General features: G+C 40.1%; 5 protein-coding genes across 15 annotated transcripts in view; 1 reads left to right on the top strand and 4 right to left on the bottom strand.

The window, feature by feature from the left end:
• LOC109991190 (membrane-associated guanylate kinase, WW and PDZ domain-containing protein 3) overlaps nucleotides 1-32,603 on the bottom strand; it is a 177,617-nt gene extending 145,014 nt beyond the window's left edge. The window contains exon 1 of one of the 2 annotated variants that reach the window (XM_065955100.1): nucleotides 31,324-32,562. In XM_065955100.1, coding sequence (XP_065811172.1) covers nucleotides 31,324-31,630 — 307 coding nt within the window. In that variant the 5' untranslated portion in view covers nucleotides 31,631-32,562. Of the gene's footprint in view, nucleotides 1-31,323 lie in introns of both variants that reach the window. The other variant, XM_065955101.1, reaches the window with a different exon arrangement.
• A 3,508-nt stretch (nucleotides 32,604-36,111) lies between these two features.
• On the bottom strand, nucleotides 36,112-57,469 carry lrig2 (leucine-rich repeats and immunoglobulin-like domains 2). The gene is made up of 18 exons (XM_020643411.3): nucleotides 56,034-57,469; nucleotides 55,545-55,619; nucleotides 55,143-55,277; nucleotides 54,270-54,413; nucleotides 53,936-54,079; nucleotides 53,189-53,332; nucleotides 51,894-52,037; nucleotides 49,528-49,608; nucleotides 48,741-48,812; nucleotides 48,534-48,602; nucleotides 46,955-47,118; nucleotides 45,992-46,303; nucleotides 44,914-45,195; nucleotides 42,954-43,394; nucleotides 41,659-41,811; nucleotides 40,765-40,896; nucleotides 39,912-40,172; nucleotides 36,112-39,209 (listed from the first exon to the last, which is right to left on the bottom strand). Exons 1-18 carry the CDS (start codon nucleotides 56,219-56,221, stop codon nucleotides 38,977-38,979), a joined length of 3,174 nt encoding a protein of 1,057 aa, XP_020499067.2. The 5' UTR covers nucleotides 56,222-57,469; the 3' UTR covers nucleotides 36,112-38,976.
• A 6,077-nt stretch (nucleotides 57,470-63,546) lies between these two features.
• On the top strand, nucleotides 63,547-78,150 carry padi2 (peptidyl arginine deiminase, type II). The gene is made up of 16 exons (XM_020626382.3): nucleotides 63,547-63,798; nucleotides 66,607-66,778; nucleotides 67,216-67,285; nucleotides 68,246-68,307; nucleotides 68,801-68,924; nucleotides 70,194-70,346; nucleotides 70,444-70,634; nucleotides 71,383-71,486; nucleotides 72,192-72,303; nucleotides 72,736-72,843; nucleotides 73,692-73,843; nucleotides 73,946-74,093; nucleotides 75,276-75,369; nucleotides 75,460-75,539; nucleotides 76,863-77,000; nucleotides 77,097-78,150. The coding sequence occupies exons 1-16, from the start codon at nucleotides 63,707-63,709 to the stop codon at nucleotides 77,328-77,330; spliced, it is 2,034 nt and encodes a 677-aa protein (XP_020482038.2). The 5' UTR covers nucleotides 63,547-63,706; the 3' UTR covers nucleotides 77,331-78,150.
• rap1gapb (RAP1 GTPase activating protein b) lies at nucleotides 77,560-216,967 on the bottom strand. 10 transcript variants are annotated; one of them, XM_065955110.1, is made up of 26 exons: nucleotides 216,729-216,966; nucleotides 190,454-190,494; nucleotides 157,882-157,917; nucleotides 128,191-128,275; nucleotides 113,297-113,344; nucleotides 111,629-111,667; nucleotides 111,242-111,427; nucleotides 109,397-109,500; nucleotides 105,182-105,260; nucleotides 105,038-105,091; nucleotides 103,295-103,378; nucleotides 103,106-103,206; nucleotides 102,572-102,701; nucleotides 99,297-99,452; nucleotides 99,078-99,149; nucleotides 98,885-98,971; nucleotides 97,812-97,958; nucleotides 95,081-95,212; nucleotides 92,327-92,404; nucleotides 91,416-91,525; nucleotides 89,569-89,685; nucleotides 88,105-88,234; nucleotides 86,076-86,175; nucleotides 82,008-82,117; nucleotides 80,650-80,698; nucleotides 77,560-80,565 (listed from the first exon to the last, which is right to left on the bottom strand). In XM_065955110.1, the coding sequence occupies exons 5-25, from the start codon at nucleotides 113,333-113,335 to the stop codon at nucleotides 80,690-80,692; spliced, it is 2,064 nt and encodes a 687-aa protein (XP_065811182.1). In that variant the 5' UTR covers nucleotides 113,336-113,344; nucleotides 128,191-128,275; nucleotides 157,882-157,917; nucleotides 190,454-190,494; nucleotides 216,729-216,966; the 3' UTR covers nucleotides 77,560-80,565; nucleotides 80,650-80,689. The 10 variants fall into 10 exon arrangements, with proteins under 10 accessions (XP_065811182.1, XP_065811181.1, XP_065811180.1 ...); XM_065955109.1 differs by lacking the exon at nucleotides 128,191-128,275 and having other exon boundaries at nucleotides 216,729-216,967; XM_065955108.1 differs by lacking the exons at nucleotides 190,454-190,494; nucleotides 216,729-216,966 and adding an exon at nucleotides 169,065-169,280.
• A 30,028-nt stretch (nucleotides 216,968-246,995) lies between these two features.
• Nucleotides 246,996-271,523, bottom strand: slc2a1b (solute carrier family 2 member 1b). The gene is made up of 10 exons (XM_020630661.3): nucleotides 271,096-271,523; nucleotides 259,093-259,188; nucleotides 253,801-253,961; nucleotides 253,109-253,349; nucleotides 252,760-252,922; nucleotides 252,392-252,579; nucleotides 252,090-252,194; nucleotides 251,129-251,230; nucleotides 250,834-251,037; nucleotides 246,996-249,846 (listed from the first exon to the last, which is right to left on the bottom strand). Exons 1-10 carry the CDS (start codon nucleotides 271,108-271,110, stop codon nucleotides 249,649-249,651), a joined length of 1,473 nt encoding a protein of 490 aa, XP_020486317.1. The 5' UTR covers nucleotides 271,111-271,523; the 3' UTR covers nucleotides 246,996-249,648.
• Between the last annotated feature and the right edge of the window lie 16,835 nt (nucleotides 271,524-288,358).

Here is a 288,358-nt window from a genome sequence, read left to right on the forward strand (position 1 = left end):
GTAGAGCAGCAGGGAGAGCAGGACCATTAACCAGAGCAGCTAGTGGCTGGTGGCTGCATTGCAGTTTGAGCATAACATTTTACGAGCCAACATATATAAAAGATATATATTTTGTTTAACGGGCTAGTAATTCTGGTGCCGACTACTGAAGATGATGATGTTAAACTGTTTAACCGACAAAACACACACATCCCTCAATGTTACGTAACCTGAGCTGTGTTCGATTTTTTTATGTAAAGCTCAGAGTAGCTACACAGTAATACTCTGGACGGTTGACCTGAACATGAACGCCAAGGATTCACATCCATCTCTGTCAAACATCAACATAAAGCTTTCAGATCTCAACCTGCCAGCGGCAACAACACACACATCTCTAATGTACACACACACACACACACACACACACACACACACACACACACACACACACACACACACACACACACACACACACACACACACACACACACACACACACACACACACACACACACACACACACACACACACACACACACACACACACACACACACACACACACACACACACACACACAGCACTATACAACTCACTATATTCATTGAGTATGTTCACTCAAAAACCCTCATTGTAACCAGTGTTAATCTCGTCAACAGAATAAATGACAAAATGATGTGCAATTTTAGTCAGTGACTAATTGACTAAATTAAATCAATAACAAATGACTAATATCTGACTAAATATAAAGGACATTTTCGTCAGGAGACTATGACTATATTAGAAAATGGTGTGAAGATTAACACTGTTTGAAACCCGATTCTATTTTTGACCTCAAACCTGAAAGCAACACACAGCTGGAAGAAAAGCAGACCACAAGAGAGCGTCCTCGCTCTGATATATCTCTCATAACACCTGACTGGAAGTCATTGAGGAATTTCCACATTTATTAAATACTTCTTTCTTTTTTACATTGTGCTATAATGCACAAAAATATCATATTTCACTGTATTTCAACTTCAAATAACTTGATTTATCCGTTAGGAACTTCAATTGTGTAAAAGAGCATGAGACATATAAAAACACAAAAATACATAGGTCATAAATAATTGTAGTGAGAGGTTAAAAGAGTGGAGTTAAAAATGACTAAGCTTAATTTTAAAGGTGCACTTTGTATATTTGGTGGGGAGATTTGATTTGGAGAATTGAAACAATTCAAATGGGTTCCTGGAACACTGTTTAGACCTTAAAATCTACCAGGAGAGTTACGCTTTCACTGTTGCGGGCCCCCCACCATAATGGCTCACCTTGCATTTTATCTTCAAACAGTGTTCCAGGGACCAAATTTTCCTCTGAGGACAGTTTGTGTATAGAGTTTTGAACATATACCACATAATATGTACACTTCTCCAACTTTCACATTTCTCTACCAAAACTACATAATGCACCTTTAATATTCTTAAAAATGTCTTAAACTCCAGAGTACAAATAAAATAAACTGCACAGAACATACTCTATATAAAAACTAGGGCCCGACAGATTCGGGACTGTTAAGGGCTGATACTGGTGTCGATATTAGGGACAGATCAAATGTGATGCCGAGAGACGGCCGATATCTTTGTCACATCTATCTTGGATCTGTAGGGATTATCATATTGTCATCAACATTTAAAACTTGAAAACTTTGATCTGAGTCTGCTAATATATAATGTTGTTTTTTTTAAATCAACAATGATCTATAACTTAACATACTTCAGATTCTGAATCATCAAAACCAAGCACTTTACACTGAGGTGAACACAAACATCTTCTCTTTGATCAAAGTATCTGATCTCGCAAGTACACAAATACAAGAACACACATGGCTGCTCACATGAACTGTTAACGGCACGCCTTGAATCTGGAAATACCGGACTCAAGGAGGAGCAGAAAGTAGCCCGAGGTGTCTCCTTCAGCCTCCCTTTAAATCAACAGCATGTCAGGCTCATGCAGTTATCCACCTCTGCTTTCTGCTCCTCCAACAAGAGCAGGGCACTCTGGTCCAGCTCGGCCGCAGACAATGGACTATTTATCTCTAACCCTCTCTTCCTGTCAGCTCCCGGGACACGTGGGCATGTTCATTCACCCACCTACACACACACACACACACACGCACACACGCACACACGCACACACTCACACACACGCACCCACCCACGCAGCTCTTGATTCCATCTTTGTAAGCACAATGTAAGCATGCATTAAGAGCTGAGAGTAAAAAAGGAAATAGTGTTTTCCTCTTTACGGGCAATGCTTGAGTGATCCGCTCCTTGACTGCAGGGCAAGTGGTTCCACACAGAAAGAAACCTTAACAGAGCTCCCCATGGAAATAAAAGTGTGTGTGTGTGTGTGTGTGTGTGTGTGTGTGTGTGTGTGTGTGTGTGTGTGTGTGTGTGTGTGTGTGTGTGTGTGTTAGACAAATAGTCAGATACATGTGTGTGCAGTATGTGTGCCTGTATGCAGGAGGGGGCAGATGGGGAAAAAGAGAACAAAAACAAGGCAGAACAGGAAAGAATGATAGCAGAGAGAAGAGAAGATGAAGAAGAAGAAGAAGAGGGGAAATGGGGAGAGAGGGCACTTGGAGCGGAAAAGCTTCAGTGCCTCTGCGGCCTGCCACCTCATATCACAGAGCATCCGCTGACAGATGAAAGCAGGAGAGCCCAATAATAGAAATGCTTGGGCATAAACGTCCGGATGAAAAGGGGGGGGGGCTCCAATGTGCCAGCTGATGCGTAAGTATGGCAAGGAGGTTTAGCCAGGGGTCAGCTGTCTCGACGGGGAGCTAACCGTCTCGGCGGACTGACGCAAAAGCAAGGAGCGCTGAGTAGAAACCCGTGTGAAGTTTGATTCATCTCACTCTTTGGTTTCACCGAGCACGCCTCGGTGCTGCTGTTACCATGGAAACCTCTACCTTGAGTCCAGACTCATTATTACTAAGAGCTAATTTTACTTATTTACCTGGTTTCTTTTTCTTTCTTTTCTGCTTCGTTTCTATAAAAGTGTCGCTTGTGCGTCTGCCGAGGGTGGTAAACAAAGTGTTGTCCAAGATGAAGACATCTGACGTGAGAGATGTTGACAAGGCCACATTAGCAAGATGACTCTTGATGTTCCAAGAACTTCGAGAGGAGACTCGAGACCATGCTGCGTGTTTTTATTGTCAAAAATGACAGGAAAACCTTTTGTTATTGACTGATGTTTAGAGATATTGTTATTTTAAGAACGTGGGGATCAACAGGGTCTGGAGTCACAGAAGTTAAAACCTCTTTTAAATGCCGTTTTGCCAATATTGATAGGAGAGAGAGAGACAAGGAACATGGGGAGGAGTGGGGTACAAGTGCAACAAAGGGTCGAGGATGGGAGTCGAACCCGTGGCCGATATGTTAAGGACTGTAGCCTCAGTATGTGAGGCTTCTGCTCTAATGGCTGACCTAAACTGGCGCCCCAAATGACCCTAAATACTAACATTCCTCTACAGCCAAACAGCCTGAGGACTACAAAACACGTCATGTCATGCCGAGTATCTCACAATATCATGTATCATGTACTGACTCTATCTTATCCTACACACGATCCGTACGTATAAAGGGACTGGTGTTATTAACATGTTTATGGTATCTCAAGCTTCTCGATGTAGCCGTCCTTCTCACACGCTGCATCATGTTGGTTGTGTTATCTGTGGAGTTCATCAGTCTCTGACAATATTTGCACACTGTTTTTGTCTCGCTGCTCATCTTTCTTCTTCAACCTTGCTTTGAACCAAGATGCATTCTCCTCAACCTTAAAATCTTCACCTCGGCTGGTCTCTGCTGGTTACAAACAAATACAAGGATGGATTCTTCTTCTCATTGACTTGTACTGCTGCTTGTTTTTTTAATCGTAGCACAAGGTATCGTTACACGTGCAGTCCAATACTACTTCACATTACAAATATTTGTATTTGGCCTTTGTCATGAATACACAACATCCTGCCCATCCTGCATTTTTCACTCCAGACACTAGAATGCTGCAGTGATTAAATGTGTGTCAGGCAAACAGAGAACGCTGACTTCTTTCCCAGGCTGTACAAACAAAGTTTACCCTCCTAAAACACTTTCTATAAGTTTGATATAAACATCCATCTCTGACTACAGTGCAGAGTGCAGACTGAAAAATAGAGTCCTACATAATGCAGCTGCAGCGTGTATAATTAGGCAGAGAGCCTGATTCTAACATTTAAATTGTTAATGTTTTTTTAATCTGTTGTGCAGTAGATAGCTCTGCTGTTAAAAGCTGCCCTGTGGAGTCGGGTTGTAAATAAACTAAACTTTTATGTAAAGTCAGTCAGTCAGTGTTACTGAACCAAAGTGCATTCTGGGTATCCATAAGGTCAAGCAAACATGCTTCCTCCCTCATAAAACATTAGCTTAGCCGACTTTTAAACACCTGCACTTTGTTCAAAAGTCTTCTTCTACAATGTCGTTATCATCACATTGCTGCACATCTTTCAGCATGACATGTAAACTAAGTATCCACAGTAAATACAGTAGTCTTATACGTACATGAGGCACGACCGATATGATTTTGGGCCGATACCGTTGTCGATATTGGGCAGAGACAAAAAATACAATACCGATACATCGGCCGATATCTTTCTTCGATCTATGAAATCTGTTAGATAGATATAAATGTACGCATTTCTTGTATTGATTAATCGGTCGAGCTCTACTTTTATATACTGTAATAAATATCTGATGATATTTTTGCTTTATAGTGTTTTAAGTATTCACTGTGAAGAGGATGTTTAAGCAATAAGGTTTGGTCAGCCTCTCGTCATCTCCAGCAAAAAGAAGATTATGTTTAGAGAACTGAGATTTTAACCAATGGATTAAAAGTACAGTTATGGTGTCCCTGAAAAATGTCAAAATGCAAAAGTACTGCAAGCAGCAAGGCTTTTTATTCTTCCTATTGCATTATACTTTAAAGTAGTATACTTTCACTTTTGATATCAAAATGTTTCATTTTCGTTCCTAAAAAATGTCATGTGCACAATTTATAATTCATTACAGTGTATCCTGATAGAGTCCATAAAGAAATTATTCACATTCCTGATTTGTTGGCTTTTCCCCTCTCTTTCCTTTTTAATGCTTAAATATAGAAAAAAGAGATCGTGCCTGTGGAGTATGGTGGGGTGAGCGTCTCAGGCAGAGCTGACGTAAATCGACTGCAGGTAGGGGTAACAGGCTGCTAGGATTCTTCCCGTGTCTGTGTAAAGCTATTATAACAGGCGTCAAAGTGAAAGGAGCGATAAGAGGGGCAACGGCTGCCGCTGGAAAATGAAATCCAGCTCTATCGCGCTACAATTGCTTCACAGACATAAACTGGAAGCCTCACAGTGTGAAATCCACCAGCACAATATGACTTTAGTATTAGCTTTACAAATTCACCTCCTGCTGAATGGCCCCCAAACGTATTAAAATTATGTTCTTTTTGGATGCTATATTGTTTGGGGGGCTTTTAACATGTTTGCGAGGAGGATCATTCTGCAGGGATTTAAATCTGTTGTATGAGGCGGGCGCAGTTCAAATATGAAGCTTGGGAACATCATTGATGTGTCTGGGTGGATCTGAATACCAATGGCTTAATCACAGGCTTTACAAAACAGTATGATTCAACTCATTCTGTCGACAAAGGCAGGCAGAGCTTTGTAGCTGCAGAGCGTTCCTCGCCACACCTGTGGTTCAGGCACGTCGAGGAATTCGACTTTCAGGATAAACGGACAGAAAACAAATCCAGTCTGTTGATACACACCTGCGTCTCCATATTGCCCGTTTAACAACGTGCTTACTCAAGAACGACATCAATTAGAGACATGAATTAAGGTGTAAATCCAGTGAAAACACTGACAGTGTAGGCAACAGTTATTTGTGTTAGCTGCAACCTACATATATGCAGAAGTGTCCTCTCGCAAATACAACATTAGAATTGACAAATAACCCGGGGCTCATGTCCACAATGTTGCAAGTCATACATAGTGTCAAGTTGGATCCGGGCCCTGCAGGGGAGATGAAAGGTAATGTGATCACTCATCCATGTCCTGGTCAAGATCATGCAGAAAACGTCTGAATGCATAAGAGGGTATGTTTGTCAAATCCGACAGACTTTAAAAGGAATTTACCAAACCTTGAGTGACAGGCGAGGTACATCTCAAAATCATTCCAATTTACATGGGTGGGGAGAAAAAGCACACCCATGCTGCATGTTGTATTCATGAGCACCTCCTGATATGGCGTCAACACAAAGACCTGCATTGAGAGCAAGACTATAAAAGATTAAAACCAAATCCAATATTAAATGGTTTTCATGCCCACTCCTCCAGGCAGAACGATAAAAAAGTAGATTTCCCTCACCGAGTATTAAAAACTACAACCTCAATGGAGAACTCAACACTTTTTGTGCTATTTAAAGCAGAGCTGTACCTGAAACACTTTGTAGTTTAAATTACAACAGGCGCTTCCTGTACAGAGTTTTATTTCCTCACTGGCTTACCAGCTCAACCATGAAATGAATTAATGAAATAGTGTTTTTTTTTTTCCTTTCCCTTTTGAAAGGTCAGCAACACAATTAAACCACCTCACATACATCTACTCCTGTCCCGAGCCAGACTGATAAATACGGCAGGTAGAGACTGTGCATGTCCAAATACGCCACTGGTCCGACTGGTTTAATAAAGTGTGTGTCGAGCAGCAGCCGCATGGATTCCATGAATGCCACAGAGGTGTGAGCAGCCTATTGACAGACTATAAGCCTTAGCCTGACAACCACTCATGTTGTCCTCAAGTCCCATAATCCTGCGCTCCTCTCTGGCCTGTAAATAAGCCTGCCACAGAGAGAAACATCCCTGTCAGGGAAACCCATGTCTGCCTGGATGGATGGCTGGATGGGCAGATGGATGGGTAAGTGGATATATTTGTCTGTATTCCCCTCCAGTGCAACAGAATCCAGCATATTTACACAGATCAATTTTTATGTTCTTTGTGCAGAGAAACAAAATTGGTTTGGTTTGTAGCTTTGAGTCTGGGACATTGTCTGAAAGAGTTTACAGACTGACTGTTCTGCAGATACACTGTCCTTTCAATTTTGGCATCCTTTTTACCTTTAATACAAACCCAAAAAATTCAAACTGCTGAGGTCTTTCAAGGGCATCTGACTCACAAACACACAGAGTTATATATCTGCAGAGCCGGACCACAAATGGGATTTTTATCAATACAAAATTGGTTTCCCACCCCCCTCCTCCAACCTCACAAATCTCTGCAAGTAAAATGTTTTGTTTTGTGGAGTGGGTTTAAAAAATGAAAAATAAATGAAAAATGTGCTTGAGAAATAATCTCATTCTGAGGAGATATTCGCACGGCTGACACTTCCAACAGAGAGATTGTGTTTTGAGTGAGTTTGAGGATTTTTATAATTAATTTCGTCTGCAGAGTCGCAGCCGACAATGATGTAATTTTAAGTACGTTCATAAGAACATCGCAGTGAGACAACAGACAGCGGGATTCCTCAAGTAAGCCTGCTGCTGTGAAACAATACAGGCGTTCTAAACTCGCTCTTTTTTTTTTGTTAATTGGATATCATGTGAAGTGTAAAACACAATAAGGAGGAGAGTTTTTAATTTGCTGGCATGCAAGATGCAATTCCCCCCTTAATTTAATTATGTGCAAAAATGTGTCCTCATAATTGATTCCATGCATTATTGAAAGTGACAGGACTAAACATAGGAAAATATGGTGGTGAATATGCAGACGGAGTTAAAAATGTCATTTCCATCCTCTCTTCATTGCATATTTTCAAATTAACTTTCAGAAGCCGGCCTCCGTGTTGGTCCACGCATTGAAAGCCGTTTCTGTTTTATTAACTGTTCAAATGTCAAACCTGCAGCGCGCTACAGTCGCGTAAAATTAATACTGCTAATGTCAGATTTTGATGCGTATTTCATCTCATCATCCCACACAAATAAACCTCAGCCTCAGCCAAGCCTTCTTCTGACTTCCACCTTCACCTGGTCCAACCCCGGCAGCTCCATGTGCGTGCATGTGTGTGCTCTTATTTGTGAGTCTTTTTGGATTTGTTTGGAGGTACGCTCATGTGTGGGTTGAATGCCAATGGCAGAGCTGCTCGGCCAGGTATAAAAACAGCCATGCAGACAGGCGGGGGCTTCAGGGGTCAGAGTCAGCCTCGTCAAAATACAAACTGACTGTAATGAATCAGAGGCGAGAGATCATGATGCCACGCTGCATCATCTGGCCTGAAGCGCCGGAGCAGAGCCTCCAACACTTGGCATGACAACTAACACATCTGTGGAGATGCTAGATAACTGTGTTCCAGGTTTCAGAAATTACAGCTTTCACCGGACACAACATAAATGTGTGTTGAGATTTGATACTTTGTAAAAGAATTTGAGCGAAAACTTTAACTTGCTGTGAAGCGTAGGAGGAGTTCTGGTTATGAGAGAGTTTTAATTTAATATGAAGCCTCTGTGTGACCTGAAAAAGAAAACCAGACCATCATCCAAAGACTGACTATTTATATGAAGTCTTTTTTAAATGTTGCTGCCGTCATCAGGTTTGATCCTGACAGAGAGCCTTCATTGAGATTCTTGTGGAAAAGTTTCACAGTGAGTGACTCGTTAGGAAGTGATAAGGAAACAGGAGGAGATTTTTTTTTTTTCTTCGAGAATTCAGCCTCCTCACATACAGGGAAGGATCAGCAAGAAGATCAAAAGATGAGAACTGATGAAAGAAATGGATGCTCTGATACTCTGGATCCCTGTTTCATCCCTCTTCCTCTCAGACAGGTGAGTAATATTTCTATTTTAACACTCTGACACATGCCTGTGTACAGTAATATATAGGTCATGGTGGATATTACTGCAGAAACGTCTTAAAGCAAGGCCGACATGACGGATATAGAAAACATTTAGGAATATTAACTTCAGCTTTAACAAAGTTAGAGCAGCCAAATCATTCATCAGTGCAATACAGGAGGTTTGAACAGTACAGCTACTAATAAAGTTTACTGTAGTCAAATCACAAGTACTAATCTTTTAACAGCTGCATAACCACGTCACCTTGCATACCACGGTTTAAAAAAAATCTTTATTTGTGGGAAAGTATAAGTATCTTTTTTTCTGACTTGCATCCAAAACACACCCGTGTGCCAGACCGTTTAGGATCTTAACATCATACAGAGTTCTGCTTTTGTCCAGAGGGGGCGCCAACATTTGAATTAATGCATTTTCGGTTGCCTCCTTCTGACAACTGGCCAGGGACTACAGTTGGAAATTAGCCGCAAAGGCTAAAGCTGCTCCTTTTACCGAACAGTTAACTAAAGGGGACTGTCCATGAAACCATAAACAAATAAACTAAACTAAAAATCAACACAACAATTGAGGTTATAGAGCTGACTGTATGGGTATAAATCAAGCTGCAACCTCCAGTGTTGATAAATGAAGCCAATGCTAAAGTGCAAAAAGCTGCAGTTTCTCTAACAATTGGCTGCTGCAGCCCTGAAAAGCCTTACTGTCATACACTGGCATACAATTTATATCATAAGATTCTTTGTATAGTCTTAAAAATATACCAAATAATATCCAACTAAACATACAAGCTATGCACAGCATTTTAACTCCTCACGTCATTCTTCTGCATCACAAAGGCCCCGGCTTGCACAGCAGACATGAAGTCAGACAGAAGAAATGAAGCACAGAAACTCAGACAGAAGAAAAATATCTGTATCAAAATTTCAGAGGTAAAACCACCGTTTGTGAACGCATCACTGGAGTCATGGAGGAAATTGCAGACACTGACCAAAGTGCATGCAAAGCAGAGAGCAGCAAGTCCTTGAACAATGGGAGAAATGATCTGCAGACGAGAGCGCTGGATTGTTAAATTTAACTGGCCACTTTGCAGCTCAGACAGGATGAAAGCCTGTCAGCAACACAGACCTTTATGAGCACACAGACATGTTTTCATTCAGAGGCTGGTGCTGATGCTGATGTGTCTCCGCCTACACCCAATGCATACATGCAGCATTTTTATATTTAGAGCTATTGCACCTGTCTGATGTTGGCTTAAAAATGCAGATGAATCAGAAGTTGTATCCAGTGTGAGAAACAAATCTTCAAAGCGCTCACAGATTGTGAGCACACAAAAGGGAAGCGGCTGCAGCCTGCTGTCAGACTGGATTTTAACTGAAGACTGCCTCTCTTTTAATCCACACTATGAAAACTTTTTCAAAGGCTTATTGTGAGGTTTTTTACCTCCAGAGACAAACTTTTGTGTTTCTTTGCTTGAAGGTAGAGTCGAGGAACAAATAAATACCGTGGCTTTAAAAAAAAACAACAACCCTGCTTTCCTTCATTATGGGAATTGGTTTGCATCAGCGTAGACGATGTGAGCCTTTGTTGATTTTGGTGCTTCGAGAGACAATTTAAAAAATGACAAATACCTGACTCATCGTCGTACCTCACATGCTATGGCTGGTCCTGCTTCTCTGGACATGCGGAGGCTTAGTCACTGCAATATCATTATTTATACAGGCCACTTTGGGAAAGCTTCCCTCATATTTATGAGTCTGAATTAGTAAGAAATGTGGAGCTGAAGATAGCCAGAGACTCAGATTTTATTGTTGCAGACTGTCTTTAAACCTTAAACATGGTAAGAAAGCTTTTATGATCCCCAACTGGAGGAACTGACTGAGTGGGTTGTTTGCTATTAAAGCACTTATATCACATCTGTAACTCTCTCTCTGACCATTAAATGCACTCATTACTTTCTATACGTTGCAACTTGTTCAACATTTTTATATGCTGCCACCAGCTAATAAGTCCTATTTCTTTTATATCACCAAACTGGGCAAAAACTCTGCTTAAATAAAGCTCGTCATCTTAATGAACTAATAAAGAATGAATGCTTTATACATAAGAAATGAATTCGCAGTTTAACACTGCATTTTAATAGACTGCAGGGATTTGACCTCAACCTTAAAAGCTGCCGTCAGAGAGGAGGAACTCTGTTTCATCCCAGCAGGGTTGTATAAGTTCACTCTTTTACGAGGATAATACTGGTGGTTTTCTCAATCAGACAAAAGCTCAAAATCTCAAAACAAGAAAAACATCCATGTAAAAATATGTCTTGAAATCAGTTCAGCTCCTTAACACTCGCAACACTCAATCATTTCTATTTCACCCCCGACCTAATTTAACGGCACGAAAGCATGATAATGCACATTACATAACAACAGACAAATAAGATAATCCACTACAAGAAATTAAATCAGAATTAATATTGATGCAAATTAATTGCACATCGCTAACTGCAGCGTAAGACCGGAAATTAACAGACAGCAATGACATGGTCCAAATCATCTGAGAGAGAGGAATAAAACATCCTCATATCAACCTTGTTACATTAACTGACTGATACTGCCAAGCGCACAAACACTGCCTGAACAAAGCCAAGACATCCACTCACATTATGCATATTAGCGCACGTAGCATATCTTTTTAATTTGATGAAGTGTAGCTGTAATTCTCGGCATCTGCACCCTCAGGAGAATGAGGCCTCTGGGAAGAGACGCAGCGGTGTCGAGCTGCCAACAGCAGGACTGAAGAAAAAAAAACCTGCACACTGATTAGTTTTAGGTCTAAACATGTTTATTTACCCCCCAAAAAAGAAAATCCTGAAGATACGATCAAACTGTTGGTGGATGAGTCGCTCATGAAACAGGAGCATCTGCAGGTGCTGTAATATTACATCAGCAAGTGAGCAGATCACCGTCTGCAAAACATGATTAGCTTTGAAATAGATTGCAAAAAAGCCATTGGGTATATTTTGCGGTACGATAAGCATAAAATTAAAGATTCAAATTGGCTTTTCAACAAATTTACGAGGTGGATAGTTTCCTCCATGAAGGCTCAGGGTGGAACGCTACAATGTTGTCAAAAGGAAAATGTCATTCTGCTCTGTTTCAGATTCCTAGTTATGTGAGAGAATCTTACAAAACTTTGATCTTTTCACAGTTTCTTGATTAATCAACATCTGAAAACATAAATGACAGGCAAAAACAAAGAAGCCATGTTCCAGGTCAACATATTTGGAAACTTGTTCTGTTATAAGCAGCTAGTTTTAGCATTCAAGAACTACCTAGCTAGCAAGCAGGTTAAGGGTTATGCTGGCTAGCCAACAGCATTTTAGTTAACAGCAGTGTTGGCCCTGTCTCTCTGTATCTGCCTAAAAGGTCTTACTAAAAGTACGCGTTTGATGAAAGCGCAGTAAGTGAGCAAGGGGCTGAAGCTGTTAAGAGCAGAATTAAGACAGCTCTGTACACATCCCTTATCGCGTCACTTCTGACCACTTGAGGAATAGGATGCATTAAGGGTGCAAGAGGACGCCCCTGGAGAACAACACTAGAGAATAGGGACACCCTATGGCCTTGTGGCACCCGATGGCAAAAATGCGCAATTAAGGGGCACAAGGGCAGTAATGGCTATGTTAGCTCTTGTAGCTATAGCTAACACCTATGTAAGCTAGGATTTCATTGACTACCAACGTTAGCTGAGGACTAAGCTGTGGATAGCTAAAGTGAGAGTTATTACATGTGATGTTGTTCCTTTTAATATGGCTCAATAATAACGTTTGTGGATAAAACATGAAGTGGTTAAATGAAAACAATGTCAGATAATGTCCATTTTAAGATTTGAAAACCAGCAGTACAGAAACATTACAACAACATTAGGCTTCCCACGATCAATTTTGACAGAAGTAAAATGTGTTCATTAGTTGATTAGAAATCTCAATCAGTGTGCTGCGGTAATTACTTTATAATTTCCTGAATATCTACTTTACACTTACACCTAAGAGCACATTTTTCTGTACATTGGTCCCCTGAGCTCCTCCAGCACCAGCTGCCAGCACTCAGCTCCGGTTGCTACGCTCACAAACTGCTGTGAAGTGTAATTTTGATCTAATTTTGGGTGGGGGGAGGCTGGGGATGCTAAGAAAAAGAACATAATGAGTGTGATTTAATCATCAGGGCCACTCAGCGTCTTGATTTTGTTTAGTTTCATTCATTAGTGGTGAAATGTGCTATACGTAATCTGAAATAAAAAACCTCCACTTTCTACTTCACTCTCACAGTTTGAGGGACGATGGCAACATTAATAAACTTTTACATGATTTCTTTGTCGTAAGTCCTTAAAAGCTGCTACACTGCAGGCTACAGCTTTGCTGATCAGGTGAGCGAGTTCAGAAAAAAGAGTTGGAAAAAGGGGTCGTTTCCTGTATCCTTCATACCAAGTGGGTTCGCCCCTTAGCCGCCATTTTAAAGACTCTACTGGATGTCCTAACCAAGCTTGAACCTAAATAAATAAAGCTACGTACGTCGAGTGTACGCTTGAGGCCCAAAGGTCACATACACACCCATTCAAATAAGGAAGTTTTTACAACAGAAAATAACATCATAACAGCCTGATTCAAAAAACTAAATTGGCCTGATTAGCTAATGTCTCGATCGGCATACACTATACAGAGGGGGTGAATTTTTTGATAACTTTACCGTTTAGATGTTATGAAAGATAAGGGTTGTTCACAATACAGTGCATAGCTGACCTGATTGACAGGCGAGTGCAGAGTAACGATTTGTCAAGGGGCTTAAAACCCGCCTCAGCTCCAGCTCTCAGCTTGTCGTTAGGTTGAGTGAAAGTTAAGTTGAGACAGGATTTCCCGCATGGAGACCGCCTATGATGGGACTCCAAAGCCCCCTGCAGTAACAGATGGGTGACATCACTCTGGCTTCCAACAACAATATTTATTACAGTCCAAACCAAAGACTGTGTTTATGAAGTGAATGTGAAATCGTTTTTTTTTATGGCCAGCAGGGGGAGATTCCAGTGTATGATACATTTATTTATTACCTCTGTAAACATTTTACGGTCTCAATCACATCTTCTTCATTACATGATAACCATTTTGTAAATATTTCAGAAGTCCAGTTTAAAGTAAATAGATGATGAAGTAGGGTATGTTTTGAGGCGCTACAACGCCAGCCTGTCATCCAAAAATAGTCGCTTCTATGTCCAAAAGAACAAGATGGCAACCACATCTACGCCTGAGGCATCAAACCAAATATACGTCATACTGACAGTTGACACAATTTATGAAAATGGGAGAGACGGAAATTTAAACACAGATTAAAACCAAATATTCTAACCATGGTCTTAAAAAAGGTTGACCTTTTTTTTTTTTTTTTTCTTCCCACATATCTTTCAGTTCTGACCTTATAACTGCCTCTTTTTTTTTTTAACAGACAAATTAAAACAAATTAACTGTTTTTCTCCGTCTCTTATTCAGTAACTCACTCTTGCAAGATCTGGCATCATAGATTTCGCTCCTCATGCAAAACCTGGCAACAAACATCTCTTCTGTGTTGGTGCTGAAGCTGTAAGTGCTGCCAAGGTCTCTTCCCAGCCAAGTAAAAAGAGAAAATACAAGGGACTTTAAGTTGAAACTATGAATAAGGTGTTACAATCTTTGTCTGTACGCTGGAAACAGTTACTCAGTTATCAGTTTTAGCTTTAAATATAAACCAGGCCACTTCCACTTGTGCTTTAGGAACTCTTATCTATATCATACAACTGGTGTGGCTTGTCATGCATCGTATTGAAATGGATAATCTTTGACAGTATAGAATATAATGCAGTCGAACGCCATCACATGCCTTTCTCTTCCGCAACGCCACATCTACATATTACACAACAGAGTTAACCCCAGCTGTTGACAGCCGTGGCTCGTCCATCTGTCCAGTCTCTCTCTCTCTCGCTGCAGCCGGGATGACCGTGTGAAGCCGTCCGTAATCAGATTAGGCAGATACTGGGTGACTGGGGTTTACTGCATCCACCCATCACTCCATCCCACTGTTAGCAACATCTGCGTCATGTGGAGAACCATGTGCATGCTGCGAAAGAAACAGATTAACGTGCTGTTGTCTGTGTGTGCATGTCTGTAAGTGTAAGTGTTTGCTTTGCACAAGAGGCTGTGAGTATCACAGCTCTGCATTTATATCACACTAGCAGGTCCTGTGTTGGTGTTAACAGCCCGTGTTGTCGATGTCACCTTCAGAATTAAAGAGACTCCATGTTAACGACGTGACATAACACACATGCACACACACACACACACAAACAGATACACTTCTGTCTTTTTTTACCTGATGCACGTGATACAGCGTTTATGTACTGCAGCAGAAAACCAAGCAGCAAAGACAAAATGAAAACAATCTTTTTAATTGTAATATTAAGTCTACCAGTCTCGTTTTAAATTCATGAACCATTACTTAAAGTATTACATTTTGCTTGTTTGAGCCATGTTCTCTTAATTTGCCCCTCCTCTTTTATTGATTTTATTACACATGCCTCCTCTGTTGTAGCCTGAACCTCGGCTTCATTGTTAATTGGGTTTTTATATCGTCTTCACTGATTTTTTGTTGTCATGACTGAGAGAGGATCCGATTTGAAATAAAAGCTGCAGTAGTCGCTGCATAAATAAATCATTACAAAGGAGGCTTGAATAAGACATCACATTTATGCATTTGCAACAGAAAAGAGGGGAGAAAAAAGAAAAGAGAAGACACATCAGATGCTGCTATACACTGGAAATTAAGAAAAACATCATCATATTCTTTCACCCAGTATGACCCTGAGGGAAGAGTGCAGATTACATAATCACAGAGAGGAAAGAGAGAAGAGGAGGGAGGAAGAGCCCCGACTGAAATGTGTTGCAAGACCAAAATGGCAGAGATTTGAGATGGTAACATTCAGTCATTGTCGAAGTATAGCAGCTGATTCAGTTTTGAGCTGAAGTGAAAATAGACCTGATCTATGGCGAACATGCTCCGGTATAAAAACAACATGACTAACCACCATACTCAGCCACAAATTACTTTATGAATATTTAACATAATCATAAAGTTTTAACTGATTTAACCCTCTTCTTGCTAAACCACATGATGACACCTAATCTAAGTCATCTAAATATTTTGTTTGCAAAATGTATATCTGCACATATCAGAAGATATAAACACGATATTGATGTGTGAGATAGTTCAATATCGGCTCAATAATATCGGCCAAATGACATATCGGTCGGGCTGTAGAGGGAAGTATGTGACCATACCTCCATTGAAAAAGTCCAGACTTTACACTGTGTCCTTTTTTTTTCCACCTCCATTGTCATTTGTCATTGTGTCCTCCTTGAAGCAGATTTGAAGCAGGTCTAATCTCGCAGCCTCACTTTCTGGGGCAGTATGTTACAGAGGAAGCAGTGCGAATGTCAAAGTCGAACAGGATGCTCTTAGATTATCTCCCTCTTGACAGGGATGCACAGGAGAGGGCGCATCCCGCTGATTAGGTGTGCTGAGATAACCGTGAGCCGCAGAGCGCCTCTTGCTGTGCAGCTCCTCTACGAGCAGACATGTGCGCTCCTCACCCGGTAAAGGGCTCTACAGACCCTCAGATCCCGCCTGCCACCGCCTGGCCTGATCCACCCTGCCTCAACCCTAATTTCTCATTGGCATTCAGTCACACGCCTGCTGCAAGCGGCAAAGGGAGAAGCTTGGCGCTCGCCCGCCGCTATTAGGATTCTACAAAGCCAGCCGTTCCCCTGCCGCCACAAGCACACAGCGAATCGCACAGCTAAGGAATAATAAAGGAGCTGGAGAAAGGATGAGGCTAACAGCTGGAGCTGCCACTCGCACAGCCAAGAAACAGAGACGGGGAAAAGATTTTGGTGTAAAATTTAAAAGCTTCTTCTATTCGTTAAGTTTATGACGGCAGCAGCTTGGTCGGCTGCTCACACTGTGGTATGAGCTGATGAATATAAGAGTTTCTTAAAGTGGCTCAATCATCAGTACAAACACATAATTGCACTGGCCCCAGACACCCCCTCCATCCCACCCTCTGTCATCTGCAAAACCACAGCGTGACCGCTTCATGATGAGCCGTATTACTGGCAAGCCTCCCATCATGAACCACAGAGAGGCAGAGCCCCAGCGGCCCATCGCCCCTGCCTGTTTATGTGTGCCTATCATCATCCCCACAGAATCCTAAGCTGCTTGCTAATCACCCTTTGAAAGAGCCGACTAATTCAGATGTCAGGGCCCATTACCTGTGAGCTGTCTAGAGGTGACCTGAGCCCCTATCTCCCAGTGATAAACACCAGTTGGAGGATAATGCACATCTGGATAATAGGAAAGTGGCTTGTGATATGCCAGTCAATTGAAGTGTGCAATCACTGAACGCAGCTGAAAGGGGGGCGGAGGGACGATGCTGTGTAGCAATCAGTGTTGCATAAAGATAACGTCCTTCATGACAGCGCGGGGTCAGTCAGCTGCCATATGTCTGCCGTGCCTCTGGTAAAACAAACATGGCGTTCTGACTGAGGAGAAACTCCTCACCAGACGTCCCCTCCAATCTGCTCCCAGATGCAGACAGTGGTGATGCCCTCCCCAGTTTAGATCCACATATACAGGAACTTTTGTACTCTGAGGAGCAAGACAACAAATAAAGCAAATCAGACTCACACTGGGTGATGAACAGTGTTTCAGAGCTGTATCACATAGAAACATCTTTCAGAGATTTCTGGAATCCTGTTCAGATACTATTTTGACGATTAAATATTTAGGGGTTTCTGAAGTATCAGGTGGATGCACTGCCAAACAAAATCTATTTTTTTTTAAACAAACACTTATAGTGGTGTTAGGCTTGGACAATTAATCGAGTTTCAATTACGATTTTAGCTTCTCACAATCATAACAATAAGATAATCAAGATTAAATAATTACTGATGCTATGTTGCGCTCATTTTGTCCTTAGGCTTTGTCATTTATGGCAATGTTTCAAAGTGTTTGTTGATATATTTTGGCCACAAGGGAACATCACCACTACCTCAAAACATTGTTTTTTGAGGGGCTTTTGAGTTATGGTATTGGATTGGCTCATTGATTGGCATACTACACCTCCAAGTGTACTAAATATGAAGTACGTTTAGGAAAAGAGAGATGAATTAAAAGTGTTTGTCACTGTAAAGCCTGACTCAGACTACAAGTTTCCAATCTTAACCATTGGGGCCCGATTTATCTCAAACATGTTTGACGATTCAAGCGACGCACGCAGCTAGTCGATGGCCATAAGTGGCCGTTCACATGAACGCACATCGCTAAGACTAAGTTAGGCCTACAGGCTTAAGTTCTGTTTGTGCAACTGACTTAGAATCCTTTCTTAAGTTAAGACCAGTCTTAGTTAAGACCAGTTGGTGCAATTGGCCCATGTAGTCTGAGCAAGGCTTAAGAGAATATACAGCTGAGATCTCCCAGCTGCAGCGAGGGGCAGATGGGGGCAGAGAAAAGCAGAGCTCTCCACAAAGCAGGCGGAATGAACACTGGGTAATGAGGGCAAACAGGATGCAGATCAAAACAAAAATAACCACTCTCATACCCATTACTCCTCATCTGTTCAGTCAGCAGTGAAACCGTCTCTTAACTGCAAATTGGCTTCCACTGTTGCAGCCCTATACAAGTCAAATTGTAACAAATGATTTTAAAAACCCTAATAAATATAAATATACTGGGCTAGGATTAGAACTAGTCATTATAGCACAGTATGAGCGCTAACAGCCATTTAAGACGACAAAGAGGTCTTTAATTGGAACAAGGACTGAAGGCATTGAGGAACTGAAATCCCTCAGAATCTCCCCCATTGATAATAAAAGTACCAGAGGAGACTCATCATACTGTTAACAGCCAAATACTGTCTGAAGGCTCTGCAGCTTGAGACCACTGATATGTAAGCCACTGTTGACAATACAATTAGAAGGTTAAATCTAATATAGAGGGGCTTTTCCCAATGTAGCATAGATTTGCGTCGGTGAGATCATGGTGTTTGCTTTTGCTGGCATGACCCCCGATCCCCTAAACATACAGCCATTACTCATTACACACAGCCACCATGACCTCTGTCCACCACCCTCAGATCCCTTGATACGTGCTCACACAGTAATTTGCCCCTGGTCTTGACCTGACGCCTTCACTTGATAAAATAATTTATGATGTGAGGACAAAAAAAATCAAGGTCTACAATTCAGCCTCCAGTCAGTCATCGTGCTGTTAAAGAGCCATGATTTCCTTTTTCCTTTTATATTACGCTAAAAGCACTTCTACTTCCATGACCTTCAGACTGATTGCATGAAGTATTTCCTTCAAGTTGAGAAAAAATAAATGATAAAGTGGTGGATAAATGCATGAAAACACAACCTTTTTTTCTAGAAAAGAAGTGGATGGAGCCTGTGAGACTGGCAGTGGTGTGTGCCCCCCCCCCCCCCTTGTGGATAAGAGGGTGGATACTTATTATGATACCTCTATCCTTAATATCCCTGTTATCTCCCTGTACAATAGAATTGAAAAATACTAAAAACAGATTTTTGTGGTGTTTTTTTAAAGTGGTAAAAAGAACTAGAAATCAGAATTTTCCAGCTTGTCTACCAAACTCTAAGTGACTGGATGTGACCCTAACAGACCTCCAAGGCGGAAGAAACTGTCTATACATTTCATAATACAAGCCAATCATCGTGATAGCACTCATCATCAATTTTAATTTTAAATGTACAGATCTGGCTCCAAACCACCTCATCAAACACGCTGTTTAGGTTGTAATCACTGCAGGTGCTCCTGGAGCGTGAGAGAAGAGCAGCACCAATTTGATTAAAGTAGGAATAATGAGAGCATGCTGGGGACTGGGAGTCATGCTATGCTTTTTGACTGTAGCCGACCGCTTTACTCTAATATCACCAGTTATCAGGCACACACACACACACACACACACACACACACACACACACACACACACACACACACACACACACACATCAGTGGAGTATCCCGCTCGTGTATGGATGAATTATTGAGGACCTGGAGTAGGGTTGAGAGCAACTTTACGCTTGTTTGTTTTTAGTTGTAGTTATGCCTCCTCCCACTGACTCCCCCCCTCCCACTGACTCTCTCACTCCCTCGTCTGCACCCACAAACACACACTGCAAGGCCTGAGGGAGGGGGCTCCCAACTAGGATACTATGGTATGATGGCAGCTTCACTTTTGTGTTGCTTTATAGGGAAACTGGTGCAATGTTGCATGGCAGGAATACACCTTACAACAAATATGTAATTCTTGCACGGTCTGTTGATATCTTACTTTTCCGGGGGGAAAAAGTAAGAGATGCACTGGCCCCTAATGCAGAGCAACATGCTACTTCAACATTGTTAATGCTGGAAACTAAGATTGTCAAAATGATTAATACGTTGAAGCTTTTTGATACCACATGTTTTAAAACGATATTATCTCCATTATTTAAAAGATCAATGGTACAAATCTTCAGTCATTTTTTTCAGCCAATGTTGCCGGGACTGGAAGAGAAAGAGCAGATGTGGTCCATTAAAATTCACAGGTGATTTCTAATAAATTTTCAGTGAAAATTGTAGATGTAATATCTTAAAATGGTTCCATACCCTATTAGTGGGGACAACTGAAGAAACTGCCATAATTGCAGAAGCGTTGCCAATGTTTCTGCGCAATTCAAACAGTGCAGTGTGCAGGAGCTTGCTTGCAATCTTAGCTAATTAAAAACAAGACTTTACACACAATTAGGTGCCTAGGACTTCTGTTTTTCTTGCTGTGGTTTACAAATCGAAATCAATGTCTTCTGATTTTTACCAACTCATCGAAGTTTAAAATTCTAATATTGTGACAACACTGTTGGTATCTATTTTTTTGTCCCCAAATTTCCTGGGAATCCATACATCAGAGTCGGTTCTTCCTTTATGTGTGTGTATGCCTGACTGTGTTTGTGTTTCTGTGTGTGTGTGTGTGTGTGTGTGTGTGTGTGTGTGTGTGTGTGTGTGTGTGTGTGTGTGTGTGTGTGTGTGTGTGTGTGTGGTGTGGGGATGGGGATGGGGGGCGTAAAGCACTTCACTACAAGTCTGACAGCTGCCTCCGGCACATATGGGAGATGCTTGATGAGAGTCACAGAGGACAAACATGCTGCATATCAACAAAATGCTTTGCAGGATGATATAGTGGAAGGCCAAAGAGATAAGAATAAAGGCACGGAGTGCTCACGGAGAAATAAATCGAAAGAAAGAGGAAGTAGAAGACAAAAATAGAAAATCCTTGGAATAACGGAAAGGTTGTCAAAAGGAATCATAGTCATGGAATTGACAACCATTTAATACAAACATAAATTCCCCTTGTCACATTATATCTTTGTGATTTAGAATTCAATGGAGAGGGAGCGTGAAAAAAGACAGCAATGAAAGTTAGTTAGCTGTTAATGAGGTGAGGTCAGAAGGTGAAGAATATATCAATGCTTTGGTACCCATCGTGCATTAAACACACGGACTTCTCGCTCAACTGTCCCTGTTCAGCATGCACAAACCCAGGCTGGGTAATGAGTGTGTCGACACGTCGATGGCCTGGTGGATAAGAGTTTGCTGTGCCTCTCATCTCGAACACAGGCAGGGGTTAAGTATCACTACTGTCATATCATCAGCACCTGCTTGGAATGAGCTTTAAAGTGTTGGCTCTCATTACTTTCCTGTTTGATGCACCTCCAGAGCTCCATAAGATAAGCTCTGTGCACCTTTATTGAATCCAAGATTGAGGTTTGACTTCAAAGTCTTGTATGCACATATTTTAAAGTCAATGGTGTCTCGTATTCATCATTACAGAATAGGGAATGTCATTTCAATTTTTTCTGGTTAAAGTTTGGCTCTAGAGTTTTTATTGGCAGTATAGTCCGACCAATTTTTCCATCATGTCAATTTCTGAATAAAGAGCCATCGTTTTCTCACTTCTAATTCTTCACCACCAACATGTCAAAATTTGGACTTCAAATATTTAAACATTTGTTTTTTCTAATGACATAGTGCTTTATGACCCAATGACATAAACAGCTTCAGATGGAAGCTGTTTTTTGGTAACTACAGAATGTAAGCATGCTAGAAGTTGACATTATGCCTGCTTTCAAGTCAGCATGTGAGCACTATAATTGAACAAATGTAAGCATCCTGATATTAGCATTTAGTGCAGATTTCCACTTGCAGATTTCTTGCCTACATGCAGAATCAGTATTAGAATTTGTTTTTAAACAAGATTTACTGATAAAATAATCAACATCTGTTGTTTCTTCCAAGTCTCAACGTCCAGTGTCGAAAAATGAAGGCAATGTGGAAAGTGCAAAAAACTGCAGTTCATCAAGTGTCCACTTGAGGCTGGTTCCAAAAGCCCAGGACGATCTTTAGGGCCCATTTTAAAAGGCCCATTTTTAATGGATAAATGATGCTTAGAGCCTGATACAAACCTATTTTGGTCTAGACTGATCATTTATTTGGGAGCAGAAACTGTATCGGGGGGTGAATTGTTTTATATTAATTATTAGCTTATTAGTTATGTTTACATATATATGCATAATTAAGGGCGGGCTGAGTTGACTAAAAAGGCGGTCAGATGTTTGAAACTTAAATTGAGGTAGCATTTCCAATATGATGACTGCCAACAATGGGCTTCAAAATGTTCCTTCAGAAACCAGTGTGTGATGTCACTGGAAATACGTCCATGTTTATACACACTATGTTTTTAGATGAGACTTGAAGTTTAAATGTAAAAGCTCCAATGTCAAGCTTCTGCTGCTCCAATTGGTAATTGTATACAATCTTAAGCAAACCATAAAAAACTTCTCTGCTCACTTGCTAACAACTTTTCATGGACTTAAAATCACAGCAGCACATGGTGGAAATGTTTGTTACATCATGGCCTCATCCTGCAGCCATTTTTTGATTTGATGTTTTTGTCACATCATTTCCCCTACCCATCTGCAATATTGTCAAAGTTTAATTTCACTGGGTGGAAGTGCAGCAGCAAGCCCAAAATCTGTGCTTTAGTGCTACACAATAAAAGCAGACATGGTGTCCACTGTGATAGATTTCCTAATTGAAGATTTCTGCTGCTTGATTTTTGTACTGTAGTGAAATGAAGTCCAAACAATGATAGCCTGGAAGGACAGAAAAGCCATTGTGTTTTCTAAACCTCTACAGCATGCTTTAGAAAACGGTCAGCAGTAATACAGTGCGTACATATTTGCAGTTAATGGGCTGAAACATGAAAAACCCTGGTGTGGTACTTTACGCTCTTATAGGAGCACATCAGAGCTGTTTCATAAACACAGCAGCAGAGAAGTGTCTGATGCAACACTCTGCTTATGTTTCCTCTAGAGGTCTGCCAATTTTTATTTTTATTTTCCGAGTTGCCAACATCTTAAATTATTAATGAGGCATACGAGAATTCAGTCCCACCTACAGTTCATTGTGTACAGTCATCATTTTATCCTCGTGTTTATTTGTTCTTTCAGCCTTTACCCAGCCAGTTGGCACAAATGAGATTAAGATTGCATTTTTTTTTCCAAGGGACTCCTGGCTTAGAAAGCAGAATTAAGACAATTGTAGACAACATATGATAGCATGCAAAATACACAACGGCGCAATTAAAATCACAAAGTAGCTACATGAGCACCCAGAAGTCGATAATCCAATTGCTGAACAGCTGGATGGGTGCCCAGGCCTAAAGAGATTTTAGCAGAGGGAAAAAAATGGCTGAAACCTTATTGAATCTGCATAAAAACACCAGAAAGAGTCCTTAAATTACTTTGTTATGAGTATTCTGCCAGAGAAGCGGTGTACATGAAGGCTCTCCTGCTCCTCTCTGCTGATTGTCGGGAACATCTCGAATGCGAGAACAGATGTCTCTATTTATTTGACCGGGCTCTCTGGGCTGCTGTATTCCCACTCTCACTCTCAATCCCCATCTTTTTTTTTTTTTTGCAGCCGACTGCAAATCTCTTCGCAGTGACAAAGCATCGCCTGTCAAGAGGATGAATCCAGAGGCACTTCCTGATATGAGAGGTGCATTAATGTGATTAACCCACACTCACTATTGCCGTTTGATACAGGGGCTTAGGGGCTCATGTCACTCTGTATTCTTCTCTATTGGCACGATCAGGTAATGGAAAATACGCTAATGTGTGCGTGAGCAGGAGCCAGCGACTCAGAACGTAATCTGGAGTAGCTTTAGAAGTCTGCTTTATGCAAACTCAATTACACAATTTGGCTTCAAATTTCAAAAGGTGATTAAGAGGAAAATTAGCTCCTGAAAGCGAGTAGCTTACAGACACAGGTGAAAATGCCTTTCTGCAGACTTCACATGTTCTCATTATAACATCTGCAATTAACAACTATTTAAATCAATAATCTGCCAGTATAAATGTTGTAATCCACACACCCAAAAGGTGTTTGTGTATCTCGATGAATTAGCATTTAATTCAAACATACAAGCGATCTGTTACATTTAATAAAAAAACAAACCCATCTTTCTGAGCGAGGCACAAAGCAACAAGAGTGCAGCAAAAGACTCACACAGCCAATACTAATCATCTAAACGGCAAAAGAGAGATTTCTGCAGAAGACGTGATGTGTACCGCACTGAGGAGTTCATTTTGAGTCAGAGTCTTCATCTATTCAACTGCATATAAATGGCAACAGGGTGTATGTTTTGATTGCAGAGTGATTGAAGTTGCAAACATACACGAGGCAAAGCAGAGAATAACAGAGCAGCAAGCGGATGAAGGAGGAATTCTGGGATGCCAGTCATGAGTCTTTTCATCAGGCATCCTTTCCGTTACTTAGCTGGGGGTAACCGGCAGAAATAGATTGGTGTACCGAGCACGCGTCTTTTAATAGAGGCATCTCCTCTGAATCAAAGATGCAGAGAAATGAGCACAGCTAGCTTGCGGTGTGTCGTGAAGGCTTGGCTTAGGTTCAGTGTGAACTTCATTTCAAAGCATGTGTGTGTGTGTGTGTGTGTGTGTGTGTGTGTGTGTCTGCATGTGAGAGAATACTCTCGGCAGTCCCTGGAGAACATATGATGCACCAGAAGCAGCAGTAGGAAAGTAAGTGAAGTGCTGTGCGCGACTCTTTCAGCTCACATTTCTCCCGATCAATGGCTGAGATAGATAATAGCCTCCATGGAGACTTGCATCTTGCATTCTGTCTCTCTCTCTCTATGCTTCACCCTTTGCCTCAAATCCCAATTTCTGCTGTTTGCATCTTAACTCTCTTTGACCCAATCCTCTTCCAAACCCCTTGACTTACCCCGAGTGTTGGAGTCCACTGAACTTAGTAGTCGCCTTAACTTTAGAAATGAAGCCACGGGGGGGGGGGGGGGGGGGGGGGGGATACCACTACTAACTCTATTTTATGTAAGCTTCATAGATGTGAAACAGCTCATCATTTACACAGTGTTCTGTTAACAGCATGCAGACTGACTTTTCTGAAACACCTAGTACAAACAGATTAGACGCTGTTTTGCATCAACGCTGAACTTAAACATTACAGTGGTTTTTGCAAAGACTAGATTAGCTTCTCTCTCCACACGGATATCTGTTTTCCAGGTACCTCTCTTTGCAGAGCATTCATTGAAATTAAGACACAAACCCCCTTTCAGAGTGCGATTCCACATCAGCACTGAAGCATCATTCGGCACAATATCAGTGTCCCAGTCTGGGAATTCACCGTGTGTTATGCCGTTGAGAAAGCACGATGTGTAGAGAAACAGCAGGAGCTCCACACACAGTACTCAGTACTCTTCTTCCCCACTTGCTCCTCCGATCCCGTCTCGCTCCTGAAACGCTGCTCTGCTACTATCTGTTGGCGGTGCAAATGTTGGATCACTTCTTCCCCCCCATTACATGTCGGTGACATTCATCAAAGGGAAGGGGAGACGTCCCAGGTGTGTAAATACCACACCATGAACAGTCTGAATAGGGCTACAGACTGTATGACCATGATGTCAACCATTGGTTTGAGGCTTATACTTTTTGTATTTATGACCGTCACCATTTTGGTAATTTTAAACCAGAAGAGTCCTTCTTTAGACAACAGGGTGGACACGTCTCTATCTTGGTCTCCCTGTTGGCAATATGGTTGCCAAATCCTGACGCATACATCACCATACCATAATTTAAAAATTAGCATAATGCTATAATGAAGAAGACTTGAAACGATAGCGGCTGAGACCATAAACTCATTAGGGAAGGGGGAAAAAAATGTACTGAGATATAGGCTAATTTTCTAGTCTGGTTCCACACAATGACACTACTCTTTCTAATTAGTGGAGTCTCCCCTATTGGCCATCAGAAATCATGCCAATTTAAGGCAATATAACAAAGCCACGACCTTTGTAACCAAGACACCTTGCCCTTTTTCATATGCACTCTGTGATCTGCATCTGAAAAGACTCCCTTTGAAGGTAAGGTTTTGAGGGCTGGAGAACCACTAACCCTGGATCTCCATGAGGAAAAGGATTTCCTATCCTCTTAGAGCCTATGCATGGAGGGGTAGGGTTCAGTTGAAGTGCCTAGTGAGAGAATTGGGATGCAGCCTAAGTTTTCCCTCCTTTCTCAGCCCAGGCTGTCAGAAGGAGCAGCGGCACAGGAAGCCCACCAGCTCCAGAGGGAAAGGCAGCCAGAGCACGAGGGGATCATGGGAAAAAAGCACGGGAGACGATCTGGGGTTGACCCAGAGAGCCCATCCGTCGCTGCTGGCCGCCGTCATGCCATCACAGCTTCCTGCTTAACAGCTGATCCTCCAGGCCTACAGCATCCATCAGAGTGGAGAAAATTCACTTGCTAAGTCAATTATGCAAGAGGTGTGAATTATACATGAGGCTACCACACAGGGATGTATACACATTGTGCAGATGTGCACACATGCACAATATGTAATCATACATTATCCCAATCCTATCTGAATGCTGATGCCTGGAAGGACTTTGTGAGGATTTTTTTTGCCAACACAACATGCAGCTTGTGATATTCTTATGCCTTTTCACCTTCCATGTACCAGTACATACAGACCTGGCTATTGACTGAGTATCGCTCTGAAACCAATGCATAAATAAAACACACATTATTACTCATTTCTTATAGCTTTATGCTATCAACCATGTATGGATGTGATGGTTGTTTAGCCTGGATCACTACTCTGAAGACACAAGCCAAAGTAATTCACTGGCAGCAGCCCGGCTTGTACCCCCGGAGGCAGGGTTCATGACCTATACTGCAGCCAGTCAGCAGGTGGTTTTACTCCCAGGTGGCTATTGCTATGTCCATCTTCAAATACAATCTGTGTGTGAATCCTATGTATTTTCTGTAAAACATCAGATGCAAATTGCAGGCATATATTTTTTTATTGCTGCGTAGGCTATAGCTATGTTAATTTTTGTGGGCTCGGTTGGGAGCTCGCTAAAAATGATGGTCTAAAATTAGTGAACTGACCAGTGTACTGTAGGATATCGTATCACACATTTAAGGACATTTTGCACAATTCCTGGTAGTGAAATCTTTCTCAGAGCAACTCTTGTTGCGAGCTTCGACATGGCTAAAAAAGGAGACATCTAGGCCAGACTGGTGACGATGACAGTGAGGAAAAAGGTGCTGAGGAATTTTGCCATCTCTGCCACCTATTACTTCCCTGTGAGCTTTAAAGAGCAAAAACAGCCTTGCGTGGGAGTTAAGCCTGCAGCATAAGGCAGAGCCGATTTTCTCCCCTATCTCTCTTTATTTGTCTCTCCCCTGGCTCTCTCTCTCTCTCTCTCTCTCACTCTCTCTCCCCTGTGTTTCTTTGTGTCCCTCGCTCTCCCCCTTAGTCTCCCGTTCCTTTCTGCCCTTTATTAATCATCCTTGGTTAGTGGGGCAGAGAGCTTGGTGTTTGGAGCTCTTGGGAGTGTAGAGCCATGAAACACACGCATTCACACACATACACACTTGCATACAACTTCATGTGCCTGCACACTAATAGGCACCTAAACTCATCAATCTTGGCAAATATTTACTTATATATTTATAAAGAGCACTTGTTTGCAAAAAAAAAATACAAAAATCAATAAATTATCGTTTAAAAAAAAAAAAAAAGAAATGGAGGAAACCCCTTCGAAATGGACGCGCGCACACCATTAGTAGGTAATGCACGCATACAGCTGATCTTCAGGGATCCTGGCCTGAGGACCTGGGACTCAGCTGCTGCTGCTGATGCTGATGTAACCTTTTGTACAGTCTCAGTTGCTGTTTAGACATTACAGATCCAGCTCAAGCAAGAGAAGTGCACATAGGCCTACCATTATTTTATTCCAGAAACCAATTCTGAGACCGTAACTTGAGTAGGCCTATTACAGCCCTCCAATAGGACATACAACAGTCATACACTACTAACCCTGAATTTATGTGACAAGATGTGATTGTTGTTTTATGGCCCAGCAGGGATCCGAATCCTTGACCTAAAAACAAGCCGAGCACCTAGAAACAAAGTGAGCTAACCTAAGCAGCAGCTAGCCTCTCCTGACGTCTTGTATCCACCAAAGATTGCAACCTTGATTTTTTTTTTTTTTTTTTTTTTTTACATAGACTGTATGTCATAGAGTGTTTATAAAGGATTTAATTATCTTTACTTTATGACCTGGATCAGTACACTCCATCTAAATCTTTTTTTTAAAGCAGAGCATCTAGAAACAAGCTACGCTAATGTTAGCAGCATCCTGTGTTTATTCAAGTGCACAGAAGCACAGATGTTTTTCCCATAAAACTGTTCAGTCATCTTTACTTTATGAACAATGTCAGTCAGCCAAGGAATCAAGGTCTAAAAACAATCTTGAAAAAGCTAAGCTAACATTTGCAGCTTCTCATGATGTACTGTGTTTGAGGACCGTAGGAGTAGCCAGGATTTTTTTTTTTTTAACTAAATGCTTTATTTTACACTCTAAAGCAGGGGTGTCCAAAGTGCGGCCCGAGGGCCATTTGCGGCCCTTGAGGGGATTTTTTGCGGCCCTTGACTTCAAATGAAGAATCAGAAGATTTTGGCCCGAGGCCTTGATTAAGATTGGCACATTATCTTATTTTTCTTTTTCATGTTAACAAGGGCTGAACAATATTCCTAAAATAGAAAATGTTCAGTAACATGTATGTTGTTGTTGTTTTTAAATCTACAGCTTTTACTATTTTCCAAATTTTTTGTAAACTATGAAAAAAAAACTTTTTTCAAAGCAAAGTTTTTGCAAACAAGCGGACTGTTGTTTAACCATTTAATGACCTGAGCTAAATGCAGAAAGCTTTTCCAAAAAAATGAACCACGTTACAGGCTTGATTCTGAGAACAAAAACAAATAAAGTAGAACGAAGAAATCAAAATATTTGATTTCTTTTTATTAAAGGGTTTCTTTAGCGAGCCTTTTGATTCTGATCTACAAAGCCTTACTATTTTTTCAACTATATTTTAAAAAACAAAACCTGTGGCCCGCGAGCGATTTTAACACGACAATTTTGGCCCGCAAGAAAAAAAGTTTGGACACCACTGCTCTAAAGAGTTGTAAAGCTACAGAATGAGAGTCAAACAATTGTAGCATGCGTGTAGCTAACATGTAGCTAGCTTGACTAAATAGGGGGGGGGCAGAAATACTGGTTGTCATGTTGTCATATGTACCTTATAAAACATTTTAGGTAGCGTCAAATACATTTTATACTCTTTTTAATGTTTTGTTTTACCTTTATTTGACAAGACAGCTGAAGAGTGACAATAAATGTGGGAAGAGCGAGTGGAGGATGACATGCACCAAACGTCAAGATCGAGAGTTGAACCTGTGACCGGAGCAACGAGGACTGTAGCCCCTACATGGGCCTCTGCTTTACCGGTGCTCATTTACAACATTTTCAGTCATATCAGAAGAACTTTAAACAAGCACAGTAAAGACAATCCTTCAGACACAAACACACACATACCACTAAAACTCTTCACCTTGGGACCTCAGCTCGGGTCAGAATCAGTACAGCATACAGTGAAAGTAGGGGTCGACCGATATCGATTATTACACGTTCATGAGTAAAAATTCAAATCTTTCCGTCCAAATTTTGAGTTTTAAACTCAAACACAAGACTTTGTTTAAATGCTCACACAGAGACACTGCTCTTGCTCCAGGCCGCTCTCATCACAGTCTGTGCCACCTAGACTTCAGCGTTGACTATTACTCATGGGACGTCTGGCAAATCAGACAGTGTTGTGGGCGGGACATTAAGTGAGACAGAGTGGAGAGTGAAAACAGAACGAGAGGGTAAAGCACACCTGTAGCTGAGCCAAAGTAGCACTCTTTTGTATTAATTCATTGAATCTGCGAACGGTAAGATAAAACGCAGTTTCAGATAGTCGGCTGAATATCGGCACGACCGATAATCAGTCGGCCCCTAACCGAGAGCATCAACAAAGCCTTCACAGCCATTAGGCCTCATTATCAAAGCTTTCGGATGGTGCATCCAGCTTCCCTTGGAGAGCTGGATGCAGAATGATGGGACAAACAGCCGGATAAAACACGGCGAACCACTCCAGCCTCTGTGGCCAATGTGCAGCAAAGTAGACTGAATAATGGAGGATGTAATTAGGCCTTATTTTTATGCATGTAAGTGCACTTAGTCTAGAAAGATCCATCCGGGCTACAAGCCATCATTACCATTATCACTATTTGATCTCCCTGAGAAAGTGGGGAGAGAAGTGAACCGTTGGATGTGAAGTCTGGGGTTTCTTCTGCGAGCTGCACACCCTAATCCATCCATAACACAGCGTTGCATTTTGAAGTCACACAAAAGTTAGAAAATGTCACAAAGACACAACTTTTCTCCTTACTGAACACAAAAAGTCATCCCTTGTGAATACATGTCACAATAATTCAAGATTTTCTGATTTTTGTTGTCAGTAAACAAACTGCAAAGCTGACATACCTTCAATTGTTTGAAGCAAACAACAACTAATTCATTTTGCACTGAACATAATCTACCAAAAGAATCCTTGTAAAAATGTGTTCTTTTTCATACATTTGTAGGTTATTCCTCAAGGAGACAACGGGGCCATTGGGGGTTGTATTGAGGGGAGTTTGTGAGGTTTAATCAATAAATTGATGCCACTGAATCTTAATTAAGGCTGTGTGTCTAGTTACCTATGTTTCTGTGGACGCCTACATGACTGTGTGTATAATCATGAGGGTTAATTCATATCGAAACGTTTATCTCACAAACAAACAGAGCTCAGGTGTCACAGCAGCAGCAGTGTGGTGTGGGAACAGTGAAGCAGCCTGGCACGCACCTGGTTTCACCGTCTTCAAGCGAATCGGCTCCCGAAAGTGGCGAATGACAGCCAGGGTGTCTCGGTTTGTAAGTCCACTCACGGGGGTCCCGTTCACCTCCAGCAAAACGTCCCCGTAGTAGGGCAGCTTTCCGACGTGACACACCAGCACGTCCAGCTTCATCTGGCCCAAGTAGGGGAACTGACCCAGCTCTGCTCCCCCTAGGACCTCCACCACCGAGCCAAAATCCCCCAGGTTCCCCCATGACACCGCGCACTCCACCACTTTAGTGGACCAGTGTTTCTTCTTCTTCAGTGTTCTGGACATGGTTACTCCCTTTTTTTTTTTGAACAGCTACACAATCTCACCGGTTACAGTCGCCTTGGTTTTGCTGTGGTTAGATAAACGCGGAGTGACGCGGCCTAATAAACCCTCCCGAGTTCTTCTCCCGACCTGCTAAGGATTTCATCTTCCTGACATGTAAGAGGCTGCTTTTCACGCGCGAATCTGCCGCTGAGAGCTGTCATCCCACGGGCATATGCTCCTCCGGTGTGCGCCCAGTTGCCTTGGCTGCGATAAATCCAAGCGCTCCTTGTGCGTAAAACAGGAGAGTTGAAAGCGGCGAGATGGGATTAAAAGGCGAACACTTCACGTTGTCTGCTCTGAGGGGTCCTACCCGCGCTTTTCCTAGTCTCTGAAGGAACCTCCCGACGTCAAGCAGTCCAAACAAAATGTAAACAGAGCGTATTTTAGTCACTCGGCGGTCGATTGTGGAGTGTCTGTCGCTGAAATGTGGTGCGTCAGAGAGAAATCCTTCATACCTGTGAGTAGGCTGAAAATAGACGGGCGGCAGCGATCTCCAGGAGGCGGTTTATGCAGTTATGATCCAACCCATGATGACTGAGCGGACAGACATCTGCGAGCGTTTGTCTGCTACAGGTTTGAGCACACCTGGCACCGCCAACAGAGATGTTGCCAGGCTCCGGAACGCCCCTTTTTACGCTCAGCAGGCGGCAATGTTGCTGGCTCCATCCTGCGGTGTTATGTGGTACTAAATGTATAAAATAAAAACTTTAATCAACTACTGTCATTGTATCTCTATTTGGAATGTTGAAGTGCTAAATATGCATATAGCTTACATTGGTATGAACATGTAACTATGAGGTTGCTTTTTATCCTACTTTATGACGCAACCAAATCAAATTAAATTAAATTTAAAAAATTTAAAAAAACGTTCAAAGAAGACTTCTCACATTGCAGTAAAATGTTTAATTCAAAGTAAATTTCCTGTGAAATCTAAAAGGTTTGATTTCAAATTCAAATAATTTTCCTGTCCTTTAAATCCCAAACGTTGCCATGGTGTCATTCCCTTTTTGAGACCGGCCAATAGAAACATGCCTTACAACTGACAAAGTAAGCCCCGCCCACACGTTTCTGCTCAACAACAAGTAGGCGAACAAGAACTATTTTTAATCAAGAACAAAAGTTAAAATTTTCAAACCAAACATCAGAATTTACAAAAACATTATAATTTTATTGCATAATATAAATGCAAAATTAACCTCATGTGAGACTTGTCTTTTTCTGTTATACACTTTCATTTGAAGGTTTACCCCAACTTGGATTTAGGATAAGAAAAGACAAAATATAAAGGAAAAAATACAAAAAAAATGAATGGCACTTACTCAGATTTGGGGTTTCTGTGTCTTGAATAAAAGGCAGAATAAGTGACTAACTAAAAATACACTAAGCATGTAATCCTAATTTGAAGCATGCTGAGCAAATTACACCTAATTAAGACTCCTCATTTGCATACAGCGAGGTGAGTACTCTTAGGGGAGCACATTCAGTGTCTCCACAGCGCCCCCTTCTGACACAGCGAGAAAAATCAAACAATTTGCTGCTCCAGTTCATCCCTCCCTGAGGTGTTTGAGTTGCACTCACATACCTACACAGCAACCATCACGCCTGACTGCATCTAACCGCATCCATCCATGCATGACCTGCAAAGACCATGCCTGAGCTGATCTTAATGGTTAATTGTCACTGACTGACTGTTATCCACAGCTTTGTTTTCTCATTGTTTATCGAGAATATGCACATGCAGTAGCCTCGGTGCTGTGTTCATGCATAAATCAGCAAGCATGCAAGTAGGTCTGCAGCTGAATATCTGACCTTTAATCCAAATGGGAGAAGCTGTGCTCCCACCTACATGCAAAAAGCATCACACTTCATGGCCTCAGAGCACACAGGTTTTTTACATAAGCTCATACATTTTCATACACATCTCTATGTTAAATTGTTACTACACAAATGAGCTGCTCTGTTGTCTTTTCATGCAGGGATCGGTTAACAAGAGTCATCGGGCCTAATTGAGATTTCAATCTTAAAAATAGGATTAAAAAAAAAAGAAAAAGGAATTCTTCAATTGGATTAAATCACATACTGGAGTTTGAGTTTTGATCAGATGCCTGCCCTCTGAATTTACTGAATGTACTCCCACTCTTCACTTAAGCCAATTGTGTGTAATACTTTTTATAGTTTGTTGTGATTGATTTTCCTAAAGGGAAAAACCTTTGCAAATGTGTTTATAACAAAAGTGAGAGGCAGATAAGATATTGATCATGGTTAAAACATATACTGTAGATGATCCTAGATGGAAAAAAACAGGAATTTTACATCATCATCATCATCATCATCATCATCATCATCATCACCATGGACAGAAAACAGTTAAAAACAAACATCCTGATCACTGTGAGCCACATTCAGTTATGAAGAAATTGCTAAGCTGAAATTGATGAACTATGTTAAAGTAACAGTAAACATAACTTTTTTTGAAATATATACAAAGTTCTGTAACATTTTATTCCTCTAATCCTGCCTGAATCCACCTTCCTGCTCTGATCAGAGTCGTATCAGAGATTTTAAAGACTAAGAACAACACATACATCGGGGGTTTATCCCAACACTAACAAAAAATGGATGACGTGATTTGCTCGAATATTGATCAACCATTCTCAACATCTGATCCAAGCCTATACCAGTATTCTGATCAGATGACTTTGGAACAACTTGGCCTTGGTTTCTCACTGACGCTTGATGAAAAATTCATCGCAGGACTGAAGAGGTGTTCAAGTGAAGCTTTGGAAGTTAATTAAACTCTATAAATGTCACCTCATCTCTGGAGATTAGTGGCCGACGTGTTGTGCAGCATGTGATGAATGATGCACACTTTGCTTTTTTTCCCCATAACCTCTCTGATACAGCGTGATGGATTCTGACAATTTGGGGCTTGTTGACTCACAGGAGCAGTCACATGTCAGCAAACTTGTGGTCGAGTTGATTAACTCTATAACCGGAGGTGAGGAACACACCTTCTGTAGTATTTATGAAGCAGCAGCTGCAGCAGTTTGTGTTTTCTCTGGGTGCGAGATGTAGAAGTCTGTGTATAAATACAGAGTATCACCCCTGGACATGGTGCTGAATAATTTATCGCCTTGTAGAGAGAGATTAACAACGCTATCATGTGTTTGATGAGGAGCAGGGAGCACAGTAAGAATCCAAACAACCTAAAAGCAACAAACAGCAGAGGCAGTCAGATTCTGTTGGTATCCAATGTTTTCTGTGATTCTATTGGATTTATGTTGAAGAGGCCTTTAAAAAAATGAGGTCTTTCTTTTAACATCAAGACTGATGATGGACTAACAGTATTTTCAAGGCCGATATTAGCTGGATTTGTGCTGGCTTGACATGACTAAATCCAGATTACAGATGGCTTGGCCTTTTAAATCGTCCATGTGGTGTGCCTACAAATCTGTTGCGGTTAAGAACACTGTGCCTGGAATTACAGTGCATGCATCCCAAATCCAATCCTGCTAGAACATTTATTTTATTTTTCCTAAGTCCTCCTCACTGTCAGTAAACACTGAAATCATCATGTAAACTCTGAAATGATTACTCATCAAATATATAAAAGAATTCTGCTAAACTACCTACATTTTAACAATAAAAATTTTCCCAGATACATATTTGTCCGAGCTTCAAAAGTAAGAACATTTTGAGCTCAAAATCTTGCGGTTTTCAGCAAAAGAAACTTTTATGTATGTTATCTTGGACTCTCACTATTTTCAGACATCATCAGCCAGTCCCTTATTACCCCTCTGGAACACTAAGCTCCCAGAATGGCACTGCTTGTGCTACCTACAGTCTCAAAATGTAGTATGGGAGGTAGAGCCTTTAGTTATCGGGCCCCTCTCCTTTGGGAATCATCTACCAGTCAGAGTCCAGGAGGCAGACACACTCTGTACTCTTAAGAGTAATCTTAAAACTTTCCTTGACAAAGTTTATAGTTAGGGCTGGCTCAGGCTTGGACCAGCTCCTAGTAATGCTGCTATAGGCTTACACTGCTGGGGGACCTGGCACACTGAACTCCTGTCCCTACCTCCATCTATCTGTATGTATTTCAAGTGGGCGACTGTGGATCAGTCCTCGGTCGTCTCTTAACCAGAGGGTCATGGGATCAATCCATGGTTCAATCCCCAGAGCCTGCAGCTACATGTCCAATGTATCCTTGGGCAAGACACTCAACTTCAAGTTGCTTACGGTGGCTTGATGTTGGGTCTTGGCCTACTCCTTTTGTAATGTGTTTTAGGATGAGATTTCTTATAAACTGTCTCTATAGTTAAGAAGGATCCATTGACACATTTCACAAACACTCCAAAAAAGAACTTGCCTACCTATAACACAGTGAAATAATCATTTATCAGCATTAAAAAAAAAGGTTTAAGTGACTCACAATCCAAATCTCATTTTCAGAATTCATCTTTATTGTTCGAATAATTGCTACGTAACAAAAAAAAGGCTCTTTACACATGCTTTACAGAATGTACAGTAAACAAGGTCCAACATAAGACTCAAGAAAACAAAATGCAAAGATACAACAATAGATAAAAAGCAGCATTGGAATATTGCCAGAGCAGTTACTGCTAAACTTTGGTATAAAGTCATAAAGGACGTTCAGAGAATAACACAATATTAATGCACATTTTTGTTTTGCTGTGATGGAGGAAAAAGTTGAACATTTAATCGATGTGTGCGGCCGACATGCAGCCCTTTTAGAATGACTGATTAATGCTTTGAATACAGGGGAACTCAAATAGGTCATATGTGATTTAGTCTTGGCTTGCAAAACTACACTGGTGGTTCATCATAAAGCTTTACAAGTAATGCTAGATTCAGATTTAAAGATTTATTTTGGAGATTTTTGTGCCTTTATTTCAGAGATATGATAGTGGATCGAGTCAGAGATGGGGGAGAGAGAATGGGGGATCGACATGCAGGAGGGTAGCCACAGGTGGGATTTGAACCCAGGCTGCACGCTCTTGAGGACTTGGGCTTCTGTACATGGAGCGCCCTCACTACCTGTTTGGCTACTGGCACCCCATGTAATGCAAGAGGGGTGGGATTGGAATGTGCACATCTGGTAATTTAAAGGAAAGAATGATTGACAAGTTAAAACTTAAAGAATGCAAAGTGCACATACCACTGAGCAGATAAAAAGAGAAGAGGTGTGCTGATAACCGCTGCACAAGTTAATGTTGATGAATAAACATAATTTGCATGGACTTTGTGTCATTACAGAAAACATACAATTTCAAGCTTAGTGTAGAAACACTTTTCAGCATGATTGATTCATAGTGTCTGAACTCAGTACCATTAAACACTCAGAGTACCACTCACTACACACGGAGGAATGATCAACAAAAATAGAAAGAGCAGAATGTAGCAGTGCTGACTGTAAATATAACAAAGGAAAATAATAAAAAATAAAACACTCACAAATGTTGACATCTTTAAAAAAAAGAAAAGGGATGATACACTCACATGCCATTTAATTAAGAGCTATACCAAACTAGCACTAATGCAGAGTGATGCAAGTACAGCACTGTAATCAACCCTACACTCATTTAGATGACTATGTAGAGAACATAAAAAAACTCAGTTCAGAAGCATCCAAACCTGACGCCTTAAACTGAACATGAAGTCGATTCAAACTCTGAAAAAACAGCAAAAACAAAAACTCAATTATGAACTTCTTGAAGGTAGAATTGATCACAGGACTGTGGTATTAGACTGCATTAGATTTAAGTTGGTGCACCTCATAAAGTGGCAATTGAGTGAGCAAATGTTGACGTTTTTGGAATCATAAAATTAGCAAAAAACAACTTGTGACCTCAAATATAATGAAACCTAAACCTCTCGACAAGAAAGGCTTCTTTTTTTTCGATTCCTCCGAGTCACTTCAAAGCTGATCAGACCAACTGAAGATAGCAGCTGTTTTTTTTTTAATGTTCTGGAGATATAAAGCATCCGTTTCCAGACTAAATGTGTTCATCTTGTTACCTGAATCAACAGGTAAAACTTGTGAATAACTCTGGAACAGAGAGCACAGACATGGAATGAATAGATGTAAAATGACTGCAGAGTGTGTCAAACCTTTCTGCAAGACTCATGAAGGACATGATAATTCATAGATACCTCACATTATGTACACACACAAACATACATATAGAAAACAATACATTACATTCTCATTTTTTCACAGTCCCGAGTGAAAACTATAAGGCCTAATCATTATCTACAAAAGGATCAGGAGCTTTTAGAGACAGCGTTTAACAGCATGCAGACTAAATAAAAGAAGGTTTTGCCACCATTAAATTAAGTGCCTGTAAGATGTGATCAAAGGAAAACAAATCAGTGCATCCTGTAAATATATCAACCGTACGACCACCAGACAGAGGTTACTGAGAATGCTTGCTGAGAATAAAGGCCATCAGATGGACAACCGATAGAAAATAGTTCGAGATTGTCAAATGTGCAAAAAAAGTTGGACGCTTCCTCCCATAACAAGAACAAAATAAGTTTTAACTATTGCGCTTCACATACGACAAAAAGGACCAGATAAAGATGATATAGGACATATATATATATATATATATATTTATATATATATATTCATAATATACACCACAGTTTGGTGTCAGTGTCTCTGGGATTTGCATAACAGGATAGCAGATAGCATAGTTCAGAGTTAGTCGGGCTCGCCGCAGGAATGTTGGACGTACATTTTCAATGTTCCCACGTAACCTCAGGGAACAACTGTCCCCTTTATAACCTATTTCTCCCAATTTGAGGACAAGCTAGGTTCTGTAGGCAGCCCAGACACGTGAGTGTTTGTACCAAGAACGCAGAGACAAAATATCATCCCCACAGCAGCACCGAGGAATGAGGAGAGAGCTTGCAAAGACTCAATCATGCCTTGGCATTTTCTCAAGGCAGCATCCGACGCAGCTCTTTAAAAGGATACATTCATCGCCTCCTCCTCTAAGAGAACAGAGAGGAGCGGAGGAGAAAAGGCGTCCTGCAGAGGTGGAGGAGTTAAGGAGGAGGTCACTTTAATTACAGATCCATTTCCCCTGCCAGACACAGCAGCCTTTCCACAGTGGAGACCGTTTATATGTCCTCTTGAGTGAGAGGGGAATGTAAACATACAAGACAGCATCTTTGGCAGAGTGTGAGTGTGAGTCTCTTTGGAGGTAGTGGGTGGGGGTTTTTGGGGGGGGTGCAGCTAAGAGGAGTCAGAGGCAGAGCGTGGGTGAAGTGTTAAGGACCTATGTGGGCGCTGGATGCTCCTGAGGGTTAGTCCTATTAGAGGCACTTCTGTGCTCCCGAGTGTGTCGGCTTGGTAAACAGTCCAGCTCTGCTTCTCTCTGCTCCTCTGCTCCATCAGCTGTGGAGGTCAGAAGAGGTGTCCTGTGGACAGTCACTGGGTGCTGGGAGGCTCCTGGGTGAAGTTTGGAGGACCGATCTTCACCTTCTCCCCAGAAGGACCTGCTGAGAGCACCTGCAAAAAAAGTCAAACAGTGAGGATATGTCAGTGCATTTTATCACAAAAAAAAGTGAGCATACTTTTCATACACCTTACAAAAAGATGTTCAATAAATAAAACTATGTTTGTATCATTCATATTTTAGACATACATGATTCTTGAAAGGCCTGTGCTTTTTTTTATTTTATTTATAAAAGGTCTTATTCTGCACCCCCTTAAATTACATCTAGTAGTCACACAGTATAGCGTCTTGGTGAGGCAGAGCATAACATCATAAGCATCTCATGTGAGATATGAATCATTTAGATCGTTTATCACTACATGCAGGTATTTAGTTTGTTTCTAGTAAGTTATTGGAGCTGGTTTAATCACAGCTGTTTCTCATATTATCTCAACAGAGTCATATCGTTTATTTGAGGATCAATACCTCAAACATAAGCAGCTGTTTTAGATTAACTGTTAACTCTCTCATTTGTTACAAGTTGACTTAAGTGAATACATGACCTCACTGTAAACACTTCAGAGGCAAACAGTGAGTAAGCGTACCAAGGCAGGAGCTCGATTCGATCCAAAAAAAAGAAGAAAAGCTAAATGTTTGCAGATGACTAAGCCCTATAAAACAGGGCAGGTAGGACATGACAACTTGCTCCCAGACAAAGGATGGTGTAATCGTCCATCTCTAAATCTAAAATTAGAAATCATGTCTCCGGGTCTCACCATTAGCGTAGTGCTCCGGGGGAGTGTGGCTGCTCAGCCTTTTTTCGTGAGAGGTGAGGAAGACGGAGGAGTCCTGGTTGCTAATGAGGCTCTCGAGGGTCGTGTCCTGGTGCCGAGTGTGCCCGCCGAAGCTCTCCTTCACAGTCTTGTCCAGCGGGTCGTCCTCCCCCAGGTAGGCGTAGGGGCAGTATTCACGCGTGCGAGAGTAGATGTTGGCGTTGTCGTAGCAGTCGGAGCAGATGACCAGCGGTCCTGCTCCACCTGGAAGGAGAGAAGGACGATTTGATAAGGGATTCTTTCCACATGTTTGTTTGTCCAAAGGACAAACAAACATGTGGAAAGATATATATATATATGTGTGTGTGTGTGTGTGAATTAAAATCTCTGGAGGTACTAATGTAAAGCTGGTAAGTGTGTGTTCTCCCTCCTGTGCAGGGCTGTTTCTTTTATACCAACATCTGTGTCATATGAAGCCCAACCTCAAGGTGACACTGTTTCCTTGGTAACTGTTAATTACCTGTTATTTTGAACCAGTGGCAATTAAGATCTTAAAGAAACATCTTTACATAATTTGGAGGTTAATTTTGTGGGGGACAGTTTTGGTTCTTATTTGGGATGTTTGGATAAACTGACTGAACATGAAACATCAACACCAGAATTAAAAGATGGTTAAACTACAGAGACACAGCTGACCGCCACTGGTGGCACTCTAATGACATATAGCAGTTTCAATATCCAGCAGAGAGGCATAACAGTTTCAGGACAATAAGTAAACACTAAGAATAAAAAAAAAAAAAAAAACAATAAAGATAAATAAAAAGCACATGAACACATCTATGATGATGACACCAACCTGTGTGTAGTCCGTCTCGGTTGTCTCCGGGGTGGAAGCTGCTTCGTCCTGTGAACAGAGAGCCGACCCGGCAGTGCAGCAGGCCGTTTCCCTCGGTTTCCACCTCGCTGCCTGTGTCTCCGTAGCACACACCTGACAAACACATAAATAAAAACAAGAACTACCGTCATTTCTCTGTCAAACAGATTTGATGTTTGAAACAATCCCTTAAAAGATGGCAGAACATGTTGTAAAGTATTTGTTTTATTTCTTATTCATGTGGACTACAGGGAATAGGGAAGATTATTGTGTGAGAACAACTATTCTTTATGGGCTTGTTGACATAAAAAACATGTGTTTGCAAAGCTGACATCACCTAAAACATGAGATACAAACTCATAGGATGAATCATCTATAACCAGCAGACTTTCAGAACCATGAGCTTTGTCTAATTAAAGCCAATACATTGCAAACTAATAAATCATTGACCACCTCAGAAAACCCCTCCACGATTGGACAAGAAAATATTCTTAGTGTTTATGCACTAAACGGAAAGATAACAAATAACAATTGTTTATTCTTTACAACCTTATCTAACAGATTAAACATGTCGTTATCTTCTGATAAAAAAATAAAGTTTGTGCAATAATTACATCGAACATGATCTTTTCTGTGAAATCATGGTGACTGGAAGTCTCATGTGTGCTTATGTCATGTGAGAAAACCAAACCTGTTATAGTATGATGACACTTATCATATCATGGGGCTAAAACAAACCCTGCTACATAGACATTACAGAAACAATATCACTGATCACAAAGAAACCAGCACAAAAAATAACAGTATCCATGGCAATTAGAAAAAAAAGGGTTTGTTTAACAGAGTAAATACAGTGGAATCACCAGGGTTACTCACCATCTGTTCCTTTGTGCACATATCCGTTGGAGAGAGGAGGCATGAGCTGCTGGTGGCTGCCGGCCTCAGAGTTGCTGTAGCCTTCCTGAGGCTCCGACAGAGTTCCCTGAGACGAGAGGTAGCTAGGGATGTCTGCGGGCAGATTCATCTCATCTGTAACAGAAGGAGACAGAGTTTGTTACACAGTAATATGTTCTCTGAATTATTCGTTTAATAAACAGAGAAAAAGGGAATCTCTATTGGGGTGAGATTCATTAAAGGACTTTCATTAGAAATAAATCATGTTTGTCTTAAGCAGGGGCGTGTCCAGACTTTTTTTTAACAGGGGTGGCCCACCTGGGGCTCTGACTTATGTGTGTGTGTGTGGGGGGGTTGACCTGATGTTTGTGGGCAGTCAAATTCATTTTTTTTTTTTTTTTTACCCTTTCTATCCCCACGAATGTTATGTAAGTAACACAATTTGGAAACATATGAATCTTCCTAGCTTCATTCTTCAGGGACTCAAAAACAAAGATGTGTAACATCACAATTTCAAGTACTTAGAAAAAAGGATGCAAACTCTTCTATGCTGTCTAACTTACAAAAAGTACATTTATTGGCAAGTAAGTCCATTGCAAGTTAGACAGAGTAAGTATTTTTTTTACAACTAAATGTTCTTCCAACAGCATGTTGAAAACAGCCCGAACAGTTTATTTCAACTTAATTGATTAGGCAAATATCCAATCATAGATCTAGATTTTGGGATGGCACCTGGAGTTGGCTCGGACATCAGGAGCAATTTAAACAAATTAACACAAATTAAAAACACAATATTCAGAAGAAAAAAAAGCTTCTACAGGCAAACGTCAGTATTAAGTGTGACACTTAGCACATCCTGAACTCTTCTGGGGTGACTGACTTGAAGTCTTCTTTTAGCACCTCAAGTTCTTCTCTAAATTTAGGTGATCCCATACTGCCTCTTAAATATTCTAGACGCTTTGTAGGCCTGTCCATGACTGTTAGTTTTTCTTTCCAAATATGATTCAAGTGTGGCTTTTGGATGGTTGTCATGCTGAAAACTAAGAAACTGTTCTCAATCAGGTGTTATTTCAGAAGGAGTGGCATAATGAGGTAAAATAAAATTATTAAAACAACATATCTAATGTTCGTCTACGCCTTTTGCACCATGTCGCAAGACATTTTTACATCAGCTGTTCTATGTGTATTTATTTAGACAGAGGTCTTCTCATTGGAGCTTTTTAAGAAAAGGCTTTTAATACAGTTATTTACATCCCAGATATGTGTAATCTGCTGACCTGTGTTGCTGATACTGTAGTCCTCACTCTTCCTGCGCATGTGATATATGACGATGACCCAGACCAGCGAGGTTCCCACCACACAACACACCACCACGATCACCACGATGCCCACGGGGGTCCAGTCGTCCTGGTTGAGTACCGAGCTGGTGTCACAGTTTGGTGACGGGGACACGCTCAGGTAGATGTGACCGCGCTCGGTTCCCAGAGTGTTCGACATGATGCAGGTGTATTTCCCGGCATCAGCTGGACCAGCGTCGACTATGATGAGGAGCTGGTTGGCTGCAGCGAAGAAGTGGCGTTCAGTGAGCACCAGAGGCCCATCGTCTTTGGTCCAGTTGAGACGAGGAGCTGGACTGCCTCCGGCTATACACTGAAGCACGGCAGTCTCACCCCGGGCCACTGTTCGGTCCTCCAGCGGCCTCATGAAGGATGGAGTTTCTGGAGGAGGAGGTAATGATTGGTTACTCTCACAGGATTATCCCCGTTGCATTAGCGCCAAGCTATTAGTATATGTTAGAGGTCAGGTTTGTTATTTCTAGCATGACCTCTTCTTTGGTTGTAACATTTAAGCCTTGATCACAAACTTTAAATGAATCATTGATTAAATAAAAGCTTGTGGCTTAAATAAAATCTCAACTGCTCAGAAATCTGATCCAGCAGCTGTGAGAGACGCTCCATCCATCCAGATTTAAAGCGGTTAGGTATTCAGCTTGAAGTAGAAGCATGTGATACCAAAGTAAAGATTCTCGATAAAAATCAACAAAAATCTGTCAATAACCAAGAAAACCAAGATCAAAACGATGCTGTTGAGACCATCTCTGAAGACTGTGTGGGCGTCACAGATTCGTTTGATTGACACCTTCCTCCTGTTCAACTGGTCACTAAATGGTGCGTTACTAGATTATTAACTATCAGTATCATAGCTTGCAGCTAGCTTACACAGAAAGTTACCTCAGATGTGCTAATTTGTTATTAAAGCTATGAATGCAGTGCTAAATGATAGGGCTAGGTTGTGCTTTATTAAAACAAAACTCTCTCTGGTAAATCTTAAAAGTCTCTGCTGAAATGACATCATCAATCAAAAACTTGCCTTGGTCAATATTGTGCCATCAGATGCTGTGCATTCTGGAAGTAAACTTGCAAGAAGCTCCAATGTGCCTATCGCTGCAATAGTTTGCTGAATCAATAGCATAATTTTCCTCATAAATATCAAAGCATAGGCTGCCAAGATAAAACTTAGATGAGAAAAATTTAAATAAACTTATCAGTCAACATTCAGAGTTTTGGTTAAAGATAAAATATGTAGATTCCGCCACCAGGGGGCTCCCAATCAACACTAAAAAAAACAAAAGATGACATGGAGGATAGCGGGGAATCATGGGAGTTCCCTCTGCTACTACATTAGGGTTAGTCAATTTTTAATTAAGATTTATTTATTTGTTTTAAGATTTACTTTTGGGCTTTTTGTGTCTTCATTGTAGAGACAGGACAGTGGATAGAGTCAGAAACCAGGGACAGAGAGCTGGGAACAACATGCGGGAAAGGAGCCACAGGTCGGACCTGAGCCCGGGCTGCTCGCCCAGAGGACCTCAGCCCACACAAATGGAGCATATGCACCAACAACATGTAAATATTGTCTTAAAATTCTAAATATTGTACGTTTAACGCCTATTTCTTATACTTCAGATGTTAAGTATAAATATAAATGTATTATTAAGTATTATAGACATACTGTATGTAATAAATAGCGTAATTGAGACATTACTGTTGATTGGGATTTCCAGCAGCTTTAGATATTTAGGTACATGGTGAAAGAAAATTTGCATTAACCTTTGAGTTAATAATACCAGTGGCGTGTCACATAAAAAAACAGCCAATTTTAGCAGACTGAGTCAGCTGAGATGAACCAGTAGTGAAAAATAAGTACAACACTCTGTTAATCAGGTGTGTGACTCACCCAGGACGGTGAGAGTAGCGTTCGCAGACAGGCTGCCAGCTGTGTTCTGAGCCGTGCAGCTGTACACTCCCATGTCTTCTGTCTTCACGTTGGCGATGAAGAAGATGTCGTCGTCTGGCATTACGTGCATCCTGCGCTCTCGGGCAGCGGGGAAGTCAGTGCCTCCATCTTTCTGCCAGGCAATCTGGGGTGATGGATGACCCTCAGCAGCACACTCCAGCCTGGCCATCGTCCCAGTCCGGATTGTCAGGTCCATGGGAGTCTTTAGAAAGGAGGGCAGCTCTGAAAGATAAGAGGACAGAACGTCAGGGGTGGGCTTGAAAGTAGAGAATACATCGTCTCTATCAGCAGGCAGCTTTTGGCTTAATTATATGACTGAAATGATTTACTGGCATTGAAATCGTGGGAACAGTATCACTTCAAAACAGGTGGTTTCGATAAGTCAATAAAATAATTTGACATCCTTCATGTACATGAAACTGTTTTTCATCGGGTTAATGCCTTTATTACAAAGACAGGACAGTGGATAGAGATTTTAAAACTTTAATCTGACAATCATTCCTTTTATTATCTGGGTCTTAAAGTTATCTTCTGAGTTCAGCTCTAAACCCCCGCATACTTTGATCACACTATGGGTGCAGCACTCTGATAGCGACTCTGACACAGACTAAGAGGAGGAAAGGTGGAGACAGAACAGGTTGAGCGATTCATTTCATTATTAGTCTAAAAATAAACTTGTGGCTTGTTAGTGTGTTACTTGTATGTCATCAACTATTACTAACATCGTTCAAAGACATGTTTCATTTGCATGACGAGATCAGGTATGGTCACTTCTGATTGAAAGAAAGCTCACCGCCTGCCTGTGACTCACACAACACTTCACCGTGTGCACTGCAGTTGTGGCCGCTAAAACTCAAATATCAGCGGCAATGTCACAACAATTAATCATTCAGACCTATGTGGTCAAAATTTGAAATAATAGATTAACCAAAAATATTGCATCGCTGATATCTTCAAAATAAGCTTCATGACGTAAGAGTTAGAAGAGAAACATTCTTTGACAAAAAGCAAACCTCACCGTTGACCGTCAGCCTGGCTCTGTTGGAGTAGTTGGAGCCGAAGTGATTAGAGACCACGCACTGGTACCGCCCTTCGTCGGTGAAATTGACATTGAGGAGGTAGAGCACAGTGGTATAGATCAGCTCGCCCTCCTGGTACTGGGCGTAGTTTTGTACTTCTGCGTCGTACAGAACCTCCCCGTCTTTCCGCCAAGCCGTGGTCATCGGAGAATCGCTGCTGCTGGACGCGATGCAGCTCAGAGTCACGTTGTTCCCTCGCAGCGCCACGGACGTCTCCGGGTGAGTCGTGATGTGGGGTTTGGGGAAATCATCTGAAGAGGAAAGATAGTTTGAAAGTCAACATGATTGTTTTTAAAAGGCAGAGGCAAAACAAACAGATATATCAGCGGTGAAGAGAATGAGCGATATTTTCAGTGTTCACGCTCAAAAGAAGACAAAGGAAGTTCCTTTAACCTTGCCGCCCTTGGGCACTGGTGGCGCAGTGGTTAATGCTCTCACCCCATGTATGGAGGCTGTAGTCTTCCAAGCAAGCGGCCCAGGTTCAAATCCCACCTGTGGCTCTTTTCCCACATGTCATTCCCCCACTCTCTCTCTCTCCCTGATTTCCAACTCTATCCACTGTCCTATCTCTACATTAAAGGCACAAAAAGCCCAAAAATAAATCTTAAAAAATAAATAGAAAAACTTGCCGCCCTATCTATACTCTGTGATTTTTTTTTGTTAGAAAATGTCTATATATTTACAGCAGACCTCTATACACAGTGATACACTTTTAGGAAGTGTTACATAATAGGACAAAACAACAATATATCCCAAAAGTTGTTTTTTTACTAAGCCATAGAATAATACCTTTGTTCAAACTGTCAAACATTTCCCAGAGCTCACAGCACAGCAGCCACACCGGATCAGACTTACAACAGTCAAAACAAACAAACAAAAAGAAAAAACAGATTTGGACTGACCACAAACAAACTCTTCCGGGCTGATGGACAGGACGCTGCGGTCAAGGAGGCTGGCAGGATGAGCACAGATAGCGGAGACAGACTGCAGAAATGGGCTGTCAGTGAGCCAAGGCCCCAGCCACTGCATGTGGCAGTCACACAGCAGGCTGCTCGTGTTCAGCAAGCTGAGAACAGACAGGTGATCAAAGAGGTGTGAGATGACTCAGTGTTAAATTAAATCATCAAACTGGGGCAGAGAGAAAAAGGATGACATTTATATTCTTTACAAATTATATTAGTTTCCACAGTGTTTGTTTAAAAATAGGCAGGGATTTACTTCTATGAAATACTTTGACAGAATAATGGTAGCTAAAGTCCAGCAGCTTGAGAAACAGTTAGCCTCCTAGCAAGAGTAAGGGTGAACTCACACTATGCAATCCGTACCGTGAACAAGCACGCTTCAGCCCTAAAGTCCAATGTGAGTGCTCCAATCCGTGTACAGATAATGCATGAGCACTAGCACAGGTAACGTGGACAGCTTGCCATTATTGAGGAACCCTGCAGTGTTATGGCTGTATCTGACTAAAATGACCCAAAAAAGGCCACAAGGTCAGTAAAGAAGCTGTCATATTCTCTGTGTTTTTCTCTGATGTGCAGGCGTGACCACGTGTCTCTTTGTTGAGTCCGCCTGTGTTGTAAACTAAACACGATTGATGATCACGTATAGCCATGCATGTGTATTACTGCAGCATTATGTAGGCTGCTAAGAAGTAACCTTGCTCAGGCCCGGTTAGTCCTGGAGCAGTGTGAGTGCAGGCCAGCGGATGGGGGGCAATCATGCTTAAGCACCATATAACTAAATGGTGTAAGTAATAATATTCAATTAATCAAAAGGGGGTCATTTATTATCTTTACAGCATGTCTAGCATCTCAGTTCTGCACAGCATTTGCAAACCAGCAGGAGAAGTCAACTGAGCATGCACGCTGAATTAAGACTTTAAACGATCTTAATCAAGACAGGAAAATTGATTCGCTGACTCCAGAGGCATGTTTTGAATAGACTTTGGACTGAAATAAATCTTAATTATAAGGTTGTTGTCATTTTATCCCTCTTGCTAAGTAAGAATGCAAAGCCACATTATCCATTCGTCAGCCGTGCCAATAGTGCTCCGTTCCATGACAGCAGCAGACTAATTAATAACGGGATATGACCGCTGTGTTACACATTTTAAACATTTGACAGCGGCTGAGGTATTTCATGGTGCTTGAGACATTCTCCAAAACAAGGGCTGATGAAAACCACAAAAAGGCGAGAGACTCCGTGCTTCTGTTTTTCTCACAGGCTGTAGAGAAAGTTGCCTTAAGGCAGATGTTGATCCTGTCACTTAAAAGCAGAATTATGAATCTCTGCTTGGGCAAAAATGTACACTTTTGAAAAAAAAAAAAAAATCATCTAATGACCCAGAAATAAATATTCTTAAGCAGCATCACAAAAAAACACTTCAGAGGTTGAGAGCTTCGTCATGCAGTTATATAAAAATGATATATAGTCCACAATGTGCTCATGAAAGTTGTTAGATTCCCTTTGGGGTTTACTCACAACACTTTGAGTTTCATGTGGGAAAAGGCCTCGGGGTGGATCGACATTATGCCGTTATTGCTGAGATCCCTGCAGAGAGGAGAGAAATAGAAAGACACACCTTAAATGTGTCCAGTTTAACGAGCACAAGACAAGCTCACAGTGATATCTTTTAATCGTTCTGCTCAGCAGCAGATCCCTTATGAATGTGTCTTTGTGTGTACTCACAGATGCTCCAGCTCGTCAAGCCCCTCAAACGCTTTCTTAGTGATCGATTTGATTTTGTTTCTCTGGAGGATTCTGGAAAATAAAAATATCTGTTAGGAGTGATGCCACAAAGCGTGCTACGAGGCAACAGTTTGTTTCACCCTGTTCTGGATAAAATACATGCATTAAAAAGAGACATTTGTCCTGTTAAAAAAAGTACATAGGGTAAATGTGAACTGTTAGTCATTTCATTCAGCAGTGCCATAAACTTTGTACACTTAAATCCAGAAAGAAATAAGGATTAAACTGCCTTTCTGCATCATGATTTCAAACGAGGGTGATGATGTTTAATCATTTAGTTGACTAACAGTGCACATCCCTAGTTCAGATATTCATAGAAATATGTTAAATCACTGTGTCCTGTCACATAGGGACATAGAAGTGAAAATAAAGGTTTCTAATTATAATATATAAAATTAAAACGCTCTTTACATTGAGTGATTGAGGACCGGTACCCACCCTTAGAAGACAGCCAAACCTTTTCAACTCCAATACAAATTTTAAGATGAGGTTTCCTTTTCTGTCTAAGTGCCAATTTCCATATAGTCTGTGCGCTACGCTGTAAGTCGGCGCTGTTCGCTGCCACTCTAGTAAATGTTCCTGTTCCAGTGGAGCGGGGCACGAGCCGTTCAACAGAGAAAAACCATGTCGCTGACAGAACGCAGTGCGCACAGCGTATGTGGAAATTGGCAGTAAGTGCAATACTGATTTACAGGCCTATGAAAACAAAATGTGTGTGCATCCTCACAGTGTGTTCAGCTTCTTCATCCCATCAAACAGACCGATGGAGTCCTCAATGGCCCAGGAGATTTCATTATTACGTATATCTCTGAAAAACAAAGAGAAACATTTTAGCCATTTGACACTCTCCACAGAGACTGAAGTTGTAATGATTCATTGTGGAAGTTTATTTAAAACAAACTTCACTAAAAACACATTTATCTCCGCTGTGGCAGTGGCTCTCAGTTCAGAGACTAACTATCTGAGACGCCGTACTTCCACAGTGTGTCACAGTTCGCTGCCCCCGCTGCTCTGATGAGGGAAAATTAATTGGCTCTGTTTAGTACTGGGACAGTTCATGGGTCTGCTGGAAACCCACAGGGGCCTTGTGTTTACAGGATGGGTCATGGGCTCTTTTGTTTCTCTTTCCTCATGCCTGGCCACCTCTGAAAGAGCTCAGGCACTCTCGGATTCCCCCCGTCCCATGAAAACTCCCAGGATGTCCAAGCTCCAAAACATGACCCCTTTCTTCCTGCGGCTCGGAGATTCAGGCAGAGCTCAGTGCAGCAAATAATGAGCCGTAAACAGACACATTGAGGATGATTTCCTAAGGCACAGCTGCACAGTATTTTCACAACTATTGTAGTGGCATTAATATGGTTCAGAACGGTCATCTTGTATTCTGCGAGCACACACAGTCTGTGAATGAAAAAGGGCTGAGAGAAGCAGCTGTAGACCACAAATGCAAATTATTTTTTGTAGCACTGATACCGAATGCAGTTATTGCTTTATTATAAAAGATAACTCACATTATCTGGAGTTAATCCCATGGTCATTAACAGAGCAGTGCACAATATTAAATAGCATTTAAACACCAGAGAAGACAGGCCTAATATCATCCCCCTGACAACGCCAGAGATGCTCTTAACTTTGACAAGACAGTGAAATGCTTTGTGTACAATATGCCTGATTCATGAAATGTTAACAGAGCAAAAATAAGTTTTGATCTGCTGACTCTCCTCTCCATACAATATCACAACCACGACTATACCATGTGTGGTTTACATTGTACAGATTTAGCTTTAACAGTACTGGGAAATCGCCTTTGAAAAATATCCTATTTAAAAAGCAAGAAAACAGTAGTCACACTGTGTTTGCACATAATGTCTGAGGTCGGCAAATGTATCATTTCTTTACAGTCACAGTGTCGAGTCTTTACCCACAGCTACAAATATGAGTGTCTTGCGAGCCACTAAGCATCTGTCCTGCACCGGGCGCTGCACGCTTGCCGTTCATTTTTGTAGCAGTGGATTAAAAAAATATATATCAATTGGAGGGGTGGAATAAACCCCATCACATTCAACTTCAAAGTGCCTACCAAAACAATAAATAAATGACTTTATAAAAGAAAAATATGGATGGTAATGAATTACTGTCAACCAATAAATAAAAATAAAAAAACTCAAACTAGCCACTGTGGTGCAGGGAGAGTGGCTCATAGGCAGGATTAAAGTGCATTGCTCAGGCAAAATATAATTTCTTATTTTAACATTTTGTTTTACATTCAAAGATCAGTGGCGTCCCTGTTTTCATTTCTTTGTCCAATCCTTCCTGCTCAACATGGGAAAAATCCATTCACCTTCACCGGACCTGCCAATCTTCCCTCCCTGTCCTCATATACTACACTCATCAAGCAGTGAAAAAACGACCCAGTTAATCAACGTCTAAACTCAACAACAACAACTAAATACATGACTTGAAGTTCGATAACCAAAGTATAAAAAACAAAGTGAATAGCTCCAAAAATAATGAAGAAGAGATGAATCATGCTGGTCTCTAATTATCCAACACAGTGCAGCACTTCAGTCCTGTCTCCCTGCATGCTTCAGCCTCCCTTTATTCACAAACAGAAACCTGATGCAGCCAAAGTGTCTTCACTAAAAGCACTGTGCCCTCAACAGTGATTTTGAAGCGTTCCAAAAGTTGCATTTCCTGCAAAGTCTGGCCGTTTCAGTGGATGCAAACCAAGAGAAAAGCATTTTAGGTAAATGGCACATTTGGGTGGTTAGATCTAAGACTAAACAGATGACTAAGGACGAGCAGGATTAGGAGCGACAAAGACTGCATTAGAGGATTCAGACTTTAAATACTACTTTCTATTTACCTAAACTATTAGGGATTACATTAAAACATATTTAAGACAGGGCGAGCGCTACACATGAAGAGTGAAAGAAAAGGACCTACTGTCGTTAGCAGCCTTCATGAGGATGCACAAAGCCAAGAACAAGTCAGGACTTGGTTACTTTTCTCACTGAGCTTCATCACACATCTTTATCAGATTAAATCGGTGAGAAATATCTTGGTTTAGATTTATTGAAAAGGTCAAGTACTTACAGTGTGCGAACGTTCGCCAGGCCCCCGAACACTCCCTCTCCCAAATGGCTGATGGCGTTTTCTCCCAGGTTCAGGTTCTCAAGGAGACCTAATCCAATAAACGCTGTTTCCTCTAATCTGGTAAGATGATTGAAGGACAAGTCTCTGCAAAACAGAGAGCACTTTACACACAACACAGTTGATCCAAAGTGCTAAACAAGAAAACAAAAACAAAACAAACAGAAATAGAAGAGAAGAGAAAATTTGTATTTCAATAATGGTTAAAACACTTATAGTGATTACAATAAAGACTTCAGAAGAGAAAGATGTGCTGGTTTGGTTATGGACAGTTGAAAGCTAAAGAGTGTGTTTTGAGATTACTCTTAAAAATGTCAAAAGTGGGGGAGAATCGAATGAAAGGGGGAAAGAGACGTCCAAAGTTTTGGGGCACAGATCAAAAAAGGCCCTGTCCCCATGATGCTTGGACCTGGATCTCAGGACAGACCGAAATCTTTGGTCGGCCCTTAATGATTAAAAATGTATTCAAACAATTATCACATCACAGGAAGAGCCATCTAGTAGGGCTGTCATTTCTGTATCTTTTCTTTCTGCAATATATATTGCAAACTGAAATAAATACAGGAAATCAAACTAGATAAAATGTTTAAAAACTAATGCAGTATATAAATATTAAAGTGAGCATGTTAGCTGCTACTTATATTTTCTGTTCCTATCTGCGGGAATGTTTTACACAGTCCTGTGTTTGCAATATATCATCCTTTAAGCCTTTTTCTTTTTTTTACAACTACATTGGCATTAATCTGAGGGGGCTGACAGCTAGCTTGAGCTTCATCTGGCTAAATCAAAATGGAGTGAAAGTATTTTTATTGTACCCATGTCTTCTTTCAAAAGGTTAATTTACACAAGCTGATTGAGAATTATTTGCTACTTTAAATATTTGATTTCTTCTGTTTCAGTGCAATTTTTTCAGACTGTGTTTATTGTAAATTCTCATATTGTTGGTAACGATGAATCAGTGCCATGTATTGTGCCACCCTAACATCTAGTATGTCCCTGTAACTCTGCATTAAAGGATGAAACTCAAAAAAGGAGAAAATTGTTAAAAACACATCATGTACTTTAACCTGAGGCAACGCAGCAGTGAATCAGCTCCAGAGAGCCAAAAGAACTGTAGCAAGATAATTGAAACATCTCTGAGCACACACTTTGAATTTCACAGCCTGGGGCTGATGAAAGAAAGCGGGGACTCTCAGCTGTGTTGGGATTTTTAGCAAAATGAAGCAAAAACTACTCACAGTTCTTCAAGCTTCTGGCAAAACTCCCAGGCGTCGGGTCGGATGATGCCGACAGCATTCTGGCTGACCCGCAGCACTCGCAGCATGCGCAGGCCATACAGCCAACCTTTAGCGACCTCGGTTAAGTTGTTGTGCTCCAGTTCTCTGAGACGCAGATGGGAGAGACAAAAGAGCGTCAAGAACAAACAAATCCCATTACACAAATTGTTTCTTCTTTTTTAAAGCCTGCTCAAGCGGTCAGAGATAAGAGCAGTATAAAGGAATATCAACACAAAATAAGATGTGGAGGTTTTTACAGTTCAGAGAGGGTAGGTTGGGATTAACCAATCATATTTCTGGTCTATTAACTATGCAAGAGAGTTTGGTTTTGTGGAGAGGGAGTTGTACCAGGATGAGATGTTAAAAGTGAGGATTTTTTCTGCTTTTCCTGTCCACCATATCTGATTAAATGTCGTAACAGTTTGCTCTAAGTTAGTACTTTGATACCATCTGCTTTAAAACAACACAATCTCCAACATTTCAATGATCGATAGTATCAAAAAGTACTGAAGCTTTAAAACACACTGTTACCAAAAGCTGCAGACAGTAAAAGAGAGAGAGAGCACGTACTGTTACATCGGCATGGTATTTGTGAAATTGAGACAGGGTGCAGGAATTTGTTTGTGATTTAAAAAAAGAAAAAACAGAAACAAAAATGACCCAATATGATGTTTCTAGAACTTCTATCAAGCCGTTTAGTTTGCTCACAGTTCTTCGATGTTGTTGAGTCCGAAAAAGGCTCCGTCCATGAGCTTGGTGATTCCGTTCCTCTGCATCTTCAGCGACTTCAGATAGTCCATCCCTTTGAATGTCAGGCTGTCAATGATCTTGATCTTGTTCCGCTTCATTTCACTGCAATGACAGGACACATCAGTTACACCCAAGAAGGTTTGTATAAGTAAAGACAGCAGAAACACAAACTCACAACAGAGCCACAAATATTTACAAAGTCAAGTCAATGTGTCTGTCAACAAGGAAAAACTCAGATTTTTTGGTTAACTAATCTCCACTTTGCATCAAACATTCTACACATCGTACTTACAGAAACTGAAGCTGTGGAAGTTTGAAGACTTTGGACGGCAGCATCACTAATCTGTTCCTGTTGAGCTTCAGCACAAGCAGGGAGCTGGAGATGTTCTCAAAGCAACCAGGCTCAAGGACACTGATCTTGTTATTACTTAAATTCCTGAGACAGAAAAGAGGAGAAGCATTAGAACAAAATCAGGAAGAAGAATCATTGTTTGCTCTGTAGTTACAATGCGTGTGGGTGGTTATCCACGTAATGATGAGAACAGGTTTTACAACAATTTAGATTATTGTTTTGTATAGTCTCACTCACAAGGCTGCTAGGAATATATTATCTGCCCAGATTATCTTGTATTGCAAGTCTTATAAGAAACTATTTTAACGTCCCCAATCTGCTCTGCAATCGTCGGGGACTCCCCGATTTATTTCAAACGTCTTTGATATTTATAAAATCTTGCTGATTGTGCCATGAACCAGAGGTCTTCTTCAGATAAGAGACACTCACACACACAAATAACAAAAACAATAATCACCTGAAGAAGACCTCTGGTTGAAACGCTGTGATTCAACAGAGTGTGTGGGCGTATCTTCTCTCACCTGCTGCTGTTTTTTTAACTGACCTGCACCTACATGATGTGCGTTGAACCACCTCTTTTCATCTATCAAACAGTAAGTGAGTCATTGTTTTTAATCTATATGCTGTATATAAAATATTTCCCCCATCTTTATACACACTATACAGCCTTGGTAGTTATATGCACCCTCTTCGTATTCTCTGATTTTATTCTACATCACATAAAGGTTTCATTTCAACACTTTTCTTTCATATTCATCCTTGAATAAAAACCAAAACAAATGAAGAGGATTTAAATAAGGAGTTTTCTCTTACAGGTATTTTAGCTGCAGAAAGGGGAAGGATCCAACTTTGAGCTCCGATATAGAGTTGGATGTCAGGTCCAGCGTCTCCAAGGAAACATACGGCAGCAGATGATGCATGGACAGCTCCGAGATTCGATTGTGCACTCTGAATCAAAAACATCATTATGGTGTTAATTTATGATCACCATCAGGAAAGACTCACAGCCGTTGATATAAAACATTAACAAACTATAACAGAACCTGAACAATGATTTCAGACCGTTGCATTTATTTTATTGTTTATTTTTAAAGGGGCGGAGCACAATTAAATGTAAATGCACAAGAGTTAACTAATACTGTATAAAACTGTAAATTGGACATAATTGAAAGCCAATAATAAAATACATCAACATATTAAATTCATCATACTTACAATGACAGCGAGGTGATATTTTGGGAAATATCTCCAAGAAAGGGAACAACAGTCAGCTCATTGTGGTTCATGGTGCTGAAATGAAACAAGAGGAAAACAATTAAAGACGCACACAAAAACAAACACAAAAACAATGTGCTATGGAATCAGGATTGGTAACATTTAATAGTCAAGAATAAGGATTTTACTTTCCAGATATACAACACATTTGGAGTTAAATTAAATCGGCTTTAATCAGGTTTGAGACACTCAACTTAAAAACAGGATATTTACATTTAATAACCAGGCAGTGATTTACCATCATGAAGAAAATAAATGTTACAAGTTTTGACATGTGTTGACCTTTCCTACTCACTTTTCCACTCTTGTTTTCATAATTAAAGAAAGAATATAATCTAACTAATCTAGCACTACACAACAAATCAGTGCTAAGGATTCACCGTGGGACAAACTTAATCACATTTGCGCTTTATCCAGTTGTGTACTTACACTTGCGTTGTCCCATCAGGCGGGTCCATGGGGGGCGTTGACAGCCTTTTCCTATTGCAGTCCAGAATATGGACTTCATCCTGTCCTTTGTAGCAGGCGCACGGAGAAGGACAAGACCCAACAGCCCAGGCACTTAAACTCAGCAGCATGAAGACAAGGGCCGAAGGAGTGGGCCAACCTTCCGCCATTTTAAAAGACTTCGTACTGAAGGCTACGTAGCTACGTGGCTAACTCGCTGAACTCTCACGTTAACAGTAACAAAAATAGCACTTAAAGGTTTTTTCCTTTAGTTTGATACAAGTCATATGAATGCATACTTTAGTTGTAATATGCCGTGATTCAAGTCGGGACTGTAAAATACAGTTTTCTCCCAACTTGCGAGAGGCATCCCAGCAGAGATTTGTTCCCTTCTCTCCCAGTAGCCTCGAACTCCTTCCGCTCCTGTCCGGACACCCTCCTGGATAAGCTAATGCTAGCTCACCGCTGAGTTGATTTGGTCCTACAAATACTGCACTTTTCAGCAGACGACATCGGCTTGACTCCACGCAGGGTTGTATTTTGACTATATTGAACCAAAAGAAGAATTATCCTAGCCTAGTTCGGCTTTTCTGGCTATGTTTTTCATCCGTTTTCTCCCCCCGAAAGAACAACAAAGCGTCTTGAGTTGATGACATGGGATATCTTACATCCCGCCCCTTTCCAGCACAGTTACAGTTATTCTATTGGTCCGCGCGTACGCCTGTCAAATATTTGCAGCGATGTGATTGGATATCAGTTTAATATGTTTTTGGGGTTTCCTCTTGTGTACATAACAGAAAACATTTTATGAACTACTCTTATAAAAATAAGCCTTGTGGTTAATGATAGAAATTTTAATATTAGTTGAGACTGTATACTTTTGAACTAAAAGTTTAAAAAAAAAATATGTGATGCTTAATTTTACAGTGTAAGGAGAAGAGTAGATTTCGCAATTAAGTTCATTGTACGTGCTGAATGGCAACGTTACTGACTTTAAATCTTTAAGGGAAGAAGTGTCAGTGAAAAAAAAAAGATTTACATTTTACAAGTGTACAACACCTTTCAAAACAAAAAACGTTAACAGCACAATTATAGGATAAAAGCAGGTAAACAAAGCAAAAAAGAAAAATAGAAAGCATTTATTGTCTTTAAGTGTATAACAAAATTAGAAATGCTTCCCTTTAAAGGACACAGAAAAACACAGCCACAAACGACTTGCAATCAAGTGAGAGAAAATAAAAAGTGTATATGAAAAATAGATAATCTGTCTTTTCATTTTACGTCACATTGTAGTTTTTCTTGATATTTTCAGAGTTATGAGTCATTAGTTCTTTTACTGTTGTTGTTGTTGTTGTTGTTGTTCTTGGTTAGGTGTGTCTTCCGTGGGTTGCGTTTTGGTTGTTGTTGTTTTCCTTTGTTTTTTATTTGTGATCTTATGCTTTGTTGTTATGTTTGCTTCTGCACATGTCAACAACTCTGTAAATGTTTGTTTTTAAAAGTGCTATACAAATAAAGTTATTAATATTATTATTGTTATCCTTCCAAGTCCTGTGCAGAAGAGAAGCCTTACCTGTTCAATAATCAACCTGCTGTCACACCCTTCACAGAGGGTTGGGAATATATAAGACGGTTTATTTTGCAGCCACATAAACTCAATTACATGCTGAAGAGATTGCCACACCTTATTCAAATAACAACCGTGTTACTGGTATATTTGGCTTCACTGATCCAAAAGTCTTTCAAAAGTCCGAGGGCAAAGCACCTGCAAACCAGCCATGTCTGAACAACATACCCACAGCAATGGAGTCTTTCTCAAGAAAAGGAAAGCGACCCCAGAATATCAGCGAACATTTCGTCTGGATACAGAGTCTACCCAGACTGTTCTCCATGTTGTTGGCACCTGTTTGAAGGCAACCCTGAACAGGTAAAATTATGTTAAATATGATGTTGAGGAGGGGAAGAGTTCTCTGTTTAGATATTTACCTTTATTTAGCCTACTGGTACCCCGTATTTCCTCTTATGCATGTGAAGTGTCTTAAATATCAAGGACAGAGATATTATACTGCTCTTTAAGTTGTATACTGCACACATCTGGAAAGATTTGTATCTGATAAGAGGAGTCCCCCTTCAGTTGAATGTTTGCTTAGAGGTGTTGTTGGCAGGATGTGTGATGAGTTGCTATGGAATGCCTCAATCTAAGATAGGATCCCCCACAGTGAAAGGTAAACAAGGGGATCCCTGAGTCCAAAGAGATACCCAAGAACAGAAAACAGATGTCCTCATGTGTCCTGTGACATTATGTATAAATAGCACTCTCAATGTATGTTCGGGAGAGATCATTATTGGCTTCTTGACTCTCCTGGGCAGACGTGTTCAGTGATTCTGCAACTTGTTAATAAATAATTCTGTTTAAAAGCAAGTCAGTCTCAACGGCGAATTTCTTCATCATCAAACATATCATCAACAACGGAAATCCACATCAATTTTGGCGTCACGAAAAGGATCAGTTGGGGCCTTCTGCCGGGGACGAGAGCTTCAGTGGTTGCATTCCTCCATCACCTCAGAGCGTGAATGTCTGTTTTTCCACACATTGGGGAGCTGATTCTGTCTGAAATTTGGCTCCACTGTCAAAGAAATGAAGTGCAATGATGTGTTGATGTTTGGTGTAATTCTCCGTCTAAATTGGGGTTTATTGAGTTAAAAAGTATGTAATTAAAGGGGAATAAAGAAAAGAGAATAAGAGATAAATAAAGAGAAAAGAGAAAAAAGTTGAAAGGTAATGTTATAGGATAAGCGCAACGAGTAACGAGACCAGTTAGCTAAAAAACTGCAAGATTATGAGGACAGGGCCCGTATCCTTTTAACAGTAAGTCAGGTGTAAATTAGACACTGAAGTGAAAGTTGGCTTTAAGAAGTAGTCAAATTGAGTAAAAATAAAACAAAGGGGATCCCTGGCCAGGGTAATTGAAATTAAACGTATAATGTAGGTAATAAAAAGAAGAAATAAAGATGAGAAGTATAAAGATAAGAAGTAAAACGATGAAAAGTGAAGAGAAGAAATAAAGATAAAAGAGTTTTGAGAAAAGTGGAAAAATAAGCGCTGAATAAAGAAAAAAGAGAGCATTGAAGCATGCAGTGTGAAGTAATTTGTTAAAAGACAATTTGTAAAAAAATTTGGCCAAAGTAAAAAGTTAGAAGGGAAAATTATAAATGAGTCGACTTTAAGATTTAAGGTGAATCGCGGTTGAAGCTTGTGTGTGTTTGTGTGCAGCTGTACAGCTTGTCTGTGTGTGCGAGGCTGAAGCCTTGGAGCAGGCTATGTGTGTGCATTCTTGGAATGTGTGTGTTACAAGACAACCTGTGTTTTGTAGGTTGCGCTGTGATTTTGATGTTTTTGAGAGATCTGTGAAGCTGTGTGTGTTTGATCCGGAAATGTTCTTGTATGTGTGTGATTGATAAATAGAATAGATGTATTGTTAAATAGGCATATATAGCAGGAGATTGGTTAAAGGTGATTTTAGTAACTCATAAGAGGGGACATTTTTGCTTCATCAGTGTTAAAAATCTATGAGCCTTTGTTTCAGAGGACGTTTCTTTAATCTGATCTTCATCAGTGTTAAAAAAACACCCATGAGCCTTTGTTTCAGAGGAGGTTTATATAGTCGATTTGATAAAAATATGAGCCCCTCAGAGTATGTTTGTTTAATCTGATAAATACATATGAGCTTAATAAAGGATGTTTATACATAAGTATATATAGTATCTGTTTTCTAACAGAAGTGGAGAGACCAGCGAGGATAGTCTGTACACATTCAGGTAGCAGGATTAAAGAAAAGAACAGAAAAATTCCTGATAAAGTTAAAACTGCCGGCTGATTGGAGTGTGAATTTTCTTCTTCTCTTTCTGTCTGTTTGTGTGTATGTGTGTGACCACATTATGCTGCGAATTTTGTCTGTTCAAAAGAATGTATAGTCTTATCTAAAATAGGTGGAGAAGTTAGTTTTTACTATTAGAGGATACATTTTGTATTTGGCTGTTGATCGGGAGAATATTGTGCTGGCTTCTGTGTGTCTGTAGACTCTGTGCATTAACTGCACTGGGTTTGGAGACGATGTTAACTCTTTGTCAGCCAGGTCATACTGGAAGTCCTTGAGAAATTTTAAGAGGCGGACCAAGAGGCGTTGCCTCAAATAGAGAGCCAATTAGATTACTCCTTTTGATGAGGAGTGGATAGAGAGAGAGAGAGCCCCTCCTCTCTCTTCTCTCTGTGGGACACAGAGGGAAGGAAAAAACTCCCTGTAGGGAGACAGCTTTTGCCACTGATAGAAAACAAACAAACAAACAGATAATGTGTGCATATTTCACTGAATTGTTATTGCATTGTGTATACTAATTAAGCGCGACTAAACTTTTGTTTTGTTTCCCTTTTGTCTTCTCTGTTTTACTATGTTGTGTGAGAACTGGAGGAGATGGAATGTGTCTGAATTGGATCAGTCCAAAAGGCAGATGATGAGAAACCTGGCATTACTTCACAAACACTGGAAGCTTGCAGATGACAGCGCTTAGGGATCCTGAATCCAGCTTGATCAAGGCCAGTGATGTTTTATCCACAAACTCTTTCAACAAACACCTGCATTTCTCTATATGTGAATACATTTATTTCTAGTCAACATTTTTGATATATGCTTAGTTTGTTTTCACATGTAGGCTTATAGTATTTCTTCGTATATATCACATTGCAATTATTTAGGAGGAAATCTTGGCAACAGACTGACTAATTGAAGCATTTGGTTAATTAATGGAGTATTTTTGAGTTGATTGATCATTTGTGGAGAAGTTGATTTGATTCAAATGCTGTTGAGTGCTGTGAATGCTGGTTTCATTATCTGAGTATGGTCTAGCTTGAGAAGGGACTATTTTGAGATGGAACATTGACATTATTTCCATAATTTAAGATAAATAGATGTGATTAGATGCATTAGATGATAAACAAGTGCTTTTGCTTTCATAGTAAGAAACCTTTGGTCTCCTTTAGGGTTCGCAAATTCATTCACTTTCAAGTGTGGTAACACGGTACTTTCTAAATAGTTTTTAACTATTTCAGTTTGACTTACAGTACGAGGAACTAAGAGGGTCATTGTAATGTTAAAGATGGACACAAAAATTACAAAAGCAATCACTTCTGTTGATGTAGTGCAGAAGACTAATCCTCTTGTTAAAAATATTCCCAAAATATCGGAAAAATGGAGCAAGCGTTGGCCTGATATTGACCAGCCTTGGCCAGTAGAGGGGACTTTGGACCTGGATGTGATTAAAACAATACAGGTGCTTGTGTCTACATATAAGGTAAAGCGAATTTCTTCATTATCAAATATATCATCAACAACGGAAATCCACATCACATGCATAAGGTCAATTATAACAGCAGAATAATGCTCATGATTCTTCTTTTGTTCGTACCTCTATGATTCTAAGTGTCCTACAGTATTGTAACACCTCATGGTATATGTGTCTGTCCGCCACTCTGAAGTCTAAACTGCTCCAGCAGTTGAACATCTGCTCTAAGATTGTAGGCCAACCCATGCAAAGACTCCATGAATCGGCCTACAACAAAAGCATTTTAAGACTGGCTAACTGCATCGCTTCTGACCCTGACCACGCCCTGAACACAGAGTACGAACTGTTACCATCAAACCGGAGATACAGGGTCCCACGTTTTAATAAGGTCAGACTGAAACACTCTTTTGTTCACCAATCCATCCTAAAATTGAATGTGGAGCTGAATCCTCGACCAAAGCACATTCAAGGCCTCTGGGCATTTGTTTGGCATTTGAGCGTTGTTTCAAATGTTTATATCTTGAGTGTTGTGTCAAATGTTTGTATCTTTGTTTCCTGTCTTACTGTAATTGTTGTGCCGCAAACGGAGCCGCTGTGATGCAAGGCAAATTTCAGACTACGTCTGACAATAAAGTATTATCTATCTATCTGTCTATCTATTCACTATGCTTTAATGTCATACAGTAAATTTAACAGACAAGTTGTGGCCAAAGCATCAAGTGATATTTGGATTTATAAAATAAGAAAACCAACAACAAAGCTGTTACCTGAAGAAAACTTGTAACATTTACTCTTTGTATGTGTTCATGAAATACTAATATTGTTGTGTGTATGTGTTGGATCATGTGTTTTTGTGTGTGTCTGTGTGTGCAGCCTGTGTGTGAAATCTGTCTTTATTATCTGTTTGCAACAGTGTGTGTGCATTGTTTCTAATGGCAGTATTCCAGTCGGTGAGTGTAGCATGTGTGTATGTGTGTGTCTGTCTGTGTGTGTGCGTGTGTGTGTGTCTGTGTGTCTGTGTGTGTGTGTGTGTGTGTGTGTGTGTGTGTGTCTGTCTGTGTGTGTGTGTGTGTGTGTGTGTGTGTCTGTGTGTGTGTGTGTGTGTGTGTGTGTGTGTGTGTCTGTCTGTGTGTGTGCGTGTGTCTGTGTGTCTGTGTGTGTGTGTGTGCGCGCGCATGTGTATGTCTGTGTGTGTGTGTGTGTGTGTGTGTGTGTGTGTGTGTGTGTGTGTCTGTCTGTCTGTGTGTGTGTGTGTGTCTGTGTGTGTGTGTGTGTGTGTGTGTGTGTGTGTGTGTGTGTGTGTGTTACAGAAGTTTTATGTATTTTATGAAATGATCATAGGCTACAAATCCAGTGAAAGCTCAGGGTGCCATTTGCCATCTTGCATATAGGCTGCTAGGCAGGAGGTGAGGAAGTGTAGCTCTGTCGCCACCTACTGTCTGTTGCACTGCAATATCACATTCTCCAGGTCCTGTAGTGCAACCTCTCCACTTTTAATGTTCAAGTGTATCATCTTGACTAGTTCTGATATAAATATTATTATAAATATATTAATTTTTTAAAGTGAAATACATTAGGAAAGAAACATTTAAAGCTGTCAGCATTAACTAGTTAACGGTGATTAATTATGGTCTTAAATTAAAGCATTCATTGTTTTTAATGACAATTAATCGCATGCTGTATTGTCCCTTTAGTTGTACGGTAGATAATTCTCCTCAGTGTCTCCCTGTTGCAGTGATGGATCTTTGACTGTCTCATTTCACTTTTAAAAACTCTCTGACAGCTCAGCTGACGAGTCCAAAGGAATATCCACCTTAAGACAGTAAACATTTGACTTTGTTACCGTTCCTTTGAGCTGACTTTAGCTTGTGATCAGTAACCACTTCCTGTTTCTGTGTTTAATGTCACAACCTCCTTTATTTCAAAAGAAAAGCAGGGTTGAATTCAAACAGCAATACTCTCAGCTTAAGACAGTACAAACATTCAAAACTGTTTTGAAATGAAATATTTGGAACGTCAAACATCAATTAAAAACTGTAAATATTAAGATGTGTACACAACGAGATAAAGAGGAGATATGACAGGGGCGAGGGGCGGGGCTTTACACGAGGCTGACCAATCAGTGGACACGCCGGCTCTCCCCTCTGAGTACCTGCAGCCTGTAATCATTTTGTTGTCCTCCGCGCAGACAATGTAAAAGAAGAGTTCGCGTCTTTTCTTCATCACTTTTAAAGAACAAATAGTCGTCCACTTGACCCTCAGTGCATAACGGTCTTTCTGCCTGCTGCTTGTTGACACACCGTGCGAGCACAACGACCATGGCTCACTCGAGGACTTTGAGAGTAGATTGTGACAGAGCCAACGATGTTGTCTGCGTTGTCGGCTCGGAACTCAACGTACACTTGAACAGGTACAGCCTACTCTTATACATTAGGCTTCTTCGAAAGACTGTCTTTTTTTACACACATAAAATATGTATCTTCAAATAAGATGTGTCTGTCAGTAGGCTCGTGATTCTGTTGTAGCCTTTTGTGTTATATTCTGTTTCCTTGGTTACCAGTGATATTCTGTTAGCTATAAAGTGTAGCCTAATTTTATTCTTTATTTTTTATTTTACATTTTTTCATAGACAACATTTTAGCAGCAGCAGCCAACAAAAACACTGCACACACAAAAAAACACGACAACGACTCTCTGTTGCGAGGTTTTGGGGGATTTGCCTGTGTCATAGGTCCAGGGTCGATCCACTTCCCTGCATGTTTTAGATGTTTCCCTCTTTCAACACAACTTTTTCCTTAGGCTATTTCTCATTTAAATATAGCCTCCAACAAAAAGTTAGTAACAAGAGTTGAAAGTTTAGACACAGTCACACCAAATGATCATTCATCTGTGTTGTCTGTTGCTAATGTGGGATTTTTTGTTTGTTTTTAAAAGTGTGTCATACTGTAGTCTCTTAAGATGCTCTATTCTATTCTTTTACCTGAAGTGGTGATCTGTTAGCTATAAAGGTCAATTTTAACTCCTTATTTGATTTTTGTTTTTGATAATACAAAAAGTTTCAGCAGAAGCAAGCAAAACCCCTTCATCAAAAACACACCGATGGCCTGTTGCAAGATTTTGGGGGATTTTATGTCTGTAGTCATAGGCCTTTAATTTTTGTCATGATCATTCATCTGTGTCTGTTGCAATGTGTCAGGTGATTTCATTGTTTGTTAACAGTGTGTCGTACTGTATTCTCTTCAGAAGATGTTCTATTGTATTGTATTGTGTTGTATTGTATTGTATTCTGTACTTTTCTTTTCTATATCCGCTGCTGTTATTACACAGCTGTAGTCTGATCCCTTCATTCTTTTTTCTTTGTAATAATAAAAAGGGGTTAATAGACTCAAAGTCAATTGTTTGGAGATTTCACTTTTGTACTTGGAGTGTCACATTTTGAAATCTACTGTTTTCTTTTCCATAGTGTTTGTTTGTCAGCTAAAAGCTTAGACACACACACACACACACACACACACACGCACACACACACCGACAATGATCTGCACTTGTATTGTGTCAATATTTGTTAAATTTTATTCAATTTATTCGGTTACCTTCAGAGAGCCGAAGTGTCAAACCTAGTTTCTCTTGTCATTTGTGTGACATGAAGGGGTTAATTACCGTACAAGCCAAACGCTTAGATAAAACCTAAAATTGAAGGCCTGAATCAAAAGTCCCACTACAATCAGTCGCCACTGTTTATGAGAAACTAAAACTAATACAGTTTCACACAGCAGAATAGTTCACCTCGTGAAGTTTTCACCTTCACTTTTAACAACAAGGTGTTGTATGGTCATTTTTGCAACAAAAGTTATAGCGCTTTTGAACAAGTCCTAATCCTAAAATATTTATTAGTATCAGAAAGGCAAACCAGTTTATTGTCATGTAGTTCAACAGAAAACTTTAAAAAAGTTCTTCAAGTTAAAAAATGTATCTCCAAAACAGTTCAATCAAAACCTCTATGACTTAATGGTAGACAAAATACTGCAGTATTGTATCGATAGCAGTTGCACTTTGTCCCTAATAAACTAGTTACTGACTGTATAAGAGCTCTATTGTTTACCCACACTGGCACGGTGGATGCCATTACTATGCAGATCCTGGTGATGAATTAACAGTCATCTATTGTTTCCGCCCAACAAGAGACATTTTGTTGTCCCAAAGAATCGAAGGCGATATATTCTTGCCAAAAATCAGCCCACACAACATAGCAGAGCCGGGCTAGATTACCAACTGCTTGACCCACAGGGGGCTCTGAGTGGTTTAAAGTTGAAGAGTCTGAAGGGTGCACCCATCCTAGTGGCCTCATCATGAAAATGACACATCATTGGGGACATTGGTTGATATCATTTGCATGTGCATGTGAGCATTGTTTATTATCACACCCCTCCAAACTATATACATAACATTGGCTGTATTTGGTGTGGAAATAACTCATTTAAACACCTGTTCAGATGTTGTCGTGACTATCCGGTGCTTGTGTCTAAATCTGGTGTGATGACATTACCGCAAAATAGCTGAGCAATGGAAAACCTGAGATCGAGTGGTGGCATAGTGTGAGCAGTTGTATCAGGTGTTGCTGGCAGAATTTATGGTTATGTCTTTCCTTCAGACGCAAAGCACATTAAGATAGGGAAGAAACTGGCATTAATTTAATTTAAAAGGGGGGATCTGATAGCCTAGTGGTCGCGTCGTGCCCCATGTTAGGAGGATATAGTCCTCAAGTGGCCTGGGATCAGTGCTGGGCCTGGGACTCCTCTCCTGCATGTCATTCCCCACTCTCTCTCATGATTATTCTACTGTACCCAGTTTAATCTTCCCTTTTCCTTCTTTAACCGTTTAAAACTTTTATTGACACAAAAAAGCAGCTGTTATAAACACGATGATACTAGCATTGGATTGCTGTTTTCAGTTTGTCTATGTGTAATTATATCTCTCCCTATCAAATAAAGCATACAAATAGAAATTCTTCCTGAAAGTGCTTCCAAACATAAAAAAATGTGGGCTGATTGACCTTATCAGGCCATCTGTGAAATTGGAGCTTGTTGCTTGTCTACACACGCCCGTGACCTTTTCCACTTTGTATTTAAATAAATGACTGCTTTAATAGAGGGGGACTGTTTTGTGTAAACGCAGTAATAAGATGCATTCAAATGTTCTATTTTTTTCTCGTTCCCAGGAGTGCCCCGCTAGAATCCAGCTTCTTCTCTGTGAAGTGCACCTCCAATGTTGAGTACAGCATCACCCCGACGCCTTCGGTCCCGGTCCACCTGTCCCCCCTCCCCCTCCATGCCAACCAAGTGCTGCTCATCAGAATGAAACATGCCAGTAAACATGAAAAAGACAGCAAGGTAAAGCAGGAAACAAAGCCTCCCAAAGCAGGCAGTCAGCAATATTTCTATATATTTAAGAATGAGTAAGAAGAGGAAGCGTAAGTAAGGACAGCTGCAAGAAATGAGCCGCTTGTTAACAAGAATTCACACCCCGGACATGATGGAAGTTCATTTTGCAATTTTCCCTGAAACAGCTCAGTTCAAATCTGTAATATCCGAACTGAATTTCATGAAATTATTGAAGAGGCTTTATGATGCAGAGTTCACTAGAATCATGGTAAAGTCAAACTGACACTTGTTAAGTTGCTCACTCGTCACTTGCTTTAATAATTTATCCGTTTTTTAATTAAGGCATACTGAGTCATCGGAGAGAACTCGTTTATGCGTCTTAAAGGTTTCAAAACGGTCTCGCATGAGTTTAGTACATATTAATGACTGGGGCCTTTGTTTTGAAGCTCTCTGTCTGGTACTACGGGAAGAAGAAAGAGGTGTTGGGGAAAGCAATCCTGCACCTGACAGCTTTTGGTGAGTAAAAGCACAATAACCCAACACAAATGTAACTTGTGATACAATAATGTGTAAAAAAAAAAAAAAAAAAAAAAGATTATTTGTTAAACTTTTGAACCCCAAATGTTTCTTTATTTGTTCACATGATGCCAGCAGAGCATTTGTGATGCCTTTGAAAGCATTTCAAAAACTGTGCAAACTCATTTAAAAGAGCTGTTTATCTTCACTGGTCTCACAATTCGATTCCATTACGAGCATCCTGCCATTGATTATATCACGATGCACAATGGGTGGCGTGCTTAATTTGCTAAATTACTGCACATTGGCCACTTTCAGATAAATATGAACTTTGTTATTAGTTAGGAAGTTCTTTAGAAATCAAAAGTCCTATTCAGACTGCTGTTTGAAGCTGCAGTTTTTACGCCCCTGTAAGGTTTTTGCCTTCAAAAATCTGAATATCGTAGAGGCGTAATGGGGGAACAAAGTGATCGCCCGTTTGAACTTTTCCCAGATTTGACACCAATATTACCCTGTCGGGGAATCGATATGAATGTACAAAGACGTGATGATGGCTGAGCTTAGTTATGGCACTTTTGCCAGAAAAAAAAAAGCAGTCTGAAAGGGTTAAAGTCAAAATACATGTCTTTACATTGTAACCCCAAATAAATCAATTACATAGTTACGGTCGTGTCTGGCAAGTCTACGAGCAACTTCAGTACACAATCAATGAATGTTCTGTCCATGGACTGTTCTGTCACTGTGTCGATGCAGTATCATCCATGTCCGCATCCTGAGGCATGGTAGAAACAATTCATTACCACACCCCTACAAACCAGTCTGTATTTGGATATCCAGTTTTAAATATTGACAGAAGCTGTGCTGTAGAAAAATAGACAGTCTTATGAAAATAACTGCAGGGATTTAGTCAGTGTCAGGAATATTTAGTTCTGTGGTAAACAAAAAGTGTGTGTCACGCAGAGATCTCTCTGGATGTGGATGCTGACAGAGATGGGGAAGTAGAAAGAGACAACCCTAATAAGGTGAGTTCCATCCGTCAGTTCACCAAAAACATTTCACACAACAATACATTTGAAAAATACACCCGAAAAAACATTTTTACAGAACACAAAACATTTCGCTAAGCAACTCTTCAGAAAACACATTTCAAGGAAAGCTAAGTGTCACATAACACGACATCTCGAAACAAAACATTTCCAGAAACACATTTACAAGATACGCCGTTCTGCAAAGAGGATGTTTCACCATACACAACATTTCAGACGAAAAGGACATTTAATGAAACACACAATACAACAAAACAATTTTTAAGACAAGGCAACAATGTCACAAAATACGACAATGAAAAACCCAACTATATAAAAAGTGCAAAGTTTCACAAGCTTGTTGCAAACTCTGAAATGTGTTTGTGAGTTTTCTTAAATGTTGCTCTATTTTTGGAGATTTTGTGAACAACACTGTAGGTAAAGTCTAAACTGTTTCACAAAACTTTTCCTACCCTTCCAAACTTTTTAGGGCTCCTGGAAATGGGGTCCTAACGGCCATGGAGCCGTCCTATTGGTCAACTGTGACTCTGAGACAAGATACCGGTACTTGAAGACACTAGACCATGAGAAGGACAGTGTCTCCAGAGTGTCAGGTAAAATGTGTCCAGCTTGTAGTTTACTGATAAGTCTTCTGTTTTCTCCATTCACACCATCAGCTTCTTCATTACTCTTCTAAAAACTCAAAGGTTTCTCATATTTCCTTTTGCAAAGTTTAAAGATTTAAAGTGGTGATAGGGGAAACGAGTCAAAGTACAAAACTAGAGGCCTTAGTGTGAGGGTTTTGAAACCAGTTGGGTTGAAATGTAATGGTCTAATCTGTTGTGATCCATTATGAATGTATGTGTACCTCCCTGAAGTTATCATGATGTAAGCCCTACCAAACATAGATTTTTGATCATGCCTATAAACCCCTTTATTTCAGCCCTGCTCAGAACAGGCTGTTTCTGTGTCTGCAGCTTTAAATACAAGTGAGCTGTGTCTGACCACTCTCCTCCCTGGAATGGGATGTGAATTGGGCTTTCTTTTACCATGGCCTATTGTTTACTGTGAGAAAGCAGACTCAGAGGGCAGAACAAACACCTAGCTGTGGGAGTGTCACCTACCTGGGGGAGGGGTTACTGCTCTTTGTGATGTCATGAAGGGAAAATCTCCAAATGGCCTGGTTGAGTAAAAATTTTCTGAAAAGTGGAGAAGGAAAGACGGAGAGGATGGACTTTTCTCATAATTGGGGGGTTTGTAGACATATTAGGGAAACATATCAGTGTTATAAAAACATGGCAAAGTGTATTTAGCATAATATGTGACCTTTAACAACGAAGGTTATTTTGTTACTTCATCAATTGTCAAGGCTTCAAACATGAATCAATTCACTTAAAACAAGATGAAAAGCACAGAGATAAGTGTCAGATCATTAGTTTTTATTGTAAAATATCTTGCTATAATGTGAAAACACCTTCGTAAGGAAGTGAAAATATCTCGTTATAACAACAAAAAAGCTTTGCATTTCTTGTTAGAGCTAGAAATATCTTGTCATGGTTTGAACATATCTTGTTTTTAGAAGAAAAGGAGGTACTATTTTTAACAAATTATTTTGCTATAAAGTCATGAAAATCTTGTTTTATGTGAAAATATCTTGTGAAAAACAGCAACAAATAGTTGCTTTGAAAGCAAGCTGCAGAAATGTAAAGAGGAAAATCTTGTCTTTCATTGTATAATATCAGGTTGTCAGAATCAGAACCAGTGAACACATTTAAAGCATATCCACCTGAAGTCATCTTTAAGCTGATACTTGATAGCTGATATTGATATATCCATGAAGACATTTCAAATTCAATGAACATGGCTCTTTTGGGATCATATAGATCTAAAGGACATGTCGCTCATGGTGTTGCGCACCAAAGGCCCTCCCAAGCTCCCAGAGGGATACAAACTCAACCTACACATCTCTCAAAGCGACGCAGAGAGTGTCAGAGTCTTCAGGTCCGGATCCCCTAAAGCTACTTCAAACTTTGTGGGTGAGTACAGATGTAAAGAAAGATGGCTCCAGAGCAGATGATGAAATGTGCATGTAATTCAGCTGACGGCTTTTTTTTCTTGTTCTATCTCCAACAGTGAGTATCTTCTACAGCGCCTTTGTGGAGTCCTATCCACTGGTTCTGAGCAGTGAGGTCTTGTCCAAGGAAGTGCCTTACCCAGGAGATGATGCAGAGCTGAAGTTGTACATGGAGGGTCTCAGGTTTCCTGATAAAGACTTCAATGGCCTCGTCACCATCAACCTCAGCCTGTTGGATACCATTAAAGAAGTAAGATCTGCAACATCAGCAATTTTACTGCCTTTCTTTCATGCCCTAACATGACTCTAAATGCTCTTTGAAAAATGTTGCTCAAAGTCCACTTAATTCATTATATTCATTCAAACAGCCATTTTCCTCTTACATCACTCTCAGGTTGGGAAACTCAAATTGTGCCATGATGTCTTCTTTATGTTTCGATCGTTTGCAAATCATTGAAATGGTCAAAGCTTTGATCAATGTATGGATTCCATTCAACAACAATGTAATTTGCTAACATTAGCATTTAACCACTTTATAGCTTTATTGTTAACTGATAGCATTACATGATGCATTAAAATATAAGGCCTCACTTATTTTACAATTCTGTTACCACACTCCCAAATTTTTTAGCGATTCATGAAAATTAATCATCGTGAAGAAGGGCAAATGTTAAAAATAACAACTTTGCTATAGGAAAGAAGTTTGATGCTAAAGTTAGCATTTGCTAATTTGCTCAGTGATTATTCCAATATGTTGTTTTACCTTGAAATTATATGATCAGACACCCTCTGTATTGGAACTATAAACTGACTCTTAAATAACTTAATTCAACTTCATTGACTGAACTGTGTTTTTCTCAAAGTTATCTTGGTTTACATTTTTTGTTTGTCACATTTCTTTTTTCTTAGTCCAATTACTTTTTTGTCGCCCATTACTTTACAAAGAGTTACAAAAAGGTGAATATTCAGCTGCTGTACATAATCTCGTGTTTCAACAGGGTCTCCCAGAGACACCTATTTTCACGGACAGAGTGGTGTTCAGAGTGGCACCTTGGATCATGACACCCAACACCCTCCAGCCTGAGGAGGTGTTTGTCTGCAGGTCAGTGCACATTGATGAATAATATGAGTCGAGGTGATAAATATGCCAACACAATGACAGTGTTACACATTTGTGCTTTATTTCCTTATTTTAACCCCTAAATGCCTAAACATTATTCACAGCAACATCTCTAGACCTAATTTTGTTCTTTGATGTTTCCTTAAAGGACCAATATATATAATTGAATTCAATTGAAACTTACTGTATCATCAGACATTAAGGAAACATGTTAAGTTGAAGGGCCGGCTTCTCTGTTAACAATGCAGCAGCCAGTAGTATGTCCTCCTTCTTAGTTTCAATTCCTGTCTGGAATGGTTTGTTTTTGTTTGAACCAGAGAAGTAGGCTGTTCTAAGACATCCCCCACTTGGGCGTTTTGGACATTCCTCATTTTGCCAGGCAAACGGCAGACTAACAGGTGTTGCAGCAATAGAAGCGGCCAAGCAAACTGGTTCAGATATAACTGATTCTACCCGACCTAAAAGGCCTCTGCCCCCTGGAGAAGGGGGCGCTGGGAGACAGCTCTCTCCAATGTTCTGCATTTGGACTGCAGTACCAATTTGAAACTCTAGGTGTCAGAGTTACACATTGCTCCTTTAAAGCATTTTTAATTTTAATTTTTTTTAAATGTACATTTGCATTTGAAAATTACAAGAAAAATATAGAGCATTGTTCAATGACAACTTCTCTGTCTTTGGTCTTTCCAGAACTGATGATAACCAATTCTTCCTTGACGAAATGACCAGGCTTGTTGCGAAGAGCGGGTGCGAGATCAAGATTTGCCCGAAATATTTGAACAGAGGTGATCGCTGGATGCAGGTTAGAAACCACATGGGTCAAGTTTGAAATAGGTTTTTATTTCATATCCCTGCTGCACTTTAAGACGTCCATTGGAATTTTTAACTTGTTGTCTTTCGAAGACAAAAAAAGTTTGTGTGTGTGTGCGTCTAATTTGTTTTCAAACCAACTTTTAGAAGACACAGAAACAAGAGAACCCAAAATATAACATATTGTATTTAGCTTAGTTGGGAAATTCATTGTTTACCAAGTCCTGACAAATCTGATACCACACGTACGCCACAGTGGCTCATGTTTCCTAATCCCTATATTATGAAACCGGAAGTGAGTAAGCTTCTTGTCAGCATCAGCATCAAGCAAATGAAAAGAAAGAAACAGGAGAACTAGTTAAAAATGTCTCAAATGAAAATAAAAACCATCAGAAATATAATAATTACCATCTTTTTTTTTCAGGATGAGATGGAGTTTGGTTACATCGACTCACCTCATCAACGGTTTCCTGTCGTTCTGGATTCACCTCGAGATCGAGAACTTGCCGACTTCCCATTCGATCAGCTGCTGGTGCGAGGCTAACTCACCTTTGTCTTGAAAACAAATGTTTCAGCAGACTTTGTTTTGTTGTATTTTTTCATCTTATCTTTGAAGCTGTTTTCACACATTTCTGACAGGTTATCACAATTGGACGGGTGCGGGGGGTGGTTTGTCTCAAGAGGCAGGACTCTGTCATTATTTAGACTCAAATGATTGAGTACAATAACTTAAGGTGGATTAAAAAAAAGCAAGATAAAAGGATATCAAAATGTATGATCATGATGTTAATAGACCCTATGATGACACTTTTTTGGCGTTTATATCTATGCTATGTGTAGTTGGACATATTCACGACATCAATGAAAGAAGAATTTACTGGGGAATAGAAAAAAAAGTTGTGAAGCAGTTTTATTAGGGGCATGGAGACTGCGTGAAATTCACGGTATCAACGTCATCCCTGCCTCCCACTCTCTCAGTGAATTTTCTTGAATATCTACTACTTAGTTCTCACATCAGCTCACCCTGACTTCCTGCAAAAAAATTACAAGTGGACTGGCAGGAAGATTTCCTGGGTACACTAGTAGTGAAAAATTCTGATTTTTTTCTTGTTCAAACATGCAGCTCACCCTGAAGAATGTCAGGAAGTTTTGGGGGATGTATGAAACACCATTAAAGTGACTTTCTCCTCTCAAAAATGTGTTAAGTGACTGCAAAGAATACCATCGTCTTGTTTTTGATTGGTTGATTTTGGAGATAGATCATTTTTAACCTTTTAAAAAATCTGTTTGTGTTTTCTTGATGTAAGCAGAAAACAAGTTATTGTTCAAAGCAAGGTTTTTATGTCTGAAGGGGATCTCTAACCACTTCCACATCCTCAGGGCCCTGACTTCGGCTATGTTACGAGAACAGCCCACAGGGATGACGTGAGCAGTCTGGACTCTTTTGGTAATCTGGAGGTGAGTCCTCCCGTCACTGTGAATGGAAAACACTTCCCCCTGGGCAGAATCATCATTGGAGTGGCCTTTCCGACGTGAGTTTAGAATAGATCCACAGATGAGTCCTAGACTTCTGAGTAATATGAATAATTGATGTTGTAGCAGCCCTCTGAGAGCTCTGTCTTTTTTTCATAAAGGGCAATCACAGGACGGAACATGACCCAAGTTGTTCAAGACTTCCTGTGGGCTCAGAACGTTCAGGAGCCAGTGGCCTTGTTTTCGGACTGGCTCTATGTTGGACACGTTGATGAGTTCATGAGTTTTGTTCCTGCGCCCGACCGAAAGGTAAATATTCCCTTTTGAATCCACTAAAAATTAAATGGTAAATGGACTTTAGCTTGTATAGCCCATTTCTAGTCTTGTGACTACTCAAAGTGATTTTACAACGCAGGTCACACCTACACATTCACACACTGAAAGGCAGAGGCTGCTATGCAAAGTGACCATCAGTAATAACTAATCCAATTCATACACATTCATACGCTGACTTTGGGTTAAAGGAAGAATATGCGATTTTTCACACTTAAATATAGCAGAAATCTAGTATATCCTCTGAAAATAACTCTGTGAGTCATAACTGTCTACAATGAGTTTGACACCCAAGCCGCTGTCTGATGCTTTCCAAGCTTTCCGAGCCGTATCTACATCGTGTTTACATAGACGGGAGGCTCATCCCCTTTCGTATAAAAGTTGTTTAATTGAGGGACTAGAGAAAAGAAGAATATCATACTGTACTCACTGCTTAATTGAATGTCACGTAAGCGTTTTTAGATCACTGTCATATCGTTTAAATTTACATGCAGTGTGAAGCTACAAGCAAACTAAAGAGCGCTAGCATTAGCATGCTAACACAACAATGCTGCTCGAGTTGTTTTTGGTTTCATGCTGGTGCTCAAGGGCGACATCTACTGGATCAAAAAGTCGCACATTCTTCCTTTCAGTGTCTTGGCCAAGGACACATCGGACATGTGGTCATAGGAACTGGGGCTGAACCCCTGAACTACCGGTCAGGAGACGACTGACTCCACCAACTGAGCCATAGCTGCCCCCAACATGCTTTAAAATCAGATTAAATATTATTTAAAACATCCAATCATTTACGTTTATGCACAACTTTAACCATTGTTAACTGTTTGCTGGCAAACTATTGACAGCTGCAGAGTGTTTACCAAAGATCTGGTTAACTGAATATTTCAGTCTTTGGAAGAATCTTTGAACTATTGCAGAAAAATCTGAAGGCTGCTGTACACAGTGGTACACATGTTTGCTCTGTGTTGTTAACATTGTTGAAGTTTTGTGAAAAATGTCACTGCATTTGTGCGCCTTCAGTATTTCTCGAGGCTTCAGTGAGAAACCAGTGAAATATCAGTTGGCTACCAGTGCTGCTGTCTGCATTGTGGGGTTGTATAAACTGTCAGGATACAGGACAGCCAATGTTGTCTTTGCCTGTTGTGTTTTTGTACACAGGGGTTCAGGCTGCTGCTCGCCAGCCCAGACGCGGGCTACAAACTATTCAAAAGATTACAGAATAATGGACACGGAAAAGCCACACTGTTTGAGGGTAGGCCTGTCTTTAACCAAATGATGTGTGAATGGTATTCTGTCAACTGCTCCTTTTTTTTAACCATAACACCATTCTGCATCCACAAAGATTTGCCTGATGAAAAAAAACTGACCGTGGATGAGATACTCGGCAACGAGAGTCTCCAATCTGAAAATAACTATGTGCAGGTGAGTGGAATTTAAACCATTTAGACCAGTCTTATGTTTGGTCCATCCTGACACTGGTATCAGCACAGTATGGCCAAACGTGTATAAGCATTCAGTAGATTCAACACTATGGGCATTAACATGCTGCTATTACAGCCTCCAATGGCTGTAAGGATTGCTTTCATTTAGCCGCTTTAGAGCTTTAGAGGGAACGGACACTGATATTATGAGATAAGGCCTGGCTCACTGTCAAAGTTTCAGTTCATCCCAAAGGCTTTGGATGTGGGTAAGGTTATAGTCATGTGGCATTAGGACTCACCCTTAAATGGAACTCAGAAGTGAAATAATGAATAACAGCTCCAGACTCTTAAGCCTCCCTCCAACCAAAATTTATGACCAGCAGCATGCTTTTAGATGGTAATGTTCTCCAGGCTTAGAGCAAAACTACAGTTTGTCCCTTAGGAGCACTTTCTGCTGCTCTTTAACACTTGAGCTGGCATTCTTGAGCGTTGCCTCCTGGCACCTTCTCAAGCTCCTGATGAGCAATTCTTGTGGTGATGTAGCTTCAAGGGGCTGCCTGACTTTTATCCCCACCAAATGTATACACCATATTGGTGGAGTCATTCAAAGAAACATGGGAAGCCCTCTGCTTCAGAAATAATATTTTTTTTCTTTTCACCTATAAATTAAAGCACTTACACAGTTATATTTGATGTGATTAAAGACTTACCGTAATTGACACCAATCAGTGAATTAGAATCACGTTTGCATGACCAATGGTATAACCTTTAATATCAACACATATTGGAAAACAAATGCCAGTATGGATATGTTTAAGTCTCATGTTATTTTAATTATATTTGTTAGCCTGGAAGCTTCTGGCTTCACATCATCCTTACAAACCTGATGATGGACACCTTATCAGGCATCATCCCTTATTTACTTTCCAGAACAAATTGCACACTATGACTTTTTAGTTTACAATACTGTCAGCACTTGCAGTAACACATGTAGTCAAGTCAAATGTGTTTGTATAGCAAGTTAAAAACAGCGTGAGCTAACCTAAGTGCCTCACAGGAATATGCACAATAAAACAATGCACAAATACACAGTAGATTGTGATGAGCACAGACAAACATGTAACATTGAGTAATGCAAATTGAAAAAAGAAAAAAAAAAAGAAAAACACAATAACTATGAATACAATTTTCTCTCAAATAATTTTGAATCGGTCTATCTCTAACCTTGCAAACCATTACATGACATTCTGGTACTTTGTTTTTCTGCTTGGGTATTTTAAGGTTTGTGCCATGTCTTTTTTTTTTCCCACCTTCTCTGTACCAGAGCTGCATCGACTGGAACAGAGATGTTCTGAAGAGAGAGCTAGGCCTGAAGGAAGAGGATATTATTGACTTGCCGATCCTCTTCAAGCTCGTGGAAGATAAAACCGAGTTGAAAGCACAGGCTTTCTATCCTGACATGGTATGTTCACAATTTATTACTAAGCTGTGACAGTTTTTATTTTTTATTTAAAGAGGCATTAAAGTGCTCATTATTTTCGCTCACACCTTTTTCCAGGTGAACATGATCGTCTTGGGCAAAAACCTTGGCATCCCAAAGCCTTTTGGCCCCAAGGTGAACGGCCGCTGTGCCTTAGAGGCGGAGACGAGCTCCCTGCTGGAGGGCCTGGGACTCAACTGTACCTTCATCGACGACTTTGCCACCTACCACAAAAAGCTGGGAGAGGTGCACTGTGGCTCCAACGTCCGCAGGAAGCCGTTCGACTACAAGTGGTGGAACATGGAAATGTGAAAGGAACCTTTACTGAGGGCAGAGGCGGGGCTATACTATAAAGCACCTTTAAAGCAAGCTTATACTGTTAGAAGATTATTTCTTGTTAAAGTCTTCTTTTAGCTCAGTCTTTAATCACAACAAATCTAATTTTCCTTTTGAGCCTAAATGTATGCTTCTTTTTTTATACTAATATTCTTGCTAAGTAACTAGAAGCCTTAATGCAGGGAAAGCCAAACCAGAGGTTAGCCCTTTTTTTGCATCTTCATCTTTATTAAACATTTTTTGTCAGCTTTATTTACAAAAAGGATGAAAAGCAATATGTACAAACACATCATTTGAACAAGGGCTTCAGCAGACCGATGACAAGAACAGAAATACAATCACTTTAATTGAGCACATCGATGATTCACTCCCAGTCCTTGTGATTGGAGACCAACTGTTGTGCAAGCACAATTAGATGAACGTTATCACATGTGCTATAATAATACAAAGCCACAAGAGGGCACACTTTGTCTACTCAAGCGTTTGCAAAGTCCCAAGGAAAATCATTTCAAATCAAGTCTTTACACAAATAATTTAAGAGGCTCAAATGCTGTATTATTACCAAAAATGTCTTGCTATATTTTCTATAACATTTTTCTGTAGAGTCCAATGCAAAAAGTTTTGTTCCATTTCTAGCACTAAAAAGGATGAATACAGTGTGTTTTGCATTTGATCCACCACCACAAACCATTTGTACTTTCACAAACTGTAAATGCAAAGCAAATGTAACTCATGTAGGCAATAAATCGCATGTCCGCTTCAGTCATTTCACTGTAAAATAAAATATTTGCATGAATCATTTCTTTCCTTCAAGACAAACTGAAGACAGGGAAAAGCTCTCTGCTCAGGAGATGTGAGCTGTGTCAGACTCACACGTACTGTGGTCAGGAGTCGTCACAGGAGCTATTCATTGGAGCAGATATGTACAAATAAATACATACCTGCCTAGTTTTACATTCAAGCAACGCAGTGCCTTTAAAAATGACCCTCTTTTAAAGCAGCTCCCGCAACACAATCATTAGAAAGGCAACTTCAAGACGAATCACAGTGTAATTCTCACTTCGCCACAAATCAGGTTCTCCAAAAGGTCTGCATTTCGAAATATCTCCGAAAATTTAGTGCTTAGTTCACGTACACATATTACACATTAGAAATAAAATAAGAAACTGTGGCATTTGGCTCTCTTATCAGCAATGTGCACTGCATCTGGAGATATTGGCTGGTTTTCAGTAAAACACAAATTACAGAGACAACACCTCTAAGTCAAGCATGGCACCAGTTTACAGAGGAGAGGTTTTTGGCAAGCAGAGTTACACCATGCACAGTTCCGCTGTTTAAACACACAACCGTACAGAGACATCAGAAATCAACAAGTGGTGTGTGACCCAGGAGTATTTGGAGACAAAAATCATCTCCTTAAAGTATTGGTTTCATTATAGACTGTATAAGAAGTGGACATAGCTTGGTGGTTTTAAAAGTGAAGCCAAAGGAAAGTGCTTTAAACCTGCATTCTGTCTCGCAACTCTGCTGGTTTGCTCAGGGCAGTCAGATTGTATGGAGGCAGATGAGAACATTTTTGTATACTTCACAGATGATCTATTAGGGTTCCTCTGGAAAACTTTTCCTGACAAGTTTGATCTCTTCTCACTAATTTCAAGTCTTGCATATCCCCCTCTTGTCCAAATAGGGCTGAGCAATATTAACATAACAATAAAAACTCAGATTTTTCACAATAAATAAGAATTTCAGTTTTAATCACACTTTTTTAATGATTTTAATAAAAATAAAGATGTTTCATTAAACAGCAACAGAAATGACCTTACTTGTCTGTTCTGCTGCAACGCCCAAATTCATATATTAATAAGGAAAAGTGGCTGTAAGTTGAACATCAAATTTGATAATTTATGTAAAATCTCAACAGCTACTCTTTGAATTACAGTTTATTTTTTATACTGGTGCCACTTATATCCCAGATTTTACTGCTGTTTGGTAACATTAGAGGTAGTTAGGCAACATTACAGTTAGTAAGGCTAACTAGCTAAAAATTTGTTTAGCCAACATTACAGCTAGATAGCTTGTATTCAATCAGGATTTTTACAGCTCATTTTTTTTTGTTGCAGAACGATTAATCTTTAAATTATAATATTGTCTGAAATCTGTCATTTATATTCAAACCTTAAACATGTGGGACATAGAGCTTCCCACCCAGAGTGTTGTTATAGGGAAATTGCCAATAATGGTGAATATGGTAAATGGTATGACATCATGGTGGCTATGCCCACTTCTTAAACACAGTCCGTTGGTTGAAAGCATGTTGCAGGTTTGCAGGTTTGGGCACTGCAGTAATTCAGCTGTCATGTTACAGCAATAAAATCTAAAGTTGTTAAAATTCTTCTTTTTTTTTATACAGACAGTCAGGTACAAGCCTTCACCCACCCAGGAAGAAGGTGACTGTTGCTTCAACAGCCCCCAACAACAGCATTACAAAAGTGTTTCTTCATTAGAACATTACAAATAAAACAAAACTGCCGTATAACAGGACAAATATTCACCGCAGAATACTCAGAAGAAGAACAGACCATCAATAAAACACATATTGTGGCCTGCGAGACAGGCAACACACACACACACCCGGCATGGACAACAAATTTTAAACCATGTACGAAATCACAGTAGGATGTGAGGATGACATTAAAAAAACATTTTCCTCTCTACTGATGCTCTTCTCTATGGAACCACTTTTCCACTACGCATACCCTGGCTGTTTGATTGGTCTCTATTACTTTCACTTTAACAGTTACTCCTTGTTCAAATCCTGACCTTTGACAGAGGACGCACAATATTAAAGTGTTTACATTGAGACTCAGGTTTCAGAGATTACTAGCCTGAAGAATAAGCAGACTGCTAGACTTCTTCCAGCTAACGTGTGACAACGAGACACAATGCTGTATGGGCATGGACGTCCTGTTTCCTTTGATTTGCTTTGAGCATTCAAGAAGGGTTCCACATGGAGCTGGATGAGGGCGGTGGGTGGGTACTTTTCTGTGGAGCTGGTTGTTTTTCCTGACAGACGGCAGATCCATGCCAAACACAGAAGAAGATCCGTCAGTCTCTTGGTTTGGCCTCTAACCCTGCACCTCCTCATTGTCAGCAGTGGCGATCAGATGCCCTTGGCTTACTTTTGGTAAAAAAGATGCCTCTTATGGGAATGCTGGGACAAAAGAGAAGAAATGTGAGACATACATAGATGGATATAAAGAAGATGCAGGGGAAAATATGGATATAGATGACAAACCTGAACATGGACATCAATGGTAGTGATCAGAGAAGTGTGGCTAACAGTTCTGCAAACAAACAAGGAGAGAGGAAGGGTCAGTCAACGACAAATATACTGACAGAAGATCTACAACAAGTATAATATAATATATATACAAATATATATTACATAAAATTAATAAGGAAAATTAAGGTCCAACTACTTTGATCATCAATTACTTTTTTCAGGTGAGTTTAAAAACAAAAATGTCTGATTATTAAAGAATTTGCTGATTTTTGTAATTTTGTAATTGAACAGTCAAATTGGGCCCTGGGAAGTAATAAAGAACAGAGAACAGAATTTCAGCACAGAGGATCAACTCTGAGGAGCGAGGATCGATGAAACAACTCTGAGGAGTTATGATCGAGGAAACACGAGACCAGCCTTTCCTTTTCTGGAAGACTTTTTACTGACAGACCTTTTGAATATCACTTATTGATTGGACCCTGCAGCGGATCACACTTCTATGAAACTTAGAACATTTTTCGCATGTCAACACAAGGACACTGTTTTTGACTTGGCATGTTAATGACAGCCGTAATAGTGCGTTTTGCATTTTCAAGTGGACAAAGATGTTTTTGAGAACTTGGTGTGTGTGGTATAGGGATCATGCCCACATACCCAAAGCAAATTCCAGAGGCAAGAACTGGAAAATAAAACAGGAAACTCTGGAAATATGTCCAAATGTGGCCTCTAAATAGGATTAACTTGACGTGTATGATTTATAACCTGGAACAAAGGAAAACAACTTGATAACAAAATGTGGGCTTCCCAGAAAAAAAAGGCCTCCATGTTAATATGGTGACATTAGCTTTTAGAATTAATTTTGTGTGTACTGTGTTTTGCTTTGCTTTGAAGCTGCTGTTAACGGTAAAAAAAATCCCAGTCATCACATCTTATTTGATCCCATCTTCATTGTATGTTAGTGTGATGATATGAGAAGCATTCGAGTGGAAGCAGCTGAATGTTCAGCAGCTCTTTGAGTCCAAGACAAATTTCCCTAAGGGGACAATGAAGTGTATCGTATCGGATTAAGCTCAAAGCACTGTTGTGCCTGCATACAGCAATCAAGAGTTTCTAGCATTGCTATTGACCCCAGTTGATGTACCTTCTAATCTCTGTATTATCAAATAATAGTCAATTCAAAAGTCAAAAAGTCAAAGTGTTAATTTCCCAGAACTCAGAGCCAGAGAAATTTAGATTTGTGCTTGGGGCAGTGACTATTTTGTTTTTTTGCCTCATTAATCAATTAAAAAATGGATCTGAGGGAACATGTGCCCCAATGACTTTGTAATGGCAGTGTCGCCTAATGATCAATGCGGAGCAGTTTGTCTCACCGGTGAAAACTTGTGCTCCTGCGAGGGGCGCTCTGTCTTGGTCGGGCTGTCTGTCCCCTTTGGCTCTGATGTCTTCACTGCGTCACTTTGCTGCTGAGGATGAGGAGCTGCTGAGAAGTAAAGCGACAGATGTGAGGCTGTCACGGTTAATAAACTCAAAGCTATCATGCTGCCAGCTGTTCTTGCCAAAAAAAGGATAAGCATGCAAAAGATTAATGGTTCAGAGTGAGTCATTATAGATTGGGAAAAACACACACATTTCCAGCGTAGCAGAAGTTGTGTGGGAATCACAGATAAGTTTGCAACGTGGGACTTTCTAGACATAGTGAACTTTATTTGTTTAACCCCCTTGACCCCTGTTCAGTGGTAGCAAGTTGCTGCAGTTCACCGAGAACTCACTTAAAGAACTCACACAATATAAAAAAACTACTCCAGAGAAAACAGAAGGAAGCTAAATATAATTAAAACCACAAGCGGTGATGAAGGGCCCTCGCACCACTGTGCATGTCGGGGTGTGTCGCAACCTCGGGAGTGCAGCTGCAGCTTAATGTGGCTAAGCAGCAGGCCGTGCAGTCTGATTTGTGTAAAAGTCACACTATGGTATGCTGAAATAGGCAGCGTGATGAAGATTACAGAAAATTTTGACGTAGAGCAGTTCAGGCTGGCACTATCATGATAGCTATAACATTTGGAGGAAATTGAGCATTGTATATAGGATGTAGTACTTACTCTTTGCTGTAGGGGGCGCTGTTGTTATGTTAAAGTGTTCAGAGGCCAACCCTAATCATACTTGTGAAATTTTATGCAGATCAGACAAAGTATCTGAGATACAGTACCGCCTCTTTCCAGTAGGGGGGCGCAATGTTAATGGTATAATTGTATTAGGTTAGATGTGATCAGACCAGTACTGACATTGTTCATGTGAAATTTTGAGCAAATCTGACATTGTATATTGGAGGTAGTACTTATTGTTTGCACTAGGGGGCACTATGGTTAAAATTTGTTATATCTATGTGACTGTGTTCAGAGGCCAACCCTGATTATACATGTGAAATTTGGTGAAAATCTGACATTGTATATGGGAGGTAGTACTTATTCTTTGCAGTAGGGGGTACTATGGTTAAACTTTATTATAGTTTTGTCATTGTGTCCAGAGGCCAACCCTGAACATACCTGAGAAATGTGAAAAAGATTAGACAAAGTGTACAATATGTAGTACTTAATCCTTGCAGTAGGGGGCGCTATGGTTGAAGGAAATGATTGTTATGTCAATGTGTTCAGAGGCCAGCCCTGATCATACCTGGGAAATTTAAAGCAGATCCGAGAAAGTATGTATGATGTAGTACTTAGTCCTTGCATTAGGGGGCGCTATGGTTGAAGTTGACTATTGTTATGTCACTGTGTTCAGAGGCCAACCCTGATCATACCTATGTAATTTCAAGAAGACAAGACAAAGTATATAAGAGTTACAGCCACTTCCTGTTTCATGGCGATGTGATTTGTGGACTTCCTGTTGAGTTTTGGGCTGTTGGAAATGTCATGTTGGAAATGCGTAGTAAAATTCAGAATTGTAGGTTCAACGTGCTGCGGGGGCTGAATGTTTGAAATATTGGAAGGGGCGCCACTGAGCCAATAAGCCACGCCTACTCACTTAAACGGTATAAGATGTTTGACTTTACTACCAGGATCATATGTATGAAGTTTCGGGACAGTACGACTATGTTAAGCCTGTGAAAAAACTACTTCCTGTTTGATGGCGAGCGACGTGTCCGTATGGCGACAGCGTTGGACGTAGGCGTTTGAGCTTGAAAGTGTTGTATGGCCAAGGTGTTAGCATGGTCCACACCAACTTTGAGGGGAAAACGAGGTACCGTGTAGCAATGGCTAATGCTAATTGAGAAGCAGTAACTTCCTGTTGTCAACAGGTGGCGCTGTGTTCAGGGCGGGTCTCGTATCATGCATGAGACATTTTAATATGATTAAACGCTAGATGGCAGAGATATAAGCAATTACTTTTTTGGCAACTTGCCAAAACGCTCAAAAAAGTTCAAACGCATGCCACGGCCACGCCCTTTGACGAAATAACGCGCGGAGCACAACGAGATATGCTGAGCCTGTCTAGAACGCACTGACACTGAGTTTGCAGTGATCGGATGAGCGCCCTCAGACAAGTGCGTTCAAATAGGAAGGCTGAAATCGTCGATTTTGAGCAATTTTGGGCCATTATCGTGAAATTCAACTTTAATTTGTGGACTTCCTGTCGGGTTTTTTGAAACGCTGCAAGAGGATTTTTAGTCCGTCCCGACAAGCGTAATATGCGTACCAATTTTCGTGAGAATACGTGAAAAAACCCTTTATGTGGAGGCCATTTTGAAAATTTCAAGGGGGCGCCACTGAGCCATTTTGCGAACTGCGTTTACGAAACCACCAGAATATCACATTTTTCACGAGACCTGATGACCGTGGAAAGTTTGGTGAGTTTTCGGGTACGTTCAGGCCCTCAAAAGTGGCCGCAAAGTGGCGGAACAATAAAAACGACAACAATAAAAATAATAATCGCTAGGGTTTCAAGAGGGTCCTCGCACGGTTCGTGCTCGGGCCCTAATAACAAGTAGTCGTTTAAAAAAAACAACCTCCTCTGTCATTTGACTTGATTTACCTCTTATGTATTTTTATAAAATGCTGGATTTACCACGTAAAAAAAACACAAGACAAACAACAAGTAGTAACAAAATTGTTCAGGATTGTTCACTAAATTCAGGAATTTAACACTCATTAGTTAGATTTTATGGGCTATAATAAAACTTAAAACTGAAAAAATCAAAACTGCTTCTGCCCTATGGAGGTAAAACCTGACTCGGTGTCGGTGTACAGACAGTGGTTATAATATTATTAGGCAAAAAAAAAAAAAAGAGTTCCTTGATGATGATAATGCTTTCCACCGTGCATAGGAGATTGCACTATTCCACTTTCCAAGCCCAACACAGTTTCAGCAGATGGCTGTTCATCATGAGTCTGGTTCTGCTCGAGGTTTCTCCCTCTTAAAGGAACTTTTTTCTTTGTGACTGTAACTTTGCTTAATGTTGTTTAGTGCTGTGCTCATGATGGAGAAATGTTGGGTCTTTGTAGACAATAAAACAATGAGTAAACAGATAAAGATTGACATCGTTTCCAATTCAATTTTAGGCTTCCATAAGATCACCAAGAGTCTTAGCTTTTTAGAGGAGCTATTTACCAGATTCACAAGTTGGCCATGTTCTTCTGATGTCAACTCTCACCTGCGTATTGAAGGCCCTGTTGCTGACATTAAGAGGATATTTCAGACCCCTGGCTACAGAAATGGTCATTGACCAAGTCTTGACCTGTTACCCTAATGTTTCTCTGTCCTTACTCCTTCTCTGAGACCTCGTTTCTAAAAGTCTGTCAAATCTCAAGCTAATTGAAATTGTTCCAAATGGGAAGCAGCCCACGACAGAACGACAGGGGACAAGAACCTAGTAACAGTAACCAAGATGGGCGGGGCTTGACAAAGGGGTTAATTAGCAAACCATGTACAGAGCTGTACAACATGGCGACAGCACTTGAGCTTCCCATCTGGAGTGTGACCGCAGAGAAAATTAACATTGTGTGAATGTGGTGAATACTTAGACTGAGAGGAGAAACCTGTTGGTGTCTACTTATGTTAAAAAATATATTTCCAGTTCAGGTTATGACGACATCTTTAATTAACTTCAACAGAAAGTTGAGTCCAGTTTTCAGGTTTATATAACTCTAGAAAAGTATTAAAAGTATTATAGAAGAAGGGGGCTAAGGTGAAATGTTGAACAGCTGTTCCAAGCTACTCGTGCATAGAGGGTTAAGAGTAGGATGTTAGACTTGAGTCAGGGGTTTTCATATATTAATTACACAGGAAGCAAAAGGGTTTCATTCTTACATCTACCTCATCTAGAATGTCCTCAGATACCATGGCTATGTGATACAGCTGACCTCTGATAACTTACACTTTTCTCACACCTTCAGGCGACGACTTGCACAGTAATATGAGCCGCTGTTTTCTCCCAAACTCACCTGCAAAACATTCCTGGCTGGTGCTGCTCGTATTGTCCTCCAGCACAGTGCTGTACACAAAAGAGTCTTTCTTGATTGGAGTAACACAAGACACGCTCTCCTGAAGAAAAGAAGAGGCTTTTAAAAAAAAAACATACAAAAGACATACACATAACCACAGCTCGACTTCATGACAGTAATTCAATTTTTCAAACCTCCTTTTAAGATGCTGCAAGTGTAAGAAATGTCATTAATATGTATTACTATGCAGTACATTTTCAGACCTGTCATTCCAGGGATAGAGCACAATCCATCAAACATTCTCACAGCTGCTGGTGTAATTGTTTAGGTAACACAAAAGATAAAAACAAGTGGTTTACCCCTAGAGTGAAAGTGGAACAAATGTTAATGGAATCAGTTGTGAGAAGCTGCCGGCTGCTTTCGGTTTTGATATATGCACTTGAATTTTGTGTTATTATTAGTCTATGAAATAAAGTAGTCCGTTGATATATATATTAAATGTGCTTTATAAATAAATATGACTTGACTTGACTTGAACTATCATTTCAACAAAAGGCATGCATCTTTAAATGCACTTCAGCCGTATGAAGTGACAGGTTAGAGACAATGCCTGATCACAGACTCTGGAGGACTCACTGTAACCATATCAATCCACGGAAAGTAGTCCGGTTCATTTGATGTCAGTCTGTTAATTTAAGAGAAAGGAGAAGAAAGCAGGGCTCTGCCTAATCTGACTGATTATTGTTTAATTCAGGGGTACAACCTTATCTAATTCAAAATAAATAATAGTGTGGTAACAACTAAATCATCAGCCTCTTTCCTTTTGTTTGTGTTGTCGATTAAAATGTCTGGTGAATTGTTTATACATACTTAATGATGATAAATCAGCCTCTATAAAGCATGAATAATTATGGTTATGTGTAAACAAACGTGTAATATGCAAATATGAGGAATGAACTACAAGGAATAAAATAAGTATACTCCTCAGCCTAGTGCACTTTGTCCTGCCAAAGGTGAGACCTTTGGAAACAGCTTTTATCCTTCAAATGTGTATAACAATACAAGAATTTTGTTCTAAAACATGTTTTTTTCATCAAAATTATTCTTTCTACACTTTTCTGATGTAAGGCAGATTCATAAAAAATACCTTTCTTCCCTTTTCCTCTTCTTTTCTTTCTCTCTTTTCCCCCCTTTTTTTCCTCCCCCCTTCTTTCTTTGACAGACTTTTGTACCCTAGCTTCCTTAAGTGTGAATGTGAGTGTGGCTGGTTGTCTGAGTCTACATGTCAGCCCTGGGTGTACCCCGCCTCTCGCCCAGTGACGGCTGGGATCTGGGTCACGCACAGGAAAAGCGGTATAGATAATGGAGGGATGGAAAAGAAAGCAGCAGTGAAAAACGAAAAAAAAAAAAGGCAAACACTTGAGCAATGACAGAGAATTATACACATAAAGTGAACAGGTAATGGAACATGGTGAGGCGGTGTTTAAAGACTGATGGCAGGAAAAGAAAATGTCAATAGACTCCAACAGGGAAGCGAAAAATGAAAAATCTTTGAGGTGCTGCATTGATTCCTCCAGAAAAGGTTACAGAGGGAACCGTTCACTATGGACCAAGCTGCACCTGTGGATTCCAGTTTGTTTAGATTAAGAAAAAGATTGATTTCTGGGGGCTGGTTAAGCTCAGTCGGCAGAGCAGACGCTTCATGTTCAGAGGCTAAGGTCCTCGTCTTACTGGTAGCAGGTTGGACTACAAACTGCACGCTGTTTGTTGTATTTCATCTCCCACTCATACTTCTTTTTTGTTGTTCTCTCAAGCTGTCCTGTTTAATGAAGGCATTAAAAAAGCCCTAAAATAAATTGGTTTAAGTTAGTAGTCGTGTAATAAGTCGGGTAATGTAGAGAGAGCGGGTTGTTACAGCAGAAGAACCCCTTCAGGGTGGCACGAGACCCGTTCACTCCTGGACTTTCTGTGTCTTCTAAAACGATAAGGTTTGGGGTATTGTGTCAGGAAACAAACATTTTCCACCCACCAGCCCGGTGTCGTACTCCTCCTCTGCCTCATTCTCCTCCACTACGCTGGCAAAGCTGCTGGCGTTGGACGAAGAGCGGGAAAGGTCCTGAGCCTCTGGGATGGACGGCGCCCTGCAACACATGGCCATACTACACACCTAGGTCACTCTGACCGCTCAAACAGACGGATCTTATCAAAGCAACATGAACTGAATGTTTCTTTCTTTTTACTTTTATGTATTTATTGTTTATACTTCTCTTTATAAATCCAACATCTTCTTATCACAGCACCCGCAGACGCTTACAATCAAGCTGGAAGCTGAAAGCTGGAAGCGTTGTGTTTGTGTTCTTGCCAAGGTAGAAAATCTCTCAAGCTGTTTTAAGTTACTGCAACACTCCTGATTTAATTAGGGCTTGTGATTCTTGGCAAAAATTAACAATAGATAGTGTTTTTATCAGACAAAACAACAACAAACAAATGAGGCCATGTGCTGCCTTTGAGCTACAAACATAATCCATATTCCTAAAATATATCATGCCCAGTCTATCGTCAAAATAACAGAGATTTAGTTTAAATCTATGTCTGTATATATTCTCTTAATTATAACATTTATAGGACTTCATTTGATAATAACACTGCTGTCTTGCAGTTTGTCTAAAGTACACAAAGTTTGGTGTCTGCTACAGAATCAGAGGACGTTTTATTTTTTTACAAGTTAAGGCATGCGTACAATAACGCTGTTTTTTTTTTTTTTTTTTGCACTGGCAGCGCCCATTTAATACAAAACAAATGCCCTTCAGCGTTTTCAGTGCTCAGCGCCCAGAACGCAAAAACACCATCTGTGTCAGCTGTTTTTTATTTCTGTGCTCACAGATCTCTCAAATGACAAAAGTTTGACTTTTGGTATGTATTCCTGCTGCGCTTGTCAATGTCACTTTTCCCTCACTGACCAATCAGAATGAAGAAAAGGGCGTGGTTTTCATATCAGCTTTGACAACAACGGCAGAAAGAAATGTATCTGACTCCCCATCTAGAGCAGCTGCTAATGCCAGGACATGATTCATTTACGTTTCATGTTTTCTCTGTGATATTTTCTTAAATTAAAGCAAATATCAATTTTATAGAGCTATTTAAAACAGACCTAGCGGTTGTTACCAAGGGAAGTGGAGGTAAACTTTTGTAACCTAGCAACAATAAGTGCTGATGAGAAACTGAGGTTGTGAGTGCTGCCAGAGCAAAAAACACTACATCAATGTAAACAGGCCCGTAAGCTGTACGACTAACACGACCAAACAGGAATTTATAAAAAATGGCTTCCAATGGTATATGAGTACAACCATTGAGGTCACGCCCAGTGAGTTGCTGCTCTAACTTGATAAGTTCTCTACCCACTCACCCAAAAGATCACTAATGACCTTTAAACGTGTGTGGAATATTACACAGTATCCTAAACTTATTTATAATGCACTTAGATAAGGGTCACCTGTGTTTAGTCGCGGCAAATTCCGGTGAGCTGTGACAGGACGAGTTGTCTGATCGGTTTTCCTGTGAAAAGTAGGAGCTGTCCGGCATCCTCTGGGTGCTGGGCGACACCTCACGGCTTCAGGACAGAGATGGAGATTGACACATGAAAATAGTGTGAGTTGACTTATTCTGAACTGTGACACTTTAACAGACTGTTGAGAAATATTTCACATCAGCTACAGATGATGTCTTTTATCTGTCACACCATCGGCTGTTTAACTAATGGTGGCATATTTCCTTATTTAGGCTATAAGAATGCTTCATCTCTAATATGACATGGGATAAAGGCCACATTTAAATGCTGAATAAATAAAGAAGCATTGGACACATTTATAGCAACGTTTGCATAAACAATAGAGAATAACACTTGGCATTGACAAACTTCTGTCTCTCAAATAAACATCAGAACACGGAGTAAAACGGTCTGATCTGATGTATTAAGGGATATACTGTACGCATGTGGTTATTTTGCAGCAGCTGTTGTAATTTGCATGTGATTTAATCAGGGTGCACAAGAGGGCCGGGGCTAAAGGCCGCTGCACACTGGATGGTACTTTAATCAGTGGCTGCACATTTTCCAACATACGTGTCCTGCTGCCCTCCAAAGGCTGCAGAGATTTAATTACCTGCAGGGGAAGATTTAATACAGATTAAAACGCTGTGGAAAACAGATACTGCATACATTAACACTCATATTATGCACTTAAATGTGGAACCCACTGACTTTAATTATTAGAGTGGAAAACTCTGTATTCAAAATGTAGAATAATTTGAAAGCCTGGCGGCATCTTGTACCTTTCTTGCGTTATTATCTATCACTGCTGTTTTTACACCTTTCAATATTTTTGGATTCTGACACTCTTTTGCAGTTTTAATATTTTTTTTTGCACACGTTCACTCATTTTTTTTTATTTTTAATTGTAAATACTTTATTAATCCCTGAGGGGAAATTCTGGCTTACACTCCGTTATTGAAATATGCCTCTCACACACATAGGCTTGAATTAAACAAATGCACAAGCAGGACCTGTGGACATGCATTGGTGGAGAGATGTCGGAGGGGGGCTGCTACACACTGCTACGCAGAGAGCCCGGCAGAGATGTTGGGGTTCAGTGCCTTGATCAAGAGCACCTCGACAATTCTCGGGAGGTGCCCTGGCACCTCTCCAGCTACCAGACCAATTTCCAAATTAAAGTCCACATCGAGACTTGAACCGGCAACCCACCCATTCCCAAGCCAAGTCCCTATAGACTGAACTACCGCCTCCACTTTTAATTTTTATTGTTGTCAAACTGCGTCCTTATTTTCTGTCTTTTGTATTTTCATTTTTGCCATGTAAAGCACTTTAGGCTGCTTGTTTGTAGAAGATGAAACTAAAAAGCTGATTTGAGTAATTTATTAGTTTAAAAAAATGACGACTAATTTACAATTGTTCCTGCTTTAGCTCAGTTTATAGGATAAACTTTAATTTCCTCATGCTTGTGCTGAGGAATCATTGTTTGGAGGCTGTCCAAACATTGAATGCATCAAGTTTTTTTTTCTGTCTCTGCTGAAGATTTTCTCCAAGCATTGACCTTCCCATTGTTGTTCAAATCACCGGACTGGCAGGCAGGTAATGATCAAGTCAAATCTCCGTTGTGCATTTTAAATGTCACAACATTTCAAGAAAACCCCTCCGATTGTAACGTTTTTAAAACGCCAATGGCTGGTTTCCACATTTGAATGTCCCAGCTTCCATCTGTTGCCACACTCATCCTCTCCTCATTTCCCACTCCCTGCTGATAGGCTCCCGCTCTGTCCTCTCACCTCCTCTCTTGGACCTCCTGGATGTTCTCGATTCCAATGGCACTGCTGCGACGCGAGCTGAACGGTCCAGACTTTTTCCTGGTTGGGCTTTTCCCAGGAATGATGAGTGACTGACAGTGAGCAGGGAGAAGAACGTCAGACACACGCTGTGGGATTGGTTTAACCATTTCACAACCACATCATGAAATCAATAAACAGTGCAGTAGATTAACCAGTAGGATGTTATAGTAGGAAATACTGTGCAGGAATAATGAACTGAAGGCTGAATGAATGATGAGAAAATGACACATTTGGAAAATAGTTCTACAGACCAATGACACACTCGGCTTCAGGAAGGACTTGATTTATTTAAAAAAAAAAAAAAAGGTTTTTATGATGACCAAATTAGGTGTTTATCATATCCGTTTATATTGTTAGGAGCCTCCTGTTGGATGTTCTTTTGCTTTTATTTAAAATACTCCAACAAAAAAGTGTAGTTGAATCTCTTGGAATTCTAAAATGTTTGGGGCTTAGTCCTCATTTAAGATGCCGTGTGATTCATTAACGAGTGGCTGTGGGAGAAAAGTGGTCTCGAGACCGGTCTTGATACCAAGATGGATTTTGAGTACTACAACACTAGTATCTACCTTTAAAGACGGTTTGTATGTATGTAAACTAAGATGAATGAATCATCACTCCTAACAGTCATATTGTGATGTATTAGCTGCTGTATGAATGAATGATATGATGATTAAAACCATAAATAAACAAACAGCTGTCTTTAGGATTATTTACACCTATATATCTTGAAGTCTCTCACAGCTATAGAAACTTTAAAGGAACATTTTAGACCATAATTCACTTTCTACACACATTAAGAAAAGACAATAATGAAGGTAGCACAAGAGACAAAAATAGAAATATACATGAACCTCTTCTATTGTTCCTATCCCTATGGCACTGCCGCGACGTCCATATTTACTGGGACTTTTCCCTGGAACAAGCAATGACTGAGCCGCGCAAGACGGGGCGAAGGGAAGCACAGAGAGAGAGAGGAGAGAGAGAGAGAGAGAGAGAGAGAGAGAGAGAGAGAGGAGAGAGAGAGAGAGAGAGAGAGAGAGAGAGAGAGAGAGAGGAGGTGACAGATTGAAAAAAGGCAAGAGTGAGGGAGGGAAAAAAAGAACACATCATAAGATATCATGCGCAAAGCACAAAGACTTGAAACAGCAAGGTGCAAAAGAGCCTGAAAGGAAGCCTGCAGCGTGAGTTAGTAGAGAGGATATTAAGGATAAAGTAAGAGGATTTTAAGAACAAAAGCAGCCTAAAGTCCGACACAGGAGGGCAAAGCGAGAGAGGGAACACCACCGAAGAAGCAGGCATGTCGGCAGTTTCTACCCTGAGGGATACAGGTCTGTTTAGTGATGCATTCAGAGGGAGAAGAGAGGGGAAAGAAGGTTGACAAAATCCAATGGGATAGCTTAAGAAAACTTGGTCTTTTTTTCAGAAATGGGGTTGTTTTAGTTCCAATTCAAAGTACTGTCAGTTAACAAATCCCACATGGCTTCGTTATGAACACAATGACTGTTTGAATAATGGAAGAAGCCAATATGAAACCACGCATTGCTTTGTTTACTGCCTTTTTGAAGCCTCGCGTTCGGATATTTGTCCCAAACCACGTTTGTTTTTCGGAGCAAGATGTTCCAATATTTCGCTACGAGGGCGGAGTGGAGAGGAGTGAAGGCTGTAAAACGCTAAGTCATCAAAACTAAACAGTCTACATTACTGGAAAATACAGTAGTTGAATCATTTGCTGGTTAACAGTTGTGTTCTGATTAGAATGCCTCCTGGACGAGTTCGCTGGAGGGATTATATAGCCAGTCTAGCAGGGAAATGCCTCAGAAACTCCCAGGAGGAGCTGGAGGGAAGTCTGGGTTGACTTACTGTGCCTGCTACCACCGCGACCCGACCTCAGATAGGTGGAGGAAAATGGATGGATGGATGGACAGTTGTGTTTACTGTACCACAGAAGGAACGTCTGTTTGTGATGGTTGCTGTTTTATATTAGACGAAGAAACGCAAAAAGAGCTAGTGCAACATCGGGGAATTGGCTGCTTGCTAACACCTGCAGCAGAGAGCAAGTGGCTGACTGACACAAACCCCCAGTCACAGTCTGCAAGCTAGGTACAGTGTTAATATACTACATTTTTAATCATGGTTAAGCTGGAGTACAGACTTCTACCATGGTAAGTAGGTTAAAAAAACAGCCGGTAAGCCATTTTATTTTTCAGATATTTGCAATGTCGCAAATAAGTCATGTTCAGTAAGTGAAGAAACTGAGGTGACACCGAGCTAAGGTTGTCAAATATTTCAATACTTTGATGGGTTTTGATATGTTTTGGATTGCTCATGTTTTAAAAGGATTATAATGATGGATAAAAATGAAAGGTACACAAAACTTGAAAATGCAGCAGCCAGCATGTCCTTCTACGTTAGGATTCCTGTCCTAAATGCGCTGTAATTGTTTTGATCCGGGAAAGTTGTCAGTTTTAAGGCACCCACCTTACGGCCGTTTTAGATGCCCCTCGGTTTGACAGATATGAGTCCAGTTATCACGGCAAACCAACAGGTGTTGAAGCGATGGTAGCGGGCAAGCGGACTGGTTCAGATATGTCTGATTCCACCCGACATTCTTCCGAAAGGTGTCAAGACCGATGCACAGCTGGCCAAACATTGAAGCTTCAGTGGCCGCAACACGGGCATCGACTCAGCTCTCTCCAATGTTTTGAATGTGGACTGCAGTCCCAATTTTAAACACTACGGGTCAGAGTAATATTTTGCTCCTTTAAATCTGTTGTAAAGTTTGGCATTTTAATATGTGTAATCCTGAGGATTGACTCACTTTTGGAGGCAGCCTCAAGTGGCGACTTGAGGAGCTGAAGCTTTTATCACTTTCACTTAATTTCTTAATTTCTTAAAAGGTTTCTGCTTTTATTAACCCCATCTTTGAAAACGACACTTAACAGCACAGTTTGCTTCTTGCATTTATGTTGTGTGCCATGCATATTCTGCAGCCACGCATGCACATGAACAAGTCTGCAAAGAAAAGTTTTAACGTTAACAGGAGGGAAGAGTGATGACAAAAGCAGCTTCAGGAGGGAGGGAGTCTGGGTAGTCATACAGTGGATACACTCACTTCAAACTCAGGAAAGAGACTACACTGGGGTTCACATACATCAGAGTCACCTTATACTGACAAAGAAATCATTTTTATTCAACGGTTGTTCTATTTTTGAACACCATCCTACATATCTAGTTGTCACCCTATATGGTGATGAAGATTCTTTCAACAGATGATAATGAATGAAATGCTTAGAATGCTGATTTATACTATTTTGTCCAACAAAAAAAAAAAGTTAATACTGTAGGAACGCTGTGTGCAAATGGAAAAGCAATCAATGAAAGCCGCTTTGTTAGACAGCAAAAGGGGTTCAAAATGAAAAATGAAAGTGAACGCTTTGATGTTAGCGCACTAAAGTGCTACAATGTGCCAACAGGAGTAATTTGCTAAAGTGCTGCTAACACAAAAGAGCAGGGCTGTGTATTTATCCACTGCTGAAAGAAGTAAAACAATTAGCCTGAATGTATGTGTTATGTGGGCATCATGTGAACCAAAGTGGGCTACTTACAATCCCTGGGGTTTTGGGGCTCTCTGCGGGATTGTGGGTAAAGCTGCCACTGTGACTAGTGGAGACTGTGTGTGACTTCTTGTTACTGAGGCCCATGGCGTCCATAGACTGGCTTCTGCTGCGGATGACCCGCTACAGAAAGAGACGAGGAGATACCGTCAGTGGATCCACTTTGAGATACCACATGTGTACGTGATGCTATACTCAAACTGAATCCAAGGGAAGTAGGTTTTGAAAACTGCACACATATGTTAATACAGTACTCTGCTTCATACCCAAATGGTTTCTGGTATTTTGTTTATCCAGTTTTTGTTTGATTTGCATTGAATATACAAAAAAGGTATTTTTCACAGTAGACATGTCACTGTCACAATATGAAAAGCACATAAAGATGGCTGAATTTTATAAAGCTGTTTCAGTTTTTAGGGTCCTGGTCCTGTGCATGCTGACTCACTGTCCCAGCTTAACCCAAATTTGGTTCCCACAGTAAACTGTATAAAACATGGATGTAGTCACAGTGAAGTCACCCTTGGGGGTGTGAAGAGGATTATGAAGCCTAAGTAATTAGGTGGATTGGCACCGCCTCGCTTAAGTGAACATCTCCATGTTCACGCTCCAGCCAGAGCACTAAGGTCTACCAATCAGCAGCTCCTGGAGGGGCCAGGAGCTGCTGGCTTTCCATTCATGGCTTTCCATTCATGATAAGAATGTTTAATCCCAACAGATTTTACTATTCATTTTGCCATTATTTTATGACGTTTTTATCCCAATAGATTGTACTACTGTTATTAGTATAAAAGCTTATTTTCCATTTTTACAGTGTAAAGTACTTAGGTGGTTGTTTTAGAAGTCCTTTATCTAAATAAAATTACAACTTTTGCATTGGCTTCATTCTCCAGCACGGATGTTGTAGCTTGGTTCCAACTTTTGATACAAGTACTATACAAGTGCCGTGGTAAAGCCAATTCAGGAGACCACTAAACCTGCATTCTTTTCAATTGCAATGAGTAGTTGTCTCCTCTGGTTGCAAAAAGCAGTCTACCAGGAAATGGCCACTCTGACACCTTCATTTTTTAAATCTCGTTAGAGGTTGTAGTTTGAAGTCTTCTTTAATACAGGTATTTTAAAAAATATGACATTTGAGTTAAATTGATAGTTACAGTGATTGCTCAACATCACAGCTATACCTGTCAACTAGGACAGATGTATAGGGAGGTGTATCAATATGTAGACAACCTCCTGTCACTCCTGGCTCCCAAAAAAGTAGGATTTCATAGGCCATAAAGCCAAACTTAAGGCTGGCTTTGAAACAGTTATCAATAAAGCAATTGATGATAAAACAGTGGATATGTACATCTCCTATAAAATTAAGCCATCATTTATGATTTTATAAACACCTGTGCTTTTCTATTAGTCAAAATATCTGCTGTGAAAAAGGTCTTTCAGAAAAACAAATACAATGTACCATAACTGTATTATGCAACCAGACGCATTTTATAGAGTCAACAGTTCTGTAGATCGCCAAATTGTTTTATTTTTTAACCTAAGGTCAATATGTTGTTTTTACACAATGTGACTAAATGCTGACACTGTTATGAAATACGTGTGAATATTTCAGAATAAAATATAATCTATGAGGTCACAAACATTCATAAATGGACATGTGTGATTTACTTGTGTGTGCAAATCGATTCACAGTCGTTTGTGCTCGCATGTGCGTGTGCATGTGTGTATGCAGGATTAGTTTTGAACACTTAGAGGCAGTGCAGGTCAACAGGCAGGGAAGAGAGAGGGCTGAGTGGAAGAGATGCAGGTTCACAGAAGGTCAAAGAGATTGTAGGCTTTGCAAGAGCGGAGAATAGAGCCTCATCTCTTATCTCCTAAGTCGTCATTAAACGGGGAGAATCCGTGGTGGGGTTTTGTGTCAGGGGAGGGGAAGATGAGATACAGTGTGAATGAGGAAGGCAGTGTGAGAAAGTGGGAAAGACTGAGTTGGAAATCTCTGTAGATGTGATTTGTAGAGTTGTTAGGGAGGGAAAGAGAGGCAGCAAGACGACCGAGAGGAGATAGGATTTGCAGGCAGGAGTTCATTCATACAAATGCAGTTAATGAAGGTATGGCAAAGAGATGAAGCTTAAGAGACATCAAAGGCTGAGAGAAAAGGTGGTATATTTCTGTGAAGTTGCATGGAAATACAGAATAGATGGCTGAGAACTAGTTGGTGTCACAGACAAAGGAGAAAGACTGCGAGGGGAGATGCCCAATGGGGAGAACTGCAAACCGCATCATCGGCTTCCTAATGAGGGGTCATTAAATCGTTCATCAGGCACACACAATCACAGCTCCTAGTGCCATGGCTCAGCGGCTGGGCTCTGCTCCACCGCCCTAATGGTCATTGATGGAGCACACTCAGTCAGAGCATTTCATACACAAAAGCCGCTCCCCAGTTTCAAAACCACAGCCTCATGCGAAAACACACCGAGTTCAGCAGTCACAGCCAAGTGAGAAAATCAAACGCCACAAGGACTGGTCCTTTGAGATAGAGCAACATTTTCAAGGTTTTGTTTTATGTGTGAATACCCAGAATCCCAGCCAAAACAGGGGGGAGTGCAGGGGGGGGGGGGGGGGGGGGGGAATCCAAAAAAAAGTCTTCAGTAATAACTGTTCTATTGCATGCATGTGCAGGTGCAGATTAAAGGTGCTGCGAGTCAAATGAGGGATGTGACTTTACCTTGAAGGATTCAAAGAAGCCTCCTCCTCCTGCTGCACTGCCCCCGTTCTCCAGCTTATCCTCGTCTCCACCAAGACCCATCATGGATTGGCTGTTTATGTGCAGCTCCTCATACAGAGTCTCCAGCAGGGCTGAACGTGTGCGCTCCTATCAACGAGAGCAAAGTCAGTTTGCACAGGTGCTGAAACTTTATGTTAAATCTGAAATTCATGGATCATTTTAAATTAGAGGTGTCATTGCTAAAAATGATTGAACAGCATCACATCAAGATGATAACACTCGAGCTCAGTTGCCAAAGGGTTGTCGTTTAAGAGTGGTTAGTTTTGATTTGTTTTATTCTCAGATATCATTTTAAATGTGTTCCAGGGTTGCTACAATACAATTTAAGTATTTTTAAGATTTTCTATTAAAGACCCAAACAAAGAGACAAAGAAGGCTGTGTTTTCCATTGTCCCACATTCAAAGGTTTTTTTTTGTTGCTGCATATTTTGCAAGTCGCCTGATATTCACTGTTTAGTTAGTTAGTAATACACTGCAGTAAATGAATGCTGCCTTAAATGACATGATTTGTCACGTGAACAGAGAATCAAAATTGCGAACAACACTTCACTAGGTTTATTTAGGCTAAAATTACTCAAAGTGCCAGCTAAAATTCACAACCTCTTACGTGGAAAAATACTTTGAAAGACATTTTACAACCTTAAAATTAAAAATCTGAATGAATCCTGTGTTCAAATTGTATCATTCCTTTTTCTCAGCATGCGTTATTTTAAGCTGAGGAGCTGCTATTTCAGAGCTGCGGTATATGGTGAGTAAGGGATTACTGCCATTTTGGAGTGCCTTATAGTAATTATATAGTCAATTGTGCATGTGTGTGGGAGTGTATATAGTGCTATGAAGACAGGAATCCAAAGTTACAATGAATCTTTGTTCTCACATGAAATCTCACACAGAATAGAGCCAACAGGATGCACACTGTGGCGAACCAGTGTTTACTCAAGTGTGCACACATCTAAAAACACACATACAAACCACACACAACACGGGCGTTTGAATCATAAATATCCTCTCACCTCGAGCTTGGCAAACTTCTCAGCCTTGTAACAGGCGTACTCTGCATTGATGAGTTTAGTGAAGAGGAACTCACGGAAATCTGGGCCCTGAGAAAAGAAAATAGAGAGACAGAAAGGCAGAGTATATAAAGGTTTATTATGATGTAAGTAGGTAAGGGGAGGGGTGAGTTTGTGGATTTATGCGATTGCTGACCTTTTTGAAGATGGCAGGGTCAGGCAGAGCGGGCCCAAAGAAAGGCACGTCATCCCGCGCTGTCACAGACACCTTGAGGAAAAAACCCGGTGAATATGAAGTGTGATACTTGATGTCACATTTTAAAGCCACACAGAGGACTAAAAAGCTCCTGAATTATGTAATAGTGAATCTAAAATGGGTTTACCAGGAGAAGTGAAGGTGGCCGAGGAGACTGACCTTGTAGGTGACATTGTCCGTACATGCATTTTCCACCTGCACCACTGCATACGCATGCAGGAAGTTGGACTGGATCATGTCTGGGACAAAGGGCGTGTTCTCCTCCTGAAAGACGATGGCTACAATGTCGTTGCCTATGTGCCTCTTTCTCTGCAGCTGCATGGGACAGAAAAACACGACTAACAGGAGCGGAAACATCTCAAATCATCACTTAAAGGGTCAAAAACACAGGCTGAAGTCCCAGGATTACTTCCAGGGAATGAATCTAGTCCCCTGAGAGAGGCTGACATAGCTTTAGTCTGAAGGTTGAACCTTTTTTTCAAAGAAATATGACATTCAAGGTGACACAGCTATCACAAAAAAAAGGAAAGGAAATAGTTTTTTTGTATCTTTCTCTTTATCCATAGACTTCATACACTAAGAATCTACTAATTAAGTTAAAAAGAAATTACTTAATACACATAAAACTGTTTCCCTTATCAGTGTGCATTTTGTTTATCTTAGTTTTTACCCACACTAAGTCAAATAAGATTTGAACTTTCAAAATAGCAATCACTAGTTCACAAGCAATCAATTTAAGTTCAAGCAATACAAAGTTTATGATTCTGTTATTGGCTGTCTGTCAGCAATCCAAACCATTGGAGCCAGGCAATCTCTTTTAAAAGGCTGGATGTTGCAAAGTGTTTCAGGGCCACCTGCTTCCCTTGCTAGAATATAAATGTTGTAACTTTATTGCCTTTTGCTAGGAATCTAATTTAGCAAGCGGAAATCTTCCTTTATCTCTTCTTGTTGAAAAGTATCGAATGAAAAATATGTGTAATAACAACTTTAACTTGTGCTTTTTTTTTTCTGTTCGAAATCTGAAAAACACCCTTTCAGAAATGTTTTTCCTCGGGGCAATCCAACAGTAAAACATTCTGAAATGTTTGTAGATATCAGAATGTCAGCATATTCTGTCCAACTCTTCAAAATTGAAATAGATACTTATTATCACACTCTGCAAACCAAAATCCTTCCACAGCAGCATGGGAATAAAAGCATATATCAGATTCCGCAGACGGATGGTTTAGTGATAAACGGATTCTCAGCGTAGATGGGGGGGGGGGGGACAGACCTCCCATACATACTCCATCTTTAAAGCAACAACATCGATATCATGACAGCAGCACTAGCAGAGAACATTGGTTAGCCTTAGTCAATAATCAGGCTGTTTGACACAAAAGAATCGCCCTCAACAAGCCACTTCACATCTATTGATATCCGCTTTCCTGACCGCCTGAGCAGCACTAAAATGTCTAAAGAGATGATTGATTGTGTGCAAAGTAAATGTTTGCTCTGTGTTTTATAGGTGATTCTTTTCCAGTAAGCAGTCTAATTATTTTACAGTCTGTTAAAGACTGTTTGTTCACATGAGGACAATCTACCATCTGTTTCAGGAACCGGCAAGTTCTCAAAGTAGCATCCAGAAATATTTAGTAAATGGAAAACGTTTTTTTTTTTTTAGTTGAAAGAAAAAAAAAGTAAGAACCCAAAATTAGTTAATGTCTCATATTTTTAATTGTAATGAATGATTTTTGACATATAATTAAGAATTGTAGATGTTTAACTGCAAGAAAAAGCTTTCTTTTGGGGCTTTTATGCCTTTATTTAGAAACAGGACAGTGGATAGAGTCAAAAATTTGGGAAGAGAGAGAGAGTGAGGATTGACATGTGGGATGGAGCCACAAGTTGGACTCAAACCCGGGTCGCCCACTTGGAGGACTAAAGCCTACATACATGGGGTGCATGCAGTAACCACTAGGCTACCGGTGCCCCTACCGGTAAATCATTTTTTGAGGGAACAGTCTCGCTATATGTTAGGATAAAACTCTACAGTATATCTTTGTTAAAATGTCTTTCTACCACAGTAGTAAAAACTGAGTGAGCGAGCATGAATCCATGTGGCTGCAGAGGCAGGGGGAGCAGGTTACTCCAGCATCATCCTGAGCTTATCAGCAGTCAGCCTTTAATATCTCCTCACACTGTCTCTGTGCAGATGGACAACAGGTAGACATTTGATACAAACTCAGCGAGGCTCGACTCAGACCCCTCGAACCTTTTTGAAAACGGTGTCAAACTCAGATCTGACTGGCTGCAACAACTCTGTTTTTTCTGCACTGAAATACAGCAATGCTCCAAAAGCTGCACCTGTTCCTGCCTTCCCCGATGAATCATCCTATGTGTGTGTTGTTTATATCCTCTGTGTCCCTTTATACCTTTGGAGGGTTACTGTGGTAACAAAGTTTAACCTGAGAGGTTGTGCAGGAGAGATCAACTAACAAAGTGACATGACATCGAAAAGGAAGTCTTCAATGCCAGTACTGGAAACTATAATGCCTCTAAAAGCTTGTTTTTTTTAAAAGAAGAAAATAGACTGCTTAGCAAATGCACATCACTATCGCTTACTTCTAATTGGGTTAATTTATCACAGGTGTAGTTCATTCTGGGCAGTATGCTAAGTGTATTAGCTTTTTGTTGAGCATTCCATGAAAAGATCAATACCACTCTCATCTCTGAGCAGTAAATCTGAAGGTACTGTCAGCAGCTCTGTGAGCTTAGCTTTGCCCAAAGACTGCAATCAGTGGGAAACAGCTAGCCGAGATCTGTCCAAAGGAAATAAAAAAATCCTATACACGCACCGCTTAAGCCAACATATAAACAGATTTATCTTTTATGTCTACATGGTTATAAATGTCCGCCTCCTCATTGTTTGCATGAAACATCAATCACTGGTTCCCACTGAATGACAGAGTAAGTATAGACAGAGTGGGGGAAGTATTTGCAAATTGAAAATACTCTAAATAATAAATTTTCCTTAAAACAAAACAATTGGTTAATAGGTCAACATTACAAGAAATGACTCCACTATGTCACAGCAAAGAATATCCTCCTGTGATACTGGAGTAAGTCACACTCTTTCTGTTTCTCAAGTTTCTTTGCATGCGATAGTGAGAAGACCTTCAAGAAGTTCATTTTTAGAAGGAAAAAGGCAGATATGAGGCAGGGATCAGGAATTAAAAATGGCAACTTTTGGTAGTAGGGAGAAAACTCCTGTTCAAATTCATTGACTTTCCAGCCTCTGTGCTGAGTGAGCTGATTTTACAGCCCGACCGTTTAGCTGCTATGGGTATAGTCTGAAACAGGTAGAGGCCTATTCAATTAATTAACTAGGCAAGTACGAGTGCCTTGAAAACACTTAGGTACCCACATGATTAATCATTGGAATGCCACTGTACCTGCTGTGAGTCTCCCTCTGTGTAAGGCAGTTTGGTGGACACATGAAACATAATCTCCTTATTATGGAAACTTGTGTAGACAGATTCCGTCCCTGTTTGACCGTGAGTGACATCCAGCCCACCCCGAAACCTGCAGAGGAAAAGAAAGAGAAGAAGAGAGGGAGGATTTAAGGGCGGAAGCAAAACAATAAAGGGAAGAGGAGAATAAAGGATGAGAAAATGCAAAAAGAGAGGATTTCAGAAAAAAAAAAAAAAACAGGAGGAAAACAGAACAAAGGAGAAGAGCATGCTCTCCATCCATGCTCATCCATCATTGAACGGATGCCAAGAGCAATTCTCCAGCCCACTAAATCACAATGTCAGCTATACCATAAATATCAGGACACTCCAAATCGCCTTTTCAGCGATTCATGTTTAGCCAACGCTGATCAATAGCAGAGTGAATGATGGCCAGTTTTAGACACACACGAGGTGGAGCATAAAAACTATGAATGAACCAAAACTGCTGATGTAGAAGGTGAAAAGTTTCCAAACCCTTTAAAGTCATGAAGCTCGATCTTGTGGCCCAAAATCTCCAAGAACTCGACAAAGGCAGGGCTTTCTTCCATGTTCCCAAACAGCTCCTCCTCTGCCGTCTGCGTAGGAGGAAGAAGATAACACTTTCAGGGGGAAGGACACTTCAACAGCTAAAGATTAAGAGTGTTATCTCAGAAGTGAACTCACCTGGCCAAACCTTTGATAAATTACACCAAACTTAAAGTTGTTGCTGATCACGTGCTCATCAAAGGTGACAATGAGTCTTGATGCCTAAGGATGAGAGGACATGAAGCTTTCAGAGATGTGGTAAGGAAAGTTATATTCAGAAGAGTCAAAACACAGGGCGCTGGTTTAGCTCAGTATGTGGAGATGGCGTCCCATGTACGGAGGCTACAGTCCTTGTCGCACAGGTGGAAGGAGCCAGTCCTAGTCCTGACGCCTTTTGGTGTATGTCTACCCTCTGCCTTTCCACACATTTACTGTCTCTCTATAGCTATCCTTTTGAATACAATCAGAAAGCCACAAAAACATCTGCCACTTTTCTGGAAAAGCTAGAAGACAGAGGTGATGCACAGATGGATTTTTCTAAACTTAATTTCCTATAAAATGCCAGGAAATTGAAATGTATTTGTTATCTTAATATGTACAAGTTAAATTGTTGAGCAAGCTAGCACCATATTGTAGGCTATGCTAACTGCACTACTGTTAAGTTTTTCCTCATAATCCGATGCTAACATTAGCTTCAAGCTTATAAATATCCAGCCACATGGAGCAGTTCATGGACGGAATAAACTCCAAGTGGATTGGTAAAACATCTTACAGCATGTCATGTGAGGCAAGTTAGTGAACAGCCACAAAATCAGATTGATCCAATTGCTCGCAAGTGACGCACACATCTGTTTAAACCCAGACACCAGTTCTATTGTTATTCCTGTCACTCGGGAAGACATGGACGAGGAACGAGTACGAAGCATGGCAGATTGTAACAGAAAACCTTTGATTTTCTTTCACTTTTCTCTCTCAACACAGCTTGCTAGCTAGATAAACAAAGTAGAGATAGTGGTGCACTAATAACATCCATTATCTGTGTTGAGTTGTTGCGCCTCGTGTCAACACCGGAGGAAAACTTCATTTGGCTCACCAGGAGTCATTTATTGATCTGGTGAGTGTTGTGATTTGAGTTAATATCTCCTCAATACAAAAGGACCAAACTACCTTTTCTTCACCTTCAATACAAAAGCCCGATATGTTAACATAATGATGTTTACAAAGAGAAACTCACAGAGCAATGAAGTACATATTTAATAGAGGCGGTGTGGATCACGATCGCCGGATGATGTGTGCTGTGACAGGATATCTAATGCTAGCATGGTGTTCGGACACACTGCCACTTGGAGCTAATGTGAGGAACTAGCTTTTTGTGGATTTTGGCGCCCCCCGGTGGACAAAGCGGATTCAAGATTCAAGATTCAAAGATTCAAAAGATTCAAAATGTTTATTGTCATGTGCACAGGAGGAAACATGTTTCCCTGTACAATGAAATTCTTTCTTTGCTGTCCACAATGAATGCCAACAATAAAATATTAAAATTAAACATAGCCAAATAATAATAAAAACAATAATAATATATACAAATATCCAAAGTAAACATAAGGCAATTTGAAGGCAGTATAGTGCAATAGGCAGTAGAGTGCAGTGCTCTCTTATCTCTTTGCTGATTTTGTTCAGTATATGTGCAAGTTGTGCTTTCTGACAATAGATCTAATTCTGCTTTTGAACAGATATGACTCTTGTGGAAATGTAAACAAAGGCTGTTTCTGCCACATGTTTATCTGACACCTCATTGCTCACATAGAGGTGTCAGTATCACTTCGGTCTGTCTCATAACCTGCTTAAAAAAACCGTATTTAAAACAGTGTTAGTGCTTACCTTTGGGTAGAGGACGGGGTAAAACCTGTCCACGTTTACTTCTTCACAAACAAGCTGGAGGCAGAGAGGCATATTCAGCTATTCTGGTTTAAAATATATATCAAGAGAAAATGTTTTTTATACTTTATACATTGTGTGGTTTACCTTGGCCATCTGAACCACGTTAGGGAACTCAGTAAGGCAGGAAATGGGAATCACATCATGGTAGGTTTTTACCTTTGTGCTGAAAGAAAAGCAGATGCAAAAGTCAGAAAGCTTTTGAATTTAAAGCAGTGGTGCTGCTTAGCATTCAAGGTAGTATATTTCCAGTTCAAAGGGGATCCTATAGATAGCTTTGTGGAGCGGGAGCATAATGGTCTTTACACTTGATGTGTTCGAGCAAAGATTGCCTGTGAGAGAGTCAAATGGTAACGATTACTTTTTCAGGGGGTCACTGCTACATTTGAGTGTTACAGTAAACAACACGGTCCACAACACATCCACTGAGTGTTTCAAAGAGATCTGGAAAAAAACAGGGTAGACAATAGCTGCATTATTGAGCCGCTCATAATTACTTAATAACGAGAAAAGAATCGTATCTGGACAAATGCAACGCTCCTAAATGTGGGAGGACAGTTAACCAGCTCATTGTTTTTGCAAAACTGTTCACATCTGTGATCAAACAATACAATAGCCACAGATCTCCACTACACTGTAAAAATTGGGTAATTAAAAAAAAAAACGCACAATGCGGAGAGAAGCCCGTCCTTCCCTGAAATCTGCTTGTCTGTCTGTTCAATAGTTTTGCAGCCGTAAGAAGGCGCAGTAAGCCTGGTATAGCTTCGGCTTTCTGCACAGATTGTGTGTTTGGAGCTGTACTTAAAAAAATATACTCTGTATTTAAAGAGTTTGGAGGATGGCTTCTGTTTTTAGCCTTCCCAGGACTGAAAGCAAAAGAGGAGAGGAAGTTAGCAGATTTGAAATTTGTGTTTACCAGCCTCAATATGACGCATGTCCAGCCAATTACTGTATATCGTAGAAAGTTAGCTGTACTCTCAGGGCAAAGAGGCACATTATTAACTGTGTGCTTAAAGGCCATCATTCTCACTCACTCTGTTATCTTTATGTGTAAAAGTGGATCTTGGATGCTCTCAGTCACTGTCTTCCTTTTTTGATGTGTTTAGAGAGGTCCACACATGTCTCAGATGCATCTGTTAGTACTCATTTTAATGTTTTCTCTTGTGGAACGAATATGTGATCAAAACAGCCAACAGGGTCCTTTAACAAAAGTAATTTTCCCACCTGTCAGGTTTGTGGGTAATGTAGATCATGTAGAACAGGGCTATTCAACTCTATTGTTCAGGGGACCACATTTTCAGAAAGCTAAGGACCCGGGGGCTAGACAAGCGAGCACACCACAGCAGTACGATGTGCGAAAGCCGTTTTCCCAATCAACAACACGAGCTTGGGATAGGCTGCGAGCACCGGACCAAAGATTTTCTATTAAACAGGAGTGCTGTGCTGGTTTTCAAACTTTACTGTGGCAACAATGACAGACATTCAAAAGTTTTCTTAGTCATTTATTTTTTAACTGTAAATAGAAGTGATCTGCGGTCAAGTCTGATGTCATCCGTGGGCCAAAGTTGGCCCCTGGGCCGCCAGTTGAATAGGCCTAATGTAGAATGTACGTCATGGTTTTAGCTAAAATAAGACCCATAAGAACCAATAAGACACAGAACAACGGTTTTGCTTTCACCTTTGCTGAGGCTAATACATGCTGAAAACATCTGAACATTTCCCAACACAGTCCGGGTCGGCTGCATGTGTGACACAAACAGACATATTTTTCACCCCAATTTGATCTGAACTTTTTGTCCTTCCTGCCATTGTAGCTCATATGACACAGATCATCTCCCAGTGTGAGGTGCATTTGTGAATGGATGAAAACATCAGGTCCTATATGTCCTGGAATTATCTAGAAAATGTTCATTGAGGAGTTTGTGTGTGACAAGAGAAATGAGAGTTGGCCAATTCAAACATCTATTTCCTAACAGTTTCAGAGCTAATTGGTTGTAGAGAGCCTTCACAGGACGATTAAAAAAAGAATATGACTAATCATGTAGATCTCTTACAGATGCTTTAAATATGGACTGAGTGAGTCAGTGCCTGTGACTACACGCAGAGGTGACTGAGTTTGATGGGGTGACTGTGGGCTGTGTCCGCACACTGGAAAACATCACAGTGTGAAGACTGATGTGGGCTGAGTGACTGATACCTCCTGATATACTCACCCACTCTGAAGCTCCATTAACAAAGACAGAGAGTGGCTATTAAAACATGGAGTGGAGTCTCTCAATGCTAAAATTAATTCACAGGTTACATAACGCCTCTCTCTCTCTCCACCTCGTCTGTCTTTAGACTAAAGAGAAGGAGGATCTGAGTGAGTGAGCAAGAGTGCGTGTGACGCTAATGAGTGGGAGGCTTTACACTCGAACTGCCGGGATGAATAGAGCGCTGATTGTGGAGTACTTTGTGGCACAGTTTGTCTATTTTTTCAAAGTCAAATTGAAAATTGGACAGGCTTGCGTGTTTATGTTGAATCATACAAATAGTTCAAACTTTTTCTAATTAGTACAGATGCACTAATGGTGGAAATCAGGACTGGTATGGATACTGATGTTTAAAATAACAACTTTGCCAAATGCTGATTTTTGACACTGATGTGTTCTTCAGGACTTCTTTGTAATGTATCGTGTCTGTTTTTAAAAGTTCTATGCAATTGGTTGCATTTAAATGTTATGAGTAGCCCCTCGTCTTGAAATGTCACTCGAGCATGTCTTACAAACTGCATGTCACTGATCTTTATCAGAGGCGGTCTAAGACTCCCAAGCTGCCGACATTTTTCTTTCACATTTGACCATAAAAACAAATCAGAACAGCTACTGAGATTGGTGCATGCCACATCATTTGAAGATGGCCCTATGTATTTTTAACAGTTCTGATATCAGCTAACACTGACGTTTAAACAATACATCAGTGCTTCCCCACTAGCCCGACCGATAATATCGGCCAATATTAGCATATCCAGTTACTATCTGTATCGGCTAATTTTCATTTGAGTATCATTGTTTTACACTAGCAGTTGTCTTTCACTAGCAGAGCATGCTATATGGATTACAACAAGCATTATTATTCTCCAGAGTCTCAAGTGGTGACGCATGTACATGCGCAGTTACTTTTCAGTTGAGTGACCATCTTGTCTTCATTTTACATCTTTTCCACAAGTGTTTGATAACTGCATTTTAGGGCTCAATGCAGAAAATGTTTACATCTATCTCTATCTCTAAAGATTGAACATAGATCTAAGAAAGATATTGACCGATATATCGGCGTCTATTTTTTTCTTCTTAATATCCATATCGGTATCGGCCCCAAAAGTTCCATATTGGTCGGGCCCTAGTTATAGCACAACTCAGCACAATAACTTACTACCTCAGAAGATGGAATGTTTCAGGGGTTCGGCTTTTAGAATTTAGTTTTGGAAGGAGCTACAGAGCTTTGCAAGTGACTTAGTTCACAACATAACTTCTGAAAAATCATCATCTGAAAACCCTGGTGGTATCTTGACAGAGAGGACAGATCGGGTGTTTACTTCTGAAGTAGAGAGCTGCAGACCTGACTTTGGCACACTAGTCTGGGGGCTGTGAGCTGAGCTACCCTTAGCTCATCAGTGGGTGCAAAACCGAATTCAAGGTGAGGAATCTTTTAGTGTTGGAACAAGTAGTCTCCCCCTCAAAAAAAAACTGACACACATTTCAGAAACAGTTCTTTGAGTTGCTGGAAATTTCAAGAGAACAGAAGTCAGCCAGTCAGTCACAAAAGTTGCAGTCCTTGGACACTGAGACAATACAAAAGAAGCAGCAGACTGAATTCATTTTAAATTGAAAATGAAATTGATGAGAAAATGTATTGAACGCTCTTTGACTGCAGAGTTTGGTCTGCTTATTGTCAGCAGTTCATCTCCAAGACAACCTGTGAGAATTGAGGCTCTTTCTAGTGCAAAAAAAGCCCCCATCTTTATCTATTCAGAGATGTTAACCATTTGTGAAAATGCTTGCATGGAATAGTGTTATTAGGGGAATTATAATATAATAAAAATATAAATATAAAAATTATTTATATGAGGAAAATCACCTCAATATATATTTTTTTGCAGCCAGGGTTGTTGCAGAGAAACAGAAACAAAGGAACATGGAGGACAGGGAGAGAACAATTGCAAGAGATAAGGCAAAAGAGAGAAGTCTGATTGGAAAGACAGTAGCCTGACAAAATGCACAAATGCTAGAAAAAGCAGAGATAAAGGAAGTAGGGAATTGTTACCGAAGCATCAAGCGCAGATGCTCTTGATCCCCGATGACATCGTACTTCATGGAAAAGACCAAGTGTCCCAGAGCAGCATCTATGGTGTAATAATTAAAGTGTTCCTGAGGGCAGATAAGCAGAAGAAGGTTTAATGCAAGGATGAATCCTCATCCAGCTCCTGACAATGGCTGACACAATAATAATTAAAAACAGCGAGGAATACATTAAAAATGTACATTGGTGGAGACACTGACAGTCTTTTAATTAAGGTGAGGCATGCTAATTCCCCTTGAGGAAAATGTTTGAAATTATGGGTCAGTGAATTTCAAAACCCCCTTTTTTTATCTGCTTGTATGTAGAGGATTTATTATCTTTACATGCTGATAATGTGTCCTTCAGTTAAGAATCATAGAGCATCATATGGTGACACTAGTGTTGTTTTGATTACTTGAAATGCACAAAAAGTGGTTCATAGGCGAATGAAAGGAAAACATCAGGAGAAGAATTATGCATGCAAATGCTTTTATACAGGTGCAATGTGTGGAATAATTAAGTAACAAGCAACCAATCAGACTCTGCAGCAGAGGGGAGTGTCACGTAGCAGATCAACATACCGGGGCTTTCTTTAAGTGGGCTTGCTCAACAAAGCCTAATGCTCCAATAAGAGATATCCGGTCGCAAGAAGCTGGTGAAGAGTATTTTGGTTTTTTTAACTGAGGCTTTCTGCTTCAAGCCGTGTGGGCGCTCAAATAAAAGGGGACGTTATGCACGTCATTTCATCCGCACAACAATTAATGATCACCAGCTGTCTGTTTCTGTCAGACTGAAATAATGTGAAGTGATGATGAATCCATAAATGTTATTGCAGTGAAACAGCTCTGCTGCTGCCCAGACGGAGAGGGACACTGCAGAAAATGATTGTATTCATTCATATATTCATTAATGAGTAGGTTTTACCGTAGATTAACCATCAATGCTTCTTGTTTGTTTCTATTGTGACAACTACACACAGTACAACTCTTACACTTCAGCAGTGATACACAAGATTTAAGCAGAATAATCAGGAACTGTAATGAGGTCTGACTGCCTTTCACTTAATGAAAAATGTGTGGAAATAACTTCAGTATTTGGCCCAATTGTAATCAGTTTAAAATGAGATAATACATATGACTCAATCTTGTTGCGCGGCCTATGGTTTACTCTGTGAGAATGAAAAGCAGTTGTGGTATCGATCTGTAAAAGTGACAGGGATAAAAAGGTTGCACACAATCTGACATAGATGATTCTTTGTCTCAGTGTGCACCTTTTCAACAACGTCCCTAAAACATGTCTGGGAAGTTTCTCGCCAAAAATCATCTCCATTTGATCATGTCTATAAACCCCTCTTTTTCAGCCTCCTCAGAACAGGCTGTTTCTGTGTCTGTAGCTTTAAATGTAAATGAGCAGTCTCTGACCACGCCCCTCTCTGGAAGGACTCGGGGGGGCTCAGGCTTTCTTGCTTCATGTCCGATTGTTTATGTTTAGATGGCAGACTCAGAGGGCAGAACAAACACCTAGCTGTGGGAGTGTCATCACCTGGGGGAGGGGTTACTGCCCTTTGTGATGTCATGAAGGGAAAATCTCAAAACGAACACACTTTTTTCTTGGACTTTTGCATTATATAGGACCTTTAAGTTACCCAAACCATCTATTTGTGAACAAAATTTAGACAATTTCTTGAAACAGAAAATTTTCAAGCGCCACTTTTCTTGACTGAAACAGATCTGGAGACATCTCAACGCTAGGACGCAAAGGTTTAAAGAGAAATACATACTTTTTCTCTGTAGTATTGCATAAAACCAACCCCCCTGTTCCCATCCTTACTTTGCCCATGAACTGCTTCCTGTAGATCTTGGCCATGCTGTTTGTCTCCAGTTTGACTTGGGAGGTGGGACAGGGGGGTTGTTCTGTCTCTGGTGTGTCTTTAGGCTCATGGTTTGTCCCCTCGATCCAGTAGCCTCCAAACTGTGGCAGCAGGATGAGCGGAAAAGGGCTCCTGCGCCCCAGAACCTGAATGGAAGTAATATGAAAACAAATTTAATTTAGCATTTATAAATCGGTTAGTTGTACAAAGCTCAACATTTACTTGTATTTTTGCAGAAAATGTATGCTTTATTTTTCTTATTTAAACTCTGAGCCTTGCAGTTTCTGACGTCTATAAAATATAAAGTGCAGAGTGTGATGGATTTGTGCAGAGAGGACATTATTTACCTCGTGAACGCTGGGGTAAGGGATGTAGTCCTCTTCTGTCTGCAGGGAGAGAAACAAAAATGAGTCATTCTGACAAACAGCAGCTTCAAGTCGTGCTTTCAGTTTTGGTTCTTTGAGGAAAATAACAATGAAAATAAAAAACCCCAGCTGTGACAGAACATTAACCATACTGTCATCCAGTTCTGCATTTTTCACGGTTACATTTGTTTTACTGCAAACACGACAGAAGCCACATTAGCTGTCTGTCTGACAAAACGAAATCCTTCCTGCTGAAGACATTTTGTTGGCAACAACCAGTTTCTGAGGTTTGAGTCTACATTCACAGAACTTGTAATAAATTGCAAGTGGTTTGGGATAAGCTGACATGTTTTATATCCTCCAAAGACTCAGTGCAAAAACGATTAAGTATAGAGATAAAAAGGGAACATCACCTTCTGCGTTGGAAGAGAAACTGAATTCTGCCTCCAACTCAAGAAATGTACTTTCACTTTCTAGTCGCTTATGCATTAAGAGCTATTAAAAAGACATCATCAGACATCACATAGCAAACATTTCCTCTCTCCTTTCACCCTGTAGCTGTGCTGTGGCATTTATCTGCTGTGTTGTACAACTAAAACCATTTTGGAACGTTATGCTGCGATTTCCATCTTTGGCACAAAACCAAATTTCCCTCAGTTTCAGACGTGATTTTCTCCAATTCTCAACAAAAAGCCTTTCGACAATCCCCGCAGAGCACGACTGGACTTGTTCCATTAGAAGTAAAAGGCTATGTGTGAAAGAAGTGAAAGCAAGATAGTTTGACTCTGTTCAAAACCAAGTGAAAGCAACAAAAAACTTTGTTAAACAAAGTACAAGCGTTCCTATGACATTTCATTATAGGTTCTTTGGAAACCGCAAAGATGATGCAAGGAGTCAGATCAACAAACTAAAGAGGAACCATCCTCTAGGTTTCAAGGATATCTGTACAAAAAGTGTATCGCTATCCCTCGTCTGGTTCCCAAGACATCTCAATAGAAACCAATAACCCCAATCAAACGTTGTCGATAGAGGAGGATTCAGTGGATCTCGTTGAGGAACCATGAACGTGTGAACAAAATTGAAAGGGCAATTTTTAAATGTTTCATTGTCAGTTCAGAGCTTAACTATTTAACTAACCAACAGTTATGTTATGGGGTGTATGTTGTTACAGCAGCATTTTAAATCTCACGGTTTTGGAATGAGGTGGTCAGCAATCGGAGATGAGTGTACGCTCAGATTTCCACAGACTTTTCTTCAGTAGCTATTCCTGCCTTTATATTTGAACACTAAGCTGTAGCTGCAGATAACTTTTTTCTTACTCCAAAACCACTTTACACATATAAGAGGTGGCTGGAACACCTTCCTGATTCTTGTCAGCCCCCTGCAATAAATCACTTTATTTTCTTCTTTCAGACGATTACCATCTATTGCCCTTTCTGACTGGACCTCAGAGTGTTTTCTCAATGCCACCTACATCAGCCTTTCCAGAAAACAGGACATTTTAGGATTTGCACTCCTAGTCCTCGCTGTGCACCTAACTCAGCCAGAGAGCATCCTAAAGCCTGTCTGACAGCTGATAACGAAAGGTTTTTAACTCTGATGCTTTACCACACTGTGCTCCGTGGGGAGAAGGGAGGATTTGTGACTCACTTTGAGCGGGGGAGGGAGGGAGCATCTTTGCTCATCCATTCTGCAACCCTGCAGAGAGAGAGAGACAGAGAGAGAGAGAGAGAGAGAGAGAGAGATGAAACAATACTGAGGGAACAGGTGAAATATCCACAAAACACTTCACACCTGCAAAGATAGACAAAGGAGCACATTACAGAGCGTTTTTTGATTTTGAGCTTTCTTGACATTATTTGTGCGGCAGCTCAGTGGCAATAATTCATGTTGACATAACACAAGCTCGACCACCAGATGGGCCACATAAACAGAAAGTAAAGGAAGTGATATATACGGGGGCCGTTAGGAAAGATAAGCAGAAGTCCATGAGAGCAGGGAAGGTGTTTCCATCAAGCCAAACTTAAAGGCCTCATCAACCACAGTTTCTTTTAAAGGCCAAAAACTGTCAAAACAAGGCTTACAATCCAATCTATCCTTATTCTGCCACTTACTCATAAACGCTGACAGTTCCTAAAGCACTGAGCGAGAGAGAGATGAGTTACTCAGCATTCCTGATCAGTGGCCCCTGTTATTGTCCAAAACCCTGCAGCATGACTTGAAATGTATATCAAATCTGATGTACTGTTTCAAGGGAGGGGTTGGGGGATTGGAAAGCACTTTTATTAACTTTGAAGACGAGTCTGCAGTTTTGTGTTTCTCTTCCTCATTCTCCTGTTGGAGAATGTATGTTACTAATGTTAATGCTACTACTGTTGTATTAATGCTTGGGTGAGTTGCTCCTGTGCTGCTCAGGTGCTTTACAACCAGAAGTAAACAAAGGTTTGAACCCCCCCCCCCCAAAAAAAAAAAACCTCCCCAAAAAAGCTCCAAAACACACTAGACAATACTGTTAAATGAGCGCATTACCAACAGGGATCTCCACGGCTAGAGAGCACTCTTTAACACACATGTTTTCCATTGGCTTCAGCAGTAAAACTAAAGAAAGATGTTGTTTGATGCTCACCACTTCAAACCTTAAAAGGTTTCAGATATAATGATTCTTTAAGTGTTTAAGGATCCTTTTTAAATTAACCGTGATGCAGCAAAGCCAAAGCTGAAAGGTCGATTTCATGCCGGCTTTACTTGCCAAGGAAACACAAAAATACCTTTGTTTTTTTGCAGAGTGCTTTAGTCCAATAACAAGTAAGAAAACGGTAGGAAACTGAACTATAATCATGAGTAAATAGACAATATGTGGATGCCTTTAGTGGCTGATCTAAAATCCACTGTTCCAGCTTCTGGTTTTTGAAAATAAATTGACATCCAGGGCCAAAAAAAAAACTACAGCTCCACAAATCCATCTCGGCACATTAAAAAAAAAAATCCCTGAAGAAGAAAAAACTACACAGCTGTGCAGAGAAAACACTGAAGATTTGTTCAGCACATCTCTAAGCTTCAGGTTTGTAAAGAAAGGCTCGAGCTATCACTACTGCAATTACAAAAAACAACAACACATGATCTGCATAGGAAGGGATACACGGACAAGCATTTAAAAAGTGCCGCAGGTGCAGAGTTGTGATCTGGGATACAAAAATAGCAGGAAGAGCAGAGAACAGAAGTCCAGAAATAGAAGCATGTGGATGTTCTGTGTCCAAAGAGAGTGAAAGTCTGAGGACGGCCTTTGATTAAAGCTTGTGAGAAAGAGTTTAGCGAGTACAAAAGTTAAAGCCCCGGGAGCGTTGACAGTACCTGCATCCTCTCGATCATGGCAAACAGGTCAGAGCTCTGAGGGAGAGAGTCGACACAGATCCAATGAGGGAAAAAAGTTTCATTGATGTGTTGATGTTTCCCTGCTGTCTTTGCTCAACCTTCATCTCAAGACATGAACCCTCCTGTTTTTAATCTTTGACAACCCGTCTCATTTTTTATTACATCCCTAAAGAACCCCCCCCCCCCCCAACCCACTTGACAACTATCTCACTGAGACTCTTTTTCAGCTCCAGGAGAACGGTTCCTCTGCACTTGAAGACAAACACTCTGAAAAACAAGCAACTCTGGAGGGAGAAAGAGCCGCAGAGCTCAGCGGTGCTTGTCACTGTTGCTACAGCCAACAGCTCGTGTGACGGCCAAACTACACTGGAAGACGCTGTGATTTACGAGGCTGAAGCTCTCAGGTACATTAAAGGGATTTTTATTAAATTGGGGTTTTAAAGGAACAGTAATTTATTAATTAGAACTTATTAATACCAGGAGTTTGCGGTTGGCTTGGCCCTGGTCTGAAGAAGCGGGCTGAAGTTAAGATAGAAATCTAAGCTATTTACCACTGAGGATGTGCAGGAAACAATATGTTTTATGATGTGCAGTGCAACAATAAGTAGGAATTTGGCCTGGTGTGCTTTGGCGCCCACCGAAGGTCGCTGACACCAACAAACATACAGAGCCTCCATGACAGACACAACATGTTAATCATTGCCATGGAAACGCCGGATGTTAAGTCAAAGACCGCTGTTGCTGTATGTGCTGCTGTGATAAAAAAAAACGTCATGTGTGCACACGTTGTGGATACATTAGCTCGTCTGTAAACATTTTCTCTTCCTCAGGTCTGTTTCGCCTGTTCGTCTTCACTATGGTCAACTCAGAGTTTGTTTTCATCGGGGGGGGGGGGGGGGAGTAGCAGAGACTATCACTCCCATTATTCCCCGCCAGCGTCGACATCATATCATATTGTTATTGTTTTGATGCCCCCTGGTGGTGGAATTTACATTACATTATTGTTTAATGAGTGAACCATCAAGAAATCCCCTGATAAAGAGTGTGTGCATGGCAGGAATAATAAATAAGCTGAACTTGATCCTCTGAATACTTAGATTCATGTCAGTGGTGCAGTGGTGTTCTGATACCTGTGCTTCTCATTAGACAAGGACGCTTCAACCAGTTACTGGATTTATAATTACACCTCGACCACGCATTGCCACAGAGCACAATTAAGTGTGTTTTCTAATTAACCGAGGCACTGTAACAGGTGAAGATAGAAGAAAAGAGCATCAGGCACGCATGTCTGCATCTGCAAGAGGCCATGTCCAGGATTTGAATCGGCTCCAAACCCAAGCTGGAGAGGATCTCAGCCGCCGCGACGGCACTGCTTGTTGTGGGGGCGAGACCTCTGCTCACCATGTAACACAAGTGGACTGAAGTGCCAAGCTGATGTTTCCGCATGACAGCTTATATTTACTGCCGGGCTCGAAACACACACACACGCACACACACACAAAGCCTCATAACGAGAAAGCTTACCTGTGCATATAAACATTCCCTCCTTTACTTAAACACACATGTCTAAACACACCTATATATTACCAGCCATAAAACGCACTCCTCTCCGCTGACCCCGACCTAGTAAAGCCCAAGGTGCAGCCTCGGTCTGTTGTGGCATGTGAAAAACAAACAGTGCCATATGATATTCAGAGAGAGGGACTGCTCTCCCGACTGCAAAACAAACATCAACAAACATGGCCTCACGCTGAGCACATAATCAACCACGCAGACTGAGAAAGGTTGGGATCCACACACCTGGGCTGTGGAGGTGCGTGAACCAAAGCTGTTGATGCTGATGTTTAATGCAGAAGGTGAAGGAGTATTTCCAGTTGTTGGCACTGAATTGTGAAAGAATAACCAATAGCTGACATCAGCCTCCTTCATATATATATATATATATATATATATATATATATATATATATCTCTCTCTCTCTCTCTCTCTCTCTCTCTCTCTCTCTCTGTCTCTCTCTCTCTTTATATTGTCTGCGAGTACCCGTCATTGTGTAAACGTGCCGGCTCACACACTAGCTGTTTTTCATCCTTCATGTTTTTTTCAGTTAGTAATACTTGTAGTTTTCTGCCTTTTAATCCTACAGTGTGTTGTTTATATTGATTGATGTAAAACAAATGTGGTCAATTCTTTTTAAAATAGATGACTTGACTTAACGTTATCGATATGGAGTATAAACAGTACTGTCAAATGAAGACTATGATAAAACTTTTGCAATTGAAGTTGTCTGAAGAGTATTTTTTTTTATTTCAACTGTTATTAGTCACCATCAGAATGTGCATGTCCAAACACTAGCTTTATCATTATTTCTCTACAGATGTAGAAGAAGCTTAACTAAGTCTTCAGATAGCCTTCTATTTGCCACCATAAAGTCATCCATGTCCATCTGTTAGCTTTAATTTGCTCTTATGTTATACATTATTATTGTTTTTAGTGCAGCAGAGAATACAATCAAACTGCCCTCGCGATCTATAGCGGAAGTGAAAGTTGTCTAAAGATTTTATTCAGACCTTATTTCACCATCATGACGGCGAGGCTTTTATCGACATGTTTTTATTTTATTTAGGTTGGTGGTGAAGCCTTGCTTTAGTGTAATGACTTTCTCACGACTGCCTTTCAATCCTATGATGTGTGCTTGATTATTACACAAACCATGCGGTCAGTGCCTCTTAAAATGTGCTCTCTTGAAAACTGACATGACTGTGCAGATAAGAAGGATGAAAAGTACTTAAACATAATACATTTCAAGTTATCAAGGAAAAAGAAAAGATAAACAAACACAGCTGATTCTGCCTCTGCGCAGATCAGATCCGAAGCCCAGGCAGTGAAGCATGTTGCTATCCTTCTGTACATTGAACAAAAATCCAATATCTCCTTTTCTGCAGCACCAAACAAGTATAAATCTGTCTCTAAGCCACATTGAGAACTAAACAAGCAACAATAACAGGAGTGAGAAGAAGCTCTCACTGCCAGCGAGTGAAAGAAATACTCACATCACTGAGACATCGTCTCCTGAGAAAAGGCTTACTGTGGGGACTGCTGAGGAGCCCGTCCAATAAGGTGCTCTTGGCCACCCTGATCTCAGTCATTATTCCACAAGCACTGATGCGGGTGAGCTGACGGTAGCGCTGGGTGTTGATTTCACTAAGCCACGAGGAGAGACAGCGAGATTGACAGACACTGTCGCTCAGGCGCTTAACTGAGAGGCTGAAGCTTGATGGCCTGCCTATCAGAATCCATACATCAGCGTGTGAGCATGTGCTGTAATGTGAGGATTTCATTTCCTTCCTTTTTTTTTTCATGTCCCCCACCCTGTGACAGAGCACATGCACACACACACACACACACACACACACACACACACACACACACACACACACACACACACACAGCTGTTCAAAAGGAAGTGGTCGGAGGGGGTGGAACAATATAATATCCCCTCCCTGTATGCTCGGAACTGCTATCTTCTCTTTTTGACACACACACATACAGTACGCACACACACACACACACACACACACACACACACACACCACACACACACACACACACACACACACACACACACACACACACACACACACACACACACACACACACACACACACACACACACACACACGTATGGGAGAACTGCACAGTTCTCTTTTTTGTTCAATATGCAGAGGCTACTTTTCCTATTTTCTCCAGTCTCATATTACTCAATCAAATCTGAAACAGAAAAGACGAAACACTTCCCTATACTTTTTACCACACAGTCACCAATCTTTATCCTGAAAAGCAATGTCCACATATTTTACAGTTTATGTCAAAGTCAGCTCCGTGTGTTTTGTTGAAAAGTAGGTTTATAATCCCGGCAGTGCTCTTATAGATTCAAAGAGCTGGTTACGAGCTTTCATGCTTCTATTTCTGTCCAAGCTCTCATACACTTTGCATGCTGGAATATGTTCAAAATCAATGCTGAGTAGCATATAGGAGTAACACAACCGCTGCTGTGGGAGGAAATTAAGGGGCTGCAGGCTCACCCTGGATGACCTCTGCAACCCTTCCAGCCTGATTTCATTCCCCAGCCTTCAATTAGAGACGCTTTGTCACACTCCTCTGGGACTTATTCAGATGCACATGCTATCTTTAAGTGTCTGCATGAGACTCAACAGGCTACTAACTAGCTTCAATGTAAAAAAAAAAATCTGCAGCAAGATTAATCACTTTAGTCGCTCCACTACTCCAAGTCTGACAGTTTCCAGCGTGTTTGAAAGTCAGGTGACTCAGCAGGAAATTAAAGCAACACTATTTATAAAATCACTTTGGGGCACTTAATCGCTCACCGAAGGTCTCCGAGTGCAACTGCACTGTTGTAAAGCACACACAGTGCTGTTACGCCTCCACCTCTTAGACCATGTGCTTTACTTTACTAACAGAGGTGCAGCCAAGCCAGCAAAGACGTTAGGAGAAACCAAAAAAAAAGACATGTCAATTTAACTGGATTTTGCGTTTTCCATTGTTTGCAAAGTGTATGCATGTGGATTACAGGATGTGTATTTGTATTCCTCTGTTGACATGATATCTACTGTCCGTGGCTAATGGCAACATCCATCCATCCATCCATCCATTTCTTGCGCTTATCCAAGGTCAGGTCGCGGTGGCACTAGGGGCAGTTAGTCAACCCAGACTTCCCTCTCACCAAGGTGAGGGGGGATTCCGAGGTGTTCCCAGGCTAGACGGGATATATAATCCCTCCAGCGAACTCTGGGTCTACCCTGTTGGTCATGCCCGGCAAACCTCCAAAGGGAGGCGTCCAGGAAGGAATCCTAATCAGATCCAAGTCCAAACCACCTCAACTAGCTCCCTTCGATGTGAAGAAGCAGCTGCCCTACTCCGAGCTCCTCACCCCATCTCTAAGGCTGAGCACAGCCACACACCGGAGGAAGCACATTTCGGCTTTTTGAATCTGTGATCTCATTCTTTATGACCATAGATGAGGGTTGGAATGAAGATCGACCAGTAAATCGAGAGCTTTGCCTTCAGGCTCAGCTCCCTCTTCACCCCAATGGTCCGGCACAACGCCTGCATAACTGCTGACACCGAGACAATCCGTTTGTCAATCTCACGGTCCATCCTACCCTCAATCGTGAACACGACCCCGAGATACTTAAACTCCTTCACTTGGGGCAAGGACTCACTCCAAACCCAGATAGAGCAATCCACTGTTTTCCAGCAGTGAACCATGGCCTTGGAATTGGAGAGAATAAATTTATAACATGCTAGATGAGCAAGGTATAGACATGCGGTTTGCAAAGTATGAAACAGAATGTATTAGAATGTGAAGTAACATAGGGTTTATGACGTTCCTGTTTTTCTCTGTTTTAAGGACCTGTGTAACATGAAGCGGAACATTTTGTCACAGAGGATGGCAAAGATAGGAAAAAACGTCCAATAACTATTGCTCCATTGGTTTGGACTGGGCATGTTGTGTTTGTTGTAATTGGTTTGTGATAATGCATATCTATGACTGCAGCCACTACTTGTAAGTTAGCCCATACAACATGAGAATTTCATTTTTATTTCTTGGCCTTTCTTTCTTCATGCTGTTTGCCTAGATTTCTTTGGTGCTGCAATTACTGCTTATATTCCCCTCCCCCTCCTTCACAGTACTCCGACAGTCAGGTTTGAGTAGCCATCATAATTGAATGTCAACAGTAAAGAAACAAGTGGAGTACTCTGGGAACTCAGCATAGTAATACATCAGGCACTTTTCACAGCATGCATGCCCTCTGTGAGGAAGCAACAATGTGAAAGGCTCCTTGTGTTATCACTTCCACCAAGGGAGATTTGTGCGACAGGCAAGCAGCCCAGTTCCCTGCATGCAAGCCAACCTTCGCACCTCCGAAATCATCTGTGCACGGTTAAGCCCTGGTATGACATGAGAAAATTTACATAACATAGATAGAGGAAGACAGAGGAGGGAAGGAGGAGATAAAGAGATGTGGGCTGGAAAGGGAGCTGTCATTCTGGGAAAGCAGTCTTTTCTGCGCTGCTCTCTCCATCGGGCCAACATCAGGTATCAACAAACACTGACCTACTTCTTAAAGAAAAAATATGCACTACTGAAAGCTTTCTGGTGGAGAGATTCTCCCCAAATATGTTAAACGTTTTTCATTTCACAATTTAAGATAAACTCAGTCAGCCAACCGTGTGCATTGATTACCTAAGAGAAAGATTGATGGGAAGTTCCCAGCAGGCAAGGTGGTTAAATAGTTTTAATAAAAAGATTTAACATGGGAGGAGTGGAGGTAATTTCAAGTAGGGCTGTCACAAGTGGTACCAGCCATCCACTTCTCATTTAAGCCAAATATCTGCCACCAGAAGCACAGGAGACAAGAGTTTGGATCCTGTGTGTAACCAATGGTCAACATTGAGTTATTTTTTAACCCGTCCGATGACAATTTTCCCTTTACTTACCCATTTAGCTTTAATTCCCATCTGTCTGTGTTGTTAGCCAAATGTTAAAACTCAAAGAAAACAACGAATAAAAGCACCTGTATTTGACCACCTGGGATGACAATGCATGGGTTATACTGCACCAGAATGGACGACATATTCTCATCTGAGGTTATCCAATAGGTAAGCACCAAAAGTCGTTTATTTCAAATTTTTTTTTTTAAGGTTCAGGCACAAAAACATAATTTACAAGGTGAAAACTAAAAAAACGAAATGTAGCTTTGGTTTCACACAGGACCTAAACCCAGATTTCTTTGAATAGGTGCTATATTGTTTGGCCAATTTAACGGCAAGTCTTTAAGGTTATTACTGGCAGTTTCTTTTGAGTGTCTAATATTGCCGTGGAGGGGTTCAAAATCAGAGTTGATTAAGCCTGATGCTTCCCATGCAGACCCAGAAATGGACTGTGTGTCTGCATGAGACAAAGGGTAGAGACAAAGAACCAGGATTGAGAACAACTGCTATTTAATCACAGTCTAATTGTGAGGTTACTATTCATTATCAGTGATCTCTTCAGTCATGTCTAGACCGGCTTAAGGTGAATGCCAAACTTGGATTTGAGAACATTCATAGACGAGGGCTGAATACTAAAGTCATACCTTCCTGATAGACATGTCTTTGTTTTAGTAATAAAGCATTCGGATTGTTAAGCTCTTAGTGTCATTAAGCTCTATCAGTCTGAAAAGTCAACCTGCTGTTGAATTTTCCATCTTGGCTTTGAGTGACTAAAGTATGTGGTGGGATCTAATGGAACAATATACACTGAAAAATCACATGAAAGGGATCTCAGAACCCATCGACTAGTGTCTGACAATGTTTAAACTCATTGGGCCTTTATTGTGGGGCATATCTATTAGCTCCAGCCTCGAGGTAAAAACTTGCTTTCTCGTGTCCTGGTCAAGAGTTTAGACTGGAGACATAGAAATTGAGTTTCAACTTTTCTCCTTTAACTTTCTCTTTTAAAACTCTTAATGCTCAGGCACAATCAAAACATAAAGAAGTTATAGAGCCTTACTAACCCTCTAGAGCAGTGGTCCTCAACCAGTCGAGCCTCAAGACCCACCAACTTCTCCTTCATGAAAAGTCAATTTCTTCGATTTTTTTTTTTTTTTTTCAAAAGAATTGTGAAGTTTGGATGTCAGTCAGTACAAAGCATGATAGAACAAAAAAAACTGAATGAATCAAACTTCTTAAAAAGCTCTTCATTTACTTTTTGACGGCATTTTTTTCTTCCAGGCACACATTGCGACCCACTAAATACCCAGTTTTTGGTCCTGACCCACCAGTTGAGAACCCCTGCTCGAGAAGATTTCCCTCCTTGTGGTACCCTGATATCTCCAAGAGTAATATTAATGGTAGAGCCTTCAGTTATCACACCCCTTTACTTTGAAATCATCAGTCATTGGGTCAATGGGTGCAACATTTCAGACTGAATTCACACTTACAGATATACTTAAAAAAGCGTCATAATCCTTCGATGATGGATCATGTATTCAGGATTGTGTCCCACTCCCACTCCTTTGCTCTTGACAGATTGTTTTCCTGCATCCATTGCCCGTTCAAACCTTCCGCATCGATATGCAAACATTTATTCCTATTTATAGGATTAACTTGGAAGTGTCTTTGTGTTTAGAATTTTAAGCTGCTCATGTTTCATCTCCTTAACCTCTGAGACAATAGGGAGCCACTTCAGTGAATATACTACCCCTTTTTAATGCATGAGGGGCTGCGACGTACAAATCACACTGAGTTGGTTACCAGCAGTTACAGTGTGTTTGTGTGTTAGTGTGTTTGCTTGTGTGTATTTATGAGCCTTAGTAAGAGTGCACAAGTGAGAGTGGCTGACTGATTCATGGACTGAAGGACTTTCTTGGCTGAATGGCCAAATGATTAACTTTAAAATACAGCATGTGAATGAATATGTATAAAACAATTAAAACCTATTGCCCGAAGAGTCCAGAACTTTCTCCACAGAAATAACTTTAGAGCTTTACTCTTCAGCTCCTGATGAGCTGAATAGTAAATATTTGACTTCAGCACTTTCTTAACTCCTCACGACCAGAGCTGCGTTTGAATTTCCGTGGACAAATTGTCAATGATTTGCTTTCAAAGCAACATCCACACGCCTACTCACTCCCTGTTGCTCCATTTATGCTCTCTGGGGTTAGCTGCATCCTCAAAGGCAATACAGTAAAATGGAAAACTAATCTTCAAAGAGACCCAATCAATGGGCACAGAAGCCTATCATTTCAGCCAAAGAAAATCCGCCCGGGTCCATTCATTAGGTCTGGCTCCAGAGAGAGGAGCCTGACCTTCCTGTGGTCACTGGGGGCTGGGGGGGCACAAATGGAGCTCTTGCAGATGGCTCCCTTCACCTCTTTACTGTCTCAGATGAGCTGGTTGATTGCTCGAGGGGTTAAGGTCTACAAACCTGCTGCTGAGTTTTCTGGATTCGGAGGTGCATCGAAGACTCTCTCCTTTGAGAAAAGAGCAGCAAGCAGCTGTTTCTCTATAAAACATAGGATATAACTTGTATTTTGAGATCGACCAAGCATTACTATGTGTAATGCATTGTCTATTATCCCCGTATCAAGGACTTAAGAAAGTATAAACCTTGTGCTTTGAGCTCAAAGCAGCTCAATCCATAATTATCTATTGCTGATGTAGAAGATGAGGGGAGCTGGTTTTCTGATTAGTGAAGAAGTGCACCATCAATAAAGTATGTTAATGCTTTAATTCTCAAAATGATATAAATTGATGCTTCTGGATCAGAGAATTATTTTGCTTCAAGTGCTCTTTTTTTTGGAAATCCGAGCTTGCGCCTCTCTAACAGCACACAATGAAATTATTTTTATTTTTTATTTATCTTTTATTTTAGCAGGGAGGACCCACTGAGACTGAGGTCTATTTTCCAGGGGTGCCCTGCAGCAATACAAAAACAGAAACAGCACAAATATAAACGTATTAACAGTTAACAATAATAGCATCTAGACACTGAAACACATATTCATACATGCAATTCATGTCCATTTAAATGAATTCACATTGTGAAACAGTTGCAATTTCCTTCCTGAGGTAGTTTGGATACCAGATCATTTCAATTTTTTTGTACCAACCATAGACTGTATAGCACATGGTCGTAGTCTTAGTGACATCATTCTCTGGCTTCTGAAGAATAAAATTGAAGCCCATTGGTGGCCATATTGGAATTGCTGTCTTAAACCTTCGGTCAACCTAACCGACAAAGAGCTGAAGCTGAGGCGGGCCTTAAACCTCCTGACAAACATCTTCAATGAGCCTGCCTTATGAATAACTGTTATCCTCCATAAAATATAAACTGATGACTCAAAAAAAAGGAAATTGCCACTTGGAACCAACTTGTAGTCTTCAGCCAAATGACATACCTTAGGAGATATATAAATATATATGATTTCCTGATCCACAAAAAGCTCCATACAACTTTCTGCTCACATGCCGTAATGCTTCCAAGGACCGTGAAATTGGTGGAGTTCCCTTTTTAGACACACTGAATGTAAGACTCATTGTGGTTTCTATCACATGTATGGATCCTTAAAGCATGTGTGGATGAATAAGTGGCTTTGTAATTTAACTGAGCGATCACAATGTTTTAAACCCTCAGTCCATCAGCTCTGATACCATTTATACAACACACTCAAGAGATTGCTTCGATAACTTAAGATCCAAAAATGTGCAAAAATGAATCTTCAACTTTAAGGCCAACATTAGTAGAAATGGTATTTCCAATGAAAAGACCATAGCAGCACTTTTCAACACTTCAAAGACAGTATAATGACTATAACATAGACCATTTGATGTATTCTCTGCATTTCCCTGATGTAAATGTGCCTTGAGCCCTGGATCAGGTCTATTCTTTGGCTGAATTACTGAAGGGGCTTTAAAGCTCAACCACTGGCCATTTATTCAGCAATAAAACTGTAAATAGTTTCCGTTTTGTTTTGGCTCCTGACTTTAAAAAAACAATTGTGTTCAAAATATCAGCAGTTACAGTGTCTCCCTGCAGACATACACAAGCCATTCTGACACCTGCAACATGAAACTTGATATAAATCTCTTACAACATTCAATACTGAAGTCTAACATTTACCAAACACAAGCCTGCAAGTCTACTCTGTGCTGTGTCACATACACCTGCTTATAATGAATCCCTTGCAAATTGTATTTCCACTGCATGTGTTACAAAAATAACACCAATGTGTCTCCTATGGTATGTATGTACCAGAGAGAAACAACTGCTGCAGATCTATATTTGTCACAGAATGCCGCTGACAGAGGGCATAGACCCTTCTGTCAGGCACAGCAGCAGCCTGCGGGGTTGGGGGGGATTTAGAGGCACCTTTCACTTGGGTGTTGCAGCTGAAGGATATGAGGAGCTAAAAAGAGGGAGGAAACCAGGAGGGAATTAAAATGCACAGATGCAACGAGGGTGGGAGTGGACGTAACACTATTTCAGTGATGAAAATAACTCTCAGTCCTGGACTCGAGCTATCACAGATGCCAAATACTCATCAGACGTACTGCTTTAAATGTTACTATCTGCCGACTAAACCCATGAAAGACCAAAACCAGCAATCTGTCGCACTTTCTTAATTCCTTAAAGGTGGCCCAGTTCTTACTTAAATACCCTTTTTCTGAAATTTCCTTTAATAATGTCGAGCTGAATTCTTTCCCTCACGTTAAAACAGTGGTGCACAGTCGTTTTTAGCATTCGGCACACTCAAATTGGGAAAAAATAATAATTTATTTGGTGCCATTTTTGGTCACCAATTATCCAGTGAGTGAGTATTTAGATAGAGCCATAGAGTCCTTTATTTATCCCTGCAGGGAAATTGGATTTATAGTTATGATAGTGTATGTGGGATTTAGGACCTACACAGCCTTACACTTTAACATATTCATTCATGTGTAGTTCTATCAACGGTGTGTTGTGACACTGATGTGAAAATAATTTAGGTCCAAGGAACAGAGAAATAACATAATGCACATAAGGCTTTAGCTAGCAAGGGAATATTTTTAATTAAACTTCATAGTTTGTTTTGGTCTTGGATTGGTTATCATAAGAAAAGTACAGAATATCTACTGACCAATCATTTTAATAACTTATCATATAGGTCACTAGACATAACTGATATACATTAATGTCTGCATTATTCTTAAGGGCCTGTGTCCAGGCTTGTTTTGAGCTGGCAGCGCCCACTTTCAACTCAAAACCAATCAGCACTCAGCGTCCTGAGTGTAAAAACGTTCTCAGTGTCAGCTGTTTTTCGTCGCTGTCCTCAGAGCGCTCTCAGTTGAAAACAGTTCAACCTTTGGAACAGGGCCATGCTCGTGAATGTCACTTCTCCCTCACTGACCAATTAAAATCAAGAAGGGGCGGGACCTCTGATATTAGCTTTGTAAACAACAATGGCGGAGAAGAAACTACTGTTAAGTCATCTTGGAGTTTCCAGGTCTAGAGTTGCTGCTGATTCCAGGACACGATTCCCTAACATTGTTTTTATTTTATTTATCGTTTATCATTTCCTGCTGATATTTCCTTGAATAAAAGCAATTTTTAAGCACACAGAGCTATCTAAAAACACACCTAATGGTCATTACAGAGGGAAGTGAAGGTTCACTTTCCAAACCTAACAATACAATAAACACCAGAGAGCAGCATTCTGAAACTGAGGTTGTGAGCGTTGCCAGGGCAAGAAACGGTGTCAGTGGACACAGGCCCTAATTAGAAAAAGTGTCATTGGCAGCAGACATTTGGGCTTTTCTTCATAGTAAAGTATATCCTTAGGTTTATCGGTCAACATTAACTTTGATCACGTTTTGTGCATTAGTGCAATCAGTGTTGATGGGTAATCCTGCTTGTGGAGAATTTCTAGCAGTAACTAGATGAACAAGGATGCATTTCACCCAAGCAGCAACAACTGTACCAGCGTTTACCCCAATGCTATTCTTCATTTTGTAAACCTGCCAAAAGCAAAGAAAGCTCATAGCATGCTTTTTATTTAGAATAAAAGATGTGTAGTTTAAAGGCAGTTTACAGTACAAATTAAGGCACAGATTAAACTGCCAAACTGAAATAGGCTCTTGTTTATCAGGGCCAGCAGCTCAATCTCATAATGGTGCAGATTTTGCTTGCTGCAGCCTTTCCGTTGCCTGCTTGATTTGCTGTACTGAATGAATCTTCATTTCAACTTTTGGTAAATATAAATAAATGTAGTAATGTAAATATAAGAATATGTTTTTGCAAATACGGAGGACAGTGGGTTTTGTTGTGTTGTGTACATCAGAAAACTGTTTTATTAAAGAGGATCAATTACAGCCAGAAAAAGCCTGTTTCAGTGTTTGTATGAGGATTTGATTATAATAGGGACTCTGGAACATTTTTTATTATACTTCAAAATGTCTGCTTTGAAAATGCCTGACTGTGTGAAAAATTCATTCATCAGTTTTTGATTCAAGCCATGTTATCAGTTTCACATCCGTCAGATCAGATTTGTAGCACTCTCCCTCTCTGTGTCAGATACCAGAGAGACCTGACCGGAGAAAGAGAAAGGCAACAGGTCAAAGACTCGTGTTACCTTAGAAAGAGGAAACGGATGGTGGGAGTGTTCGAGTGAGGGCTCTACTTCATCAGAGATGCGAGGAATCCTTCCATCTTGTTTCCTGTGAGTCAGAGAGGATGGAGGGGAGGGGTGGGAGGGGAGAGATAGAGAGGGGAGAGAGAGAGAGAGAGAGAGAGGGGAGAGACAGGTTACGACTGGCCTGAAGCGAAGTTTCTTATTTAAGCAACATGACCACAGGAAAATGTCTACAACACAACTGACTCATCCATTCAGAGAGGATCATTGCACTCTCACTAGAATGTGAGGGTTGCCATTATTGCTGTCCTGAAATATTTCCTACAAACTTAGTGCCCTTTGTATAGATCTTAGCTGCATTTCTTTTGGCTTAACAGCATCAAGGTTGTCTTCATGTGTGTAAGCATACCTGACCAATAACGCTGATTCTTTTTTTTAAGGTTGAAGGGCAATAAGGATCAGAGGCCAGATAGTCAAGAACAGACATCAGGAAGACTGCTCAGAGGAAGAGGGGCATGTCGAAATGTAGAACAAAGTGACACTTGATACAGAGCAGGGGAAGAAAAGAACTCTCTTTCATCTCTTAACCCGCTGCCCCCGCCTCTCTCTCGCTTTATCTGTCCCCCTCACCACTCTCACTCCCCTCCTGTTTCTCTCTCTCTCTCTGTGATTGGAGTGAATTACCAGCTCGACCAGGATTCTGCTCACAGCATATTACTTCACACTTTGTCTCACACGACGCTCAGCCGCTAGAACTGGCAGCCCGTCTGTGCATGCAACCTGTTCCCCAACCTGCAGCAGAGGGCATTTCTAAACGCTGCTGCAGAGCAAAAAAAGACAGACTCAGAACAATGGCACATCTGACTATTCGCTGAGAATGGAGTGAGAATTGGTGGAGAAGTGCACAATAAGCCTATTTTCACTATACCAAGCCATCCAACATAGCAGATTGGACAGTGTCCTACTGTGTTGTAAAATCAAGCTTTGGTACCACTGAAACACAGTTATTGTCCTCTGTCCTCAAGCTTCTTTTTTTGATGTGGCGTTGACGTCCATCACTGAAGTCCCAAAAGTCAATTTGGGTTGGAGGATAAGGACAGAACAGAACTTTCCTTTGTGAGACCAGGGAATCCTGTGTCAAAGAGAAGTTACCTTTTTTTTAAATCACACAAAGTTACATTTGTAAAGACTCGAGATGGAGTCCTGTAGAGTTGGAAGACATAGAGGACAATGACTTCTCTTCTCTTTTATCTGTCAACTCGCTTCGACAAGCTCGTCAGGTCTGTGCGGTCGCTGGGTGTGAAAGATTGACCAATGATTCTGGTGAGGATCAGATCAACGCCAGCGAGCATGACAACGTCAGGGAGTCAGAGGCTAAGAAGAACGGCTTCTGTAGCTTCTTCCGCAGGTAAGAACACTATAGCTAACTAGCCAGCTGAATCACAACAATATATTCCATGGCAGCTGGAGGGCCACAGCTATTTCCTGCCAACGTTTCTCTCATTCATTTCTATTCTAATAGGAGGTGAAGTCACATCAAACAAGCAGCACTCTGTAAATGCCAAAACTGACACTAGAGTGACACGTTAATCTTCATGTTTGTTACGTTGTATGTTGTTTTGTCCCCCTCTGCTGGTTGTAATATGTAACTGTTTGTAACCTGTTGACTGATTGCTTTTGTCTCTCCCTCAGGGGTGTATGGTTGGGGGTAATTGAGGACGGTGCAGATAAGGAGGCAGAAACGGCCAGGCTCTCTCTTATTCTCTCCTTGGCTCCTGAGAGTCACAACAAAATGTCTATTCTGTGTTAATGTTGGCTGAGTAATCTCGTAGAGGGTTTATCCCTTTCTCGCGGCTTTGGTTCAGTGATTTCAGTGATCCTGTGGCTTGTGGTAGAGGGCGAATGCCCGGTCCGACGGCCCTGCGTGGGCTGGCTTGGGTGACTGACCTTTGCTTTTTGTTTTGTTTTGTAAACTAGACTTCCAGCTTATAGTTTTGTTGTTTCTTGGTCAATTATTAATGTTGTTAACAATTTCGGATTGTGAAAATAAACCTTTTTCTTGAAATTATTTAACCTGACTGGTTGATTTTTGTTCGACTCCCTGTAAAAGGAGTCATTAATTTAGGGGTCGTAACAACATTTTTAAGCTAAGGGCCACCGACCAATCTGCTGTATTAGTCATGTTTTGAATAACAACATGCTGGTACACTCACATATTCCCTCCATTTTCTGTCCTCGCCAACATCGTAGAGTGTTGAAGGTTTAGAGGCATAGAGATTCAATCATTTACAGGAGCCCTTTTTTCTGCACACAGTCCATTACCAGATATTACAGATTGAAATGCCTTGTATGTACAAAACCTGCAGGGAATCTACAAGTCTGAGTAAACAGAGCTGCACTTGCCTTATGACAGCCTGCTGACCTGGAGTTGAAGTCAGGAAATCTATTTGTAACATAACAGATACACTGATGTTCTTTGTTGCCTCTGATCCCTGTTGAATCCCAGAAAAGACAGAATAAAGCTGTCTGATCTTTAGCACAGCTTCCTCAGCTTCTCAGAAGCGGCATGCTTCTGTAGAATGAACCATGTTACGTCTTACATATAAAGCTACAAAAGCACAGGGAAAATATGATGTAAAAGTTGGTTTCCTGTCTCTAAAATCCGCCCAAAGGAACAGACTGACTGGGTTTGATCAATCATGCGTCTGCCCCCTGTAGACTGAGGTGGCGCCTTGTTTGACCTTTTACATGGTCTTGTTTGAATCTGTCTAAACTAAAAACTATAATAATGGGAGCCCTCATCATTTTTCAATAGAAATCTTGCATCACTACATTTCAGCAATCTGGCCATTGCTGAAATAGACCTTTGTGGAAATACAATGCATAGATGATAAAGAAGGAAAAAACCCATCTATGCACTGTATTTTCATTGAAGGCAAAACTAAACAAAAAAACATGTTCTCTGTGAAGACAAACAAATAGGCTAAATATAAAAATAAAGAATTTCAAATACTGTTTTGATGCTTCTCACTTTTCTTTGTCAGATTTAGGGGAAATAATCCTGCTCTACCACTAAGCAACAGCCAGTATCTTGCTTTGTTGTAATGCTGCTGTTGCTTGTATGTCAAAGCACTTTGTAAACCTATGTTTTTATATAAATAAAGTTATTCTTATTATTATAGACATCAACATCATAAACAGATCCGTGTAGACAGTGGCGGACACAGTTCTTATTCTAATTCAAAGGATGAAATGTCCCATGGTAACAGTGGTCCTCACTTATCAAACGTACGTACAAGAGAAAAATGGGTGTACGCTCAAATCCCACGCCAGGTCTCAGTTTGTGTACGCACGTTTTCAACTCAGTGTGTACTTGCAGTGCAGTGAATCTGTCTGTGTCAGAGAGTAATTAGATCATACTATAACAGTGATAGATAGAGGTTCACAGATTTACTGTAAGATAAGATATGTCATCTAAAATGTATTTTATATAACGCTCCATCTTCAACGATCTCCGTAGGCTACAATTCTTTTTAAATAATGTTGAGCAGCGCGAGCTGTCAGGTGATTTCTTTAGTTGTGTGTTATATTTGATGAATTAATGTTGTTTTAATCGAATTACTTTAACGATCAGAGAGGCTGCTTTCAGTAATTAAGCCTACATGTTTATGCGCACAGGAATATCACTGCAGAAAATGTTGAGACAAATTAAAACAGAAAAACTAAAAACAGTTACTTGAAAAGGTCACTAAATACAACGTTTAGCCTCTGAAATAAGAATACATAACATCAACATTAGATCATAACTAATCGTTATGTCCGGATATTTAAATAATCAATACACTGATGTGCCACATGCCTTATTGCGCACAGTAGACCACATAAAGACATCTGGGGGCTGTAAGACGGAGTCAGGACCTTCTTATATGTAAATGTTAAATTCTTATGTTTGGAAAGTAGGCTAATCGGATGAGAAGTGCACGTTACACAGCATTTGGTCAAACACTTTATTCATTTGATGCAACACGTTTTAGGTTTTAAGTCTCATTAACTGCAAGCACGGAGCCTGTTTGTGCAGCCGACGTTATCCGACAAAAATGCAGGTTCGTCTGTACCACTTGTGCCTGATATTGAGGCTGAACCGATGAAGGAAGCCACTCGCTCCTCTATCTGGGATTATTTCAATTGGGGTCCGAATGGCCTCCTCTGGTCACGGGAGTTGATTCTTTTAAGACCCGCAACACTAGGATATATTGTAGCGATCGTATGGTCTGACCACGTTTTTTAAACTAAAAGTATAAAGTTGTGATTATATTATAGCCTAGATTATTTACGTAACATATCACAGATGTTTAAATTAATTATTAAAAACTCTGGTGGAGTTTGCTTATCCACACCAACACTGTTGAGATTTCCATGCAGGCGCATTTCTTCTGACACCCTTTAATCCTACATTTCAGGCTGCCAAGCAACACAATGCTATTCCTCTTTACTTCAGTTATGGTGTCTCAGGTCATATCTCGTTTCTCTTTTTTGCCGTATTACGTATCTCCATGCCGTAAACTCTGGGGGCGAGGACAGCTGAACCGTGAATATATATAGTTGCGTGGTATTTAAATGACGATCTTTTCCAGCCGCCACACTTCAACTCCCAGTCCACACACCATGTCCCACGTGGACCCTGTCGTACAATGATTTCTACACCCAAATCTGCACTGGTTTCTACACCAGATTGATAAGTGAGTGTATATCCCTGACTCCTTTCAGTCTTATATTTGTTTCATCATGTTTTACCCTCTGTACAGTAAATATAAGTCACCTTCTGGATTTTATTTAGCATGTAGACAGCGAACCCAAAACCTCCCATGTGCGACTTTGTGATCCGTAATGAAAGGAGAAGCACAAAGGTGCAAATCAATCTTGATTAGGAGACGCCACAGACAGAAAGATGACGGCTGCCTGACAGCCTGCCACTTTCACTACCGCTGGCATGCTTGGTGGCTCTCATCACAGAAGATGAATACATTTTCTGCGCTGTGTGTGTGTGTGTGTGTGTGTGTGTGTGTTTATACCCGCTCTGAATTAATTTACAAGACAGATAACAGAAATATCTGGTGCAGGGTAAATGCTAGGTTTGACTCAGAGAGAGATTTTAGACTGGCATATTGTGATGAACACAGAGACTACACGTTATCAAATACCAGCATCCTGACATATGACATGATGATACTATGTGATATGGATTTATTAAGTCTCATTTAAAGGAGAAATAATCAGTGATTCTGAGAAGACATTAAGAAAAACTGGTGCAGTAAATATATTATAAACATGCAAAGTGTTGAGTGATAAATTACAGTCCAATGGATTTACAAAGTGTGGATGAAAGCCGTCAAACTGTTAGTTTAGGAAGATGAACAGAATCCTGATTCAAGTTCTTCTGTTTCATACAGTATACTTTTTTTGTAATCTTTTGTGCAATTTCAACATTTATCTGCCATTCTGAAATCACCAGTTCCCATTGGATCACCATGCTGCGTAAATCAGTCATTATGATAATCCGATCACTAAGCTTAAAGCCATGAATGGTGATGCTTATTTAATAAGCACTATTTGTTTAGATATGTAATTTATGTACCAGGGGCATGTATAAAGTTTTTAGACTGGGGTGGCCCAACTAGGGATAAGCCTCATGCAGGGGGGGCATGAAGTTTGTGTCAGGCTAAGATGTCCAATTCAATATTATCACCATTCTCATTACATTTACAAACCAGGATCTTGTTGTGACTGTTATTTGTAGTTTTATTACCTAGTGTTTCATTGCTCTTTGTAGTTTTGTTTTCTGTGTTGTTTAATTAGTTTCTTTGATGCAAAAAAAAACAAGTGTTCCGTCATGATAAGACAGCTCTTTTTGACAAATGTGGCGCAATGTTTTTGTGTGTTTATTGAACAGGACGGCAGAAGAGAGACATGAAATGTTTGAACACGAGAGTGGGGGGATGACATGCCGCAGATCAAATCCACGGGCGCCGCAATGAGGACAGAAATGTGGTTTGAAGTCGAGGTCAAAAGCCGCATTAGTTTGAGTGCTGAGATCAGGGAGGGGCAGGGGAGCACGGGGGACTTCTCTGATCGGTAGATGCTGCCCACTGGGAGATTTGAATGTTATGGCTTCAACAAACGGCTCTATGTTTTTGCATTTTAACAATTGCCATTTTTCACAGGAAGCCACTTAGATTTCCGTTTAAATCATCTCACGCAATCCACTTGACTCCCAACAGTCTGCTTTAGCAACCCTAACCCTTTATAGGGTTTGGTGACAAAATCTAGCACCACATATGTCACCAAACAGATCAGCCAATAGAACAATTCAATTGCAGAAGCCGGGTCTCAACCTGTAGAGGTCAGTGGCTATACATATGTCAAACACAATATGAAGAATTGAAAAACTTTGTACTCAAATGTCAAGATTCAAACCAGAACAGATTAACAACGCTACCTGATACCCACATTAATAGGTTTTCAGCTGAGAGAAAGGGGTCTGGGGGTTTAGGCACTCTCTCTAAAAACTGCAGTATGTTCTAATGAGCTTTGGACCTGTAGCCAGTCTCAGGTCCGACCTGGGAGCAGCAGCCAGGTGGCCGGGTCAGGGTGTCATATATCGACGTGATGATTGGCACACTGGAGGTTTATAACCAGCAGCACATATCCATCCAGATTTAACAATGACAGAGGAGGCTACTGCAGAGCGTTCCTAATATGACCCCAGGTGAAAGGTTCCTTCTTCACACAGCTGAGTTACTTCTATGAGTCTCATTAATGTAAAATAGCCAATGAAAAAAAGGGAAGGGGTGAATCCTAGTGTTTAACACCGCTAAGAGGAACAAATCGCTCATGTCAATATAAACCAAAGATGTTTAATCATCTGCCTTCCTGGGCCGAGTGTGCGTGCACCACAAACATTTGTTTCTTTTCTGACTTCTAGCTCATCTAGCTCTCTGATAGACGGACTGTGCTCAAACTGCTATCCTATTTTTCTCTTCACTTCGAAGTGGAATTATTTGTCTGCAGTCGTATAAATGTGTGTCACCTAGCAACATCACATATCTCCTGAATCACTGAAAAATGTAACACCTGAAAAACAAACCCTAACCCCACACTCAATGATGAATGTTGGCATTAAATGAAATGATACTACCAAAGTCATGAGTCATCTTAATGTAATATGTAGTTTTTCAGGAGAAAGAGCAGTTAAAAAGAAAAGAAAAGATGAGCCCAAAGTGTCAAAGCATATCTTTGACTCTTTGCTGAATAATACATATACTTCACATTATACTGAGGAAATACATTATCAGACCATCCACCAAGGCCAGCCGAGGTGAAAATAAATCTGCAGTGTTATTCCAACATGCCTTCTACAATCATGCATTGTAATTTACATATACTTTGTATTATATTTCAGATTCTCATCCCACTTCTAATCCCCTGTAGAGACCAAAAATAGTATTTCCAAATGCTCACATGAAGCACCAAAGCAAACAATCTGCCAAGGACAAATGGTGAACTACGTCAGTGCACCAGTGAGCCAAACTCCAAAATATCCGGTCTTCACCTTTAAGCCTTCTCCCATTTATATAAAAAAAAAGATGTTCATATGTTTATTTCTGGCAGAAAAAAAGTTTCTAAATCAGACACAAAGCATCCTGAAACAAAACAAAAAACAGCCAATTAATCCCATGTGTCCCCCCCCCTGAATGCTGGGTCATGAGCTCTGATAACGATTCCAGCTTTATATAGTCCAATCATGGCTCAGGCTGAGGAGTACCTATAAATACAAATGAGCTGCACATTACTGAATGCTCTGAAAAACTGAATTTAAAACCTAAATCTGAGTGGGAAGGTTTTGTAGCGTTTTGGTGCAGTCAGGGAGTGCTGGGGGTCATGGTCAGTCAGTTACAGTATGAGTAAGTGGATAATGCCAGACAAGGTGTCCATTAATTCCTGACTATGGACACCTCAAAGGGCAATATCCCACTTACATCATGGTCACTTGCTTATAAAGCACAGTTAAACTTTTGATTTGCTATGTTGTTGTTCTCTAGGATATACATTTGCCAGATTTAAAATGTTTTAAATCAGTATGAAAAAAGTTCACTGTTACCCATGCATCCATGTGCATTAATTTTAAGAGATTCTCTCTGGATGTTCCTGAGATGTTGCTTCTACATGAATGTGATGGGAAAATGGGAAAAAAAAGGATGTTAACTATAATATTGTGGTGTCAAACTTAAGTTCATCTTTGACTTTTTTTTACATCTAGGATTTTTTCCCATCAGCTGTAACATGAAATGCTGTCTTAATTAGCGTATCCAATCTTAAGTTATGGTCAAATATTTTTGAGAGATCATAGTGAGCTTGAACTTTGGCCTTTGACTACCAAATTCACATCAGTTTTTCCCTGATTCTAAGTAGATGTGTTTGCCAAATTGTAAGACATTCCCTCAAGGCATTCCCAAGACATTACATTTCCAAGACTGGGATGGAGACAAGAACTGACAGCCAGAAAACATAACTCAGAGGCATATAAATAGTAGGCCTATAAGATAATTTTGCACAGCATGCAAGAAAAACAAAACAGCAACAGATTTATTCTGCCGTGCGGTATGTACTGAATATTGTCACGACTCAGGCTTAGTCATTAAATGCTATCCTTGGCGTTCTGCTGGACAAAACGAATGTAGACTTTTATTTAAAGACATTGGTAAGCTAGTTTGTACCATCCAATGCTTCGCACATATTAAAGTGTTGACTGCAATGTTTGATACTGTAGGTGGTTCAAAGATAAGCTCAGTTCCAGTGTCAATGTCCTCCACCACCAAAATACAAAGAAAACAATCATCATTTATACAAAGACAAATTATAGAGACAAATCATTTAAATGGCGAAAAAAAACAATGTATAATGGGGTTAATCCACAGGCTTGCCTCAGAGGCTCAGCAAAAATCTACAATTGTTCTAGTAAATACTGTTGACCCGGGGCTAAATACTGGCCGAACATGACGGCCTCCTGTGTGCCAGCTCAACAGATGCACTGGCAAACAAAAGAAAGCCACAGGCACAGCAGGAAGAGTCGAGTATCAGTGGACTGACTGCTGCTATGGTAGAATTACTCTGTCTATTAATGGCAGACTAACTTTGTCTATTAGAGCTTTAGGACAGGCTTTATCAAACAACTGCTGCTTAGCAAGAAGACCTGGGGGTATGTTGCTAATAAAGAGATCAGAAGTGTTGTCCATGGCTTTTTAACTCCCTAAATATTCAAGAAGCAAATTACAAATGCAAAGCACCACAACATATCTGCTAACAATGCGCCCTAATGATCCAGCTACCAATTTCTAATGACCAAGGTAATGAGAGAAGCTGTTTTTACACAGAGTTGCACCAATAACAACACAAAGAAGCTCTGCCACTATGTTTACTTTGCTTTATTTATCTGAATTAAACAATGCCATCATATTGCTGACCCATGTATGACTTCAGATAGTATGCAAAAGGCTCTGTCCTGTCCTGCAAACTCAACCATTTACACAGACATTGATTTGTGATTTGGTGAGAGATATTATCCTCCCAAATTCTGTCTGTGTTTAGGCTTAGTGGTAGTCGTCTCTCATGGTCAGGGGTTTGATCCCCAGCTCCTGAAGTCACATGTCGAAGTGTCCTTGGGCAAGACACTGAACCCCAAATTGCTCCCTCTGCTGCATCAGCAGTGTGTGAATGGGAATGAATGGATTAGTTAATTCTGATGGACACTTTACATAGCAGCCTCTGCCATCGGTGTGTGAATGTGTAGGTGTGACCTGCGCTGTGGTGTAAAAAACGCTTTGAGTAGTTTGAAGACAAGAAAAGCGCTATACAAGCTCAAATCCAGTAACCATTTACCATTCATTTTACACAAAATGCCACCATCATTCCTTTGGCATACATTGGTTAAAACGTCTGTTGGCCGACTTCTGCGTCATAGAGATGTTCCAATAGAATTTTTCCCATCGTGATTTTCATTCCCAAACCTTGATAACTATCAGCAGAAACAGAGCCTCCTTTGGCTACCAATGCAAAAGATATACTCAAGTTATTGGTGTTAAAAACACTGATTGCGGATTTTTTCCAGCTACAGCTACATTTTCCAATTTGCTTGCATACAACAAGATGTATTTGGGCAACCAGTGTAGTCGCCAATACAAGAATGGAGGTTTAAGGCACTTTAGTATTAGCTTCACCCTTAAAAAAAAGTCTATGGAAAAGAGAGTGAATTTGGCCAAGCACAAACTTTGCAGTCATTCTGGCACTTTTTTTCCCCCCTCCATACTCGCCTCCATGCAACAGTCAAAAGAAACTTCACTGAATGTGAAGCTCAAAGCACCCCATGGGACTTGAATCATATTTCACATTTCATCTTCACTGGAGCAGCTCCAGGTTTTGCTTTTCAATTGCATTGTAGATTAAAATCTTGCTGGGGGCTCGAGTTCGGATAAAACTCCCAAATACCAAAGAACAAAAAATAATAATAATCTGAATCATAGCTTTTTTTTTTCTCAAGTGGCATGTCTTCCATGGCTGCATCCTTCACCAGACATCTACAACACACACACAGCATACTAGACTGGATACAAGAGACAAGTGCCGATGAACCCTTCAGCTTTGTCCACTTTGAAGAGAGGAGCTAATCTAATCAAGAACAGCAGCTAATGCACATTTAGTGGAGATGCCAATCCACCACTTCCTGAGAGAAACACAGAGAGAGAAAGAAGGCTACAGAGAGAAAGTTCAGGGTCTAGAAATCTGCTTGAAGTAAAGGAAAAGCTAAATGTTGCGTTCTGTTTGTCAGGCTTTCTGTCCTATCTGTCTGTCTTGTACTGACTTGAGCCCCTTTTTTCTAAATGTATCTGTCTCATATGTTTCTCCGTCATCTGTATCTGATCTTACCTGGCTGTAGAGCTCCGTCTCTCCTCTTCAATAACTTGCAACCGTTCTCTGTAACGCTCCCTCTGTGTGTCTGACTCAGACTCTCTATCCTCCAACACCTGCTGGTGGAGATCAGCCTCTCTCCTGTCAGATGATGCTGAGGGCAGCCCTCCCTCTTCCCTCTGTTTTCCTCTCTCTCTTCCTCTTTTTTCTCACATTCATGCGCTAACTGGCAAAGTACAAACGCTCCTCTCGATCTCTCTGCCGATATCTCTCCCTTTTGTTCGCTCTCTATGACAGAGCGCTGCCTGTCCGAGCTGTGGGTGTTTCTTTGCTCAGTGTTTGCTCCACCGATTCTGCCTGTTAATAAGAGATTCTGCTCGTTCAATCAAACAAAAAACGCTGTGGCCGGATGTGGGCTTGAAAGCAAAGTTCTCAAAACAAAAGGGGACATTACCTCATTTGAAAGGCGACATCAAATCTCCCCCATCCTAATTATCTGCCTCCCCGCTCTGACAGCTTGTTTCAACATCATAAAACCTCTCCTGCAGAAATTAACCCAGCCATCCCTTTGTCCATTTTGACACATTAGTGGCAGCTGAAAAGCGCTCGGTGCTGCAGATGTTGTAGACATGCTCTCACATAATGGGGAAAATCACTTGCTCAGCCCACAGAGGAATAAGCACAGGTCAGTGTTGTCTAATAAATCACTGAGTAATCACTTCCTCCCAATCCTCATGCAGAAGACTGAACAAGACATCACAACACATTTCACACTCAGTCACAACAAAGAAGTCCTGCAACATAAAAATGCTTTCACTGGATTTCAATACCTTGTCCCCCGCTCACATCTCTTCCTTTGCACCAAACATAACAAAAGTTAGAGGCTGGTGTTCAATGTATTGAATGAATGAATTAGTTGGTTCAGGCAACAAAACTTTCTATTTATGTTAACGCTTTTTTTTCTCCTTTGGATACTTGGAAAACTTTAAACTGAGATTATTAATTTGGTTAATGCATGTTAGATCAAATACAAGAACAGAATCAAATGTGAAGTAATTATATGAAGCTATGGTTAGGTAACCTATACATTTATGAAATCTTGTTTTTTAACATTTTGGCAGTTGCCATCTTGGTTCGCTGAATCCAGAAGAGGCCATATTTGTAGGGCAGAGAGGTAAACATGACGACTTCATCCCGGTTAATAGATGGCAGTGGTAATGACTTGTCATCCACAGGGTTGTCACAACCTAAGCAAATACTGATTTATTGTTTATTTGACTCTAAATGGGACCATACTTTAATCGGTAAACATCATCCTGTATTGGAGAAGACGGAAAGTGATTGAGTCTAAAAAGTAATTAAGAAAACATATAGATTTCTCTGCCTTAAGCTGCCTTAAAATATCCATAATCCTACAGAGGTAAAAAAAAAAAAAGAAAAAGATTTTGTTTATGGTTCACTGTCCAAGATAACCATGAGAGATAAATCAGAGAAAGTGACGCAACATGACCCTGAGAATGTGAATGACAAAATGAATGTCATTTTTAAAAACAGTTTCCTCCGGCTTCAGAAAATGTAATGTAATAATGTCAAATGTGTGATTGATTACACACCTTTTTAAACTGTTTTTTTCTGTGTACAAATAACATTTTAAATCAGTTTTCATTGTGAAGTAGAGAGAACATGGCAGTAACTCACAGAGAGACAGAGTCCTGTTGAATATGAAAAACAGCTGTGACTCAGCTGTGTCACACTCCTTGCACTATTACACAGGGCTATCCCACACATGTGTTACACTATGCAGGTGGAAAAAAGACGTTCACAGATCTTAATATAAAATATATCACCAGGCAGCTTACCAAACAGACTCCACCTTTTGGAAAACAGTATCAGAGAAGCTCATTTTCCAGAATCTCAAGCGCATCCTTCCTCCTCCTGCCTCATCTTTGCTCTGAAGCATCACCTCTGAAACAGATTTAGCTGCTCGCTGGTGTTACAGTCGGAGTTCTGCTGAAAGAACCGAGCCACAGGAAATGTAATGATAGTAGTGCCAATCAATAAGCTGGGCTGCAGGCCTTGAAACCAAACCATGAGGGGATGTGAGCCAAGCCTCTAGGCGTCTTGTTGGCTTGTCTACACCCTCCTGTGTGTATGATGTTACAGGTAGCCCAGAGCTGGCTTAAAAACACACAAACGCTTGTAAAAAGAAACCACACAAACCTGTTTTGTTCTCATTTATTACTCCGGAGTTCCAGGCTTACAATGAATAACCTACATTTGTTTTTGTTCAGCAGAGGTCCCAGGTATACAGCTCTGAAACTCGTCTGAGATGGATCTCGTTTCCCCAGGGAGCGCAGGAACCATCTGATCAGGCAGAGAAGGAGCATGAAGCGTGCAGGTTAAGTAGAACCAACACCTTCCTGCCTGTTTGGAGCTTCTGAGCTGCCAGCGGGGTGGAGCTGAAGATGAAAGGATCTCGGCTCACACGGTGCAGAACTAATGGGAGTCAAACCAGGTCAGGAGGAGGTTGACTAAACAAATTATCAGCATTTTATTCCAAGTGAGTACTTGGGAATTCAGATTTGTCAAGTTAATCAGACGGCGTGCAACTACGAGAGCAACTGTATGTGGGTCAGCCTGAGACTCTTCAGACTCTTTTCTTTTCCTCTTCTCATTTCATTAGTTTCATCCCTCACAGTGTGTCTCATTGTGACTGTCTGCCTCCATCTCCCGAGGCACCCGGACCATGTTTAAGCTATACACACCAACAAACTGCAGAGAATACTCTTAAAAACAGAGTCAGCAACACTTAGATTTACATTAATCCTTCCAACACCCGTCATGTACAGAGCGTGAGCACAACAAAACATGCTTTAATCCCCGTCATTTAAAACTATAGAGTAGCTTAAGACTCATCGGCCTTAGGCAGAGCCCCGACTGCAAGACTTTTCAAATCCTAACACACTGCATCACGCACATGAGGAAAAAACAACACCGATATTGTTGTTTCTAATCTATTGACTTTACATGGATGGACAATGTACCTCCATCTCCTCTTGTACAAATGTGAAGCCAAAAACTCCTCCCACAGTGGGTGCTGACACATTGCACATTTTGGGCCGGCCTCTGTGCAGTAGGGGATCAACTTATGGAGCCGGGGTACGAATGTCCGCTAACTAAAACACATATTTAAACAGTCAAATTACCTCAGATTGTTACAGTCCATAGCAGAACAGATTCTTGTGTTGGTTTGAAGCTGACACTCACAGTTATGGAAAGTTCAATTACTCTTATGTTAGTGTTTGTTATGTTTCCTCCCACCGTCCCTCCTGCACTCTGCTTATCCAGTACACACAAAGCCACATTTGTCAACGGATCTGTCAATCAATGCGTTAAAGCCTTCTATTAGCATCAAATAACGATTTAAAAATTAACTTTTCAGAAAAGTGAAAACTAAGGCGTACATCATTACAATAGGAACAAACTGTAATGACAGAAAATATTTTTTTTTTTTATGTATTTAATGTGTATTCCAATTTTTAAGTTTGCCCAAAGTTCCATCTGTTTACATGGAGGAGGCGGAGCTTATGACCTATACTGCAGCCAATCAGTATGCTATGCATTAAGTTCAAACATGGACACAGTTCAAAATATGAGGAAAAATGGTGCTCCAGACACTACAGGGTGTACTACTGAGGTTATTGTGTTTTCCATAGGAAGAGACAAACCAACTCAAAGGATTTCATATGATCAGGTAGATGCAAAAAATAAAACAGAGGCTAACCACATTATACTAAAACAAAACCAGGAGAATTAAACATTCTTTTGCCTCTTTTCTGGTATTTAGTAAACATTCTTTCTATTCTTTGGCAACAAACTGTTTGTTTTGTGTCAACAGTAGCACACTATCCAACATTGGCTAGGGTAGCTATGGTGTTTACCATTTCTTGGAAAATGATGATGAACAGTTTTTTTTTGTGACGGTCTCAAGGTTGGCCTCTTCCTGTTTGTTTCCCTTTGCTGGCTGTGTTCTCCTTGTTAGATGGTAGATGTGGGTGGAGTCAGGGAGGACTCTAATGCAGCACACCTGAGCAGGCTGGTTTTGGGAGTCTACAAAGCAGACCTGCTCAATCTACTCGCCCTCTTCTCTCCTGCATACTGTTGTTAACATTTGTTTGTGCGTGCTTTGGTTGGAGTTTGATACTCATTTATTCATCCACACACACACACACACACACACACACACACACACACACACACACACACACACACACACACACACACACACACACACACACACACACACACACACACACTGTCATCACTGCATACACACTGACCTCCTCACAGGTCTAACACTGTTTAATTTAATAAATTAATTAAACTCCTTTGAATAATGTTACCGACTATGTGTGGTCTTTATCACTGCTCTGTTGAGCCAGGTTGTGACATCAGGTAGATGCAAACAAAACAGAGGCTGACTACATTATACAAAAAATGTATAAAAAAAAACATTCTTTTGCCTCTTTTCTGGTATTTAGTAAACATCCTTTCTATTCTTTGGCAACAAACTGTTTGCTTTGTGTCAACAGTAGCACACTATCCAACATTGGCTAGGGTAGCTATGGTGATTACCATTTCTTGGAAAATGATGATGAACAGTTTTTGTCCCAGGTAGTTAGACAACTTAACAACTCCCCACCCCCATCCTGTCCAGTCTCACTTAAATTATCACGTGATCTCCCAGGATGTTTTACTTTGGAATGATTGAATTCATATTATTCAGATTTATTAGTATTTATAAGTAAAAAATGTTTGATAATATCAAGTCAGCTCAAAATAACCTAAAGCCATTTAGGGGGTTAAATGGACTTGAGCTTGTTAAGCACTTTTCTAGTCTTCAGACTACTCAAAGCGCTTTTACACCGCAGGTCACACCTACCCATTCATACACTGATGGTAGAGGTAGCTATGTTAAGTGTCCATCAGTGTGCTGTCGAAGCAGCGGGAGCAACTTTGCGTCAAGTGTCTTGCCCAGGGACACATTGGACATATGGCGGCAGGAGCTGGGGATTGAACCCTGAGCCCTTGTTTCCCTCAGTTTAACTCAGCATGCACAGAGCGGTTTCTCTTCAGCAGAGGAGCTTTCTAATTTTACTACGGACCTTTGATTTAAAAAGTTCATTTAGAGGATCAGTTGAGAAGTCATGTATAGATTGAGATTGAGATTCAAGTGTTACTTATGAAAGGATTTGAGTCCCTCTGCTGTCAAATTTCCTGACGTTTTGGCTCAACAGATTCGATTACCAGCTGTAAGGGAGTCTTTTGGACTTCTGTTCACATAACCTAGTTTGCCTTTTGAGGATTAGCACAAGGCGGTTATATGAACCATTTTCCAATTGAATAACTTTTCCACTATATTCAGCTGTAAAAACACAATGACAAGACTTATTTAAAGTCTTGTCATTGTGACAAGATAACATGTGAAATAGATTTTGATGTGAGCTACAAACACATGTTATCAATGCTGGAAACCCCTGCCAGGGAAGTGGGTGTCAAACAAGGTGATTAACAGCATGCTGCAGAAACAACCTGTAAAAAATTGTTAATGACAAAAATTAATTGTTTTGTATGTTAGACACCTAAAATACAGTAGGATTGTTTTTTTGTTGGAAAACACTTACACAGGTTTTGTCCACAGGGGGCACAAAACTTAACATAACCCAAAGGTCCCTGGCTTTTTAGGAACCAGTGTCATTTAATCTATTGCTGTTTAATACTGTATATCCAATATTCTGGTTTATTGAGCATTCAAGTCCAATGAGACTTATTTTGGTCAGAGCAGGACTAAAACCAACCAGAGCTGCAGGAGAAGTGAAAGATTTTTTAACCTGTTATGGAGCAATAAAAGGGGCAAATTGGGCCTCATTCCATTTTGTTTATAACATTAATATGCATGAAAATAGTGAATTTTACATACAATGTCCAATTGTTCCAACTAGGAATGTGCACGACTGACCAACTAAATGGTTCAAAATCACCACAAAGTCGGGTGACTTTGTAGTTACTAGTAATTCTAGTCGGGACCACAATTACTAGTTGGTTCCACAAATTATAAATATTTTGTATATGTTTGCTCTCAATGCTGGTCAAATGTTTTGCTCAAACTGTAACACAGCAAGCCACCACTAGCCGGGGTTGTAGTCAGAGACTGGCTGTAGCCCTGGTTATTTGGCCTTCTGTCCTCGCTCAACTGCCCGATGTTAATGAGTACAGTGAAGGGAGGGCTTCTCTTTGGAGCAGGAAGGTTGTGCAGTATCTTGATCTAGAAAATGGAAATGGTTTTGTATGTAGTCTGTGTCAGGTTAAACTGTCACAACAACAGGAGCAATGTGTAACCACAGTAAGCACAGGCATTCGGATGTTAATCCCCAAGGAGGATTGAAGGCTGGTGGTGCTAGCACTGCTAGCGTTAGCCACACTTGGCAAACCAATTTAACATCCTTTACCCACAGAGGCTGTGATCCTGCTTTGTCTGAAATGTTACACAGCTCATCACATCAATAACTGCTTCCCCTTAAACTTAAATACATTGTGCACAATTGTAATGTTTTCTTACCACTAGACTGCTTGACTGGTCTAAATCAAAATGAGTCACTAGGAACATCCCTGGTACCACTTACAACAGTAAAACAGAAGACTGTTGGTAGACCAACATGGGTTTAAAAACACATGGATTATCATTCTTGCTAAAAATCATCTTTACAACTGTTTTAAGAGGAATGAAATGCTCTTCACAAAATTTTGAGTGAGCAACACTAACTCTTGCTTCCCAACAATAAATCTGCGAGCCGAGACACAGTAAGAGAAAGAATATGAATTTCTATCAAGAAATGTAATCACATGTGTAACCTTGGTGAACAGGACGTAGCTCTGGCCTTCATTCCCCTCAAGACTTGTAGGCGGGAAGAAAAGCAGTTCTTCAACACAACAACTGTGTTGTCAGCACTCCCAGAACCCCGTTGGCTCTCATAATTACCTTGTGTGTGGGTGGCCTTGTCTATTGATTCTGGCAGCGATAGATCTGCACCCAAACTGAGTGCGAAACCACAAGACCACCAGCAGGGCAGGTAGCATATTGAAGATTGGATGAATCCAAGGTTTTAACAACACACAACTCCCCTGATTTCCTCTCAGACTGCTCTCAGGTGTTGCCTGTTGATATTTATCTTTGATATAATTTATGCAGACCCAAGGAATCAAGATTCTTATTTGCTCTTAATTTAAGCGCAAAAAACTGATGAACAGGTCAAAATGTGTTGCTGTTCTGCTCCACTCTGACTTGAGCGTAATCACAGCTAGAGTGGATTTGTTCCTATCCCCCTCTCCATCCATCTACCTTCTGTCCTGCTTATCTTGTTCAAGGTTGCACTTCATCAAAGCCTGCATTGGACAGTGTATTCCCAGAACAGATCACCAGCACGTTTCAGGCACACACAATCACACTAACACCCTTGGAAATTGAGACCTCCGGATTTAATGTAGCTGGGGGTTATTAAAAGCCTTGGACGGAACAAAAATCTTGTTGAAAAACAGCATAATTGATGAAAAAAAAGGCATCTTGAAGAAAAGATTGGAAACTAAACTGTTATTAATCATTATTTGATTTTTCTGTTCAGTGAGACGACTAACGGTTAACAGTCGAAAGCAATATTTGAATTTAAATGTGGTAACACTAGAGGGCTGTTTGGTTGTGTAGCAAGATTAAGATTGATTAAAACTTGTTGAATAAACAAAAGGTAAAAGTGAAGTTTTAATGAAGTTAAAAGTGATGTTTTTTTCTCGACTTTAACTTTTGAAATAAAGTTTTCAGCACCTGTCATTCAAAACAGCATCATGCACACTGACTAATTTCTAGGTTCCAGTAAAAAACAATTCTGTCCCCAATTGTCTCCAATTTCTATCCCATAGAATAAATAACAAATAACTAATTTGAATAAGAAGGTTTCTGTTTAGTGTCATAAAAGTAGATTTTTAAAGTATGACTTGGATCTGATACTTTGGAGCAGATAGACTTGTATTGTGGTAAAGTTTGACACGGTATGCAATAGTCTCTGACTTCATCACTCCTTGCATGCAGCTAATTGAGGATAAGATGATATCTTAAACACCCTTTGCCAGAGCTTGCAGAAAGAGGTGGGTGATATGGGAAAAATATCATATCATGATTTTTTTTTGCCAAAATCACGATCACGATTTTATCACGAATTTTTTCATACTGATCTTAAGACAAATTTGTAAGTTACTGACCAGTTCAACCAAACTTATTTCCCTGTATAATGTTTTTAAATGCACAAAAACTGTGCTGACAAGTTTAATCTATTTGAAAAACATATTTGTAGGAGGTCTGGAGGTCTCTCACCCAGAACATCTTTAGCAACAGAAATGTCTTTTCCTCAATTTGATCAATATTTATGCACAATGTGAAGGTTTTCTGCACCACTTTGAAATTATGATTTAGTTATAGTGTCCTCTTTTTATGTTCATCAGGAACATTTTCACACAGTGATGCATTCATTTAAAGACATGTAGACTTCGCGTTCTTGTGTTTCTGTTCTATTTAGCCCTGCAGAGTTCCTACAGCTGTAGCTTCATATGGGCTCTGCAGCATTCATAGGCATTGTTTTTATGACATCATTGGACTAACTTTAGTTTTGTTTAAATATAATAAAACATAATACAGAATGTGTTCATTCTGTGACACATGATCAAAGTAAGTTTTACTGACAGAAGAGTTTTATTCATAGAGGGGGCCGGACATCGTTGATTGACAGACAGACAGTCACCATGGTTACTCACTTTCACCTGGCTGCTGCACACAACGTGTAACGTCATTTAGTGTAATCCCTATAAATTTGGGTATCACAACAGGTGAGCTTGAAACTGAGAGAAAGCAGAAAAGACCGACAGCAACATTTGAAACACCGGGGTTATATCTCTCATCACTGTCTCTCTGAGCTCCGCTCTGTCTGACTCTCTGCAGACTGTTAACGTCTCTCCGGCTCGTTAAAAGGTTTCTTGTGTCGCTATCCGAGATGTAAACTTAACTGTGCAAACTATGCAGATAAGTTAACTGTTGCTCACGCCGTGTCAGTTTGGAAAAATATCAAAACAGTTGCATATAACCGGGATGGAGTTGTTTTTGCGGACTTTACTTTCAAGTTTAGTTTTTGTTTTCACCGCTGCGAAGCAAAAAAGAGGGAGATGCGTCTGTGTCTGAGCATAAACTGCAGCATGATAGAATAAACACATTAGCCCGGTTCTATGATCTCCCTGCTTTGGCAGATCGTCAACTCGTTAAAATCCTTCACGATCTAAGATCGTTATATATATATATCTAAGATCGCCCGCCACTACTTGCAGGTGGAGTTGTTGGGGTTGACACTATGATTGCAGTACTGGTGCAGGGCCCAAGGCAATGATAGAGCAGAGGGAGAGAGGGGAATTTGCTTTTTAAATAGGCCGCCAAATTGTTAGGATGTGTGTCAGGTCATTGTGGAGAAATGTGCATGTCAAATTTTAAATCAGTGCAGCTCGCTCGAGGACCCAACCTAAACTAGCTCACAGACATTGTTCCATTTATTTTCCAAGAGGGAAATTTTCCCAACAATAAAATCTGGCAGTGTTTTCCCCTATTGAATTGCAGGTGGATCAAACCTGTCGACTCTTTGCAGTGTCGCTGAGTGCCTCACTGACTAATGGGGTGATTAGAGTCATTATGTGGACACGCTGAGCTGTCAGCAGATGCTCCATGTGGGCATTTTGTGCTGCTGAGTGAGGAGCAGAGAAACGGGAAAAACAACAAGAACAATAATAATAAAGGTGACCTGAAGAAGAGGCTGAAGCAGATTATGAGAAAATATAGGATTGTTGGAAAATGGCATACATAACTGATCAAATGTAAATTAATCATACATTTGACATGATAAAAATAAACGTTGCATATACAGACCTGATACATTTATTCACTACTGCAGCTATCTATTTCAGTAATCGAGACTAATTTCTATGACTAATCAAGTCATCAGAGGAATTTTAAAGAGCATAATTATTACGGCTGCAGCCACACCCCCGCTCCTGTATGTGCGACTGACCTCTCCTTTGGAGTGTCTGTGTGTGCGTGTATGTGTGTTGGTTGTTGCATCCTCAAGGACTTCAGTCTGCTTTTCAGGTAAATCACTCCACAGAAACAGCACTTTCAAATTTGCTATTTGCTGTAGACTCAGAGTTGATATGATAGACCCATGTATACTATTGGACTGATTTGGGAATTACTTTGGCATCAGGTCAGCTACTCCAGTGGTTAAGATCTTAGCTGTCTTAAAGATGTCAATATTATTTGTATTGTAGCAACATGCACTCCGATTCCTGTGCTGTTAGGCACAGGGTTCCACAGGGGTCTGTGCTAGGTCCATTGTTGTTTTCACTCTACCTTTTGACAACGGGTCAGATCTTGCATTTTTTTTGGGATTGCTTTTCATAGTTATGCAGATGATTTGCAGTTGTATATGCCAGTAGCTATAGGAAGTTGGTCTGACAGCTAAACTTGAGGCTTGTCTGGCTGCTGTTAGAAGCTGGTTATCAACAAATGTACTGCTATTTAACTCAGCTAAGACAGTTATAATGGTTATCTGACTAGCATGGCTGAGTCATATGTTCAATCAATTTACTGTGTCTCAGGATGATTGTGCTTATTGTAGAGAACGAATTCAGTATCTTGGAGTGCTTTTCGACAAAATGTTTTGTTTGATTTACATATAAAGGTTGTGACTAGAGTCGCTTTTTTTCTTCTCAGAAACATCTCTAAGATCACATCAATACTTCCATTTGAGGATGCTGGGTGACCTTTTCATACATACGGTTCATCTCAGTTAGATTATTGTGTTGTCCGTCTGTCAGGTTTGCCAAAGAAGAGTTTTTTGAGATCTGCAGATGGGTCAGAATGCAGCAGCTCCTGTTCTGACTGAAGAGGGTAAATATGACCATATAACCCCAGTGTCACCTTTCTCTATTGGCTTCCTGTCGAGGTTAGAGCAGACTTTAAGGCCCTGCTGCTTACTTATAAAATTGTAAATGGCAGTTCACCGTCGTACTTGACTGACCTGGTGACTCTGCATGTGCCTGCACGTGCTCTGTGTTCCCAGGGGACTGGTCTTCTGAGTGTCCCAAAGGTCAAAAAGAAGACAGTTGGTGACAACTAACCAATCAGATGAGAGCACCTGTCAACAGACTCCTTTAAGAGCTTGACCACCCATTACTCATGGCGCAGCTTTGTTGTGTTCAGCTCCCAACTGTTCCCTGTTTTTCCTCGGCTTAACTACAGCGTTTTCGAGATTCACTCCACATTCAAGGATTTCTACTGTTTTCATTTTCCACTGATAACAAGTGTTTATGTGACTTTTATTTCTAAATCATCAAACCTGTTTCCAAACTACAGAACATGCCACATTTCATCTTGACTGACGACTAATGCCTGAATTATGTGCTGACGACATTGCTAGTATTTTAATTATCAAGAAATTTCGAGAAATTATCTAGAAATGTAAAGAGCAGATACAAAAGCTGTATTTATGAACATTTTTCATTCATTCCACAATTCAAACCGTACACGCCTGATTAAAAAGCAGCCCTGCTCTGTATGAGCAAGGCTGGAAAATTCCTCCATCATTAATTTCCTCTTCTCTCTGTCATCCTACTCACTGAGGTATGTATGGCTTCTAATTGAAGAGTCTCCTGAACTGAGATGTAATGGAGCCTGGTTGCATGGAGTCGACCTCCTCATAATGTTAAATGGCTACATCTGCAAGCAACATTACCCCCTGAGTAAGTCTGTGCTTTTCAATTCATTATCTGAGAAAGTTTTTACTAAGTAAAGAGGCTAATGAAGCACATCTGGGAGGAATATAAAGTGGATGCCTGTGTTCGTGCGTGTTCATGTGTGTGTGTGTGTGTGTGTGTGTGTGTGTGTGTGTGTGTGTGTGTGTGTGTTGTAATATCATCATCAGTGATTTATTAAACTATATAGAAAAGGAGAGTTGAACAACAGATGTTCAAAACGCAGTTCAAAACAACAAAATCTCTTTGTGAAAATGTCCTTAAACTTGGGATTGGGGTTATTAATTTGTATTGATATTGAGACTCCTTAGGGATCCAAGTCTGTATTAATACCACTATCAATACATGTGTGTTATTTGGTGGAAATAAGAGACGAGTAGGAAGTTAAGCAGATCATGATTCCATCCGTAATATCTACTTGAACACACACATTTCCCCTCCGAACGACTGTATTTACTCTTGATTTTAGATGAAACATTTGATCATATCAGGATGATGTTTTATTAACCTTTCCCTAATCGTCATTTCCCTGACCTGTCAGGTATCCCCTACTAAAGATTCTGAGTTGTCAAATGCCGACTAATCTTCCAAAGGCTTCGTTTTTTTTGCACTTAATGACCCATATTCTCATTTGCAATAAATTAGATAAACAAATTAAACTATTTGTTATCAGATTTGGAATCGCAATTTATTCGATGATAGGACTTGATTCATCCTTTTTCTTGCTCATTAGGTCTGCATTATGGTGACCTTATAACGATATCACACATGCTCATCTACAATACATAAAGCTCATAGGATATGGTAAAAAGGGAAACAGAGTAGCCAGGTACACAACTTGTATTATTGCACTCAGAAACAACTAGATTATCTAACAGGAACTGAAACAAGGCCAAGGACACTAAAAAAGATTAAAGGCCAGCCAAGATGCTGCTATTCCAATGGCCCTGTAAAATAGGATTGCTCACCTTAACCTGTTAAAAATCTGTACACACCTTCATGACCCAACCGTAATACGTGTCAGACCTCCGACCAAGAAACAATGATTTTTACTGTCTTTTGACTCACCATTTGAAAAATGAACTGTACTCTCCTGATCATACTATTCCAACAAAAACAGTCCTGCTGCATCAGCAAGGGTCCCCACGATCCAAATCCAGTAAAAGATTTATTCCAAACATATAACATCCATACAGATCCAAGGATTACTTCAATTTTGCTTCCACTGTCCCCCATGCAAGATAATATTTTGCAATATAAATGTATTTTGCTTCTGCCTAATCATTTGCTTTGATAACTGTAGCCAAATGTAAGACAATTTCTCTAGTCCACCAGAATTCCTCTTCAGGTAGTTAAATATCTACTGGTTGGCAATTTATTTTGATTCAAAGACTTTTTAAGACAATCACTGTTTGTTTGTGCCTTGGTGATTTGATTGGAATCAACTGACTCAACTTGAGTTACAACCTTACGTTAGAGCCCACGAGACTTGATAGCAGTATTGATAGGTTCAAACATAATTGATTTTCATGGTTGAAAAATGAAGAACTTAAAAATTAACGGGGTTTTGATCCCCAATGTCTACTTAAAATTGAACATTGTTTAGACTGAAATGAATCCTATCATGTGTTACTCATTTCTTATCTTTCATGTTTTTTACTGAACAGGTGCACAGAGTAAAAGTGAACCCTGTCTGCTAAAATAACCTCAACCATCACTTGGCTTCTCTCTTTCTTTGATCCGTGCACAACCTGCACAACCTGCACCACATCGCAGCTGCACAGGGTCATGATGTTTTCATCTGTGAAATCACTGAAGACTGGACACACCTGTCTGGGTCGCAGCGGGGGTCTCTTTCCTGCATGCTTTTTGATGCAGCGAAGGCAGCTCCAAGCTGGATAACAAGTCAAAGCCTCAGTGGTTTTTAACGGAGATAAAACTCAGCTACTGTGACTCTGTAAAACATTTTCAATGGTACAACCAGGGGTTTAACGAGAGCTGCTGTCACACCTTTAATGAGAACAAAAGACTCAAGGCTTTAATGAAAAGCTGTAGGAATTCTATTTTAGTCAGGGGAAGTCACCTGAACATTTGTAGACACATCCCTGCGATAGTAACATGACTACTGAGTAAAATCCAAAACTATCATGTATGATTACATGATTTATTACATAAATATGTTTCTGTTTACACCAGTGTATAGTTAATCATCTGCATAACATTAAAAGGCCATTCCAAATCCAGATCCGACCCATTGGTGACAGGTAAAGTGAAAACAATGTACCCAGCACAGACCCCTGTGGAACCCCATGCCTAACAGCTCAGGACCGACAGCATGTTGCTATACAAATCACGTTGAGATCTTTTTGACAGGTACGATCTTAACCACTAGGCCAAAGCATCAGGGATATTTTCAAATAATTGAGGGGATGAGGGGACTGAAGTTTCCTGTCATATACTCCAGCAGAGGCTCTTGCTAGATATCAACAGTAACATGAACTGTGCAGAGCAACAGATGGTATCAGCCAGTAAGTGACAGTCTGACTAAGAGACTCATAGAGGAACACGTGAACCTTTTCAACCTGCTGTGACAGCCAATAATCTCTCAGAGTTCAACAGCTTCGTTTTTAACTTCTGATAAATCAGGAGACCTAAAAATATTGAAATAGTTAAAGAATGTCCAGTAAAGATGATCACATACACCCCCCAACATCCAAAAAGTTGGGTGGAGCTGAATGTTGTAGGTTTGGTTTTATTGAAACTGAAGCCTCCGGATATTATGTCAGCGGGGTTACAGCCTGTACAGGAATGTTTATAATAACTTTACAATGAATTCTGGTTGACGCAGCCTATTCAGGCTTTAGATCTCATTCCAACTAAACATCTGTGAGCTGAGCCAGTCCTCCAGGCTGTTTGGGGGGGGGGGGGGGGGGCAATATGGGGTGCAATGCAATAATAGAAAGGCATCTTGTTCATATTTTGCATTTAAGCCTCTATTAAATAAGGCACATGTAAACAGTTTGATTGTCCCTATGAGAGTCAAATCTACATCCTGACTCTGTTGAGTCTTGGTCTGCCGGTTGAGCTACAGCTGGCTCCCTTCTTTTCTGTTTGCTTTCTCCTCACGACTCTGACATGAGAGCGGAGAGCGGCCATTAACAGCGATCTGAAGAGGCACAGATGCCCAATTAGAGGCCTCTTTGCCCCACTCAATCTCAACGCTCAGCACTGAGGACCACTTCATTACCACCCAGCTCCTCATGTCAGTCAAAGGGCTGCACATAGTCACAGCCGCGGGGCAGCTCAGAGGGGAGCGCTGTGAGGCAACAGGCACTCACCTCCTGCAGCGCACTCCTGAAGACAGGTGCCATGAGGGGGTCTAACTCACTTAATGAATTAATTAAGAAACTATTGTCAAGATTAAAATAGAAATGCTGATCACATATTTTAACTAGGAGCATAATGAAAAGCAGCTGTAGCACATCATCATAGATACGATAGGATATGAGGCAATACGATACAATACTAGCCACGATATGATACATTTGGATTTTCCACTGCAAAGATTCACCAGCCGTACCTTTTGCTGAAAGGAAGCTGGAGGAGACTTCTTGTTAGAAAAACTCGACTTACACATGTAGAGGACATAACCATAAAAAAAGGTGGCGAGGCAGTTACAGGGGTAGGTGAAATCGATACAAAACGAAATTTCCTCATAGATTTAAATTGCACTGCGATCAAATAATATAACATCATAATCAAAGTTGTTCCACGTAGTTTGCTGCATCACCACACAGTAATTGTAACTGTGATATCTAATTGAAATGCTTTCCCCCATTAGTTCAAATAAGTAGTATGCATTGAGAATGACACTTATGACTATTTATGCTGTCTGCCTTATTGCAGCTTAGCAGGAGCTGCAGCCCGACTAAGATAAGCACCACCATTATCGACAGCAATCAAGCTAATGATGGTTTAATTGGGAACAGTGAACTGCAAGCAGTTTAGCACAGTAAAGTAAGCGTGTTCCCTCCTTACATTAGGAGCCGCACTTCGCCCCAATGATTCAGGGTGACAGGAGTAACGTCTACATGGAGGGAAGAACAAGAAGTGTATGTGTGTGCGTGAGTGTGTGAGTGTGTGTGTGTGTGTGTGTGTGTTTGTGTGTGTTTGTGTGTGTGTGCGTGTGTGTGTATGTGTGTGTCTCAGGTGAGACGTTGGAGACAGCTAGGCAAAAGAAAGAAGGTCATGCATCTTTTCTTAAGTGATCAAGCCAAAAAATGAAGGGAATGTAAAAAAAAAAAGCATTGCGTCGATACATTGGATTTGTAATGTACGTGTAGGCTGAGACTGATTGTATAAACACAATTGGCTTAATGACTCTGTGATTATAATCAGAACACAGCCCAGCTCTGAGGTGCTATCAACATGCACTGCAGACCTTTTTTTCTTCAGAGAGAAACCTGTAAACTGTCATAAGGAATGATTCCCTCATAACCCCTCATTGTCCTTTGCAGAGTCATTATCACTCGTTTTTTTTTTTTTTTTTTTTTTTTACGACTCTGAAGCCCATTTCATGTGTAATAATAAAGCAACACAATTCTTTCAGATGCTTTAAAGCCAGCTGAGAGACAAGCACACCGAAGGGAAAACTCTCTCCAAACAGCATAATATTCTCTCCTGCTTTAGTACATACAATACGCAGACATAACAGTCAGGAAAAGTGTAATTAATATTTAGTCTCCCCCTTTTATTGTTGTCTCTGTGCCCTGTGTCCAGTGACGTTAAATAGAAGAAAATCTAATAATGACCAGGGACTATTGAAGCAGATAACCAATTTTCATGATAATATATGAATCCCATATTGTACGAAATAGTGGATATAAGTACGTCAATTTATCACTATGGGGATAATGCCTATTAAAGTGTTCTCTGGGAATAATTAAGAAACTGTCTGACTTTTAGAGAGTCCATAAAACACCTGATTCTGACAACGTGGTATTACCATGCGTATATCAAGGTCCTGAGGCAAAGATTGGAGTTTAAGTACATTTTTTTAATCAAAATCTGAAGTTTCTAACATTACTTTACTCTGTTTCCATGGTTTCCCATGAGGGTTTAACTAATACCTGAAATAACTGTTTCCGTCTTTAGATTCTTAAGCAGTGAAATCGATGTTCTCTACTCCCGTAAACTGAACAAATCTTATAGCTTCGACTTGGCAAAGGGGGATATTTCCAGCCAGCTGAGCTCATTGTATCGTTTGGTTGAGCTATTAGCCAAAAAGCTAACAGTCTGGTAGCTAAAATCAAAGTCATTTATATTGATTATGGTAGACAAACAGGGAATGTATTTTTACAGCATGTTTAACAATGAGACTAGCTTGCTGACCAGTTACGACATTGTCGCCAAATCAGCATCAAGGTTTTTAAGAACAAATGCCAAGTCATGTTTACTGTCAGGTAGCCGTTGCGGCCTTTAGAAGTGAGCTGGATTTCAGATAAATCCTCATGTGATCAACATATACCTCAGTTAAGACAGGCATTGTACTTCTTGAAGATTGTGCAACACAGTCCTCTTCCTGAGGTGTTCAGAGGAGGAGGGACTGAAAAGTCAAGAATAGCTTTGGATTTAGTTTGCTTAGTTGTAAACAGAAGCTTTGACTGCCCCCCTGTTGCTGCAGATACTGTTTTTTTTAGATGTAGGTTGATCCTGTGTAGCCAGCGCTTCACAAAACACTGAACATAAGATTGATACGATTGCTACTCAGTTGGTGCCAGTTATCAGGAATGAATGGAACAGCCTGCAGCCAATCAGAACTGGGTTTTCAGCAGGACCATGCTATTATAAAAGTAACATATCAAACAACTATAAACATGGTCATGACAACAACTGACAGCACCAAAAATTATGAAGTGTATGCTTCCATTATCGCGCTAGGCAGAGATAAATATTGCCAATCTTTATCCACGGTAAAGCAGCACCATGACTCTTTCTGTGGCCTTTGATGCTTGAGTTTGTCCCACATGTCCAGCTGGTCTCATGCACACACACACACACACACACACACACACACACACACACACACACACACACACACACACACACACACACACACACACACACACACACACACACACACACACACACACACACACACTTGTGCTCCCTGTCTCTCTCCATCTGCTCCTCTCCTGTATTTACAGCAACACATTCCTCCCTACATGCTGCCAGACTACCTGCCAAGAGGGAAAATTACTGGATCCTCCATCTCTGTTTCCATCACATGCAGATGTCCTAAGCTATAAGAGAGCATAGGTGTTTAAGTGGAGACATAAACGTGAGCACATTCGAAACAAGCCAAGAACGAGAAACAAGTTAACCATGACATGATGAAGGGATCTAAGCTTGTGAGGAACATTTCTTGGTTATTCCTGCAGAACACAATAACAAGTCTGGTGAACATGATAGAAACAGATGAGTGTTGTCATTCCACATACTGAAATTGCAAGCAAACATCCACACATTGTGTAACTTGTGACTTGTGACTTGTGACCTCTATCTGGAAAATCTGATGAGGATGACGTGAGTTGTGGTTGCTGCATTTATTCATTTTTTTTAATTTGATTTCATTTGTTAAATGGGTGATATAAAAATCTTTCTTTTCCATGTTGAAGTCCAATACCTGATCAAAAATTTGGTGTGTCCATGAACAGAATAAAAAGTTTATGTCTCAAAAGCTTCATTGGCTGGAGATGAAACATTTAAGTTGCTGAGAGCAGTCAAGCACAAAAAAACTCTCATGCGTAGTTATTCAATAAGCAGAGTACTCACCATAAGGTTCTGGTCCTGGAGAAGCTCTTGTCAGCTCTGGAAAAAAAACACAGTGAAAGTACATGAGTTACTTTGCATCACTCTCAAAGGTGAAAAACGCATGCAGAAGGTGTGCTAAGATGAGTGAAATACTTAATAAATGGAAGAATACAGAAGTTTTTTAAACCAGAAAACAGATTGCCTTTACATGGACTTTAGTATCCTGTTTTTGTGTCTGTGGATGTAAACATCATAATCGGATTTCAAAATCAGGGATAAGTCACTATCACGATTTTGAGAAAAAAACGTTTTTTTGCTACCTGGAGAACTCAGAAAGAAAATGGAAAACTTTTACCCTGGTATCTGACCGCTGCCAGCTGCCTGCTCAGCCAGGTGACAACCAAAACAAACATGGCGGCGGCAACAAGAATGTCTTACTTCTGGAGAGAGTTTTGTCTTTCAGTAATGAAAGAATGAAATAAAACTGGAAGTTTAGATTGGATAAGAATAAAAATGCTGCTCTACTCAAGTCAGTGTTGAACAGGCTGCAAGTCAGGTCAAGTTGAAAAGTACTGAAGAAACATTACTACAGCACTTAATTTAAAAAAAAAAACCAAAAACATCACATAAGATAATAATAAGATGCAGTAATGAGAAACATGGATACGAGTATTTATCATGTAAACAGGGATATGAATAACCAGGTTTCTCTGTGTGCACGTAAACCCATATCCCAGATTTGATCAACACCAGGATGAAGCTCATAAAGAGATACTAGGATCATGTAAACACACTCACTGAGGAATTGAAAAATAACCATTTTATAAAAGGCATTTTGCATGCTTGTAAAAAGAAAAACAGGAAACGATAAAAAGGCTACACATTATAGCAAAAAACAAAATAAATCTGAATGAGCCGAGTTTTGCAAGTTGAAGGATAAATCATTGAGAAACACCATGTCATTGCATTATACAACAGATACGGTTATTTTGTGAGCAAACAGCCGCTAAACTGCAGATGAGCGCCAACACGGAGCAATGCAAGCATTCTTATGGAGTTTTTCTAAACGTCACTCCAATATTCATTCTGCTGTGTAGCTCTCCAACAACTCCTCAGGGAAATATCTGGCTCTTAAGCTGCTAAATGGCCCACTTTGTTCACCAACCAGTTGCTTACTTTGTTTATCTACGAATAATTCATGGGCTAAAGCTGTCTTCTGAGGCTGGAAAACAGCAGTGGTGAGAGCGGTGAGACCAAATCACACCAGCAAGGGCTGTAAAAGCCAGAAAATGATTCAGGAGATGTTGAAACACTTCACAGAGCTGCAGAATCAGTTCATACATCTCTGAGTCACTGCAGATGACTATCCTAGTGATACAATTCTATTTGATACATTGTTCAAATAGAGATGGACACTGTTTTCAACACTATCATCTTCTCCATCTATGGTTTAGCTCCCTTTGCTTTCCTCCACCTCATTTCAATATCACTTCCTCCTGCCAACTACTCACTTAGTACCTCCTCAGCGTCTCAGAGAGGAAAATGAACAGCTGGCAGATGTGCTGTGAAGGAAGCCAGAGTGTTGGGGTCTTAAAATCTCTCAATGGCATGGTGGCCAAATAGTGCAGCTTCCTTATTAAGTAGAGTGAAAAGTCAAACATGATTTACAAAAACAAGTTAAAACTCCTGTGAGAAGTTTTAGCTGATTATGAAATAGTCTTCAATTGAAACTCATGCCTTTATAGGGTCTGGGGACACTTTTCCTGACACAGACAACATTCTGCTGCAATCAGTTTCTTTGTTTGTGTCCATGGTTACCACGGACCAGATAGTTTGTTTCTATGTTTTAATTTCTCAAACCCTGTCTGCTGTAATGTTAATGCACTGTATTCAGAACACCTGGATGAGGCGGAGAGATACATACATGTTCTTGTCCAATTAGATTGCTTGGTCTGACCGTACTGTTGCAAAAGAACATATAATGATGACGAAGGGAGAAAGTGAAAGCCAGTGAAAGAAAATCATGATATAAGACACAAAAGGCAGCCAGACAGAACATCATCATTTGGATGTTTTCCTCCGTCATTGTGTTAAATTTAAAGGATTGTTCTCTCTTTTCATTCCCCCTGCATACAAATGATGCAGTCCCATTTCTTCCACCTGGATCAATCTCGGAAGCAGCACGAAAAGTCCCCCGCTCGTTGTCCACAATCAATCTCCAGATAATCATCGCTTATCCCTTTTCTTCCCTGGGGCTAAGCCAATCAAATCATTACTGTCGTCATTCAATGCAAACACACTCACAGACACCCGTCTGCACTCACTCTGCAAGTCTATAAAACAACAAAATGAAGATAACAGAGGGAGTAATTGTTGCTTTTCTTCTGACAAAGCCACTGAAGTCTCTTTAAGGGTGGTGTGTTACAGGAGTTTGTCACAGAGACTCAATTTCAACAGCATGTGAGGTCACAGCCGGGTCATCGGAGTTAATCGTCTACCGTAAAAACAGAAACAGCGCCTGTCTGTTTCTCTTAAGGATGTTCTTGAAGATAGATTGTGCAACGACCTATGTGACTTTGGTATGTCAAGAACATTAAACATACAAAACCAATAAAGTCGCTTTCAATCCACCCAGTTTGTTCCCAATAACTGTTGACATTGACAGAAAGACAGCGTATTGATTGTTCCTCTAACTTACTGGGACTCGTGAAAAACCTTTCAAAAAGATAAATGAGATTCCCAGGAATGTCAGAAGATATCTCAAATTTAGCCAAGGAGGAAAGTAGACTAAGGCTGCGTTTGAAGGCAGCACTTACCTCACATCGCCTGTGATTTACTGTGTCCTCCATATATTCAGAGAACAGCATCTTATAAAGCTATCGAAATCATTAGTTTATGAACAGGAGAGTTTGGGATGTATGAAAAGAGAGCAGAACAGAATTAAAGTGAAAGTGTTTCTACTGCAATGTTAACCTTGCTTACCCCCTTCACCTTACTGTGAAGAAAATAATTAAAACAACCACTGCACACGACTCACGCATCTCATTATTTTAAATTATTTTCACCGTCTGCTTTGGATTTTAAAAAAAAGAAGATTTTTTAGGGTTTTTTTCTGCCACTATTGTAGAGACAGGGTAGTGGATAGACTGGGAAATAGGGGACAGGTCGGATTCAACCCCAGGCCATCCACGTTTAGGATGACAGCCTCTGAACATGGGGCGTATGCTCTAACCACAAGGCCACCGGCTTCCCCTTGCTTTGGACTTCTTTTATTTCTTGATTTACTGCTTGTATGGAAAATGTGTAAAGATGCTCGCCTTCTATTTATGGAGACCAAAAAAGAACCAAAAAGTACTCTTTAGTACTCCCAACACATTTATTTATTAATCAGCTAATGATTTCAGCTTTTTTCCCATAAATTAAGTAGTACATTTCTGTTTGCACTTCACTGCAAGAACAGTTTAATCATCATGTGAAGTACAACTCAGAAATATTTGCATAAGGTTTCTTGTAAAGCTCCTTGAGGAGATGATGTCAGCTCAGCAGCTCAACTTTGAGTTGACCGCCAAGGAAAATGTGGTTTATATTACTCTAAATTACATTTAAATCTTAATAACCCCCCTGCATTTCTCCAAGGTCAACCCCCCTAACTTTCTCCAGACCAAACACTGGTCTAATGAAAGATGTAATCAGTCACATCATAAGGAGAAATAAAGGAGTCACTGACAGCAAGACAAATGGCTTCAGACAAACAAGAGTTGATGGAGAGGGAATAAGAATGACATCAATGGCTGTGTCTGAAATCACTCACTCATTCCCTACTTCCTATTCACTATATAGTGACTGCACTGAAACGCGCAGCTTAACAACGGCCGAGGATCAATAACAACGGTAAATAACAGCATAAATAATAAATAATAAAATATTGAATTTTACATAATGAGACATATTTTCGGACCAAAACTAAATTATTTATGCTCACAGACTCTGGTTTCTCGTCTGTCATCATCATTAGGACAAACTAACATCACTAAAGTTGACGATCTTTTAATCTTTATTAAAACCGATCATAGAGTTCAGTAAAACGCTCTGAATATGAACTTTATTGAGTTTCTGTGTTCATGCTGGTCGCTCCTCTCGTCCGTTTGAGAGCAGCCGAGTCAAATGCCACTCTATGCTCGTAAAAATCAGTGCATGATGGTATATATTGCTCGCATAGTGACCATCGCTCATACACTACTTTTCAAAATGCATTGTGGGATACATTAAGTGGACTATATAGGGTATGACCATGCTCACTCAGAACATGGAACATCTCCAAACAGCATGTTTGAGCACACATTTTCTGAAAACCAGAGCTTCTAACCAGAGCTCATTGTTTCTAGGTTACAAAAGTTAACCTCTACTTCCCTCGGTAATGACAGTTCTTTTAAGACAGCTCAGTTTGCTTAATAATTGCTTTTATTCAAGGAAATTTCACCAAGAAAACATAAAAACATTGTAAATGAATCGTGTCCTTGCATTAGCCGCAGATCTAGATCTGGAAACTTTACCCTCAAAAAGACGAGTCTGATCAGTTTCTTCTCCGGCATTGTTGTTGACAAAACTGATATAAGAAGTCCTGCACCTTCTTTATTCTGATTGGTCAGGGATGGAGAAGTGAGATTGATGAGCACCGCAATGTTCCAAAAGTTCAATTTCTTCCAACTGTAAGCGCTGATCTATTTACATTGAAAAAAGCTTTTTGTTGTTTATTGATGATATTGGTTAACATTAACTTTAATTTTAACTTCCGCAAAATATTAACAAAATTAACTGATATTCTGATATCGAAGTTAATGTCTTTGTTAACGGATTAACGGTTAACAGAGTTAAATCTTTGATTAACTGTGCCCACCTCTGGCTGTCGTCTTATCTGCTCCTTCCTTTCTCTGTTCCTGCCAGCTCTATTACCCACTAGCCTGTTACTATCTGCAGCTCTGGATTTATACTCCCCCTCTTGTCTCTCCTCCTCTGTCTCCTCTTTCAGCTCTTGTGTCTGTTGTTAAAAAATATTGGAAGAAGTTGTAAGAGAGAGGATGAGATGATGTAAGAAATTGAAACAGTATCCCCACAGTGTTTTTGACAAACGTGTTTTTGCAAGCAGCTTTGGCTTTAAACACCCACAGCACTTTGTTTCTGTCATTAGATTCACCTCACCTTTGAAGACTATACAGTTAAATGCACCTGGCATGCAAACAGTGGCATTGTGTGTGCTGCAGGTGAGCACTCTGCTCTTTTGCTCTGTTTGTTTAGAGTGTTAAGAATGGAAATATGAGTTTGCCAGTCAGCGATACGGTTGGTGATTTTCCTCCTGCTGACACAGGGGACACACTGTTTTGGTGTTAACAGTGAGGAGTGAGAAACAGACAGTCACATAAACAGACTGCACCTTCATGTAGTGCAGGGACACGTGGCACTTAATTCCAAGGTCGCACAATGAGGTAAGGTAACAAAAGGCCAGGTTTTCATGACAACAGGAGCCTCAGCATATAGCTCTATATATTTAATGTAGTGAGGTAAAGTAATTTCTCTTTAAAAAGCATATATACAGGACATTAAAGGACATTTCTCAAGACTGTGAGGTCAGCAACAGTAACAGCATGTCACATAATAGGGAATTTCTAAATTATTATTGTTTTTAAATTGAAATCTACATTTAGCATATACATGCAAAATATTAAAATTTACCCACATGTAAGGTGATAAGCCCCGTTTTGTTCTGAGTAATGTTCAATGATGGCTCCTGCGATACAGTACGAGTGAAGTTAAATATCACTGAGCTTAACGCCATCCTCAGTGGTAAAAAAAAACTGCTGCAGAGAAAATACATGAAAAATGTTTAAAACCAAACATCCAGAGCTCAACCAATAAACTGTACTTTGTTTTAAAGAGCTGAAACAAGGCAACCCTACAGCTGACTATCAATGACCAGTTAGCCATGCATGAGCCAACCACTGGAGAATATTCATAACAACAGAATCACAAACTCTGCAAGTAAACACCTGAATGGCAGCGGGGGGACATCTTTATGGACTATAGATCATTGAAAATATCCTAATAGTTCCAAAACCCAATATCCAGGGGCGGAGCCAGAGTTTTTGGACTGGGTTGGCCCCTGACTTGTGCAAGGTTGGCATGAAGTATGTTTTACAAACACACAAATAATTAGCATTTATTTACCCTTTCCATCAATCATACCTACTTTAACAAATAATCTTAAATATGTTATAGATGTTAAAGTTTCCATATTCTGCTTTTTCTGGTTTTATATGCCCTTTAGTGTGTTTTCCAAGTGTCCTGTGCATGTTTAGGCACATCTATGTGCAAAAAGTCTTTGTCAGTTTGAAAAATTTGTCAGTGCGGCATAATTGTCAGTGTGAGATCACTGATCTAAGCCCATTGGCTTGTTGTGGCAAGCCCAGCAGCTCATGTTGAAATTTCCGAGAAGCGTGCTAAGCAACTGACCGATAACGACAGAGCGGATCAACAGACCAATCAGAGCAGACTTGGCCCACGTGGGGTCTAACAGTGTGGGCTCAACAGAGTGTAGCTGACGGACTCAGAGCGAAGAGGGAGCAAGGAGGAGCAGTACATGAAAACAGACACTTTTTTCGTACTTTAGCTGTTGTGAACGTACAAAAGTAGGTACATAGATTAAATATACGAACCCCAAAAAGGGCATAATATGGGCTCTTTAAGATGTTGTATTGTATATTGTATGTGCATATTTTTTTTAACACTGACAGGTAACAACAGAGTGGCGTGAGTGGAGAGCAGAAGGCTACTAGCAGCCCATATGGCTGATTTTAACATGAACCCCACCCCTGAAAAGACAATTAGCCAATCATAGTTGAAGTGGCCCCTCGGATGTCCAACCTGATTTCAATGGGGGCCATACCCTCGATCTGCCTCTGCCAATATCAGGACAGTTATATTAACTTGAAAGACAATATTTCCTGCCTACTTTTATGTACATAAGACCTGGAGTTACATAATTAGATGGATATTGTAAATGGTTGTTTCAAGTAACATCTCCAAGTCTGCATGTTTCAGAAGTACCTCAGCTCATGAGGCTCAAAAAGAGCTGAGATAAACTTGATGAGGTGCAAACAGCTATTGATTATTCGGTTGTATCACATGGATTTCTCCGACAACTCAGAGATGTGCAGTCAAACCACAGCATCCTTCTTTTCTCTCTTTTCAAGGAAGAAACACATCACAAATGGAGCCATTCAGACAATCAAAAAACTCTATGATTAATGTGAAATGTGAGAAGCCAAATATATTCATCTGGCTTTCTAAGAGTGGAAAAACAACTGAATGTTAGCATTTAGACCAAGATTGTCAAGAGCACTTCAATAATTATTTGAAATCAGCAACCATTCCCTGCTAGATTCCATTAAAAAGACACTGCTACTATCATTCAAAATACATGCAGTCGGACAGCTTAAAATGCCTGAGACTAAGGGCGTACTTGGTGCACAATCACACCATCCTCCTCCTCACACCATCAGGTGGGCACAATACCTGCGAGGCAAACTGAAATAGAGTAGCAAGTTATGTACAATCCTATAATCCTTCACTTGGCTGAACAGTTGCCAGTTGTCTCCAGGCTTGACTCTGACTTTACTCACCAGCAGGGAACCAGCAAGCTGAATAATCTGGCTCGTGAAACCACCAGCATCATAGTTGAATCTTCAGTTTACTATCACAACCTTAAAGCTCAAAATAAGCAGGTCAGTCAAATCAACAAGGTTCACTTTAAGGTTCACTGAATAAAACACAACGTTCATTGCAGCTGTTCACCCATAACGTGTTAATTTGTTCTTTGTTTTTTAAGTGTTGGCAAATTTCACGTCAAAGATACAAAGGACGTATTAACACAACGATTTCTAGATTTATTTTTGTTTGAAGTTGTTTGAAACCGCCATATAATCACCCACTTACAGCAATTTCAATTACATTGTATGCAGAAATTATGCAACAGCAAAATTGCTTCTTCAAGGACAGATTATTTAACAAATGTAAAACAGTAGTTTGATGGTTGAAGTCCTGACTCCATCCATTTCGCTTTCACAATCCTTTTCCTGTTATTCATTAAGCATTAATTTCCCCAGGGACACTCCTTTTGAGCAGCGGGTCTTTTAACTTCAGGGACGCATTTTGTTGACAATCGAAATCCGCTGTGCACATTAAAGGGACAAAAGTGAAAAGCTAATTTCTTTTACTGAAACAAACATGCTAATTTGTCTCAAACAGCTGCATGCTTTCAAAGAATCCTGGGGCGATGGAAATGAAGAGATTTGAGGGAGAGGTATGCGACTAGATGAGTTTGAGATTAGATTGTAGATGGAGAGGAAGAATTGGGGGGGTCATAAATGAATATGGAAAACAATCACTCAACGGGAACGCTACTTTACTGTCAATCTGTTCAGACAGAGCTCATTTGGGGACAATTTGAATTGAAATTTAAAAAAGGCTTTGCCAAGCTAAAAAGGAATACAATCAAACCTGCAAGATTATGTTTTACTAGCTTTGGCGGATGTGATACCCCTCACTTTGAGACCAATTTCCACCCAACATGGCTCTTGTCAGGCCAATTACTTCTGTTTGTCTTGTATGGGGCAGGGTTTATGATGACTGTACTATGTAAAGCTTGTGAGGCTTTTTTGTAAACAACCAAGATTTCTACAGTTAACGATGAATGTTTTGAGTTTGCTTTCCTTTCAGTATTGGACTAACTAGACGGTCGTTCAAGTTAAATCATGTGATGCCAACTATCATGTATTATGTTGAACTAGGAGCATTTGAAATTGACAAGCTTTGCTTAGCAGCCAAGTGATACAGAACGTCGTTTGTTGCTCTGATGGTTGTAGCCCATCTTACCCTAACCTCTTCCCAGGCCAGACAGGAAATTTAGAGCGCACTCACACTATGCAAAGTTGTCTTGTACCGTGCTTAAGCACGATTGCTCCCCCTCCCGTTTCCGACCAGATTTGATATAGTCATCACAATCATCACCAGGATGCCGCCAGTGGAAGCTGGTATGTCGTTTGCGCTTATTGCATTTTGTCTGCTTTTGCTTTCAATACTCCAAAGCATACTGATATGTTATTGGTCAATACAGCTTGGACTATTAATATAAAGCGGAATACTTCCAATACAAAACATCCAGACCCCCTAAAACAGACTCTATACTATTTAAAATGTAACAAAAATTGGTTAAACATGTTATATTTCTTGCCTTACATCACATCTTCCTCTTCTACTATAAATTGGATGGATATGTCTATGCACTCAGGCTAGCTTTGACTCTAACCATAGAAATGCCTCATTGAGCCTTTCCAGGCAGACTTGGCTGAGCACATGAGCAGGAAAACACAATAGTAAAAGTAATTTCATTGCTTCATGAATCTCAATGCCAACACGGGCTTAGCGGCTCACTGCTTGTAAATCATAGTATTGTCATATCTCAGATTCAAATTCTAAATGCAAAAAATCCGTCCCTCACACACGTGCTAGACTGTGTCTGTACAAAGTGGCATCCTCTCTTTTAACGCCTTCTTTTAATCATGCTGATAAAATGTCATTTATTCACTGTCACAAAAGTACAGATAGAACTAAGCGCTCCTTTCACTCTTCCTGCAGTGAAATAGACCATTTCACCATAAGGCTTTAATCAAATCCTTTATCTCACAATAACTCGTTACTACTAACATTTAATTGCCTTTCTGCCACCTTGGCGATGATGAACAACCAGTACTTTGGTTTTAATGTGTTTGTTTTCCTCAAAAGATATGAGGGAAGAAAAAAAAGCAGAACTCCAGAGGTGATTAAAAAAGTTCCCTAATGTCTTCATAACAATTGTGACACCAATTTCTCCAAACTTGCAGTGGTATTAAAGTTTCTACCTTCATAGATTTAGGGATAGCAAAAGTACTCACTCTCTTCACTGAAACAGAAGTACACACATTATATGAGAAAGACTCAGGTACAAGTAGAAGCAGCAGTTCTTAACTTTAAAGTTAAAGTTTGAAAGTACAGGCTCTGTAATGTACTCAGAACACAAAGTAACATTTCCAACTGAAACAGCATAGAACCAATCACAAGACAGAGGGCAGGACATGACGTTTTGATGAATGAAATCGGGTCGTTAGCTACCATAAAGTGTGTTAATTTGTCGGAAGCCAAATTTCCCAAATTGGACCATAAAGTGCATCGTATCATAACGTATCGCATCGCAGGACTTTCTTGTTCTGACCGATCAGCAAAGGAATTATCTTTACTATTTGCTACCGTCCCATCCATTCAGGTTGATCAGTCTATACATTTAGAAAGCCACGAGCAATTATGCAAAATAATAATAATCAAGAACTCACATGGAGTGCAAGTAGAAAGAAGGAAGAAAGAGAGAGACGTTTTGTTTGGTTGAACAGTTTTCCTTATATTGTGGTTTTCCAGAGTTAGATTAATATAAGAGCAATTGCTTTGAATTACATTTGGTGCTGAGTATTTCTTTATGTAAGACAATGTTAGGGTCTGCATTTTGTCCTTGTGTGACATTTTGATTTAGAAAACCCCAAACTGACAAACTAAACCTTTCATAAAAATAAAAACCCACAGACTTATCATCAATGCCAGGAGAGAGACCTCCTGGACATAAACAAATATTAAAATAATAAAATAAAAACGCATCTCAAAGTCAAACTGTCACAAAAGATAAGGGTAAAAAGAAAAGAGTTGGAGTACAGACCTGAAAACTTACACACAGTAAAAGCCGTTTTATTGGTAACATTCATAGTTTGCACTTTCTTACCAGAAACTTTTGAAAAGACTTAAAAGTTAACACACAAAAACAAACATGACCAACATAATCAATCTCTTTCACATCTCTCTATTGCCGCTTCACACATTATTACACTGATCCCATTATTTTAGCATCCTGACAGACATTCAAAGCTGTAAATTAGGCCACAGTGCAGAGTAATCCTGTCCTGCACTTGTCGAGCAGGTGCTTTGAAACCCCCCCCCGAGTAGTCTCACAACCTTCCTCTTACTACTGCTCTGTGACAGACGCAACAGGTACTCTAATGCTGACACATACAAAAAGCAAGCTCCTAAATCACGGCACCCTCAAAAGGATTAATCTTCTAATATCTTACCCTCCATAAGCTCCGAATGTGAAAGCTCTTTTCCTCTGAGGCATCCTTCCTGAACGGCTGATGAGGCTTTGCAGGAATCGGTGCACTTAGCTACACGAGGCTAAAGAACAACAACAGTCATACCCTCCTTCTTTTCTACCTCTCTTTGTGTCTCCTCTCTTTCTCTACCTCTTTCACTCCTCTCCTCCCGCATTGTCTCAGCCCTCATCCTGAGTGTGTGTGTGTGTTCTGTCTGAGTGTTTTATGTGTGTACACATGACGCCCCCCCCCCCCCCCGTCCTGTCTCCTCTCCGCTCTCTGACTAAGTAGCTCCTATCTCTGGCAGATTAAGAGGAAAGGTGTCCAGCCGTCCTGGAAACAAAGAGCACTATTACTAAGACAAGGCGTTTCTCATTTGCTAGCAGGAAGAAGGCACAAAATACTTAAATTTCCTGCTCGTGTCCTATGAAAGCTACTTCCCCCGAAAGCTTAACTCTCGGCTATACTCATGATGTGAATCTCAAGTGCTCTTCGCTTAAGAACGGGTCTAGTGGGAAACAAATATGAAGGCATAGAGAGGTAACAATACACTTCAAGGCTGCTGCTTTCTTGTAGATTCAAATAATTAATTGACTTTGCCATATCGCCCCTTTAAAGCAACAGTAAGGTTATTACTCTGAGCTAAACAATCTATCTAAGATCTAAGATAACTATCTATTCAGAAAATAAAAGAGATTCTGATTAAAACAGGTCGTGATGCTGAATGAAGTTTTTTGAAAAGTAAGTACTAGTGTTTCTCTGGCACTGTCTAGCTAACAAAGGAGCTGCAGCTAGCTTGTTTTTTACATGTTAGCCTTACATGTTAGAGGATTTCTGCACAGTACAGTACAAGGTTTTCTGAGGAGCCAGACAAACTGACTCATGATTTTAAATGATAAAAATACTCAATGAAGACGTTTGTGTATACAAATGTGTGTCTTTCTGGCACTCTTTAGCTCAGGAGATGCCAGATAAGCTCAGGCTAGCACGCTCTCTTCTCAACATAATCTGTCTCTTTTCAGCTGTCCTTTCCAATAAAAGGCAGAAATGGCCCAAAAAAATATCTTTAATGAAGGACGGCGATGTGATGTGAAAACCCAAGCCTACACTAAACAGAGGCTCTGCAACAGCAAAGTCTAACAAAGTCAAGCCGTTATGTTGTCCTCACACTTTAACACTGAAACAAACAGCGCCGTCATATTGGCGTCCCACTGTGTGATCTCACACAGCGCTCCAACCATGCAGAAGCAGGATGCATCTTTCTCCTCCCCTGTTAACACAGACGTCATTTTGCCTCTCTTATTTCTGTTGCTGCCAAATTAATGGCGAAACGACTTCCCCCTCATCGTTCCAACTTCTTACCCTTTTACAAAGACTCACTACAGAAGCACAGCAGTCCCCGTCTTGAAGAGGCTCTGAAAAAAGGGGCATGGAGAAGAAAGCAGTCGGCTGATAGAAACGCCTCTTTCAGCTAAAACATGTACGTCATAGTAGTAGTTTTATGTGAAGCTAAACTGCTGAAAGGGATAAAAAGACAAAGCTTGTATCACACCAAGACATTGGAAAGTAAAATATACAATCCAGCTGAATGGTTTAGGCGAGCAACTTTTTCTCTCATTATATATTTGGAGTTGTTAATCAGCCTATATTTCTTTCTTTCTCAAGCCTTTAGGCTTCAGTAAACTGGCAGACACTTTATATCATGCTGGAAAATGCAGTGCCAAAGAGCCATGCCAGCTGACGTCAGATACTCATTTGGCGTTTGTCCTTTCACAATGTCACTGTTGTTGTTGAGTTTCCATTCAGAGCCTGATGATTTGAAACCAAACAGAGCCTATCGTGTTACCATCTGAGGGAACCACACACATCTGAAGCAGTGGCTGTTCTTTAACTGGAAAACGTTTGCTTTTGGGTTTTCGAAAAAAATAAATTGCTGTTTCGACTCGAATTTCCTGGTTTGTTGGCCTGTATTAGTTGACAATTCCCACCGAGGTAGATGTGGCCTGAAAAGAGGTTGAGAAAGATTATCTGATGTTTGCAGTTCTCTCGTGTTACCTGACCTATTTCAACCTGGTAGTTCTGGCTCTGTGACCGACTTTCAGAGGTTTTGCTGTGATCACACTTCTCCCTGCAGAGCAGAGAGAGACACTTCTACCTCTGGAAAGTGACAGAATTTCTCTCAAACGTCCATCAATAAATGGACACCAGCATGTTGTGAAAGTGATCTCTATGTCACTCATTTTATGGTCAAATAAGAGAGGACGATTTTAATTTTATTAATGTTATTTCTAAAGGGGGAAAGTACAATATTAAACAATCTTAAATCTCCGGATTTAGTTTCTTCTCATTTTATTTCCTCTAAAGATTTTATCCCTCTCTCTATTTCTCCATCCTCTCATCCTACTTTCTCCTCCTCCACTGTCTGTCTATGCTATATATCTGAGTACATTATAAAGTTTCCTGCCATAATGAGTTAGCATATCCTCCCCTGACCTGTCTGGATCAAGTGTATAGATTGTCCTCTTTTCCCCCTCCTCATCAGTGCTTATGTTGGGGTGCCCCAACGACTCCCCTGTCGACCTTGTGATTAGGTCTAACTGGACTCTGGCCAGACACTGGCAATAAATCAAATCAGAAGCTGGTCGAGGAGAGGACACAGGAATGTGTCATGCATATCCACAGTGTCTCCTTCAAGGTCCTTCATCTCTGTCGACTGACATTGATACTCAATGTCCTGCAATGATGCTTTAATATTTTACGATTCTGGGTCCGTATCTGTATAACAAACATCAATCCTCTGTGTGAACAGACCTAAACACTTGGCTGGAGATGAAATATTGTATCGTAAAATAAAGTGATAGAACTGCAGAAAAAGAGAAACAGAAGACATTAGTAACTATCTATGTTTGTGTCATAACCTCAGAGCTTACGTCAAATACATTTCAAATGGCAGATTCTAAAAATTGGACCGCCAAGACGCAATTCTGTGGCAGTTTTCCACCTAAAAACTAATGTGGACAAGCAACTAGCAATTAAATATAAACGTTGAGACTTTCAAATGAAGGGGTCAAGTTAGCCGCTTTCAGCCGCACAGATAAATGAACGATCATTCAATCTTAATACTTGAGGTAGCAGTGCATCTCAGATCCTCTTGCTTTTATGCAACTACACCTTCCTACTTTTTGCTTTCATGATAGACACAACATCTCACACAAATTCAATCTCACAAGTATATAAGATTGAATTGAGTAGATATTGTGCAGTATAGTCAGGGTGTTTAATGCAGATCAAAGACAAAGCTGGCATGAGGGAGAGACTGATAAAAAAAAAGACACGGTTTAAAATCCATCTGCTACTACAGAGCTGTGGACTACCTATATATTCCACAGCCATGGTCAGGGACTTGATTCTACCTTGCACAAACTGAAGTCAAGAGAAAGGACCAAATGATTTTCCTCACTAGCTTAATATGTTATATATTTGACTGAACAACCCCTTTGCCCCTGCAATTTGTCTGCTGTTGGGATTGGCGAGGAGGGTGGCTGGTTAACAAGGCGGATGCATTATGGTGATTTTGCTAACAAAGAGGAAAGCATCCTCCTTTCCCACCATTTCAGTTGCAGAAGCTTTTTTATGCAGATTTCTCGTACTGGAAAATTCAAGTGTACTTCAACAGGACGGACCACAGGCCCACATTTGCATCCACCTAAAATGAGACCTTTTTGATTTTAGAGCAAAGTGAACAAATAACACATTCTCTTTTCATGCAGCCTTTTCCAAGTTCCTCGTCTGATCATGACACTGAAATGTTGTATCTGTAGGAGAATGATTCTCCAGAGCCAGACATCTACTGACAAACTTGTTACTGTCGCTGCAGTAATTTAGTTTCAAGAGCTCTTTTCACAGTTGATTTTCTCTTGTGTATATCTCAAAAGATGTCCTTGGTAGAGATGTGGGAAGAGGAAAAAAATACAGTATTTACCCAGACTGATTTGTGTGAGGCAGGTGAAAGGAAAAGGGCAGCTTGGTGTAATTAGTCAGCAGGCTTTATTCAGGAGACGTGGCAGGCTGGCTGAAGCGTTCTTCTAAAGCAGGTCAGCTTTGACTTTGAGGACTACACTGGCAACGGGATGAGGGAGACAGTAATGGGAAGCTGCCCTCTGTGAGATGGGGTTCAGTCCACCCTGAAATACTGCTGTCATCGGTGGATAAATACTTCACTAACAAACCACTTCCACGGCAAGAGACAGAGTTACAACACTGAGCACAGAAGCTGACATGGGGAGAGAGCATTTAGTACAAAATGACAAATACGCTGTGAGGAGGAAGGAAGATAGACCGCTGACAGAGGTATTTATCAAATTCACATGGCCACCATTTTTCTCTGGTGTCACACTCAGGGTGGGCAGCCAATGCAGTTTTCATGTTCCAGGTTTATCAACCTTTGTAATAAGAGGAATAATAGATGAGAATTGACTGTATGCTAACATTAGTTCTTGGGTTTATAGCTAATAGGTTATCCAATAGACTTTGATGTTTTACAATGAAAAATGTGACTCAATGTCTGTAGTATTTTTTAGTTGCTGATTGGTTGTGAAGTTGTGAATATTAAAGGTCCAATATGTAAGATATTTACTGAATTTAGAGTGCAGAAAGCTTTCAGGATTGATGCAGAGCTGGTTTAACACTGAGGGGGGAAGGAGCGCCGTGAGACAGCTCTCCTCAATGTTTTGAATTTGGACTGCAGTACCCATTTTAAACACTAGGTGTCAGAGCTACATATTGCTCCTTTAACCATTTGTCAGATTCCCTTTGTTAATACAATTTGCAAACCTGGGATACAACTTTGTAACTTTATAATTGCATTTTCGCATCCCACCTGGAGTGTGATGATGTTGAACTGGTAGAAGTGTATTATGGCAAAAAACAATAGACAAAAGAATGAGATTCCATTAAGTGCTTTAGTATCTTCTTTTTTGAAGACATCTCAGAGGTCTTCTTGTATTCTAGATGTTTTTTCCACGGGTCTTTATTTATTTATTTATTCACTGTGTTTTTCCAGTTTTATTATGTCTTCCTGAATTATTCATTATGTTGTTGTGCTTTTATGTTTCGTAAAGCACCTTGTGATGTTGGTGTTGATGAGTGCTAAACAAATAACTTTAATGGAATTATACTGTGATCGTTGTGGGTTCCTCTCTCTGCACTCCCAACACATTGTTACTAGATCCATCATCTATACGGACTTACTCATACACTGCAAGTTCATCCACACTCAGCGCTCCAACGATCCACAACCTCCACACTCTCTGCAGGTGAGACCCATCCGTTGACCTTCCAGTGCGTTGACAGCTCTTCTACTGGGGCTACTACTTAGGGCTAAAGAGCTATTACAGAGTAACAGTACGTGCCCCTTTTCCTCTGAGAACAGCAAAACAGCAAAAATATTTGCCAGCTGTGTACACAACCACACACCCCTGACTAGATCACAAGGACAAGTGGCTCTGCTTCAGTAGCCCGAAATGTCCACATGTCGTGTCTTTGTTTCCTTTTTACGACTTTCATGCCAGAAGAAAATGCAGTTTGCTTTATTTCAGACAGCACAGACCTCTTCCAGACTTACATATTTGAAATGTGGCAAGCTGACGGTTACAATCGGTCTATTCAAATCAGCAAAAAGAAAGATATCCTAAGGTAATAGTTTCTTTCCTTTTGAAGTCTTTAAACAGCATTCTTCAACTTTTTAATGCATAAACAGTATATAGTGTTAAGTATTAAACCTTATAAATAAAGCTGGTTCAATAGCCTTCTCAGTGTGGGCAGGTTTTTATGTCAGAATAACAGACAGAAAAAGAGGAAGCCGAATGGTGAAACAAAAGCAGAAGTCGCCTTTGAGCAACATCACCCCTGTCTGTTTTCCAGAGGAACTACTTTTCATGCTCCCGAGCTGCTGAGTGTCTCAGGGGCTACTTGAGAGCTCCGTTTGACAACTTTGAATTTTAAGCAGATAGACTCCATTGCCTTTAAAGCACCAGAGCGTACTTTCTATAACGGGCTTCTAAAAAGGGAGAAAAGAGAGCAAGACGCAAGAAGCATTAAGGTGTTATCTTCTTTTATCTTTATGACACAGTCCATTATTCAATTTCAGGTTGTGCACGTTACTGGACAGTAGAGTGGTGATCTTATGGAGCAGAAACAGCCAAATGCAACCAACGAGATTCTCTTCCCCTCTGCCGTAAATTGCAAGAGCGAGATTATCGAGGGTGCTGACATTGTATAACTCGCTCATCAAAGACGGAGAGATTCCAGAAGGAACTTGGGAGATTATTCCTGTCCTCCATCACCCAGCGCCTCTAGATCTGACTGTCATGGATTTCACAACTCCTCTCCAGGCCAAGATAACAAGAGGAGGAGGAAGGCGGGGGCGTTGCATGGAAGAAGAAAAAAAAATTAGGGAGACAGAAGAAAAGAAAGAGGGTGTGCGTCTGAGACAGGCGACGGGGGTGTGGATATAGATAAGATGATTAGGCATGACGGGACACACTTGCCTTTTGTTTCCGCTTTATCTGCCTTCATGCACCCCATGTACAGTCATGTGTAGCTTGTTGGAGAGGAGACAAAGAAGAAGAAACGTGAACACACAAATCGCACCAACAGAGTGGGAGAGTCTGTGAACGTGCCTCGAGAGAAATGAAGAGTAAGGACACGGAGTAGCAATTTACAACGCCGCTACACACACACAACCCCACTGAAAAGCCCCAGCAGGACGCATAACTCATCCTTTGGGGCGAATCTTGGCGCAGAAGCCCATTAGAACAAATAAAAGAGAGATGCAGAGAGTAGAAAGAGAAGCGAGGGAGAGAGAAACCAAGCTTATTTTTCATGTAACAACTAGTGAGTCGAGCAGGAGGAGAGAACCCCCCCGAGGGCCACATCCTCGGATTAATGATTTTACAGACGGAGAAGCAACAGAGACTCAGTTAGAGGCTGACTTTGATTTATCCACATGAGAGGCAGAAACAGGGACGGAGAGGAGGCAGGGAGAGATTTCTAATCAAGCAGGCTCATCGGAATGATCATTCATTCAGGCTTCAGGGCCCGTCCACATTCAACAACCCTCCGACCTGTTCTCGCCGTTTGGAGTCGCCTCCTCGACAACTGCCATTAGAAGTTCTTACACACATGAAGAAATGTGTACAGTTCACTGAGTATTTGAAATACTCAAATATATGCTGTCCATTACAGGCTGAGCAATGTAAGACTTTAAAACAATTCATCTTATTTTAGAGGTTTATAAATACAGCCATATGGCATTTTTAGGGTACAGTTTAAATGGACCTGATCTTTGTGGATTGTGCAAAATATGACCATATCCAGAAGGCTGTGTGTAGATTTCTACTTTTTTAGAAGAATAAATGATTTATTGATCCCTTGAGAGAAAATTGAATTTTTACACTCTGTTGTTGAGATGCTACACACACATACACCAATATACACATGCACAAACAGGATGCTAACGGAGAGATGTGAGTGGCTGCACAGGAAAGAGCGCCCGAGGAGTTGGGTCGTCAAGACCTTACTCTAGAGCACCTGTGCACTGCTCCCAGACCAGATGCTAGACTTGGTCCACACTGGGACTTGATCCGGTGTTCCTCCTTGGCGACCCAAGACACTACACGCTGACCTACAGCCACACAAAGAACTGCGGCCCCTACAGAAGTCTGAAATAGAATCTAATGTGTATGTAACACTTATCCAAGACAGTGCAAAAGAATGGAACATTATCTCTTCGCTTTAAAAACTCTTATAACAAAGTCACTGGATTGCTTTACTAATTTGTCTTATGACATCGTAAACTTATTTTCAGTGTGCTGAACTGTTGGTCAGACAATAAGAAGCTTTAAACAGTATGCAAACTTCTTTTACTTTAAATGGGCAATTTTCCTTGTCTTTTTGTGATATTTTGGGCCTGGTGATTTTTATATCATTAAAAAACCTGTGAATGGAGTTTATCATCTTCTTCTCCACACCGGAATCAGAGTAATACAATTTAAGAGATAGGCGACTATGACACTCAAATCCCTGTGACTCTGGAAGAGACCCACTCAATATGACTGACCTCACACTGCAGGAGACTGATATGGGCTCCAGGTGAGATTGCATATTTGCACAGAATGTGGGCCCTTGATGTTTCCTGCCATCCTCTCGATTGGAGTCACTTTGGGGCCAGTGTGGAGAAGATGAAAGACACAATAACGGCAAACCCACACTGTTGTAACAAATTGCAATTTGAGTACTGTTCGACTTGACAGACTTTATCAATTTAAGCCTATCCTAACTTCTTTTTTACCGTTCAAAAACTACATATCATTTTATTTAAAAACCCTTACATCAGAAGAGTTTGACGAGGTTCTTAGTTTGTGTTGAATATATCCTTGAAATGTCCATATACATTGACCTTTTGTGCAACAATTTGACATCATTTGTTTGAATTGTTTTCTTTGTCTTTGCTGTACACAAGCAATTGCAACAGGTCGAGACAGTGACTTTGTAGTGACACATCTCATTCAGAGCTGCTGAGAGCATGGACGCTGCCGTCTCCAAGCAACACCAGACAATGAAGTGCACCGTGCATTTAGAGTCTGTCCATGGTGCTGAAAGCTTTCAGCAGCAGCAGAGAGTTCTCATCATCCATTCTCCTGATCCACATAAAGATAACAGTATGTATGTATCATTGTATCTGGCCGTGTTTAATAACCATTGAGCATCTCTCAAAATCTTTAATGATTGATTATGGTGAGGATTTAGTATTTTGTAATGAAAAGATGATTTTGCTTTGGTTTAACATTCAGTGAGTAGAGAAATTCATTCAATGATCTTGTTGGATATGTCCCACAGTCATGGCAAAATCAGCTCGTTAAATTCACATTAGAAAACCTTGAGCTAAGGGGAGGCTTTCAGGCCCATTTTAGTGCCAATGATGTGTCCTCGTGCCACTCAGCACTTACTTTTTATATATATTTCTATAAACTCTCTGAAGTGAAATGGAAAGTGGATGGAAATATGGAAACTTTACCTTTTCAAGTTAAGGTAAAAGAAATATCACACACTGACTAGTATAACCTGTCAGTTTGCTTGGCTTGCGTGGTATGAAACAGTTGCCTATGAAAAGTCTTAAAGAGACAAACTTTGGGATCCATTCATGGTAATGTCCATCTTAGAAATGTTTTGCAACAGCTCTGTGTTCTTATTAAGAATATCGATCAATCATTATTTGTATAGCCCTGCCACTTACTAACAGCTGCTATTTTAAAGAGCCCATATTATGCCCTTTTTGGGGTTCATATATTTAATCTATGTACCTACTTTTGTACGTTCACAATAGCTAAAGTTCGAAAAAAGTGTCTGTTTTCATGTACTGCTCCTCGTTGCTCCCTCTACGCTCTGAGTCCGTCAGCTACGCTCTGTTGAGCCCACACTGTTAGACCCCACGTGGGCCAAGTCTGCTCTGATTGGTCTGCCGATCCGCTCTGTCGTTATTGGTCAGTTGCTCAGCACGCTTCTCGGAAATTTCAACATGAGCTGCTGGGCTTGCCACAACAAGCCAATGGGCTTAGATCAGTGATCTCACACTAACAATGACGCCGCACTGACAAATTTTTTATCGAGGGGGGCTAGAACCGAGCGTTACATGCAGCTAATGCTACAGCTAACAGGAGGACGTAGGAGAAGCCGCATTTCTGCGGACTTTGAATTTTTGCACATAGATGTGCCTAAACATGCACAGGACACTTGGAAAACACACTAAAGGGCATATAAAACCAAAAAAAGCATAATATGGGACCTTTAAACACTACACAGAGCAGGTCTAATCTGTTCTTTTTAGGATATTATTGATATTATATTACATTAATCTGCCTTGCTATAAAGCTCCATAAAGCTGAGAAAAGTCTGGTAATGATTTCCTATTGGTTCATCAACTGGAGTAACCCCTCTCACCATGCAAAACCACTGACTATATGGATTTAACAAAAGCTACAGCCTCATAGCTAAATTAATGTTGGCATAATTTATTACCATGAAACACAGGTTAGCTTGCTGTTGAAGAAAGGGAAGTATCACACTATCCAGAGTTATGTTATTGAGCAAATAAGCTAGCTAGCTATAATTTAGCAATGCTGCATGGATCCGCTGTTAGCTGCCTTTGAAAGCTAGCTAATAAAGTTACATTAAAAATAGAAAGCTAACCAGTTTATCTGACATTAAAGCTTCCTTTGCCAGGATAAAATGTACTGTTATCTAATCTACTTCTGACCTTATATCTACATTTTTTGCAAGTTGGAATAATCTCACAAAACCAAAGGAATGTTTTCACCATTAACTGCAATCCCTGCTGATAAGAAGTTTTTTTCTAAAATGTCATGTACTTGTGTTTTAATAGTTTTACTAGTGTTCATGTATAAAACTTTGCGTGGTCTATGTTTTGGGGGTTCTGGGCCAATTGTTGTTGGACACTGTTGTCGAGATAGGGGAACTTAAGACTCAAGGCATTCAGGAGCATGCATTCATTTCACAATACCTCTGAAAAAAAGGTCCTGGATTTTTGGCTGAAAAGACATAGAGGGTATAAATGTTTACACATTGGCTTTACAAAGCTTTTAAAAAGATGCAAGTTGATAAAACACCTTTCATTCTTCCATTACCAGGGCAACTATAAATTGATCTCTCAAACACAACCAAGCTCTTAACAAATGCTGATATGTCATGTGTTTTTAAAGGCCACACACAAGTCGTTTCCGCACCAAAAGTATTTCCCCATATTGGTACCCTGAGACATACCTGATTGGAAGTGTTGCAAAAGGTGAGCGAATGTGATTGGTGGCACTGTCTCAGGGGACTCTGTGATCTTTGTGATCTCTGTGTTCATACAGCTCAACGTCTCTTTGCACAAGGCCTTGACTTTAGCTGTAGCATCAAAGGGTGGGACAGCTCTTTCATTTGCTTTGGTTCCCATCGTGGCATTTCACCAAATCCGACACTGTCCATATCCTGCTGTAACTCTGACCCTTTGAAGGCACGGAAATGTACAAGCGCATGGTTTCAGTGCTCAGACATTTTTAACATAGTGCCACATAAATAACTCCAGACAAAGATGTCCCACTGCCCCAAGCCCAATTCTAACCTTAATGCTGCTATATCCTTTTATGTACAAAAATATTATTTACATTTTGACACTCTTATTCTAGGAGTCCCTCAATGCACAAATGTTGTGAGTGTATGGAAATAGATGAAGATGAGTGTGACAGGTTTGGATCATTCTTCATTTCCTAAAAACAGTTTTCACATCAGGGGTTACATCTCCCTCTCTATCCTACCTTTCAGACTGGAACCAAAGCTCATTGAGGAAGTCTGTGTTTCTGAATGATGGATGATGGGCTACAAAAGGTCACAGCAAAGACAAGTGGAGGAGAATTGCAGGATTTAACTCAGTTATATTCAATGTATCCTTGGTGACAGAGTCTTGATTGAAAAAAATATAATAGGAGCATCTAGTTAACAGTAAAAATGGTAGGAAACTAATTATTCTATGGGCACAAGTAATTCCATGAGTAATACAATGTGTTACAGCTGTATATGAACACTCATTTTATGTATGGTACATCCCTGAGAGTCTCAACAGACAAGTGAGCAGAGATTAATTTCTATCGGGGCATTGCAAGTGATCACTTCAATGCTACAAGTGCTATAATGAATGTTCATATAGTTGCATTCATACATAGCTGTGAGTCCCTCTTCTTCATTGATCATCATTCATCATGTTGTTTCCTGTGGGGTTTCCCAAGGCTTAGTCCTAGGACCCCTGCTTTTTTATTCAGCACTTTCATTTGGCAACATCTCCCATTGAGTAAACATAAATTATAATTTCTGCCAAATTTGATATTGCCTGGAAACCAGTCCTCCAAATTCAACCATAAATGTGTTCTCATGGTTTTAAGACCAATGCAGAGCTGACTAAACATGGAAGCTTCCATGTCCTTGATATGACAACCCATCTGTGCATCGACTCTTGGGAGGAGGGGGCGAAGGGAGACAGTTCTCTCCAAAAATTTGAATTTGGACTTCAGTACCAATTCTAAACACTGCGCCTCAGAGTGACATTTTGCTCCTTTAAAGTCTTTTTAAGTTATTAGTTGTATTGTTTGAGCTCTTATTTTTATATATTTACCTTCCTACATGATATACTGTATATTATATCACATGCAGCAAAGCTTAAGTAATGATATAGACATAATGCACCCTACAGAGAACTCCTCTCTTGTCTTCACAGTCTCACTTACACAGTCTCACAGTGTAAGTATTTGTTCTAATGTTCCTTGATCAAATTCTCCTTGGCACCTACTCACAAGGAAATCCCATTGAAATTCAGATTCTGATACATAGCTCTGGAAACTCAAACACTTAGAGATAGAGACTCCATGCATACAATATATATCAGAACACATACATTTGAGAAATCACAATACATATATGTGAATAGGGTACATTTATTTTATCAGTAATACCCCAATCTCAATTCAGTCTTGAGCCTTGGCACAGCGTAATTGGCGATTTAAAAAAATGCATATAAAGGTACATATCACCAGGGAGAGTCCAGAACAGCCTTAAGGTGTCTAATTAAAACAGCTGTATAATTCAGGAACATGTCAGTGGGAGGAATTACTCCTTGAATGTCCAGTGGAGGGACTGCTCTCGGCCAACTTGCCTCCAAAACTTATATTAAATCTTCAGATTCCATTCCCTCTTATTGGCAGGAGACCTGCTTTGTTCAAAAAATAATAACTATTACTTCTCCAGTATTAGAAATAACTTCTATTTCTCTTTTGATTTTTCATTTCTTTTGATTTGCTTTTTAGTGTAGCTTGAAGTGATGCAAGCTTCTGCAACCAGACCATCAGGAAAGCACTGAAAGATAATCCATAAATACAAAAATGAGAGGATGATTTTAGAGGCTTGCAATACTCCTCAGAGAAGCCATATGATTGCATAGTGGAGCCTGTAATGAGTTTAACTCCGAGTCACAGGGGTTCCCTGTGGACTGCCAGACAATGGTAGAAAATTATCAGTGATCCCGTTTATGACCACAAGGCTTTATTAAAAAATTCAAGAAGAGGTTTTCTGTTTTAAGTACAATGGACACATTTTTGTAGAAGTAAGATTATGACTGAAAATATAATAATAATATCCATGAAGGATTTTCCTCAGAAGCTTTTTACTGAAAGCCTGAAAAGTAAAGCTGATCTGTTCTGTTGGTGATCCAAGAGCTGGCTGTTTTTTAATCTGATATGGCAAAGAGGTGAAACCTAAAAAATCTACTCTTACGAAACTGTGGGAAAATGCCTAAAGTTAAAGCTGTAAAGTGTTGGAACTCAGAACTCAGCATACCAAACACATTTCTCACTCATAGGGCTGTACCTGACTCAGCATTTTGACAGTTAAATTTGATCTGATTGGCATGTGACGTTGAGACTCTTTGTGGCTATAATAAGCTTAGAAGCCTGGATGGACTGCCTTTCCAGGAGCTCAGATCAAACTTTAAACTTTTATTTGTTTTACTTGATTGTCTAGCAGAAAGGTAAGCTAAGGAAGGAGGTCATTTGCTACATAAGTGAAATGTTTCGAGCCCATGCTTAAGTTTGAAATGCAATTTGTTTTTTCTAGTTATTGCTCCACAGTATAAGAGCAGTTAAACATGCAGAGACACATGTTTATGAATAAGCTTTGGTCTAAAATGTATATAATTATTTCTAGGGAAGCAATGATGTATCAGTTGTGGTATTGCCCAATATCAGCCCTGTTGGCAAACATCCACCCATTGGCATATAATGTTCCCTACATGGACGGTTACATTAATCCTCGTAAGCTAGTGTACCTGACCACTGATTCCGACTAAGCAGTGTTTTATCTTATTGGCCAGAAAAAGTCACCTGTTGAACAAACTCTGATTTGTTTTCCTGATCAAACATGAAAGAAAATATTGGCAGAATGGGAGTGTAACACCGTCTCTGGGAAATATCAGTCATGCAGTGTGACGTTCCTTGACATTTCAACAACAATTTTAAAAAATCCAATAGCATAGCTCGTTTGAAAAGCAGACAAAAGATTAGGAAGAAGTAATAAAAAAAAACATTGGAATCAGAAATCAACTACATTTTTATTTTAAACATCGGTATTAGTACAGAGTTGAGTGATAAAATGCCATTGGATTTTTATTTTTTTCAACTTATTGTGTAAAGCACCTTTCGTACAACATGACATCTTGAGTGCATCACAAAGCATACATTCAGACAGAAGAACAAATTCAGAATTTTTTCCACACCAAACCAAACATTGGCAAGACATAGAAACAATGAAACAATAAAAAGGTCAGAAATGACTGAAAATCTGAAAAATCAAAACCTCATTACAATAATGGGTCCTTGATTCCGTCAATGACTGCATGGTACTTGCAAAGTGCAAGGTGGTACAACAAAATGATGTTGGCTCAATGAGAAGCCAGCACAATCTTCAGGTTCACATAACTCACAAAGCTACACATCATAGGAAAAAAAGTGGTAGGTACATAGATGAGAAGTGATGGATTAAGACAGAGTCATTCAATAAACTGATCCTGACCACTGCCTGAGGATAACAGCTGCTGTGAATAAATGAAGTGTTGAAATTGATGGATGAAACCATGTGACTGAGAGAGCTTAGAGAAAAATTGACAGAAAGCAACCAACCGTATCAAAAAGTGTGACTTTGATTTACATGCCTATATGCAAAACGTGAGAAGGAACTTAATCAATCAAGTGGCAACAGAGCACCTGGGAGAAGACGACAAAGCTTAATGTCTCCAAGAAGAAATAAATCAAAGTGGGATTGCTGCACAAAATGTGTCAGGGAGGTGAGTTTCCTTTGAACTAAGGCGAACACTTTGAGAACAGTTTGGAGGTTTGCAAGTGACCTCCAAAGTCTGGGACAAGAACTTTTGAGAGACATTTACAGAAAAAGATTTGGCAACAGCTGTCTCAACAGGGAGAAGGTTGAACAGGATTCAGCCACTGTGCAAAACATTGTCCTCTCCAATGAGGCTCACGGAGCTGAAATGGAAGGCAGATACGCTGTTGTCAAACCAAGATGTGGTAACACAGAAGCATCCACTTCTACAGTGGAGAGAGACAAGTGAAACTTTTGTTGAAGCCACCTACAGCCATTCTCACTCAAAGACTGTCAAATACAGCAGTTCGATCTGTATCCAATCGTGTAAACAAAATATTTTTCAGGTTATTTCCCTACAGCAAAATATCTGGTTGCTGTCTTCAGGTTATTGTTTTCGTTTGGCGTTAAAGTCAGTTGACATAAAAAGAAAGTCTGTTGAAGGTGGCATTCAGGAGAACAGGATTGTTGTAAAACAGGAGACTCGTAAAGGAGTTGGAGTTAGATTCCCATGTGAAACGAAATGGTCAATGTTGACTTTTAACAATATTGACCTAACATTAAACATGGTGCTCTAGCGATTTGACTTAAATCAATTACTCTTAGTGGTATGAGTCAGTACTTATTTAAAATCAAAGCAAGTTCTTTTTTCCAAAATGTAACCGCATGTGTCTGATGCCCAAACAAAACAGAGCTTAAGCACATGTTAGCTATTGTTGCTTATAGACTATTTTGGGGTTTCTACATAGTGATGCTGTGTTTCATGGGTGGAGCCCAACTGGCGTTAACTTGTTCTATCTTCCTGTCGATTTAAATCAGAAATGTATGGATCTGGACGCCTTCTCCAAGTACTTAATAGTTCTGCAGTGGAAGAAGAGTTGTCTTACAGTGACACACTAACCTTTAGCAGTGGGGTGAGGTTTCCTGACCCTTACCCTCAGTCAGGGTCAGTGGGTCAAACATCCCACAACGTTACAGCGACCTGACATCTTGCATACTCTTTTTATTTTTCAGTCATGTCTAGGACGACAAGCACAGAGATTTGTCAGAAGGTTTTCGTGCATTAAGGGCAGACGCACTTCCTTGCCAGCAGCAAGGACATACATCGCAGCTATACAAACCCTGAGCTATCATTACCATGTGAAACAACTACATGTGAACTGCACTTTTATAGCTGGATGAATATTTACTCTTTGTCAATAATTCAAATAATTGTTTAATGTAAGTGAGAACGACAAATCTCTGTCATACTTTCCACTTGGCTCCGCTGTTTTTCCAGGATGCATGTGCAACTGCTGTGATGTAATCGTAACAACAACTCTAAATCAGTCTATTACACAGCTGCGTCAAATACTTGATTCTGATTGGCCAATTACTCATAGGAACAGTCTGCTATATTTCTATAGGACAGCGTTGTTGAGAAGAACAAACCATTCTTATCCATCACACAGTAATCATATCAGTCTGTGGAAAGAAGTCCAGTTACTTTGATTCTCTTTGTAAAGAGAAAAGAGAAACAAAAACAACGGTGAAAAGAAAAAAAAAGACACAAAAAACGTAGATTATGACAGAGAAATCTGCAAAACTGAAGATGGCACATGTAAAATATGTAACATACTTGTTATGGGATTTGGTTGTGTAAAAAATGGCTCCTACAATGTTGTTTTAATGCTTCTGTTTTAATGTGTAGCACTCAGAGATTTGCTTCAAATGTAAAGTACATTATTAATACAAGGTATTATTGTTATTATTATCAAGAAGCCCTGTTATAAGAGGGATAATTTAAAGTAAGCGGGTTGATATCATGGAGCCCCAGTTCCTTTCCGCTTAAACAACCCACTCACCATACATTTACTTGTTAAATGATGTGAAATGCTACTCAACAAGTTTTAGTTTGAAAATCTAATCAGACCAAGATAATCAGAATTTGAGTGTACTGCCAACTACACTTACACAAAGATTGTTTTATGTGGTGCAAAACATCAGGAACAGCATGAAGATGGTATATGAATCTATTTAGATATCAATTCATCATTCATCTCTCTCTCTCTCTCTCTCTCCCTCTCTGTCTCTTCCTGCTTCTCTCATCAGCTGATTACGGACGTTGAGTCTGTAAGTTTTTGAGAGACCAGAATTGCGGTGACCTTAATCAACCAATCATCCTGCTGCAGTCAAACTTGAAATCTGCTCTCCTCTCTGCTGCTGTCAGTTTGGTAATTTCAGCGTGGATCTTTGTCACCCTCCTCCACCCCAGTCGTCCCCAATCCATCTCATTAGTGTCTGGGTTCAGCTCCTCAGATATCCACTAGGCTTGGGCGGTATTCGTTTTTTCATAATACCATACTGTCTTGCCATTTTACTGCGGTATACGACGGTATTTGAAAAAAAAAAAAAAATGTTGAAAAAAAAAGAGAGAGAAAAAAAAAAACTTCCATTGTTGTAGCGATCACATTCACAGTTCATACCCTGGTTGCCGACCGAGGTTTTACTTTAGCTAACTTTCCTGTTCTCATAAATTAATGTCATTTTCTATTTTGCTTTCAAATCAATTAAGGACACCTACAACTTCTGTTTCAAACAACAAATAACACGCTTGCATGGGAAGGACATGCAAACTCCACACTGAGAGGTCCTGTCCGTCAGGGGATTCTAACCATGAACCTCCTCGCTGTGAGGCAACAGCGCTAACCACTGCACCACCGTGCCGCCCACATTTCTTTTCTTAACTTCTAAAAATAATATATTTGGAATAATTGTTCACTCTTTATGACGTTTCTCCTCATTGGTATATTTACAGCAAGTTTGACTGCTTAATTCTGAAATCAAACTAATCATGTTAGATTTATGACTCTCATAACATGACTCTGCACAAACAAAACTGGCACTAGATTGGTACCTCAATGTTATATATTGAAGCGCAGGGCCACACACCAAGCTGTAATATTTGACAAGTTCGAAGTGAGAATGCATGTCATTGGTCTCCATTCTCTCAGTATGTTTCCTGTTGTATCTATGTTTCAAGAATATCTGAAAAAATGCATGCAGGAAGGTGACCCTGCTGCATAGAGGAATATTGTCCAGAACCTGCATCACGCCCTTCTTGACAGCCTCATCTGTCATTTCAGGCAGGACGCTCCACCACTGCTTACTGCATCATTCCCTGAGCAAAGGTTCAGAAACATTTTTCGCAACTCAGGTCAAAGACAACAAACTCCTGTCATCAGTGGACACAGGGGAGGAGGAGAAGGGGGACACAGAGAACAGTCAGCAAAAACAACATGAAAACAGTCATAACCTTGCACACAGGAGCTCTCATGGGGACACAGCTGAGAATGAAAGAGCTGCTTTGTCTGCATCATTGATGTTTAAATGTTTAAATGGATAAATGGCAATAAAACCCAGACATAAATGTTGCAAGCATTTTGGCCATATTTTCCCCAGCAAAGATTCTTCCAGAACCAAAGAAGGTGCTGTGATGTCTGCTTATTAGCGACATGATACTTGCCTAAGTTTACAGAGAAAGTTCTGTTCTTCAGATGTGAAATAAACCAAGTCAGGGCTGTGACATCAACACCATCCAACGCTGCAGACGATTAACTGAAATTGTATTCTCAACAGTGTTGAATGATTCAGTAAGGTCCATAGTTCATTTCTTTATGCGCACACACTGTACAGGGGGTTCATCTTTTTACATCTTTTTTTATTTTATTAAGGACAAGAGCTTTTTATAATAAGGGGCGTGGCTGATCTGGCTGATAGGAAGTAGATTATAGATGACTTTCAGGAGGCTTAAAGCCCACCTCAGCTCCAGCTCTTTGCCTGTTAGGTTGACTCAAAGCTGCTTGAGACAGAGTTTCCAATATGGTGGCTGGCACCGACGGTCTCTGAATGTCCCCTTCAGGAACCAATGGTTGATGTCACAGAGACAACGTCCATGTTTAATACAGTCTATGATGTTGACCCACATCTGCTAGTCAGTCCGGTCCAGGATTTAGAGTTGTGATGTATGTTTTGGATGATATGAAATACAACTTTACTATTAGAGTAAATGTAAGAAATTATTATATTTATGATGGTTTTTCTATGAAAAACAAGTTTGTGTTCATCAAGCATAGATGTGACTGCAATTCAAAAATGTTGAATTCCAGTGAGAAAATTCAGCCTCAGGTATTTTGCAAAACTCCTAAGTTGCAAATAGAAATTCTACCGTTGGGCTTAACCTATCTGCTTAAACAGCATTTAACCAATTGCAGTCTTCACGGCTCGACTGCAGACAGGCCACCCAAGTCAAAAAAATCCACCTACTGTATTTATTGAAAACATATGCCTTCAATAACTGAAAAAACAAGGGGAATCAATAGGAGAAGACATGTGGAGAAATTAACTTTTACTTTTCTGTCTCATAGCAATGGATATGCTTTTTAATGACATATTCAAGCCAGATGCTTCCACCATCTATTACAGTTGTGTTTCTGTAGGGAGAGAAAAAGATACTGGTATTGCCATTCAGATACATCAGCTTAACTCAAGCTAAAGACGGTAATTATCAGAGGCCACATGTTGTTTTTTTTGCTAACTTTATGAGGGCAAAGGTGTAGAGTAACATCTAAGCCATTTTAAGTCCAAAACATCTAAAAAATGTAACTCAATGAACAGAGATGAGTCTGCAGAGGTACAGTAAGAAATGCCAGTGGAGGGTTTTCAGGGGTTCAGGCGACGTTAGGTCTGCTGTTCTGTGTGGTCAGTGGTGACAGAGACATTTTAAAGTCAGAGCTGATATTCTGCTGAGGGGATCCTCCACCTGGTTAAGCACGACACTTCTATGAAAAAGACACAAAGGAATTTTGATGTAACACAGTCTGACTTTCTTCACAGGGTGGGTACAATTTTTGCACTCTGAAATAGGAGCTGACAGCGGGCTCAGCTATGAATTATTTAGCCTGAGGTACACAGGAAACCAATACAGATTGCTTTCCTGTGAAAAAGAGAAGAGGCTTGCACTACCATGAGTGTCGATAAAGCAAAGACAGAGGCTGTGTAGTATCAGAAATCATCTGGAGTGTCAAAACTTCTCAAATCATGGCTGCTGCACAGAAAATAAAAAGGTTGTTTTTAAAGAAGATGAATACTGTCTTTATCCATCTGTCATCAACACAAGGAAAACATTTATATGAGTTTGTGTGACCGACACAACCACACAGATCAACATTTAGACAGAAGCAATAGAATGAATGAAAAAATCTAAAACAGAATTTACAAATCGACTGATATGTCAAACCTTAAAACGTTGAAATTGAAAATGACCAAACCGAGAAATAGAAAGAGAAGCAGGGGAAGCTGGAAATGAGACGTAGTGAGGGGATCACTGAGTTCAGCTGCTTTGTTAATACATTCTGCCAACTTGAGAGGAAAATACAAAAGCAGCTCAGAGCTTTTACCAAACTTTACTGCATCCTTATACTGCTTATATTAAAGAAAAAAAGACAAAAACAAATTAGAACGGCCGGACCGATATTGGGCAGGGAAAAAAATCTTACTTTAATCTATGTTTCGATCTTTCGGGATAGATAGATAAAAGATAAACACATTTATTATGTTGATCCCTCAAATGCAGTTATCCAACACTTGTGGAAAAGATGTATAATGAATACAAGATGGTTACGCAACTGTAAAGTAACTGCACATGTACATGCATCACCGCTTGACACTTGAGAGTGATAATACTTCTTGTAATCCATATAGTGCCCTCTGCTGGCGAAAGAGAACTGCTAGTGTTATACAGTACAATGAAACTCAAATGAAATGCTATTTGACTGGTAAATAAATCTAGTAATAATAGCGCATTATTAGCGCATACAGATGGTCACTTAATATGCTTATATTAGTCGATATTATCGGCTGGTCGATATTATCGGTCTGGCTCTACAAATGAGATTGTGATTGAAGGTACAGATATTCCAAGACAATTGCATGTATAAAGGAGCCTGTATTAGCTCTCTCAAACCTCTCAACAGGTCAATGATTTAAAGATTGGACGGCAAAGTATAAGTATCCCATAGTTGAGAAGCTAATTGCACAACAGATGCACAGTCTGCATCAACACAGCAGGGTATTTATGGGCTTCCTGCTGCTGGCTGCCTGCAGAGCAGACTCCATGCAGAGGCAATAATCTCCACAAACACTGGTCACAGTCATCTCAACCACTACAGGAAGTCACCTGGAGCGTCCCCTCCACATGACAGCTCGCCGTGCACAGTCTAAAATATCATGTGAATATTTCCTCTTAAGTTTGTTTCTTCCTGCAGGGTTGGGTAATTACACAAGTTTCACTTTTGCTTTGAGTTTGATGTTACAATATGAACAGGGTGATGAAGTTAAATGATTTCTCAACCTACCTTTCAGTTGAACAGCTGTATGCTTCTCTTGTCTGGCTTCTCTGTGGAAAAAGAGAAGATTTTTTAGTTTAATTAATTAAAAATAAAACGCTGGAGGTACAGTCTGTATATCATTTGAGTGATAGCTTTGGTAATATGACAGGATAAAATAGGTAGAAAATAATGTTCTATTTCCCAGAAAACACAGCAGCCATAGCTAAACAGAGCAAGGGACATTATTTCACCAAAATCACACAGCAGTTATTTTTCCGTGACTTTCCTCTAAGGGAGAGATCAAATGCTTTTATAATAAAGCTCCATTCAGGTTTCAAAGTAATTTGTAATATTAAAATAGAGATTTCACCCCTTCTCAATTGACCCACAATTTATTTATTTTTTTACAATCATACTACCTTACAATAAGGAATGTGCACTTTTAGTGTACTTAAATATAACCCTCCTTTTCCTCACCAGAATCATTTATGGGTTAAACAAATTATTCATATTTCTATATGTTGTCCCTCAATGCTGATAAAATGTTATGCTCATATTGCAACATAGCCGGGGCGCTTATTGCCTAGCGGTTTTGACGTCCGCCCCATGTATGGAGGCGATAGTCCTCAGTGCAGCAACCAAGGGTTCAAATCCGACCTCAGCCCTTTGCTGCATGTCTTCCCCCCCGCTCTCTCCTCCCGACATTTCCCGTCATCTGTCCTATTGCAACGCAGCCATCCGCCACTAGCTGGTGCTGTAGCTCTGGTTAATGTGCCTGCTCTTCCTGGTCTAATGCCTGGATGTAGACAGGCTTCATGTCATGATTGAGGCGGATAATTTAGCCTCCTGGCAAACAGCTACAAAGCACCCACCTATGAGTCAACCCAGACACGCCCTTCAAATAGCCTTCAAATAATTAAAAGAAAAAAAAATCAACCCCACATAGAGTGGGCCAATAAAGAGATGCGCTATCGGTGCCAAATCTGTTTTCTGAACCAGGCCGTAAAAATGTTTAATTCTGCAGTAAAAATGGGAAAACTTTCATATTGACTTTAATTTTCAACAATGGAGGTTTCCTCTTGGTGTGATGTCAAGGGGGAAAATACCCCCATGTGAATATGGTGAGTAAAGCAATGTTTTCAGTGTGATATGTAGTGAACAATTTCACGTATAATTTTCTTTTTGCTCGGACTGGAAACATTTGTTGACTTAAATATGTCACACATCCCCAAGCTGATCAAAACCAACCAAACGCCCCTGAGCCTGTCTACTCTGGATTTAACCAGCAGGAACACACATCATGAATATCAATTATTACTAAAGTGGAGCTGTGAAAATTAGCAGGGGGGTTCCATTGTGTAGGTTAATGGAAGCTCAAACATGCACTTTAACTGTAGGGTTAATGCCAGTGCTAAGCCAGCATGACAATCCTGTCCTTGAGCTTGAATAATACATTGAAAATGTGTGTGGGCTCGTTTGATTGGTTAAAATTATGCATGAAATGAAAGATTGGTAAAAATGGAGAAAAAGCAAGAAAATAAGAACAAGGAAACAAATAACTCTGTCAAAACTATTTGTTTATGCTTTTGCTCATTCTGATTGATGAAGAAAAAGCAACCCTGAACATGAATAATAAAATGCTATCACCTCGGTACATTTTCTCTTGACTGAACATAGGATTGAACAAGTGATGATATGCATATATAAGCAGCCTGATGTACACTGTGCCTGTGCCATACAGCTCATACTATTCAACATGATTCTTCATTATATTGAACATGGATATTGCAGTTTATTCTACATCAATTTTCAGTTACACCACCGGGCTGCCATGAACTATACTGCCTCAAATATTGTAATAATCCGCAGCTGAGAATGGTCCAGTGACACAAACCGATTCTGTTTGAGTAACATTGTAAAAAAAAAATCAGTGCAATTTGGTGTTACAAAATTTTGTATTATTATTATATTTTTTAAATGATTACTATTTCTGTTTTCTTTTTCAGTAAGGGTTTTTCATGTTTTATTCTAGTTGTGAGGAGAGAAAACTTCAAACCTCACAGATTTAGTAAGTGCAGAAGCAGACAATGAATTATTAAAACATATTTCAAAATGAAACGTCTCACTTTTCAGCAGAAACCTTTATGATTATGACGACTCTCGTCATATGAGCGCATATACTTTTCCCTTCATATAATAGCACATTACTATAAGCCTTGATTACATTATGCTGCCGGTTAAAATAAAGTGGCAGTTTAAAAAAGATGAGTGACTCTTTCTGAATCCACCAGTCACAGTGGCAGGAAAGCCAAAGGTTTAATTCCAACCCTGATGTAGACTAATGGAAAGAATGCAATTTGAAGGTTGAAATGTCGATATCACTTCCCTTTAGCACTCTACAATCAGAAACTTTGAGCTACAACTATGCCCTCCAGCTCTCAAATTGAGCAGGAAAGTGCCTCGAAGTCCAGGATTTCTCGAGTGTGGAGATTGGGCTTTGGTTATTGTGTGTTCTGCAGTGATTGGTCTCCTCTGTTCTCAATTTCATAGAATATTTCACCTTTGTCTTTCCCTGTTGCAGTGCCAGGTTATCTTAAATCCTTTTAAACCCAAGATTTCTTTGCTCTTTTCTACTGGACCATGCAGGTTTTGAGCTTTTGACTGATCTACCTAATTGGACTTCTTTCTCAGTTTCAACTAGGGCTGGTAAATATATGTGTATTCATTCAGTGTATGATGTCATATGACATATATGTCAGAGTAGAGAGAAAAGGCAATCAGACATGGCAGTATCTACACTGCAATCCAAGTGGCAGTCATGCTCGAAACTGCTTGCTAAGAACTTATAAACAAGAAATGAAGAAGAAGACAAAACACACAAAGAAGAAGAATGGTATATGGTAGCAAGTAGAGCTGGGAATCTTTGGGAGTCTCACGATTCGATTTGATTATTGGGGTCACAATTTGATTCAGAATCCATTTTCAATTTAAAATGATTCTGGATTGATGATTCAAAGTCTATTTATGAATTAGTCATACTTCAGGATCTACTCCAGATCATCTGTGGGACTGGCTGAATTTCTTGCTGCTCCATTTGGCATTCTACTGAGTTAAAGAGCTGGCCTTAGAACTAAGCAAGGAGTGACTGATGAGCCAAAAAAAGTTATGAATCGATTTAAAATTTCAGAAGATGAGAACCTTGATTTATATATAAAATGATTTATTTTTCCCAACCTCTAGCAGCAAGTTGACAAAGCAGACCTAAAAGATCTGCCTGCCTCCAACATCTTATCCTCGCTGTTTTTAAAAAGCCTTTAGATGTGACAGCAGAGGAGGTCAGTGCAGTAGTTGACGACCTCAAGAGTGCATTAAAAGTGCTCTAGTCTCGTAAAAATGTCCCATCAAGTTACAAGCCAGTCAGTCGTCCTTTAGGGTTTTAAACATTTCATAAATCATAAATATGATATATTGCTCCTAAATACACATACTTTTTTTGTCATACATTTGACAATTATTTTGTTTTAGTAACTTGCACTACTGTCAGTTCACAATAAAATAAAATCCTTTATTCCTTCCATACGTGACCAGAGTAATGTGGGCTTGAGGCTGAGCATCACAGACAGCTAAGAAGACGTACAGAGATTAACGCATTTTATCCCCCAGCAATCGTTTGAGACCGGAGCCAAGACAGCAGCATACCACTACCTGGCTAAGCCAAAGTTTGGACATTTTATGAGAGGAAAAGCCATTACACCGTCGCCTAGAAGTAATGAAATAAACTCTGGAGGTTTACTCTGGCTTCAAACTGTCCGGATTGATTTGGGAACCGTTGTGAATGTTTTTCAGGCCAGAATCCTGCAGTAAAATAAAACTCAGGTGTTCAAAGCATTTTGAGTTCATTTGAGAATATTCTTACTCAAAATGTTACCATGACTCTACATCATTTTAATGATTAAACCGCTGCTGCTTTTTTTTTCCTCTGGCTTAATTTTTAGCCGCTAGAGCCATGATCATAATCAACCGTTATCACTGATAAATCTGGTGGGTGCACAAATCCTAATTAACAATGAGAGGTAGAGTTAATTAGCCTGTCAAACCATCTTAATTTACCTGTTCTACTCATGAGAAATGGCAGATAGAATCAAGGTAATTGACTTGTCTTCAACTGTAATCACAACCTGATGATGGCAGGAATGAGAAAATCATCCCTGAGACATCGACTTTGCAGGCGAAGGAGCACGATGAATGATGAAATTAGAATTTTCTGACCATTGTGAAGAGAACCAATTGAGTCGTAACTGCAAAATGAACCCCGATGACTCTGACTTAGGTGGAAGACGAGAGATATTCCGAGGCAGGCTTCATCTTTATGAAATATTTCAGGAAATCTCAGCTTATTTGCATTTTGTTCGCTCCTTTCAGCGCCACAGCTTGCAGGAGGCAAACATACACCCCGCAGAGTGATTGCAGCTGGAGAAGATAAACAAAACATATTTGGATTTTTCTACCCACACCTCTGCTTACATCTGGTGCGCATAGCCATAAGTAGCTCACCTCCACAGGGTGTTAAGACAGATATAGGTTTTTATTTGATTTCATTAGCCAAAACGCCTGTTGCTGCCATTTTGTGGCAGCAACAGGCGTTGTGAAAGGCATATTGTGAAAGGCTGCTGGACATACATCAAGGTACTTCTGGAGCACTACAACAGTGACAACAGACGTGAAATATCATAAAAAGTTTCTATCATTTGTTTCTAGTTTGTGTCATTTTGTGTTTTCTAACTCATCAGGGCCACGTAAGAACTCAAATCTATAAGCATTTCAAAAGGCTGATGTTGTTCTTTGATTATACCGGTTAATGTTAACGTTAACCTCAGTTAACTATCGATTATTTAACCGGCAAGGATGAATGGAAGTGGCCGGCTGATACACGGATGTGTACTTGTAGCGGACTTTAACACTTCTATAACAGACTAATCCTTGATGCCCACCCATGAAAAGAATGTCAAATAAGATTTATTCTTTGTCAATTCAAACAATTGTTCAACTCACACAATCACAGAGGAATGAGGTGGCTTTTCAGTAGCTTCTCACGTCAGAACGGAGTACCAACTAAACCTAAAAAAAAACAGCATTGTCATCGTCTTCAGTTGGTCAATATTAAAAGTAATATACCAATAATAATACTACTATAATACAAACTTCTACAAAAAATATACACGCTTTGTTTTCAAAAATATATTCAGCCGCTGTGCATTCAGTTCACTGTACAAAAACACTTTCATATCCCTCCAGCACTAAATATATTTCTGTTCAGTTTGCATCACAGCTGGATGTTTCTTATTAAAAATAATATACCTATAATAATACTACTGCAGTAGCTCAGTCTGTAAGGGACTTGGGTTGGGAACCCGGTGTGAAGCAAATCTGTAAATTGGTCTGGTAGCTGGGGAGATGCTAGTTCACTTCCTGAGCACTGCCAATTAAGGTGCGCCTGAGTAAGGCACCAAACACCCCCCCACCAGCTCAGGGGCGCTCGCTGTGGGCGGCCCCCTCACCCTGACATCTCTTCAATAATGCATGTCAGGATCCTGTTTGTGCATTTGTGTGTATTTCAGTCTATGTGTGTGTGTGTAGCATGTTCAACAACAGACTGTTAAAAATGTAATTTCCCCACAGGGATTAATAAAGTACATAAAATAAAATAAAATATAATGAATAACAATAACGATAATGATAACGGGGGTAGACTTTTAGTAGTGAAGCTATGAGTAACTAAGCTTACTACATTTTACATGTAACTTGCCTCACTGGTATTAGAGACATTTCAGACACTTGTATCTGAATGAGATCCTCTCGGAAAGATAAACCACAGAACATCAGAGTTTGAGACATTTTATTCGATAAAACAGAACTCTGAAAGCTGTTTTTTTTTTTTTTTTTTTTTAGACTCACCAAGAGAGAATTCATGCTTACTGGGGAAATGTCTGCTTCACGGATATTCAGCCATCTCAGAGTAGTTTGACATTAAAGTGTTTTTAAGAACATGGTGTCTGATGCAAAATGTTAGAACTATTACATTTGCAGCAGTTTGAGGAAGAAGAATGGTGTTTGCAATGTTTGGGATAATATCTCAGATTCCCTCTTTATCCTCAGTGTCGTTCACTGCTCACATCTACTGTCATATAATGAGGCTAACACTGTGCACACTGTGCTCTTTGTTAGAAAGAACTCTCCTGCCAGTTGTGACTGGGCAATACGGTCAATTCAGAGTCTTGCCTTTGAAGTGATTACGCCCAAGAAACAAATGAAAAGGCAGCAGTAAACTACTCCATGACAATAACACCCGGACTAAAGCACAAAGATTTTTAGAAAATCGTTCTCACACTGTTCAGCTTTGTAGGATTACTCTCCCATTATCCCTCTTGCACAAAGAAAGTTATTCCATAAAAAAGCTGCATGGAGGATGGGGTTAAAGAGGGCATTACAAACAATAGAACTTCTAAATAAACATCAGTATATGTGTGGCACAACCTGCCTGACATGAGTACACCTTAAGCTGACACCGGAAAGAAGAAAATGACAACAATACAAACAACTAACAAGATGAAATGTGTCATTAAACGCTGGATTGCTGAATATATTCACAACACAAAAGACACTATAATTGCATAATTAGAATTTTGAAAAGCCAAAACAATAATGTCCGTAATGAATTTTTCATGCTTTGCCTCATCTAACGTCCCCTAAAGGATTGACAAAATGAAAATAAATAAATAAAGGAAATATAAACATGATGAAGCTCTCACTAGCAGAGGCAGACGTCCTCGAGAGCTGCAGGCGCAGAAAACATTTGGAGGAGAAGCGGGAGAACGAAGGTAGAAAATGAAAACATGGAACATTGGGAAGAAAACAAAGTCATCACAATTAAGCGTTCATAATCAAAGAGTAGAGGGCCTGAGGGTGATGTTTTCTGGAGCAACGGTTCACACTGACTGTAGAGAACAGATATAGTACTGCTTTTCTTTATGTGTTGAGTGATAGAGGTCATAAGGGGTTATATTGTGTTTTTCTAGTGTGGTTCTTTATGTTTGATATGACACTTTAATCACAAACTTAACAGCATGAATCAGGTAAGGTAAACGAGCAGACATGTGATGATCAGGTTGTTGTCAAAACATCAGTGGCGTAGTGGTGAGTGCGCTTCCCATGTATAGAGGCTGTAGTCCTCCAAGCAGGTGGCCCAGGTTCAAGCCCAGGTTCAAATCCAACCATGGGCTCCTTTCCCGCATGCATTTCCTCTCTCTCTCTGTCTCCCTGATTTCTGACTCTATCCACTGACCTACAGGTATCTCAAAATCAAGGCAAAAAAAGCCCCCAAAAATAAAAAATAAAAAAACATTAGTTTATTCATTATCTATAAATATCTATCTCTCTCTATCCCTGATTTCTGACTATCCACTGTCCTATCTTTACAACAATAATAATAATAATAATAATACTTTATTTGTACAGCATAAATAAAGGGACACAAAACCCAAAAGTAAATCTTTAAAAAGAAGTCATAAATGATGAATAATCAGGTTTGTACTGCTAGCTGCCTCTGCTAATTCCCTCACTGTGCTTCTCCCTCAGCCCTGTTTATGTTGATTATGGCTTTTGGGGATTTTTCAATGCAATTATCCAACAAATCACAAGGCTTGCTGCAGTTTATTGTACTTTTTTGTAATTTAGGGGTTGTGACACTTATTATTCAAAACACACTTTACCATGTTTTTCTAACATTAATATGTGTCCCGAGCCTGTCTTCAAACCCCACATTTAGTAATGTCCACTTTTTAGAGAATCCCCTCCAAGAGTTGCAACCTTAACGTGGTGGAGAGGTTTGTGAGTCCTGATAAACTCATGAGCTGTGTTAGGGTAGGGTCTCCTAAGGCAATGTGGTTCACAAGCCACTGGCTGAGAGCCGCTGTGTTGGAGTCGTAGAGATGAAGGCTCTGACTGTTGTGAACAGCAGTTTGGAGAATATGGACTTCTTGGGAGTCTTTGGGTGGGGCACTGGAAGGGATTGCGCCGGTTTATCAACACTTCAACACTCATGTGGGACCCCTAGAGGGCAGTAACCTCTCCCCCAGGTGGGTGACACTCCCCCAAGTTGGCGTTTATTTTGCACTCTGAGTCTGCCTTTTTACCATAAACTATTTGACATGGTGCAAGAAAGCCAGGGCCACCCAAGCCCATCCAGAGAGGGTGCGTGGTCAGACACAGCTCACTTTCATTTAAAGCGACAGACACAGAAAACAGCCTGTTCTGAACAGGGCTGATATAGAGGGGTTAATGGACATGCTCAAATACAGGATCAGAGTGGATTTTTGGCAATAAACTTCACAGACATGAGTTGAGACTTATCTAAATGAAATGGAGTATTTTAAGTGACCTTTAAACCTGAGTGACAGGTCTACCCCAGTAATCAATCCCATGCAGCAGCCTTCAAGCTCACCCTGTGTAACAAACAGTAAAGACAGGCTCTCAGGAGGGTGGAAAAAACAGAATAAATTCTCATTGTACAGCTCAGGCACTTTCTTCATGTTAATGCTGTCCCCTGCAATCATAGGTGAAGGTCTACCTGCTGAGCAGACAGCACCAACTCCTCATTATTGTAATTGTTTTTTTCCTCCTCTATGCTCTCTGGGGAGTGCTGCTTATCTCGCTGACATTTCACCGCTGCTTGCTCCACACACGGCTCCGTGTCAGCGAGCGTATAAGTGAGTTTATGTATGCCAAGAAGCAATAAGGCTGTAGGTGAGGTACACATTTTCCTTTTGAAGATGCAAATAATGCAAATATACTGCAACCCTTTGCATTCTGGGAATTCTGAGTACTCTGCAGGAGAAATATACTGAGTGTAATGAAACCATCGCAGTGCATTGACAAACGAGTCACAATCTTAACATCCCTGTTTGCATGTCATTGAATGTTAACAAGATTCTCTGCTACTCTATTTGTGTCTGCATCTCGACTGTATGTCTTGTTAAACAGTCTTTCTCACCAGGGCTGATTGCAGAAAGAGATGTCTGTGGCTTTGCATAAATATATTACATATTATTAAAGCAGAAATCGTTTGATCATTTGCACATTTGTAAGTCTATCACAATTCACTCCCTTATGATATAAGCACTTTATCTCAGAGATATATTTTCCATCATTTACATGTATGAGGGAAAGAGAAAAGTTAAGGGAGACAGACTGAGAGCTCAAAGATGTTTTTGGGAATGCGGTTTTTCATCATTATGAGGTCTGACTCACGCCTCCTGCAGGCTTGGTAGTGAGTGTGCTGAGGTCCAGGCTCCTCCAACCTTTCATCTGTATCCCTCATTACGTCATAACTGTCTGGCTTCCTTGTAGCGTCCATTCTTTCGTCTTATTACATGTGACAAGGCCGAGGTTTACGTAAAAAAAAGACGGCTGAGATTTACACCGCTGGCTGCTTTTTACTTTATTTTAAATACGCTCCATTAATCATTGCACTGCAGAGGCTTTGGCTGAGCTTCCACCAGCAAGATGCACTCAGCGTAAATCATCTGTGTGAAGTCTTACTGACTCAGAATCCGGTTCGAGATCTTTACATACAGACAGGAAAAGTGTCTGGCTTTAGAGAAGGGGATTACAGTACATTCAACACATCTTGGACACCACTGGGCGAATCAGCAGAAGTTTCAACCTTTCTTTTTTTAAAAGGCTTCCAGTATCAGTAGCTGTAGCAGTAATTCCAAAGAGCTACAATGTGTTTTCCAGGCTAAGACTTTGTGATTAACAGTCTGTCTGACTTTGCAAGTGAGAGACGAGTCGTGGAGAGTGGAGGAGAGCAGAGAGATGACATTTACAATCAGGTTGTTTTGTGACTTCTGTTTATAGAGATTCATTAAATGATTAATTGGCATTGGAAGATATATAAATGGGTGTCAGTATTAAATCACAGCTCTCCCTCCCTGCGGTTTCACCTCCGTCTGTAAGCGTGTCATTGTTTTGTTGATTTACCTCTAAGGAAAACAAGTAAGTGGTGTTTTTTATATTGTAAAAGGAGACAAAGCTTTAGAAAAAGTAGCTTGAAAGAGAAACCATAAAAAATGGAAACCAAAGGTGCAAAGTTAAAGGAGCAATATGTAACTCTGACACCTAGTGTTCAAAACGCATACTGCAATCCAAATTCAAAACCCTGAAGAGAGGCCTTCCCCCCGCCCCCTCCTCCCTGGAGTCGATGGTAACACAGGTTGAAATGTCGCAGAAGCTTCAGTGTTTAGTCAGCCCTTTATCAGTCTTGAAACTTTTCTGCATTCTAACCCCCATTTTTAAGAAGCATTTCTACTATTCATCGTAGTTTTCTGCTGGCGGAACTTATTGGAAAAATGTTGAGGCTTTTTAGTTTAGGTTGGGTAGATTCAGTTCCTGCTTTCATCGCTGCAGCACCTGTTGGTTTGCCGTTTCCCTGGCAAACCGAGGGGCAAGGGGCAAGGGGCAAAACGACTGTGTGGGTTCCCTGGTCAAAACAAACACAAACCATTCTGCACTGACTCTAACCTTAGGAGGAGGACATACTGGCTGCTGCGTTGAGAACCCAGCACTTCAACACAGCATGTTTTCTAAAGTCAGATCACTAACCCCAACCCTTTAATGATGTAATTCTGTAAATACCTGACATATTTAACCTTTAACGTTCGTTAAAATACCATTAAGATTATGAACTTTCATTTCTCCAATAATACATTGCAACATGTGAATCTTCTCAGCTTGTTTATTTTAAGTATTTAAAGACATGATGGATGTCCACAGTCACAATTTCAAGTGCTAACAAAAGGAAACATTCCACATTGTTTTACAAAGGAAGTAACCAGCAGCCTGTTGCGACACAGCCCAAATAGTTGATTTTAAAATACAATTCTCTCTGACACGACAAACAGCCAATCAAAGTTTAGGATTTTGGCTGCCACCTCGGCCTTCATTTTTTAAATCCATCATAGATGAGATTTATTCATCAAATTTCCGTTTACTTTTTTCATGTCATTAAACGTTGACTTTCTCTTTTGTTCTCCACACAGATGGTTTCCCTGCATAAAGCCAATGCCCAGTGAGGCTTGATGAGACAAAACTACCCAGACGCCAACAGAAACCAGAACCCTTAAACGTACAATATGTACTAAATTATCTAAATTAATTGAAAATTGACTACATCTATGATATATATTTTTTTTTGTTGAGTACTTTCAGTATCTCGAATATTTCCAATAGTTACCAAAGCCAGAGATATCTGTAATTATATAGTTGTAACGGGATGTGTCTTGTCATAGCGGCCACCTTGACGTTGCCATAGAAACATGGGGTGCATGTTACGTCAAAAACGGCCGTACTGTTGCTGTATGTGCTGCTGTGATAAAATCGTCATGTAAACGATTTATGGATACATCCCGTTCATCTTTACTACGGTCAACACAGAGTTTGTTTTCTCTAAAATCTTTCTCTTAAGGTTTGCTCCTTTAATCAACAATTTCAGCTGCTGCTCTGTTCACAGTGAAGTGAAATCACGACATCATCAACCAATCAATCACCTGAGGAACAGAATCGGACAGATCCCGACACATCCCATCTTGTAATCATTGGGCCTCATGCATGAATGTTTCTTATTTCTTATCTTAAATTTGTTTTTGCACAAATCAATCAGAGGAATACATAAATCAGCCATGTCTGTTTTTACCCTCCTTAATATGATGATGGATCGTGTTTGAGTTTAAATTGAATGTGTGCCAGCCGATTTGCATACAGAAACACCTCAATACACAAATATAATACACCCATATAAAGGCAGCAGCCGCAAGTGCCATGTGCAAATTACATACAAACAAGCCACTTACATTTGACAGAACATGCTGTTTAGTATGTTGGGCAAAGAAATAGCATCCCCATACAGCATTCAGAACACCAGATCTGTTCTTACTTTGCAGTATGCAACAAAGGTTTTTCTGGCTGCTCTGACCCACAGGCCTCTTTGGCACTATATACATCACATCACATGAATCCTCCAGAGAGCACAGTCAGATGATGCGTGTAGTTTGTATTAAAGTTCAAGGTTTTTTGTTTTTTTTAAGAAATAATTTGCCATTTTGAAGGCAGGGAATATGAATAAAACAGAAGCTTATATACAAGATTAACGACTTGACAGCTCCCTAAAAGTCTGCCAAAACAGTTAAAACATCTGGAGCTCTGCCTACTGGCTGGCTGCAGTAAAGGGGATTGGCTCTTTAAGGAGAGGATTATGGCTTCACTTTTGTGCAATAAAAGGAGGTGAAGACATGTCATGCATCTTTATACATAGTCAAAGAGAATGGAGGCTGAAACAAGTGTTTTCTCTTCTGACAATGAATGCACGGCAACAAGGTTTAAAATTATGTTCATTATCACTGCAGCAAAATCATGATGGCAAACAGCCTGTGCACACGTCTAATTTTTGCTACCATGCCACTAATTCAGAGAGTTTGGTAAAAACACTTGTGTGTGTGTGTGTGTGTGTATGTGTGCGTGTGCATGTGTACTCAGAGGTGGCTGTCTTTACACTCCTTCATTACAGAGGTGACAGATACAGGGTATTCATGCTGCATGAGTAATGGGTGTGCGGGGTGGGGGGTTGTGCAGTCAACATTGCCCGTCTGCCCCAGAGCTCATGATGACTCTTATCTTGAAGTCATTCCTCCCTCCTGACCTTTCAGCAGTCCCAGACTCCTCCAATCCCCCTTTCACCTCCTCACACACACAAACAGTGACTCCTCTTTGTTTGCATAACAGCTAATGTTCAGAGACTCTGCAAAGGATTTTCACTTATGATATAGTGCCTGATCGATGAACACTGTTAAGCTCTCAGAATGGAGGAGCTGATCGATGAAGATATAAATCAAGGCTGTCTCATTCTTCTGAATTCCAGAAGACATCACATCGTAACGTTTGGCATAATATAACTTTAACATATAGTGCAAACCCAGTGAGAGTTATCAGATTCTGCAGTTCTTCTAAACTGTTTCTCAAAGTGTTTCAGAATATGTTAGAACATTATTTTGTTTTTTTTATTTCATTTCACTTAAAAAGCAAAAAAACAAACAAAAAAAAAAACACCATAATAGATCAATGGAAAAACAGATAGTACATAATGATTAGGCGTGGATTTCAATATAAGTTTCACCTCTGGCAAGGCAAATGACCAATCACAGTCAAGAAATCCAGGGCTGTCACCTGAGATGGCCAATTAGATTTCAAGGGGGGGCGCATGCCACCCCTCTGGAAACACCCCCGGCCCTTTAACACATACAGTGGACTCATGTTCTACAGTACCAATGAAGGTCATGTCAATGTCCAGGTGGACTGTATAAGTGAACTCAAACAGCTGAATCTGTTCAACCAAACTTTATGCAGACTTTTTTTAGCCTCTGAGCAAAATGTCTTTGAAAAGTCAGAGTGAGCCGATGTGTGAAGGCAGCAGTTATTAAAAACCACAAGCGAGTGGGCGGGGCGATGACGTTCAAGTTGAGTCAAGTTTCTTTATCCTTTACTGATTGTCGCAGTCAAGAGTACTAAACTCTGTGTTTTGTATCTTTGTGTGATGAGACATTGCTACAGATGCTACCGCTAGCAGTGAGCAGGGCATTGTTGGGAGTTGTAGACCCTCCCACGTCGAAGACGGTGCATTCCATCAAATTTACGCCGTGTTGTATTACCATAAATACTTCATCATGTTACAAGCTTCTTCCCTTGCATGAAATGTCATTGCTGCACGGGTGACACTTTGGGTAATGCACGCAAAAAAGATAATGACAAAACAAACTTTGATCCCTTGCTGCGTCTGCCATGGTCCTCGTCGACATACTGCGTCACAAATGACTTCATGTCAGCACAGCGGGTTCTGGCAGATACATACAACTTTTATGGACTGCGAAACTCCATTAAAGTTGAAAAAATCCTCACAGAGATTTAATCCTGACTGATTTCTGCTGCATTTTGCAACCAAAAGACAGAATCTCAAGAATTTAGAACCTGTAATCAACCCATAATTAGTCAAGTAATTCTAAAGCTATCAGTATAAAGTAAAGAGATCACATTGAACTTTGACAACCCGAATCCAATCAGTTCATTCTTGGGTCTTGTTAGATGTTTTTGTGTCCACATTTTTGGGACAGATGGACATTCATACAGTTACAGAAGTCGTAATCATAAAGCTTCCTGCCACAGCCAGGGCCCATCACAGAGCCATAAACCTCCACTGTTTGTTGCCGAAAAACATTACCAGCCAAGCCTGGGACCCTGCAGTCTGATGTGCTCTGCCTTGGCATCTTGTTCGCATTTCTCTGACAGTTTTCATAAATATAAACGATAAGGAATATGTCATCCCTCACCACAGCACCAAACACCAGGCTGCTAATGTCTGTGTTATTTACAGCCTCCCACTGTGACCCAATGTTTCATAACCAATTTACATTTACTAATCATTGTGCACATTTTGAATGTGATAAACATAATTACTCTGGGATATGTATGAGAGATAAACGAGTAGTCATTATCATAATTTCCAACACATTTTTCATGTTCTCGTCTCTAGCAGCTCAGCACAGTGATTCTGCAAAACAAACTAATTTATTAGCTGTTAAATGTAATGAAACCCCCTAGTACAGACCAGAGTGGCTATGTCTGGAAGCTAATCTTTTGTGTGGACAGCTTTGCACCTTACCGAGTCCATTTTGAAAACATTAAAGAGTAGCTTCTGTTTAACATTGTGAAAAGCTGCAGGGAAAAGGAGCGGTCCTGGACTGGACTGTACATTTAAAGATGTTTTCTGCAGCAGTTTGTCATCACTAAACTCTGGTTGAATACAACAAATGTCAACTACATTAGAAAGTTTCATCATTACAAATAAATGCAAACTTTGTAGTCTCAATGAAAACTGACAACCTGAGACAATAATATGAAAGCCCTTTTAGAGATTTGATCACTAGAATAGATCTGAATATCACAAACCCTGTTTCTTTTTTGTTTTTCTTCAGCACATGCGAGTCCACTCACAACCATGACCAAAGGGGTGGCTGGGTGGCTAAAGGGGTGGCTGTGGATCAGTGGTAGAGTCCATTGTCTCTGAAATTGGAGGTCAGGGTTTCAATCATCAGCTCCTGCAGCAACATGTACGATGTGTCCTCGGGCAAGACATTTAACCTCAAGTTGTTTCTGCTGCTTTGTCTGCGGTGTCTTAATGTGTATGAATGTAATTAATCGATACTGATGGTCACTTTACATAGCAGCCTCTACCATCAGTGTGTGAATGTGTAGGTGTGATCTGAAGTGTAAAAGCGCTTTGAGTAGTCAGGAGTATTGAAAAGTTTTGGCTCCATTAACAATCAAGTCTAAATTCGTCAGAGAAGCTTCAATCAGGAACTTTCCCCAAGATAGTTCAGACATACAGTCGGAGTAATTAGACAGAGAATACTATTAAGGTACTACATGTTATTCAGATCCAGGCTGAAGAGAATTCAGTTAAGAGGTTCATCTTCTAAAATTTTAAATCCAACTTAAACCTCTTATGAAGGAAAATATGAACAGTATTGAAAATCAGCAGCCTTCACAGGGTCAGTGGCCATGAATGAACCTTGTTCTTAATTACAGCCTGCAGCAGGAAAGCATTGTTCCCACTAATGGTTCCAGGTCTCTACTTTTAAGATAATGAATAGATGCTGCTCATGTTTCACAGATGCCCAATACTACTCCTCTAAACCTCCCCACAAAATGTCTCACATTAACTAGAAATCTGGCTTCTTCTGCGAGCAGCTGTGCTGATGCTCCTCCTCAGAGGAGGAGATGACTTTGGCTGCGTGTGATTCAGGATAAAACCTCATTTTTTTCTGACATTTTCTAGCTTCGAAAGTGCAGATGGAGGGATTTGTGAGACTCATAGAAAAATGTAAAAGTGTGATAATGTGCTGCATAATGCCTCATCCTGTGATAACAAGTCTGCAATGAAAGCGGAGGTACTTCTGTTAAGGTGCTCTGTCTCTGCCTGAGGGATAATGGATTCCCTGATATTGTGTACCACAGAGGAAAAGCTATCAAAGAACAAATCAGTGGCACAAGGAGGAGCAAATAGTGTCCTTCCCAAAACACTTAACGCAGACCTGTGTTTGGAAGAGTGCAAAGTTGGCTGGTGGACATCCATTACACTCGCAGACAAATACAGCCGTACTACTATTGGAGGAGGGAAATGACCGTGCCGCTCGAGTGCTGCTCGCTGACTATAAAGCAGTTACTTGAAATCGGACCCTTGATAGCACCACAGAGTGCCACACTATAGTTTCCCTTTTATAGCAGAGTGCATCCATCCTTAGATTTATAACAATATAAACAGACTGCAGTCTGAGTGCTCACATGAACCTTTCACACAAAGACATAAAAAGAGGAAAATAAAGAAAATGAATGTGACCAATATATCGTTTGATGCCCCTGGTGATTTTTTTTTTCATAGTTGTCTTTTAAGGTGATATTTTAATTGATAAATATTTATTTAGCATTTAAATTCAAAAACTGTACACTGAATTGTAAAGGTAAATACCCCAAGCAGACTTCATAAACATGGATGTAGTCTCATTGTCATCGACCATTGGTTTCTGTTGAGGCGTTATGAAGCCTAGAGAAGGTGGTTGCCATGTTGGAAATGCCAAACCAGCCAGACAGCCAGCCAGCACTCGGCCCTGAAATAAATCTCCTTCAAATTTTTCAACTTTGTCTGCTTCTGGGTTCCTATATAACAAAAAGCACTAATATATTTCCCATTCTTAAAAAAAAAATTGCCATTTACTGATGGGACTGCAAAAGAAGTTCAATTTTTGTGAAACTACATGGGGAGAATTGCTTTTTTATATAGAATAAATCATTTAATATCGGCGCATATCTGCAATAAAATGAGCCGATAATTAGCCAATATTAACGGATTAATTGGTCGGCCTCTAGTTGAAATGACTTACCAGCCCACAACGCTCTTATAGCTGTCTATAAAGATGGCACTAAAGCAATCCTACTGCCACTAAATGTTATCTTTCTTATCTCCTGATGTGTCTGCACGAGGTATCATCGTAGTATTCTTCAAACAATAACAAGCAAAGGAGGGGAAAGAAGGAAAATCTAAATACAGATCAAAGCGAGGAATTTACATGTGCTGGTTTTAAAACAAGCTGCTTGAGGTTAAGGGACAATAAATTAAGAGAATGCAAAGCTTATTTCCAGTGATCGTTTTAGTATTTTGTTCCCTGTGACAGAAAAGAAAGTCGCTGTAACCTTTGAAAAGGTAAGAGACATTACTGATACAATGGGAACCAATAAAGCCATGTGTGTGTTACAATAGCAGGTTTAAAACTTGTAATTAGTGATGACATTCAACCTGAGTCGTCAGCAGACAGACTCAGCTGCACAGCTCGCTGAGATAATGGAGTCACATTCAAACATCTAATCAGGGTCATTAAGAGAAGGGGTGGGTGATTGTAGAGAACAGTGGGCAACAGTTCATTCAGACGGACAAAAGCTTCAAACGCTATTTCTCTCTACCTTTCCGTTCTGCTCTGATGGAGAAAAGTGGACGTTAGAAAGTCAACATCCAAGACATGTGATCATGTCGTAGAGAGAACTGTAAGCTTTCTGTTTTAAGGGTTCAGACACAATCTAACTCAGCGTTGCATCAAATTATTATATAACAGTTAATTAGCAAACCCCTTACTTACAGGAGCTTAAAACTTTAACGTTGCATCATTTACGAGCTCTCATCATTGGTTTTGGAATGAAGAGACCAAACGTCTTCATATAACTTTAAAAACAGGATATATAATGGTGATTTTCTGGGGGACATTTGTGCAAGAAATCGTGCCAGATGGTCGTGAAAAATATCCATTAAAAAAAGCAAACTGTGCTTTTCTAAAAACGGCATTACATCTGGGAAAGAAAATTACCAAATGCTCTTTTTTGTCCAGAGCTGTCAGTCAGTTTTGGAGTCTTTTTTACACATGTCCTACAATCTGTCAGAAGCTCTGGTGCATGCACAGAAGCTAGATGGCTTCTTCGGAAGTACACAAGCTGTTTTCCTGTATCTTATCCTGATAACATTTGTTCAAGCAGAGTTCTGAGAAGCGATGGATTTCCTGCTTGGCAAAAGTGGCATCGATCCTCCTTTTGTAACACAGCAGGAGGCGCTTTCAGGGGAATCTACGAGGCAAGCCATTAATCATAACTGTAGGATAAACAGTGATTTCCTATTGTTCACTACGTTGTTAATCCTAACACACAGAGAAAGTTGCCTCAGATGAGAAAAAATAGCCTAAAGAAAAGACACATGGAGTAAGGTCTCTGTGTGTGCATCTGTGTGTGTGTGATGGGAGGTGGGTCACTTGTTGGCCATAAAACGAGACTAATGTTCAAAGACATCTACAGCATCTGACAGGCGGGGTCCTATAATCTATTTAATGCCCTGCATGTTGCTATAGAAGACTTACATAGAACATGGCATACATTGCACTTTAAATACGTTAAATAAGAAATAAAGGCTTTTAATTCACACTTTTCTCCCTTTTTTTTGTTTTTGTCTAAAATAAAGAAGGAAATGTTTCTAGTCTTGTGCACAACCATATAACAAAACAACAAATAGTGTTTTTATGTTCATGTCTGCATGATGTAAAATCCCTTCATTTGTTCCACTTGCTCACACAGTTTTATTCAGGGTGTTTGTGAAAAATCGCCCCTTAATAGAAAACCTGTATCCTCAGCTGGGGTGTATCCAGACATTTTGAGTGAGAACACCCAACTAAGGGAAGGACTTATGCAAACGTGGTGTGTGTAAACAAGCTGATTAGGATGTGTGCGTGTAGTTGATCAAACGTTTAAATGTCATCAGCCTAGAATAGGCACTAAAACAACTACACAGTTAAACAAATGATAAATACTGTAGCCCTCAATGCCAGTCAAATGTTGCACTCAAATTACATAACAGCCTACCGCTACTAGCTAGGGCTGTAGCCATAGACTGTCTGTAGCTCCAGTTAACGGGCCTGCTCTCCCCGCTCTACTACTCAGAGGTAAACTAGCAACCTAAACGGTTTAGCGTCTCCTAAATGCAACCCGGATTAGCAGTATTTTGATCTAATAAATTGAGATGAAAATGGCTGTGTCAAGTTAAATTGGCATGCCAACCTGAGGATTGTGTAACTACATTTAGCACAGACATGTGGACATTCACCTGCAGGGAGGACTGGAGGCTGGTGGTGCTAGCACTGCTAAAGTTAGCCACACTCAGCAAACCAAATAACACTGTTTACCCGTAGACAATCTTAGATAAATTGTGCTCAATTTTGACTGTTCTCTGAGACTTTTCTTACCTTTCAACTATTGTTAGGAACAACCCTACTACTATTGCTACATTCCTGTGTACATCTGTACATCTTTAAATAACACAACAAAGAGGCAAAATATAAATCTTCACGCCTACTTCTTTAAAGAGCCCGTATTCTGCCCTTTTTGGGGTTCGTATATTTAATCTATGTACCTACTTTTGTACGTTCACAATAGCTAAAGTCCGAAAAAAGTGTCTGTTTTCATGTACTGCTCCTCCTTGCTCCCTCTACACTCTGAGTCCGTCAGCTACACTCTGTTGAGCCCACACTGTTAGACCCCACGTGGGCCAAGTCTGCTCTGATTGGTCTGCCGATCCGCTCTGTCGTTATTGGTCAGTCGCTCAGCACGTGTCTCGGAAATTTCAACATGAGCTGCAGGGTTTGCCACAACGAGCCAATGGGCTTAGATCAGTGATCTCACACTGACAATGACGCCGCACTGACAAATTTTTATCGAGGGGGGCTAGAACCGAGCGTTACATGCAGCTAATGCTACAGCTAACAGGAGGAGGTAGGAGAAGCCGCATTTCCGCAGATTTTGAATTTTTGCACATAGATGTGCCTAAACATGCACAGGACACTTGGAAAACACACTAAATGGCATATAAAACCAGAAAACGTGTAAGATGGGACCTTTAAGGTAAAGGAGAAAAAGAAGTCCAACAACTAAAATGTGCTTCATTGAAAAGCAGCAGAAAATACTAGCAACCTGTTGCAACAGATCCATTGAATTGGTTTGAACTGAATTCCTGCCTGTGACAAGGCAGAAATACATTCATAGATGAGGCTAATTAGGTGGCATCTGGTTTGGCCAATCCATTTTAGAGTGGCACCCCTAACACCCCTTCCACACTGATCTAGATCCTGGGCCAGTCTTTGGATAAGACCACACTTGAGTTAAAAAAAAAAATTTGTTTACAAATTGATGTAAAATGAGAGTAAAACCTTACGTATTTTGGATACAATGCAGTTCAAGAATACTTCTCATTCTATCAGTAAATTGAACGCAAAGTAATAACCCCATAGGTTACTAGCAACCCTCTCATTTTTTTCAAGGTTTACTGTTGCCATCATTAAGAACATAAAATATAAGACAAAATGCCAAAAAAAAGCATTCGACTCTGTTCATGAATAATGCATCCATCCCTCCAGCCAATCGTTAAAATCCTGCATCTTCCTTCCCACATCCATCCAAATCAGGCCAGTGCTATAATAGTTGTAACCTCTGAGAGTCTTAAATCTCCATCTTTATTAATTGCTGCCACTCTGTTTTATTTAATGTCAAGGCACAATGGCAGTGTGAATTTCTTCAGCAGCTTTCATTAAAGTGACAGATTGACGTCCTTGAAAGTTTGAGTTCTTACAAAGAAGCACATCTGCAGTAAAGGGACGGTTTAATAATAATATGAAGACGTTTCTTGGAAAGTCAAAATGCCTTTTAATGGTTTCACTTCATCCATTACTGTCAAAGGACAGCACTTCTTACATAAATCATATCGGAATTTAAGCAGCTTAGCCGCGGGTCATTTAAAGGATGTTTGCTTAGCTTTTTTTTGTGTGTGTGAGAAAAAGCATGACTTGAGAGCAGAAGTTTCTTTACATTACAAATGTGTGGAAGTGTTTGAACCGCTCTGCAAGTAAATTATGATAAGCGGCGAACCAAACAAAAAAAACATTATTTTGGCAAAAAAGAGCATGAGGCAAGTGGGAACAATTATTGGCATTATATAAAACAAATGCAAGCAGAAAATAATGAAAAACAACAACAAGATCCAAATCGTTTCGCCACAAAATCCACCATGGATTTACCAAATAACATGGCTGTGAATGATCTCGGCAGCAGCACTGCTTGAGTTAAGTACTTTCCTCTCAAATAGATTCATCTATTCAATGGACACAGACGTAAACAAATCTTGCTTGTTAGCAGCTGCCAGCCAGCTGAAGCCAAAGTTAGCAAGGCACACAGCACATCACACAATTAGGTAACTCTTAGCTCACTAAGCTAACTTACGATATACGTTAAGCTTGACAGACAGTCTCACTCATCAGCCTCGTAAACCTCCATGTTTGGCAATAGATATCTGCTCCATGTTGGCATCCTCATTGCTGCCATTCATCATCTGTGATACTCATCAATATCATCCATTCACCATCCTTTTTTTACAGAAAAGTAACACAGTCCACTATCAGTTAATCAGAAGGACATTTTTGTAAAACAGGTTTGAATAAATTAATTCCACTCCTGAGTAACCTGTTGACTAGGAACTGTTAAAGTAACAAAGTTAAACATTGTCCCAAACAGGTTAACATGCAATGAAACCAATTGACCAATTCAAACTCACAACAAGCAGCAAAGTTCAATGGCCATAATCGATGATGTCACTGAAGCCATTAAGCAAATAAAACAATGATTTTATAGGTATTCACTAAATCCAATTATCTATGTGTATAAAAGTCTTTGAGGGACTCATTTTAGGGTGGACTTAGGACCCTATCGCCCCCCACCACCATCATCCCTCCCTCCCGTCCTCTCTCAATTCATAAAAAAGAAAGCTAGAGAAATGCCTGTACAAAAGAAACTGCCATCTAAAAGCTTTAATGATTACTGGAAACACATCACAGTCACTTAAATTAAAGACATGTCATGGAGGGAATAAAGCAAAACTGCTTGACATCAACAAGAACAAAAGAGGCTGCAGGAAGTAGGACACATTTCAGCCTCCCATTCAGGCAAAGTGATTGTTTTTTGATAAATGAATCTATTAGCTTTCACAGCCGTGAAAAGTGTTTTTCTTTGAATTTGTGTCCCTCCTGTACGCGACACAGAACGGGAGTGAAAATTAATTCCTTCTTCAGTGTTTATTGATCGGAGTTCACGAGTTTGTGGTCGATTTCATCAAAGTATTTGAGGCCACAGGCGCAGTAGAGCAGGTAGCCGACATTTGCTCTGAAACCTTTAATGCTGTATAATCATTTGTTGAAAGGGCGGGTTTAAGCTGAGCTTTGGGAAAATAAAAGTACACACAGTGAAAGGGCAAAAAGAAAATGGTTGTGATTGTTTGAAACTTTCCAACAATGCCTCTCTCAAACCTCTGCTGATTGAGTTGCCCAGTGTTTGGACTCAGTCCAACGCTGCTGGCAAACAACAAGCTGTTCAAGTCTCAAAGATCCCACATATATAAGGCCATTATTAAATATATAAAGGACAATGAAACTCTCTGAATTCATCCACACAGACCGCTAACTCAAGCACAATGCCTTTATTGTCTTTGCACAGCTTTAGAACCAAAGGTGCTCCTCCTTATTGTGCAAACAACAGTTTAAAAACAAGAGGAAAAAAAGGACTAAGGGTCTGTGTCCACTCAAGACATCATTTGACAGCGTCCATTTTCAATGCAAAACCAATGCAGTTGAGTTTTATAGGGCATTTTGAATAAATAATTACAAAAGAGAAAAAGGTTTGGGGACTAGAAAACACTATAAGAAAATAAATGTAAACTATTCTTACAATAGATGAGTAGATCAACAGAAATTCTGTTTCTATTTACAGATATTTGGTCTTGGACATTTGTTCTCGTCACTCCCATGATTCCCCAGCAGCCTCGACATCATCTTTTGCGTGAGAGCCCCCTGGCGGCGGATTTTACATACTGTGCATTATGAATAAAATGCTGTTCAATTTGTTTGAGAAGTAACTCTATGGAAGATAAGGATTTTCAATTTGGTGCATCTTAGGGTTCAGAGTCTTGCTTAGACGGATGGGAATAAATTGTCGGACAATGTCTGCCAAATGGGCTTATGACAATTGCGATGCAAGAGGACATATAGTGGTGGGATTGTCCACGTCCCAGTACCAAGAAGGAGTTGAGGTCTTTTCTTGGCCTGGCTGGGCGGAATCGACGCTTTGTTTCTCAATTTGCCACACGAGCAGGTCCTTAAACTGACCTTAGCAATGCAGAAGCAACAGCATCACAGGCTGTAGACTGTACAAACCGAGTCTTTAAACTTTGATGAAAGCAGAGAGGGTGTTCTGGGTGACAGAAAAGGAGGGCAGCAGAATGCAGGACAGTGCGAGGTGAGGATGCAAAACTTCAGTTTGCTGGCTGCTCCGCTGCTGTCTGCTTCAGTGCTCAGTTAAAGGAGAAGAGTGTAGTCCTGAACTACTGAGGCGTCTAACCTAGGAGTGACCTGGCTGATACATAGTTTGCAATCATCATTGAAAAATGCAGTGCTTGTGGTTGTTACAAATTGGCAACCAGATTCAGTTGTAGTTAAACAGTTCATTCATTCATTTTGTCGGTGAATACATAAAAAAAATGGATCAAAACCACAAAACTTACAGTGACAGCGATATCTCAAGCTCTCATGTTCAAAACCATTTTTAGTACAGGATTACACACCTGGTCTAGACAGCGACCTTCCTTTCTTTAAACCGTAGCAGCAATCGTAAAGCAACATTTAGTGACGATAAAGCAAGTGCAATATGGAGAGGCCCAGTACCTAACCACAGCCTGTATGAAACATGGCCGTAGTCTCAGTGACATCACCCAGTGGCTTTTCTGAAGCAGACTATCGAAGCCCATCAAGGTGGAGCTGAGGCCTGCCTTAAGCCTCCATGGCAAACAGCTACAACGCACCCACCTGTCAGTCAACTCAGCCACACCTCTAATTATGCAAACTCATGCACAGCTCTTAGCCTGAATAAAATCAAAACGGATGAGTAATACATTTTTAACGTGGGTGTTAATGGGACATCCAGGGCTTTTGGAGCCAGTTTTGAGTGAACACTCAAAGGAACTGCATGTCTTTTGCACTTCCCATTGGCTTTACTTTTTAACACTGGAGGTTGCAGCTTGTCCTCGACACACTGGTACAACTCCCGACCTTGACCCTTTGCTGACCCCACATTGCCTGTCTCTTTTCAGCTGTCCTATCAATAAAGGTGAAAAGTCAAAAGAAGGTATTCTGGGAAAAACAACTTTCGACTAGATGCTTTTAAAACCCCTGATTGGCTGTAAGAAGGACTTTCAAACAGAACATAGTCATTTTATGTTTCAACACAATTTTTTCTGCCGTTGTCTTTATAAATCACAACACTGGAGAGGGCTCAAGGGTCAATGTCCGCCATCATAGTGAATCATAGCATTATAAATCGGTCCTAAAAGCACAACAGGATTTGAATCAACCAACCTTTGCTTAATGGACTATCTCCCTAACCTCCTGAGCCACAGCCACCCCAGAGGGTCAACTTCCTCTAATATTCATCAAAAAATACGACTATCTAATTGCTTCTGCCCGACAGCTCTAGTCAATACAAAAACAATTTTTTTGTCAATGTCTGGCCAGAAAAATGTAGTTCATTCGCTTCCATTAACCCATTAAACAAAAACACTGATTTCTTACTTATTACACCTGCAAAAAGTGAGCATTATTCCTCCATTTAGCACAACGACAACGGAGGCTAAACCAGACATAAAAATGAAGTTTAGTCACTAAATTACACACTTCTGTTACATTCTTTTCCCCCTCTAAACTAAAAAAGCACTATTGACTTAAGCTGTAAACAATGAAGCATACGTCTTATTTATAACAATACTGGGGATAATAAAGGAGAACCTGGCAGAGGATAGAGCAGGTTTGACATTCAGCAAAGGTGATGGACCAGCACGTCAGGTGTGCAGGGAGGTCATGACGTGAGCCTGCAGCCCGCCGGGCGTCCAGGACACCCAGGGCGAAGGTTCAATCTCTGACTGAGCAGGTCGTCATTAGGATGCAGACAGGCACAAGCTGTCCTTGTGGACTGTGGAGGAGCAATTACTCTAATACAGAATCAACCTCTCACTCCTCTTCATTATCTGATGGAGCAAATCTGCATCCAAAACACTCATTAAAAAAAAACTCATGAAGCTTGATGCTGCAGAGTGGAGTCTGCAGGTGCGGCAGCTGACATATTTAGCAGTAATGATTTTATAAATATTTGTATATATATTTATATACAAATATAACCACACTTTTTCGCTAGCTGATGCACGTCTTGCTCTGAGGCATTGCAGGACAAAGGCAAATTGTCTAGCTGCATAGCTCACATTTTCCTGTGAAGATTTGCCACAGAAAGACTCAAAATATAAGCCTTCAAAGCGAAAACTAATTTCTGAAACCAGCAGGGTGCCCCTGTAATCAGATGTTGATATAGGCTATCCAACAAATGGGATATGACAATCAAAGCAGGACATACAAGAAGAAGGAGGTTTGGTAATATCGCTGCAAGAAAAAAAATCAACTCTAAGTTTAAAGTGAGATTTTATAAAGTTATATTAACTTGTTTTGTTTGCTGGATGTTTTCAGTCTTACATTGAAAAATATTTGAGTTGTTAGAAAAAATACAGCACCCAACACAGAAGAGGGAATTATAATAGACTTAGTTTAACCAGTATTGCCTCTGCATGTTCAAACACTTAAACTACCTATTTAGTTATTTGTGGGTTGCTAATTGGAAACGGGGATTTTGCAATTACAGGCAGAAGTTGAATTAAAAACACATCAAATGTTTTAATTAAGCTGCTGCAGTAACTTTGAATGATCCTACAGCCTGAAGTCTTAATAAACACACAATATTTAATAATGTGCGTTGAAATAGTTGCACCGCTTTAACCCACTTTTCATTACTGCGCACTCTTATGGTCAGGTGCACGTGCTCGACCAAAGCATATTAGTAAGATTTATTCAACATATTAGTCTACGACAAACAAATCTCTAGTTGTTAATTGGTTTAGGATCACGCGGAACACCGCGAGATTAGACACACCACAGTTATGCCTCAATCAAAGCTTTAAAAAGTAGTTTTCTCTTACCTTTTAGAGATTAATGAATGATGCTGTGTGTGCACGCGCTCCCTCACTGCTGTTTTGGCGATGCACGCGCGGGGGGGAAAAAAGGTCAGTGGTTTTAATTTCGCATAAGAGGAGGGGAGGATATCATAATCGTCGCATAGGTGGAACAGCGGAGAGGTGGAGGTGGGGGAGAGAGAGTAGATTCGGGCTGCTGTCTCTGTTGCTCAGCCTGCTCGTCAGCACGTATCTGATGCTCAACTCTCTCCTCTTCTTTCTTTTAAATCGAGCACGCTGTCAGAGTCACGTGACCGTTCCCGTCCGTCCAATACAGGCGCTCCCTACTACTCCATCCTTCATCCACACACACACACACACACACACACACACACACACACACGCATACTATCCAATGCTGCAGCTAAATGTGAAGATGTAAACAACTGGGGGGGAATGCACGCTTGTCCTACATATTTTGTATATTACTGGCTACTGTAGATACAGCTACAGATAATTTTGAGAGCTGTAAGAGCATCTGCTTATTCTCACTATTAATAATACAATATCTTCACTCATGTAGCTGAGAGAGCTGCAGGATTTTACTAAGAAGTTCAAAATGAGTTAGAAGAAAAAAAAACAGCATCAACACTTGAAATTTCCTACTGTTCTGTTTCTCAACCAATCTCCTCCATCCTGTGCACAGTAACCTGCCCTGCCTTCAATACACCAGCTCCTTTAAAAGCCTCATCCATCTCTCGTGTCATTGTCCGACCATCAGCGATTCCTGTTCGGCTGTATTTTGCCCCAGGCTCTGCTGATGTGAGGGATTTGATGTCTACGGCCGTGTTCACCCAGTTGTAGATCCCACCTGGGTGGAAGTGTCTTGACTGACCGGACAAAGCAACAAAGGACATTTAGACACAAGATAGAAAATGTAGAGGTTTGAGAAGGAGCGTTGAGGTGGACTTGTTTAATGTGAAGCAGGTGTGATCATAAAATGACTTGTCAGCAGCTGCTTTTAGTCATGTCATTCCATCACATTGGCCCAGACTGATGATCAGTTTTGATCAGAGGGCTTCACAGGTCCAAATTTACACATGGAGTATCCCAATTGACAGACAAAATATTGCAGATTAGATTGGACACGATCATTTTTAAATCAAGAACGATCCCTTGTGCACTCTTGCTGTTGTACTGAATACCAGAACGTCTGTGATTAGGTCAAAGACATATTCTTATGGTTTTTATTTTCAGTGTGTGTGCTATTGCTGTAGGAGCCATAAGTGTTAGTGGAAGATGGAGATGAGAAGTTTTATTTTATAGAGCTTTATTTTTCTCAGGTTGAGATGATATACATCATTTGATTTAATGCTAATTACATTTATATTTACATTTTGTACTTTGCATACAAGGGTTACTGTTTGATATGATGCACTTTGCCTTTAAGGTTGCTCATGGTTACGGTTGACGGTGCAAAAGACTAAATACAAACTACTATGGGGGACTGGGCCAAAGCCACACAACTTCCGTTTGAGTGAGATTTCCTGAAATAAAGAATAAATACAAAAAGTGAGAAACCTGCTTTTGCAAAGGAGCTCTTCGTCTCTTCTTTTTCATAGTTCATTTACTGCATCATTCATTGCTTTTGTTGGTTGCTCTGCAGCTATTAATGCTGCATGAACACCCAGCCTCCTTCAATGTTGATAAATATATTCACTAGATGTTATGGCTAGTTCAAAAGCAGTAAGAGGACTTTATTTTCCTGTGATAAGAAGTACATTTTGGATGTTTTCATTAGATCTCAGTTATTTAAATCATTACAAAGATACCAATGTTGGTTTTCCTGTGATAAAAACTTTATCATGATATTAACTCGTTATTTTGGGAAAAACCATTGTTGAGAAAATGACATGAATAAGTCAAAACCCCCAAAACAACCGCAAATCACTTGAAGCAGGACACCAGAGTAAATTTAAATGCGGATGCATGTCTGACTTCCATAAGGAAGAGAGCAAACACTAATATGATTTGGATAGGAAAATAAAAGTACAAATGGTGCACTCTTCAAATTAAAAAGATGAATTATTAATGCTGATACAGGCAGAGCCAAAGCTTAAATCAATAGAAAACTATCTTTGGCAAAGTGGAGGATAAGTTCTTGCAAACCATCGACAAAGGGAACTTGTGTTAAATCACATAGTACGGATGGATCATGATGGAAATCTAAAACAAAACTCAACAGATTCAGTGTGTGGGCTGCACACTCTGAAGTCGTATCAAGTATATAGCGACATGAAGGTTTTGATACGATCACACAGATAGAGAGGAGGAGGAGGAGGTTTAATGGACCTTCCCTGTCTGATGAGTCCGTCTCCTCCTGTACAGTGGCTCCGTTCACTCGTATCTATTTTTTAGAGATGAATTTTCAAGCAGAAAGAGTTTCAAGGGGGAAATCCTCTGTTGACTGTCTCTTCTATAATGCATGCCAAACAGCCTGCAGTCGCTGAGCATCTCTTGCGTAACAGCATTATTTCGATGCATTTTAATGAGGAGAGTGTTACCTCAGACTCCAAAACTCACAGTTTCTGGTCCCACCTCTGCAGCTGGAGGAGGCCTGGAGGCTTTCTTTGTAAACTCCTGAACCACTTTCTGTGAGGTGATTGTTGTTTTTTTCTTTGCCTCTTTAGTAAATTAATTGCATACTTTAGTACGTATCTATAGGCTGTCTGTTCAATGTGAGAAAGAGATAAGAGATCCTGAGAATGAGGGGCTGTAGAAATGTATAAATTCAAAGACTTTGGTGTGGGTGTTTGGGATTAAAGAACACATTTTGCACTATGCTTTGCCCACTGTTGTTTCTCTCTGCCTTTTTTTTTTTTTTTTTTTTTTTTTTTTTTTAATCTCTTGTGTTTCTCCGTTTCTTTGTATCCCTTGCAACTCGCTGTTTTTATCTCATCTCTGCTTTCTGCCTTTGTCCTCTCTCTTCCTTTTTCTGTCTGTATTTTCTTGTCGGGATCAAACACAGCACCCACTGTCTGTGTTTGACGTTCACCACTGAGCAGTCATTCACAGAAAAAATCAATACAGGTCATGGGCGTATCAGCTCATCTTTCTCAGCAGCAGGTCATCTGAACTTGATCTTTCTCCTCCAGGAGGTTCTGAACGGCCAAATTAGAAATAAAACTCACTCACCTCTACTGGAGAAACTATCAGTCTTCTTGATCACTGTGTGTTTTCAGAGCAATGGACGGCGGAAACCTTTCTGTGTGGTCATCTGATAGTAAGAACTTTAAAGTGTCAGGGCATGCATATATTTCTCTTTTTTCCCACAGTCTGACCTCAGATCCCTGACCTCCTCACGCCACATCTGTTTTACTTTTCTTCAGGGCTGCGAGAAGCTGATTCAAGTCAGTGTTTTAGAAATCACTGTACTCCAGAAATTCAAAAAAGTGTAACACTCAGCAACATCAGGTGAGAATGACCATCAACTACAAGGCCCCACAGAGTGCAGCAGTATTGTCATTTTAATTATTTCTGTTATGTTATGACACTGCTGTGCCGAGTATTGATTCTGATGGCCAATTACGGCATTTTATGATCTGTTATTTCTCTACTGCAAAGCCACCACTATGAAGAACAGAAAGCTTCTGAGAACGCTGAGCTGATCTCAGGACCTGGAGGACAACCTCTTATCGTGTTCATCCACGTGAAGAAAACCGGTTAATTTGACGTCATTTCAGAGAAGGGACAAAAACAGCAGCATTAAAAAGCAAGTCAACAAACTTTGACGATGAGAATGGAGAAAGCCTTTGTCATGATTTGTGTAGTCTTGTTTAACCTTTTCTTATTTAATTAGTTACGAAAAGGATTGGTTGAATGTGAGGAATAATGGCTTAGCAGGTTGATTTTAGAAGGTTTTATAGTTTACTGTTGCCATGAAAGTATAAATGGTGAATGGACTTGAGCTTGTGTTGCCCTTTTCTAGTCTTCTGACTACTCAAAGCGCATTTACACCTACACATTCACACACTGATGGTAGAGGCTGCTATGTAGAGAGACCAGCAGAAGTAACTAATCCCATTCATACACATTCATACCCCACTGACGAAGCGGCAGGAGCAACTTGGAGTTAAGCGTCTTGCCCAAGGAAACATCGGACATGTGGCTGCAGGAGCTGGGAATCAAACCCCCGACCTTCAGGTTGAGAGACTCCAAACTCTACCAACCGAGCCAGAGCTGCCCAAAAAGTGTAAAGTTTAAAGACAGGCGTACAGTGTAAAGTTTCAGCCTGACTTAGACCTGATCTTTGAGTCGTACGACTAAATTTGGAGATTGTACAACGCGTCATCAAGCTGAAATTCGGCACTGAGGCACGACAGCCAATTACGGGCCGATCAACTGCTCCCGACCATTCGGGTGGGTTTCTTGCAAGTGATATTCTTAGTCGTACGACTGCTCACACTCAAACAGGGAGAGCAGAGCCACGAGCAAATTCCCCGACTTCAGTCGATTGTGTCTGCACAAAAAGTGACAGACAGCGTCCTAAATCACCATGGCAACAGCAGGCATGTCTGTTTAATCAGTCTTCCCCCCTCATATCATGAAAGAAATGTTGGCAGGAAATCTCTGCAGATCTGCAGACCTCCAGCTGAGAGGGCATATTTGTTGTGATTCAGCTGCTAGATGTGTTTATTTGTGGTACTGAACGTGTGTACGAGAGAGAGGATGACTGTTTTCCCCCCCAGTGTGTATTTGAGCCACACATATGAGACAACTGAAGTACACATGGATCTCACTTCAACCTCCACCTGTGGAGTTTTCTATTGACAATTGCAGATACTCCGTCCTGATTTAACTCATGCAGTGTGAGCTCTCAGGCCGTGCCCGACAATCTAGTTGTACAGTGCGAGCATAAATCACAAACTTTAGTCCTGCGTTGTAAAGGATTCAGTCGACTATTTATTTAGCTTTAGCAATTTAATCCTTTTGAGTTACAAAAGTTACCAAGTCAAATTTTGTAGACATTGTTTTGTTTTCTGTAGAAAGTACCGATGAACTAAGTGAGATCATGTTCAGTGACTTGTTGGTTATAAGTCATAAGTTGGTTATGAGCCTACACCTGCTTAGGATCCATTGTGCTATAACTACTCTCTCATAATATCATTCCTTTCACAGATGAACAGTTGGTGATGCATTTTTAAAATACATTTTTTAACCTTTTCTCTCTTTGCATCACTTAGTAGCATCATGTTAACACAGATTTGTTTCAGAAATATAAGGGGATAAAACAACAGGATGGTTGTAAGAGAAATGGGGAGTAAAAAAAAGTCAAAAGGATCCATCAGGAACACCCTGAACAATATTGAAACCTTGTGCAATAGAAAACAAACCATTATCATGTTAAGCCTATCTGCAACAAATAGCCAGCGGATAAAGGATAGATAGACTAAAGTGTCCGACACTGAACACACAAATTGTGAAATGCACCTCTGGCATCGTAGTTCTACAACACAGACGTTCAAACTGCCATAAGAATTGAGCTGCAAAAACCTACCAAATATCAAAACTACAGGATGAAAAGCTCTCTCTCTAAAACACACACATGCAAACACAGAGACGCCAAAATTGAGGATTTTTTTTTTTTACATTGATTAGTTGACAGTTTTGGATTAATGCTTCTATTAAAGAAATAATCATTCACATTGTAAATAGTCTGCATGAATATTTTCTTACCTCTGCACAGAATCAGCCTGTAAATGTTGAAATGTGTTCATAACTTGAAGAGTTATGTTCTTGCAGTGTAAGCCAGGTCAGCTGGCCAATACATGGATCAATCAAATCCCCCAAAATCTTAAATCATGACGTCAATAAGTAAGTCCTCCCTAATCCTGAGGGCGTGAATGAGTCAGCTCATGTAATTTAAGTTTTCATCAGACCGTAAAGTGCACAGGTCCCTGATTGTGACTTTCACTACTTTTTAGTTTTTACAATATCTGCTCTATTCAAAAGAAGCAAAACAACATGTTGTCATACTCTTCCATGTATATACAGTCACCAAAGCTAAAACGTATAATCCATTCAGTCATCTAAAGTAAATTGATTGCCAAGTATGTCGCTAACTGATCGATTGTTTCTGTTTTATTTAGGACAAAAGGTTTAAACATTTGCTGATCTAGTTTAAATGTGATACTTTGCTGATCATGTATATTTATAAATATTGTTCATATGGTCATATATTAAATTCCCTGTGCTTGTATGTATCTCACTATTTCTTTACCTGCGCTTTGGTACTACTACCTACCTACCTACCCTGCTTATTCTACCTATATGTATATTTTATTCTACATTAGATATATATATATATATATATATATATATATATATTAAAATGTTGTTTGAGAGCTACTGTAACAACTACATTTTAGCCAGGGATTAATCGATTGTTAATACACACACACACACACACACACACACACACACACACACACACACACACACACACACACACACACACACACACACACACACACACACACACACACACACACACACACACACACACACACCATACAATTTAAACAAACAAACAGACACACACAAGGCCCTGAATATATTTACACACACATACACCAATCTACACACGCAAAGGCACAAACACACATAACACATAACACACACCAATAAATTATAGTTTTTTTTCTTTAATTTAGAGAAAAGCTGAATAAAATATTTCTGATTCTCTTTGTTATCAAATGAAGAGTCTTAGTGTTACTTGACAACATCACTACAGGCTTTGGGAAATGTTGCTGCAGTTTCTTATAAACCTTTAATATAAACTATATGGGCTTGACTAATCGTGCACAGTATCAGTTCATTAATCAAGTACTAAAATAATAATTTATTTTTAATATCTTCCAGCTCCATGTGATGTGTTTGAACTCTCTTTGTGTTTTTCTGTTTTCTTTGCCTATTTTCCACTTCTGGAAGAGATGACCTCTGACCTGGACTAAACTCAGAGATGATGGACAAACATAAAAAAAAAGACACAACAAACTGCACTATACACCTTCACAATATTTGAGCCCCTATGTCAAGAATGTGGAGTGATGTTTATCCAAAGAGAAAATGTCGATCTTAAATCGTGACCATGTTGTATTGAGTTCAGTTGATTTGAGCCTAAATACTCAGCAGATGGATATTAGCTTTTTTGTAACACCTTTAGCCTGTTGAAGGTAATTCAGTCGTCTCTTTTCATTCAATTGTCATTAGCTGGGAGGTTATTAGATTTCTGAGGCCCAGGAAAATTCAATTTCTCAACTCTTAGAGCGACATTCAGATTACAGGACAGATGAATGTCATGGGGTGGAAGTTGCCAGAGGAGACAGACAATCATAATAACGGTCCATTTAGAGTGGAGTTTAGCTGCACTTACTACTGCAACAGATGTTTCGTAAATGATGCTAATTTTGCCATTTTTAAAGCTCTACCTGAAATATTAAGGGTGTGGGGAAGGGGGTCATATAATCCAAGGAAATGATTCATTTGAGGATATTTTCTTCTATTTCTCACCTCAGGTTGTAAAAACTCAGAATCTGTCTTTGAAGGATAAAGACCATAATCATGATGAGTTTATTTTTCTATAATTGAACTGAGGGTTATGTGTCCCAGTTGACGCAGAGCCACCTAAATAATCACCAGTTTCCCATCTTTGTATGAAACATGAATTACTGTCTATTTATGGAGGGCTGTGTTGTATTTCTGCGAGGATGAGACTCTATTCAGCGAACAATCTGTAGAACAGGCCGGCTTTGGAGCGGGCCGAGCGAGGACACAATCCGCCCATGGAGAGAAGGGCATCAAGGCGGCCTAATAGATCTGTACTCATTATTCAGACCTTGGCTTTGCACTCGACAGAAAATTTGCAGCCAAATGTCAACATCATGAGGCTGCGGCGAGCAGCGATGTCATTTCATTTTGAAGATAATGAAAGGGAAATGTTTTTTTGGTTCAGTGTCATGTAGAACAAGAATTCTGAAATGTGATCCTGGAAGAACAGTTTCTACATCATCTACAGTAAATCAATGTACAGGGTTTTTAATATTTATTGCATCAGTTCTTTCCCTAGGTTTTTATGTTTCATGTGGAACACATAGAAGTCGGTATGACATTTGGCAATGCATTATATATAAGCTTTTGTTTTAGGTATAAAATGCAACATTTTTAACATAACATAGCAGATATGGAATCCTACCTAAACAAATTGTTAAGAAATTACTCTCTAAAAAAAGAATGATGTCAAACTCTCTTGGTTTGTTGTTCTCAGCTCTGTGTTCACATTGTGTCCTGTCATGTTTGATAGCCTACATGGTTGTTTTCAAGTGAACCCTCCCTGTCCAATTGTTAGCACGGCCGCTAATTTGGGTAAGAGAGTTGGGGGCGGCTGTGGCTCGGTTGGTAGAGTCGGTCGTCTCTTTAAACCAGTAGGTCGGGGGTTCGATCCTCAGCTCCTGCAGCCACACGTCAGATGTGACCTTGGGCAAGACATTTAACTCCCAGTTGCTCCTGTTGCTTCGGCGGCGGCGTATGAATGTGTATGAATGGGATAAGTTACTTCTGATGGTAATTTTACACAGCAGCCTCTATCAGTGTGTTAATGTGTAGGTGTGACATGCTGTGTAAAATCACTTTGATTAGTCAGAAGACTAGAAAAGCTCTATACAAGATCAAGTCCATTTACCATTAACCAGATGAACCCGCCCACTCAGGTAAGAACCACATCATCTTTGGGCTGCATTTCAAAATGGACATCAGTCTTACAAATGGCTGCACTCGCTGGGGAGTAGGTGCTAACAATTTCAAAGTCCACACATTCTCAGCTGATGGCTGTTCAACATGAGTCTAGTTCTGCTCAAGGTTTCCGTCAGGAAGTTTGTCCTTGTCATGTTTCTTTCCTCAGGTAGGCAAGTGTTTAGCTCATGTTGTATTGATGTTTGGCCTCTCTAAATGAAATGACAAGAAGAACTCTTAGGCTTAGTAAAAATGGGTTGATTTCTAAATTTGCAAAAATTCATTGTACAGCTATGACTGATTCCACCAGATGATGAATTTCGTCTCACAAGAAGTTGCAACACTGGGGAACGCTTCCTTTTACAAATAATTTCCTTTATTCTTTTTTTAAACAAATCTGGACTTGGGGCAGCGATATGACCACTGAGAAAAAACAACTTTGAGAAGGTGAATGAATCAGGAAAATGTGAAAGGTTTTCTGAAACCTTGTTTAAAAACACTTCGAAATTACTGGTAAAAACAAAAATTTTGGATTATTGGATTGGAGAATAATGAGGTGCTGTCTGAAAGTTCACATTTAAGAGATGTCCCTCACAAAAGTGTCAAAATCAATTATTTTAAGCGACCTATTTCAGAGGCAAGTCTGACCTAATGAGGACTAATCCTGTCCCAGGTTTAAAAAGAGATGATGATTTTCTCTGAGCGAGGTCTCCTTTTAAACCAGAGGACATGATGTCCACGCTGCACTGCGAGCTTCAGTATAAATAGACTTTCCACATGAGTCAGGATGCTTTGCATTTCATACTGAGAGACAGCCTGACCCTGATGGATGGAGAGCGTGGAAACATTGGATGTTATTGTTTTGTGCTGGATTTTGAATAGACGGATAAAGCAGCATGACTGCCTCTCTGCGTGTGCTCTCATTGGTTCATATCAAACCATTTAAGAGCCATCGTGTCTGAAATTACATGTTTGATGATGGATGCTTCATTGCCGAGAAGAAAAAGCATACACTCACTGGAAAGTGTCCTTTTAAAAAAAACCTTTTCATTTCATAAATCAAAGTTAATTAATCATTTTGCCCATTATTCATGCCAGCATGTGTAGTGCCATTGACTTCCCTCTCTACATGAGTCACGATTTAGTCACAAATAAGAGTGGGAGTCGGAGCGCTGCTGGAGGAACACTGATGACTGAGCTGTGCTGCCTTTTCAATAACAACTGGCTGGTGCAGTATCATTTCCCTGTGCTTAAATGTACATGTTCTCTGCTCTTTTAAAGGCTCTTCAGACAGGAAGAGAAGCCTCTTTTACAGTCTTACAGAAGCTCAACTCATCAGTATGAATTCAGTTTCCTCCTCTGTTGACAGAGATGGTGGTGTAGTTTTTTTCTCTCGGCTGTAAATATACGAAATAGCTTTTTCAGCCATGATTATGATGATGTTTGTAAAATGAAATTCATCAGTTCTTCACTATTTTTATTCTACATCATGATTATTAGTGGTGCTTATTAAAGGGATAGTTTGGTTTAAATTTTTTATCAATAGCAAGTGATTTACCTAAATGTGTGTAAAGGTATAATATATATGTCGGCCCCGTACCAACATGTTTTGGACATGGGTTTGTTGCATTAAGTCCTAAGACAAATACGGCTGAGTGGAGAAAAAAAGGCAATCACACATGGCAGTACCCACACCCCAATCCAGGGGGCGGTAATGCTCTTAACAGTTTTGCTAACCAAGAATAAGAAGAAGACAAAACAAAACACAAAGAAAAAGGAGGAGCCCTATGCAAATTGAGGAAAAAAAAGACTTTAAGAAAGTGAGTGAATTAGTCTGACTTTTTAAATCAGTTGTGTGTAGAAACTTCCGGTTCACAGGGCAGTATGTCTTTTGAAACACGTTGAACATGCGAGTAAATTTCGAACAATCAGCGGAGCTATGCAAAAGAAAACAGGTGTCGACAACACTTTTTAAGTCCATGGGCGTAGATGCAGAAGTAGAGGAACCCCGGCTGCAAGCAAGCAAGGACCATGAACATGCTTTTCATGTTCCTTTACTGGCAAACACAAGCGGTGATTGGGCAAGACGGTTCTGATGCTGAATAGAGAGCAGCTGTCGATTTGTGCACTGCCTGTCAGCACCATCATAGGACTTACTGACGTTGTCTCCTCCTTTCTAGATCCCTACATGTGTTGTACTTACTCTCTGATGTACTTCGGTTTGGATAAAAGCGTCTGCTAAATGAATTACAGTATAGCAGTAGAGGTGCCTGTCACCACCGTATATGTCCGATCGGACTTAAAGCTGTTTGTTTGCTCTTACTGACGTTGTTTCCTCCGCTCTAGATCCTTGCTTGTGCTGTACTTACTCTCTGATGTATGTTGGTTTGGACAAAAGAGCCTGCTTGTGTTCTTTCGGCTTCTCCAAAACAGGGGTCGTGCTGACTGTCATTTACTGTTGGTAATAAGCTGATTATTTACCAGTACCTCACACACTCTAAGAAATACAAAATACTCCTTTTAGTGCCACTTTGTTCATTCTCACAACTTCTTATTTTCCATCCTTCTTATTTGTATTCAATATTTATTTACATTTTAATAGTATGTCTCAGTGTTGCATGTTGTTTTTATTTTTTTGCTATTTTCTCCTTCAAATACGTTTAAGTCCTGTACCATGCTTTCCACTGACAAGAGATATCCTTTCCAAAGCATTACACAGTGTTTCAATGTGAATCTCAACCTGTGTGTTGTCAGTAAAGGTGATAAAAGTGTGCTGGGATGTGTGCAAATTGATTTTTCTTCAAAGGTGCTTTGATTTAAGATCAATAAGATGTGGCTGATTCTTTCATGAACAGGAGGCGGACAGCTATAGAGGCTGGGAAATCATGTAGGAGGAGTGTGCATATGAAAAAGCAATGGCACTGGTCAATTATGTGCACCTTATCCGCGGATGAAAACAGACAAAAGGAGTTTATCTGCACTGCTACATCTTCTGATCTGCAGAGGATCTGATTCTCGAGCCTTCTCAGGTGAAATTTTAATCAGTGCTTGAAGATGTGTTCATCCACCGGGAGCAAAGGTATAAAACATTTCTGCATTCTCCTGATTTCTAAGATGTTTCAATGACATGTTATCTCTACTTGTCCGCAGAGCCACAAGAATCACCTTCTTCCTTTTTCTCTGGGGGCTGAAAGGGCTGGATGATCTGTGTGTGATGGGTCGTGCCGCAAGCCCCATTGCGCCTGAGATCGATAGAACCCAGTTTAATCTCAGTGCTGGTGTAATAAGCCGGGGCATTACTGTTCCCTTCCAACAAGCACTGCGCCCGAGCCCCTCGAATGATTGGAAACTGTGGAGAAAGAACAGCTGGGGAGGATGAGGGAGAAAGTGTGTGTTTCTGGTACGAGTGTGTTGGGTAGGAAAGCGTGCATGTGCATTGTTTGCTGGGATAATAAGTCTCTGTGTTAGTGTTTGACAAGACAGATTAATCGAAGACACTGGGTCCTTAACCATCTAAGACACCATAACTCAGCCCAGTCTTGCAGAAGATCATTGGAGTTTGAACAGAAATAATTCCAACTTCAATTCTAAATTAAATTTACTAACCACCGACTGTGCGACACATCAACTGCAGGTCGTGTGTGAGATGTTTCCCGAACACAAAAGGGACAAACTAATTCTTGGTCGCTTCTGTTAATCTGCAGTTTTTTTTCAGCAGCGAGCCTCAGGTTCCAGCCTCGTGTCTCTTCCCTGTGTTTGCAGAATTGCTGGCGTCAAACAACAGACATGTGTGACGAGTCAATAGGTTCATCTAGTGGATTATTTTTGGTGGATCATCAATCACACATGCAGCACAGGACGTATTGATCCGGTGAGATATCATGGGTCAGGCAAGACACGACTTGCTTTTATTGCTGACTGAAGCAGTGAGGATGTGAAGTGTAAGGACAAGCTGACAGGTTTTATTTCTTGGTTGCAGCCTGTACTCATTTTGCAAGTAGTTAAAGGTCCAATATGTAAGACATTAACTTTAATTTATTCATAAAATTACTTTACTATATCAACAAACATTAAAGAAACATGCTATGTTGAAGCACTGGCTTCTAGTCAACAACACAGCAGCAAGTATGACCTCCTCCTGGATGGCACCCATACACGGCCGTTTTGCCCCTCGCCTCTCAGTTTGCATGGAAAACTGCAAACCAACAGGTATTGCAGCGATAAAAGCAGGCAAGCTGACTGGTTCAGATAGAACTGATTCTACTGGGCAGCTGTGGCTTAGTTGGTAGAGTTGGCCGTTTCTGAACCGGAAGGTCGGGGGTCCGATCCCCAGCTCCTGCAGCAACACGTCCGATGTGTCCTTGTGCAAGACACTGAAGCTGAACTTGCTCACGCTGCTTCGTCGGCGGTGTATGAATGTGATTAGTTACTTCTGATGTTTACTTTACATAGCAACCTCGACCAAGTGTGTGCATGTGCGATGTAAAAGCGCTTTGAGTTGTCAGAAGACTAGAAAAGATCCTAGTTGATCATGTTGTTGATGTTACATGTACAGTAAGTCTCTTTTCCTGTGCTGCACTAGAATTGCTCTTGAGGGACCATAAAGATTTATTGAATTCATTTGAACCATGTGCAACATACACCACCTGTTTGCAACATATTAAATGCAGAGTAACTATATTTTCACAATCAGCTTCCTACAATAAGCGTAAGTGTATCATAACTCAGCCACTCAGTCCTGTTGTGTAGTGCTCATCTAAGGCAGCTCAACAACAGGGAAACAGGAGTGTGGACAGAAAAGCAGACTGTGGAGGCAGAGTCTAAAGAAATACAAACTAAATACTTACTGTACTTGATGAAGAAGATGGTTGAATCCAGGAGAGAAGTCCAGTAAGGCAAACAAATCCAACATCTTAAATACTGAACAAGCAAATCCCAGGAGAAAAAAAAGGTATGTTAAAACACGAGGGGTTAAACTCTGAAAGAGGGGGAAAGAAGACACACTTAACAGGTGAGGCTAACCAGGCAGAGGTGCTGCTAATCAGACATAGGTGAGGCTAAAGCACAGGTAAAGCTAATAAGACCCAGACGAGGCTAATCGGGCACAGGTGAGGTGAAGTGACACCAGAAAAAAGAGGAGGATTATAACAAAATAAATCAGGATATGAGAACTAAACTGGGAACTAAATTAAACACTAAGCTGAGTTTTAAGACTCTACTTAAACTTTGATTGTTTTTCTTTAGTTATGAGGAAAAATACATTTAATCAAATACTCAAGATTTTTCAAGTGTTTTAATCTAATTGTTGCTTGTTTTAAAACGTAGAAGCAGGAAGTGAAAGAGAAACTTTTATCGTCACATGCCACTGCTACAATAACCCAGGTGGATTAAATTTAGCAAACCTTATTAACGTGATATCAGAGCACAGAGAGTATCTGCACCAACAGTTTTGTCATCATTTTTACCACACAGCAAGTGTTGAATTTTTGCTCTGGCAAAGCACTAAATCCTTGGCTGTGTCAGAAATCACACGCTCATTCACTACTCCAAACTCCCAGTCTAGAAACATAGGGAGTTCTCAGTCGACTTTAATAAGATAACTGGCACAATAAAAACAACACTACAGATTGTACACTACTCTGTGTCATGGTGGACATTTATAACGACATCATTGCTGTCGTACAATTACAACATGTAGCTCAATACGTTGTGTCTAATGCAATGGTCTGGTTTGTTCTGGTTTCAGTCTTTTTCATTACCAACTACACATCGCCCTAACAGATAACTCAAATGTTTCCCATATTTAACTCAAGTTCCAGAAGCTATATAAATTCACCTAAACACTTACAGCAAAATGATATACCCCCCCCCCCCCCCCCCATTATCAATTAACAACAGCGGTATCCACAAATGATCCACAAATGTGTGATTGTTGAAGTCCATTGCTTAAGTGTCACTGACCTAAAGATTGTTATAAAAAAATAAAAAAGGATAAACATGAAGATTTCAGCTATCATGCATCCAGTTTATCTAATCTGTGTTTTTCTCATTTATTCATTCAGGATCAAGGCACAGAGCAATAGATCACATCGTTCTTATCTTTGCATGACTGCTCTTTGGTTTCCTCTCATTTCAGTCCAAAGCTCTGATAATGGCCTTTCCCATTATTTCACCCAGAGCATGCTGGGACGCCTCATGAAACATGTGACAGTGGGTAAGAATAAGTAACAAAAGGCTTAGATTTCTCATCTTGTCTACAAAGCAGTAGTAAGTATACAAAAAGAATAAACAGGTTTAAGACAGATGTTACAGTTTATAAAGAGAAGCAAAACCACTGAAGAGTAATTCATCTTGTATTTATCTACATCCTCCAGTTTTCTTTGCAAATGTCAACGAGAGCACATTCTGGTATGTGTGTGTGTATTTCTTAATGGGTGTCAGAAACTTTGTGAATAATTCAGAAGCAGTTTGCTTTTCAGAGCAGCTGATTAAGCAGATATTGGCAATTACTTTGAAAAGACTGTTGGGTTAATTACAACTTTCTTTCTTGGTTCCTTCTTTTAAAGATACATGCAAAACCAGACTAAACCAGCAACTCAAAGGAGGTTTGGTGTTATTTTGATCTAGAAAAGGAGTTAAAGTTTCAGATTCAACGCGCATGACTCAACCAGAATGTATTCGAACTGGTAGCATCAGTTGGCAAACCAATTTGACATTGTTTAACCACAGCAGCTGCGGTCCCGCGGTCCCGCTCAATATGAAAAGATAACACAGCTCAATCATTGCACAAGATATACTGTATGTGTTTCTTACCTTAAGACAAGTTGAATAGTCTGAATCTTAGACTGTGTATACGCATGAAGAGAACTCACCTCCATCTCCTCTTGTTTTACCATGAAGCCTAAATACTCCTGTGACAGGCACTGACATATTTGGCAAAACTGGGTTTCAAGAAAAATATATATTTAACATTATTATGATTTTAAAATATGCCTATGTCCTATCTGTTAATATGGAGGAGACGGGGTTTATGGCCTTTATTACAGCCAATTATTAGAGGGAGTTCTAAATCTTTCATTTGAGGCAAGGTGTTGCTCTGTTCATTCTTTATACAGTCTGTGGGTTTATATAATATTTCTCTTTAATGGACAGCAAGAGTAGACACTAGGTACATCCCTACTCTACACTCACAGTTGTAGTATTAAACCAACTTTGCACAAGTTCAGGGGTTGAGTCTGGGCAGCTTTACCCACTTTGTCATGGTAACAGTCCCTGAATGCAGTTGATTTCCCAGACAGTCGCATCAGGACCTGAACTTCCCATGTGTTCTTTTTCCAGAGCTGCGCCAGTGAATACACAGCGCAGCCTGAGCTCTCCTACAGTATACCAGCCCGCTGTGGGTCCTCTGGGATGGAGGCTGGTCGGGGTGGAGGATGGGAATCCACGGCTCACTGTGGAGAAGCTGCTGAATTATTTATGTCCCCCCAACCCTGTCTGCCTCCATCCCTCTCTGCAGTGCATCAACTGAGACCTCCATAACAGCATGAATGAAAGATCTCTACCCTTCACTAAACCTTAAATGGGCCACTCATGGTTGGTTTTATGTCAGCTTTTATGGACGCAGCAACAAAATACAGCCATCACCATTCCCTGTTTTGGGGGACAATAATGGACTGAAATTGCACCAAAACTCAAACAATAAAAATCCCTGAGGTGATTTCACTGTCCTTATTTTTTAAGGTTTATTTTGGGAATTTTTATGCCTTTATTAAGAGATGGGACAGTGAATAAAGTCAAAAAATGGAGAGAGAAAGAGAGAGAGAGAGAGAGTGGTGAATGGCATGCAGGTAGGGAGCCACAGGTTGGGTTTGAACCCGGGCCGCCCGCTCAGAGGACTATAGCCTCTTTACACAGAGTTTTGCGCACTAACCACTAGGCTACAGGCGCACCACCGCCCTTATTTTGAAAGTACAGCACTGATGTGATTGTACATTATTAAAATTATGTGGAAATAAATAAAACAACACCATCACTGAAATCAATATTTATCTCAGGAACACTCACTGCAGGCAGACACATAACACTCATGTCTATCACTTGCACTTACACAAGACAACCAAGCACACACACACACACACACACACACACACACACACACACACACACACACACACACACACACACACACAAAAGGACTACAACACTGAGCTGAGAGGTGTTAAACAGCGGCTGAGCAGTCCGTGTATGAACAGAAGGCTCTAAATTTGTCTGACCTTAGATCCTTCAGAGAAAATGAATCTGCTGGAGGGAACACTTGTACTTGTTCCTTCCTATCAGCCTCCCTCAAATGTCAAATTTGCTTTTCAGCTGGAAGACACAAAACCTTCAACTGTACATCTGCAGCCGCTCAGTGTTAGGTCGTATCATCGGAATTAGTTTTGCTCTTCATTAGTATTCACGAGCGTCCCAGAGAGAAAAGCTACCTTATTAGTAACCCTCACCACAGCCCGCTGTTTTTCATGCTCCGTTTTCCTCATGTGATTGATGGAGACAAAGATAGACTAACCTTAAAGGGGTAGTTTGCTGATTTTCATCCTGGTCTCTAGGAGGTGTAGCTGTAGTTGATGTTTTAATGCCTATGGGGCACAACTGAAAAATATGTTGTTTTCCTGGAACAAGCACTGTAATCTGTATGTACAGTAAAGAGACTGTAGCCCTGTTTGTTTAAGCTTGGGTTTCTTCTCTCTGCCTTCTGGAGGCATTTTTGATCAGGCAATGCCTTTTGATCAGCGTGTTAATTCTCCTACCTGTTCATGTTTCTTTCACTTAAGAAATAATGCTAAATTGAAATCCTTTGTCTTACAAGCAGATTTAGAGATGCTTATTCATGCTGTTTTATCTTCCCGGCTTGACAATTGCACTTCCCCTTTCACCTGCCTCAGTAAGTCGACAAAATGATCCAAAATAATGCAGCAAGATTGTTAACTAAGTCCAGCAGGTCAACTCACATTACGCCCTTCTTATTTTCTCTGCAATGGCTTCCAGTGATGTTTAGGAATCATTTAAAGATCCTTGTATTAGATTATAAAGGTCTGCATGATCAGGCACCTACTCCATCCCTACATCACCAGTAGACCCCCTTAGGTCTTCTGACCCGGGCCCACTTGTTGTCTACTTGTTGTCCTTCAAGTCCGATGCAAGGGTGACCAGGCATTTTCATTTATGGCTCCTCCAATTTGGAACTCTCTTCCTATGCACATACGATCTGCAACTGTGACTAATGCTCTTTAAGAAGCAGTTTAAGGCTGACTTTTCAAATTGGCTTTGGCCATCTTTAATCTGGATTACAGATGCAATCTGGACAGTTGAAATGACGCCCTAATGAGAGCAGAGGATGTCCTGGTTGATACATTGAACAAGACTGGATGCATATTGAGCTGCATATTCAAGTCAGAGCTCTCAGTAAATGCAGCAGAGAAAAGTTGAGGCTGTGGCTGCTCACATGCAATGCATCCTGGTACATGTAGACACGTCCATCTCGGCTTCGAGAGCAGAAGAAAATGTCTCAGTCGTTTAAGCCTCTGTGAAGAACTTTCAATTCTTGTTGTTCTTGGCGCCCCCTGTGGACAAAGTGGAATGTTTCTTATCCCGCTCTCTTTTAAAAGTCTAATCTCTCACTCACTGTGGATCTTTGTTGTGAAAAATGTAAACAACGACTGTTTCAGCAGAGTATGGATATATGCTTTTTGGCCTGACTAAATTATCATTGAGAAAATGCTTCCAAGGTTGCTTGTCAACCAGGATAGAGATGTGCACTTAGTTGTCAAAAAATGGGTTCTTCTGGCAACATAAAACCCAAATGTTCAAAATCAGGGCTTCAGAAGGAGCTTCTGAAAGAAACAAGTGACGCTACTTTGGCTTTGTCCTCTGCTTATATATATAGTCATGGATATTCTCTACTTGACTTAACTTAACCTGTACATTTTGACATCATCAGATGTATTTATAAAAGTTTTCAAAGGCGCTGAGAGATGATTTCCTGCTGGTAGCGGCTGCAAATGAGACATTTGATGTAGTTCATGTGGTCAAATCAAGGCAATGTATTTGTTGTGTTTCTAATGCTGGTGGAAAAAAAACTCTCAACAGTGAAAGCCATGCTCAGATAGTAAGATGGTCTGTGATGATATGATAGAAATGATACTGGCATAACATATATAAGGACACCCTGCAGAAACAGTTCAATAAAGAGTCAGACACCATCACCTTCCTTCATGGTTGTTTCTGCAGCTCCTGACATTAGATAAAAATAGGAAAGTACAGAGCAGTGGATGTGGGCCGGGCCTCCTGTTGTGATTTCAATGAATCATAATTTCCTCCACATTGCCTTAACTAGAAAACATCATGTCCTGTTCCCTCCCCCATCAACAGCAGCCTCCTCGTCCTTTTTATGTCCACTTCACCTCCTCGTGGTTCGCCCACAGATGCCCTGCTGCTGTTTGGCTCTTTGCTCCCAACACTCTGACGTCCTCCACCCTCCGTCTCTGCCTCTGTCTTTATCTCAGGATTCATTTCTTCGTCATGATGCTCACACTGTCGGTCCTGAATGTCTCAAGCTGTCACAGTTTGTCACGCTTGATGTGCAGTGTCAGAATAATTACCCAAGACACAAAATGAATAGCAGCATGTTCTTTGGTCACGTCTTACTGTCTCTTTGTCACTCCTCATGTCTCTCTGCTTAAAGTGTAAAGTTCAGGAAGATACTCAGAGTAGTGAATGAAGGAGGCATTCAAAACGATTCAAAATAATTAAAAAAAAAAACATGTAAAACAATCTTCACTATGAAATAAACAAACTCATATTTCCATAGAATGAAAGATTTGGGCTTTTTCCCCTAAGTGGGTATTTCTGTTCTCGTTTTCAATTGTGACGGCCCTGTGGCCTGTTAGGTTGTGCCTTCTCTTCTCTTGTGTTGCAGGTACATGTAAATATGTAGGTGTGGCTGTGCAGTCAGCCTGACTGAGAGCACCTGGACCAAATGATCCCAATCACTATCAAAGCTTTCACCTTAGAGTGCACAGACACACTTTCTACCTGTGACTTGTTTGGTTACTTCATCTTCCTTTTCCATCCAACACATGCACATTACACTTTTCACACCCACTCACTTACACTCCTGACTCTCCTGACATTCAAACCTCATCTCTTTTTGCAATTTAAGTTGTGATTTTTGCAAATAAATTATTTGAATTCATTTATATTTTTGTGGCCTTTGAGCCGGTCATAACACAATCTGTCTATTGGAACCAATATTATGTTAAGATTGCAGTATAAGTACACCTCCAGTGTTACATCCATTGTGTGTATTCTAATAGAAAAAAAGTTACAAAAGATTGTTTTAACTATTGGTAGAACACAGAGTAGAAACTGAATACTAATATGTAGAAAGGGCTTAGACAGGTGTCATGGCACCGCCAATGACTTGAGGATCTTTTTTGGTTCAATTCATTCAACCCACAGGCCACCAACTTTGGACCAATCAAACAACTGTAGTGTAGAGATGCTAAGAATATTATTTAGCATCTCTGATGTTGTCATTCCGTTAAACTACACGTAGCATTGCTATAAAGGCAAATGTTCTCATTATAGCGTTGTGTAGCTCATCGTCGTGTGCTTCATCCGCTAATCCGCGTTATTTTTTTACCCCTTCCCGTCTGACAGGGATAGTCTCCTGCTGTGAGGAGCGTATGTGAACAGCCAGGTTGGGAGATTGTCCGGAGCAGTCCTCCTGAAATGATGAAGATATTTTCAGGAGTGAATATGTGAAAACGACTTTAGTAACTGTACATAGCCCCCCCCCCCCCCCCCCCCCCCCCCCCCCCCGATGAATAATGAACCAGCCGACACTGCTAATATCTGACTTCAAAATGGGTTAAAGTCCCCCTCCACCACACACACACACACACACACACACACACACACACACACACATACATACACACTCACACTCACATACACATACAACCACAGTCTGTTTGTTTTTCTGAGTTTGACATTTTAGGAACTTTAGGAACATTTTAAGTTCATGAACTTAGAAAACATTTAGAAGAGAGGATTAACAGGGGTTTCAGAATGATAAAAATCATCAGCTCTATACTCCCAGTATGTTAATACAGTTTTCTCTGTATTTAACACATAAGTACGATGAGATGTTCCACATTGTTAACAGTCCGGCTGCATCCGTCTTTCCTTTTTATTATGTATTTTTCTGTTTTTCATACTAGCCCACTGGGATTTCTCTCTAAATCTCTTGCATATCTTCTTCTTTTTTAAAACATATTATTTTTATCTCAGTACCTTTCATTCCCAGTCATTTTTGTTTGTTTGCTCATGGTTGCAGCAGTCTGGCATCTGTAGATTCTTGTCTCGAGCGAGAGAGGATGAAATCTGAAGCATAGCCGCCTCTCGACTGGGGCCACTGGAGCATGTGCTGTGTGACCGCGAGGGCTCAGGAATCTCGACTAGATTTGCATAACAAAGTCCTAAGCACACACTGTGATTGGAATAGCTATCAGTAGGGGGATTTTTGCAGTTGATAAATATGCGGTGCTTATAAAAAATACAAACTCAGCTGAAAGAAAAAACTGCCCTCAGTCGTGCCCTCCATCCTTCCTCGACTGCTGCTAAAAACAAACAGTGCCTCATGTTTGCTGTTATCGAGGCTGACAAAGTTCTTTCTGTGTGTGTGTGTGTGTGTGTGTGTGTGTGTGTGTGTGTGTGTGTGTGTGTGTGTGTGTGTGTGTACGTGTGTGTGTGTGTGTACGTGTGTGTGTGTGTGTACTGACTGTGCACAGTGTGATAAAAGTGATGACTCAAAAATGAACTTGCAGATTTTCCAATTATAAAACTACAGGACATTAAGCATGGCTGACATTTGCACCCAGAGCTGTCCGTTTGTGTAAAGTCATGCTCCGTGCTATATTTACTTATTTATAATTTCATTTATTCTCGTTTGAATGTATTATTTTTTTTTAAGTTAAGTGCGTGTTTACAAGAAATAGGGTGTAACATTTTTTTGTTTCAGTTATTGTTTCTGTTGGTTCTAATAATTCTCCATCACATCATCCCAGCATTGAGCTGTCTAATTAAACTCTGATCATCATATTTGGCATAATTTGAGAAACTCACACTTGCCCTATGTTGAGGGATTATTACAGAAAGACATTGACAGTGCGTCCATTCTAAACTCTACATTAAGTGGTTTATATGATTGAGCTAAATAAAAAGCCTGCTCAAAAGCTGTCATTTAATCTTCACAATAATTCTTCAAACCTAAATGATAGAACAGGCAGATTGTAACTCCCAACATGTAAGAAAGTGAGAGAGTACTGGGGACATCTGGCTCTGTTGTTATGATGAGGCTGATGTTAGAATATGCACTTGCTACAATAAAAGATCCCAATTGTACATGCAATAAAAAGGTTTTGCAGGGGCGCCGCATGTACGGAGTCTGTGGTCCTCCAAGCAGACGGCTTCGGGTTTGAATTGCGACCTGTGGCTCCTTTCCTGCATGTCATTTCCTGCTCTCTCGCTCCCTGATTTAAGAGTCTATCAACTGTCCTATCTATTTAATAGAGGCAGAAAAAGCCACACACAAAACAGCACAAAACACTTTAAAAACAAAAAACAAAAGGTTTTGTGGCTTTTTAAATGAACCCTTAAATTTGTTTTCGGTGCTGTGCATGCCTAATCAACACCTAATCAACACCTAATCAACACCTAATCAACACCTAATCAACGTTCAACCCTAATACTACCTTGCGTTTATCTTTAACACTGGCCTGACTTTCAGTTGAACATTGGGGTTTGGTGTCTCGCCCATGTGAGCCTTCAACTTGGGATCAGTTTGCAATGACTGGATTTCCCACACAACCTGCTGAGCCTTATTCACCTTCATTCAGTACTCTGCCACTTGAACCAAATTTCTCCAACAGGTTACTTCCCTTTTTTATGTACTTCTGTCTCTGTTGAGAAAGTGTGTTCCTAAAATCAATACAGTCCTCTCCCCAGAATGCTGTATAAAGAATACAACTAAAGCTGCTTTCTTTTTAAATAATTTGAACTCTGAGCAGTGCGTCCAAAAGAGCTACATATGGTATTTCCAAATGGAAGGGAATCTTCTTCATATCAACCTGCCTCCTAATGTGTTTCCCTTTGTGGTAAAAAGTTCTGACTTCTGTAGAGTAATCTTTGGGTTTAAACAAGAATGACACTCACTCTTGCTCTTTCACCATTTTGACTTTCAATGACATTACCTGGAAAATAGATTAAAGTAGAACAGTATGCATGTCAGGGAGAATACAGAGCGTACACTTTTTAATGCATGGGATTTGGTTGCATACAAAATATTCTAAATGGTCATTGTTTTATCCAAAGACTTTTCGTTCATCCTCTAAACAACCTGATTTTTACTTCACCTTTACATCACCTCAGATGTTTACAGTATCTGTCAGTATATTCTCAGACTGTGTCATGCAGCCTATAACTGGCACAGTCTCCTGAAGGCTCCTAAAATAATCTTGGAGTCGTCCCCAGGTCACAGTGTTGGTGGCGGAGAGCCAGATGGAGGAAGCCCCTGTGGCGGGGGAGAGGAGTGTGGTTGCAGACACAGAGTTGGCATAATTACCAGGGGCACCGAGGTAATGAACACACCAGGAGGAATGACAACAATAACAACAGGAGGGCTCGGCTCCACGAGGAAAGAGGAGGGCTTCAGTACATCTGTCCTTTTGCCCTTGATTTAGCAATTAATGTCTGATTAAATATATATTCATTTATTTGTGATCATATGTTCAGATTTGTTGAAAACCTTTACATGTTGCTATACTTTCTTTTTTTTTCTACAGCAGTGGTCAGTCTTGGGATATGTAGCTGTCCAAGGTGCTGATTCTTCTTTCACTATTGTTTCAGAAATTGGTAGAAAACAGTAAAAAGTCACATGAGAATAACATCAGACACATGACAGAGGTGCCCTTTATACTCGTATTTGCTTTTTTTGTATGCTACTGGCCGTTTATCTTTTGTTGAACCCCTGCCAAAATGGCCACATTCATGAAGCTATACATCTCCAGCACAAGCTTTAAGTTACAGATATGGAGACTAAATCCAGATACAAGTTAACCCTGCTGAGATTTGCTGGGATATTTCTTGTAATTTGAAGAATCTTTGCCCTGCAGATGTGACAATAACATGTAAGATCATTTTTTAAGCAAAACTCAGGACCCAGTTCCTTTATTGAAAACGTACCCCAAAGCCACTACACCTCCCTCAGGTTTCCTTATCAGTCTCCTTGCTGCCACCGACACTGTTACAGAGCTATCTAAACTTAATCACATCCTTCCTTTGCCGTGCTCCATCCATCTTTCTCTCTCTTGAGCGTGTCTCACCCTGACATCTATTTCTCCAGGGAGTGTTTGCCTGGTACACATTCACTTGTCAGAATCAACCTGTTTGATGTTCATTCTCCTGTGAAGCCACCAGTCTATTAGTATTGGCTGCTGAGCAGACTCTCCAGAGAAAATAGTGGGCGGCCATCCTGCAAAAATCCTAATAGACAGAAAGTAGTCCCTTTTCACTTTTGAAAAGTTTGACGATGATTCCTCTCTGGTCATAGTTAAGTTTGTGTGCACTCTAAATCAAATCCAGCCCTGCATAAATGCTCCTGTCTTACCAGCAGAGGCTTCACAAAGAGGTTGGACGCAGGGCGTCCAGTGTATTTCTTCGCCGACTTCCCTGTATTACTCCTGCTAGATCGATTTTTGTTTGTCACCTCCAGTTCTCCCTCACATACATCTCAGCTCATCCATATTCATGTATCGATTTCATCTCACGCTCATTTTTATCATCAGTTAAATCTTCCTCAGCCACATGTGTGAATTTTGTCTCACAGCTTTGACTTTATGGCTTCTAGAAGCTGTGGGCTTATGCAACATAGCAGAAACTGAATGTATAAAATATCAGATGCTGCTGCTTGATATTGATTTCCAAGCTTGTTGCATAAAGCTTATCTCAGTTGTTTCAAAGTTTGAAAGAAGTTGTTTGAGGACTATTTTTAACTCTATATGAGCTTTTACCTGGATTCACCTCGTTCATGTCGGTGAATAAAATCTAGAATTTTATTGAAATTCCTTTTATTGAAAGGAATAAAATCATGTCATGGATTTTGCATGAATATGACTGAATTGAATTTAGTCATTATTTTATTAAACTGACTGAAATTAAATGGAATGAAAGTGGAAGGGCATGTCTCTGATGTTGAATTGAAAAGAGTCAAAACAAATGGTACTGAACGACACTGAATTGAATTCAACTGAACCATAAGGCAACCAACAAGTGTCCTTATTTAGAACCTTTCAGACACCAGGCAACTCAAAGTGATTCACACGGACACAAAAAGCATTTCAGAAATTTCATAAAAATAATTATGTGTGCATAAAAGCAATATACAATTTCAGCAGAATGCATACACCATTCACAAACCATTAAACTGAACTGAATTGATGGAAATCGAATCTAGTAGATTAAATTGATCGCTATAGAATTATATAAAATGGAACTCAAATTAAATAAATGAAATAAAAAATCAGTGGAATTTAACTCTATGAAAGGGTTTTTAATTGAATTAAACAGAATTGAAGTAATTCAAATTAGTTGGGACGCAACTGAACTGATGTAAATGAAGTAAATGGGATTAGATTTGCTTGAATTAAAATTAAATATATTGGAATTAAAATTGAACTGAATAGAATTGAGTCAGATGTAATTGAATGTAATTGAATCATATTCAATTAAATTTGAATTCATTTCAATCTAAGATTGAACTGAAGTGAATGGAATATAATTAGGTAAATAATTGGATGGTCTTCGATGGAATTGTATTGAATCTGATTGAATCAATGGTAATCTTTATTCATATTTATATAAAGACAAAGATAAAGATAAACTTTATTGAACTTTATATATTTAGATTTTTGATTTATAAGGTCTGATTTGCTTATTTCAGTGTGTATGATTCCAACACAATAACACAACACACATCATACAATAATTTATCTTCTTTTTCTAAAAAAAATGGACAAACAAAGACAACGTCCCTGTAAATTAATTTGCGAACAGATAAGAGCCTGTTTATAATCCCTTACATCCTCTCCAACAATGAGCTCATATAGAGAGGATATGTTTTATAACAGAGAGGGATTAGAGAGCACAGAAGGCAATCAAACACCGAGGCCCCATTACACATGCATGAATAACAGGGTAATGCATGGAAATTGTGGAAATCTGCTTTTTAATAGGGGTTGGCTGACCTTGTGTACGACATCCGCCTCCCCCCTCTGAGGATTATCATCCCCACGCTGAAATCAATAACGTCAGGACATGAAGCAAAGGCAATGCAGAATTATATTTAACAGCAAACATGCCTTTGAACTGACCAATCCCATACATCAAGGAGGGGGGTAGGATTTATATTTATTACAACAGCAGGGGGCGGTGGCGGGGGGGGGGGTTATGGAACCTGCACTCAGAGTCCTGCTGTAGACGCCGTCTCGTCTTTGTTCCAACCTGGAGGTTTTAGCGGTCTTGCTTTTCTGTCCAGGCACAATCACTCATGTGCCAGGGCAGGATCAAACATATTCAAATGCTGGCAATTGCCTGGGCCTCTCCTGTATCTCATTAGTTGTTATATTGCTCTCGGCGACCTTGAGAGGTGTTTAATATTCACAGGGACAGAACATGACTTCAGATTGTGTTTAGCTTGTTTCACTCTGTTGTGAAAGTGCTTTTTGCAAACAGTGAAAAGGTCAGAAATGTGGAATAATTAGTGCACTCTGATGTCGGTACTTGTTTGGCTGCTGCTCCAGATTGAAGAGAGATTCACATCAGGGTAAAATGAGGGATTATGATTTATTATATCTGTTTGTGCTGGAATTTAACATGTGAAGCTGTACTGTAAATTCAGGCAGGAAGACTATATTCAATTCAAACCTTTATTTATTCTCAAAAGGACTCTGTGGTTTCCCTCATTTCTGATGCCATCAAGACTAAAACAAGCAAAACACAACACCTCTAATTGCCTTCATGATCGGGTCTTTCTCTCATTCATCCCTCTTTGCACGCTCACTCACATTTCCGCTGTCATTCTTGAGCTGTCATTTTCTGGGGCTGTCATTGGATAATCAGTTGTCTCGTCTGCGGTACACCAATGGCATGGCGTTCCTCCCCTTATTTTCAGCCTGTCATCGTTCTGCTGCCCTTTTAAATATGATTCTTTCTCTGCCTTAGTTCCTTCATGCCGATGTTTTGTGCACCCCTCCACCTCCCCATCATGGCCCATCTTCGCAGAAGATGTGCCAGAATCATCATCATCCATCAATTCTTCCCCCACCCGGTCTCATCAAGTCCTCAGCTTCACCACCACCAGTGTCTGTAACAGCTTCTTCCCACAGGCCATAAGACTCTTGAACACAAAAAAAGAATCCCTCCATTCTCCCTCAAACCCCCACACAGGACTACCTCACTGGACTGTAAAATACAATATAACATACATCACAAACGTGCAATATATTTATCTGTATAGTAATTTTATACATAGCTTTTCTTCTTATATCTATTTATATCTGCACCTTATTTTTCTGTGAATACTTGCTGCTGTTTTTATCCTGCACTAACGAGTCAAATGCAACGAAATTTCGTTCTTATCTGCACTGTAAAGTACAAGTTGGAATGACAGAAAAAGATAAAGAAAGTCTAAGTCTGGACTCCATGGGGGGGGGGGATTTATTCTGTCGACGCTCAGAATTGTCATTCTCCAAACACATCAACCACCCCATAGAGTCCAAGCACCAAAGTCTTTCTTGTCAAGTCACATTTCCATGTTAATCGTTGTAATAAATAATTTTCTAAATTCACTTGTCTCTCCTGATTGAAATATCTCCGTAAAAGCCCGTACAGAGATGAGTCCCCCGCCCCTTGAATGGCGGCTGCAGGACAGGAGTGACGTGGAGCGTGTCTCTATCAGTGACATCTCATTCATCTCGAGGTCGTTCATGGAGGTCAGCATGATCTAATTTTCCGTGACAGGTCAAACACCTGCAGCTCTGTGTGGTTAAATAAGCCCTTACATGTCACCTTCCAAAGGCCTACACCTGGCACAATAAGCTCGTCAATCGGTGTCATACCTGTGGTGAAAAATACGAGACACACACATAATAATAAGAGAAATTGTGGATTTGGCTGTCCTGGGATCAGACTAGGATGTCTACAGAAGTCACGATCAAAGATTTCTTTGAAGCCAGAGAAACACACCTGCTCAGTCAGAGAGTGAAATAAATAAAAAGTGCAGGTTTCTTTCTCTTCATAAAGCTATTGTTAGCACCATTTCCACCAGCCAACCCTTAATAGCTTTACCTTTTTTTCGATTGCAAGTGTTTGTCAAAGCAAGAATGAGTTTTTGCTGCGTGCTTCTATTCATGTTAACTGATGTATAGTGAATCTTTAGTCAGGATGTGTGCGCATGAGGTAGGACCCAAATGCAGACCATAAACAGCAGGACTTTAGATTTAATTAGAAACACAACTTACTGGAGGTGAAGGAATACACATGGCACACAACAGGTTATGAATTGGAATAACATCAACTAGAACGAGAAAGAAGGAAAAGGGCGGGTATACATGAAGTGAGACTGATGAGGGAAATTAGGGGAGCAGGTGATCAGGTGGGCAGGTGAGGTTCATGTAACTGTGGTGTTGCAATCTACTCATCTGTTCCCAGAAGAAAGTGGGTGCAGGTGAGCAGATTGCTAGGTTTACAAGGAGAACGTAGAAGGAGTCTGAGGACCTCTTGGAGATGGAGGGGGAATTACACTGAAGCGGTCTGGGGAATAGGAAATCTGATTGAAGTGGAGGAACAGGTCTGTGACATCTGGGATATGATTTAAAAAAAAAAAGAGAGGCTGGGCTGACTCATGTCTCTTCTCTCAGAGAATGCTCAATCTGTAGGCTGAGGACACAATTTTATGTATTTGAATCCTTCTTGAGTTCTGTTTGGAGTCTGTGTACAGATGTTTATTAGTGTTTCAGGGACTAAGTCTGTATGGAAAGCAGAATGCATTGGCCGTCATACAATCCTAGATCCCAACAGTTTTTATTTGATGGCAATTTAGCTTTTTATCAAATGCTATAACTTGATATCTTCATGCAAAAATCTCCTTGTAAAAATCCCCAGACCAGTAGGGGGCCCCTGAGGGCTGACAAACTTAAACCAAATCAGTGTTTGAAAATGAGAAAATGTTTCATTGACAATAGATGGACCCCATCTAACATGACTCACTCTCCTTGCCCTGCTAAGCTTCACATTCATTATTTGTTTGTCAATGAACGTCAACAAAGAAAAATGAAGAGAAATGATCCGTCTATAGAGAGAAAAAAGAAACAGGAAAAAAGAGAAAGAGGAGTTAGTGTTGGGACTACACTGGCAGACATGAATGTTGGTTGGAGGCCCCCCCCCAAGCGCTTCTTGCTTAGGGCACCAAGAGACTCTAGAATCACCACTGTCAGCACTAAGTGCTCACCCCGTTGCTGACGGTCAGTGAGAACACAGAAGCAGTTAGCAACGTCTTTTCTTTCTCTGTGAGCTTAACTGGTTTGGTGTGTAGAGTAAACTGATGACACGTTTTTATAACTCCATGGTGGAGTCTGTCCTCATACTCGACTTTATCACCTGCTTTGGCAATCTCTCAAAAGGAAACAAAAGAGGTTGCACCACATTATTTAAGTTGCCAGTAAGATCATTGGAGTTAAATGACCTGATCATCACCTTTAGTGAGAGCTGCAGCTAAAGCTCGAGACATGTTACAGTGTCCTCCATGACCTCTGTTTGGTTAGTTTGAGCTTCTGCCCGGAGATACAGATCACCAAAAGTCCAACAGGTTAAAAAAATATTTTTTAACTCAGGCCATCAAACGACTGAACTCCAATGATGACCCTGATTTAGTTTTATTTTGTTTAAATAATAGTTTTATACATTCTCAGTTTCCTGTTGTTACCTGATGAACTCTTAATGTATTTCATATTGCTCACAGTGTATGTTGTTCCTTTTCTCTGAGTCTATGCACCTGTGTTTCTATATGTTTTATTGTTTTCATCTTGCTGCAAACCAAACTTCCCCTTGGGACAATAAAGTTGAAGTATCTTCAGTCTGAGTCTGAGTGTGGAGTCTATTTGGGATTCAGCCTTTGAAACCACATCATCAGCAATGTGTTTGTAGCTTCCTGCACGTATCACCACATAAATCTATTATTACTGCAGAAAAAGTAACAAATGGACCCCCAAACATGTTTTTTTTTCTGTATGTATGATTTATTTTATCCAGCCATTTCACCACCTTACACAAGTCTGTGGTAATCTTCCATCATGTTTAATATCTCCCCAACAGAGGCTCACGTTCCAACACCGCATACACAGATATTTTATTATGACAAATATTCAAATACACTCTGTGCACTAACAACAACAAACACTACTGAATGTTTTATTTTCATTAACACAGTCCTTACATTTCAGAATTAAAATGATGACGATAGTAATATTAGGCCACAGCGTAGCTTTAGATACGCAATCAGAAGGAAACAGAAGTGTGGAAGATCAATGCGCCCTAATCATTAACTTACCGAAGAAAAAAAAAACAAGTTAATTGCATACATTTGGAGTGAGTGAAGCCAAAGTGTGTCATAGTTACATGATGATGTGACTTTAAACCACCAAAGTGTGCCTGTAGGAGATTTAAAATGCGACAGACAACATTAAACGTTCAATGCCCCGGCAGACCTGTGGATTTATGTATGTACATCAAAAATACAGTTTGGATATTTGCAAAAAGACATCAGTGTGTGTGTGTGTGTGTGTGTGTGTGTGTAAGGCTTGTTTTTTTTCCTTTTTGGTGCCATGGTATGATTTTGCTGGTGAAGAGAATGTGAAGGCTGTAAAAAGGCACAGAGAGTGGATGTTACAGTGCTTTCCAGAATGGGTGACAGGACCCCTCAAATAAGAAAAGACACACTATAAAGATCTACTATATACAATAATTAACATCCAGATATGGAATGATAAAAAAGGGGATTTTCACTGCTGTGTTTGATTTCATGAGGTCCTTTGTTAGACCCTGAATGTTTTCCATATTTTACTCAAAAAAAAACGGTGACCCGAAATGTGCTCCATACGAGGCTGCGATAGATATGAACAAACGACACAATTCAACACATTTCCATTTCAAAAACATCAAGTAATCCATCAGCAGTACTTCAGTCTCTCCTCAGTAACAATGATTCCACACTGTGAGTAAAAAATAAAATAAAATAAAAACACGACAGAAACAAAGAACTATGAATAATAAAGTGCTGCTAGGAAGAAACAAAAAGGATAACTTTCCTTAAACAACGTATTTAAAGAGAAGGAAGGTTCAACAAGTGATACAGCAGTCACAGACAGCGACGTGTACAGCAAGGCAAAGTGAGCCACACTATAAAAGTTTTTTTTTTAAATCACCAGCTACTGAATACAGCACAGTACACAGCGGAAAAATGGAGGGACAGAGGCAGGGAGGGAGGGGGCCGACAATACTGCAAGAATTCAGTTGCACAAGGGACGCGATGACCTCTCACCAACGCAGCATCCGCCCCCCCCTCTTTGGACACATTATGGCGCTCAAGGAACACGGGGAGTTTGACCTGGATAAAGAGCACTTCAAAGGATGAAGAAAAACTTCCAAAAAGGCAGTTTGGTCCCTGTCATTGAAATTGTTTTTATTTTATTTTTCTGAAAATGCTGTGAAGCTGCCGCAGAGGAACATCTTTCAGCGCCGTAGTTTCAAATTGTGTGAACAGATCCAGACAGCTCTGAGACAGACTTTGTACACTCGGCAGGTGAGTTCAACTTTAAAGAACTCAAAGTGAACATTTTTCCACTTTCCACATCTGGATCGGGCTGATCTGACCTCAAACTCCTAATTATAAGACTGAGGGCAAGACGACCTGATGTTTTTTAACAGGCACTTCAAATCACAAACATTCTGGTATTGTGAGAGGATTTTTTCTTTTCGGGCAGCTGATTGTAATTGAGCTCTTAGAAATAGATGATTCATCTCCACAGATATTTTTTCCTTTAGCACACAAAATATCATTTTCATTGAATGCTCAAAAGGAATGGTGTTTAAATACATACATGTAGAATTCATGACTTTACATGTTATCTGGACGCACCTCATACGTTGTTTTCTTTCAGTAATGACATCAAAAGTATCATATTTAACAATAGAAAGAGTAACAAACTGTCCAGCAAGAGGAAATATGTAACAATTTTAAAAAATATATATATGCTGTTTTACTATTCTGTGTTGAAAATACCAATAGTACAATTTAAAATCCTTACAGCATTAGACTGACGTATCACAGTTTGTGTCCTCAGTGACTTAAAAAGCTATAAATAAGGTAGTATTGGGGCTTTTTAAAGGGCAGTGTGCCCTCTGGTGGTGACAAACTGTGCAGCATGTACAGTGCTAGAGTCTACAGTGTTACAGCTTTACAATATAATTGATAAAAACGTGTATTGAGCACAGTGAACAGATCTCTAAAAGCTATAAAACCAGATGATACAAACTGACTGTGCTGTAACAGGCTACAGAGAACAGAGCATAAGCACATAACAGTAAAATATTCAGTGAAAAAGTTTTAAAAAGGTTGTTTGATTGATGCCGACACTCCTTTTCCTTCTTTAAAACATTTTTTTTAGAAACCTTCCCCATCTATCTTCCTGTCCCCTCGTCCACATCCTGCAGGCGACATAGTGCCCATGGAGTGTGTGTTTGTGTGTGTGTGCGAGGGGCAGCGGAAGACGTCATGTTGGAGAATCACACGGGGGGGGGGGGGGGCGGGGGGGGGTGCTCTGTGTTTTGGTAAAGACGCCCGAAATGTGGTGACAAAGTGTGAGAATTAATCTACCCATGAAATCTGTCTACTTGTTAGTTAGCAGACCCCTTCTCGTTCCTTTCTCTGTTTGAGAAGAAAAAAAAAAGTTTGTTAGAAGTTTAAGAAGTGAAATGAAGTCACTCAGAGCTGCGAGTCAGCTCCCAGGCTGTTCAGCTCCTCCGGCGAGTGCTTCTCTCCTCCGGCGGCCGACTGACGGAAGCCGGCGGAGATCTCGTCAAACGTCCGGCCCTTGGTCTCCGGCACTTTGAAGTAGGTGAAGACGAAGAACACCAGCAGCAGGACAGTGAAGATGACAAAGACGTAGGGGCCGCACAGCTCCTGTGAAGAGAGAGAGAGAGAGACAATCATAGAGTGGAGTCCTAAAAGAGTTCAGTCCTCCAATATCAGGCAGTGAGAATGTGAAATAAAGCGTTTCAAATGTGACTGATGGAGACGAAGAATAAAAGTGATCTCTGCTAAGACACTTTGCATCTTATATTGTATCAGCCAACTTATGTTGTACATAATGATCACATGATTTCAAATACTGTATAGTTACTTTTGTTGCACCACACTGTTAAACCTTCATTCTTTTCTATATTTGTATGAGGTTTGTTCTTGTGTTTTCAAAGGGTGAGATTTGAAAACATTTGCTAGAGAAAGGTAAAATTAGACATCTGATGCTGAACTTGATTTGTATTTGTTCATGTCAGTCTTGTGTCTTGTGTTTCTTTTTCATGGTACACAGAGTTGCAGTGAGCTGTATGGTTCTTTTTCTTTTGCCCAAAGCAAATTTTCAGTGAAGTAAACAATAAGTGAACGAGTAAACGAGAAAGACTTGCACGCAGTTTCTACAGGATGTCGATGTTTTAGCTTGGCTGCTTGAACTACTCCCTGATTTGACTCATAGATGGATCTCTAAGAATGCAAATGTTAGAGTGTTTGTGTAAAACGTTCTTAAATGTACCAAAATAAGGGATCCATACCGTCCTACTTTTTTGGTACCCTCCTATGGGGTACCAAGGGTACCGATCCATCCCTAAAGGGTCCCTTTTGTTTACTGTGTCCCTTTTCTTCTTGAACGTTTAACTTAATCAATAGCTACACTGTATTGGGCTGCTATGATGTCACACTATTACAGAGCTGATGCGGCCATCTCCATCTGGCTTACACTCTGCTTACCAAAATAAGAGTACGGTTGGTTGTGGAAACGCAAGCAAGTTCAGGGTTTACTGTACTGAACTGTACTGAACCAAACCAGACTGCTTGGTGGAAACGGGGCTAAAGGTTCTAGATCCGCAGGTTTTTGTGTCGTTCTTTTCTCACCTCTATGTACTGGAAGGCCATTCCCACGATGAAGTTAGCAGTCCAGTTAGAGAAACCAGCGACGGCCATGGCTGAAGGTCTGGGTCCCTGTGAGAACAGCTCAGCCACGATGAACCAGGGGATGGGACCCGGACCGATTTCGAAGAACGCCACGAAAGAGAAAATGGCCACAATGCTTAAATATGACATCCATTTGAGCTTCTCCTGCAACAAAGAAGAGGACAAGAAGCACGTTAGTTATGGTAATTATAAACCTTCAGTAAGTCATTATTATTACTTATCTACTTTGACTCACCAGCAGAGCCAAGGCGATGGTCATCAAGATAGCAGATCCGGCCATTCCCAGCAGCCCCAGCAGGTGCAGAGATCTACGGCCAGCTCGTTCTACCACAAACAGCTGCACAGAAAAACACAAAGATTAGGAGAAAGTCAATGCAGTACTTAAGATATTAAATATTATATAACATGTATTTAACTATTAGTAACCTTTGCAAAGATCAATACGATTATAAAAAAAAACACTAGGGGTCTGGCAGGAGAAACATTGGGTGAAGTCCAAGTGAAAAATTCAGCTGTTTGCATTCACACATACAGCTCCTCCGGCAAATATCAGGACATGAAAGCCCTACCTCTCTCTGTGAGAAATAGCCTACTGCATCAACACCCTCCTAAAACAAATCCTAAATATATATTTTTGCCTCTGCTATTTGGACATGGAGTGTTTAATCGTGCCTACAGCATCTGTTTTTTTGTGCATCTCAAAACTGGGGCAACAAAAGATTAGAAACTAAGTGAGTTATATAATTGAACCTAAAAGTGATGATTGACATGTACAGAGCAAGAAGAATACAGTTTGTTGCTTTGTAACGAGAGCCCACATGTCGTATATCCAAAAACAACACCAGAGGATTTCAAATCCGCCAATAACATTTAAATTCTATAACTTGATAATATTTGGTAACTTTTTATCTGCGCTGTAACTGTCAATGAATTCTATCCTTGAATAACTTTTATTTAAAATAACTTTGGCCGGAAATATTAGATTTTTACTGTGTTCTTGCTTTTGAATCGCATCTTACTTTTTATTCTACTCCTGTCTACGTTGTTTTCGCAGAAAAAAAACAGATTGATTATCACCCTTTTCTTTTCTTTTTATTCTATCCACACTTATTTAAATATTCCACCAACATTTTCATGTTTATTGTCATGCATTTACAGGATTCTTCTTCAGATTAAAGACATGCTAACGTACTTACCGACACCACAGTGAACGCAGTGTTTACTACTCCAGCTCCAATGGTTGCATAGACAGGCTGCTCCACTCCGGCTTTCTCGAAGATTCGTGTGGAGTAGTAGAATACCTGTGAAGTGCGACAACCAAAACAATCAATCATGAGCAGATTCACATTTCAGATACATTCAGAACATCTTCTTTTTAATTATGACGCAGCGCTAAAGTCTGAGTATGTAACACACGTTTCAGAAAGGTAAGGTTCTCTGTCCGTTCTGTTGTTTTTTTAGCGACAGAACGGAGCAATACGTTGGGTAGGACACTCACAGCATTGATGCCAGACAGCTGCTGGGAGAGCTGCAGGATGACGGCGACCATGAGAGGCTGACGGTACATAGGCGAGCGGAAAAGCTCCAGGATGGTCACCTTCTTCTCCCTCATCATCTGTCGACTCTCCTCCTTCATCTCCTGCATGTCAGCGCTCACATCTGTGGTGCCTCTGAGCTTCTTCATCACTAACATGTGCAGAGGTTAAAGCAGATTGTTAACTCTACAAGATGCACAGTTTTTTTTTTTGTTTTTTTTTTTGTTTTGTCTCATTTTGAGTGGAGTGAGTTGAACATACTGGAAACCCACCGGAGCCTCTGACTGTAAATGCTTTGTTGTTGCTCTTGAGTGTGCGAGTCTGGACTCACCGTTCTTGGCCCTGTTCTCTTCGTTCTTGTTGATGAGCAGGAAGCGGGGGCTCTCGGGGCACATGGGCAGCAGGATGCACTGAATCACTGCAGGGACGAAGATGAAGCCCAGGAGGAGCGACCACAAGTCATCGTTGCCCATGATGGCCTCCATTCCAAACACCTGATAACCAAGACAAGACGCACATGTTGTATAAGAAACACCTGCTTTGTGCTGCCTCATGTATCTAAACATGCTGTTCTTATTTATGCTTAAACTAGTGTTTGCTCATTCTCTAACTTTTGATGGCACTTCTATGACTTCATAATTCGCAGCATGCATTTACTGGAACAATTCCTGTAAACTGACCTGTGCGATCAGGATGCCGACCACAATGCCCAGCTGGTGCAGAGTGCCCAGAGCTCCTCTTAGAGACGTCGGGGACACCTCGCCGACATACATGGGTACGAATCCCGTGGAGAGGCCGGAGTAAAGGCCCACCACAAACCGGCCGGCAATCAGCATTTCCCAGGAGGCCGCCATCTTTGAAAAGCCCATAAGCGCAGATGCAATGAATGCCAGGACATTGGCCATGAGCATAGAGTTCCTCCTGTAGCAAACAGGGATCAAGATACAGTTAGAATTCAAATATCATATTCAGAAAGATATCTCAGAATAACGTTACATTTACAGATTTCCATTTTTTAATTCGCGCACCAACCTGACTTTTTCGACATCAATATCAACATCTGATTTGGGCTGCAGCCAATAAAACAGCCGATCAAACACTTGTGTTAGATTGTTAAAATTTTGATTATATTTTACATTTTTGTATATTTAACTATTATTTATAATGTCTTTTTTTTTTACTGTTTTGCTTGACTGTTTTATTGCATGGCCTTGCTGAACAGTCATTACAGTTCCATGTCTGCATGTGACAACAAATCTTCAATTTTGTGCTTTCATGAAAAAAATGTACAAAGCACGTTCAACTTGTTTAACAGAAAACTGACTTCTTCCTGATCCATCAATAACTGCATGGAGTTTTTGTGTTTCTTTACCTTCCAAAGCGGTTGACAAAGAGTCCAACAGAGAACGAGCCAAAGATGCCACCGACAGAGAAGATGGCGACAGCGATGGACCAGATGGCTGTGAGGGAGTTCTTGGAGATCTGCTCCTGGTAGCGCTCGAACCATGTTTCATTGATGAATTTCTCAATGACCTAGAAAACACAAACGAAAAAAAAATCACAATTCTTGACATACAGTCTTTTCTGAGTCAAGCTCTGTTGATAATAATAATAATAATTTATACTTTATTAATCTTGCGAGGGGGAATTCAGTTTTTACACTGTTTAATGAACATGCAACATAAACATAGGCCGAAATAATGATTTTTTTGTTTTCATGTGGACGGTCTGAATAAACTCTTATTTCCAAACTGTGTGCTATCCACAAGTACAACAACAATAAACTAAATAAGTGAGAAGTAATATAAAGCTGGAGTGAGTGATCAAAGGGAGGTAAAAAATAAAACACCTTAACAGAAATGTGTCAGTAATAAAGGCTGCAAGGTGTTTCAAATAGATATACTGAATTGGGCAAGGCAGGTACATATAAATTGTTGGGCTGTTTTTTTTTGTGACCAGCAGATGGCGGCAGCACTGTATAATCACAACCAGTATCTCGTAAGCAGGAAGTTTACCAGTACAGTGTCGGGTTTCAGTTCCTCCCTCCTCCTCCCACCCCCCGCCCCCCCCCTCCCCCGCCTCCATCCTCTTCACTTTGTTGACAAACACGCCCAGCACACCAGTGACGGGGTTAAGTGGAGGAGCCTGTGTGTGTTTATGTGTGCATCACTGACACGTCTCATATGATTCAGAAAGGTCAGCGCCCTGTCTGCAAATCCCTAACCTCCTTGACCTCACCAGAGGGACCGAGAACATCATCAGCTCCACCATGTGCCTCTGAGATCGAATAACATCACTTTTATTTGTTTTGAAACTTGAAGCTAAATGAAGCCGATGTGGAAAAAAGTACTCAGCAGTGTCCTCGTGCACCGGGGTGTCGTTATGTGAGGGCGTTCCTCTGTTGGAGGGGTACATATAGAATGATATACAGTATGAAGCTCGGGTCATTTCCACTATCGGCTTTCACTCACAAGACCTCGCAGGAGGATCACAAGTGTGTTATCACATACTGTACTGTACCTTCAGCCAAATCACACCTAACCTTTTAAAAGTATATTTAGAGGAGCCATCACTGAGCTCTATATCATATACACGCAATGAGGGGACATAAACATTAAAGTTATATTTACCTAACTGCTCTGCTTAAAGGCGAGGTTTAAAGGTATTTGTGCTTCATTTCTACAACTTAAAGAGGACATATGATCCCCCTTTTCCACCTTTTCAAACAGTCCCCTGTGGTCTAAATGAGACATCTGTGCTGTGCTTTGGTCAAACTATAACATGAATCAAGCACCAGAGGAGGTTTGTGACCCTGTATAAACCAGCTCTCTCAGAACGCTCCGTTTTGGTGTGTGTGTCTCTTTAAGTGCAATGAGCCCCCCCCCCCCCCCCCCCGGTAGACATCACTCCTCTGTAGTGAGAACAAATGGCGGACTTGTGCAAAAGTTTTGTTCTAGGCTGGGGGTGGAGTCCATGGGTGAAGATAGCAGGGGAGGGGAGGGGATTTTTTTAACCAGAATCCCACTGTGACATCACAAGGAGAGCACATTTGAAATGGAGCATTTTTCTCTGTGGTGTAAGACTTGTGCAGACCACAAACAAAGGACTGGATGGGTGTATTTCACATTATGTGGGTTGGCAGAGACTCATGTTACCCAAATAAATGTTCAAAAACACTGTCAAAATGGATTTTTCATTATAAGTCCCCTTTAAACTTTAACTGGATTTAATTGTACTTTTCACTATTTTCTGTATCCTCTTGATTACTTTGAGAAAGATGGCCGATCTTGAGACGTTACATAATGACTCATCACGTCAATAGGCTGTGCAGACCAAAACGACCAGCTGCCTCTAACCACACAATGAAACAGGCTGTCTATTCATGCTGGAGGTCTGTCAGCATTTGTTGTCGGCGCTGGCTGGAAGCCGGGTCGTCAAGGTGAACTCTATAGCCAGCATGTAAAAGTGGGACAAATCAGATGACTCCTTTCATCATCGTTAACACCTTATTGTATTTGAACAAGAGGTTTAGTGTCCTGCATCTGCAGCTGAGCTGTCTCTTTTTTTAGAAGGTCCTTGAACGGGTCGAGATAAATTATCTAGGAAACAGAGAGTGATACGCTGTGTTATTTCAATGCGTACGGCTTCAGCAGGAATAGTTGGAACAAGCAGGGTGACATGTTTTCTTGTTTCTGGAGTGTTTTACTTCTTCTGACAGGTCTTTGATTTTAAGAGGGTCCAGATAACTTATCAAGAAAACAGGACGTGATATGCACTGTTATACATCATCGGGAGGAGTAGACTAGTATTTTTGCACCAAAGATGTTCCCAAATTGAAAACTAACATAAACAAAACCCAGATGACCCCTAGCTGCCAAATAAGGATGTTGATTTCTGTTGTGGAGCAGGCAGACATGCAGGAAGACGAGGACGGGGAAAAGTGTGTGTGCAGCCAGGCCCTTGAAAGGGCGTATCTAATCACAGACGCTCTAATACAATGTAAGGCCGACGTCACAGGCAGCATCAAGCATCACTGCAGCCTTTATCACATGCAGAGGGGAGAAGTGCTGCTGATAATCTGCAGTGCTGTTGCTATATAAAAGTTGCATTGGTGAAATCATAGCCTCCTAAAAGGTCATTAACTAATCAAGGATTTAGAGTTAAGAGCCTGTGTTGATTAACTGTTCTGCATGCTCACTGCCGAGCTGTTTGCACGTGACGTTCCTCAAACCTCTGAGTGAGTGTGTGTGTGTGTGTGTGTGTGTGTGTGTGTGTGTGTATGTGTGTGTGTGTGTGGGACCTGTGCTGGATGTTTGGAAGGGGATAACAAGCCAAGAGGGCAGGTTGACACTGGCCCAGTATACCACTTTTTCACCCCCCCCCCCCAGTCTGCAGCCCCTCACTGAGCCACTCATAAGGCATGCTGTGGCAGAGCTCCATGAAGACCAACACGTGCTCTGTTTTCATGGAAGAGGCAAACCGTTGCTACGCTAACAGCTGAAGTGTTGCAGAGCTAAAAGACAGGTTTGAAGGTTATACAAAAAACAAAAAGGACCAGGAAGTTTGTATTACTTGACTATTGACTATTTTGATGATGGGTTAATGATTTAAAAATGACAACAAACCCTTGTCCCAGCGTCTTAGATGGGAGGATTTGCAGCTCTTTTTACTCCAGCTTTTCAGACTAAACGGAATCTATTAAGAGTTTCTAACTGTTTGTGAGACTAAACAAGACATTTGAAAAGGTCATACTGCAATCTGGAAACAGTCACAGAGTTATCTAACAATTGTAAATAATTGCTGGATGACTCAATAACTAAAATAACTGATAAAGATGTTCTGAAACAATTACTTCCTTTCTGATACAGACTCATAAACATACACTTTTTGCAATTATCAATGCTGAATTAAATAAACTATGACTACTTCTACACAGCAGCAGGCTGATACTTCCTACCTCTCTGCTACTAGTATGATTTTAAAAACTGTATATATATATTTTATATATACACACAGCTTCAGTTTCAGAGCATTTCTCACCGGTGTACAGAAGAAGAAGAGAAGAAAGAAGATACCCTTCATTGAGCCCATCAGGGGAAATAACTTTTACACTCTGTTATTGCAACATGCTACACACACGCTGAAATACACAATGTTGTATTCTATCTTGTTGCTAGGTTACAAGAGCTGACTTCTGCTTCCAAATATCACTAAAATATCACTAAGAAAACATAACAATGTAGAGGATTTGTTTCCTGGTATTAGCAGCAGATTTAGACCTTAAAAAGGACAAGTCAGATGAGTTTCTCCTCCACCATTGTTGTTTACAATATCAGAAGTCCCACCCCTTCTTGATTGTGATTGGTCAGTGAGGGAGAAGTGACAACGCCTCAAGGCCTGAAATCCCCTCTTTTACATGTCTGTCCACTTCATCTTTCCGTATGAGTAATGGATTTAACCTCTACCCAGAGCCTTTTTTTCCTATCTAAACTTCTGCTGCTCTAATTAAACAGAAGAGTGGAGAATAAAACTCTCCTTCTCTCACTCAGACGCCTGATGAAAGCTGCTCACAGAGTGTCCTTCACATCAAAGTGCAGGAAAGCTTTTGGCAGTGTGATGATAGTGGACGAGCTCTTCAGATGAAATCAGTTCTCACAGAGCGAGGGAGGGAGCAGCGCTAGCAGCTGTGACTGCAGATCACCCTGACACTCCGTCTCCTGCTCTCACAGGTCTCTGCAGGTGAATAAAAGGAGCAGACGGAGGCCGTGGACTGTGTGGCGACACACCTGTGACCTGTTCACAGACAGCTGTATAGCCACAGGGTGTGTTCAGAGTCAGACCAACCCACACTGAGCGGATACAGGTTATTGACACGCGATATAAACGCAGAGACAAACCTTCAGGAAATTAGAGTCTTTGGTGTACCTGTCTGTTCATAAGACCCTAACGTGGATTTAGTCCGCTGGAGGTAGTGAAAGCATCTTTTCTATTAGTTGTAAATGTCACTGGGATAGGTGACTTGTCTACCTCGTCGTTTAATTTCCTGTCTGCTTTCTCCCAGTCTGTTGCTGCTCAGAAGAGAGATCCATTTTTGGGCAAAGACACACTCTTTTACTCAGGGATCACCCAGAGTCTGTTAATTCAGATGTCCTTGGACATGATAGGCCTGAATGCAGCTATTATTATCTCAACCCTTAAACCCCCCCCCCCGTTCTTTCTGTCCTGTTCTCCTATGCAACAACCAGCCCTCTGGCTAAGTTAGCAGACAGAATAAACTCTTGTATATTTGTCTTCATTTAGATCTCTTTCAAAACTTGTTTTTTTAAGGCTTTTTTAGTTTAATCTGTGTTAAAAACTGTATGATGTTTCTTTAAGAATTATTTTTTCCTAATCTTCTAAAAAAAAAAAAAAAAAAAAAACCCTCAATATTAGTCCATTCCCACCATTATTTTCATTTTATAATATCTCAAAATTCCCTTTTTGTTCAAGTCTAGAGTGGTTCTGGTGTCTGAAAGCATTTGTAACTATGTTTTAAAGGTGAGTCACACAAACAGTTTATTGTTTAAATGATTCATATTGTGCTCCAAACCCAGTTAAAGTGTATCTTCTTGGGAGGAAAAAGTTTAAAAACCACCCTGGAGATGATTGTGGACATTTAACTCACCTTCTGAGGGGCGTTGATGACGCCGGTGTTGTAGCCGAACTGCAGCGATCCGATCACGGCGGTTCCAACACTCATCAGCAACGGGAACGTTATTTGCTGCAGGACAAAAAAAAAAGAAGAGAGGAGAGGCTTGTCAGCAAAAAGACCAGTCTGACCAGTTATTCACCATTTCACCTGGGATGAGTGCATAAAAGTATGATGAACAGTTGTATCATCTTTCCTGCGAGACAATCAGCTGCGATTCTCCAGAATGTCACACACGACTCGGTTTACCACATCAACATGTTGGCCAACTTTTTTGACAAAGCATCTTTCTCTTGCAGCTTTCACTTCCATGACTGTGACTTTCTTCAGCTACTTGGAAAAATAGGACAAAACAAGATTTTCAGGTTGGTCAGCCTTTACTCTCACCGCGTGCTCACAACAAGTACAATGACATCTCTATTTCAATATCATAAATATCGTTAGGCTGCTTGGTAAGACGTTTTGAAAACAAAGACGCTGTAAGACAACCAAAGTTATACGTTTAAGACAAACAGGGAAAAATGAAGGTTGTGAAAATGTTCAATATTTTGATACCACATGTGTTAAAACGATACAATCTCCTTTATTTAAATGATCAATCGGATTGAAAAGTACCAACGTTTTAATAAAAAATTAAAAATTAAATTTAAAAAAAAGGTTTTCAGTCATATTTCTTTTAACCCAAGAAAGAGAGAGCAGCTGTGGACCATTCATATTCACAGGTCGCCAAATACTGTCACGTGACGCGTACTACGTCCCCGTTCACTGCCACTCTAGTCAATGCTCCTGTTTCCACAGCGAGCGTGGCGCTCCATCTCCGGCGGGTGCTAGTAGCACTACTACGTTGTGCTCCGGAACCAAACGAATAACAAAGTAACCCAAGAAAGACAAAACAACAACGTTTTTCTCTTACTTCCCGCGTTATCTCGTAGGTCTCCCGCAGCGGGGCAGGATGTGCACCATCCAACCTGTTGCACTGACAGACCTCGGCTTGGAATTTGCTGAAGGTCATCACTTTTTGATGTCTCATAAAGCTGCAAAAGTTTATGACCCTTGCAAATAGACGGAGCAGGGTAAGAGACTTAGGGGGAAACAAGGTCTAAACTGCAGTGCATTGTACTGAATCGTTTTAGGATTCTTCCTGCATTTTTTGTTAATTAAAAACAAGAAATTGGTTGTTTTAAAGTGCTTAACAAATAAAATTGGATTGGATAGGATATGACTGCTATTTGTGCTGCCATGTTATCAAAATAGGTTTTGATTTTATTTGATCATTACTGGTTTTTTTTGGGTTTTTTTTGGAATTGTGGCATCGTGACGACCCTAGATTAAACCAGGGTCTTGTCAAGAGGAGGCTCCAGGTTTTTACTCAGCAGAGTTATCCAGATAACTTAATAAACCTGCTTCTTGGAAGAGGTCCAGGTCAGACCCAGGTCTTAAACCTGTCATTGTCTGTGTTCTTGTTCCTGTTATTACAGACTTCACTTGTAGCTTAATGTCAGCAGAGCCCATGAGATCAGAGCAGCTTTTCCTCATACCAAGAAGTTAATAAAGCAGAGCGGAGCTATGTCGCTGCTGTCTATTTCCTCGTCTCAGACAGGAGGGAAAGCAGCCTCCAGCTACAATACAATACAACCAATATGTGTTATTACTTCCCAAACTAAGTGTGTAGACTTGAAGGAGAACTTTATGAATGAGAAACAGCAGCAGAGATGTACGTTTCAGCAGGTATTTCATATTAAATTTAGAGCAATACTTTCTCATCTCTCCATCAGCTATCATGTCAGGATGATTCATGTTTAGACTTTGGTCCTGTGATTCACACCAATCCTTTGGCACAGTGATACACGCCTGATACGTTCCCTCTGTTATTATGGCAACAGAAGACTTGACCTTACCAAGGGTAGATAACACTTCCAAATTTCCTGCGTTTATCATAGGCTAACAGAACAAGTAGAAATAAAACATCTTCATCTTAAACACTGACGGGACACTACGTTTTTTTTGCAAGGATTGAACGTTAAGTCCCTTTTCGACTTAAACTCGTAAACCAGAATGAGAGCGAACCAAGGACACTTCAATTGCTTCAAGTCTTTGGACATTACAGCACATGTTTCACTGCATCAAAGAGAGAGTGAGGAACAAATATATCTGTATATCTTACTAGAGACTGTTGTGAAAATAGATGATGGGGGTTTTTTTGGCCACTTGGGAGTAGCAGAAGCTATCTGGCACCAAGAAGACTTACTTTTTGTAACTTCACACCCGACATCTCCAAAGTATAATTCATTTCAACCCTTACTTCTGGAAATGTAGGTGTTAGATCAGGTTTGTTCTCTTTTTAACCCCAGAGAGAAAACGTATGGCGGCTAAATCCTTCAATATATTAAGCAAATAGTCGCCATCTTTGTCCGTCTGCTTCAAGTGCACGGTAGGTTTATATAAGATCTTTTTCACTGTTGATACTTTCAGAGCAGTGGGAATAAACCAAAACAGTTAAATTGCAGACTGTAAAACCAAAACAAAGAGCTGAAAGATGCTTAAAAAAACACTTGATATACTTCAAACTTACTGTTAAGTAAATAACCTTGGGGAGTGCTGGTTCGATTGAAATAATTGCTCAGGTCAAGACAACAAGTTACCAGCAGAGGTGGGCAGTGTGACTCTGGGCAAATTGGTCTACCACAACGATACCGTGGGCTGAGAGCTATAACTCTACACAGCGCAAACAGACAGTACTATTAAGAGCTGCGCAACCGCTCTGAAACTGCACGCTGTGGCTTAACGCATAAAAATCATCATGCATGAAGACAGTTTGAACCCTTTCTTTCCCACAGGGAGATCTTAAAAGTAGATACAGCAATTCTTTACCGTGGTGATTTAGGGTTCATATTTGAAGGTATTTGCGTTTGCAAAATTAAGAGGGGACTTAGGTCATTGTAAGACTCTAAGTTAAAACCTTGAGGCTAAAGCTGAGGAATTTTCACTTAAGCTTCCAAAGATGAAAAAAAACCAGAACCGACACAGGGCTTCGTAAGAGGGATTTCTGCCTGCTCCTCTTTTATATAATCAAAGTGCTGCAGGCTTCTTTTAAATTGCAGTACTTCTGGTTGACGGAGGCAGTCTGAGTAAGACGAGAAAACAATTTTCTTTTTGGGAGAGCCAGTATTCCCCCCCTGCATGATGAAGAGGGACAAGAGCTGGACATGAAAGAGCTCGAGAAAAGAAAAGGTCTGTGTTTGTGGAGGCAGTCACTCCAGCGTGTTCAGCATGGCTACAGACACTCTTGGTCCCGCCTACACTTCTGAACCAATGGGTTCCCTTGTTATGAGGGTCGTCAAGTCCATGAGAGGACTGTTTAGGTACAGAATGTATACACACACTTCTCAATGTGGTGGGATGGGCTCTTAAAGGAGCCACGTTGCCAACGAGGAGACCAACCAGAACTCACTCTGCACGGCCAAATCCCCACTGTGGAAACAAGAAGCAGCACGAGTGAAATGCCAGCTATACTCAGAAAAATCCTGTGAGTGTCATCTGGGAAAAGTCACTTCAGGGCAGTGTTTATATCTGGACCCCCACTTGGGGATTATTTGCAGAAACAAGCCAACATGTGGAGTTCAATCCAGCTGCAAATTGTTGTCAAATGTGAGGATGGCTGTGTGTGTTTTAGTGCAATCAATCAGTCCCCTGTTACATCTTTACCTTTAGCCTACATACTACAAGAGACCTCCCTCAGCCCCAAGTGTACACAGACTGTTTGCATAGGCCGGTATGCTTCAGTCCAACATATAGTAATCGTAAAAGTTTAGAACTTCCTTCAATAAAATCTCTGTTAAAATGTGATGAAGACTTAAAACTGGATGAAATTGACAACACGGCTTCCATGCTCATCTCTTGTACCTGTCATATTAAGGATTAACTTGGTGAGTTTCATTCCAGGAACCACATAAATCACGACTTCCTCACTTGGGAAACAATGAAACAATAAAGTCACACCCATAAAAACTATTTTCTGATCATAACCCTGACACCACCCCTGGTGACCGGCCCTCTTCTCGGGCCTTTGCTCTCAACCTTTGGGCACTATACACTCGACTGCAGCTTTTCACTTCTGTTTGCATTTCTAAATGGAGTCATGTTTACTTACACATGATGACTAAGCTAGTCAGGCACACAGCATAGCCTCAAATCTGTAAAAAATGTTAGAGGAGGGAGAAGAAGTGTTGTTAATTGTGCTGTATAAATAAAGGTATTATTATTAGGAAAAGTATTTTAAACTATTATTAGGACTTTAAGAGGGACAGGAGGGATATCTCCAAATTTACATGCGCTATAAAGCTGAATAACATCAATGCAAATGTGTCCTTCTCTTCTTTGCATGTGAAAAAAAAGCGCTCCATCCAGTCTGGTTATGGCTGCAGGATACAATTAAAACTGTTGATATCAGCTTTGGTTGCTTGGTACCTTGAGGTGTCTGCTCTTTATAAACACTGAAGGTCCATAGAGAGTTTATAGCACAGTATGTTATGTTATATATTCAGTATGTTTATTATATTGATGAGGAACATGAAGATCTGTGCAAACGTTTACCAAACTCATGAGGTTAGACTCTAACAGCCTCTTCCTTCTCTCAGTCACGTTGGCAAACCAAAGAAAATTCTCCTGCTTTAATGACTTTAAAATATGAAAAGAAGGGTATGAAGTCGTTCAGATCCAGATTTGGATATATTAAAGTATAACAGCTAACATAAACCATTATCAAATGTATTCTACTGAACAATTAAGCCTCATCCTCTCAAAAAAACACACACACGATGTTTTCTCTCTTTTAAAAGCCCTAAAAGTACACACTGATATTACAGTCCTCTTTTTTTCAGTGTAATGCATTCATTAATGCTCGAGTACACAAAGAGCCAAACCAGGAAACAGTAACTTGAGCTTTGACAAGCCAAGTCAGACCACATGCTGGGGCGGGGACGTGAATTTTTCAAGACATGAAGATGTTGTGGTTAACCTTTTCTTTTCAGAAAATTTGAGGATTTAGCCACAACTAGGAATGTCAGTGGAGAATCAAAAGAGCCAGAGTAACAAGGAAACAGGTGACCTACATTTAAGTGTCAGATAGAAACTCATTAAGTGGAAATACTGAACTGTGGCGGTTCACAGCTACTATAAAAGGATGATGTGTGGTTGGTTAGTCTTTGCAGCTCTTTGAGATGGAGGTAGGTTTACCCATTATATTAACACTTTAGTGAGCTTCTGTCAGTTCAACCTGTGGGGCACAAGATGAACATGGGATATTATTAGGTGGAAATTTGAATGAGAGATCTTCTGTTTATTAATTAAAGTAGAGCCTGACCGATTAATCGTCCAGCCGATAATACCAAATAATTTTATCGCAGATATGCGCAGAAGTTAATAGATGTGTTCACCAGTCAAATAGCATTACATTTGAGTGTCATTGTAGAACAGTTCTCTTTCTGGCTGTCACCAGCAGAGTGTACTATATGGATTCCAACAAGTATTATCGCTGAGTGTCAAGCGGTGATGAACGGTGATAAGTGTTTGATAACAGCCTTTGAGGGATCAACGCGGTACAACGCAACGTAATCTATCTTTACAGATCTAAGAAAGATATCGGCTGATATATCAGTATCAATTTTTCTCTCTCCCCACTATCAATATCGGTCCCAAAAACCCTGTATCGGTCAGGCCCTACAAATTAGTATTCATTTTGTTTATCTATTATGTCTTTATTTAAACTCAAAAATCCCTTATTTATAATTGTTTATCATGCTTTATTATAAAAGTAGTATATTAGCTCCTCTTCCATAAATAGTGACTGAAGTAAACTGAAAGACAGTGATCAGTAAGGCTTTTGCGTTGTATTTATCTTTTGTATCATCTGCATAAACTGTAGAAATGAAATGTCACTGGAGCCGTCATGAAGACAATATTTTTTGAAAATAAATACTTTGGTACAGCTGAATCAAAGTGTTACTTCAGGACAGTATTTGAGTAAATGTATTTAGTTACTTCACATGTTTTGCCACAAGTCTGCTACTTCCAAGTCTGTCTCTTTAGTTCAAGTAAAGTCAACAAAGCAGCTGACAAAAAGAACAATATTTAAATAAATATCCTGAAGGCAACTCTTCACTGTTACTCTGTTTGTACCTGACATAATCCTTCTTTATGTTGTGTAAGTTTACACAAGTTTATGGTTCTTTTCCTGAGAGCTACAGAAAACATCTTGCAGTAACATTACTTAGTTTGTGACTCATCAGAGCTGGACTCAGAGTGGGTGTTTCCTCTGAATTAAAACAGAAAAGGTTGTGTTTCTTTACTAAAAAAGGAAGCAGAACAGACTCCAGAATAGGCAGCCGTTCTTTCCAGTGCCAGAGTGTGCCAGATTCATGGTGATGGCCTACGCTGCTTCAGTCACGTCCCTCCATGTGCCACAACCGACGGTCTCGGTTTACACTGCTGTGGGGAATCCAATATGTCTCGAGATCTCACCTCAACTCCTCTCACCTCTGTGCTCTATTGAAGCCTGTTCAACCTGCAGGGACTGCCTATGTTGATCTTTTGATATATGACATCTTAAAATAGATGTTAAATTCTGCTTCAGCACAGTTCGGACCTCAGGACATTGCTGCATGCTAAATTACCCAATAAAGAAAAAATCTACATTCTTAAGTTTTACCTGACTCTCTCCAAATATATCCCCTGCCGTTATATGGTTTCTCAAAAGAATTCCCTCTTTTTAATGGCTTACAAGCTGTTTTAGATCTGTTATATTGAATACCCATTTGGGTGTATATTTAACATATGTTGTCTGTAAAGTATCTTTTGGTGATGAACAGTGTGAACTGAGTTAAAATGCTCAAAACGAAACTGCTGAATCACTAAAATGACTAACCACAGCCGGGCAGAGGAAAAACATTGTGTTTTTTCTGTGATTAAATATCCAGCTTTACACTTCTGTTTAAATTGATCCAGGTGATGGTGAAGCACACACCTTCATTTAAGATTAGCTAGCATGATATCAACAACAGTAAGATTTGAAAGACACCCATTAAGGAACAAAAGTGGGAAAGTAACAGGGATGGGCATAACAACATGATTAATGGTACCTTTATTATTAACCTTTATTTACATGACAGAATAATGAGAAGCTGAACATTTCCACCTGCCTCAACCTTTGAAATGTTTGGTGTAGGGACCTTATAGAGATTATCATTTGAAAAGGTGCTTATTATCCGTGTGTGCTGTGTAAACTTTTAGTAAACATGAGCAGAAAGGCTTCTAACTACTTATCTGTCTGGGCCAGAAACCTCGAGCCCGTCACAGTGAGATGAGATAAAGAACTCTGCACTCAACACAAACTTCTAGAAATGATTACCTGGCTCTAGCAATGAAGCTTCAGCGTTAAGTATCTAAAGTGAAAATATGGCGACCATTTCTTATACATTTTATATTTATTAGTTAGGGTAGTATGCCACCATACCTCAGCTTTATATCTCAAAATTTAAAGAATTTAAGAGCCAACATTCAGCATGATCACTTTCAGTTCCCAGAAAACATTATCACTAATGTGGTTGTTGTCATGTTCTTCATGGGGTCTCTCAATAATGAATACAGCAAGGCATTGGCTGCCTGTTCATTGAAATCAATTCATCAATAGCTCATAACTAATGCAACAAATTATTTTGCAACTAATGGCCGAGAATCAGATGTTAAGTTGAACCTGGTAATATCATTAAAACATGAGTCAGCATGTTTCAGAACTGCAGTGTGGCTCATATAAACAACAACAGGAGTCAGGACTATTCAAGATATATTTTACAAGGAGAGACTAGAGGATGCATGGACATGACGTGATCTTTTGGATCCAATTATATCAATTCAAGATGACTCTGACATATATATTCAAATATCTTTGTTTTGGGGGGGGGGAGGCTATTGGCTGACCAAGTAAGTGTTTGAATCCAAGATGACAAACTCTTATGAGAAGGAATAAGGTAACCATAACATGACTGCCAGAGCATTTAAATGGAGGCAGGGGTTATAATACAGTTATATCGTAAGTACATATAGAGGTGTCTATGGGTTTTTTTTTTTTTTGGACAAGCGTTTGATACAGGAGGAGACCTGCTCAACTGCTGGGATTTTGTGTGCAGTTTACGTCAAAGAAGGTCCATTCTTATGTAGTTTTAATCTGATAAATCTTGAATTACGGAAGCCTGAATAATGCATAAATACTATTTTAGATGCTGTAAATATTTTACTCAGTTTACACTTGTGCAGAAACAGCCAAGGAACACAAGACAGTTCAAACTGTTTCTGTAGCGCGTTCAATAAAGGAAGAGATTTATATCACAACGCCAGAGGTCAGATTTAAGGGTTAAATGTCAACAACATAAATTAACAGTCCTTTAGTGTTTGTGCTGATTTATTTAATTTCAAGCCCACAGAGACACAGCTCGACCCTGCATGAACCATTGTAATCATTTCACTGTGCACAAAGCCATCAGCTTTCTCAAAGAAGTGAGTTAAACATGCACTCTCGCTTGCTTGTTCATCTCAATTAAAACCCTCCCACATCTCTTAATCCCAATTTTTGGCGCACAGCCTCATTAAGCCTCATTAAAACATGGCTGACACTTACAGTATGAGACATTATGAAGGGAGCTGGCCATGCAGATGAAAGGAGGTCTGGTGAACTGTCTTAAGGAAAGATGACTGAAAGGCAGTGGATAGAGAGGATTTAAGCCAGCGTGCAATTACTCGTCTATACAATGTGAAGGAGGTTGTTGGCTCTGGAGTCCCAATCAAAATACCTGTGCTGTCAGGTCTGTCGGGAATAAAATGTGTAGCAGCTGTTCTGTTCACAACAGAGCAGGTCAACTGTATGCTTGACCCCAATTATGTAATGTATTTCTTTTCCAAGAAATTACGGGGGGGTGAATTGAGTTTTCAGACCAAAACAAAGCTTCTTGTTGTTGAAAGTAAAGCTCTTTCGAAGGCTAACAATGTGAAGTTAGACGGCTTTAGGGTGGCATGTTTTGATAGAGGAGCTTTGGGATTAGGGTGAATAACTGCATAATATATAAGATGACCACTGCACCGAAGGCATGCAATCTAAACGTGAAAAAAAAAGACTTGATATTGAAGACAAAAACAGACGGTGAAGATGTGCTCAGTACATCTACCTGAAAGTGAAAGGGAATTACGATTATTCTGAACAGTGACTAATCTGTCAATCATTTTTAGAGCCAGACCGGTTGATCGGCCTGCCGATATTATCATATCACATGACTATCAGTATCCACATTGGCCCCAAAAATCCCATATCGGTCAGGTCCTAATTTATATTATTTCATCAAAATTTATATTCTATAAAATGAAAAGATGTAAAAAAAAAATTAAAAAAAATTGTTATTGCTGAGAACCAAAGGTGACACCACCGTGCTTCTGTTGTCCAACCCACAGTTCACAACCTAAAGATTCATCATCAACTAACATTACAAACGTTATGACAAATAAAGTACATTCTTCAAATGAAGAAGTTGAAATGAGCAAGAGTTGACGCTATACAAATAAAAATGTATCTGAATTAATTAAAAATATTTTGTATTTAAATAATTGGGGATATGCTGCCTTCTCAATTGAGAATGTGTTTAATTAAACAGCTCTACATGGCTCTGCTGTGTGTGTCGATGTGGACCATTCACCTTACTGGAATGATAATTCTCAGGGCGGATTTTAAAACAAGCAGATCAGCTCTTTTTGAACTCTGTGTCACTTCGCTGGAAATCAAACACAAGTTCAACCACTTCCTCTTACTGCACCTTAAGTCACTCGCAAAACTCACTCCACATACTACTCGACTTCATCTGCTTGGTATAACACTGAGAACACGCCAGGTATGAGGCTGATTGTAGGCTGATGTTTCACTACAGTCATAATCCAGATATCAATATTAGACAGCTAAACACTGCAGGACACTAAAGAGCTATAGACAGTCTTTAGAGTCTTTAGTGTAGACAGAAAGAACGGGTCAAGGCTTTAATGCCCCGGTGTTGCAGCTGTGTATTCCCTGGGTAGGGTTTCTCTCTGTGGGAATCACGTGACGGGAACCGAGGAAACCGTTCCCATCACGTCCACAACGAATCTGTCCAGCTGAAGGTCCACCACAGCGAAGTGAGCATGCTCAAAGAAGTACTGAAGGGAAACAACATTTGACCTCAAAATCAGACTGGGCTGCTCCACTGGGTTTAACTGATCTGACATCAATAACAGAAAGGACGACACAGCTGAACTGCTTGTCTGCATATGTAACTGTGACCACAAGCTGCATGATGGAGACAGCAGTATCAGACAGCAGATAAGCCGTGTTTACTCTCAGAGCAAGGAGCATCACAGTCTAAAACGAAGACACAATGTAAAGTCTGATGAAGTAAACAAGCAGTTATTATTATCATGATTAGATCACAGATAAATAGTTTTGGAAACAAAATTATGTCAGATCAATGCCAAGAGGTTATCTAAAATAAATAAAATATTTCCCTTTGCCCTGACAGTCTTATCAAAGGGTTTAGAGAGCCTAAGATAATGTTTTTGTTTTGTCCCACAAAAAGTCTCAAACCAAGACCATGGATTGAGATGAAAAACTGAGAAGTGAACTGATGCTAAATCAAACAATACGATGGGTCATTTTAGTCATTCACGTGCATGTTATCCAGAGTTAAATTAATCTAAAGTAAATTAAAAGATGTCCGATTGAACTGTATTAAGTTATGTCTAACTAATTAGACTGTATTTGGAGTTGTTTCAATATAAATGTGATGTCTGTAGTTTCTTGTAGATTAAGAATTATCACCCTAAAACATGTGATATGTTTATGATATGAAGACAGAATTTACATGAATAAAATGAGCCGCACCTCTCCAAAAACACAACTAATTAAAAATGATTTCTATACATAACCATCATTGAAATGCTTAGGCTACATGATAAATCAGTTGACAGATATGCTAGTATTAAAGAAACAGTGCTGCATATTAGCTATCTTATTTTACTATGTTATAGACTACTACTAAGAAATTGTGTTGAGGACTAGGCTATTTTTTTTGGCTCGGATTTCAGGGTCCTCAAAAATGTGAAGGCAATTTTAAAAGAAAGCTATTGACAATAATCCATGAATTAACTTGCTATAAAAAAATAAATAAACAATTTGCAGCCCCATAAAACTACGTATGTATGCCTTTAACACATGTTAAGTAAATTTGCAAAAGCGTCTGAAACGTACTTTTTTTTTGTTTTTGTTTTTTTTCAGCAAAAACAATCACTGGTAATGGAGTTTGCTGTTGAACTGCTCAAGGATATTTCTTCGTCCCCTGGTCTCAACAGGGATATTACTAAGAAGCTCTACTTATAATTCCTGTCAAACTTCATAGTCACACTGACTTTTCGCAGGAATTACTTCAACCACGGTGACAAAGCACTTCGACACATCACAGGACAAACACACATGCGCGGCCACGCAGCTCGCAAACAAGGCGCTAGACGTGACAAAGCATCCCATGCACAGAGCCGGACTCAATATGACGTCAAAGAGACTGCGGAAGTACTTTAGAGTAAATTGATACAAAAAAAAAAAAAAAATACCGGGTGAGTAGCCTACATGTTGTGGGCCACTGTGACATATCCTTTTGTGGACAAAACCTTTTTTAGTGAACACCCTAAAATAACACAAGCTACTCAGACTTATAACTAATAGGTAGATAATAAAATCCTATCTGCATCATGGACTCTCCGTCAAAGCACATGTGGAAGCGCCTCATGGTTAAATATACCGTGAACCCGATGAACTAAGACACCCTGACAGGCAGCACCAAGAAGAGGCAAGCCTAACCGGTTTGACAGGAGTAAAGAGGCTTGTTGTGGTGAAATGAGTCAAAGATATGTAAATACCTTTCCCGAGTCCATGGTTGCGTCGTTAGGGAAGTAGTAGACTACTCGTTTCTTCTTATTCTTTGTGTACTTCTTTTGTCAAAACTGACACGGGCGATGAAGAACTTCCTCGGGGTCTCCCGGCGCCTTCGCTTAAAAGTCGGTCATTTTGAAGGACTTGCTCCCGAAGAGAGAGAGAGAAAGAAAAAGTTGAAACTTCAGTCTCTTTAAAAAAAAAAAAAAGGAAGAACAGCTTTAGCAGTCTCTTCTTTCTGTCTTTTAAACACCGGGCAGCCTGAGTTGGAGGTCTGGTCCCCTTGTACCGTTGTCAAAAGCTCCAGCAGCTTGTAGTCGTGCAAGCGTAAAGTCGTCCAGGATGTGGATGTTTAGCTGCTGTGCACTACCTCCCGTAGACTTCTGCTTGATGGAAAAGCTCCTTTGGGACGTGTGGGCCGTGTCGTGCGGTTCATATATTATAGCTGACGCAATGATGGGTGTACCCGAGCCCGAGCCCAGGGCCCATCCTCCGAAAACAGCCAATGAGAGCTCAAGGGATGCAGGGGTAGTGATGCAGGAGAACTACTGGAAATACTCAGATCGTGAAGCAGATGTATGACACAATAAAGCCAATTGCAAAGTATAGGCCTATGTAAAAAAATAAATAAAAAAAAACTACGATAGTGAGCAGTGTGTTCACAGAGAGGCACAGAGAGTGTTGTCCGACGTTACAGATTCCCCTGATGAAAATTGAACAGCTTCAAAAAACTCTTTTGTTCCCACGACAATGAAAATCCTAAATAATGTTTCGTAAGGCTGTGTGGATTGTGCAATAGCGTCATGGTGTCCCTGTATGCTTTTTTCCTTACCTTTGTTTTTTGTATCTCTCATGCTGTGTTTTTGCAGATCTTGTTCAATAGGCCTATAGTAATGTGCAATATGTGTTGTGTTGTTCTGTATTGGTATGTGCCTTTTTGTGTGGATGTGGTTTTTCTGTGACTTTTATTTATTGAGTTGAGTGGAAGCAGCTGAATGTTTGGCAGCACTTTGAGTCCAAGACACATTTCCCCTAGGGGACAATGAAGTGTATCGTATCCTTTCGTATAACTGATTTGTAAACAAGTAAGCAGCTTTCTTCTGTTGTTCAAGCTTAGGAAATCAACAATTCTACAATTCTACAATTCACTTAGCAGATGCTTTCATCCAAAGCGACGTACATCAGAGAGTAAGTACAACACAAGCAAGGATCTAGAAAAAAGGGAACAATGTCAGTAAGAGCAAACGATCAGCTTTGAGTCTGATTGGACACACAGGTGCTGACAGGCATTGCACAGAGCAGAGGCAAAGCACAACATTGACGGCAGTTCTTGAGAGCTCTAATCAGTATAGAAACCATCTTATAAGTCGTCGTTATCAAACAAAAACAATCGTCACAACCATCATCATCTTCAGTGATATCGAAACCATCATCATTAAGTTAGTAGAGTCAGAACAACAAGTCAGAATAGTCCTCAAGACTTCTTTTTTCCTCATTTATGAAACTACCTGTTACTGTTCTACATCTTTCTCCTCTCTATAATACAGTTAAGCAGGGTTATTGAAGCAAAATCATGCACGCTTATGCTCATGACAATACAGGAAAACACAGTTTAGACATGAGAAGGGAAAATGTCTGGACGTTTTGGGCTCAAATATGTTGAAAATGATCAAGCAATTATTATATGTCTACAAGGCCGAATCAATAAACTTGCAAGGCCTGCTAGAGTCAATGTACGAAGTTTGAGCCTGAAACTGCAGGAAGCTCACCTTAGAGCAACAAAGTCCTGAAATCTGATTATTGTTTTGAGACATTTAATAGTCTGATAATGTATAGGTTTAGTCATAGTTTTGAATTGAAAATCTAATTCCTCAAAGTTCTTTTAAATACCTTGTTGATTAGCCCTATTCAGTCGTTCATTTCATAAATCCACATTTTTTAATTTTTTCGTGAGAACTGACATTTCTAACTCTGTTATTAACAAATTAAAAGATTATCATTTCATTCAATCCACTTAAAATGCAAAGCCAGGGAGTTATACTGCAACCGGGCCACACAACAGTTTTTTTATTTTTATTCCTGGTCAATAAACCATAACTTACACGGTTACAACTTAAAGACGACCAATCAAGCATTATTTACTGAAGAGTAGTACTAAGTTTGATTGTGTATGGAAAAGGAAATGTGTTTTTGGTTAACTTAATCCTGGTTTCAGTGCAGTCAGAGTTTACTTGTCCACAAGCATTCAGCAGGCTCTGGTTGTATGCAGGAAAATATCCTGTGTTTAGTTCAAAAGAGGCAAAACATGCAGCGACCATAATGCTATACCAAAATATTATATCAGTGTTACATCCAATGACAATTAAGCCTTTTATCAAGCACTATATAAAGACATCAGCAGCAAAGTGCAGAAAAAAATGCCCTCTGGGACGTCATCCCTCCAACAGTCAAATGTCCACATTATGTTTGTGTCTCATTGATCCCGCTCTATCTTTGCTAAAAGGGCTTTGAAGTTTACTCCTTTATCTTGGTATGAACCAAATAAACCTGAAACTATAGATCATTTTATCAGTTATTGTAAACGTCCTGTTGCTCGCCTGTGGTTCTTTTTGCACATTTCTTGTGCTGCTATCTTGGCTAGGATGACAACCTTACAAACCAGATGTTTGTTTGTCTTTTACCATACTGAGAAAAAAATTACGGTTAAAATCAAATCATGGGGTGCCGGTGGTTAATGTGTGTGCGTCCTATGTACGGAGGCTATTGTCCTCCAAGCGGGCGGCTCGGGTTTGAATCGGACCTGTGGCTCCTTTCCCGCATGTCATTCCCCGCTCTCTCTCTCTCTCTGTCCTTGACTTCCTGTCCTATCTACAATAAAGGCATAAAAAGGCCAAAAATAAATCTTGAGAAAATAAAATCAGAATTGAAGATTAAAATATGGCTAGTTTTTTCTTATATTGATTGCTGTGTTCTTTTTACCTTGTTGCCCTCAAGTTACCTTTGAACACACCATCTGTCTGGTTTCCTTCAGTTAGAAGCTTTCTAACAATACCTCATTGAATCCGTCCACATGTGTGATCTAATGATCTTTCACCATGACGGTGCTACGATGTTTGCCCTACCATTCAACCCCGCCGCTGTGATCTGGGATGTTTGTTAGCAAAGGCTTGAAAAATAAACTCACCAAATGAAAACTGCGCACTACCTTTTGTTTGGGATTGAGGGGAGGTGTCCGGTCCTAGTGTGTGGAACAAAAAAATTATCAAAATAATTATGAGCAACCAAAGGGAAATGCACGTGTTTGCGCAGTGGCTGAACGCTCAGGGAAGTGGGAGGGTAACGGGTAGAATTTGTCCAATTATTTTATCCTCTGAATATGAAAGCTTAGGCAAACAATACGAAAAGTCAAGTGTGGGCCCCAAATGAGCTGTCCTCAACAAATTCATAACAAATAACCTTGCAACACATTATGGTTGGGCGATAAGGAACAAAAATCATATGTTAAAGTTTTTAGCTGAATTATGATGCACAATGTAGATCTCCATATTCTTTTCTGTAAAGAAATAACAAAGACAAAGTTGGTTTTAAGTCAAATCCACAAGGGCCAAATGCCAAAAGTATCACTTTAATTAACAGCCAGCTGCATAATGTCAACATGTACATGAAAAATGATTACCTGTTTGTGAAGTTTTAATGAAAACAGGTCGATTGTGAGTTTTGCTCAGAGAGGGAGGCGGGGCCGGGTGAAGAGGGGCAGACTGCGAGGGGTGAAAGAGGTGAACTGGTGGCTCAATGGAAGAGACGTATAATGCTATTTTTTTTAATATAATATATTCTTAATCGAAAAGAAACTACACAATATCTATATAAAATATTTTGTCTTATCTGTATCTTGTTTGAAAATAAATCGATAGATCTTATGAATTAATTTTTTTTCCAGCCCTACAACAAGTTTCCGTTTGTTATAAACAGTGATGTTCACAGCAGTATTTCCTGAAACCAATATAATCAGCCTCAACTATTCCACACCCTTCTTATCTCTCACACATTTGCATAATTCTTTGTAAAGCACTAAAATGCAAAACCAATTCAAACTCATGTGCCAAAGTTATTTATCGGTAGATGCTTTACCGAAATGAATTTTTTTTTTTCTTGTGTTCTTTTCTCTTTGGGTCCAGGACCGCTTGAGACCTCCATCAAATACACGAGCAGAGAAGAGAAGACGTCATGACGATACACATGAGGCACATGCCTTTTGTTACAGGTGGTTGGGTGGTATCCGGTTGAGGCATATTGAAATGGAAAGAAAATAATCATAAAGGTAGAGGAGGAAGAACGGCTGGTTTCATACAAAAGCATCAGCACATTATGGGACAGTTTGTTTTTGTTTGGTTTTTAACATGCAAATCCTTTGAAAGCTCAACGATAACAATAACAGACATTTTGTGGAAACAAAGACTTGGGCGAAGGTTCTGAAGGATGGTATTGTGTACTAAATCAAACGCTCAGGATGCCAGTCACAAGAAGTCCCAAGTTTTGTCCTGTTTGGACAAAGCCATCGCATTAAGAATTAAGACTTCATTAACTGAAGGGAACTTTTCTACACTTTGCAACACATCCTGTATTCTTGCTAGGAAAATGGTTTCCGTTGTTCACAGAGGAATCCTCTTTGATTCATTTGCTTCCAGGCCTGCAGCCAAAAAATAACAAGCTGTGCATGGTTAAAAGGACGGATTCCCAGTTTGGGAAAAGCACTTATTCTTTTTCCTACTGCGAGTATGAAAAGACAATAAACACATCTCCCTGCTTTATAGTAAATAGTGAGCCGACCGGCAGCGTGTTAGATTGGCTTAGCAAAAGCTTACAGATAAAAAAAAAATCAAGAGAACTAAAGACTTAACTTTGTGAAGAAATTGTTGTATTTCTGGATATATATATATATATATACATAGATATTTTTTTGCCAATAATTCAATAAAAAGATCTAAACCACATCAATGACTGTAAGTTGAATAAATATCTGTAAATGTAAAGTCACAACCAGCAGCCAGTTTAGCTTAGCATAAATAATACAATTTGTGAATTACCATTTGGTATAACCGAATCAAATGTTTAGCTAATCATTGAGAAATTATAACATGAGAAAGTTGTTATGGTTAACAGATGAGCAATGTGGTTAGCCTATTGACAATGGAGTTACATGAGCATTCATTTGGAGTTGTATTTCTAACCACCTGGCAAGGTGTATACCCAGAGGGTTGGCCAGGGGTGGCATGGGACCCTCTAAAAATCTGATTGTCCACTCCAACATGTTAAAGGACCAATATGTAACTCTGACACCTAACTATTAAAATTGGTCCAAATCCAAATTTAAAACATTGAAAGGAGCTGTCCCCCCGCCCCCTACTCCCTAGAGTCACTCACACAGGTTGCCTTGTCGAGGACAGTGAAGCTTCAGTGTTTAGCCAGCTCTGCATCGGTCTTAAAACCTTTCTACATGCTAACCTCTCTCTATTTTACAATATTTGTCCCAGTTTTACCACTTCTGGTTGTGGAGCTTATTAAAAACATGTAGAGGCTTTTTAGGTCGGGTGGAATCGGTTCCATCGCTGCAACACCTGTCAACCGAGGGGCAAAACGACTGCGTGGGGGTGCGGCCTACTTCTCTGGTCAAAACAAATACAGACCATTAGAACTGGAGGCTATACATTGCTGTTGTGTTGTTGTCAGAGAAGACAGCACTTAAACATAGCATGTTTCCTTAATGTCTGATGATATAGTAAGGACATTTTATGACTCAATTCAGTAGATATCTTACATTTTGGACCTTTGAACTATGATTGGCTATTTGCCTTGTCATAGGCGTGTCTTGTTGTATTCGACTTTTGGGGCTGTGTTGCAACAGGCTGCTAGCTTTCTTTACACCTATATTTAGCATGTTTTCTTCCTTACTTTAAACTGAAGAACAATTACTTCACACATCAGAAGACTGGTGTGAAGAAGAGGAACAAGTCTGTAAAGAAATGACAAGCAAACTCCTACACATAAAAAGTAAAAGTGCCCAAACATTTCAAGTTAGTTTTTGTTGCAATTTTAAAAGTATTTAAAAGTGACTTAAGACATTCATCGACTTTAAGTCCCCAAAGAATGAATCTAAGAAGATTTAAATGTTGCCAATATGTTGTGTTACTTTTTAAATCTATAAATATACATAGGATTATAACATTGTATGATAATTTAATGTTAATAAAGTTGATGTCATTAGTGGGAACTGAAAGGGTTAATGAATGCTATTCGTTGACACTTGAGCTGCTCTTGAGCTTTGTGGTTGCTAAATGCTTGTGTAGCATTTAGCAGCTTTAGCTAATCTAAGCAGCTATAGTACTTTGTGTGTCATTTGGTTTTAAGCATACCATTCAGAGCTGAAACGTTATGAAAGAATTAGCAATTGTCATTTAATCTGTAGCTAGAAAAATATATTTAATGAGGCTGCTATAAATAAATGTTTGGATTTATGTTGTCAATTGTCTGAAACTGTTCATGATATGTCCCCACTCTGCAGGCTGATGTTGACCTAACATGCACCTGGCAGCACCTCCCCTGAAGCCCTGTGCTAATTTTCACTTGAGCAGCTCAAATTCTCCTGATAACAATGAGTGCCCAGGCCATGGTCTGTTCCCTCATGCACGTAGTCTCCCCTGCTAAGTTATTCCCACAAGCCAGTGTCCATCACCGGGCTTTGTGTCGCTAATACTCTTCTCAGAACAAGTTGGCAATGCTGTGGGAGCTCACAGTTTTATCTCAGTCACAATACATTTGAGTGCCTGTAAGACCAGTTAACTACACCCATACTTTGCCTAAACATGTCAGTACAGAGAACAACTTAAATGTCTTTGTGCATCAAACATGATTGGCAACTATACAGAAAGAGCCACAAGTGAGTGAGTGTGACTGTCTTTGAGTAGGAAGGGTACTGCTGTGGGTGGTGGAGGTACTTAAAGCACAAAGTGCCATATTTTGGCTATATTTTGGTGTTTATGTTGTGCACAATCTGGGCACAGAGCAAGGTGCAGAGCGCAAAGACGATGGAATATGTGACTTGATTATACATACTTTAGGTGTGTTTGGGTGTAACATGAATCAAACCAATCAGAGTGTCAGTTCTCATTCCCTGTAAGAGCCAGATATTTTATTCTGAGATAGACCGAGCACACATGGGTTGTATGAAATATGTTGATGGTGGATTGAAGTTATATTTCGCTGAATTATTCCAACAACAAGTCCAGTTGGAAACGTCAGGATGGTTCATTTGGTTAGTATTATTATTATTGTCTACTTTTGGTCTTTGGTCTTTTGTCTTGTAATGCTGTTTTGAGCTTGGCATATTTTTTATGCATGACAAAATAATAAAATAAAATGTTGAAAAAGTTGACCTTACTGGATCAAGCTATTCAAAACTGGTAATGATAATGTACAAAGATAAGAAACTCAGTCTATGAACGGAAAAGCGACATCAGGACAAGCGTTACCCCATCCACCTGTCCGGCACAATTTGTATCATTGATAGAGCTTTTCCGTAAACCAAAGATTTTGACGTAATACAGATACTCCCAAGGGCCTGGGCTTGGGTCTATAAAAAAATGATTTGTTTCCTGTTCTGCAAAAGTTGGGCTGTGGTCCTGCAAAACACAAATGCATCAAAGGCCTTCTTTTATCATGGGGTCAAAGCAGTGCGTGAGCGGTGCCTCTTTTTCATGAGGCTGTCGTTAACAGAACATGAGAGTTTTCGACCTAAGAGGTCCGCTTTGTATTTAGTAGTCTTAATTAAGCAAGTCATATATGGCCCCCTAAAGAAGAACAATGAGATGAAAGATGCTGAAACAGCACTTACAGCTAAACTTAAACTGTAGTAATAATAAATGGTGTGCTTATCAGTAAGAGTGACCAGTGGCCATTCTAAGATCCCACTGGAAAAATTCACAGGGGGCTCTCAAACCAGCTTTCATCACCATTATGTTATAAATGTTATATTAGTTACTATACTATATTATTACTATATATTTGTTATTATGTTATTTAATAAAACCACACTAAAGGCTGCTCTGCTAGCTGTAAACTCATGCTAAAAGCCAAAGAACAAACGCCATAATGTCATGCTAGCAGAAGTTATGTTATTCAAATTTATCTCCCCCAAATAAAGGCTAGCAGCATTCACACATCTAATATTACTAATATATGTATTTATCATCTGTTCCACTTACCTTCTTCCTAGATGAATAATTCCTCAACATTTTCCTTTGGTGACTAAGGTTTTCGCAGGAATAATGCATGCAACACTCGTTACCAGAGTGAATTCTGTCAGAGGGGGCCCCCTTAAGGGGTTTCTACTGTCATTGCAAACTTTGCACATTTTTATCCACTGCTGTGGTTTAAAGTTTGTCAGCCATCGGGGGTCCCAAGCAGTTACCAGCCTTGCCTGTTGACAAGCAGCACCCCTTTTACATACAAGTAGTTCTTTTATCCAACCAAGAAATGGATTATAGACATTTTAATCCAGCATCTACAACATGTCACCACGATGTAAATTATTCAGATTTTATGCCTCTGTCACAGCTTCCTCTACTCAAACTGTAGCAGACACAGAAGCCTTGTACAAGAGCAGTGACCTTGCCGTGGACCTCGTTTTCTGTCACCAGTAAAGAGTTATGTACTTGGACTCTTGATTTAAAGCTTTCCCTTGGCTCATTACCAACATGTTTGGAAGGCCATAGGCTGACCTGCCATTCATCTATCTACTGTAGGCATTTGGATTCTAATTTGGCGACAAGATGTCATGGCAGGTATACTACTGACGCTGTTTAAAAAGTGAGAAATGCCCATGCTCCGAATAGTATTAAACAGGGTAACCAGTTCTCCAGGGGCATTGCTTGCAAAACCATGGATACAGCATATCCAAAGAAATGTGCAGTGGGACAAAGGGGATAAAACAAAGAAGATCTAAGTAATGAAGATGTTTTTTAACCACAGTAGCGGCACAAATCTAAGTATCCCAAAGTCGGTTTGTTGGTGTGAAACTGGCACTGCTGCAGCACAATGCCAACATGTCTAAAACTGGGACATCTGTTTGTTTAATCTCTTTTGTACCATGCCTATCAGCCGGGAACAATAACCTGTAGTGTTGTGCAAACATACTTACTTTTTGCCATTGAAACATGCAATATCTGCAAATTCTAAAAGACAAACCCTTTCCACTGTGTTGCCACAAACCTCTTAAGCAACATGATAGACTATATCTACAGTCAACAGGAATATAAATACTTTATCTTTACACACTGCATTGCACCACAGGACAATTGTTATACTAAGAACCAGGTTAGCACATCTTTGATATTGGCAAATTGTTTTTTAACCTAAATGCTAACATTAGTATGCTAACAGGTTTTACATACTGATACGTTGCATCAAAAAATTACTGTGCTTGACAGAAGCAAACGCAAGCACTAAAACCACTGCCTCACGGACATTACCATTTGACAGTGTTAAACTAAATATAAAGAAAGGCAGAATTTCTAACTGTAAATGTACCTGGATTGCTGGTTAAATGTTTATGGTAGCTGTTGTGACTGACGTATTTTACAATGAAATATGCTGATTAACCGAGAAGTGTTAATACGATTAACAAAGCTGGAATTCAGCATTAAAACCCTATTAACAGTATGCTTCCCAATCTATGCATGATATCAGAGAAAATGGTTCACCAATTTGCAATATTTGCACAGCATCCATTTATGGCCACTAAATATACATTGAATTATCAAATTCAGCCAAATTCAAGTTAAGACATATTTGATATCTATCATCGGGAAACTGCTAATGTTAACATTCAACCTATGTGGTGCTAACATAGCCATTTGTTAGTTTTAAATAAAACACTCGGATATGGGTGAATAAATAGTTATGTAATGTTAGCTAGCAATTGGTTGCATGCTAATGTGTTAAATGCTAGTAGTTAAACAAACTGAATATTTTGTTTTGTTTTGGATCCGTTTCCATTGGAATTTAGCTTGCTTATATTACTGTAATTAATGTGTCAGAAGTTGCGTATATCTATCATGATCAATTACTTAAAGATTGCCAATGTTTATATCATTTTCAAAGCTGGAAAACATCAATAGAACGTTATAACGCTATGAGATGAAAGGTTATGGCCATTGTGTGAATATTGTTAATGGGATGCAATATAGTTCATTGCTAACTGAGTGTCGTAGTTTACAGCCAGGTCAGCAAAATGGTGGTTCAATGGGATAAGACATATGTTGAACACCAAAGTTACTCAGCTTTATCCTTGTACCTAGTATTCAATGTAATGCATTATATAATTTCTTAGATATTGATAGTCAAATTCCTGGTCCCGTGCCATTATCAGAGCTTGCAATGGGAAGATAATTTAATAGCCAGGGATAACATGAAAGAAAAACTCTGAACCCAGATATTAAAGGTTGTGTGACTGACATTTCTGTTCATGGAATGTTTCACAGGTGTGTTCAAATCCAGATAGTGGCAACCTCCTATTTGATGTGCTTTTTTTATTACAGCAAGCGAGAATCAACATGTCTTGTTTCTCAGAGCTTCCACTTCCACTTCCACTAGCACAACAACGAACCAGTATTTAAAACATTAAGTTAGCAAATTAATGACAATCACTGATATCCTTGCATCTTAAAGCTTGTTCTCTGCACATAACTTCATGGTACCCAACATGCATTTGGTAATAAGCTGTGTAAGTTCAAGTGTATCTAATTACAGTTGACAGGTTGCTGCTCTGTTGATAACTGATAACCTTTTACCCACTGACCTGTGACCCTGGCCTCAGCTAACAATGTTAAAATGCTTTCACAGCTTTAACAATGCAAATTATGAGAAAAAAGGGTTCTCCAAATAAAAAGCTTTTTTTGATTTAACCCCTTACTCTTCCCAGAAGTGCCTACAATTGAACCTCTGTTGTGACGCTCTAAAGCTGTGGTCTGCTTTTCTGAATCCCTCTCAAGGGCTTATTATTGTGGCTCTCTTCCAAATAGCTTTACCCAACCATATTGAATCTAATACAGGCTAAAACTAATTTTACTCCCATAGAGAGATATTTCTATCAATGCAGAGACAAAGTGCCAACAGGGTTATGGAAACCAGCTTATGGAGAGATCAGAGGGAGGGCTGGTCTGTAGGGATTTGACCAGTCTGCTTTGCTTGTTTGTTGTCATGTTGGAATTATTCAAATTGCAGGATTAACACTAAATATGTTACATAACAGGTGGAACTCAGAGGCTCAAAAAAACAATCTTAACTCATGTTAAACCATCGGGTGTATGCTGAATCAATGGTTCAGATTGGTTTCTAACTTTTTTTATTCATTAAACCTTGAAATGACAATTCATTGTTGAGAATGTTGAAGTATGTTATAACATTAGCAACAACAAACTTACATGAAATCCTTTTTACCCTTCCAAGTCAGTCTTCATTGACACATTTTCATTGTTATTGAGATAATGGTTAGCTTTACAAGGGACATGTTAAAACTGACTGTACTCATCACTTAAGCAAAGAAGCAAATTGATCTTTTATGAAAGCCAATTTAGAACTCTTCACATAAGCGGAAGCCATCTTGGTCTTGATCTTTGGCTTAAAAGACTTATCATCAGTGCTTAAACCTACATCATGTTAGATCAGCTGTAATTGATCTGAACAAAATCAGTTATGATTGAAGTCTGTTTAATTAAGTGTTTCATTTGATGCATCTGCCCTAGCATATAATTTGTTTTCAGAATTGTTTGGTTAACATATTTTATAATGTTACAATTCACTTAGCAGACACTTTTATCCAAAGCAACTTATACACCGCCACCGAAGCAGCGGGAGTGTCTTGCCCAAGGACACATCGGAGATGTTGCTTAGCTGGGGATGAAACCCTTGACCTTCAGGATGAGAGGCGACGACTCTACCAACTGAGCCACAGCCGCCCTTATAAGTCTTGGGTTTTCATTCAGATATGTTGGCATTACATCTAATGCTGCATTTCAAATAGGTTACAGAATGAACCCTTAACTTGCTCTGCTGATTGACAAACAACACAAATGGAGATTTTTTATTTTTTCATGCCTCAGAGCTTCCAGCACTGCTTATTGCACAAGGACTTGCAAAGTAGTTTGTTTTGCCACTTTTCAGTGTCATTTTTCTTAAATGCCGATTTGTTGCATGTTGATGACCTGGTGAGAAGCTCCAAAATCTGAATTATGTGAGGCATTGATAAGCATGTTGCTAAAAAAAGGTCAACCCACATGTTTTTTTTATAATTACCTGCAACAATAATAAAAAAAAACAGTCTTGTACATATTTGATTTCAAGTGTTTTAGTTCCAACAATTCCAGTCCTTGAAGAACTTATGGGTTTGAAATGTTCCTGAGTATTTGTTGCTGTAAAACAGCTTAGTAAAACGTGCAGGGTGGCCTGATGAATGTGTTCAAGTGGGAACACGTGGGCATTGTTGCTGTATTTGTTTACTCCAAGTCTTCTAAGCTCTTATGTCACTAATACAAAGAAGGTCTTTGTGCTGAAAAATTGGTTAAGGTGTTTGAATAACTGTGAAGGAGATCCCTCTACACTGCTTAATGTTGGTTAATGATCCATATTAGTTACAATGTAGGAAGGTATGTACACTGACAACTGCAAGATAAGGAGACCAGGAAGTCAAAGTTGTTTGTGTATATTTTCACTTGTTCCATCACAAAGAAGTTGATGAGCAGGTATGGAGTCTATGGTATGGACATAGTAGTTGCATACAAAATCGATTTCCCTATTTTCAAGAATGGCAATGGCTCTTTAATGTTACTGAGGTAATCCTTTATCCATTGGAATGATAAAACAATAAAGACATTGTTTTAAAATAAAAGGAGCATACCAACATGTAGTGTGTCATATAAGTTGGTAGCAACCAACATATTAATTCTTGTCAAATTTGCTTCTGAGAAGATACAGTAAAGAGGACTTGATGTGCTTTGTACATGACGTGCTTTTATGGAAATGCTGGTATGATTTTATGTGGACCAATGGGTGTTAATGTATTTTTGTTGTTGTTTGAGTCTCCAACCAAAGGTCATTTTCTGTCACTATGCGATAGACAATAAAGGTTTTCAAATGTTGAATCTTGAGGTTACAGAAAGATAAGCACTCAAACTAGCTTCCATGGCTATAACCATGACAAAAGTCCATGGGGGTAAAAACATCTTGATACAGTAAAGTGTTGCTGTATTAAGTCCAAAAATCCAAAGTTTGCTCAGACGATTTATGACTATGGGCATAACAATGTTTTCTATGTTAGTATTTTTTTTATATGTATTTTATGTCAGTAGACAGGGTCAAGCACAATGAGTCTTGTAACTTAAGAAAATGTATTTGCTGATCATTTAAGATTTACTTTTTTTTATTTATTCAGCTTTGCATATTTGTATTTACATATCTCAGTTGGTGAAACATGGTAAGAATTTTACAATAATTATTTACAGTTCGGCAAACATGTAAAATTAAAATTCATTGCCACATCTTCATCCACACAAAGAGGAGACTCTTGATAAGTAGAGGAGGATAGATTGCTTTTCAAAAATGGGCATTAGATATAGCTGTCAATAAACACTCATGCAATTGTTAACCTTTCACATAAATCTCTTTGAAAATGTCTACTAACACGACCAAAATTAACAAAAAGAAATATACATATTCTTTTCTTTTAAATAAAATGAAATTATGTAAACCAGTTTCTCGTCTTATCGGTAATGTAAGGTAAGCAATGACAGGAGCCCATAGAACCACGAACAAATCCATTTTTACTTATTTTTTCCATCAAGTATTCTTTCCATCGCTCTATCCGGTTTTAAACCTATGATGAAATGCGATGCTGTTCGCGGTAAATCTACTCCTAGGATGACTCATATTTCTGTTTGAATCCCCTCCCAGATTTATTATTTTTAACCATTTTAAATCATCATGTGGCAGAAATTATGAAATGTCAGATCATTTCCATTGAATTTTAAATAAAATAAAATAATGTAAACCAGTTTCTCGTCTTATCGGTAATGTAAGGTAAGCAATGACAGGAGCCCATAGAACCACGAACAAATCCATTTTTACTTATTTTTTCCATCAAGTATTCTTTCTTTAACCTTTCTCTCCATTGGTGAAGGGTGGGAGGTAGAGGTTTAAGCCAGGAAATGGTTACCATTTTCCTTTCTACCAGAAGAAGGAACCGGGCTTTTCCTCTATCCATCGCTCCATCCGGTATTAAACCTATGATGAAATGCGATGCTGTTCGCAGTAAATCTACTCCTAGGATGACTCATATTTCTGTTTGAATCCCCTCCCAGATTTATTATTTTTAACCATTTTAAATCATCATGTGGCAGAAATTATGAAATGTCCGATCATTTCCATTGAATTTCTTTGTGCAACAGGTTTAATGGCATTCACTTTTAGTGACACATGAGGCGTGTTAAACTTTCAGGATGAATAAAAAAACACCAACATTCACCCTGGCAACAGACAACAGAGTGGTGCAGTATGCCAAAGTGTGTGGTGGCCTTTTTAGAGCGTTGGCGTGTCAACTTTAGTCACTGAGGCTTTCTCAATCGTATTTGTTTCACTTCACCCACTAGCCTGAGCTGTTGTGAAACTGAAAGATAGAGCACAGCCAAAGAAAGAACCATGTGAAGAAAAAGTCAAACAAGACACCTGCCTTTCAATCATATCATTTTTATATTATATCCCATATCTGTTCTCAGAACTTCTTTTCAATAGTGATATTTCTTTAAATGTACCCCTGGCAAATGTTAAATAGGGAAGTACAATAGACTGAGGGATTTTTCCAAACATTTCTGGCTTTTCTTTCTCAGTACTACTAAAATAATGTACCAGGGCCAACGCTATATAACTTCCAGTCTTGAATAAACAATGTCATACAATTAATTATTTTATAATATATTACATTATATACTATTAGATAATTAATACAAATTAATACCTCCAGCAGGCATTGGGACACTTTGCCGTCGAGTGTGAAGCAGTTGGGGTCAGAGTAAGCACCGGGGCGTGACTAACTAGTAAATAAGTACAAGGTTTTTTTTTCAGGTTCTTGTTCAAAGTGGGATTGTGTAGATTTACCAATTAATGCTCAGTCAAAGTCATATGTTCCAACCCGTGTCACTTATGGTCATGAACCCTGTGAAGTGACTGAAAAAACAAGATTGTAGATGCAAGTCCAAAATTAGTTTCCACTGAAGGGTGCCTAGGGTAAGCCACAGAGATCGTGGGGAGCTCAGACATCCAGAGGGAGCTCAGGGTAGAGCCACTAGAGGTGGTTTCGGGCATAATAAAAAGATTTCTCCTTGGCGCTTCCCTTTGAAGTTTTTTTGGTCAAATCCAACTTGGGGAGGACCCCAACGGAGCTCCCTGAAGGGATTACATCCAACCTGGCTTGGGAATGCCTACCCAAGGGGGAGCTGGAAATATAGCTGTAAAGCATAGTGCCACTAAGACCCATCTTAAAAAATTGGAAACCAAAACCAAACTGCCGTCATTTTTCACCTGTCTGACTACATACCTATACAGCCTACCTAGTAATGCAATGTGCATTCTTTCCAACACTTAAATGGACTCCTCATCTGTTCCCAGTCAGGGAACAATTCCTGATCATTTGGTTTGGGGGACATCTTGGCTTTGAAATTCCACTTAGATACCTTCAAAATCTAGCTTTCTAAGCCTACCCTGCCTCAAACAAATTTCCACAATCTGACAACTGTGCATTTACAATTATAACAAAATCATTTATGTCACCAAAACGTTTGTCGGTTTTGGTTTGGAATTTACTCTGAACAGGCATTTTTTGAGGGCACATCACTGCTCTATGCCAGCATAGTTACCAAACAGACCATATGAAAGAGCCCTTAGAGAAAGTTGCTTCAAGCATTACAGCAGCTTTTTGGCACTCTGGTCACTCAGAATCACTTCAAACCAGCCAGAATGAACCGGCTAGTTCAGAGGCAGCCAGAATCCCATCACAAAGACTCAATGTCCATTCTTATTCTTTACATCTCGCCTCATCAATCTCTGCAAGCTCACCTAGGTCCAACAAGGTCCTAATTCACTGAAACGGGCCCTGTCACTCTGCCCAGTGCCCCCGCAGAAACTCAGTTGACCAGGCAGCAGGCAAGAGGCCAAGAAAGGCTGTAACTCTCGGCTAAATCGCTGACACACTCCTTTCCTTTCTTTGCTGGGCCCACAAAGGCTGCATCCCTGGTGACACGGGGCCCCTAAGTCCGTCCCGATTAAGACGCCCATGAGGTGCGTGGAAGGTGAGGGAGCTGGGGAGGGCAAAATGTGTCTAATCCCACAGTAATTAAACAGCCAGTAACAAAACAGGGCAGTATGAAATATAAGACTTAAATGTTAATTTTGGTGGTAAACTTTCCCATGACCCTGTCACTATTGTTTGTACTGTCTTTAACTTACATTCACCAAAGTTATTGGTTAAAGCATTAGAGTTTCTGAAAATCCATTTAGGGAGCGAGGAGTTACCACAGTAGCTGTGACAGAGTTTAGTCTCTGGGGGACAAAAAGTGTTCTTTGACTAATGTGGAGATGGCTCTGGTCTGCCGAGGATTTACCTATAATGCAGTTGCTGTCCCTGCCCTTACCCCTCAATTACAATGTACCGCTCCCATCGCCTAGCAAAAGGTCAACTGCACTGGAACTAGCTAACGTAACCAAAATTACTTTGGTTGTGTTAACATAACCTTTACTTTAAGTTTTTAGGCCCCTTTCGTACATTAGTATCGCTAACTTTGAGTTGAAATCAATCCAATTCAAAATTGTAATTTACAGCCGCTTGAAAGTCCTCAGTTTCCCCAATGCATTTCAGGATATGTGATATATGATAACATTCTTTGTGTCATCCTTCACGGCCTTGGAAAAGGAGGACACATTTGTTGGTCTCAATTGAAGGAGCCTTCTAAATGGGACAGCGTTTGATGCAATGCTGTGATGCAATTGGTCTTCAAATGTGCCCCTTTGAAGTTCGCAACCCCTAATTGAATGTTTGTTTAGCTGTAATGTTACAGCTTATGAACCCCAGAAATTATGTTAATGTGGGTTGCACATGGCAAGTCGCAGAAATTTGATACTGGATTGTTAACTGTATTCTGCAAAGGA

This window comes from Labrus bergylta, chromosome 5 (assembly GCF_963930695.1).
Source record: "Labrus bergylta chromosome 5, fLabBer1.1, whole genome shotgun sequence".
Classification (NCBI taxonomy): domain Eukaryota; kingdom Metazoa; phylum Chordata; class Actinopteri; order Labriformes; family Labridae; genus Labrus; species Labrus bergylta.

Coding starts and splice junctions, on each gene's coding strand:
- rap1gapb (XM_065955102.1), bottom strand. CDS start 118,563: ATGTGTGTGTGTCAAAAAGAGAAGATAGCAGTTCCGAGCATACAGGGA. Junction 109,501..111,241: donor GGAAGCAGTTCATGGGCAAA/GTAAGGATGGGA, acceptor ATCTGCCCTCAG/GAACACTTTAATTATTACAC. Junction 98,972..99,077: donor ACCCTGCCATCTTCAAAAAG/GTCAGCAATCGC, acceptor TTCTTTTCTCAG/GGCCCAGATTTCCGTGAGTT.
- slc2a1b (XM_020630661.3), bottom strand. Junction 251,231..252,089: donor CTGCGTTCACTGTGGTGTCG/GTAAGTACGTTA, acceptor TTTTCTGTGCAG/CTGTTTGTGGTAGAACGAGC. Junction 249,847..250,833: donor TGGCCTTCCAGTACATAGAG/GTGAGAAAAGAA, acceptor CTCTCTTCACAG/GAGCTGTGCGGCCCCTACGT.
- lrig2 (XM_020643411.3), bottom strand. CDS start 56,221: ATGGCGGAAGGTTGGCCCACTCCTTCGGCCCTTGTCTTCATGCTGCTG. Junction 48,603..48,740: donor CTTGACGAGCTGGAGCATCT/GTGAGTACACAC, acceptor TCCTCTCTGCAG/GGATCTCAGCAATAACGGCA. Junction 40,897..41,658: donor TGTGCACAAAGGAACAGATG/GTGAGTAACCCT, acceptor TGTGTTTGTCAG/GTGTGTGCTACGGAGACACA.
- padi2 (XM_020626382.3), top strand. CDS start 63,707: ATGGCTCACTCGAGGACTTTGAGAGTAGATTGTGACAGAGCCAACGAT. Junction 68,308..68,800: donor AAAGAGACAACCCTAATAAG/GTGAGTTCCATC, acceptor CAAACTTTTTAG/GGCTCCTGGAAATGGGGTCC. Junction 72,844..73,691: donor TCCCATTCGATCAGCTGCTG/GTGCGAGGCTAA, acceptor CCACATCCTCAG/GGCCCTGACTTCGGCTATGT.